Source organism: Excalfactoria chinensis, chromosome 1 (assembly GCF_039878825.1).
Source record: "Excalfactoria chinensis isolate bCotChi1 chromosome 1, bCotChi1.hap2, whole genome shotgun sequence".
In the NCBI taxonomy this organism is placed as follows: domain Eukaryota; kingdom Metazoa; phylum Chordata; class Aves; order Galliformes; family Phasianidae; genus Excalfactoria; species Excalfactoria chinensis.
Genome location: NC_092825.1, coordinates 42,311,347 through 42,599,704, shown reverse-complemented (window position 1 = coordinate 42,599,704; position 288,358 = coordinate 42,311,347). Strand labels below are relative to the sequence as shown.

Here is a 288,358-nt window from a genome sequence, read left to right as displayed (position 1 = left end):
GCTCCAGGGGAAGTTTAGATTGGATAATAGGAAGAATTTATTCACAAAAGAGGTTGTCAAGCACTGGAATGAGCTGCCTAGGGAGGTGAGAGAATAGTCATCCCCGGAGGTATTTAAGAAATGTGTGGATGCAGCACTAAAGGAGGTGGTTTAGTGGAGGTCTTGGTAGTGTTATCCTGATAGTTTGAACTGGTGATCTTAAAGATCTTTTCCAACTAAATGATTCTATCCTACTCTGTTCCATGATTCTAAATTAAATGCACTTGAGTTGTTCGTTGTCAGTAACCAGTCTGCCAACTTTAAACGTCATGGTGATCAGAACAAGGAGGAACAAAGCTAGGAGTTTGGCCAGACAGCTGCAAGCTCATGCTCTGGGCTATGTGTTTTCCAGAGTTTCTTTGAAATCTTGAGAGCTGACCTGATCATCCCTTGTTAAGGGGGTGCTGAGCTGTGTCATCTCCTATGACTGCAAAGTTTAAACTTACTTCTCTGGAGTGGCTTCCCTTCATGTCCAGTAGTACCGTTCAGAGATCAAATAATAACCATTATTTTAGGTCTTTCCCCTCCAGCCAGTCAAAACATCACAAAACATGTAGGGATTCAATATTTCTGGAAAATCTGCATCTCTCTGATATGGCTGCAGCTGACCAAAAGTCATCCTGGGGGACAAGGAGAAAGACAGACAGGCCTCCAGGCTCTGTAATCATATAAAGAGCCGGATATCTGTAGGAAATTTGACTATAAATAGTTTCCCTGTAAGGACTTGCTGTGCAAATGTCCTACACAAGCCACAGGATATCCTCATTAAGGGACTACACTAGGAAAAGGGGAAACTGCCTTGAAAGTAACTCAGAGGTCCAAACCACACTCTGTAATGCTAATTTTTTTTCCAGCATAGTCATCATGAGTGTTGCTTATCACTACTGTTAGTTTAGAAGAATGACCTTGAAATCACTGCATCACCTCCTCTGTCACTTTACTGAAATTCCCTTTCCCCTTCTGCTCTTTGGGATCTTGCACACGCAGTTGAATCAACCCTCTGCATAATCATCCTGTACAAGATCATGTGTGCCTGTTGATATATAAAATCTGAACTAATAAATTCTTAGTGTTACGTTATTTCCAGCGTTACTGGTAATTCAAATGCAATATTGTATAGCTATACGTACAGGTATGTATATATTAGGTAACTGTTCTCTAAATGTGCCAGAAGCAAGGCACCTGGAGTTCATTTTAGGCAAGGCACCACACCATGTGTAGTCAGTGGGAAGCAACCTCGATATGAATCCTGGCTTACCCCTGATATGATCTCTGTTGAAGCTGAAGGAGTTGCTCTGGATTCTCACTGATGTTTACAAGAGCGGAGCTTGGCACAGAGCCTCACGGCTCAGCCTTTGTAATATACATATAATATCGTTTAATTGTACTTGCTTCTACAAGATTAACTCAGCAGGTGAGATTTCTGCATGTAAATAGCTGTGAAATACATTGTGTAATCCTCATGATTGATGTTTCTGAATATACTTTGGGCAGAGCTGTGGTGCCTGTCTACACCAGATTCATCACACACCGGAGGGCTGACGGTATCAGTGCAAACACTACTTTGCAACGTCTCCTGCTCCGTCAGATCAAGCCAGAATGAAACCACTTCAGAGCAAGCATGTATGGAAGGCAAAAGCTTCTGAGTCATTTTCCCCTGAAGGAGAAGGTGTAAAGCTGGCATGTGTGTGGCTCTTATCCCACGTACCTTCCTCTCCCCACCTTCTTTATTGATACATTAATGAGCTTCCTGACATAGGAATGGGGACTTATATAACTGTACGAACTGGGTATTTACATAACGATACAGCAGCTCTTGCTACTTGTTCCTCAAGTGACTGGAAAGTCCTTTTGTAACACCTCAGCTGCCTGCTAAGACAGTGATCATGTTGTCCCGTGGGAAGATTTATGACCCTCTCAAGGATGGATGATTTTGATGGGTGGATTTACTGCAGTCTTAATCGCTGCCAGTTTGTTCTCAGTTAATTTCATGTGCAGTCTCCAGCTCGTGTGAACTCAGAAATTAAAGCAGAAAACAAGATGTCTCCTAAGAACATGTTCCTCTCCCTTGGGCTAACCAGGGGCCACAGCTTTGCCCCCTTTCATCTATCAAACCAGAGAAAGCATGCCATAGATGCACACAAACAAACACTGGTCAGTCTGTGATGAAAGCTGGATTTGTAACAAGAACCCAGCAACAGGTGAGTTCTATAATAGTAAGCTCTGTTCAAATTAAGAACTCTAATTAAGCAACAAAACAAATAATGCTGCTTTGTACTCATAGAGCTCTACTGAGAACCAGTGGAGAATCCACCCAGCTCCTACCAAAATTAAAGACATATTTATAAACAGAATTGTTTCTAACAAGAAGACAAATCTCATCCTTGTGTAACTGTCCTGAGGTCAATGGAAAACCTCAAGGGATTAATTAAAATCAGAATGTTCATAAAATTCTTACATACTGTGCCAGCTGCTGTTAAATGGGGAAGCACGTTAATGGTTTCTCAACAAACATGTTGCAAGATCAGCTCCTTTTATTCAGCAATTTTGGTTTTCAGAAACTGAAATCTTTTATTTTTATTTTTTTTCCTACAGAAACAATATTCCCCCGTTCTGTTGGAAAAAGAGATGAAACATGAATACTCTTTGAATGGATTTAAAATCTCTAATTTGTTACGACATTGTTCTGAATGCACTGGCATCTATTTTTTTCCCTTGTTATTATTTTCAGGATAATACTTTATTTGTAGAGGCTGATAAGGGTATCGTTAATCACTGATTGAAAATGTTTACCATTTTGGTTCTCTGTACCTAGAAAAAAACAGTCAGAATAAAAATGTGATCTTATTCACAACTCACTTCATCGTTTGGGTCAGATTTCCAATGTGAGTATTCTCATTCATACATAAAAAGTCATTTTGAAGAACACTGCAGCTTTTACGTTAATTACGCTGCCTTTTTAAACGATTCTCTCCAGCAAAATGTGTTTTACAGTTTCATTTAATTTAACACAGAAGAGTATGTGCAAATTCTACAGAAATCTATCAAATTAATTGTAACGAAGAAATGTAGTCATTTGAAAGAATATTCTCACGACTTGTCTTATTTGTTTTTAGCAGCTTAAAAAATAGCTCATTATAAATGTGTTGTATACTAACAATCCTGCCCCATACATGATTTTCCTCCAGTTTTTCTTTACTTATAAAATAAATTAACTTTCCTTCTGAGACTCACCCGGGTCCCTGAGATTTGAACAAAAAGTTATTTGTAAAATAACATTTAAAAACCCATTTCCATTTCAATATGTGGTGGTAGCTTGCTTCTTAATATAAATGTGAGTGAATGGTAATAAATTACTATTCTATAATATCCTTACATTCCCGAATCTCAGATGTTTTCTAACTTAAAGAGGAATGGGCACATACAGTGGAGCTGTATGTGCAGGAATAAGAGTAGAAGACACGTATTAATAATATGGGGGGGGGGGGGGGGAATGGGGAAAGCACTGATTTTAGAACTCAGGTTTTTCTCCTCAGAAGACTGAAAAATTTCAACTTCTTTTTCTATTTCTACCCTCCGTCTTTTTGGAAGGCACAAGGACATCTTTAGAAAACTCAGTTATAAGAAGATGTGTGGTTGCGCGAGGCACCGCTGTACTGTGTGGCAGAGAGATATAAGAAGGGTTTTAGAAGAAGGGGCACCCTGCTGTACATTAGGAGACCTATTTTGTGGCACAACAAAAGATCTCTATAGAGACATTATATCCTGCAGCACAGTTCCTGGAAGTTTAAGAACTGGCTGCAAACCCTTATAGTTGGTTTATTACGTAAAAGCGTAATGACTTACTACTGACTGTTAATTTTGAAGCTCTGTTTAAGGATTGTCTTGAGCGGGCTTCCAGGGGCTTGTTTGTGCAAACATAAAGCAAACTTCTGAACTTCAGCCAAATCCAGAATCATCTCACACTGCATAAGAACCTCAGGCCTTGTTCCTCAAAGCCAGGCATTTTATTTATGCAACCTTTTCAATATGTTGGTTAGGCTCCTTCTGCCTTGATGCCAACTGCAATCCATTTTGCTCTGGGCAGAGCCCAGCTCACTTTTGGAGTCAGAGTATGATGGACAGCAGTCAAAAGCCTTGATCCAATTGCCAAGGATGTTCTGTAGAAATCTTACGACACCACTTGTGTTTGGACTTGATCAGAAAGGAAATAATTCTCCAAATCATTCAATCTTGGCATAACTCTTTGTTTCCAGTACCTGTACCACCAACCACAGAGGGAGAAGAGATCAGTCCTCTGACACCTCCTCTATGGTGTTCCAGCATGGATAGCGTGTTGCCCAGTGTCTTGTGTTGCCATCTGCCTAGTGGGCACTGAGACTGACAGCAGTCGGTGCTGGGAGGACAGCAGTCACTGTACTGCAGCAGTATGGATACTGCTAGTCACAGCTGCAACAAAAAATGTGTAACGGGGTTTCTTGAATGAGTGCCCAGAAAGAAACCTTGAAGGCAAATTAGGGAGCACTCCTTACTTCCTGAAGTGTGTCTTGGGGTAACTCAGCCCTTAACCTCTCCCCATTTCCTTCTGTCTTTTGCTTCTTACATTTCTCATGTATCAACCCATGTCATATTCTCCAAGACATCATGGGAATAGGCATCTCTTTAATTTGCATGAAGACTGCTTTCACTGTTTCTGCAATCATATAGCACAGGTTGCAAACAGGAAAAGAGGAATACAAAATGAAGCCAAACCTCACTCATCATGTCACAGCACGTCTTCACATCTTGGAGCCAGACACTGCAGGAAAGAACAAGTCAAGGTATGAATGACCCTCTCCTCCCCATAAAGCCCCAAGCTGCAAATTTGAACATGGAGATACACATGGAAAGGTTTATGTAAGTCCATAAACCCAAAACAACTGTTGGAAGTTATGTGTCTACTACAATCACTTCTTCATTGATGGGGCAGCACCAATACCTCTGCTATTCCAGAAAATCTTAATGATGAGTTTGCACTTCTGTCTCTCTCAGCATCCTTTGATTGAATTCTAATTTCTGCTTCCTAACAGGCAGCTTAACTATAACTTTCTTGAACTTCAGGGTAGCTGTAGGTCTGGTTCCTTTGCCTACTCTGCCAACATTTGACTTGTGCTCATTTAAGAAACACACAATAAGCAGGAAACAACAGCCATTTTTTTTTCTTCCCTAATCACTCAGAGAATGATATAGCAATTATTTGTTGGAAATGACCTCATAGTTTCCTAATTTTACTTGGTAATCTGAAGAATATTTCTATTGTAACCTCAACGCATAAATGCCTTGGAAATATTCAGCTGGAACCTATAACCACAGAAGATTCCTGGGCTGTTGGCAGCTAAAATGTAGCCCACATTCGTAAGTGACAAATTATATGATAATAATAACCTATGTGGAGTTAGATATCCTGGAAAACTGGATGCCAAAAGACGATAAAAACGACTGTGTGAGGATGGTATGGGGAAGTAATATTTATATAGTGACTGTATGCTCAAAGGGAAACCAAAAGAGAACAGTATACTTCCATAGTAACATTTTGTAAGCAGTAAATGCTTACATGAGAAATGTATTTTTGAATTTTTAGAAGCGTACTTTGGTGGATTTTGCTAGCATGAACACTTTGTGCTGCTCTCTTCCTCTTAATTCCCTGCTTCTCTTGTTGAATAATAGGCTGATTTTTTCAGCGGAACAATATTTTATGGTATCTCATAAACATTTCGTAAGCGCAGTTACCTTTTTGCCATCTCTGATTTCTTTGCTTTTTTGTCATCTTTATCTCCTTTTCATGGCACACGGCCATGAGGTTTATCCACTGAGTGAATGAGTTTTGCTGTGGAAATCGTTTTTTCTAGTAGCTTGGATTTCTGGCTATTTCATGGTGACACACTGAAAAGGTGTCATTACTCTGAAGGAAGTGACTGGACGGCAGCTACGCTTCTCTCCCTTTTATCTCAGACACTTTTCATCAGCCCTCAGCACGCACCCCTGATCTTTGATTTGTTATCTCATGATAAGCACAGCTCCACCACGTGTGGCATCATCACGTGAGCAAGTCTTCAGTAAGCGAGATGCAAAAGCTTTTTACAAAACATAAAATGAAAAATGGACCATTTCAGATCACTGTCTGCACAATGCAGACGCGTTTCTTGTTTGATTGGCAGTAGCTTCTGACCTAAATACAGTCTGATTAGAGATGCTGTCCAAACTGTCCCTTTGGATGCTGCAGACTTGAAAAACTCCATGCCAGGTTTTTCCTAAAGTAATTTTCTGCAGATTAGCAGCATGTTTCCTTACAAGTATCTCAGAGTCCCAAGCTTCCTTCAAGAAGACAAATGCTTCTTTTTGTTTACTCAACTCTGCCTGCACAGTCCGCATTAGATATGTAATATTATTTATAATGTTAACTATTTTAAGTGATGAAGTAATGAAGTGAGCCTATTATTTTAATTCTGGTAGTCCAAGAGCACCTAACCCTCTTGATCCTTGTACTGCTATTCTGGAGGGACTTATATAGATTTCCAGCATTCTTCTGCCTTGCTTATTCACTGTGCATTCGTGTTTATTCCATTAAAAGCTCTGGATTCAATGGGTAGCTTGGGGTAACCTGGGCCATAAGTTCAGTAGTAAGGAAAAAGACAGCAGAGGAGGCATTCTGTCCTATAGAAAAACTTGTCATTAAAATCTTTCCTCAAAATTAAAACACAGCTAAAGAAGAGAAAAGCTGTCCACATAGGGGCTCTGTATTTCAGAGCCATTTTGTACCATCTCCAAATAGTGCTTTTAAACTCTTCCACTTTTAAATCCTGCAAAATTCTGAACCGTGGCTTATATTAGACATGTAAGGTGAAGTGCTTCAAGACCAATGTTCCTGTTCATACAATAAAAGGGTAAGTACCTGCTTAGGTGCTTTGTTCAACTTCAAACCTTCATTCTTCTCTTTACGTGAAATCAGCTGGTGTGATCTTTAAAACACAAACAGTCTAAACACAAACAGCATAAGGAGGAAGTAGAATTATTCACGAAAACTCCATGCAGTTATTACAAGCAATAAATGCTGCAATCTCTGTGAAGGACAACATGGGATGTTTCAGTGGTCAGCTGAAGGGATGGTAACGCTTCTACAGTTTGTATAAAACATAATTTCAGGAGCCCATAAAGCAGGAATGCTGCATCATTCATTAAATATAACTGTTATACCTCATAGCATCAAGCTCTTAAATCTCCGTAACGAGCAGCAGGCATTTCAATAAAGTCAGAAATAATTATGACGTTGTGAAATATTACTACTTCATGCATCTATCCATTTTTGGCAGCTAAAGATACCATCAATGGTCCCTTTTTCTACTTACTACTTCTGATTTACTGGCTGATTCTGTTATTTCCGTTGTGCAGTTGATAGGACATAATTATTTCAAGTGGAAAGAGAGAACTTCTAATAGAAATTTTATTGCAGACAGTTTCTGCTTCGCATTTATTTAGTTCACCAGAATTTAACATCGAAGAAGATGTACTGGTTTGCAAAGGGAATAAAAATGACAGAACTGTGATGAAAAAGGGCAATAAATAGTGAAGGATATATTACCAAGTCGTTCATTATTTCAGCCATGTCGTTTCTCTACTATAAAATCAAAACAGAATTCAAGCCGTCACTCTCTAAATGCATCAAAGGCCCTCGGAGAGACCCAACTCAAGATTTATTCTCCTTTTAAAGCAAACAGTCTCTTCGAGAAAATATGCTTCAACCATTCAGCTCCAAAAAGGAGGGCTTTGTTTCTTTTTCAAGTTACTTAACTCTGTTTTCAAGGTGCCTCCGTCAATTTCAAAATGAATAATGGATTTGAAATGAGGACTCCAGTCATTCTCTACTGAAAACTTTCCAATTAAATTGTCCCTGCTACCAGAATTGCAATTTGCTTTGCAGTTCATGTTACAAGCCTACAAGACATCACGCTGTACAAAGCACGACTTTCAAATTCACTCGAATTCTTTCGCATATTACATAGGTCCTTCTTACGTTTCAGGTACAGAATATTTGCCAGTGCTTAAGTAGAGAGCAAAAGTATTGGAAGATGAGCTACTGCTTCTTAAGGAGAAGCTACTGCTTCTCTTAACGACGTGATTCGGGAACAACACCAAAAGCAGGGCCAGCACAACAGACGAGGAACTGTCCTGCTTTGTTTGGAAGCCGGGCACCAGAGAGCAGCAGCTCCCAGGAGTTGAGGAGCTGCCGAGCAGCAGAGCAGCTCCGTGGCAGGCAGCGCTTGCAACAGGCAACGATGCGGAGACTTTCGATCTGGGAGATAGCGCGGTTCAGACGGGCTCTTCTAGGTTAAAAGGAGATTTTGTGTTATTAACAGCGAGCGTTTTACCGACTGACACCTTAACACTTATCAGGGGCAGCTCAACGTCTCCCTCCCCGGCTCCTGTTTTAGGGCTTTCTGAGCCTGCAGAGATTCAGTGTTTGAAAGGGAAACTGTTGAATCCTCAGTTAGATACAGCGCTGGGGAATCCCAGTGCCCGCTGAATGACCCTGGCACTCATCCTTTAAAGCCATCAGTTTCACCAGTAACAGCTCGGGCTTACATCATTCATTTTCCCCCTTCCACCTACCGCATGCCCTTGTTTTCTACCCAAACCTGTTCTCCCTGTGTTTCTCTGGGCTGAGGGATTGCTACCTTTTAACGTGACAGCCTTCAGCCTTGGGATATTGGCCATTATGTTGAGCCATTTTGGAGGATGAGAGAACATTAGTCATACACTGAACAGTTCCGTGCACCTGAGCACCAGCATGATGACCCACATGCCTCCCTCTGGCCTCAGAAATGCTGAGTAACTAACTGCTAAAGTGAGCAAAAGTGCACAGATAATTTAAAGATGATATGCTGAGTCCAAAGAGAGGCCCAGCTACCCCATCTAGCCACAGTGGGTGCAGGCAGGATATGTGAGAAACTGGCCCGGAGTCATCCTTACTTTGCTACATCCCCCCTTTCCTTGAGGCCAGAAGTTAGAAACTTTCTGAGCAGGATGTCTGTGTTTAACAGCCACTGACCACACTGACCATGTTGCTGCCTGTAAAACAGAATTATTCACTCCTCTTCTTCTCTATATCTTTCAGGATATTGATATATATCTTGGTTGAGTCTTGATCAGATGTTTGGGGGTTTTTACAGTGATAATGGTCTTCAAACGTTAAGCTCCTTTCCACACAAAAACTCATTTTTCATTATCTTTTTCTCCTAGCTTTTCTAATTCTTCTGCATCTTTTATGAAGAAGATGTTGAGAAAGAAGTTGATCTTATTTCCAAGATCCGACAGCATCATTAGCAGAATGTTCTCAGTTTTATTCTCCAGTGCATCCTAGTCCATCCCTAACGCTGTCTGTCTTTTTGACAACTAAACGCGGTCAAGCAGATATCTTTGGAACAGTGTCCTAAGCTTTCCCTCGTCTCTAAAATAAAACCAGTCAAATTTGGATCTGATCATTGCCTATGTACACTTAGGACTGTGTTCCTACACTCCATTACCCTTTATTTATGAAGGGTGAATTTTATCTTCCATTTTATCACCTTCTCAGCATGATGTGAGCTTTTGAAATTCTGCAGTCTGCTTTAGTTTCCATCGACCTGAACCGTTCTGAAACACCAGCAAACTTTCTGCTCTCGCCGTTCTTCAGCTTTTCTAGGTGATTTGTGGCATGATGAACAACACCACTGCCAGCAAGGTGCCCCTGGGATCCCTGGCTAACTGCTCCGGGAAGAAGGCTGACCATTTATTCCTGCCTTCTCCAGCTGCTTTGAGCAATTATTAATGCACAGAAAACTCCCCCTGAAGTGAGGTTTCTGCAAGACTATTTGGGAAGGGATTTTGTGGGAAGGTTTAGGAATCCAACTGTGATTTTTTTTGTGCTCCAGTTACCTTTGTCTATGAGCGCAATGATACTTCCTCAGAACTATACAGGATTTGTGAGGCGCGGTTTCTTTTCTTGTAAACTCTCTTCACTCATCCCTAGCAAGTTGTGTATATTCACGTCTACTAATTCTGCTCATTATTATAACTTCCATCAGTCTGCCTCAGCAGGAAGTCAAATTTACAATTCTCTGGTTTCCTGGCTCCCCTCCGGAGATTATTTTAAAAATTGAGGCCACATTTGCCACCTTCCATTACTCTGGAACCTGGGCCAACATAAGCGATAGGTTACACACTACTGTTAAAAGTTCAGCAATTTTATATTTGAATTCCCTCAGATCCCTCGAGTGATTGTTACCTGCTCCTGGCAATGTGTTGCTACTCACTTTATTGATTTGCTCTAAAACCTCTCTAATGACAGTTCAATTTAACACAGCCCCTCAAGCCTCACCCAGTAAATAAAGACTTTGTTGTGCAAACTTCCTTAAACTTCTCTGTGTTCAATGCTGACACACGGAATCCATTTGGTTTCTCCTCTCCTCTCCTCTCCTCTCCTCTCCTCTCCTCTCCTCTCCTCTCCTCTCCTCTCCTCTCCTCTCCTCTCCTCTCCTCTCCTCTCCTCTCCTCTCCTCTCCTCTCCTCTCCTCTCCTCTCCTCTCCTCTCCTCTCCTCTCCTCTCCTCTCCTCTCCTCTCCTCTCCTCTCCTCTCCTCTCCTCTCCTCCTTATTCTTATTAATCACTCTTCTTAAAGTGCAAGGATATTATAATTTCATTTTGACATGTTTTTTTTTTTTTTTTTTTTTTTTTTCTCCTGCTGCAATATGAACTTTGCTATTGAAGGTTCTGCAGAGCGTCTTTATTTAGAGTTATATCTTGAACTGTATCTCGCACAATGCCCACAGGATGCTTTCCCTCTTGTACATCTCTACTATTCATCTAGATTAGAGTGTGTGGTTTTCTGTTTGTTTGCTCATTTATCTTGAGAAAACAGTACTTTGTGATTTCCACAACTTTTGGCTCTGCCTGATGCTTGTAATGACATATGACCCTTGTCATTATTATTCTATTTCTTACCCTGGTCGTCACTCTGTTCCACTGATGTGGAGCTCTGTTATCCCTTCACTAATCCATACTCCACAATTTCAATCCACAGAATTATGCTAAGACATGGAGGATCTAGTCATATTACTTTACTGCCAGGGCTTTCTTCAGTGCACATACTGTTCCTCTACCAGCACAGCCAGCTATACTTTCTGATATAATTTTTGCCTCAGTGTTACAGTATTCCCACTGATTTCCTTTCCTTCCTCCCAGTTCACATACTATCTCATAGAACAATATCCTCATTTAGAGCTGAGAATTTCCGTTCATCTGCTTCTGGTTTCAGACCATTAGCTTTTGCCTACGGGCATTATCCATTTTTACTTTTATTCTCATCGTATACTCTATTTGATCCTAACTTTACTTGCTCTTTAATGCTGCCCAATAATTTTACTGACTTCTTTTGCATACTCCTTTTCCAGAAGACAGAGATTTCATCTCTTCCCCTGCAGAAGATGAATCATCCTAATTGGGTGTGATTATTCATTTTTCATCTTTTTCTTACACTTCCATAACCTCTTAAAGTGACATTTCCTAATCTTCATTTCACTTGCAAAACAAATAACAGAATTACTTTAGGTTGATATTAATGAGACAATGTTTACAAACAAGTCTCTTCAAATAAAGGTGCATTGTGTGACGAAGTATTTTTGTTATTTTCTGATTTATTTCATTACAATCATCTAGTAACAATTCAAATGTGCTCCATGACCACTGTATACCCTACTTAGTAACATTTGAACTGCTTGGTATAATGTAATCCAATTAGCAGCAAGAGCAGCACTGAACTCCATTACAAACGCATGTATCTCTTAGAAATTGTAGAAAAGAGTGTTGGATGTACATCAAGGGGTCACAAGTTAATGTAAGTCATGCCTGGTACCGCATGTCCTAACCATTCATCCAGATACCTCGCTTTTCTTTCTTTTTTCTTATTACCACTAATAAATTACCCAGTAGAACATCCTTCATTTTAAAAGATGGCCTATAAAGCTTCACAGAGATTAGCCGAAGCTTCACTTCAGCAGAGCAGTTCCTGCTCCTGGCCCTGATCCTGTCAATGGCTCTGACGCAGAGCAGGCAGGACACATGCCAGCATGGGGCCCAGTTGGGCTGAGGGAGCTGGGGCAGGTGGGTTCCTTGTTGGAGCCAGGTGCCACGTGGGTGTGCAAATAAGAGCTGGCCTCAGTGCTATTAACCTCGCTGACAGGTATGATTTCTCCTGCTCCTATCACCATTCCTCAGTTTGGAAATATAAAAATTACACGTGGTTACTATTGCAATTGTTACGCTGTTAGTATTAACTGTGTGTTACAGAGTTCATTTTGAGTCGTGAATTATCACTAATGACAGTAGTCAATATATGTGTAGATTGCTTTGAAAGTAATGCCTCCTATTTCTTTCCATGGGAACAACAGGTACAAAAAGCACAATAACACCATCTGACAGAGCAGATTCTCAGCTACAGAACACAGTTTTTCTACATCACCACCACCATTAGCTGTGCATTTTCTTCACTGATGAACAAGAGCCTGCATGCTGCAAACATAACAATTTGCACCAGCAGACGTGACCCAAAGATGCTGTTCTCACTGCTGGAATGCACCACCCACCACCTCACTGTGCACACATCCACATTTTAGTCTCCACAGACATTCAGCAAGTGTTGGTGAATATCACTGGGTGTCCTTTTTTCTTCAAGGAGGAATTCCATTTCACACTTTTGCTTCATGCGCACTTCCATGTCAGACACTATTGTGTCACACTGCCCCTCTGCTGCCATCTGTTATAGGCAACAAAGCATAATGAAATATTGATGGGAAGGGTCAGTGTCTACTGTCATACCACCACCATCTGCCTCTGACTGTGGGACAATATAATAAAATAAGAGGCATTACTTTTGGAGCAGCCTTTGTATATGTGCATTCATATATACAAATGCGCCTATGGATTTAAAACATACACAAACACACATATATACATGTGGTGGCCCTTGCATGCAGGAAACCGCCGATCATACATTTGAAGAAGCACAGCAGGAGGAGGTAAAGAGCTGCAGTGATACAGAAAATAACAGTAAAGCAAAGAATCAATTCTGTAAAATGTCAAGGAAGAAAATGAAACACGTAAGCTAAATGGTTTATCACAAGGAAGGATCTTTCCCTGCTTTGTCAGGAGCCTGAAGAAATGTCTCCAGGTGTTGTTTTTCTTACAGTGATTTATTAAATCTGTTCCTGGATTTAGCTCATTTTGGGCTACTCTTCTGCAGGTAGTGTGTGTCTACAGATATGTATTTATGCACAAGAAGTATGTGTATAAGCTTATACACACACACATTCATATGTCTCTTTGTCCAAGGCACCTTCATGGGTTACGTGGCTTTATGAGGTAAAGGCAAATAAAACCATGTATATATTTAGAGAGCTGAAAGAATGTTGTTTTCTATTAAAATCAAAATGTATTTTCCAGCACAATACCTCAAACACAATTGTAGAAGCTTGTGGCAGGTGAGCCAAGTCATTGCATATCCTAGGAAGGAAGGAAAATGCTCTAAAATCCTCTATGAAAGGAGAACTGGCCAAGCAAGGAGGAGAGAAAGATGCACAGAAAACCAGTGCAGAGAATGCACAGTTCTCTGAGTCTATTAGATTGAACTGGGAGATAAATAGACGTTCCTGTCTTGCTCAGTTCTCCCTGCATTTGAGGAGTTGTCCTTACACGATCCATCCGCAGAAGGGAGTCACAAAGTTAGGATGAGGCTGAGAAGTCCGTGTAGGATCCCTGTCAGCAACACACAGGAGCAATGCTTCCCAAGGCCTTGCGGATCTCTCAATATGGCAGTAGGCACTGAGCTGGCAAAAGTCTTAACAAGTAAAAAAAAGCAGCCAAAAAATTATTTTTCTTCTTCAAAATAGACGCGTTTTCACGATTTTTCTTTAAATGCACTTAAAGAATGATCGTGAGCTATATTAACTCTTAAGCTATTAAAAGCTTTTAGGTTATATGAGGAACACCATATTAGCTAATATATTTTGCTTAAATGAAATTTCTGTAGAAGTCAATTAGTGTGTGAAATCACTAGCTGGGCTCTGGAAACAGCATTTGCTAAAGCATTACATTTCTTTCTGGCAATCTGTAGTCTCTTCTGCTGGAAGGATGTTTTCTTCGTTATCAGATCTGCACAATGCAATAGCTACTTCAATAATGTCATAGAATTTGAGAAACCAGGTGGGATTTGGAAAGGACAAAAATAAAAGCAAGCAGAAAAGACAAGTTTGCTCTTCCAATTTATTTATAAAAATGAGGTGTGAGAGACGAACGCACCTCAATCCTAAAATTCTGAAGAGCAGCGATCAGGAACCATCAGTTCAGTTGTTGCTATGAATAATGCCTTCTTTGTTTAAGGTTTCATTTTGTTGCAGATGTGTAGCATGCTCTGATTCAAACTTTTCTTGTTCATTCAACACAGGAACTGCATTTTTAAGTAACGCGTGTAATATATGTAAAAAATATCACCTTGGCTACCAAAAAGCAAATATCAGTTTTAGTTATGGGCTACTTTTAGTACTGAACCAATGTATTTTAAAAGCTACCAAAAATGAGAATCGGTCTGTCTGTAGGAAAAGAACATCCAACTGCTGCTGCTGGGCAAGGACCCACCCCAGAGCTGGTTCAGACAGCTCCAACACACTCTGCAGTGGGCTGAGAGCTCAGGGCCGGGAGGGTATGTGGGTCTGGGACTGCGATTTCCCTGGCTGACACAGGGGCCTGCAAGGTTTTTTGACTCTTTTTGTGTAACCTCTGCTGGTCTTGAAGTATCCAGAAGACAGAAAGACTGTTGAGAGCCGAGTTAAAGACAGGATAGCCTTTAAAGATGTTTAGATATTAGAAAAGTTGACTTGGGACTTACTTTGGGAAATGTACACTTCAGAGAGAAATTTGGTTTGATTTGGCTATTAGATTCGATAATGATTTCAAACTAATAAGTTGAATTTTATTGTAGACAGCTAACTTCACGGAGTCGAGGGGTGATGTGAAAGCCAAGGAAACCAGCAGCTGCCCAGCTCCTTGCCCCAGCCCACTGTGCACATTTGTATTCTGGCCCATCTATCACCTTGTTGGGATTCTCTTGCTTGTACCTCCTGCCATGTTCAAAGCCCGGCACTTCTAACAGGGAGACGTCACGAGATTAGGGCCTATTGATCAGAATCTAAATGTTTCTTGCATGTTTTTTTATATGGCTTCAGCTGCCAGCCACCGATCCGGTTGTGCCACTTCCCCTTAGAGTAGAGACCAACTTTGTAGCCAGTATTTCCAACTCCTGAAAGCACTTACATGATATAATCAATTATTTACACCTACTTTCCTGCCTAATTGTCTCTTTCTGTCAGGAGATCTGTTATAGCAGTCAGGACTGGCACTGGTACCTCTGTGCCTCGGACAGTAATGCTCATGTAAACGGCTGAGAAATCAGATTGTCTCCTTGATTAAAAAAAACCCCAAATCTTCATTACGTTAAAGAGCATGACTTTTTATTTTTGTTTTCTGTGTTCCAATAGGAAGATATATCATCTAGTTCATCACACGCGTGGAACCACTTTCATCTGTTGTGGAGACACTGGGGACTGCTGACAGTCTGGAATCATGTGGAAATTTATCTCCTGAAGCAGGAGGGCTCACTGTTTCCTGAGGCAGGTGCAGTGCCCATGCTGCCTGCTGCCACCCCTACAGCTCCAAACTTTTTACTTTCCACCTCTTTTCTGATAGCACAGACACCAAACTTATTCAGACTGGGTTGCCAGAGTTTATTTATTGTGCTTTACTGAACTTCCCCCTTTTAATCTCCTTAAACAAAGCACCACTTCATAGCAAACCTCAGCTGGTTCCGCAGTCAGATACTTCGACCTTTCTCAGCTCAGCTGTGGTTGAGGAACCTTTTCTGATCCTGAAAAGCTGCTGTAGGAATCCAAGCATGACCCACAGGAGCAGCCCTTTTCATGTAGAAATGCAACCAGTCCTTTTTTCTCTGCTTTCTGTACTCTGGATTACTTTTGGGGTGGTTCTGTTGCTCTGTTATGTTCTTCAGAGCACAGTTCTTTCTGCAAAGTCACATAGATTAGCTCTGATCATGCAGCCACCACACCACTTGGCACTGCAGCCTTTTGGGAAAGCACTCTGAGAAGCAGTTTGAGACACTATGAGATGAGAGATCAAGAGGTAACAGAAGTCATGGTGAGGATGGTGAGCCCTATGCCACCCTCACCAAGGCCACAGGTCTTGGAGATGGTGGTTCCTTGCCTTTCACTGCAGACCATGCTCTCCCCATTGGGCTCTGTCACAAATACTGCTCCCAGCCACCCTCACTGGGTCTCCTGTGGGACTGTTAGCCCATGCCAATCCTCCTGGGGGACAGTCTGGTGGGATAGTGGCTCTGAAGCAGGCAGGAAAAGACTTGTGCTGGTCCCACAGAATTTAACCCACACACAGAAATGTTATTTCTTCTCCATTGAAGGGCTGTTCTTAAACTCAAAAGTGTAGGAAAAAAAGGGTTCTGCAGCTATGACTTCAGGGCTTGCAGTTGTCCTGCCACCAGCCAGGGCACTGCAGGGTACACCATCAAGGTCTCCTTATGGTGTCTTGGTTTTCCATTTTCACTATCTGACATACAGTTCTTTCCCTTATCTTGATTTCTGGAGCCCATCGTCACTTGACTTCTCTGTTTTCTTCTATGTTTCTTTGGTAGAGAAGAAACATAGAAAAACAGTGTTTGGTGGACACTGGCAATGGAGATGTTACTGAGGGAGTGTAGACACTTCAGTGGTCCATTTATGATACTCTCCAACACCCGCAGTTGTCGTAGTAGGGCTGTGTCATGGTGCTGCTACAGGATACATCGCTGCTTGTCACTTTTAGCCTCTTTTTTGGTTATTCCATCTTTATTATTTAATTGCCATTTCCCCCGCTCCATTATGTCCTTTTGCATGTAGAACATTTTCAAATTAAGGGAGTCTCAGTATACCTTCTTTGACATCTGTGATGCAGGCTTTTAGTTTTCCTTCTGGGTAACTAATTGCTTGAAAATGAATAGAGTACACTTTATGCCATGCACTTTCACTGTTGTGTTGGCTTTTTTTTTGTATTTCCCTGTAGCTTCTCCTCGACTCTAGCCAAGTCTATAATCTTATCTACAGTATTGACTTTGGTAGCATCCCTGAGTACAGTGTGTCCAAACTAAGCAGAGGGGTAAGTGGCATACAGAGCAGTCTATCAACACTGAGTCACCAAATAAAAAGTTGTCCTGGTCGCTGTGTTATCAAGGTACTGACAGTTCCTCCTTTTTCAGTGCAAGCCACAGAAATCCACCTTGTCCTTAATTACTCCCGGACAATATATGGAAGCCTCAGATAGAAAGGCTAGCCAATACTCAGGGTTTGCAAGGAGAATTGATTACAGGAGTCAATTATTAGCTTTCTGGATCTGCAATGGTTATTTACAAAGAATGCAGTATTTTACATAAAACCTCTTCCTATGAACACAGTAAGAACAAAAATCTGGCACTTTTCTTGCTCACAGTTTCCAATACTGCTCTTCCAGAGAGTACACTTTCTGCCTTTCCTTTCTCTTAAGGACATGACAACATCTGTCCTTATTTGCCGGCTTGGTCTTGTGTATTGCAGCTTTTTGTTTGTGGTATGACAGATTCATCTTAGGCTTGCAGTCGCTTTTCAGGAAACTGAATTTTTTGGTGCTGTCTTATCTTCTGCAGCGATGGCTAATAATTTCCTCAAGGAAATGGCTTCAATTATTTTTTACATTAGAAAATGCTTAATCATTCTCAGTTTGGGGGTGAAACGGAAGCATTTGCATGCACTGAGTTTATCCAGGTGTGTGATGACTGACGATTACCATATTGTCAGAAGTCTGACAAAAAGCATGACCATATTTGTTACACTGTGCAAAACTGAAGTCAACAAGTTGCAGTGATGCTCTCACCTTATGCTCACTTCTTTTAATTAGATTCATTTAAAATTCTACTGTTGGAGTATTTCTTAGAAGATGAGCCCAGGAGATGGTCTGGTTTCCAAACCCAATTATCATCTAAGAGGGATTTGTTGCTGTCATGTCTAGACAAGGAAAACATACTAGTGAAGCTGCTCTCAGTAATGCTGGCTCTTGGCTGGGAGCAGGAAGTTATTATGTACAATTTGAATAAGAGGGAGCATCAGTGTGTGATTTAAACATTTTCCTGGAAACAGGGACATGGCACTAAGCTTTGGATGCAGTTAATGACTTGCTGTAACCTTACTGAAGGAGGGAAAGAGTCATTAAAGGCAGAGTTCATCTTGCCTATTTTAGCTTCCCCCAATGCAGATTTCACATTGAGAGAGCAGTTGAGTAAATCATGCTTGAGAAAGCGTTCTTCACTTGGTCTTCTTGAGATATTGCTTAAATATGCAGTGTGTGTAGCCTAAAAGTTTACATACACATCCACATAGGAGTGTGAATCATGATGTCAACAGTGGGTATCCACACTACAGATGCCCAATATTTCCACAGAAAAATCCCACTCTGTCCATCTGGACAGCTAAAACTGCCCAGGTCACACATTGCTAACATCTCCAGAGCACCTCCAGAAACATTTGAAGGGAAGAACCATACTTGGGAAGATCAAGTTGGGAAGGAAGGAAAAATACCAAAGTGATCAAGGTACCAACAGATCCAGGCAGGGTTACAGCATCAGTATATCATGTCCCACAGCCAGACCCTGGGAAGATCAGGGGAAGTGGAGTGTTCCCCATGGAAGGTTGGCCATGGGCTCTTGACTTCCTTGAGCATGCCAGACCAGAAATCTTGGCTCCTCTCACATCCTGAGTGATGGCTCCTCTCCAAACACAGGGGACTGGTGGCGTGGAAGAGGAAGGTGGTGGCAATACAGTGCTGAGGAGGTTGGTGTGATGGCCATCTGCCCTACCTGCTCATGCCCAAGGCCAGTTCTCAGTGGGTAGGCACCAAGAAACCTCCACAAACAATTATCAGCAGAAACATTTGGCAGTTTTATCACCCAAAACAAAGGATATTCTTCTCAGAATGTCCTGCCAGCTTCTGCGGATGGTGTGACATGCCACCACAAGTACACTGCGGTGGGAGAGTATCATCATGCTCTAGGTTAACATTTGGATTAAAAAAAATCCTCATTTCCTCCCTCCATCGATCCCTTTGCTATTCAGTTCCAGTGTGTATATCTAAAATTAGTGGTTCAAAAGTATTTCATGGCAGGGGTTGTAAATGGTCTGTTTTCCTAAGCCTGCTGCTCCTGAGGCTTATTTTCTGACATCTTATGACTTGGCTTGTGGCCGGCATCGCATCTGCGTAAATTTTGGAAGTGAAGGTTCAGTAATACACTCACCAACTAATACTTCATGAACAGATGAGCTGAAAAAATTCCATTAAGGCATATCAGGTTTATTTAAACAAAGAACATTATTATTTAATCTCCAGAATCGCGCTAGAAAAAATGTAGGAAATAAATCCTCAGCACTCCAGGATCTACCTGAGCCTCAGTGCAACATTTTCCCCTGCTGAGTTTTCCTTGAGGCACCAGCTGGGACTTTCTGACACATTGCGAATGATCTCAGTTTAGTACTGGTGGGACCTGCATGTGCCAGACAGGGGGAATACACACTTTTGCACTGCTAACAACCTGAGATCCCATTTTGCCAACACCTCCAGAACACATCAACCAAAGATTTTTTAATGACCACCGATTACAGAAAAAGTAGTCTACCGAATGATCTGCACAAATACAACAAATTTGGTGTACTCAAGGTTTTGGCTTCAGATCACATTTCACCAGAGCAATCCCCAAAGTGTATCTCAAAATAAAACCAGTTCTATTTTCTGGGGTTCTATTTTCATAATGGCTTTTCTAATTTTAGGTGTAAGTTCCCACTGCTGGCCCCAGACAGGTTTTGGACAAGAAGCAGGCTCATAATAGAGGGCAAAGTTCTCCCATGCAGTCTGCCTCCTTCCGTTCAGAGCTTGCTTTCTCAAAGAAGTTAGCAATGAACACACTGTGGGTGAATGTAAAGAGCAGCAGCACTCGCTCCTCAACTAGTCATTGTGTGGACCCATCACAGACCCCTTATGTAGTTCATGCTGATGTCTCTGGAAGCGAATTACCTCCAACCATTAAAAATCACTTGCAGAGAGGATTAAAGGCAAGACACACTTGCTCTTTTTCACTCCCTCACACACATTTGCCCCTAGTCCTGCTTTTCTTCTGGCACTGAGATAACACCACTGCCAATTCATCTCCTTAGTGCATGGCACACAGTAATGTTTGTGAGATGCTATATTAGCTCTCCCAAACCTGCTTTTCTACAGCTTTGCTCCGTTCCCTGCATTTTAGCCGCTCTTTACTGTGGCATCATTCTTGTCATTCCTTCTGATATTTTTGTCTTTGTGTTTCTCCACATCCTGTCATTAAGTGATTTCTTGAAGCCACATTGTGCGCCCATGTTATTTTCTTTCCCTTTAAGCGTTTATGCCTGTCCAGCATCTCAGCTAAGATAACCGGGATAACAATTTGGTGTTTACAATAGCTAAAAAAAGTGAAGACCATAGAGGATTTAGACATACCAGTACCATGATTTCACTTCCATATCACTGATGGAAGCAGTATGGCCTGAAGGACAGGGGCTGGCAGGAAAGACATTTACCCTCCAGTTCTTGAGAGACGTGGAGTAATTTCTTGACTCACTGTGCTCTGGTTTTCCCAGCTGTAAGATGAAGCTGACAGGGTGCCCTTGAGCTATGCAGAAAGGAGGTGCAATAATCGGTGAATAATTATTAGAATTGCTTGTTTGATTTCAGGCCATGACATTTTGTCTCTCTGGGGACAGAGGTCAGTGGAGGGCTCCATGAGAAGGAAATTCCACATTGCTTGAAGGCACTGAAGGAATTTGTGTTATTGATGGTGAAATGTGTAAAAAATATATGATAACATTTAAAAAATTACACGAGTGGCTTTCTATAATAATTTTATTCTTTTTTAACTCCCGACTGAATTATTCTTGCGTGTATAACTTGTCTGCTAAAAATCCTCTCAGGGTTGCAGATGCAAATGTCTTTGCGATGACTTGTATCATTCCACTCCAAAGGAAGGTGTAATACCCTTTCAGACAGCTTTCAACTCTTTCTGTTGATCGCCTCCAGCTATGGTGGTACACTTCACTGGAGTTTTATCAACCATTGCTAGCCCAGGTGGAGTCTGTGCATGGCCCAGCATTAAATTCTTCTACCTTAAATTAATAGTAAAAGGCTGAAAAGGAAAAACTGAGCCTGTTGCTGAATGGGGCAGGTGATTTAGTGACAGTGAACATGAAGAAGACTGAGTATTCAGTGGCTTGATGAGGGGATAGTGTCCACTCTCAGCAAGTATGCTGATAATACAAAGCTGGGGGGAGTGGCTGATGCACCTGAAGTTTTGTGCTGTCATTCTGTGAGACCTGGACAGACCGGAGAGCTGGGCAGCAAGAAACCAGATGAGGTTTAACAAGAGAAAGTGCAGAGTCTTGCACCTGGGAAGGAATAATCACAAGTATGAGTACGGGATGGGACATGACCTGCTGGAGAGGAGCTCTGCAGAGAAGGACCTGAGGGTCCTGATGGATGGCAGGTTGGCCATGATCCAGCAGTGTGCCCTAGTGGCCAAGAAGGCCAATGGGATCCTGGGGTGCAATAAAAGAGCATGGCTACCAGATTGAGGGAGGTGATCCTTCCCCTCTACTCTGCCCTGGCCAAGCCTCACCTGGAGTACTGTATCCAGTTCTGGGCTCCCCAGTACAAAAAAAGACAGGGATCTCCTGGAGGGAGTCCAGCGGAGGGCCACAAAAACGATAAAGGGCCTGGAGCATCTCCCCTGTGAGGAAAGGCTGAGAGAACTGTTCAGCCTTGAGAAAGGAAGACTGAGAGGTGATTATAAATATCTTACATGTGAGAGTCAAAGGGACATGGCCAACGTCTTTTCAGTGGTCTGTGAGGACAGGACAAGGGGAAATGACCATAAACTGGAGCACTGGAAGTTCTGCACCAATATGAGAAGGAACTTCTTCACAGTAAGGGTGATAGAGCGCTGGAATGGGCTGCCCAGGGAGGTTGTAAATTCTCCTTCTCTGGAGATATTCAAGACCTCCCTACCTGTGCAGCCTGCTGTAGGGGACCTGCTTTGCCAGGGGGTGTTGGACTCGATGATCTCTGGAGGTCCCTTTCAGCCCCTACAGTTCTGTGATTCTGTGATTCTTTGCATCAGTCTTCACCAGCAAGATCACATTGGCCTTTGTGTTTAAAGACAGGGTTAAGGAAGAAAAGAATGACCAGCAGTAGATGAGGATCAAGCCAAGCATTATCTCAGAGGACTTGACCCATGTACATCCATGAGACCAAATGGGCTTCATTTCAGGGTGTTGAGTGATGAGCTAATATAATCCCAGGGATGTCTCCTAGTATCTTTGAAAGATGGTGGAGAATAGGGGAGGTCCCCAGTGATTAAAGAAAAAATTAAGCCATTCAGCTTCCCTTCAATTCCTGGTAAAATCGTGGAGTGAGTCTTCTTGGAGCACATTCTATGTTTCTAAGCATGTGGGAGAGAAAATGATTGCAAACTGTCAACACTGGTTTACAAAGGACAGAGAATATCTGAACAAGCTGAATGCCTCCTATGACAAAATGGATGGATATGTGGAATAGGACAAAGCAGTGGACATAATTTATGTTGCTTTCAGTTCTCTGTCCTGCAGTATTCTTGTGTACAAGGTGGAATGTTGTGGCCTTGATGGGCAGATGGGTGTAAAAATAGTTGGGTGGCTGTGTTCCAAACGTTGTGCTTAATGGGCTGTATCCAGTGCGAAGGCCTGTTGCAAGTGGAGTACCACAAGGTCTATCCCAGGACTTGTATTGTGCAACGTCTTTGTCGGTAACCAAGAGGAGGAGCTGGTGCATGTTCACGAGATTTGCATATGACACCAAGTTAGGGTGTCCGGTTGGCATGCTAAAAGGCAGTGTTGCCATTCTGAGGGAATAGGCTGGAAAAATGGATCAATGGGAGCCTTAGGAAATTCAACAGGGACAAATGTGAAGTTCTGCATCAGTGAATAAGTGTGAGTCTAAGATTCTCCTTTTAGTCTTTTTTATGTGCACATTCAGGAAAGCGGCAGCTCTAAAAAGGAAAACGTGGATGTTGCAGATCAATAACAACACTGCCAAAGTGCAGATATGGCTATATATACACTCAATCTGTCTTTATGCAGAAGACTTAACTCCTACCAACGTAAGGAGATATTTTGGTTTAAAAATACAAGATCATGACATCACTGACGTTATGAAGAGAAACTGAGCAAGTCTTTTATTACTGCTCTAAGCTTTGTGTGTTAAAAATCAGATCTTCTTTTTCTAAGAACAGACCTACGTGGAATTGCAAGTTTTGTTTATTTTTCAAGGGTGATGGAATAAAGCTTCATATCAGTCCAATCTTTTTAATATTTGTAGATCAGCTTATCTTACTGGGAGGGCTGCCAACACTGATTATAGCAGCAGAAACTTTACATTTGAAGAGGGATTTTATCAAATCACTCACATCTGGAAAAAGGCCAAGCAAAACAGTGGCTGGAGAGAATGGAAATCATGTCTAAAAAATGGGATGAGAAACTGTGGAATAATTATTCAAAAGCTATGTGAACGTACATGAACATCTGCCAGGTGACCAAAATTGCCATCTGAATAAAGCATTATCCACGCTTAGACCAGATTTAGCTAAACAAGCCATTCCACCAGGCATAATTTCACATTTTCCATAGTTACAGCTTTTCTATCAAGTGTGGATATCCCAAGAGAACTGTATATTCATACCCTATCTTAATGCATGCTAGCTTCCCCCTGTAGACAAGCCCTTGGAAGTAGGTACACCCCCAAGAGCATGAAGAGAGAAACGCTTACTTAGAGGTTACAAGATCAGGAAGTGGTTCAGTGATCACTGCAAACAAAAATGGATAAATACACTGCTGTCCACTGGAGCAGACTTTCAGGAAGGAAGGCACCCATTGAATTTGTTTAGCCAGAAGTACAGTCATATGTGTGTAGGCACCCACTTCATATATCAGCATGCTCTTCACAATTTATGGGAATGCTACATGCAAAACTAATTTCTGAAGCACTACTGGACACTTTTCTTTTTCCACTAACGTTAGAAAAGAAGAAAAAAGGTTACAAGATTTTTTTCCATCCCACTTGTGTTCCACAAAATAGCTGTCCATGGCCCTAACCATCAGGCACCCAGAACACCTGAGCTCTTCCAGGGGACATTAATCACAGCCCATGTGGGAGAACAGGCATGTGAACACTCGCATCAGGAGGACTGGCTCCATGCATGGGACCAAGGGATATCACTTTGAAGGTGGAGTGAGACTCTAGTTTGCTTTGTGCTAATGTTCCAGGAGGAAGCCAAAATTCCTCCAAGGATTTGGAGGCACCAAGGACTTTAAAGAAAAAATGTTACTTGGTTTCAGGCCATAATCTGCATCTGCATAGCAAGTTGCTCTTTGCACGTGTGTAAATTCAGCATCCCCACTCCCTTTGCTCATTTCAACATAGTTTGTGAGTTCACAGAGTGAACTTCAAATGCAGATGTAGCTGGAAAAGATTTCTTTCAGAACTAACACTTCTCTTAATTCCTTCTGGACTGTGTTGTGTGGATTAAAGAGGCGTGAGGCTCTCAATCTATTGTTTGCTCTGCATCAGAAATCGTAACTTAGAGATGGGACACATGGTTAAGTCACCTTGTTTATCTAGTATAAAATTTCACAAGGTTGAAGATACAGGTTGCTTTTCAATTGTTTGTTCACTCAAAAGGGGGTATTTGTTATTTGTAAAACATAATTCCTGTGGTATTTCAGTGCCACTTGAGCCACCACAGATTGTATTAGGCATATAAAACAGGAATGCATCTGCATGTGTGTGCATGCACACACATGTATGCATCAAGAGCAACCAACAATGAGAAGCAAAGAACCAAAGTTACGTGCAGAAGGCACGTCTACGCAGATGGGTGCAGACAGACATGATCCCCTCTGCAGGACATATTAACTTGGGCACAGAGCTGAAGGAACATGGCTCAATGTTTTTCAGACCTGAACTGGCTCCCATTCGATCAGCTCAAAGCATGGCAGATGAGCACACTTGTATGGACCCATCTGTGCATACGTGCCCAGACTTTCAAAATATCTCTGGAATGAAAAGGAATTTCCAGTTAGGATCTAAAATAAATATTTACTGGGATAACACACATGCTTGCTAATGCACTTGAAGTGGGAAAGACGAAAATGACAGTAGAAGTTAGAAATTAGACGATGATGAAATGCCATTTGCTAGGTTGTTTAAGCGGGGCTCACTAATCATGAGATCATGGCAGAGCCCAACCGAGAATAGTACAAAAGGAGGAGAAAACTCAAAATGAATTCCCTTTGTGATGCTTACTGACTGAACTTTCCTTGTGTTCCTTGGGCGGCACTGGCCTTTTCTCACCTTTTCAACTCTCTGGCTTTAGAAGAAAGAATGGGTAAAATCATTATGGACACTGGCAGGACCATTAAATCTACCTTTAGCTATCTAAACTGAGCGATGGTCTGTCTGAAGACAGTGAAGAGGGTAAATCACTTTCAGAGGGAGCATTTACAGAGATATGATTGAAGTTTAGGTGGAATAAGTGCCAGGAAGTAAACCTTCTGGAGGTTGGTGTCTCTCTGTTTCTACTGACTGTAGCAATGAGTAGCTTAATCTAAATCACCTGAAGACAGTGGAGATGAATCTTAATGTAAAGGAAGAAACAGAAAGAAAAGTAAATAATGTTCTATATATACCAAGTCTACTTTTGGTGCTAGTGTAAGTTTAAGCATGAATGAGTATACCAGAGAGCAATGAGGTTCACTGAATCTTCAAATTCTGTAGCTGAAGAAAATCCTTCAAATGAATATTCTCAAATAGAACAGAACTTGGAGGTTAAAAGAGATAGATTTGCTTTTGATCAGCTCCCCATCTTGCAATCCACATTCCTTGTCTAAATATGTACCTCAATCTATTGTGGTACTTCAAAGGCACCATTTCTTTTCATGCTGGTGCTAACACTCAGAGGCTTAGTAGAAAGCTGCAACTTGTATCATGAACTTCCTCTGCTTATTCTGTTATTGACAGATCAAATTAAAAACAAAACAGAAGAAAAACAAAAACAAAACAACAACAACAACAAAAAACAGAACAACAAAACCAACATTTCTTTTGCTCCTTTTAAGAGCCTTAAATATAGGCATTTTTCATTACCCAGCTTGGTGATGATTAAAGATCAGATTCATCCCCAGCCTTCCTACAGCAAACACAATCTGCCCATGTTGTAAACAGAGATACTGGTATTCACAGAAGCATATTCTCAAAATTCTTGGTAAACAAGACTGGCACTTGCTGGTTCTTTGATTCTCACCACTTACCTGACTAAATCTGGTGAAATGGGATATGTAGTGGCAACCCTACACAGGTTCTGAGCAAGGACTGGACCCAAGAATCTAACATTTACAGCATATGAGGATCAGTGCATGCTATAGGTCTGTTTGCCGCAGTGCTGCTCTTGCCAGTCCAACAAATGAACTCCTTATGTTAAAGAATGTGAGCAATAATAAGTGTGCTTACAACAAAGGCCTTAATAACAAGGTAGAGGGTCTATCCCTTCCCCTTCGCCCCACAGCTGAGACAAAAAAAAAAAAAAAAAGGAAGTTGGTGCTGTAATCCCTTTCCAGGTAAGAAAAAGCCAATGAGATTTTCATTGCTACCTCTCAGTAAAGGGACTAGCATGGAAAGGATGGAAAGTTGCCATATACCGTAAAGATGGTAAGCATTAGAATACCTGGCTGAAAAAAGCCAATATAGCTCAGTGAATATAACAAAGGGAAACCACATCCATAGCAGCAGTAAATTATGCTGCTTGGCTGTAACAATCTGAAGGCATCCCTCTACCAGGGTGAAGAGAAGTCCAGGCCTGTGCTATGGCTTGTTGTGTGCCTGACTGGTAATGACCACCTGTGGTGAATCCAGACTGTCTCCCATGGCTTTAGCAGGGACCTCTCACAGTGCTCTTTGGGAATGAAACAAGCATCCAGCAATGAGCAACTCCACACAACATCTCCACCGGTCCTCCAACCCCACTCCAAAAGCAACCTCTGTGAGAAGCTGCCAAAAAGGTAACATGATGGCACCAGGAGCACTTAGATGGGGACCAGCTGTGATTAGGAGATGGCTATCATCAGAAAATTCGTAATGATTATTCGAATAACTAATGCTAATGTATTCCACTTGGACTGGGCCATCTGTGCCAGAGATTACTGCAGTTTAAAAAACATAAAATGAGAAGCCTCGAGCAGTTGTGTTTCTGCAGGACTTTTTTAAAATGAGTGTTTCATTTATAAAGTCCAGATTTTAGTATCTTACACAGCCACAGGACAACTAGGCCTACCTCAAACTGATCAAAATGGACTTTTTTTCCATTGGGTTCAGCATTCAGTTGACTGTCCAAACATCTGTTTCGTGGTTCGTTCAACCTTATACGTCAATATGATGTTAATCTCCTTTATACACAAAAGCTGAAGCAGTGCCAATGGTTTAACTTCCTAGGAAGATGGAAGATCCTTTCTCAAGCTGTAAATCCTTCTGGCCTATGTCCAAAGCAAAAAATATAAATCACCAGAGTGGAAACATGGCAAATATAATTTTCTGTCTAAACACGGGCAGTCTTAAATTTGGAAATTAATCAGGCTCTTTCTTCAAAACCCTTTTAATGACAATGAAGACAAATCTTCCAGAAAATTACTTGGGAAATTAATCAACCTCTTTCTTACACATTTTTTCCAGTATTTTTCTGGGAGATTTGTCTTCGTTGCCATCGAAGGTATTTCTAAGTGAGGAAAAATCTCTTCTTCAAGAACACAGCCAGCAAAAGCATTTTTATTTTTTTTTTAATGTACACCAAACTTCCTTCCTTTGTGCTATTATTTTCTAAATAATCCTATTCTTTCCTTTACCTGAAACCAAACTGTTATTCTATGCAGAGGTGAGCCCAGAGAGTGGATAGGGACAAAAGGCTTTATATGCCTTACTCCTGCCCACAGTGCCAGCAGTGACTGCAGTGGAACTTGGTGCCACTCAGGGAGCAGCCACTTGCACCTGGAGCCACTCTTGCATACAAGAGTCACGCACGATATTTGCTAGAAAAAGATGAAGAGCCAACTGAGTACAATCCTACCTTTACTTCTTTATTCAGAAGTTTAAATCGTACCATTCATGTTTGTGTTTATTGAAGTTTCCTTTAGGCAGCTACAGCCTTTCGCTTTTTATTGTTCTATTGTATGTGTTTTGTGATCTCTTTACAGTGCAGCTCCTAAGAAACGATCATATCTAACTACCCGTGCCCTTGCCTTGCTTCCTCATTCCATGTACTGTTATCTCAGTTGTGGTACTCCAACTCGGGGCTCAGAGTGTGCCAGTCCTCATCACTGCTGTTGAAGACAGAGGAAAAGAAGGCATAAAACATCTCTGTTCTGCCCATGTACCTATTTGTGCGGTGATCATCACCATCAAGTAAAGGGCCGATGCTATCTCTGGCCCTCCAGTTGCTGTTAATATATTTTAAAAAGCCATTTTCATTGTGTTCCATAGTACTGGCCAGCTTCAACTCTAACTGAGAGTTGGCTGCACAAATTATCTCCCTACAGTAACAAACAGAATCTTCGTATTCCTCCCATATCACCTGACCTTGTTTCTAGTGCCCATACACTTTTCTTTTTGATCTAAGATCTAGAAGAAGATTGTTGCTTAGCCAACACAGCCTTCTGCTCTGCTTGTTGACTTCTGACACTTTGGAACTGTGTACTTCTCAGCCTCCAAAAGCAGAATCCTGGGGGATCTTACTAACCAGTTCCCTGAGCAGCCTGAAGTCTGCTCTCTGCATATTTAGGGTCAAAGTTTTGTTGTTAGTTTTCCTTGTATCAACAACAATTTTAAGCAGTGACACTGAATCACCTCTGCTGGTACAGATTTTTATGAGTGCAGCATGCAAGCTCTTGTTCACAAATGGCAAAAAATACATAGCTAATGGTGAAAAATAGCGTTCTGTAGCTGAGAATTTGCTCTATCAACTAGTGCTATTGTGTTCTTTGTATCTGTTGTAGTTTCCATGGAAATAAATAAGAGGGATTAATTTTGGAGCAGCCTATATAGAAGAATCTCTTTAGTTCCTTCATCAGTGTTGCCACCCTGACTGGGTGGCCTACAGAAGACTCCCACAGTGACATCTGCTTTACTTGTTTGTTCCTTCAGTCTTACTCAGAGGCTCTCAACCGTGTCATCACCTGTGGTGAGCTCCATAAAGCCCAGCCCCTCCTCACACACAGCTACCTCAGCTGCCCTACATGTCACTTTTGAAGAGCCTAGAATTGTCCATCATGACCCACCGGTCACAAGGCTCTTCCAACCAGGTGTCATTCATGGCAATGATGTCGTAGCTCTGCAACTCAGCCAAGGCTTCTGGCTCCTCTTGCTTGTTCCTTAGCAGCAAATATTGGTGTAGAAACCTTTCAAATGTGCTCCACATAGTCTCTTGCTGGCACATAGTCTCTCAAATTTTGAAGTACTGCCCCTTGCTTATCACTGTTTTTATCCCTTACTCCCTTCAAATCTACTTTAAAACTCTTTCAGTTCTTTTCTGCCTCTGAGAAAGGTGCAGTCCATCAGGTGCAAGCAGGCCTGGTGTTGTGTAGAACATCCCATGATTCAAAAAACAAAATTCTACTGGTGACACCAGTCTTGGAGCCACGTATTGGAGTCTTGGAGCTGGGTCTACTTCTTCCTTCCAATATTATTCCTTCTTCTGTAAGGGTAGAAGGAGGCCCTATCTGTGTTCCTGATTCTTTGAACAACCATCCCCAGGCCCTGAAGATTCTTTTGATCACCTTTGCACATCTGTTCCCCACTTCATTGCTGTGTACATGAAGAACCAACAGTGGATAATGATCAGAGGGCTGCACCAGCCTGGGAAGTTCTGGGGGAAGAACAGAGTTCCTTAGGCAAGAAGAAATGAAGGAAACATGGCTACATCTGCACAATGGAGGCTCAGGAGGAAAAGAATGGGAAAAGGAGCAGGCAGAGAGGAAAGGGTGTGAGCAGCAGGACAAGGTGGGAATGTAGTGAGAATGGATGTGGAGGAAGGGAATATGGGGAGCACATGATGCTTTAAAGCAGAGTTTTCTGCAGAAGGGCTCACAAGTCTGGAAGAGCAAGCTGATGGGACACAGGAAGTGGGACTGAGAGTTAAAAAAACAACAACCTGGAAACTGCTGCCAAAAAGTAATAGAAACAGAAAAGCAGCCCTTGCTCTGATTCAATTGGCAAACATTGTCAGGTCCTCCATAAATTCTGGCAGCAGATGCTTCAGAAAAAGGTGTAAAAACAGTATGTAGGTGAAGTGGTAAGTGCAGCTGTGCTCTGGTTTGGAGGAACAGCCAGACTGCATTGCCCTGGCAGCCACTGGTGGTCAGAAATACTGCACACATCCCAGTGCTGCTCTGGGGCTCAGAAAGCTCTCCTTAGCTCCTGCCTAACAAAGAGCCATCGTGGGAGGGTAAGGCACTTCAGTGTTGTCAGCCACCCTGACATCTCACTGTTAAAGACATGGGCTTTGGAGAAGATTTAACATCTTTCTTCAGGAGTGTTTTCAGTATATGTGGTGTCTGGAAATGTACACTGTCCACGTTGATGCTTGATGTGGCTTTTTGAATCTTAATCTCAGCTAAAATTTGTTCCCATGGCAATGAACGGTCTAATGATAAATCACTAGGAAAAAAAAAAATGCTTCCATTCAGCAGTCTCAAATTTCTTGTGCTTTCCATGTCAGTGACCTATTATTAGAAGAGAGAAAGAACTACCCACATTGTCTGCCTAACATAAACAATCCAGCTCTCCTTTGTACTTTCACAGCTGTAAAGTCACAGAGTAAACACAAAAGGAGAAACTTTACACAGGCTTGTGTACAGCCTGCGTACTTTACAGCAGGCTTGTGCAATATCAGGAAGATGAGATGAATGCAACTTTGTCTCAGCAACTAATTGAACAACTCAAAACACAAGACTTGGTATTAATGAGAACTCCCACACAGTCATTTGCTAGATGGGAAGAATAGCAGTATAGACACCAGCCACAAGAGATGGGATGTGAGGTGAGTCACAGTGTTAATACAGAGGGTGGACAAAGCAGTTAGAAGGGAGGGTCTTCTACATCTGGATTTGTATAAGAATATGGAAGTGAAGGTAAATTGTGTGACCATTACATGACTCTTAGAAGAAACAGGAAGAGAAAGCAACCTTCAAAATATTCCGGCAGAGTAAAATCAACACCAAAAACAAACATAAGAGAGAAAGTACTTTGGAGCAGTGGAGAATCCCTGGATGTTACAGTAAGGTCAAAAGCATGATCTATCCCAGTGAGGAGGAAGGCTAAAATGGAGTGTCAGAGGCAAACCTGGGTAAACCATGAGCCTAAAACCAGATCTACATAATTCTTGTCTTTGTCAAGGAACTGGGGAATTACAAGGCAATCAGCTGTCCTTCGATTCACAGAAAAAATGCTGGAATAAGTAATCAAAGAATTGTGGGCATCTGGAAGATAACAAGTAGATGAATAACACCCAACACGGACCTGTCATGTTGTACTAACAAAGCTTACTCTTTGTGGCAGGGCAGCAGGTCTTGTTTGTTGGAAAGAGGAAGTTGATGGCCTATATATTTTTTTTATTTCATTAATGCTTTCAACATGCCTTTCATGACATCCTGATAAATAAGCAGGGGGAAAAAAGGAAGACATGAACATTTGGAAGTACCATAGCTGGTTGAAAACCTGTACTCAGAAAGCAGAGATCAACAGCTCATTCTTGAAACCACAGAATCTATCTGCTGAGGTCTGGCGGTATCTGTACTGCATCCAACACTGCGCTGGATTTGTAAAGGTTACTTGCACGAGAGAGCAGACATACGCTGTATAATAATATGAATGACTAAACTGGGAGAAGCAGCGGTGATGACAGAGGACAAGATGGGAGAATACAACAATCTTGACAATTTGAACTAGTGGCTTGGAGGAAAATGGATGCAACTGAATAAAATGTAAATAATTAAATAAGAATAACAAACTCCAGAAACATAGGAGGGGAATAATTAATTAATACAGAGTAATGCAGCCTGGGGTCCAGTAATATTCCATTTAACTGCTAGTCAAGAATTCAGTCACAAAATAGGCGGGAGCTAAATTACAATGCATATAAAAACAAGCAGCCCGTGAAATATGATGTGATTTTTGTTCTATGTGGTGTCAGTAAAGTTGAATGGGAGAACATGTCCCACTTTGGTCACAGAGATCCACCAAGGGTTTATCCTCCAGCAACTGCAATGAGGAGGATTGGAAGATTTTTGCTTATTATGGAAGATGCTCCAGTGAGAGATGATGAGCCCTTAAATTTCTCATGATGAGTCCTTAGATATGTGTAAGCCAATAAACATAAAGACAAATATTTAAATATGCAACAAGTAAGTCATAGGAAAGGAATAAACTGTTCTCAATGTCTTCTGCGTATTGATAAAGAGTAATGCCAAACATCACAGCAAAGAGGACGGGTTACTTGTCAGGAAAGGTCTGTGATAGTTACGGAGTGTGCAGCAGTGGAGCAGGGTGATGAAGGGAGGCAGGGAAATCTCTGGCACCAAAGCTTTTGAAAAAAGGATCTGACAAGATCCAAAAAGGCATCTGTTAAGTGCAATATGTATTTAATTAATCTTTCTCTACTGCCTTCTTTGATTCACTTGTAATTTTACTACCTTTCAGCTGCCTCCTTACTTCCAGATACTAAGGACAGTAAATAATGCAGGTTACAGAACAGGATCTTCTGCATTTGACCATCATTGTCATTATGAAAATATACTTCTTGACTTACCAACTGATTTCCATCCCATGCACAATGTTTGGCTCAGGACAGTGCTTTCTCACTTCGTTGCTATTTAGCTGTTGAGATAAGATTTAACTAGGTCTCTGTAGAAATCCAAACAATTTATTCAGCTTCCAGATGTCTTATTGCTTTAACTTCACTGGTTGTTTCAAAATATTCTGTGGTACAAAAGTGACAATTAGTGATCAAAGCAAGATTTTTACTCATGTAGGGAAGAGCTTGCCACTTGAAGTCCCAAAGCAGACAAAAAGCTTGTTTTCTTGCATTTTCTTTTCTTTCTGCCCATCAGCCTTGAGGACTGGAGCACTCTCCCAGTCTTGGACATACAATCTGAATGTAGCAACATACAAGGTTTTCAGCTTGCTCCAGCACCTCAGTTGTGGTATTTCCTCAGCAGCTTCATCTAATCCCTACGAACAGAACCAACATCCCCAGTGGAAAAGCCTTACACCAAAAGGTAACTTTAATTCTGAAAAATTGCCTTTCCTTCCTTAGGTTGTTTCCCTTAGACTCTGGTTCTCTCCCAGAACCGTGAAGTCTCTCCTCAGTCTACCAATTCTGATAGACTTAAGAAAACATATTTTCATATTTACTCTTTTTTTTTTTTTTAAGCTATATTCCTTTGAAGCCTATGTTGATCCTTCTGATTTCCTGCTAATTTATCACCTACCATAATTTATAATCCTGTTTATTGCCCTCAGTAGGGTCAGATTTCCAAATGCTGAAGGACTGGCTCAAATTACCTCTTAAATCTTGCCACTTGGCATTTCTTCTGCCCCTGTCTGGTTCCCTTTTATTCAACCTCATGCATATCTTCCAACACTATATAACTGTGATTTGAGTAGGTGACTTTCTAGAGATTTTATTTAATTCTAATTTTTAAGCCTTTTAAACTAACATGTTCGCCTTATTTTTTAGTGCTTACCAGAGCCATGGCACATTCCAGTGTTTTATTTTCCCTTTGTGGGTCTAATTATATGGTTGTCTCTAATTATATAACGCTCAGCTACTGACACCTTCTTTAAAAAAATTAACTGCTGCATGTTAATTAAGACTGGATCAGGAATGTCTTTTCCTCTGAAGGGCAAGTTCTTGGCCTAGTTACGCCGAGACCCAACACTTTACATCCGAGAAACCATCTCTGCAGGGCTGATGCCAGCTGCCCAAGCTGCAGGTGGGCTGCTGATCCCCACTCCTATTGCTGTTTTCCTGCTGCTGTCACATCACTCGGTGCTTACTGTCCTTCCTTTCATTTGGGGACATGAAGCTGAGCTGTGGTTTGCTATCAGTTTGGTAAAGCCACTTTCCTCTGTGCTTGTAATGATGTTACAAGCCTTCCCTTTCTCTCCAAAGATTGCACTTAGCTTTGGTCAGGTTGGCAGCTTGTCAGCAGCACCTATTGAGTTGTGTCTGCATCATCACCAACTGTACATTCCCCTCCTGGCCTTCAGTGTGCTGCTGGGCAGGACGACACCCCTGCAAGGGGTACAGGGACCTCTGAGATGGGATCCCCCAGATGGAGAGTGAGGAAGGACAAATAGTGTGGCTTGTGGCTTCTCACTTGGCCAACAAAGAGTCCTTCAGAGAAAGAGCACAGTGCTGCCTGTGGCTGCTGGGGCTGATATGCTTCTGTTTCAGTCCCAAGCAGATGATCTGCCTCATTAAGGGGAGAATACAAGCAACTATTTATATACTTCTTTTGAAGTGTTCTCATTTGGGAAGCTAATCTCATTACATGCATCTGCAGCAGCCCAGGCAGTCACAAACATCTGTTCAGTAGGCTGCCGTACCACGGCGGTCCCTCTCCCGCTCAGCTGCCACCCGCGTTGCCCGACAGCTACGTGTTGTCTGCTATGGGTGACGGTGACACTTGTCCATCTGGCCTTGGCAGGAACATCTTGCACGGCACTTGGCACTGATCAGAGGATGCTCCGGGTGCATGGACACCTAAAGCCTCCCGGCATCAGGTTACGTGCCGCACAGCTGTTTAAATTGTTGGGAGGCTTTCCCTCGGTGGTTATTTTATATGGTTTATATGATGTGAAGGGAGCATTATTCTTGAAGGGACTTAAAGATCTTGGCCCGGTTTGTCTGTGGTCTTTAAAGATCCCATGACGCTTTTCACAAGAGCTGGAGAATTAATCTCGTTGTGCTGCTTAAATTTCAGCCGAGAGAGTTATATTTTGCTTTTCTGTCCTTTCCTTCTCGTTACTCTACTCTGTAGAGTCAGGCATTATTAATCCCTTTTATGACATTTTAAATGTACACTGTGTGTGGCACTGTAGATGGAAATCTGAGGGGTTAAACTCAAAGTAAAGTCAGATCCTGAGTGGTTTATGCGGCTGAGGGAAGATCACAGTAACAGGCAGGAGCAGCGCTGGCAGCTAACATATGGGCACTGTGAATATCACATAAGGGAGGACATGGCGTAAAACGGCTGTTATGCACATAAAAGACTCTTCTATTCCAATACAGTTTTTAAAGCACTGTGTTTAAAAGAACGTATTCTTCAAAAAGCTATTTCATCGTAGAGTCTAGGGGTAGCCAAACTGGTATCTACTGCAAATACTGAGTACAGTGACTACAGAACATAAAGCAGCTCTGTTTGTGTCAGTGTAAATGAGAGCAGAATCCAACCCAGGACAGCGCACACATGGTAGCGGGTGTTCGCCAGGCGGGTGTTTCGCTCTATGGTTCCTTCTCAACACTGGGAACAAACTAATGGCAAATTCACAAGAATGATTTGGCTTTGGGTAATGCATAAATAATAGCCATTAGATAGAAGGTGACAAAACAAGGAAAAGAATGATTTGAGAACTAATGAGCAGAAGAGCAATGACACAGGAACAGTCCCAAAGACAGGACTTTAAAACTCATGGTGAAGTTTGAATACCTAGAGCTTGCCTAAAAGCTTTCTATAGTAAATAATTACTGTAGTTCACTTACTAAAGGCAGAAAGACCACCAACACCACCGATCGTGCCTGTTCCTACAGTGAGCCTTCTACCACAGGTGGCAGAAAGAGGCCCTCCCAGGCCAGAAAGCCTCCATTTCTATCCATGTCAGAATGGCGCATCCAATGGATGCTTTCTGCAGGTGTGCAGACCTCGTGCACTGCCCACCTCTCCTGCCCTGGCCTTCAGTGCTCAGCTGTACAGCCCCTCCAGAAAGCGCACCCCCAAACACAACAGCAATGCAGACTCTGTGCCAAACACACCAGCAATGCAGACTGTGTGTTCCCTCTTCTGCAGGAGAAATGGCTGTCAGATTTGGGAAGTGGGATGCCAGAAATGTTATTGCTTCATGTCTAATAATCAATAAATGGACTTTATTATTCACCTTAAGTCGTAACCTCTCTGCTAGCTTTCAGAGCTGATGCAATCTGAGATAGCCGGTATATTAGATAGCATGGTGTCATGGGGAAATATATGGCTTCCTGAGGTTCAAACTGCCAAATCACACTCAATCACCATTGTTCAAAAATTGCATGAGTGTTATAGCTGTAACAGATGACACAAGGAAGATATGCTGACATGCTGCACTCTCCTATCATCAAGTATAAGTAACCACACAGTGGGGCCATCCTGATTTAGCAGAAGCTGGAATTAGGTTGGCAGTTGTGTATCCTTATTTCTCTTTGTTTTAATGTGAGCCATGACATATATCATCAGCATCTCTACCAGGCTTTGCAGTTGAAAGTTGTCAGTCTAGTCTGGGGGTTAAAAATACAATATGGCACTGTCTTAGAGAGAAAAAATAGGCTTTTAAGTGCAGAAGCCTGCACTTGAGCATGGTCTTCAAGCTAATGGTCGTTATTTGTACATACAGGCAAAGAATTATTCACATACACGTCATACAGATAGGGAAGGGCAGGCAGGGGCCATGTGGCTGACATGGGACATGGGAAGGAACAGTGCATGCAGCTTCAGGAGCATATTTTCCTGCAGGCACCAGGCAATGTCTCAAGAAACAAATAAAGATACGATTGTTCCCAACTCCTGCTTTGCAACTTTGACTTCCTGATGCAGCCATCGGATGCAGTGAGAGGTATATAATTTGCTGGCACGTAGTGGAGGGGAGCAGGGCTTGCAGCAGTCCAGCAGAGCTGATTTGTCTAATAGGAGAGGAATTCCACACAGAGCAAAGAAGTATCGGTTCCCAAGGACTATGGAGGAAATGAGGGATTATTCCAACATTTAGGAAACTTCCTTAGTTCACTGGAAAGATTTCACAACTATAAATCCGACACCTTCTTTGAGTCTTGCAAAGCCCATAAGCCTTTTCCCCAGACATGCAGGCCAACTCGTGCTTGCGCACAAAGCCAGCCTGGGGCGAGGGGCTGCTCAGCAGCATAGGGTGGGGTGAGCATGGGCCCCACATGACAGTGACAGTCGCCAGGTAACAGCATCCCTGCTACAACAAGCATAGAAATCTCCCATGTAGAGTGCCATTCGCCCCCCTTTTCCACCAAACGGGGCAATTCAAAGAAACTATACCACTCCCTGTCAGAGCCAGGCATTGCCCACAGCCTCCTCTTGCAGCCTGCAAAGAGTGGAAGAACTGTACCCTATTACCTTCCTCAGATGCATGCATTGGTGGGACCTCTCCTTTGCAGGAAAGGTTTGATTTTGCACTAAATAGGCTGGACACGTGTCTTGCTGCAACTGAAACAAAACAAAACACGCTTTGGATACCTGTCAGCAGATTTTTCTCCAGCTTTCTTCTAGCAATTAAAACATGGACGATTCCTCCAGTTCTTCCTGCAGGAGTCAAAAGACAGCCTTTGAAACAGGCTGTGCATTCAGTATTTGCAGCTTTCATTTGATTGCGAGGAACGCATTTGCAAGGAAATGCTAAGTACTATTGCTTCTCATTTTCTCATGAGCACTGCAGGCAGGCACAGCTGAGTGTTTGTAACCCTTCCGTCATACATAAACCAGAGATCATTAAAACCTTATTATCATATTTTGAAAAATGCTGTTAATTTCTCCATCTTCCAAAAACTGAACCGCTTACCCACAGCTGCTCTGAACAAACACAGTGAACTGTGCACTTCACTGTGTTTGAAAAACAAATGTTTTCTCCCAATGAATACAAATGAAATGTAACCGTGAGCCGAAAACGTGCATTCACAAACACACATCACAGAGCTGGGAAATGATCTGACAAGCCAAGTGCTTTATTTGCCTTTATTTGTGTTTCCCTGAGACCCAGAGTCACTAAAAGGTGAATGCTGGTAGAAAGTCTATGCACTTTTTGTACAAGAGAATGCAATTCCAAAACTACAGCACACCCCTAAATACTCGGAATGCTAAAAATATGACACATTGTTTTCCATAACTGTGCCTTGTGATAAAAGAAAACAGCCAAGCTTTGTGATTTTGTGGTACAGTACTGGAAGCGTTTGGGTATCTGCTGTCAGTTATACCAGCATTAATCCCAAACAATTCAATTACTTGCAGTTGTTTCAGATTTGCTCCCTAATGCAGCCATTAATTTTGCCATCAAGGAAGTCCTACCAGAGCTTAATTTATATTAGTGCAGCCATTACTGCACCAGGGGCTACAGCAGTGAGTGCCACATGGCAGAGGACTGTGAGGAGCACATATAACCAAAGGATTTGGGGTAGTAAAGCGTGCAATCAATAGGAAAAATCATTTTGTATCCCCAGGTTTCTCTGTGCTCAGAAGCAGCAGGCAGGGCCCCACACGGCTGCAGCATATAAAGGAACACTGCATCCCCAGTGCATGTTTTACTATGGGAGTAATGTGTGATGGGCTCCAGGGCTGTTCCTGCTGAACCTGCCTTCCCAGCACTGACAGCAGTGTGGGCATGGAGCCCACCAGAGGCCCTGTGGGGAGGCCATCCCCCTCTCAGAAGCTTTGCTTGTCACTGGCCCCCCACATGGCCAGGCTTAAGATCTGTGGCCATGCCCTGCAAAGCAGAAGGGTTAGACCAGCATGCAGTAACCGTGCCATAAATAAGCTATGACTGCAGGGCTGTTTTTCACTGTGACACCTGTCTTGTTGATTTGTCGCAGCTCAGGGTGAGCTGCTGTGCCTGACCCATGTTGGGCTCAGGTCTCCCCTACTACAGATGCAGCTTTACCCTGAGGGCCGCCATGTTTCTCACTTGGATTGCTGCCGCATCTTGGTGCTCATGAGGGACCTTTCAAAGAGGGAGGAGGACCCCAGCTCTAGCTGCAGGGCTGCATCTGGGAGGTGTTCACCCACTGACCTTCAGCTGGTCACCGTAGCAAGAGCCCTAGAGGCTCAATAAAGTCACACTGATATCGAAGTGCTAAACACGGACCATTTAGCTGTGGGAGCATCTCAACTAAGGCTTAGCAACCACATTCATTTAAATGCTCTTTGTTTAAAGTCAACAGGACTGAAGTGCTGCTAAGGATTTCACCCTAACCTCTATACTGGATAGTGAAACTCTGCATGAGATTTTAGCACCAGTTGCTACTCTGCCCTGGACTCCCAACAAGACAGCTGCGCCTGGGCAGCCCAAGCCCCACAATGTGTGGGGGTTGTTGCTTCATTAGCACAGCCAAACTTCTTTAGAGCCAACCCAGCGCCTTAACAGCTACCCCAAGACCTTGTGGCTTAGACAAGCATGTCCCCACAGATGTCCTACTACAAGCCCAGATGGCCACAGGTGTCACCTCACAGTGCAGGATGTGGTGGCAGGGGTGGGATGGAGCTGCAGGCAAAGGGAGGGTGAAGGATGTGGGGTGCTTCTGTGAGGAGCCACGAGTTGGACTTAATGATCCTTGTGGATTCCTTCCAACTAGGGATATTCTATGATTCTGTGAAAACGCTGTTTGTTGTTAGGTTCACCCACAAGGCTGTCTGCTTCATTTCATTACCAAAAACTGAGCAATGCTCACAGCTAGTGTGAATGAGAAAGATGAAATCTCCAGGGACAGATACAGCCTCAGTGCCAGTCAGAGATACAAGCAAGACTTTGCCAGAACACCAGCACTCAGAGGGCACCAAGGGACATTCGGTTCCACTCCTGATCCCAGGTGGCATAGTGCATGCCTGTGGGGAGAAGGGTGACAGTCTCCCTCTAGGTCTGCATGCCTTCAATAGGACTGTGGTGCATGACCTTTCTTGGGGCCACCTGAAGATACATGTTACATTGCAGTGCCTGTGGTGCTATGTGGCATGGCTCCATGAAGGGAGGATCACCCTGGCTGCTTCCCTTGTTGGCTGGGACCTCTCTGCTGCTGTCTGAACTGCACCCCACTGGGAAGGGCTGGGACTTGGTTTTAGGAAGCCGATTTATGGCAGCTGACAATTCCTCCATACAAGCCCCGTGCTTCTGTTGTGGTTTAACCTTACAGGCAGCTTAGCACCGCACAGCCGTCTGCTCGCTCCCCCCAGGTGGGATAGGGAAGAGACTCAGGAAAAGGTAAAACTCGTGAGTTGAGATGAAGATGATTTAATAGGGCAGAAAAGAAGGGGAAAACAATAATATGTATTTATTTATTTATTTTAAAGAATATACAAGACAAGCAACGCACAGTACAACTGCTCATGAACCACCAACTGGTGCCCAGGAGCAGTGGTAGGTCCTCCCCAACATGCTCCTCCAGTTTTATTGTTCAGCATGACCCCGTACGGTGTGGGACATCCCTTCACCAGGTGGGGTCAGCTGCCCTGGTTCTGTGCCCTGACTGCTTCCTGTATACTCCAGCAGCATAAGAAGATAAAAAGTCCTTGACTTAGTGTAAGCACTGCTCTCCAACTAAAACATCAGTGTTATCAATATTGTTTGTCTTCTAAATCCCAAACACGGCACCATACCAGCTCCTATGAAAGAAATTAACCCTGTCTCCGCTGAAACTAAGACAGCTTTGGTAGAGACTGGTCCTGGGAATACAACCACACCACTCCTCACTGCTCTTTGTAGCATAATAATCATGATTTAGGGCTGCAGCTGGACTCAGAGGCAGTTAAATACTTCTCATCATATTGTACGAGATGGGGATAGACTGTAAAGATGATCTCTGAATGAATGCACATGGCAAGTTTACAGCATCAAGCGCCTCTTAGTGCTTCTGGCATACAGAACTACTCCAGAGGGTAATCAGAGCTGCAACGCACTGGGAAACACATGTTCAACTGCAAGAGCCTCAATGACAAATGGACAGAGCTTATAAACTGCAACGTGTGGTGTGCAGCGGTGGAGGGAGCTTTGGCTGCTGAGAAATGGGAGGTGGATGCCTGAGCAGCTCCATGGGTGCAGCGGGGTTGGATCCCACAGGGTCAGGCTTCCTGAGACGGATGGGGCAGCTCCTGCTGTGTGAGATGTGCTGGGCAGGATAAAGGCAGAACTGCACCTAAGGCTTGGAGAAAGCAAGTCACCCCCATCTTTACTGGGGAAGAGGCAGGAGGGCTGCTCTGTGGCTGGTGGCAGGCTGCCACTGCAGGCTACCTCATACTTGGCCTTGCTAGAACCAGCTTTGAATAGAGGAGCCTGTCTGATGAAAGCATCAGCTTCTACCAGCTTCCTAAAGGGGAAAATGTCTATTGCGATTTCACATAACCGATGGTGTTATCTGAGAGGATAATTGTTGGGTGTAATAGAAAACATTCCTGTTCTCCGCACCGCCAGCAGGTTTTGGGAATGAATAAGGGATTCTTGTTTGAGCAGTTACCCCTGATGTGTTCCAGCTCCTTCCCTGAGACACAGCTCGCTGCATGCCATGCGAGCCTAGGACAACTGCATCTCTCAGATGCAGGGCATGTTTCAAGGCTCCCTCAGAAATGAGAAAGCCCACAAAGCAGTACTTGTGATCCTCAATCTTTCCTCTTCCTTGTTTTTAATCAATATGAACTATTGACTTGGTTGTGAGGAGGGCACTGCTTAGAAAAGTTCAGGGACAACCCCAACACAGCAGTCCGTGATGGGCTGTTTCTCAGACACAGGTTGCCCTCCTGGGGTCCCACTCTCGGCCCTTACCGTACCACAGCCACAGGGGCTGGGTGACAGCAGTTGAGGGGAAGGTAAATGAAAAGGTGGTGGTTGAACACAAGGCCAGGCCTACGCTCTAGCAGGCCTGCTGTGTATTAGGTTGCACGCTTGTTCCAACCTAAGTGTGCCAGATGAGCAGGTGCAGACAGACTCTGGCTCCTCTGCCAGTGCTGTGGGTGCAGGCCAGCGGGGGATCAGCCCTGGGTTAGCACACCACTGACCGCAATACATGCAGCTGGCAGCACGCTGCTGCGGTTGCACAGCTTCTGTACAAGAATTCACTCGCATCTGTTTGCACCTGACTGCGAAGACATGCCTTGCGGGGGCCACTCGGTCAGGTGAACTTTGCTTTTCTAAGATTTCCTGGTCTTTGTGCCCTCATGACTTTCTCGAGATTGCTGTGGATTTCCCAGCCAGGCTCACCTGTTTGCTATTTTCCACAAGCTGCCTTCTTTCCCAGTAGGCCTCTGGGTTAATGTTCTGGCTTCACTTTGCAAAATTGCGGCAGCCTACATCTTACCCTGGGATTGTAGATACAAAGGGTCAGCAGAACAGGCAGTTTGCAGAAACTTCCTACATGCTCTGCATTTCTGTTTACTTTGCTAAGTGAGCAAACTGCCTGTTCCTTGTGCTTGTCTCTCTCCTTTTAATTTCTCTTTATATATAACAAAGCAAATAAAGACCACTGTGCGGTGTTTATCATGCTTGGTGCCTGACTCAGTGAGTAAAGGATTTCATAGTTCAAGGATAAATAACGATAACACAATTGGTGTGAACGACGGGAGACAGAAGCATGAGAAACACATAGGAGTGGACTTGTGCATAAGGGAGAGGGAGGACACTTATCCTGGCTGCCAGTAACCAGCAACAGAAAGATGCTTTCTTCCTGGGGGGTGGAAAAACAGAAGAAAAAAACACCCACATTTTTTCAGGCAGGGTGTCTGCAGTTTTCAGTGCCTTATGTGGTATGACATGTGCATATGCACACCATGGTCTATACTACAATTTTATAAGTAAATCACTCTATCCAATAGTGCCTTCCTCCTAAAAGTGTGCAGCCATGGCCTCCAGAGGCTCAAGACCTCAACATGGCACCCTCTGAGAACAGCAGGAGAGGAGGCGACAGCTTCAGGCCATGCCTGGATGCCTGGATCTTGGGGCTGGGCAGAACACAGGCTCCCCATCTTCCCACCTTGCTGCAGCACTTCAGCTGCCCATGCAGTGTCTCCCATGGTTTTGGCAGCTGTGCTCACCTGGCACTGAGGGCTACAAAGCAAGGAAAACTTGGAACCACTGCCCAGGGTTTTACAAAACCCTGTAGCCTCCTGTGAGATCAGGCTCTGATTTCAGACTGAAGCCTTGTCAGTTGTGAGCTGACAAGTACTCAGATGGGCTTCAGGTCTGAAGCACTCCTTTTTCTCACTGACATAATTCTAATTTCTCTCTGGTTTTATGCCAAGCGTGGTAGGAAAAATAAATATATATAAACACCTCTCTGTGACACTTTCTAGGAAGACAACTGAGTTTCAGAATTGCCTTTTAAGTTACACACACACACACACACACACACACAACAAAAAAAAGCAGAAAGAAAAACAAGACAAACCCTTGTTACACAAGCAGATGTGATGTTGCCATTTGCTCTGCAGTTTTGGGATCCTATGTGAGCCAAGCATGTTCCAGCAGCAATTTCGACCCAACTGGTATTTCATTAGGAAGCTCGAATTAAGCAGTTCCTACTTAAGAAGTAGATAACCAGACTAAACTATGGGATTTTAATTAAGGCACTTCCTTACGAGGAACAACAAAGGGTACTGGGAGCAGGAGCTGTTCTTAACTCCCTGATGGAGGCAGCTCTTTGCAGGAGCACAGCCCAGAGGCTCCTGTCCTTGCCCTCTCCCACCTCATTGCTCTGCAGCAGCCAGTGCAGGCCTGACTGGCACTGCTGTGCTGCTCCACCGTGTGGGCAGGACTGTTGTAGAGATGTGTCCTTGATCACACCTGCTGCTCTTCTGCCAGTCTGTGCTGTTGTGGTATAAGCAAGCCTGGTCTTGAGGGTAGTCCTCCAGCAACTTGCCCGAGCCAGAGCAGGCATAGTCTGTCATGATGAGGTCCTCTTTCAGCCACATGGGCCTAGAGGACCTCTTCTTCCCTCTCTGTATGAACTCCTTTCAGTGTCCCTCTGTTGCTAACTGGAGAGAAGGCAGCACATACTATGTTGTATAGAACTGTGCATGTTAGATCAGAAAATGGCTCCACTGATACAGAAGCTTTCCTCTCAGAAAGACCATGAATTTGGGTCTCTTTCCTCTGCACAGCTGCCTATTTTCAGAAGACTTAATGAATGGTTGAGATTTCTACTTCACTGTTATTTCATAGAATGTATTGAATTGGAAAGTCCCAAAAGGATGATCAAATCCAACTGCCAGCTCCACAAAGGACCACCCTAAATTCAAATCCTACATTTGCTGGACATACTTTCCAGAAGGATACTGTGAAAAACAGTATCTAACACCAACTGGCTTCCTTCCTTTGGTCAACTACTCAACCCGGCCAAATCTGTGCAAAAGGGGCTGACAGACACCTAGGGACAGCATGGCTGCGCAAGTGAAATTACCTGAGGAAATCAAACTACAAAGGAGATCATTGCTAAACATCAAATGAAATAACGTAAAGAACTTGGTTTCATTTGTAAAGAATTTGCATTCTGGCACTTGTGATTTTCTGCGGGGAAGACTCTTATAAAGGGCTAAATTCCAGTCAGGGCTGGAGGCAGAATAAAAGAAGTCTCCTCTTTTAACTGTTGGGAAAAATCGAGCTAGTTAGATCAGCTAATTTGTACAAGGAAACAATTTCCACAGCCGTGGTCAGATAATAATGATACAGTCCATTTCTAAAGCATATGACAGTCAAGGATCTCAAAGTGCCTTTTAGCTCACTGGGCACTCCCACTCTGCACAAGAGCTGGCAGAAAAAATGAAAGATATCCATGTTACATCTTCACTAAATGGAGACTGACCAATATACCCAGGGTAATGTGTTGTACAGTCACTAAGTCAAGCAAACATGCTGGGACCCGGGTGTTACACTTTGTGGGCTGCCTCTCTCGACCTAGCTAGATATGCCTACACATCATTTAGGCCATGTACAGCGCAGTGTCGTGACACCCGTGAGGATCTGGCAATGTCATGTCAACAGATGGCAGAATTGACTGAAAGCCAAGATTTGCTAGTGGTGACCAAAAGTTTGTCTCCCAGAATGGGTGTTCCATCACCCATGGGACATGATTCACTGATGTCAGTGCAGTTTTCATAGAATAAGTGATAAATTACTATCACTGTCACCAGGGTTAATATAACCAGCTTCCTTGCTTGTTGCTTCAGAAATGACCCCCAAGGTTGTCTCAAGCCTCTTCCCACTTAAAACCTCATCGGCTTAAATCTAAGCCAGACCAAAACCTGAAGAACTGTGGAGAGCAACTCTTCCTGCTCCTTTAGGAAGCAGACGGTGAAAGAAACTGAAAATACAGCAGCAGGCTGCTGCCAGTGCTGATTTTCAACAGTCCAGCCTCGTCCCTGCTCCACAAGGTACTTAGAATATGAGTCTGACAGCTCTGCCTCACGCTGCCCTGCTCAGAGACCCTTGCACAAGCCTGGTGTGGGGCTGCAGCTCTGCCCAGCTTGGACCTGCACCAAGCTGGATGCAGCCTCTCCAGGTGCACCAACAGCCATCTGCAGATCCTTTGGTGCCATAAGAAAAGGTTATGGGCAGCATTCATCAGCACAGCACTCCTCCTATACTTCTTGGATTAAACTACCAGATTACTTTGGTCATGCTTTTGCAAGAGGATTGTTCTGTTACTCTTCAGGAATGCTTTCAGTAATAGCTTGATTTCATACTCGCAACCTGCACAAGAATGGCAGTCTCCACCATAAATTGCTTTAGCTTTGCAAAGTCCATTAAGCTTTCTGTCCACCAAAGGGCTTAATTTCTTTTTGTCACTGGCACAGACACATTGTTGATTGTCTTAATGGAGTTGTAATCTCTCTTGCAGCATTCATACTTTGATAGGTATATTATTGTCATTGTGTGGCACTCAAGTTTTGAGCTGTTTACTTTTGGCCTGGCAGCTACAACTGGTTCCCAAAGTGCTCTAAGTTCCCGATTAATACCTTTCCAAAATCCATTGTAATTCATGGTGCCATGCAAAAACCTCTGTATTATCCAAATAGGAGCTGCGGTCGCTACTCCAATGGCAGCTTTAGCACTTGGTGTTTGAATTGTTTGCAGGAGATTTGCTTTATTCTGTGACCAGCTCAAACTGCTCACACACAGTACCTGGAAGAACTTTAGATTGTCTCTGCCTGCCTGGGAAAACTGGCCTTCAAAACTACAGCCCTCTGTGCTTCAAGGCTGCTCAATAACACCATTGCTAGTGTAGTAAGAATGGGTAAAATGTGGGAACAAGCATGCTGAAATCTCCCTGTGTTCAAAAGAGGGTCCCCTTTGCATTTCAACTCCCTAATTCTCACGTGCACATGTTAAAACACAAGGCTGTATTCCAGGCCCCAGTGGACAGCAAGCAGCGTACGGGGGGCACAAGGTAAAGGCAAGAGACCACTGGGATACAGTGGTGTGAACTGATTCCTGCAGCAAAGCCTACTTATTGGGAAAGCTAGCAGAACAAGTGCTAGATGCAAGCCATGCTAGCAAGCACTGTGGTGGGTGAAATAGTGTTTCCCAAAAGGACACTGACAGGGCAACCTGGAGATGGTCACTGTTCTGTTCTTTCCTTAGGTGAAGAAAGGACATTAGCCTCTCTTTGAAAAGAATGATAAATGAAGGAAATTAAAGATAAAAAAGTCACAAGAAGCACACACACACACACACACACACACACACATAAAACCCAACAAACAACAACCACCACCAACAAAAAAAGCAAACCCCCAACACCAGCATCACAGTGATATAGCTAGTGATGTAAAGAAGTGAAAACTATCATCTCTGACAAATGACTCTTCTGGAGACATCCCAAGAATGAAGGGATATCCTTGAAGATAAACTGTTTGATACACAGTTGATACTCAAAAAAAAATTGGCTTTTTCCACTGCCCCCATTTTATTTATCACTTTCACAGCATCCCTCCATCCCCTCCCAGCCTCCTCTGCCTTGTACCGAAAGCAACTACATGTAGTTATCGTGAAGCTCTGGGGCTCTCTGGAATCACTACGGCGAATTACAAATGATATGATCTGCTGGTATGAAATGAATAATGTGTGCAGATGGCACAGCGTACTAGCCTGTTTGCTGCATTAGTCAGGCATATGCTGCAGTTCAGCACAGCGCTGCCAGAAATTCTGACCACACCCAGAAAGAAACATGAAAATATTCCTCCCAGGAAAACAGAAGGCTTATTTTAGTTAATTTTTCAAGCGAGATGGTGGCCAGCTAACTGGATCTGACACAGAAAGAGAGAGAGAGAAAAAAAGAAGTATAGCTCTCCTTCCTCACAAAGGAATTATAAATCATTCAAAGGTTCTTTGATTACTGGGCCATTGCAAAAACGCAGACGATCGCTGGATGGGAATGAGCATGTACAAGTGCATGCGTGAACTGAGGGGTAAATGTGTCCATGTGTATAGATCCCACACAAGTGCGCTGTTTATCATTAATGTCTCCTCTGAGGGTTTCAGAATATAAGAATATTAAAAAAAGTTAAAAGATCCCTGTTAGGTCAAATACTAGCCCAGCCAGCCCGGTATCCTGACTCGGAGAGTAGCCAATAACAGATGCTTTGGAAAGAATACAAGAAAGCAAGCATCTATTGAGTGATCGGACGCTTCCAACAGTCAATTAGGGGCTGCAGGGACTTTCTTAAGCTGGAGCCTACATCTGGAGCCCAGTTTTTAATAGCTGCAGGGATGCGCACTGCTCAGGTGGTCTATCTGTGCACTGGAGAGCTTCACTTTGCAAGCAACCTGAGGACCAGCACTAGAACCTGCACTCATCTGATGAGGACAAACCCCACCTGCCCCACACCTTTTACCCCCTCTACTTGGAGAGCCCTGCTTTGGGCAGGATTCAGTCTTGGGTTTCTTCATGAGACAGCCAACAAAAGTTACTATCATTAATTTAAATTATGGTGATGGGCTCCCTAATTCTGTTCAGAGAGGTCATTATACGGCTATTAGACTGCAACAAACCAGCCCACTACTGATCTGGGCTGGTTTGAATTAATGATCCACAAATGAATGGCTCTGTATCCTATTAAAAATCTGCCAAGCCACGCCAGATCCCATTACTTTGGTTTATTTGTAACCCGTCATGAAGGACCCAATGTAAATCCAGATCTGGAGTCAATCCAGAACAACTCTGAAGGGCAGCTCCACAATCTCTCTCGCATAATGGAGCAGCGTCTGGCTATTTTCTCTTGGCATATGACAGTGGGGAAATATTTATTTCTGTGGGTTTTTTTCTTCCCCAGACACGTGTCACAGGATGATGGTGGAAAGCAGCCAGTAAGATGTGAAGGACTTCGGCACCTACCTTCCTAAAGCCATTTGCTGCACCAGTACCACTTTACAATACGTAAATCTGAGAGAATCCTCTTAAATTTGTACACCAGGTTGGTATGTGCCACCAGTTTGCACTTTACTGCTTCAGCTGGCAGAAGAGCACTGGATTTGGCAATGGTAGGGCAGCAGGCCATGGTGTGCGCTCTGTGGATGGACCCAGGCAGGTGACCACATCGCTGTGACTCTCAGTCCCACACCCCGATGGCTGACCTGAGCCAGTGGGGCCTTCCTGCTGGGACAGGGCCGCTAAGGCCAGTCTGGCACAAGGCAACTTTCCCAAGGTATTTCCCAACCCCACTGCCTGTGCCCCATGGAGCTGCTACTGCAGCATGCTGAGATCCAGGTATCAGAGCAATTACTTCAGGTTGTGGTGTCAGTATCAGCAAGGCAAGGGAATACCAGGAAGAACACACTGGGAAGAGGTGTGACCGCCAAGCCCTGAGCCGCTCTGGGCAGCTGGCATCACCGCAGCCAGTGGGACAGCACCAATGTGCTCATGTGGCACTTCCAGCAGTGCCAGTTTGCACACGGGCTCAACTCTGAAGACTGAAAGTCAGGGAGAAGCAGGTCTGAGGGCTGAGTCAGTCTGCAATGCCTTGCCCCTTCATTCCAGCCATCTGTGTGAGATGTGGGAGGACTTTTAGAGGAAGAAAAGGGGACGCCATGTGGCCTGAGAGCCCCAGGCCACAGCGCTTGAGTGGGCAGCAGAGCAAGAGCCATCCACCCCACCCATCCTGGCACCGGGCTGCAGCTCTCAATCCAGTCCGGGCTTTCTACAGATCCCTACTGGAAGGAGGCCATTTTTCTTGAGTGTATTTCCAAGAAACAGTTGACAGGCTTGGCACAGCTATTCCTGGAAATGTTCAATAGGTCATCTTCTGGAAGAGAGTGCTGACTGATGGAATTGAGCAGATCTTGTTCTCCGCTCTGTGCACCGCTCGCTGCCTCTTGTCTGCTCCCTGGGACCGTGCCCCCACCGCCGCAGCCCTAGCTCAGCACAGCCCCTGGGCTCCATGGGCACCGGCCTTGCTCGGAGCGCACCCTGCACCGCGCAGGCCCTCAGGACTCGGCATACTTGGAGTCCTATTTCCTTCCTGGCAGTGCTGCCGTGGTTGTTCTGTGCTGCCAGAACAATTGCCGCATGAAGGCGGACGGCCCCAGACTGTAAATCGCAGCGCTGCCTGCTCGCTAGTGTGACGGCAACGCCACGCACAGATGGCCCCTGTCCCTGCTCGTCCCACTGCCGGCCGCGCTGAGCGCACACTGCGGAGGGCTGCGGGGCTGCAGCACATCAGTGTTTGCCAGCAGTGGGAAAACACAGAGTGAAGTCATGCTGTGAGAAAGCAGCATAAGGTGAGGAATGCTGGCAAGGAAAAAAAACAAAGATCCATGTCGGGTGGTTTCTTCCTCGCTCCTCATGCCTTTAACCTGTTACTGGCAGTTATTACCTTGGCGAGATCTCTTTCTTTCACTGATGTTGGGGTGGATCCCAGCACCTCTTGCTAAGTGAGGGAAAGGCCCTGGGCAGTGATGGCACCCAGCCAGCTCTCTGACATTCTCACCTAGCCCAGGGAGCACTGCTGGCTGGGCCAGCCCTAGTGCTACAGCAGGGATGGGCCGTGAGCAGGAGCTTTCCCATCTGCCTGGTGAGAGGGCAATGGCCTCAACACACAGAGAATGCCAGGGCGCTGTTCTGAGAGGGTGAGTGTGGCTAGATTCAATTCTGGCCTAGGCAGCCTTTAGCACATTAACAGCCTTTGCTCCTCACCAGCTCAGCACAGCAAGTGTCTGTTGATGGCACAGGCAGCAACCCCCTGCCTCTGTTGCACATTAGGAGCACAAGCAGTGGCAGCCTTCACCTACCTCACCAGGAGCAGGAGGTGGAAGAGAGGGCCAGCAAAGGTGTTGGGCTAGGTGGAATATAAAGCAAAAAGCCTCCCTTACCTTACCTCTCTGTCCGGGCCATGGTGATTGTGAGGGCTTAATACTGCCCCTGCTCAGAGGCCCCTGAGCTTTCTTACTCTTTCTGCTCTGCGGCCTTTGAATGCAGCTGTTCACTAGCATTAATTTTAAATAGCATTCTGCAGGTTCTGTGTTTTCCCTTCGACTCAGTCCACAAATAATGTTCTTGCGCTCTGCCAGGAACTTAATTTCATCCATATCTGTAAAAAGATCAAGATAAAATACACTTGGCTCAAACAATGGCCTAAACTGGCACCAGAGCTGCTGGATTGCCGGCAGAGGCTCAGAGAAGCCTTCCCTTTCCCCTTCTCACATCACAGACACACTGCCTTGTTTCTTGTTTTACCCCTTATCATCCCTTTTCTGACTGATTCCCGTTGGCCTGGAGCTCTTCTCAGTTAGGCTGAGATGAGCTCTGCATTCAGCTGCAGAGTATAATCGCTTTTAGTAAGGAGCCATAAATTTTAAGATGGGAAAAATAAGGACTGGAAGGTACTCCTTGTGCTGGCAGTGCAAACACAGGGAACATGCAATGGACAATCAGTCCTTGCATCTCTGGAGCACACCCACTTCACGACTTCCCACGTGCTCTTAGATGTTGTAAGGCTTCCCCTTTTGAAAAAATCAAAGCAGTGCAGAGGGAGAAGGTACAATCACTGCCCAATTTTACAGGTGAGCAGAGAGAGGTGTGAAGCTCACAGCTGTCAGGGAGCCTGGGCTACTGATTTCAGACAAGAAGCTCCCCAGAGAGGGCACTGGCACTCAAAGCTGCTCACCCCATTAGAAACACAGGAAGCAGTGGTGAATTTTAGCCCCAAACAGGGACTTTCCCCAGAGCTGAGGGCTGGTGTGAAATGACTGATTCATTTCAGTGAAGCTCTTTCCAAGGCGTAAGGAGAATGTTGTAACCCGCCTGAGTACAGAATAACACATCTTTCTTTTTTGTGAATAACTCTTTGCCTCCAATGCATGGGACTAGCGAGGACTTCTCCCATAGACATCGTCTTATCATAGAATCATAGAATGGCCTGGGTTGAAAAGGACCACAATGAACATCCAGTTTCAACCCCCTGCTATGTGCAAGGTCACCAACCACCAGACCAGGCTGCCCAGAGCCACATCCAGCCTGGCCTTGAATGCCTTCAGGGATGTGGCATCCACAGCCTCCTTGGGCAACCTGTTCCAGTGCAGGTTGGAATGAGGGCTCCCTTCCCTTCTTACCTTGCCTTGCCTTTTTGGGTCCACTCATTGCTGAACACACACGTGCCATTGGCCTACTTCCACATTTCTCTAAATGGAGCTCACTGGCACACACCTGCTCTGTAACATGGACAGATCTGTTTTTCCAGATCTATGTCTTCTAATTATTTTTAGATACATTAATCAAAACCTTAAATCATCATTTGTTACTGAGCTAATTACCAGTTATGACCACTCAGCAAGAGCTGACAGTAGGAAACACCCTGCCATGTGTGGTGTATAAGAACAGCTCTTGAAAAAAACAACACAACTCTACATTAAAAAAATAATCATTTGTAGTGGCACTTTTGGCCATCCGTTCCCCTAAATGGGTGGGCATACAGAAAGATGTGCAAAAATCATTAGCAAGCATTCATTCAGAAGAAGCAGCTTCTCAGAAACTTGACCCACTTTTCAGAGGCAGAAGGGGACAAGTCATGTTTTCTCGAGTAGCTTCTCTGGCTGAGAAAGAAGTTTTAACCTAAAGTTCAAGACTGGATCCATGTGGAAGCTGTATCTTTTAAATCACACAATGTTTATTTATAGAATGTGCTGTCCTTCCCTAAGCCGAAATTCCCTGCAGCTCAGTGTCTTCTGATGGGCAGAGTCAGTGCTGCTTTGTCATTTTTTTTTTGTTGAGAGATGGGGTTTTTTTACAAGCTATTTAGAAATGTCTCATCCATTTTACTTGCTTATATATCTCTCTGCTGTCTGGCCAGCTTGTGGCTGATAATCCTCAGTGACTCACAGATAAAACCTATTTAAAAAAACCCAAAGTAGTGACGCACCAGATGTGCAGTGAAATTTTAAAAACATGCTATGACTTTTTAGGAATACATGCAATTAATATTAAACAGATGCCTGAAGTTTCCTGCACAGCTGTTTCTCTATTACGTGTCATGACTTTTAATGGCACTGAGGTGAGACATACAGACATGAGGAAATGCAAGTCTATTCCAAATTCAAGCTTCTAAAATTCTAGTAACAAAGAAGAGGAGAAAAAACCCAACAAATCCTACCAAACCTCTCGTGGTGGAAAGTGGAACATTTTTGCTCCGGTGTTTCACAAAGCAGATGATAAAACATGTCTGCAAAGGTAATATATAAGATGTACTGTTTTGTAATTTGTCAACCTTGGTAGGCACAAACGTCTTTATTGTCTTCCTCTAATACATTTCCTTTTGAAGCAGAGATCCACTCTAAGTTTGTGGATGGTTAGGAGTAGAACTGGATTACAATGCCTCATTTTGTTCCAGAATCCCTCTTGCTGTGTGTGAGCTGTTTATACAAACCGAGTAGGTCTTTTTCCAGGGAAGCTTGTCTACCAAGTTTCAATTTCCTTTTATTAGATCCACGAGCCCTTTATTACCCCTTGGAAGGCCTCCTTGAAACTGATGCTGTCAGGGCCCCCATGGACCTCCATGACAGGCGAGGTGGCAGCGCTGCTGCGGGGGCCATCCGCTCTGGCAGCCAGAACTGTTGGGAGCGTTGGGTTCCTGCTGGGGCATGTTCTCTCCAAGGATCAAGACTTTGGGGCAGGATTTGCTTAATCTGCCATGAAGGATAGGGTTTGTCTCAGTAAATGTACACACCTACAGTCGAGTTATAGTCGGCTATAGTCAGTAGGGTGTGAGTTCATCTCATCCTATCAAAAATACAGGGAAAATTAGATGCATTGTTCCCAAAAGGATCATGCTTCTCTCCCTTGACTGTAAAAGGACACGATAGGGATCAGCTCTGATGTCAGTGTCTCTACTGTAGATATCTAAAGTTAAATTGATCCTTCCCTGGCTTCCTAAAGTGAGGTGGCCGATCAAAGCAATTCATCTAAATTCCTTTGATAATCAGTGGAAGAGACCCCTATGGAACATGTCACTTTGATCTGCAGGGTGGGTGGAGCTGCCCACGGTGGTGCCCATTGTTGCTCTGCTGTCTGTGGCAGAAGCCTGGGCTATGTGTCTGATCTTCAGATGGGGCAGGTCAGAGAGGAAAAAGCCAGGTCTCTGTCTCACAGGGCTACATTGCTTCAGGATCACACCCTCGTATGTGTGACCTCACCCATCATCTCAGTCAGGATCATCTTTTTGCTGGCATGGTGCTTTCACGTTTCCTTGGATACCTTTTCTGTCTCTCAGGTAAAGCAGGTAAAATGACAAAGGAAAGCCCCCATCTGATAAGAAGCTCCACCCCAGGAAGTAGTCCTCACCTGGAGGACACAGTCCCCGCTCCCAACCACTGCACTCCATCTCAGGAAGATTTCCTGTGGCCCCAGGTGCTTCCAGCAGCAGTTGCTGTCGCTCCCTGTGTCCCTTTGGAGGCTCGTTATAGTTATGATATTTGCCCTCTCGCTATTCATTGTACCTTCTATGGGGAGTCACAGCCAGTTTATCAGCTACTAGGAGCATGCTTTGTGGGCTGAAAAGCAATTTCCTTTTCTCCTCTTGTTGCAGGAGCCTAAGAAGGGTTTGATTTATGCCATCAGTTTTAGATTTAAAAATCTTCAGCTTCACCTAGGTACATTTCCTGGAGATCGGCAATGCTTAGTATAGTAAGCATTTAGTAATGCTTAACAGATGAGCAGTTCTGTTATGGCATATGATCATCTTCTGCAAACTAGGCCTAGGCTTTTCCTGCCACGTTAGTAATAGCCACTGTCAAATGATGCCGTTCCTCTTTTCTTCCTTCTCATACAAATCTGATGTCCCCAGAAGAGTTCACGGCAGTGAACGTGGCAACCCTGCTTCTGATCAGCTGCACTGCTGGCTTACTTTTGTGCAGCACTCCCACTTTGTTGCTGTAATGGCCCTTAAAAACATAAGTATTTGCCAACATGCCCAAGTACAGGAGAGCACAACAGCACGACCAGAGAGGTGCTGGCTTTTTGATGGAAAACTCTGCTGTTTGCTGGGGGAGTGACATTCACCACTGCCCAGATAACAGACTCAACAGGGAACAGTCTCTGTAATTTGATTTCTGCTGGGCTTATCAGAAGTGTGCCACGGAGTTGGTTCCTCCGGCCATGCCTACACCGCTGACAGCGTACAGGTGCTCCTGCCTGGACCTGGGTAGTACTACCATGGGGGTAAGGGGACACAGGAGCAAGCAGGCTGAGGGCACTGGGCATGCCTTCTGCCTCCAGGAGAGAGAACTGCACAGGGGAATGGTGAGGAACAAAACGGACTGAAACACATACCTATGGCCCACCCTGAGGGGCTGTGCAAGCCCACATTGGAGTGCCCCCAGCAGGGGCAGGCAGGCACATGCACCAAGGGGCACCCTGAGGAGCAAACAGGAGCACACACCTATGTGTTGCACCCAGCACTCATCCATTCCTATTCCCCGTGCTTGAAATGTTTATTTTTATAACACTTAAGAGAACAACCTGCGTTTCTTAGATGAGACACTCCAGAAGGGCTCTGAAGCAGCCAAAGTTTCTGTTGACTTTTCATTTCGTTTCCCAAGGAACCGGCTATTTTGGGTGCGAGTTTCTCCAAGCTTGGCTGTGTATTGACTCACAGTCCCACACCAGAGTTGGGCGAGTCCCTCACAGCACTCGCAGCAGCAGGGAGGTTTTGTCATCCAGTAAAGTCCTCCAGCTCCATCAGAGCTGGATTCTATGTCTCAGGGTCAGACAGGAGGTTAAACACATCCCCAGACTGGGACCAAAACCCAGCAGTTGGCCTTGGATGAGGTGACTGGGGTGGCACATGTCCATGTGCCCCAACACTGACCTACTGCTCATGTCGTGCACACGGTGGTGATGCTGGCTGCGTGTCCCTCATGTGGTACTGGGTGGGTGACAGCCATGGCCAAGAGCGTTTGCTGTCGGCAGTGCTTGGCAGTGTGCCTGCTGGCACTTCTCTGGGATGATGGCTCTGCTTCAGTCACTCATGGCTTGTCACCTCGCCAGGATCTCTCGCCTCCTGGGATTAACTTTTGGAAATGGCAGCTGAATGCCCTGTAAGCAATGTCCCTTCTAGGAAAGTGTGTTAAACCTGGACCCAGCCTGTCAGCTGGATTTCAGGGTGAAATCTGATGTGTTGACTGTGTCAGCCATTGAAAGAAAAAGAAGAAAAATCCTACCTGCTGTGGTATCTGCTGAGGTCAGGATGGATATCTCCTGACATGGGGTCTCGTGGTAGGGACGGTGAGGTACTGGGAAGTAGCCCTTGGCTCCTGCTCCTGTTACATTTGCCCCCCTACTCCCTGTTGCCACCATGCTGACCCACGTGTTCCTCTCTGCACAGTTTGCTTTTACTGCTGTCTTTACCAGGGGCTGTGGGAGATGACTCACCAGAGCCCAGAGCTGCCACAGAGGCAGGGACTGACAGCCTATGGCACTGAGCCTGCTCTGGGGCTGAAAACAAAACAAAATCATGGTCCTCAGATTCACAGCAAACTGCTCAGCCAGTCTCTGGGTTTCACTTCTAGTTTGGCTTTCTTCAGATATATGTTTTCACGTGCTTCCGTGGCATGACTTCTGCTCTAGGTGGACAGCTCCTGTCGTTTTTTCTCCTCTGGATCTATGGGACCCACAGACTGGGTTCCGGGTGAGAAAACCCTTGTGTCACAAGGACTGCACGCTGCCTCCTCACGGTGCTCTGCTGAGGCTTCTGTTGTACCCTGCTCCAAAAGCAATCTCTTATATGGCAAATAACCCATGTATGGCTACACATGAGCTCCTCTCATGGGAAGGCTCCTCATCAATCTGCAGGTTGCAGCCTGAAGTTGTTTCTCGAATTTTGCAAAGTCAGGGGCCGGCAATGGAGAGGAAGAATATTTAATTATGGAGGCTCATTTCACATACAGACATCCGACCCGAAGGCACAGAGAGCCCAGCGTGAGGCAAATAAAATTCCATCAGAAGGCTCGATTTCCCAGGTCCATACGTGGCTGGCTTGTTAATGCTTTTTCTCAGAAATCTTTATTATGGAGCACAGGGGCGTGTGCTGATCGCACGCTGCTTCTTGGAACTTGCTGGGAGGCGCCGCGCTGGGAGGTAGCCTGGGACGGGACTCTGAACAAAAGGTGTTGCTTAAGCATTTTCAAGAATAATCAAGCACTTGTTATGCAGTCCGCTTAATAACCTGAAAGAAGGATCCTTATCAGGAAGCTCCACATGTTCTCGCTGTTAAACTGCTTTCAGTATTCAAATAAAAGCTAGCAAACGTGTCCATAAAAATAAAATTACCTCATAGGAGACGGTATCACCGAGGTCTGCCTGCTCAATTAATTGGAAGTTGTATTGTTTCCTGTTAGTAGGCCTTTATATCCTTTTTTACAGGGCTGCTGTGTGCCCCTCGGGATTCGAAGGGCAGTGAATGGGCTGTGTGTGCTCAGTGCTGTTCCCACCAAGGCACTCCAAAGGTGAAGTGGGGTGGTTGGCTCAGCCGTGCCGGCCTAGGCCGAACAGAAGCCCTTGGAGATCGGGGGCTGTGTTGTATGAGCTGGGAAGCTCCGCATTCCAGCAAAGAAGGAATGAAGGACCAACAAAAAACACTTTCTGACTTTCTGGGATGGGATATGACAGAAGGTATTGCTGAAAAACCAAAATGAACATCTTCACAGCGTAAGAAGCTCCGTGTGCTGCTTCTTAGGGATGGTACTCAGTGTGCGTGCACAAAGGAACCACGCTGCCCTGTGAGAATAACTGAGTGACTCTCTTAAAAATAACCCCAAACTAACAGTGCAACAATGGAAGATTACAGTCAGTAACAATAACAGAGAATGACTGAGATCGCATTTAGCAGCAACATGCAGATGTCCCGGGCGCTAGGAGGCTGTGCGTGTTTTAAAGCCAGAATGGCTAATTCTAGGAACCAACCTAGAGATTCATGCCATGAGTCAGGCTGGCTCGCACCTGCCAAGTGGCCAAGGATCCTTGCCACAGGACAAAATAAAAAGACATCGTTCATCAAAAAATAACCCTGACTCTGGGTCTGGTCATGGCCAGCGGGACGTGTGGCTGAGCAGTGCTCCCAGCTGAGGCCTTGTGCTGCCTGGCCCTGAGCCTGCTGGTGGCCATGGCCACAGGGTAGGTGCATTTGGGGCTGGGCTCACCCTCCTCACCAAGGCCTACAACAGCACTCAGAGAGCAATGGCAGCCAGCAGCCAGGCAGCTGCATGCCCTCTCTGCTGAGCAAGCTTGCTGCTGGCTTGCGAGAGCTCTGGGTCAATGGCTTGGATCGTTCCATCTTCTGCCCTTTTCTGCTCCTCTCTTAATTTTCCTTTCTCACAACGCTGATTTTGAAGTGCAAAGCAGCACTAGAGACAAAGAGGACCCCATAACCCAGAATGCTTTCTGCACCCAGAAAAACCCTTTGTGTTTTATTACCCCCAAATTCATAAAGACTGCTTTTCAAAGAGAGGTAGTAAAAGTACCACACTTCAGCAGGTTCCAATTAGGGACGGCCTAATCCAAAGCTCATTGAAGTCAATAAGAGACTTTTTGTCTCCTTTCTTTTGGGCCTGCATCCGACATGAGTGTCAGAAATGGCATCTGCAGCACGTGCAGGCATTTTAATGCTGTCTCAACACAGAAGTGCCAGGAGCCTTCCTGCACCATCAGCTCTTTGGTAACCGCTCCGCTCCACTGAGCATTCAGCCATCCCCGACAGCTTCAAAGGGAAATTACCAATTCATCTGTCTCACAACTAAGATGCCAGGTTCAGAAGTGAATTCAGATAAAACACATCCTTATTGTTATTAATCTGGAAAGATATTTTGAAAGATTATTTCCATTTCCAGCAATTGTCCCTCTTTCTCAGGAAAGACACTGTGTTCGGGCCCAAAAGAAGCCAAATAAATCACTAGGTCTATTTTTAGGTTTACTTATCGGATGATAGACACTTTGAAAGTCAATCTTCTTCTCAGTTAATGAAATCTGGACACTATTTGTCAATTCACCAAAAAAAAAAAAAAAAGGGAAAAAAAGATTGTAAATTATCGTAAAATAATTTGTAAAACAAACCTTTTAGGAACTGCCTTTTCAGCTCTGCTTCTGCTGTGCCTCAAGATTAGTTTATGGCCATTGAGAATACAGAAGCTTATAAATAGATTAGCTCTCAGAGCTTGTTTTTATTTCCAGTAAGAAACAAAATTGGCTGCATGACCATATTTAGAATAAGATCATCATGCCTTTTATATTCTTTGAATATAAAGTGACTTTTGTTTGTTTTTCCAGCCTTCAGCAAAATGTTTTATTCCATAGATCGATGACTGTCGTAATATATGACTCAAGATGGAAATTTCCCCCACATCATCTTGGAGAAGCAGATCGAAGATGACTGCGTTTTAGTTCTCCTCTATACTCCAGCCACTGTTTGGAGCAATGTGAAGCCTAATTCATGGGGTCATGAGGTCCCTCCTTTGTGATAATCCATGCTGCTCTGTGCAGGTGGGAGGCACTGCTCTTAGCCCTTTCTTACTGCTATGCTAAGAGTCTTCCTGTACTCACCGAGTACAAGATAGTTTTTATAAAGCCTACTTAACACCAAAGAGAGTTAAATGGGATCTCAGCGTCTCCTATATAGGCCAAGGAAGAAAACCAATGGCTGCTTATTCCAAGGGCTAGAAGTCAAGCCATTTCTGTAGAAGACCCAGGGGCCACCATTGCTTTCGTCTCTCAGGGCACCTAAACACTGCCGCAATTAAGTATGGAGCAATCACACCAGTTGCACTCAAAAGCCTTTTTTTGGCTTCAGCTTAGAAACCAGAACACAGTTGAAAACACTTGAACTGCCATCAGGCGAGGTGACCGCTGTGGGGGCCGTTCCCATCACCGGCCCTGGGACAGGGAGCAGCCCCTGCCAGCTCTGGGTTGTCACCCAAAGAACAAAGGCAGAGATGGGGACACTCGCTGATGGAGCTGCTCCCCCTGAACAATGCTCGAGTCGCAGGCTTGCCTCAGAGTGACATTTAAACGAGTAACATTTGCTCCCAAATTAGCCAGAGAAGAATAAACATTTTAAGATCTCTTGGCTGTGCTAAGAGAGAATGAGAGGCGTTGCTTTACGTCTGAAGAATTAAATTGTCTTAATTACATCCTTGTGTAAAATAAAGCATTACATACAGAAGAAAAATATTTTTAAGTAGATGGAAAAATCCACTGGGTTAAAAGAATACTACTGTCAAGTTTAATGTGTCCCTGTATTTGTGTGGTGCAAAAACAAGCCTTAATAAAACTGAAGAGTCTAATAGAAACATTTCCATGAATTTAAAAATAACAGCAATGGAAACAGTCTCATAAAACAAGTAAACCTCTCCCTTCGATGTTTGCAGCTCAAGTATTACAGCATTAAATTTGGGCCTGGGAATGTGAAAGCAGCTATAAATTATGAATTAGGTGCTTTGTCAGGATACCTGACTGGTTAGGAAGGCTTCTTCGGCATGAGACTTCATACGTGTTCCAAGCTCCTTTCTTTAAAATGCTCTAAGTATAGTCATGCACAATCTGACATCGGCCTTATAAAAGAAGAACGTAAAGTCCAAAGTTCATGCAGAGAAGAAAGTAGCAGGACCCTGTGAGTGTACCACCTATCGTACCGCTTCACCGCAGGACTGGTCGTATTGCTGCATTCAGGCTGGGCTAACTAGGGATGGCTCCCCATGTCACCAGTCTGTGTTCAGACTTGGCCCGTGCTGGCTCAGAACAAGACAAGGTCCTTGCATTTCTGTGACTGGGAGCTGCCTTCCTCCTGTAAGCCGTGTTTTCAGTAGTTCATCCTACTCCACACATCCCTGCTGCCACGGACACCGCTCTGCCCCTCTTTCCTAATATGCATGTCACGCCGGTGCTCATCTCACAGCAGAACAGGTTCAGAGTCCTCATGCTCTGCACCGTGTCTACGTGAATTTGCCAAATACCTCTGTGTACCTCTAGGATGGTTTTCAACAAGAAGTATATGCTGGAATGAAAGCATCGCAAACTAGTAAAATAAGTAACACGGCCTAAATTGATTTAAACTGTTTATTTGGGACTTGTTGATAGACTTAGACTCTGTAAATAGCTGTAATAGGATATGATTAATTAAGATCCGAGTGAGGTATAACAGGATCATGATTTACTGAAGGTGAAAACTGTAAGCAGAAGGCTTCCACCACATCACTTCAGGACCTGCAGGACACATTTTCTCTTTTCATGCTTCTGAAAAGCAATGCAGACAATGTCTCCTGAAAATGTCTTTGTTTTTCCTAATTACCCATCTTTGGGAAATGGCTTCAAAAATCAGAGTAGAGGAAGAATTAAAAAAGAAAAAAAAAATAAAATAAGGGCAATAAAGCTCATTCTTTCCCTAGTAAAGAATTCTGACAAGCCTGTTAAGCTGTTAAATTATATGGAGCAGATCCTGTAGGATGGGAAGCTATTTGGCAATGACTCTGTATAGATGAAATGGTCTACCAGAACTTGCTCATAAATAGACCTGGAAACCCTGCACTCAAACATTGTTCCTCATTTACAGTACAGTAAAGTGCCCATAAAGAATTAACATGTATTTAGCCTCTTGCCATCAGGTCTCTAAGAGCAGCTGTCTGTTTCTGTTGCCTTTGCACACATGCTGTAGTACAAAGACTGAGCAGACACCAGTTTATCTTCCAGTTTACCAGCTGAGACAAAGACGGGAAACTTAGAAGTCATCTCATTTCTTAGGCACCTTCTCTGCCTATCCCCTGGTCACTTTCCTGCTGCATATCTTAGCAGAGAATTCCCCACCCATGTTACACTTAGAGACAACACACATACACAGTGTCAGTCTCCTTGGAGAAACCTACACCCATTAAATTATAATTGGAAAACACCTCATGGGCACACCAGGTTCCTCTTACTTCCTCTTAGGGCCAGCCTGAAAGGTAGAGTAAGGTGGCAGCCATCTACCCAAACAAGAAATGCTATGTGCCAAGGCTCTGACAAATGTGAAACGGGCCACCTGCAGTAACTGCTGTATAATCGCTGCATTAGTAACAGTGATTATTCTCATTTCTTACTGGGATATCAGGGAACTAGCATGGAACAGCAGTAAAAAAGGCTCTTAGTCCACAGTCCAGAAAACAGGTTAAATCAAGTGTTGCTCCCACAGTGAAACGGGAAAGCTTGCTGAAGGGCTTCCTGCATGCAAGGACTTTAAGCGTCACCCTATATCCCCACTGGAATAGTACAAGAGCAAAGAAAGAGGAAAGAGCGATCCATTTTTCAATGCCTGATAAAAAGAAATCTGTCATGAGAAGAATTAGAAGTCACAAGGTGCCACAGAAAACTGAAATGTAGAAACTTAATGAAATCACAGTTCTCAAGCCCAGTTTTGCCAGTTTGATGCACCGGATCTTCAATTCATCTCAGCAATGTACTCAGTTTATCAAAGTACTTGAAAGCTTCCAAAGCAAGGCTTTACTCAAGCATGTACTGCATCACAGAAGGATCCACCTCTGCTGCCATCAGACTGGCTTGCAGACTTTGGATGGTTGCACTTTTCCCAAAGCGCTGTCTCCACAGGACAAACGCAGCTACTATCTGTGACTGAACGTTGTGAGGGTGATTGACTTTACATCGATAGATGTCAGTATGGGACAAACCCAAGCACAGAACAATATGCTCCCATTCAGGTCCCAGTCTCCTCGCAAGCTTGTTCAGCTGCTGATCTGTGGGTGAACTCTTCAGAATACGTGGGGCAATTGCGGTTGCATCTGTAAATACAAAAGAAAGAAAATGCAAACACACATCACTAGGCAATGTTGCAAATAGTAACATAAAACCTTGACAAGGAGAGAATAAGCAAAGCCGAGCTGAAATAATCAATTAATTAGAGAAACGGCAAGCACACTCAACCAGAAAAAATGAATTACATAATCAAATACAAGATTAATTAGAGGAAAACTAATGCTCAATGGACCTTATTACAGAGCCTGGAGCTTCTGAATGCCAATAATCCAGATATCAGAATTCTACTCTGAAGCCAGGACTTTCAAAAGTAATTATGGAGTCTGGGGGGGAGTGAACAAGAAAGGTTCCAAAGGAACACGCTTCCAGCAGTCAGCACATTCCGAAAATCAGCCTTGTTGTACGACAGCAACGCATATGGGACCAATAATAACCTTATCACTTTGGTCCTGTCTCTCTGTTTACGCACATCAGAAATAACTGATTCCTTAGTTACCAGAAAGCCTTTTCAGTCTCCTAAGATGCTGATTACCCTTTGTTCGCTGTCATATACAGCAAAATCATCTTTGGGTGGCCAGCTTCGGGGGCTTTTATTTGAATAAACCCTAACAGTGCTAGGATTAATTACTGCTGAGGAGAGAAATAGGCTCTTCTAGAATACAATTCATATATTGGAAAGGAGATGTTTAAAACAGACTAGATGAATTACTCCTCTAAAAATGCACATTTCTCTCCGTTGACTATAAAAGGAGCGCTGGATATAAGCTCACATGTTGACGTCGATGCTGTAAACGCCCAGCACTGGTGAAACAGTTCTCTGCCTATAAATTCAGACCACAGACCAGTTGCTTTGAAAAGGTGTACCTAGAAAAGCAGCGTATCTGTAGAACATATTCACTCTCTGATACCTTTTGAGATCACAAGCTGAAATGAAGGGTCAATTCAAGCTGCAATTGCTACTCTACTCTTGTCACTGATGATACTGCGTCAAAACAGAGCAAAAATAACCTCAGGAAAATGCTAATTATAGCCTGCCAATCTGAAACAGCAGCTTCCCTCCAGAGGAGTCGATCTGCAAAATCTAATTTATAGCTCCAATACCCTGCTCACAGTCTCAGCCACAGCAGAACAGCAACACTAGAAAGCACTACTCCACTGTCTCAAAACAACAATTGTTTTTGCATAGAACACCCGGAGCCTGCAAACATTTGTACTGTTCAAGCCCAGTCACACATGAGTGCTGTAGAGAGCTGCTTTGAGTAAAGGCAAAATTGCTTTCTGGAGAGCATCTAGGTGTCACAGTTTTGGCTGGGATTGAGATCCTTTTTTTTTCCTAGAGGTTCACGTGATGCTGTGTTTTGGATTTTTGATGAAAATAGTGTTGATAGCACTTGGATGTTTCCATTGCTGCAGAGCAGTGCATGCACAGAGCCAAGGACTTTTCAGCTCCTCGTGCTGCCCTGCCAGCAAGGGGCTGGGAGGGGACAGAACCAGGACAGCTGACCCAGACTGACAAAGGGGATGTCCAGTACCATACAGCATCACGGACCACAATAAAAGCCAGGGGAATGAAGAAGGAAGGGATGGATTTTCAGAGAGATGGCATTTATCTTCCCAAGAAACCATTATGCACAATGAGCCCCGCTTTTCTGGAAGTGGCTGAACACCTGCCTGGTGATGGGAAGAAGTGAATGAGTTCCTCACTTTGCTTCACTTATGCACATGGCTTTTGTTTCACCTACAAAACTCTATCTCAGCATATGCGTTCCTGCATTTTTCCCTTTCCAATTCTCTGCCCCGTTCCATCTGGGGAGCGCGAGCAAGTAGCTGGGTGGTGCTGAGCTGCCTGCAGGGTTAAACCACAGCACTAGGGCCTCTCATCTCCTGGTGCCAAGGGAACCGGCTGGTTTTTGGGTAGGGCACAGACCACACAACTTCTTTGCACAGGCCTCAGTTATGATAACAAAGGCTGAATGTCCAGACCACCTTTCAGCTTCAGCGGCTTCAGAGACAGAAGGATTTGTGCCGGGTCAGTGGCTTCAGCCCGCATCACAGAGCTCAAGAACACCTCACCTCCTCCCAAGAATGCATCTGCAAAGCGAAGGGCTCTATAGAGCATACTCTATGGCTGCACATTTTGTTGGTGATGTCAGCAGTGGCAAAGAAGGCCCAGCCTACACGGCCTGTCACCCCAGCACAACTCTCCTGAAGAAGGAAGAGCAGCACCATGGGGCTGCCCATCCATTACACACAATACCAGTTCCACGGGTACATCGAGACCACTGAGTGCCTGCGATGAACACAAATGTGAGTGCAAGTATTTGATAAGAAGTACGATTTACAATAAAGACAGCTACCTTGTGCTGCAGCCAACAATATTTCTTGCTATTGAACCCATGGATTGTCTCAGATACTAAGCAGGAACCCCGTGCCCAGGAGGAGGACCTGCCAGCCCGAGCTTTTTGCTCTCACATCGAGATTTTTACATCTCGTGTTCACTAGCAGAATGATTTTATGGTACTGAAATGTGATCAAGCAGGGAGGCCTAACAACAATATATGTCAGCTTGTCCATCCAGCCTTTGATATCAGGCAGATTTTTTTACTACAACAAGTATCTTGCCTTCAGCCTGTTATCAGCCCTTTAATAAGAATAAGAATAAAACCCATCCAGGAAATCTTTTCATCTTGAGCTAGCATCTGATTCCAATATGGATGCAGGAAATTCTGGGACAGGAGCCAAATGTTAAATTTAATACAAAGGCCTGTTACTTTAGTCCCATTTTATTTTCTGTGATAGCTCTTTTTCAGCTCACTTCTCACTGAGAAAAACCCGAGACAAGTATTACATGACAGGCAACATTATTTAGAGGTATACAGAAATATTTAGTGAGATCATTCAGTTATGACAAATGTAAAATCATATAAAGGTTTGGATATGATCTACGATTAATAACACTCTTAATTTAATAAACACAGGGGCATTTCAGGTAAAAGGGAAATGCTTTTTCTGTCCTCAGCAACCAAGCTGGTTTGATCACATTGCAAAAACATTAAAGACAGCTTGTTTTGGTTATTTTTACTGCAGACCCCCGCTTACAATCTGCATTGGTCAGGAACAGGCTGAAGGAGGTAGCAAGATTACAGTATAAATTCCAATTATGCAGATACTCTGACTGCATTTGAAATATACATTCAGGAAACTAAGACCTCAATTTGCAAAGATATGAAGCTTTTCTAGCTTTAGGCGGGTCCAATATGAAGATGTCTGTGCTTAAGATAGATACAGGCTTGTGAAATTCATACTGCACCACTGAAAATGGGGAAAAGTGGGGCTTGGGGAGGGGTGACCTGACTTGCATCTGAGGAGCCACTGGGCTGCCTGTTCATTATCTTGCTGTAGTGGTGAGAGCTCTGTTTCACAGGGGGACCTGGAAGGTGCCGAAGGGTATTCCTGAGAAGACCATTTGTGGCGTTTCTACCTCCAGAGGGCAGGCCAAGTGAAAGACCACAACAGCTGCAGACATGGTTTGTTCTGTGAAGTGTCATGGCTGCATGCTGTGGCGACTGAGAGTCCAGCCTCTCGCTGCTCACACCAAAACCACCAAGCCCCTGAGAAACAGCAAGCTGACAGCTCTGTGCTGGGTAGTGTGCTGACTTGGGGCAGGGCTGCTCTAAGCCAGATTGCTGGAGAAGCACTGGGATCATAAAAATCCCCTTTCTCAGGGCTGAAAGCAGGGAGGATGCTCTCCACCCTGGATTCGGAGTTGGAACTGGCCCAGAGTAAGAACTGTAGCTTCTCCTGTTCAATCCTGCAGCACAAAGGGATAGGCTTCTCCCCTTCTCCACCTGCTGCTCCTTGCCACTGGCTCTGGCTGGTCAAGGAAGATTGTCCACCCTCAACCTTAATCCTAGCTGTCCCAGCTGCAAACAAAATGGAAACATCAGCAACTACCAGCCTGTGTGCTTCTGGACCATGGCTCAGAGTGGGAGACACGGCTATTCTGGTGAGCATGGACAGGAAACAGACCTGGATATAAATAGAAATTATCACAGACAGGGACCAAACAAAACAGAGTAACCCAGATAGATACCAAAAATATGTCTGGGGCAAAAGCATCCGGTTCCTACTTTGGCATTCAGTTTTCTTTGAGACATTCACAGCTTCAAGCACAAAACTTTAGGATGTTGTAACAATCAGGGGGATGGAAAAAGAAACTCACCTCAGCTCAGCCCCCCCTTGGCAGAAGTGAGAGGATGTAACATAAAGTTCAGCAAAAGTGAGCTTTGAACAGGGGAGCAAACAGGCACGGTTCCAGCACAGGATGCAGCAGCTGTAAGCACTGAGGTGCTTTTGGGTGATCTGCAAAGTGCCCAGCTGATTCCTCAGAACCACCAGCAGCCCAAAATGCTTTATGGTTTTGTCTAAAGGACTCTGTGTTAATAGGACTTCTCTGCATGTGACCAAAAGCATCTGTTAAGAGTTTCAGAGATCCGTCTCCCTTATGCAGTCAATTCATTTTACTGGCTTTTCCTATCTGCTGTGTAAAAAAATACTTTGATGGAAATGATGTGCCTGAATCCAAAGTGCTGAAAAAGTCCCAATCAGCTGCTGCTTAATCCTGGAGGACAACTCCATAGGCAGCTGAGGACAGAGTCAGGGAGCCAGGGCTAACTGGGCCCACCTGTTATCTAATCACAGCTGGTTAAAGCTGCCCCTTGGGAAAGGATGTTCTGTGGACTGGTCTCTGCTTCCAGCATTGCCTCTGTATATTATCGGTTAAAATGGACATGTGCACTCACTGGATAAGAAAACATAAGCAGTCCTGGAAGAGACTGGAATCCAAGTCTCTCTGAGCTGCACAATAAAGTTCTACTTTGTTCTCTTTCTCTTGATTAATAATTTCAGTAACAAATAGAAAGATTTCCCTGTGAAGGGTCAAGAACTTCCTAACCTCCAGAATGGAGACTGGTGGAGAGAGAGAAAACTCCTGGGAAGAAAGAGGTATGCTTAGACACAATAAAATCAAACGCAAGATCCTTGGCTCCAAGTGCTAGGCAAGCACTCTTATTTTTGTATTATCACCTCACAAACAGGCAGGTGATTCTGGGCTTCAAATCTTGCACAGCTGGGAATCAGGCTGCATAAAGGAATAATTTCTTAGGCATGCTTGTGGCCTCTGCATCTCCTGTTGGTAGGAGTACAGTCCTTCAGTGATCTGGACTCTACTGCCTAGCCCTTTTTATTCTCTTGACACCCTTACCAGATCCTACTCATAATATCTAAAGAGTTCAAAGCAAGCATTTCAGAGTCCTCTTTAATCATCTTTTCTGGCATCTGGAGTACACTTCTTCCCTGAGAAGTGCTAAAGCTGGAGCGAGCAGCCCCACAAGCACAAACCCAAAAAAGCCTTGCTTCCCCAGCTGTGAGTCCCATAGCTGACTGACTCCTGCTTCAGCCAGTCCCCACAGCACCTCTCTGACTGCTTACTGATCCCCGCTGTACTTATGAAATCACCCTTCTTCACTGCAGCAAGTAGGCAGGCTTCTTGAAATTGGCCAACAGGTTCAGAAGGTACTAAGGGTACACAAATATACTTAACAGCCCTCAGAGGAGAACAGCACAGCTTTAGTTACTAGGAAACTACATTACAGAAGATGGGAGCTCCCAGTGACAACACAAAAGCTCAATAGAACGTGAACACTCACGTGCCAGCAGCCAGATACATGGAGCACTTCAGCTAAGGGCTGGGCTCTGGACAGCCCAACCTAATGGGCTGCAGCCCTGCCTGTGGCAGTAGTGTGGAACTAGGTGATTGCTAAGGTCCCTTCCAACCCAACCCATTCTCTGCTTCTATGATTCTGTGAAAACATACATAAGAAAGAACTAGTGCCAGTCGCTGCTTCCCTCCAGCCCCCTCCAAATGCAGTGTACTTGTTCAACTAGTCTCAACAGCCGACCCAGTACTGAGCAGGCCTGGTCGTGGTTGCCAGACTCTGTGCTGTGTATTTTGGCAGGTGCATCATGTTCCAGGAATTATTTAATGACTTAAGTGTCATAATAGCAAAAAACCTGCATATAACCATGTAGGTTTGCTTTAAAGTGTAATCCCCTTGGGCTGAGCACAACAGTAGAACTGGATCATGAAGCAGAACAACACTTGGAGGATCAGGTTGGGACAAGCTTTCAAGAGCTTTGAGGTGGGGCTGCAGAACCTGAATGGGGAGGTGAGTGTGTAAGGCTGCTGATAATGGAGGGATCTGAGATTCTGGAGAGCATCAGCCCTCCATGAGCTACCACAGACCTTGAGTGAAAGGGAAAGAGGAAATTATGGGTCCTGAGGGCTCCTGGCAAGTAATGTACTTCACTAAATCAAAGACCAGATGGTGAAAGCGGTCATGGTGAGAAGGATGGAATGAAGAGGGTAACTGCTGCGTAACTGCAGGGGGTAGGTTGGCTTGATTTGTTAGAAAAGGGGATGGGAGGTGACAGTGGGCCTCCTTTTGTAGGGCTGCTCTTCTGCTTTCTTGTTCAGTTCTTCTCTCCCAGCCCTGTCCTAACAGGCAAAATGGAAGGCATATGCCTGCCATCATCCTACAGCATATCCAAATTCATAAGCATTAAGCCAACCTGTGGTAATGAATGACTGGAGCACTGAATGGGAATGTACCATGCTGGATTTATTTGATGGGTTTGCATGGGGAATGCAGCACTTATTCTGTCCTGTGCAAATTTAACATGTTAAGGAAGCACTATAAGGTTATTTACTTGTGAACTTCAGAAGGCCTGATTCAATACCCATTCAAACACCGCAAAGTAGCTCAATCTGATGATGAGTAAAACAAAAGTACAACAGACTATCCAGAAATCAAGCTGTACAGCATCATCTGGGTGCTATTTTCTTCTTGTTGTTGCTGCAAATTATACATCAAACTGATTCAAAGGCTGGGAAGCGAACATCAGTGAATTGCAGCAGCTCCAAATAATCATGCTGTGTGGAATACGGAAAAATATTTATCTTCTATATATCACCATATAGGTGTTTCTTTTTCTCTAAACCTGTAAATATGGATCATGCAGTCCATCCAGAAGAGACTATTCAAAACCGCCATGATCTGTTCCCTGGTGCCACTGAGTTTCATAAAATGTTGGACCGGGGAATGAGAAAAACGGAACCATACCTTGCAATACCTGAACATGGAAATCTGACCCCATTATAGATATTTATATAAAGTTAATACACCCAGATTAAAGTAATGTATGGAGGAAGACTGAAATAACTCAGAGAAGATGTACAGGCTTCTGCTTTTAGCACATGCCCAGCTGTTTCTCTGTCATGGCGGCAGAGTGTGGTCGTTGTTCCATCTGCCAATGCCTGCTGCCTCCTCTGCAGCTTTCCGACCTTTACTGGAGAGAGAGTCATGCCTACCTCTTTCATCTCATTTCATTATATCAGGGGACATCATTTAATGATGACTGCCACAAATGCGCTGATCTCTACTTGGAAACTCCCTCTTCTTCCATAGAGTTGTACCAACACAGGGAAACCCTGGTGATGGAAAACCTGCAGCTTTGCAGGAAGCATGGGCTTGGTTACCTTCCCAAAAATGCCTGGATAAATCCAGAATAAATACTATCTATCTTCTCTAATGTAATAAAATGTTTTTCATTTAAATACTCTGACTAAACTACAGAATGGAGGCTGTACTATAAGCACACACAAGGGGAGAAAACTGCGCTGACGATGCTACAGTAGAACAATTGGACAGAGAATTTTATGTTCACCTGAGTATATGCCATAGGCAGGCTTCACAGATGCAGGACTTCAGTTTCTGCAAGATGATGTTTTCTGATCTTATGAACACACGCAGTCATTAATATACAGAATGTGTATGATTAAAACCAACCTTGGCAATTAGAGATCGTAAAACACACTTACCCTTAAGTGTACTTCTATTACGGTAATTTACGTTTCCACTTCTCATAATTAAATTATCAGACATTAATCAAAACGAAAGTAAATATACGTTCCAAAGATTGGCTGCGTTCTTCCACATCATGCTGGTTTTTAAAATGCGCTGCATAATAGAAAGGCCTCTGCTTTTCTTTTTAAACAAATATGAATCTAAAACTCCAGCAGTCAGTGCGTGGAAAAAAACGCAGCCATGATTCTGTGATAATCCCATCCACAGCAACTTTAAACAGTCTCCCTCAAGTTATGCGGGATTATGCATTTCTACAGTAATTAAAAGGTACGTGTGTCTTCATTCACTGGCAGCCTCCTCATATGCATACTCTGTAAGGCTTCATGCTTCGTCACATTAAGAACACTTCTGATATTAGGGTAGGAAGAAAAGGCGGCATAAAATCTTGTAAATCTACATCATGCTGATGTTTCTGTTATGGCTCAATACCAGCAGCTAATTCATGTTTTCTTTATCACTTACTAATGGATGCACAGTAGCTGTGGATGCGGCAGCAGAAAAGTGAAACCTGAAACATAAACATCCATGACAAAGGGTTTCAATTGGATTCTCTCTATTCCGTTCCAGTAGCTGCTCAGTTTTCCAGGATTTATTATTTGTAATGTGCCTAACGTGTTTTTACCTCCACAGATTTCTGTTAGCCTTCAGTATTAGCCCTGTTTAATCCATGTTAAACAGATTGAGATGGAAGTCCCTAAATAAACCCATGCTTTCACCCTCTTCATGCTGCTGGAAACAATCCCTGGGTTTGAGGAGCTGAAGCTAATCCTTTTTTCACTTTGCAATTGCTTTCTATCAGGAAGAGCAGGGATGAAGTTTCATCAGTTAATACAATGGATTTTGTTCTGCTTCACATGCAAATATTAAATAATTACAACCCTACCTAGGAGTTCTCTGTTGTTGCACACTGAGAAATCACGTAATTGATTGTATACATTAAATGACATCCACTGATGCATCAGAGGAAGAGAATTTCTATTCGAAGAAAGGACAAACAGAGCAGGATATAACACCTGCTCCCTTTTCATGCAGAATCACCTAAGCATTACAGACAGGACTGGACTGAATTAGATGCATTTTTATGCTTTTTTAGTTTTAGCATTACATGATATCGCTGTAGTACCTGAAGTGGAAATAAACTGTGCTTGATGTTTCCCATGGATTTACATTTATTTATTTATCACATGCATTTACTTACAAAGCATTGTTGTACATAAATAAGCCACACGCAGCACTGAAGCCAAAGCATCCTTGCAGTGATACTTTAACTAAAAATTAGGAAAAATGTCTTCTCAAAAATAATGGCTGGGCAGTGGCACAGGATGCCCAGGGAGGTGCTGCAGTCACCATCCCTGGGGGTGTTCCAGAGCTGTGTGGATGTGGCACTGAGGGACGTGGTCAGTGGGCATGGCGGGGATGGGCTGATGGTTGGATGAGATGTTCTTTAAGTCTTTTCCAACCTTAATGATTCTATGATAGTTTGGCATGCGGCACTGAGGAAAAAAGAAACAAACATCCCGTTAATGGGAAGATTCTGAGGAACACCTGAGCTTGGAAGAGCTACATAAATACAAATACTCCGCATTCAGATCTTGGCCAAAGATTTTTCCAAATATGCCTTGAAAAGTTTTATGGAAAGAACAGGTAAGACCCTTTTGGAAGCCAAGTACAGCTGTGTGCGAGTACAAAGCTATCTGACAGCCTGCCAGAGCAGAGACAAGAGTCCTCGGTTTAAATGCTGTCAGTCACACCAAGAGTCAGCTCTAGGAATAATGTTGAAAATTGGTTTCTAAAGTACGTCTGCAAATTTCTATTTAATTTTGAATGCTCTGCAGTTCTGAGTGAATTCAGTGGAGTTTGATAATACTCATGGCACGTTCAACCATTAATTATGAGTCTGAACCATACTGAGCCATCATTTCCCTCAATCAAGTCTCTTCTCTGCACTATCACAAATAATAATTAACAATCAGTGGTTGGTTGTAGGAAGTCATGACGATCATAAGGCACACTCATATCTGCAGCAGACTTCTCATGGTTCCATAGGAAACCAGTGTTTATCCAGGTGGGCAGGGCAGAGCTGACAGAAGAACTCACCCACTCTAAGTGCAAAACAAAGACAACGGAGCAATTAATGATTGTTTTGTCAGCTATGTGGCACACTCACCACGCAATTTTTGTTGAGGGATTGGCACATGACTTCTTTTGACAGAAACTACTTGAATACTGACTTCAAATGTCTTTCAAGGAGCTGAGGCACACATTAATTCTGCTGCTCCTCTATGTGTAAGAGCCATAGCAGGATCCGCAGGATGTTTATCTGCCAATGAGCACAATGAACGAGTGAAGTTTCTACTAGCAGCTTTCCTCCCTAGAAATATTCCTCAGGGCTGAGGCATTTCAGAGATAAAATCATGCACTTGGACTTCACTATAGATGTTTCTCTCATGCAACAACAAAGCTAGCGCTGCCAACACGAAGGACTGTTCTGTTATATAACACAACTAGTCACACATTTTTCCCTTACCGAACTTAAACCAAACAGGACAACAAGCCGTTATACTTTAACTCCGATAAAACTGCTCATTCTACTTAGAGATTTCTCACCAAGCTGGCTATTCTTTTTTGCATTGGCTTGAGTAGTCAGAAATATCACAATCAAAGATCTGCGCAACAGATGGAACTCCATTTAGAAGAATGCCTTTGGCTCGTGAAGATCTTTGCCTGGCAGGTGTCAAACCAAAATTAATACTGCACATATTATGCTTTACCGAGTTTCAGATTTTAGCAAAGTGAGACTGCGTTCCTTCCTGACCACATATATTAATAGAACAAGCCGTGCAGAGCAAGCTAAAACAGTGCTATCATTATGCTGAATCCTCCACTGCTTGGCACTTCACTTAATCATTTACACCCATGCAAAGCAAGTAATCAAAACACTACCAACGGGTCAGCTGAGTGTCCTTCTATAAACAATTTGCACAGGTGTGAAAGGCTTCACCAAATGCCATAAGCAAGATGGACTTCTATCTCTCCTACTTCTTTTTTGCTCCTTTTCTTGTGTCAGGACCTTTTTCCTTAAAGGCTTACGAACTTCAGTAGAGTTTTTGACATTTTAAAATCCCCAGGAAAACCAGTTACTGGCACTAAAACACACAGCTGAGCTGTGGCTGGGTGCTTTGCTTGACCTGCCAAGCTGGAGCTACAGGGGCCCAAATCACCCAGCTGGGTGTTCCATAGGTACTGGTGCTCCCGAAGCACCACAACCTGCTCAGGTGCCAAGTCACATAAAGATCTGGGAGAAATGAATCTGGAATCTTGTGACTAATTTGACCCAACTGGACTGAAAGCAATTCCAGCTGACTTACAGGACAGTAATTTTAAAGGGTCACAGTCAGAGGACTTTCATTTATCTCTGTGGCAAACGGGAGATTACATCTGTGGGTGTATACGTTCCTATGTATGTATATAGATATATGAACGTTTCCAAGTTTTTATTAAAAAAATAAAAATGAAAGTCTTAGGTATCTCTAAGTCAAATTCATCCCCTTTTTGATTTAATTTCGACAAATTCATCTTAGAGAACTGGCAACCCTCCCTTTGAGAAATTGGAAGTAGGAGGGAGGATGCAGCCTATTGCACAGACCACTTTGCACTACAAGTTCTTGCCCTCCTTTCCCCTCTGAGCTGGTGCTGGTCTCTCACCCGGCACAATGTGCTCACTGGCATGCGTTGTGCCTGTCCTGGGATGCAGCACTCCGACCAACCACGCTCATCAAGGGTCCCAGGACAGCACTGAAAGTAACGAGGTGACTCACAGCTGTAGTCATGCCCTTGAAGGCTGGGGGCCCAATTACTCTTTCTCTCTCAGGAGCAGTATTTTGCCAAAGCAACTGAAGCGAATTCAAAATCAAACAAGCTATAAGCAAACACTTGTATTACCTAAGATATTTATATAAGATTTATGCCAGTATTAGTGGGACAATTCATATAGCAAACCTAAACATCCGAAAAAATCTTGTGCTTAAACGATTAATTTTCATGTCTCATGCATACAGAGCGATGTTTTCCCTCACAGTTTCATAGTCTACTCACTGCCAGATTTTGATCCAGAATCAAAATTTCAGTCATTTTGGCTTTTGTGCATAGCAAATCAGAAATAAAAATGTCTTAACATCAGAAATGAAAAGGCTGGAAGATCAGACAGACCGTAGAAGATTTGTTTTACTTGGTTTGGGAATTTAATGCAGCTCTGCTAACCTTAGTGAGACTGAAACAAAACCAAAAGGCGAAACATGAAACTAAACTCTGTTCTGTCCCCGAGATGCAGAAATACAAACTATGCTTGTATCCCTGGGGGAGCCAAATCTGAAGCCATGCTAGAACAAGCGAGAAGAGTTGCTTACTTGCTCAGCAACTGAAAACAGCTGACATCATATCTACCTCCTGGAGGTAAAAATAGAAAAGCAGTCTTAAAACATGGAAATAAAAATTTTTCTTCAGCAAACATCTCTCCAGTTCAACAAACTCATAAAGATATCAGGGTCTTTTTATAATGCTGTTAAGTTTTCGTGCCAGGACTATAAACTTGAACATTCTTCTCTTCCTCCCTTCTTCAGATGTAAGTGCTAGGTGTTGGTAGACTTCAATAAGCAAAATACATGATGCAGTGACCTTTCTAACTGACTGTGGAGTCAGGCAAGGAGAAATAGTTTGAACCTCACACACTCAATACTCAGTTGTGCCTGTGGGCTCCTCCCAGCTGCAGTGAGACCAACCAAACCTTTCTGAGATGCAAGGCTGCTGTACAAGTTCTGAGAAACTGTCCTTGGGCTTTTGTCTGAGGAAATACGACACACCACATCAGCACGTGCAAACTGAACTTTGCTGACTAACAAACCACACAAACAGAGTTCTGCTACCTAACCTGACCTTCCATTTGCACTTTAATGTGTATCAGTGTGTTAATAACAGGCACAGGGGGTTCACGTGCAAAGTTTACAGGTTCAAGTGCAGAAAGCAGATGAAGATCTGGCTTTAATGCTTTGGTTTTCCTTCATTTTGTAGGTCACGGCTTTTTAAGATGTTTATAATGCCTAGAAGTTCTGTCCTGAAGATGCAGGACTAAATTATTTAAACATCTTCATTCAGTTTCTTACGTTGAAAATGAGGCCTTCTTGTCAACTTGAAAGAGGTCAACAAGAACATAAAAATATTTCTGACTCAGGCTTTTCAAGACGTATCATTTAGTGGTATTTATACCATATTTACATTGTTTGAGCACTTTAGGCACGCCATGAGAAGGTCTTGCTGTGCACATCTCTCAGCCTGAAGATTTATGAAGGCACTCACTTCCAAAACTGTTGAATGAGTTTGGATACTCAAGTTGAAAACTGCAAAGAGCCTGAATGTTTTCGGGAAGTTCTGTACAGACGGATTGTGAAACCGCAGACGAGAGCCTCAGGATGAGCACGAGAAGCCAAAGCCGGGTCCAAAGCATTTGACTCAACAGACCTCTTCTGTAAACCAAGCAAGGAAAGCACAAGCCATTTTTTATGCCGTTCTTTGTGTCATTCAATTATTTCCACATGCAACTGGAGAAACTCAGTCAACAAACGATGCTTCCATCTGTACGTGCCACGGGAGCACGCTGTCTGTAGGGAATATGAGTGTCTTTGGAACTACTGAACTGAACGCAGCAATCTCAAGCAGTACATAAAATTGTTTCAGATACGCAACTGCAAAAATATTGTAGCCCTGTCACCCCACAAACTGCTATTCCAAAGACAGTTTCATTAAGAAACACAGCTTGAGAATATCTATCAAAAAAGATCAGAGCTACATGCAGGGACAGTGGGAGGCAGCTGAAGCAATCTGCAGCACAGCCCTGGTGCTCATCCGTCTCCGACCCCAAGGAAAAGTCGAATTAATGCATGAATACACGTATTAATCTAAAAGAGAGAACCTTGAAAAGACAAAACTCTGCCTGAAAGAGATGGTCAGAACTCCTCTGCTTTTATGCAAGAATCTACAGCTCTGTTTGTCCCAGTCTGATACATTTGGTTAGACTGACAACATAGCTCTGACTTTTATTTGAAGTGCACATTTTTCTGTTGGAATCACTAGATGTGACACACTTGTCCTGTTGCACAGAAAAGCAAGTCTGTTTCTACTTTTTATTCCTCTGAAGCATTAATTGTGCAACATTTGATGTAGAAACATATTTGAAGATGTTTTAGATATTAGCTCATTTGTACACCATCCCAGGCTTTCCAGGAACTCTAAACCAACAGCCTTCTAGTTTTATATCTGAACTACTGTATTTTGTGGCTTCCACACTGTACTGTCTGGAAACTCCCAGCGAGACTGGCCTCATTGTCTTTAATGGAGGAAGGACAGACAGACAGTTGGCAATCCCAGATCCTGAAAAAGGCTCTGTGCGTATCCATTTATGTATGCAGAGGCTGCCATCAGAGAGTTCAAACAGCTCTGAAGAGCTGGGCTGAAACAGACCAAAACCCAAAAGCATCCAAAGGAATCACATATGAGGAGCAATCCTGCTCATCCATGCTGGATTTACTGCTCGTGAAAGGTGCCCATCTTTAGGCACTGATGGAGACCCGCTGTATCTCTGTGGTTTTAATCAGTGAGGTTAAATTTATGAGGTGCTAGAAATGAAATAGAAATGTACGATGGTCCCAAACCATCCTAAGTACAGAACTGGAAGTGCTGGAATGGTCACTCCCTGCTGTTCAGCCTTTGCAGCTTGCTGGGTCTGAATGGAGGTCGTTGCTATGGCTCACCCAGAACACCGACAGCCCTGGTGGTTGTCCTGCAGCAACTGTGGGCCTTTGGTGCCTTCTATTTGTGGACAGGTATCGTCACGACCATTTCTATAAGGAACTGATGCTTTCACAAGCAGCTACCTTAAGTCCATGGCTGATCCACTGCCACAGCTGCCTGTCACATAGCCCACACCAGCCAACATGCAGTCCTGTGGCCAGATGGGTGGAAGCAGCTGTGCCAAAGGTGTGTTGCAAGCTTTTCTGTAATAAAAGCTTTTACTTTACCCCTCCTACGTTTAGAAAATGCATTTCTTTCTTTTTTCTTCCTTCTTTAGTGCTCTCTTTCCTCCTCCCACTGTTTCTAGTGGGAAGGAAAGTGACAGGGAGAATAATGATTTCCTCAGCTTCTGTTGGAAAAAAGAAAAAAAACACACACAAAAAAATTTTCCACCAAGACAGATTTTTGTTCCTGGTTTTTCTTTTTTTTTTCTTTTCTTTTTTTTTCTTTTTTTTTTTTTTTTTCTTTTTTCAGTGAAGTTCAGAATCCTGTTTTTATTAAAAATTTCCTACAGGAGTGTCCAGCTATTGCAGGCAGTTGGGGTGGAAGGCAGCGCAGAGCCGGTAACTATTGACCTCTGTTTTGTTTATCGCGAAGCCCAGCTTTACGGGTAGCAAGAGGTCAGCTTGAATTTTTCTCTTCAACTGCATCTTTAACAAGTGCTTCTTGGGGTGTAGGAAGACAAAATCACACCCCACAGCCCAGCACGAAAGCACAGCGTGCAATACTTTCCTTCTGCCAGTTGGCTCCACACACCCCAGAGTAATCCCTGCTGTCTCCGCATGTTAGGGATGGAGGGAGAAAGCACCCCGAGCTATGAGACAGCTGAGGGGGACAAAAGCACAGCAGCCTTCCCGTGTATGGAAGGACAGAGACAGGAGTGACCAGTGAAGAGCCAAACAAACTCCCCACAGACTTCGACGTGGCTCTGACATGCAGAAGCTTGAGGGAGTTCAGATGATGAGGAGCAAACACGCTGTGTTTCTGCTGAGGAGTCAACCTCGTTTAAGGCTTTGTGTTAGCAGATGGCGAGCACAATGGCTGCTGGGTTAAGATTTTTCTGCCAAAATAGCCCCAGGCTGTTTTCAAAAATAAAGAATGCTGCTCTCTTTACCAAAGCAAAAATATCTGTCTGTCCAATTCTTTCTGCTGAACTATTATTTTGTATGTTTCAGGAGCAAGTATCTATCCAGACTACATAATTACCATTACACAATTTTTAATTAACTACCTACAACAAGCTTCCTGCTTCAACCATTGCTGTTTTGGTTTGTTTGTTTTTTGAGGCCACACCATAAATCTGACTTCCCAGCAGCGCCTACACCACCAGTTCAGATTGCGACCTGCCACTCTGGTCATACCATGTCTGCCATGTAAACACCCCAACATTATTAGCACTAGCAAATACATAAGGCAGAACTGTACCAGAAAAGAGTGTCGGAACCACATATCAGTTTAGCTTATTCCTTCAACAGCCTTTTTGTTTTTGGCCAGGACCCTCCTATAAGGCTTGGCTGCGAACCCACTGCGCGCCTTGCAGCAGAACCCATGGCAGCAGCACCTTAAGGTCCCTTTCCTTCCTGCAGTGCAGCCAGACACCCCAACACCACCAGGTGTGACCCAGCACCTCACCAACCTGCAGGATGTTGCAGCCTAATGCTCAATATCTACCTACAAAACAGAAACTAAGTGAAACTCCAGCAACCTTCATTGGCACAAGTAAATTCCACACAAACCAACCAAAATAACAGTCCTTGGAAATAAGATGAGTTCTGGGGACAAACAATTCTCACACTCTTTCCCCTATGACTGAATCTGCTTGCACCTGGAGGCATGAGAGCAGGATCCCCAACCACACACACACTTGCAGCTTCTCAACAGACCACCAGCAACTGCTGAGCCAGAAGATGCAGCTGGAGTCCAGCAACCCTCCACAAGCGATGAAGCACCAATGGGTCAGATTTTACGGTGTCAGCCCAAATTCAGTAACAACATCACAGAGCGTGTATCCATCAGCCAAGCCAGCTGTTCTCTCAAGTTCCAGTGAGCCTTTAGCTACACTGCATGGAATTACTGCTCTCCACATGGAACGTGTCGTTACGAGCAAAGTCTGCCACGGCAACTGCAACAGCACTGCACATTTTTGGTGTGATAAGCTATAGTTAGAGTTGAAAAGTGCTGCTTTGTGAGCTGAAAAGCAAATCAAACAATGAACTATGCAGCTGGAAAATTCAGGCCAAATGTTCTAATACCTGATGTTGTTTCCCAAACCAAAGGATCGTGTATGCACACTGTAGACACCTTCTGTTTGGAGCAGTGCTAACACATTATCTCTTATGGGCACTGCATGTGAAGTGTCCTGCACCCCCACGCACACACGAGACAGCCTGACTCTGAATCCACACTGCCTCCAAATATCTTTGTGTATGGACAGGACCAGAAAACAACAGAGTAACCAAGCAAGTCACCCCATTATGCAACAGACGGTGAAACTATTTGTGCCAGTACGCTGTGGTTTTCATTCCTCTCTGAAGGCTGCTTTCCTCCAGGGGATTCCAGTAATGGGACTAACTGAAGTGTGTTTTGACAAGTTATAACAGCACAGAAAACCCACCTATGAAATTACATCCTGGTAGCATCTTCCAAAGTAAACTGAAGACTTGGTATCACCACTCATTTGGAAAACTACTATGCCATAGCTTTCATTTGTTATGAGAACATAGCTTGAGGTGGTTTTTTTTCCTGTAGATAACAAGTGTTGTTGTAGGTAATGATTTCAATCCCCACCATCACTAGGTGTTTGTACCTGCATGGGCCTTATATATACCATCTCCTGCAAGTATTCGAATCATAAAATAATAAAAAGATGCAGTCAGTTTATTTTCCTCCTCTTTCTTTCACTTTACAGTGAAAGATAATAACAGTAAGCACAAGGGTCACTCTTTCTGTGTCACATTCTTAGGTTGCTCCAAAAGATTTTGTCTCTGCCTGTTCTTGGAGACAGAACTTTGGTCGCCACTGTAGAAGTTATTAGGAGCAGATAATCCATGACACCCATAACTGTGCTTTCCCCATCCTGACCAACGTGTGCCAGCAGAACTGGGAACAGAGGGTGGACAGGGGCAGAACACCGCTGGATCTAAGCTAAATAGAGAATAGCCAGTCCAATTCCTCCTTGTTAAAAAGGAGATTTTTGCACCATGACTGAGTTTAGGCTAGGAGTAATGTTTAATACCCTGTTTAATGCAGGGCAGTGCCTCATATTCAAGTGATTTAGGTTCAGAGGGCAGATGGCTCCAGTACCAGTACCCACCTCCTCTTCTCCTAGCAAGCCTTAAAATACTCTTTGTCAGAGCATTGTGGAAAGTGAGCTACCAGAAGGACGGATGCACTGACTCAGCTCCTGCTCCTGAGTTCAGCTGCAGCTTGGACTGGTGAGCACGGACCATCAATATCTACCAGAAAGACAAAGGAGACAGCAGCAGTGAAAAGGAAGGAAGTCCCACACTAAAACATTTCACTTTTCCATATTTTTCTTCCTGAATATCCCAAAACATAAAGCAGACACATTTTTTGCAGCAGTGACCAGGCTTTATTAAAGACAGGATATTGATATGAAACATTCATGGCCCTCAACTTAGCAGTATTTCTTCTGGATGGGGTAATGAAGCGAATTTATTACACATCAGTGCCAAGAAGCTCATAATAAAAATACAGATTATGGTTCTCAGATTCATCAACTCAAACCAGATACATTTGAAAAAATACACTGCAGCAGCAGGAAGAATGTAAGTCTCATAAGATACTTGAGTTACCAAAGCTGCATATGAAATACATATTTTACCCAACAACAGGATACAAAGTAAATTATTTGATTTAAAAATTCCGGAACAAAGGCACTCTGTGAAGACATGAGAAGGAGACCCTTTCTCGTGTTATCCCAGGTGCAGGGCGTAAGGAGGAAGATATATAGTTGTGTTGGACATAAACAAAGCACGCAGATTTTATTGCATTTCAAGTTGCTGATTTTACGAGACTTGATATGAAATAATAAAGACTGGATGAAGCAAGATAGAGAAATACTGCCACTTGTCAGGAAGCTTGGCTTCGGAGAAGGCTCAGGCAGAACACAGCCACAGAAAACCCTCCAACGATTCTACCCTGATCTCTTGGTCTGCCATTCTTCTCTGTTTCTGACCTTCGCTTCTTCCTTTGCCGTGTCACACCTACTGGAGAATCTGCCAAGGAGCCATTTATTAAATTCTGAGCTGTGAATGCTTCATTATGCTTCTGACACATTCTCTGTAATAAAGGAAGATCTCTCTTCCAAACATTCCCAGAGCTTGCCTGCATTGCATCTGCACGGCCTCAGGAAGACACAACACGTGAGCGTGCTGCAAAAGAATGAGCTCATACATCTTGAGGTGTGATCGAAGGCACTGTCGCTATGAGAGTTTCCGTACATCACAGTACAAGGGACCAACCAGGTAACGACTCAACACTCTTCAATGCCAGACGTGCTACTAAGGGGAAAAGTTTATTTTCATTTTAGTGCCAAGAACTTCCAGGGCTTCTAATTCCTCACTTCTTCCAGCTCACCCTCAGGAAAAACAATGAAAAGCAAAGCAAAGCAAAAATAAAACAAACAAGCAAGCACCATGGTGTTTCTAATTTCTCTCCAATACAGAGCATGCAAAAAAGCATTTAAAGCTGCTTTAGTTTTGGGAAATTACTAATCATGAGACCTCTAGTGCGTGTCTGTGTTTAGCAGAGAATGTAATGGAAAGAAAAAAAGAGCATTAGTGACTCTCCAAGAAAGATTTCATGAAAACAAGGTGGAAGGGAGTTTGTTTGGATTTAATGTTTCCCCAGCAGCATCTCTAATCCAAACATTACAACACAGGTCAAATGGAGGGAAGCCAGAAAATGAAAAGCATTAAAAATAGCCCTTAAAAAGGAAAGTGAAAGTGATCGGTCTCTCTCCACCTTTTGTGACCATGAAATACACATTCTGTGATTAAAAAAACACAAAAGCAACAAATTTTGGCTCCGGCACCAACACTGACCGTCAATAAATACTGCAATCTATGCACGGGAAGTCCAACAGAGAACTATGCATTCAGCTGCTAAAGTCCTTTCATATTTAGAGTTCCAGGCTGGTACGGCTACTTGTATGTGAGCTTTGGTTAAAATATTTCTTTTGTTGTCTGGCAATATTGATTTATAAATCACATTATGTCAAAAGGCTGCAAGGTGCTTGTAGCTTTAACACATCAACTTAGTCCTACAAGTCAGCACTACAAAACAAGAATGACTATTCCACCACATCTAAAATACATATGATCTGTCCTTGGACCTTTGTCCCAGCACTTCCAAGCTGCCTCCTCGCAGACAGAAGTTCAGCAAAGCTCTCTTGCAATAACTGTCACCAAGATCAGAAAACCAGCATCTGGCAGCTGCCTTGGTAGTAATTTATAACCATAAGGTTAGGTCTTAACGGCTCCATACCCCAGCTAACAGCCTGGTTCACACATTGCAATACTCAAGTTTTCTTCTAGATGTTCCTTTGAACTGAAGGAAATTAACCTTTTTAATGTTTGATAACACTCAGACTTCGCATCCTGATGCCGATGCAGGCTCCCTTCTCCTTTATTGCATGGGGCCTCAGAGTTTAAGGAGTTGAGGGAAGAGAGAGCATAGTGACAGTGGAAAGCAGTGACATTGTCTCTATCAGATTTTCATAGGCAGGCTTAGCCACAATCCCCCTGAATGCCTCGCAAACTGGCAATACTGCAAAACGCACACACGGCAATTCTTCTCCCTCTTCAGCTGCTCTTTGAGAACGAGGCATACAGCGTTCAACAGGGAACCAGAGGGTTAAGTATTACATTGCCTGGAAGACAAAGCACTTGAGGCCCAAGCAAGCAAAAGCCTTCATCAAAGAAAGGGCAATTCCAAACCTCTTGTCAAGCACCATTGAGGGAAAGAAGTGATCTTACAAGAGGATGAAGCAACTTGAAGCAACAAAGTAAGAAATGTTCCACTTGGGAGAACAGATTTGGGAGGTGCATTTTCAGAGGATGCTGACAAAGACTGAGATGTCACTCTCTCTGGAGGAAATGAGGCTGGGGAGGGAAACTCCCATCTGTCCTGACATGTCATTCCGTCAGAACAGCCACAAAGGATCAAAATGGAGAAACGACATGTTCTCTATTTTGGAATTCACCTGGAGAGGGAAACTTGTTCAAATGCTGCAAGCTGACCACTTCAGACTTCTGAGAGGAGCAAGGTCTGCATTTCTTGAAAGGAACAGGCACACATAAACAGTGCTCTGGGGAAAAGACACTGATGAAAGGTGTCGTGCTGTGTGCTTAAAATGGAAAGAGAGAACTGCTCCAAACAGCTAGGGGCTCCACAGAGACCTGAGCAAAGGGGAAGTGGGAAGTGCAGACCTGAAGGATTTCAAAGACTGAATTTTGATGGGGCTTCACATGCCTTCCTGAATGTTGAGATTCCCTTAGTGCCATGCATGTGGTGAGCTGGGCTTTGGAGAACATGATCCACAGTGGCTCGCAGACTGAGCAACAAACTGCTTACAGAGATGAGAGGTGCCAAGCCATGCTCCTCTGGAGATCTGGAGCACCTAGCAGAGGGTTATCAGCAGTCTCTGCTCAGCGTTCTCATCACAGAGGCTGGACAAACCCTTAATTTCACAGGTGAACAACGCTGCAGTCCTCTCTACTAACACCTGAGCACCAGTGCAGCTGCTGACTCTCTTTGTGCAGTATCCCTGGCTCTGAAGGGTTGGAAGCCACACCTCTGGGTTCCCAGAGGTACTCTGCACTCCCCTCCCCACTAGTGAAGCCGCTCTGGCTGCTGGCTGGCACAGGGAGCACACGTGGCCTTCTGGCCTCCTGCCTAGGCGCTGGGAGCCTTCCCTCTCGTCTGGAGAGGATCCTGACCCGCCACACGACCCTCACCAAGCTTCATAGTTTTAGGATGGTAATAAAGTCAGTTCTGAAGTCTTACAGGGCAAATTTTCTCTTCAGACCTGAGGTTTCTGGAGGGTTTGCAGTGACCAGAAAACCTCTGGGCCTGAGCTGCAGAAGGAGATGAGTCTCACACAGAGCACCACGAAACTTCCTGTCACAGCGATCCCAGCGGAAGCCAGGGAGGAAATGGGAAAATTGAGTCAATTGAGTCGGCAGTTGTGGCCAGGAATGTCTTTGGTTTTTAAACTGCCTGATTGAAAAAGGGGGAAAAAAAAAGAGAGAGAGGGAGAGAAAAAGGCTGTGGTAGAAAAAGCCCAGTCAATCAATTAGTCAGTCATTTCCAGTTCAAATATTTCCATAAGTGCTTGGCAGTGATTTCTATGCAAGGGATGTCTACTGCTGGTGAAAGATTTCTTAGATGGCAGAGAATTCCTCTTGATGACAAACTCTCCTCAGACAAACTCCAGTCTAGGCAATTTCCCTTTGGAAGCCCTCGCAGCTTGTTAATTTGTTCAAGGATTCTGCGCCTTCTTAAAAGAAAAGCCAGTTGGCTATCGGTGGCATTTGTAAACCTGATACACTGAGAGAGAGAGACAGTACTGAAGTGTAGGAAAATTCCTAAATTTAAGACACCAGCAGCATATTACGTGTTTGACCTGAATACTGTGCCTTCAGAGAAAACATTTACACAAGTCCTAGATGTGCCCCAAACAGCTCTACAAACAAGCTGCGTTTAAGAATAATTTTATCTATTACTGAAATTCTGCCGCATCTGAATTATAATGTGGCAGCTGAAAGCTGGTAACTTAGATAGAAAATCACATAGCTAAATGTAAAGAGAAGTACTGCAATCTTTTATACTCTGAGCTCCCCTTAGAGTTCTAAAATCTAATTAATTTGAGATTTGGTGGTTGTTTGAGTATAGGCATCTCTTCCTACCGAAAATATTGTGGGTTTTCCATCCGTCCCACAAGCTCAGTGCAGATTTACAAGATAAGGAGTTCATGATCTGGCTCTGTAAGCAGGCAGCAGCGATGTTCTGCTTATTAAAGCTATATTAAAACATATATGAGCATCATGGCAGTTCTGTCACCTTTTGCTGACAGGTGATGTCCTTTGATCACCTTCAAGGCTTGGTGCACTAATCAAATTGGTCTTGCAGGTTTGCTGAAAATCCAGAAGGCCTGCCAAGAATCTAGAAGCTGTTCTCTCTTATCCACATCTTCATCACAGCCAGACAGCTGCCTTGCAAGTCAAGCAATATGCATATGAACATAACACACTTGAGTCCAAACTGAAGAGCAGGGCACAGCCAGGCTCTGATTATTAATCCCAGATAGGACCATACTCCCACAAGGGGATGTACACGACAGCAAGCACGCAAATAGGATTATGAAAACTAATGACGCAAAGACAAATTTTAATTATGGCATGTAAGTGTTTCCATCGGGCAACAATGTTTGAAAATATATCCTCATTTACTCCAGAACTTCAAAAAGCATTCACAGCGCCCAGAATGGAGGATCCGCAATCACAGCACTTGGTGACTTTGTCTTGTTTTTCTTAATTGGTTGTGCTGGCAAACTACATGTGAGGAGAAGTGATAAATATTCCACTTCCTGAAGAATGCTCTAATGCAGATCTAAATGATGCCATTTCTCAGAGGTTTGGGGAGGGGGAGCTGAGGTTTTTTTTAGCTCTGAAATGGGATGTGAAGTGCTCATCAGCTGCAAAGTGCTACTTTAATATCACCTATGAAACAATTACCTCTGCAATAACCTTCATCATATTAAATAACATACTATCCTTCCTCAGCTGGAGAATAAAATAAGAAGAAGAACAAAAAAAAAAAAAACAAAAAAAAACAACACACCAAAAACCAACACTGGAAATCCACTGCACAGCACAGTGTCTGTATAATGAAGGTGAAGATAATTGCTGCAAGGAAGCCACGTATCTCATAAGAGCTCCTTGCCTTTGTTTGAAGTCTACAATAAACCTAAGCGATGTCACGTCACCTATTCCAGTATTCACTTCACTGATGAAGTGTCACTGCTGAAAATATATATTTATGGCAGCGTAATTCAAGAATCTTACTGTAACCGGTCATGAGGAGTTAAACAATGAGGACAATTTTGCCTGCTTAATTATTAATAATTCTTGTAGCAACCCAAATATTCTCATGAGGTCTCTTTCCATATAAAGCAGAGGTTTATTAGTTCCCTTACTTTCTCTGAATAACCAATAATGATCTGTCACTTCCTATTCCATTCTGAAAACACGTCTGTCTGTACTTGCTAGCTTTTAGCAAACATACATAGCTATTAACATTTTGAGTTTTTAAAGTGTAATTTGCTCTGAAAAGTGCCTCATCAAAAATACATTACAATTCTGTACATTTTACACACTGGCGATTTATAGAAAAAATTAATTCAATTTACAAGGCATAGGCTTGGGGGGAATTTTTGGCAATGTCTTTTCTTTTCAGTCCCATTGACTACCTAGGAGCTGAAAACTCAGCTGTACTCCCTGATGTAGTCATTAAGTTACTGGTAAGAGCAGCTATGCAGGTTAAGTTCTGCATTTAAGAGAACAGAGCAGCGTAAGCAAAAGCAGAAAGTAATAACTGAGAAACAAGTTAATTCAGTGACGCTTTATATGAAATACTTCATAATCGTACAAACTAATCAGCATTCTGGGAAAACAAAAACAAAAAACAGAGCAAAAAAAGGGACTGGTGGGTTTCAAGATGTTGCGGGCAGGGCACGTTCCTCACTGATGGAGAAGCCTCGAGCAAGGCTGTAAGAAACCAGAGCACCAGTGGTGAGGGGAGGCTGAGAACACTTGTACGACAGAGGTGGACATTAACAGAGCTGACTAAAAACCTGAAGGGTTCTGCTCTGAGATCTGCATCCCCAGAGCACATATTGAATACTGAATTATGGATCTCCCCCACACACTTTGGCTGCAATGTGTTGTGCCAGGGAAGGTGGCTCGGCATCCCTACTGTGGGACAAGCCTGTGTCAGCTCCCTGCCCCACACCTAGCTCTGGTTTGGGTTACATACCTGGCCATAGCTTTGTGAAGGCCTCCCTCAGCTGTAACAGCAACATTGATCATGTGTGTAACCAGCATGCTCACTGGAAAGAATGTGGAACTGCTTACGCTCTTTAACATGTATTTACGCTGTGAAGCAAGTGCCAGCTGCTGACGTATCAATAGAGAGAGGATATTGCTAGCTCTGTCCTGGCTAGTTTGGATCTCTGAAAGTGATCATGAATTTCTTTCTTCAGCCTTTAGAAAACTTGTTGAAACCAATTCCTGTTTGAGAAAGGAGACCACATGCAGCAAGACAGTGATCAGTGTCTTTCATAACATCCTCATAGATAAGCTTAGGAAGTGTGGGATAGATGAGTGGACAGTGAGGTGGTCTGAGAACTGACTGGCAGAAGCTCAGAGTTCTGTCATCAGTGGTGCAGAGTACACTTGGTGGCCTGTAGCTATCAGTGTTCCCCAAGGGAAGGTACTGGGGCCAATCTTGTTCAACATCTTCATCAGCAACATGGTTGAGGGTACAGAATGTGCTCTCAGCAAGTCTGTTGATGACACAAGGCTGGGAGGAGTGGCTGGCACACCAGAAGGCTGTGCTGTCATTCAGCAAGACGTGGACAGGCTGGAGAGATGAGTGGAAAGAAACCTTATGAGGCTCAACAAGGGCAAATGAAGAGTCCTGTACATGGGAATAACTATGCATCAGTACAAGTTAGAGACTGACCTGCTGGAGAGGAGCTTTGCAGAGAAGACCTTAGGGGTCCTAGTGGACAACAGGTTGGTCATGAGCCAGCAGTATGCCCTCATAGCCAAAAAGGCCAGTGGTATCCTGGGTTGAATGAAAAACAGTATGGCCATCAGGTCCCCGGTGAGGCCACACCAGGAGTACTGTATCAAGTTCTGGGCTCCTCAGTTCAGGAGAGAAAGGCAACTTCTACAGAGTTTGGCAGAGGGCTACAAAGATGATGAGAGTCCTGGAGTATCTCCCTTATGATGAAAACCTGAGAGATGAGAAGACTGCAAGGGGGTTTTACTGATTTTATATGTATCTTAAGTGTGGAAGTCAAATGGATGGAGCTGGGCTCTTTTCAGTGGTGCCCAGTGACAGGACAGGCGGCAACAGGCACCAAGTGCAACACAGGAAGTTCCATACAGACATAAGCAGGAATTTCTTGATTGTGAGGGTGACAGAGCACTGGAACAAGTTGCCCAGAGAGGCTGTGGAATCTCCATACCTGGAGATATTCAAAATCCACCTGGACACTCTCCTGTGCAACCTATTGTAGAGAAAGTGCTTTAGCAAAGGGGTTGGACTTGATCATCTTCAGATGTTCCCTTCCAATCGCTACGATTCTGTGATTCTGTGTCCTTTAATTCATGCCCCTGCAATTAAAATGCTGGCTTTGTTAACACCTTTGTCAGCAAAGAGATCAATCGGTATCAACTTCTCAAGAATTGCCCTGCTCTTCAAATTCACGAGTTTATCTTCACCTCCTGAAAGAGAAGTGCTAACAGATCTCAGTACAGATCGCATCATTTGAGGAGTTCAAGAGCTCTCATGTACTCAGAGAAAATACGAAGGGGAATATACTTGTTTTTCATGTCAAATGTCACAGAGATCACATCCATCAGGTTCTCCACTGCAGACTACTGAGGGAGGTACAGTATCATAGTTATGGATGAAAGTTCCAAAGCTTTCATGGGATGTGATATCTTCCAAGCACCATGTCTGGAAACTGTACATTCAGTGAGGCTCCCCATCTCATTCTGGAAACATGTATGACTTTTGCACACATGGGGAAGGTGCTCCAGCCCAATCATTGTGGTGGGCCTTCACTGATTTCATTCCAGTTTATCAACATCCATCCTGCACTCAAGGGGACAAAACCAGCTGCAGTATTCAGGTGTGATCCAGTGACAGCTCACGCAGAGAACATTTTCCTTCCATCCACAGGCCCTGCTTTGTTTGATAGAGCCCAGGCTACTGTTGCCACCTTTGGGTTCTGGGGCATACTGCTGGCTCATGTTCTGCTTGCTGTGTGTCACAGTCCCTCCAGCACAGCTGCTTCCCAACCAGGCAGTCCCCAGCCTGTAATGCTGCCAGGAATCTTTCTGCCCACATGCAGGACTTTGCATTTGTCCCTGCTGAATTTCATAAGGTTATCACTGACACGTGCCTCCAGCCTGTCTAGGCACCTCTGAATGGCAGCCTTGTGCTGTACATACTGACTGGTTCTCCCAGTATGATGCCATCTGTAAACCTGGTGAATGTTCACCTGGTTTCCTACCCTCCCCCAGCCCCCCTTCCCCCAGCTCGTGGCGATTAATTAGGTCATATGCTACAAGAGATCCTGTGCTACAACACTTGCCAGAGGTCCAGGCTGAGCACAACCCATTAACCCTTGTTAGAATCCATCCCAATCTCAAACCACCACAGAGCAAGTGACTGCATCACCTATGCAAAAATGAGTGCTTTCACAACAGCAGTATCACAACTGCTTTGTGGCTTACAGTGTTTCAAAAGATCATAAAAAGTATGTGCTTATCTTACTTGGACTAAGTGAGTCTGTGGGCACTAAAAAGCCGCCATCTGTGCACAGAATACATAATCTTCTTGAAAAGATTATTTGTCCTCATACTTCCCATTTGGTAATCATATTTTTATATTTAGTACCTATCACCATGTCAGCAACACTCACTGAATACAAAGGAACAGAAAGACAGATGCAAGCCACCCGTGAGCACAGGTGCTCACCAGGTTAACAGGTGGCTTGCACATAAAAAACAGTAAGGAAACAATTAGCCTTTTTTCCTCACCCTACAGTTTGCCAAACTCATAGACACAGGATGTTCTGGAAGTTAAACTAAAATAAGGTTCAAAACAGATTAGACAAATTCAGAGGATAAATAGTCTCCAAAACACAGTGATCCAAATGCTGCTTTGGACGCACATATGTCCTCTGCATCATCGGTGTCTCCTACCAGCCTCTTATAGAGGGCAACACTCTGCGAGGTAGGCTCCAAGTCAGTCCCTAACTTTTATTGGCCTTTCAAATAAAGAGAAATGCTTAAAAAACAGACCTTCCCACCAAAAATAAAAACAAATCCCATCACTGCCTTCAGAATTTGATCCTAAGCTTCAGCAGAAAGATCCTACCATTTTGTATGAAACTTCATGGTACTTCAGGCTGGTGCTAAATACCTCTCATAGGCTATCGTGCTTTAGATGCTGTGGTACAAGAAAAGAAATTAATCAATTCAGAGAACCAAGTCCAAATCATCTGAATGCCTGGGAGTAATCATTAGAATGCTTTCAGAACTTCTAGGAATTGCTCTATTAATATTAACAGGTTATGTCAGCATCTTCTAATAGCATTCATTCCTAAAGCAGCTGGCTAAACTTGAGAGAAAATCTGTACTTTGCTTCAGAAAATCATCTTTCAACTCCTTCTCTAAAATTCTCCCTTGCTTTTTGCCTACAAAACCTCGGCAGTACTTCAAGCACTGAGTTCAGTACGTACCAGCTTGTTGACAGATATCATTCTGTTATGCACTGTGGGCCATGGTGGGTTATTAGCTACATAACTGCACTGGTGTAAATAAAGGTTGGGATTTCTGAGAGGCCCGGGAGATTAAGATTTCCTTGATGAATTGCGTTCATCAAATTTGGTAAGAGGCAACAGAATGTGGAAAATGCCAGCAGGGCAGTTTGGACTGCATCGAGAAGGTGGGAAAGATGATGTGATGAAGGATGCTGAGAGTACTTGGGTAAGACACTTGTGAGGTGACGTGGAGATAAGGAGTTTTGGTACGAAGTTTGTAAGGTCACTGTGACACTGATTATATTCAAGATCTACAAGCAGAGTAAATATAATAAAAGTGAGGCAATACCAAAAGAAAGCAAATCTGATGGTTTGATTAATACGATTTTTAAAAGGCCATGTATTTTGGAGCTTTCTCTTTATCTCAACAGAGCGAGATCATCCAAGTATAAACATGAGCGAGACCTTGGACTGCTGGTGGAGTTAACATTTTAAGGATACCTCTGATTTTAGAAACAAAGCATGTTTCTCCTTACTCTAACCAACAACTTCAGGTACAAAATGAGTTATTCTGTGCTATGGTAATTTATGTAAAGTGTGACAGAACAGAACCATCTGTAGAATGAAGATGACACTCTGCATTTACATAATGGTCCTTGGTTATTCCCTTAGCTCATAATAAAGTGCCTAGCACAAAAATAACACCAAAAATACAGTAATTAAAGCAATATTTCACAGTCCAAAATCATCTTACAACAAATACTGATTTCCCAACAATATATTACTTTCTACCATCTTCTCAGTCCTCTGCAGAAGAATCAAAGCTATTCCCATGCTCTCAAAACAAGTCCCCAGGAACTGTAATCTACTGATTGCTGAAATGCATTATAAATGCTGCTCTTATTTTTAGGCCGGTTATTTGCATAAACAACCTTTCTCATAGTTGGAGTTTCTATAGGAGGGCCAGATAAAAGCAGTTAATCTGCTTGGCAATTCATGCCAGAGGTTTCCAGAGAACACCAGTAGAGCCGACAGGAAGCTGAATCCCGATGCACAGACATGTGTTTGTAAGTTGCAGGCACAACAATCTGTTCTTCTAATTCATGGGACCATGGAAACGATTCAGCCAGATGTCGGACACTCTCTTGGGCTTCAGTGAGAGGACCAAATGCAGGGACAGAACTATAGCCTTTCTACAGGTGTCACAATGTATTCTGTGTTGCCATGAAAAAATAATTTCACTCAATTATATGGGTTTCTTACTTGCACAACACATTATTAATTCATAGCTGACTCACCTTTAAGGCCTTACACATCCCTGCAATCACAAGAAAGGAAACCATGTTGTGTTTGTTGTACCTTCCATCCAAGGATCAGAGTGTACCCTACCACAGCGTAAAGCATTTGCCAATTAGACAAAGGTTTTCTCTGTTGCACACATGGATGTTGTGAGGTACAGCATGTTTGCTCTTTGCCCATCTATGCCTTGCATCTCTTCTAGAAAAGTCTGACTGACTTCACCAGAAGTTAGGAGGTTCATGGAACAGCTACTTGTGAGCTGCTTGATACAATGCTATATGAACTGCAGGACAGAAAGTCAGGCCAAGCAAGACCTCACCTGCCAGTCTCGGTCTTAACATGGCATCCATGGAATTCCTCTCATCTAAGCAGATGCAAAGTTGGACAAGTGTGTCTTGGCACAAGGGGCTATCAGCCACCAGCTTCCCCAGGGTTATACTACTTTTTGCCCTGTCTCACAATGGAGTGTGGATGAGGGCCACATGTGATCTAAGTTAGATGCTAACCCACCCCATCCAGCCTAGCCTTTCACATCACCACAAGCTATTTCATGTCAGATTGTTGCTCATGCACTAAGTTCAGAAACTGCTTAAATACAGGACAGAATTATGTCTCTGCACTGCATCTTTAAGAATATCCTCAGGTCTTCTGTTGCAGATATAGAGAAATATTTAATTTGCCAGCCAGCAATTTCCTCCAAAGGTTAGCCACTTCACTTATTAAAAATATGAACCCTGCTTCTCATTTGCAATTTTCTGGCCTCAGCTTCCAGCCACTGATTCCTGATATGCCTTCTGCTCCTGTTAAAGTGACCTTTTAGTAACCCACTGTTATAGCATCAAGTATTTTCTCCCCATGAAAGTACCTACACAGTACAGATGACCCACCACTCTAGTTTCATTTTAACAGGAGAACTCAAACTGTTCAGTTTAACTCCCTCCTTAAGTAATTGAAGGTCATGTAAAAAAAAAAATATATATATATATATATCTTGTTTTCCCTCATTTCTTCACACTGTTAATTAGAGCAGAATGTTAGAAATATCCTCATAAAGACAGAAATAGGCAAGATATCCCTACTTGGCCTAGTTATGCAGCATGACTCAACAGTGGCCACAGACTTGCAGCACATTAAAACTTTTATAAAAAAAGAAAAAGCACTACTTATGCAGGCAGTGAGCCAAAGTTACTCCCTATAAATCTAGTATAGTATTGAATACTTATAAATGATTAACTAGCACAGAAGTTAGAAAGTTAAACAAGAGGAAAAAAAGACCCTAACATGAATCGAAACAGTACACAAAATTCCAAACCCCAGATTTCACAGTGATTTAGCGTCTAGTACAAAAGAATTTAGTCACATTTGAAAAGCCATAATAAGGCAGTGTTATGCAGCCTTCTTGCTTCTAATGCCTAATGAGCTCATCAGTCACAATTGCAGATTTGCTTGATACAAAACTGAAGAATATTTTTTGAACCGATTTTATATAAGCTACTAGGATAAAAAGAATAAAGAAAAGCTTTATTAATTATTTGTTAAATTAAAATGCATTTTTTTTCCATCTTAAAAGTAGTCATCTTCAGGCTTAAAGCTTCTTCTGACTTTCACAGCCTATTTAGAGACTTGAACTAGTAAATTCACTGGCTGAGAAAGGAATGCACCGGTGTATTGCCGCTGCTTTTATCCTTACTTCCATCATGGCAGCCTTTGACTGTAGTATGACCAATCTCAAAGCCCTCTGTAATGAGAAGACTGCTGGGTAATGGAGGGAGAGCAGTGGATGTTGTTTGACGCCATCCCCAAACCAATCTAGGAGACAACTGATAGGCTATAGCCCTGGGCTACCTGCCCTGTTTGACCCTGCTCAGAGCAAGGGGTTGGACCAGATGATGTCCTGGAGCCCCTGATAATTTCAACCATTCTGTGATGCTGTGAATGTGCATGTTGAAATTCTTTTCATTATGGATATGGCTTTGCCACTCAGAGGAGTCATTAGGCTCTAGCTGCAAACCAAATGTTTGGAAATTTCCATGTTCTGTAGATTTCTTTCCCTTGATCTTTTCGATAAACATTTTCTTTTCTGTGCCACATTCACTCTGTTAAGAATGAAATTCTTCCAGTCTGAAAGAATCTAATGTGTTTTGGGGATGAAAAAACAGGAAGAGGAAGATAATACAGGATGAATGGTCAAATATAACTTGTGTTAGCAGAAAATAAAACAGGCTATATTTAGAAAGGCCAGCAAATGGACTCTTGAAGACGACTTTGTCAACACTTATGATAAGTGAGACCATCCGTATGCTTGAAGTTAGGCTTGTGATTAAGTACTCCATTGAAAAAGGGCCAGAATATCAAACAAGGGAGCCCCTCAAATCCTGCTCAGCATATGGACAAGGTCTAGAGCAATACAATCAGCCAAACAAGCCACAATTAAAAATTATCGAGTGCAGCAGTATTCCTTATTGAGTTTTCCCTAATTCTCCCTCCTACTGGAGATATTAAAGCACAACATACTAATGGACTGTATCCAGCAGCTCTTTAAGTTACACCTACCAATTTACTTACTAGAGTTTCTATGCCACATACGCCAATCTACAATTAATTCAATCTAGGTTTGTAACACTGAGAAGAAATTATTTCCATTTCAAACTCTGAAACGCAACTTGTTGGAAAAAGACAGTAAGGCTTCTGAATATGGCCAGACAGAGCCCCAACGGCAGAACAGCTTTGCTACCAGGAAAACAAGGGAGTTCTCAAATAGACACATATATGTCTTGTAACACAAATCACGCCATCCGCTGAAGTTCACCACAGTCACAATAAGGTTAGAATAAGCAACACATGTACAGTATGTCATAGAAAAAGCATAACAGGTAGTTATATTCATTATAGGATCAATTTTAGCTGAAACAGGGCACCAGGGGACCTCTAATCTCCACTGTGCTTTAACATAAATTGCCCCTTAAGGTCAAGAGATCTGAGGGAAGAAGGACAGGAAAGTTCTAACCAGTTTCACTACTGCTCACTAGGAAATCAGCTGAGCAATTTGCACACGTTTTGATGTAGGTATTCTGGAGGGAAAACTTCAGAATAGGTGTTGTTGTTGTCTGGGTGTACCACTCTGCCTGCAGTTTGGTTTGCAGATTTCTTTTCGGTTTCTGTGCATGCGTGCTGCCTTCTTTTTCTATTTTATAACTTTGAGAAAGGTACCTGAGAGCTGCGTGTTTTCGTGCTGCACAGAAAATACCACTTCCTATGGGACTGGTGAACAAATACGCCCTAACCACACTCAAAGAGCTCTTTTTTATTATTACATGAATAAAAGAAACATGGAAGGAATCAGTTTTTCCCTTGCTTGTTTTCTCTCCTTCACATAAAACACAAGACAGCCCCCAAATGAATTTTACTGTTTAAGACGCAAATTCAAAAGTGCAGCTTTCCTAACTCTCGGGTTCCTTATCAAACACCATTAAATTTTCTAAAGAAAATACCAATCACATTCCCCGCGTTCTGCAGATGTCAAAGCCTGCCATTTACTTCAAAGCCCCAAGGGGCCTCCAGTTCCCCTTTTACTCTCGTAAAAGCAAACCCAAGTTCAGAGAGGAAAAAAGAGAGATTGATTCAGTGGTTTGGCCTTGATATGCAGATTCTATTAAAACGAGCAAACAAACCTCAGGGAGAAAAGAATACCAGGAATGGGGGATGCTCTGAACACTCAAGCCACCTGCTTTAGTCTCTCTAACCTCAATGACTGCACCTAAGTTTCAAGGATTTCTTTACTAATGCCAGCTTTATAAAGACCTGATTTACCGCAGGCAAGAAGTACTTCAAGTCACTTTAGAAGCCTAACAGCTATTCAAAAACAGAAAACAAAGCACTGACCAAGCCTGGTAGTTCCTGGTTTCTGCAAACCCCTCTGCTATTTGTATCACTCCACCAATAAACCTCACACCAAATGGATGTTTTGGCAGTGGTCCCAGACGCACCAAGTCACAGGCAGCTCACTGTGACACTTCTCTTACTAATGAGAAGGAGAGAGCCACAGCAGCAGTTCCTCAACATTTTTCCCTCCCCGTTCTCCTGGGGGACATTCCTCCTGCCTTCCCTGGCCAGTCTGAGGAGGAGGCAGGAAGGGAGGGATGGGGAACAGCAAGCTGAGGCTGCCCTCGCACAGAAAATCACGGGGAAGGCAGCAAGGGGATGGCAGGAGAAGGCCCGCAGAACGGCTCTCCCCAAGCCAGTGAAGACTTTCCCAGCCCTGCACTGACCCCTGGTCCCTGGTGCTCCCTAGGCCTACCTCCCACAGCACGGCCCCTCCTGCCACCCTATACCATCCCTGCAAGACTGAGGTGTGCCCCAGCTTGGCACAGCACCACGCAGCATCGCAGGGAGAGGAGAACAGCAAAACATTATACGGTGTGAAAAGCTGTCTGGATGGCAGGGCAGGCAGCTGGTATGTGAAAGCAGGAAGATTCAGAGGGAAAAGCTGCTGAGCAAAGCCAAGCCCAGCCGAGACACTGAGTGGTAGGCACAGCAACAGCAGGAAAGAGAAAAAGTGAAGACAAAGATCTTCCTTCAAAAGAGCTGGAAAGGATTATGTAGGATGGTGACCACATCTTTCCTCAACCATTCAGGCCCGCCTTCCAGCTATGCAGAAAAAAGGAGAGCTCATTTTTTATGACATGCAAGGAAACTCCAAAAAGCTTCTTTCGAGAAGATGGTGTATTCTTCATTAAGAGGCCAAGAAACAGATTTTTCTTTCGCAGACTGCTTCAAGCACTGAGATAACTTAGGCACTGGCTTCTTCCTGAAGCCTGGGGAGAGCCCTAGCTGTGTACAAAATGTTCATAATCAGAAGAGTTAGTCCATTCCCGAATGCAATGGGAAGACAGAGCAAGCAGATCCACCTTACTGTAACAGCATGTGTGCATGCGGGGAAGAAGACTGGACACATTTGGGAGCAGTCAGAAACAGGAATGAATGGGTGAGGAGAGGGGCCCTGGCCACACACAGAGCCCAGAGATCTGACAGAATGGAACAAGGGTTTGGAGACCAGGGAGTGGAAGTATTCAAGGCCTGAGGTTTCTGAGAGGGAAATCGAGAGAATCGTGACTGGGAAAAGTTGCTAGAATTGAGAGAGCTCTCTAGGGAAAGCAATAAAACATATAGCCTTCAAGTCAGTGTTACGAGATTATGGATGGATTACCTTATCCAGCTCTGTGGTCAATATTTCTGAAAGGGAGAACACATTAAAGTGTTGAAGAGAAAGACGGCTCCAGTGGGAGGAGGGAGGGGTTTACAAGCTAGAGACAGTCCTGCGGGTGCCGACATAGGCACTGCCTGCACGGAGTGGCAATCTGCTGCCTCTTCCTGGCTGCTGTGTGAGCCCAGCATGGTGATGGCAGCCAGCACAGAGCCTCGTACAAGGTGCTTGGAAGCAGCACAGCTTCCAGGGTCCAGCATGCCCCAACCTGGAAATGTGTTGTGCAGACTGCATAACATTTAACATATTTCATCACTGGGGCACACGCTTTCCTTTCTTGTTTTCAGTTATCTCCCAGTACATCATTTGAATGATTACACTCCAAGACAGCACAGGCATTTTTCACACCTAGTTTCAACACCTGCTCCTAGCAGCACAAATGCAGAGATGTTTTATAGAGGGCTTTTCTATTTTTTCTGGTCATTTCTACGTCTTTCCGCAGCCAGCAACTTCTGACCAGAAGAATCATGAGTTGTAGAAAACTCTTACCGTCTAAACAAAGTAATTAGTTTCAAATATTAGTAGCTCAGTCCTTAAGTGATCCTGATGGGAAAAGTAAAGTGCCGTGAAGAGCAGAATGATCAGATAATACAGCTGGTAGCAACACTGTGAGTGAGTCTCTGCTAAAAGGCCTACTGCTGCTCCTACGCAGGGAAAGATTTGCAGGCTGGGAAGAAAGTGTTCCTTGCAAATGCAGAGCTTTGCTCAAATTACCTGCTGCAAGGAGGTGAGGAAATGGATGTCACCCTGCCACCTGCAAGTACTAAGGAGTAAACCTAAGCCAGTCTCCACCCACGGGTACAATTATACCACAGCAAATGCTGCAGTACTGGCTCTCAAAAAGTCAAAGCAAGGAATGCATCCAAAGACACACTGCAGCACAAAGAGGAGGGACGTGTGCTGCTCTGCCAGGCGGCATGTCTGAGCTGCTGGGACCACTACTGAGCTGGTTTGAGGGAGGTGAGACACAGGCTCAGGTGAGTGGCCTGATGATGTTGCTGAGCTCTGAGCTGGATAGGAAGGGTCACGGTCAGCCCTACATGGAGCTGTGGTAGAGCAAGGTCTGCCACAGGCACGCTTCCCACTGCAGGGCCTGGTCTTCAGCCCTATCACACCAACCATCCCCAGGTCCAGCAGCACTGCTTGAGATCAACCTTCCTTCAACTGGGAGGAAAAAGGGAGAGACAGAGCCTGGAACTGCAGCTCTCCACCCGCAAAGAGGCAAAGCACAGGTAGAAACAACAAAATGCTTCTGTTCAGAAGGACAAGATGGTGGGTTCAGCCCTGCAAACTGGCACCCGCTGAGCAAGCAGCTTGTTGCGTGTGAGCTGAAGTAGTGGAGAGCAAAGAAAGTACCAGCGTGAGTCCTGAGAGGTGGGTCATGTTTAACAAACCACTGGATGACCAAACTTCCAAAAATCATTAATGTTTCTTATGAGTAAGTGGCTTTGCTACCAGTTGTCTGCTTTAGATCAGCTTTCACTCACAGAGCATTAGAAAGCACGCATCAGTAATACTTATTCATAAAATAAACTTGAGCTGTGATAACTAAAGCGTGTGTCACTGCCCAATGGCTGACTACTTGTGTTTGCAGCTGACAACTCAATTAAGCTAAGCGCAGGGTCTTTCACCAAAGGCATTATTCACTTCCCTCAAATGGCAGAAACTGCTGTAATCCCAACCAGGATTAGTGGAGCTGTATCATTTTACACCATGTGGGAACCGGCCTGTTTACCTTAAAATGCATTTAACTTCATAGACTACTTATTTCATCTCTTCCCAGGAGTGATTATTGTTATACTGAAAAGAGAATGAGGTGAGCTACGATGGATATTAAAAATAAAACAGGAGAGGTCTGTCAGCTGAGAAAAACACTCTGCAATAATAGGGCAAGTGAATTCCCCTTCCTAAAAACAAGCTGAAACTCTGCTGATATGGTGCCTGCCTGTGTTTTGCAATTACTAGCCTAGGAATCCTTTCCCTCTCCTCTCATATTTTTTCACTTAAAATAAAATAAAGCGGCAGCATTGATAATCAGTTTCAGTTTGCAGCATCTGGTGTGGGTGACTAAGGGATTGATGTCTTCTTCTGTTCCTCACTAAGAATAGGACTGGACCCACTAGCTTAAGAAAAAGACTGTTGTGGTTTCCTCTGAGGTACTGAGCATCACTGGAGCTGGGCCCTGAGAAATGAAGAATGGGAGCAGAGAAATAAAAAAGGCAGAGAAGGACTAAAGATAGAATGCTTCTGAGGAAAACAGCTGGAAACGAAAGAGAATAAAAGGAGGGCAAGTTCACATTTTGGCATCTTTAATGTCAAAAACAAATTAACAGGAGAATGGTAGGAAAGAAGGAATTTACTACTTTCAAAGGAGCCAAAAGGAACAAAAACCAGATAAGTTTAATTCAAGAGCAGAGGAGAAGGTCAACAAGCTATTACATAATTTCTGTATTTCTAAAAACTTCATTATTTAGTTACGTATCCCTTCCTTCCTTTTTTGTTACTAAAGTGCTCTCTCTTGGCGGATGATGTTTGTTTAACATTGCAAGAATGTATCTGCAATTACTGTTCGTGGGTTTCTTTGCTCCATGAAGTGCAATTAAATTATATTAAGCATGTTTACAAGATAGCACATAGAGTAACAAATTAGAAACCTCCATTTCACTGGTCTTCCAAACTTAAAAACAAACTCCCTGAATTGAAGGCTTTATGTTTTCAAATTCTAAGTAGAACATTTCTTAGTTCCAGAATTCCTGGAAAACAGTAAGAGTAACTGAGAAAAAAAAAAACTAGGAACAGCAAAAGCTCAACAAACAGCAACTGTAACTTAATTAAAATGTACTTAATTTCTTAGTCAGCTACAGGAGACATCTGCAAATGGAAGAGAAATTCTGGTCTCTTATTCAACTATCAGACTGGAATAAGTACTCATCACTCTGCATTTTAATGTAGTTTTAACAGCGGTTTTGCTGAACAGGGAGGATCATCCACTAATTTTTTAAAGGCTTTAAACTATGCTTTTCTGTAGCAAGAAATAACTCTCAGTCCTGAGAAAGAGTGAGCATGTAATGCTCTGACTGCGACCCCACCAACAAGCCTCACTGAAGCAACGACTTAATAATTCCCCAATTACTGTAAATGATTTGCATGAATGATAAGAAATTACTCTTAATGCCGTCTGCATTTCTTTTTTTCAGGCTCAAACATATGATGAGAATTAATCTTACTAGAATAAGCCATACCAGAGAAACACGTTTCCTTGGGCTGTTAGGCTTTTATACAGCTTCGATTAGGGAAAAGTTAATTAACAGAAGCATCTTTTTTTTTCTTTCTTTCTTTCTCTCTCTCTTTTTTTTTTCTTTTTTTTTTTTCTTTTTTTCTTTTTTTCTTTTTTCCAGGAAAAGAAAACATTATTTGAAACAGTAACTTTAAAGTATTTATGCTAATACATACAGTCCAATATTAAAAGGCTTTCCAGCAAAGCTGCTGCACTGGTTTGTTTATATGTATCGTAGTCAGACGTTTCTTTAATTCATTATCAAGCTATATTAAATTCATCAACTCCTACTGCACTGCACACAGTTCCTCGATGTAAGTCCTTCTATTAAGCAATTCACCAAGTGATTACGGTATGTATTTTCTTGAGAAAGAAGCCAGTAAGCATGGAACAGAGCCAGCAGCCTTGGAACCAGTGACGGAGAGCAGAAAAAAGGGCAGTGTTCAGGAGTTTGGAAGAAGAAGGTTATTCTTATTGTTTTTGGTGTTATAAATGTAAGGCAACGATGAGAAAACAGTAACAGTGATGATGGCAGTGGTGGGGCAGACCAAAATAATTACAAAGACACCAAAGTGACTGGATATTGAAAATGAGACGCCCCTTATCCTCGGCTGGGTACATGACAGATACTTTTTATGCAGGAAGAGTACTGGTACAGCGCAATAATGTGACAGAGACTTGGCACGTATCTGCAAACCAAACTAAATGAAAACAAAAAGAAGCCCCTAGGTCAGGACGCTGGGAATGAGACCTGCCAGCAGTGGAGGAAAACAGCATTAAAAGAAAGGAAAAGAACTGAACCACTGAGGGACTGGGCACTGAGGAACAGCCTGACAGCACTCTGGAGACTGCAGCTTAGATGGGAAGCAGGATGACCCACGGACGGAAGAACCAGAAGAGAAAGGAGTCAGATATGTACTGACACTGGGAACAGGAAAAAGACATTTATAGGTGGAGATTATTGTTAAGAAGATCTGCAAGATATGTCATATGACTTGATCTAGAAAAAAAGGACAGTGTGCGCCCAGTGCATACAGGACGTGGAGTTAAGAATGATCCTGAAAAATCTTCTATTTTAATGTATGACAACAGGCAAAGGAATGTCAGTGAGGGAAAGGAAAGACAAAAATGAGAAAGAAAACAGATTCAGTACTGCAGAGAGCAGTAATTGAAAGGAAACACAGGATTATACCTAATTCAGTGAGGGAAATGGATGTGGTTAGCGAGAAACAAGTGAAATGTTTGTGTACTAATAATACTTAGGCCATGGACCAGAAAAGGAAAAGAGGAATTTTAATTGCTGGTGCAAAATGTGAAGCAATACTTTGAAGGGATAACAGAAAATGCAATCAGGATGGGAACACAACTATGTTTAGAAGAAATAAAAATACAAGTGAAAATGATGGGAAAGAACCAAACATTAGTAATGTCAACAGCAGTGTGATAGCAAGGAATACCACTGACAACATAAAATCCGCTTAGGGGAAGGTGGGCTCTGCAGCAGACTAGACTCCTTTGCAGTAAATATTTTTCTCCCTTTTCCCCAAAGAAATTTTTCACCTGAGACTCAAAAAACAGAATTCCTAGCAGAAAACAAGACTTCAATTCAGGAGATACAGATAATAGAACACGTGGGACAGCAGGAGAGTGGAGATTTCTGGATGTGAGATCCTCGTTATCTCTTCACCAACAGCTGCAGGGTTGGTTTTGGAAGGAGTAAAGATATCCATGATAGAGCTGGATTAAGAAAATAATTGCAAGTTGAGAGACCATTATTTACATTCGTTCCAGTTAAACAGATAAGCAAAATGCCCGTCATAAAAGTTCAGGATTTCAAAGGGCAAGTTTGATAAACTGAAAGAAATCAGTTATTAAACGATAACCTGTACTGAGGAGATACCAAATAGGAGGATCTAACTGACCTGTAAAGCATGGCTACAGCAATGGAATTGAAAAAGCCAAGCAAACTGAAAGAGATGAACAAAAAGATTAAAAGCAAAAAATTCTTCCATAAACCAGAAACTCATCACCTGGAAATGTCAAAGGCAAATCCATTAAATCACACAGATTATCACCCTGAAATAATCATAAGAGACATAGATACCTCAGAACTGTTTCAGATGGGTTTCTGTAAGATACAAATCACTGCCTTCTGCAGAGCTTTGGGAAAAAAAAATGCTCACCTCCAGCGCTGAGTTTTATTGCTCATACTGAAGGAAACTGGACTCAAAGTGGTGCAGAGTGGGGCTATTAGAACAGTGAGAGGAACAGACCAGCTTCCGAGGAGCTTGGTTTGATCAGACTCAGAAGGAGTAGGCTGAGAGGGCTATAAAATTTGTCCCTATAAATGTATCACAGAGGATGTAAAAGATTTAAGCAAAATGACAATGTTAAGAACAAGTGGATACAAACAAGCCACAATGAAATTTCGGTCAAAGTTAGAGGAAGGCCTCTAGCCTGACCACACTGAGGTTTCAAAGCATGTTTTTAATAACAGTAATGAAGACAAAGAACTTAACGGGGTTTTGATCACTTTGCAAATGGAACAGCAGGAGGAGGTTGCCTGGAACAGTGAGAGAATGAATGTTAGGTTCAGGAAATCTTTTCCATTCCTAATTTAAATAAAAATTTGTTCACTGAAACTTGGCAGAAGTTATTTAATACTGTCTTTTAATGGATGTCTTTGTTACTTCATGAAATGTACTTAAAAGGATTGTTAAAAAGAAAACCTGTCTGCTGAAAGACAGCGTTGTATTTTTATGATATACAAACAATATGTATCCTGGAATCCTAATGAGTACGTTGAAAGCCATTAAAATCAGTTGCAGCAAATTCATTATTAGCAGTGATAACTATAAAAATGAGGAATTACTGAAACAGCTCAAAGCTCGTGCATTCTGGAGTTATGTATTTTGGTAAAATTCCCCACATCCAATTCCAGACACCACGTGAAAATTCAGTGCAAATAATCTGATACCTATTCTTTATGCCTACTGGAAGCCAACGTTCAGACATGCACAGCTGCTCTGCAGAAGAGGCTCTCTCCTTTTTAACACATTCATCTCTGTGCTGCCTCATCTCCAGAGCAAGACTACACTCCCAGATTCACAAGGAGGGAGGCAAGAATGATAGGAAAAAGCATTTAGAGCTAATACAGGGTTGCAATATTCAGGAATAAAGGAACATATAAAGGAATAAATTCCTTTAAATTCAGGAATTTAAAGAATTATTTTACTGGGTTTTCTAGAAAACATACCTGCTTGTGACTTTGAACTGCTGGTTCAAGTAATATTCTACAGAGGAACACACAGTTTCTCACTTGGGGGACTGCAGAAGGATTCAAAGAAGAGATGGTAGGTGATTTTATTTTCAGGAATTAAATCACTTCAAATAAAGTAAAGCAGGTACTATCTTACTATTTAAGTAAATATTTCACTATTTAATGAACATAGGTACTGGACCATAAAACACTCACAGGTGAAGATAGGCCAGTATCTGTGAAAACAGCTTTGAAAGGTTTAAAATTACTTCATCTAATTGACAATAGGAAAAACTGTCTGCGGTTAGGACAGTCGACTGGGACTTAATAGTTCAGTTCCTGAACCTGCCATAAACTCAGGGGAAACTATCTGTTCTTCTGCTCCATTTGCTAGCTGTAAAATTAAAACAATCATCTTTTTCCCTTGCCCTGTGTCTGGAAGTCTCTACACCTGGAGACAGTGACTGATGAAAACAACAGGGCCTGTTCTCACTTTAACTTTCTCACACTTCCAGGACCAGTGGGTGTATATCACAGGACAGCGTTGGTTCTGCTGGCTTATTCCCAGTGTGCCAGCCCCTGGTGATAGACCAGGCTGAGCCACAAAGAAAAACCATGTGACAAAGCCCCCTGCAGTCAGCCAGGCCCCCTCCATGCTGCTCCCAGTCTCTAGAGTACCACCACTCTAGATGGAACCTCACCACCACTCCTCAGAAGCAAGTCTCAGTGCTGGACAAGTGTCATTAGCTTCCAATCACAGGCTGATCTATGTCAATCAGGAGCAATGTGTTTGAAACAAAAACACACATTTTAACATCATTTTAAACATCTTTCCCCTCTATAGAACATACACTACATGTAAGAGTCTCTCTGAATCCACTAGTTTTATTCAGTACCTCCCGGCAGCGTAACGAAAAGGAACAGGACAGAAAACAATGTTGTCATTGTGAGCGGGCCTGAAGAAACTTCTGTGAAAGCAAGGATTACCATATTTGCATAAAAGTTGAGTTGTTTTAATCCACATTTTGTAATGTGAGGCCTTTCGTAACTTTCTCGCTGATTATTACTCCTACAACCTATACTGCAATGCACAAATTCATCTGACCTCCTATGAACTTCGCTCTTCATTTAAAAAACACAGCAGCTATGAATTACTAAGCACAATTATTATGGCATGGGACAAATTCTATATGCCTGGTGTGCAGAGAGCACTTTTTTATTATCTTCCTTCTGTCTGCCAAAAAGCTCAGCTCAGAGACAAAGCTACAGAGTAGATGGAGAGACTTTCCATAGGTCTGGAAGACCATCAGTTGGAAGCAACTTCCACATCATAGGACATATAATTTCACATGACTGCCGAGTGACTACACATATAGTTGCAGATTAATGCTACACAGGAAAGAAATAATCCCCACCAAACATTGCACCTGCCAGCACATAGCCACTAGCCACAACATCACTGTGGGCTACTTTCTATGGGGCACACAGACCACAGGCACTACTTTTTGTGAATGGAGCTGCTCTACCATGCATCGCACACCAACAAAAAATAGCTCTGGCTTTTTGTGCAAGGCTTTATGTAAATAACACCAAACTGACACCCTGAGGCTGTAACACGCTACTAGTTTTCATCAGAAGCGCTCCTTGAGTGAAAACAGTCTCAGTGGCTGACCTTAGCATGGCAACCATGAGAGTAAAAATGGCTCAGGTCAGACTCCTGAGCCTACACAGATCCCTGGTGAACTGCTCTTTCTCCTTCAAGCGAGCGGTGCTTGGGGAGCAGAAATGCATCTCACGCAACAGAACAGGAGTGGGCCAAAAGTTAAATCTTTCACAATCTCCAGACATGGACGCCAGATTTCAACACGCACCTTCTTGACTTAAGGGTGAGAGAAGTCCACAAAGAGCCACTAAACAGAGAGCAACAAACTCAGCTCAGGAAGCCTCCAAGCACCAGCCCACAGGATGAGCACAGCCTACACACATAGCCTCCTCATGCAGCAGGTTGACGGGACGTATGGACTTGGCTCTGGCCTGGTCTGGACATCCTTCGGTTTTCTCCAAGTCTGTTCATGGAAATACCATGCACACAATGCCATTTGAAAAAGCTAGCACAGCCTAAAAGAAATGGGTGATACAACACTGCCAGTCCTGAACAGTTCATACACAAGGAAGACGAAACAAAAGAAAAATCTGGAAATGGCAGAGAGAGGAAGTTTATTTTGCAAATTCTTGGCTCTGTAGTCAATCTGTTTTTCAAAGTTTGTTTCCAAAATTGTTAGGGACAACACTTGTACATTACCAAGAATTCTTTGAAGGATTCAGAAAATGAAAGCGACGTGAGAAGCTCTATAACTGTAATAGCTATGCGAATACCCTCTAAAAGCATTACTTTGTTCTTTGTTTTCTCTCCCAGTACACCTCATTATTAGTTTTTCTAATACACAGCGTAAGCATAAACTGAATCTGCTGACGAAACCGACGTAGCGCTCTCCCTCCTGTATAAAGCCCAGGAAAGACAACTTGAGAAGAAAGCCTGGGTGGTGCTTTATCTACCACACATGAGGTTTCTCATCCTCTGCATATGTGGGAGTAACAGCTGTCCCTGAAGAAGATTCTTCCTTGATCTTGGGTAATCTCAAGAATGCCACGACATCCCACTCTGGTGTTGATTCCAGGAACTACCAATTTCACAACCATAAGCTTAAACACAGAACGTGCCCCTACAAGAGCTGCACCTTCCCTGGCTTGGCGGCTGGATTCTCGGTGTTACACTTAGGACTGTTTGCTAAATTTTCTTTCCCAAGCTGTATGGCACTGGAGGTGGGGCCGAGACTAAGAACGTATGATTTAGTGCAAAGCTCTTCCCTCCTGCCAAATTTCTACTCCCTTCGTTTGAATCCAAGATCCTTTTGGCCTTCCCAGGGCCTGGGAGAGGATACAGCTGAGCCTTTGATATTCTCCCTGCCTGTACATAGTAATGAAAAAATCAATGACCAGAGGGAAAGCATCAATCCACCAGGATGTTCTGTATCACAATGAGAACAAAGCTCCTGAAAATCTCCTCCCAGGCCAGCCAAGCTGCAGATGAAGACAGGAGAGGCTGCTGCTTACAAAGCATGCTAAGTTTTGCTTTTCCCTTCCTGTGGTGGGCAGAGCTGTTCCAGCTCTAATTTCAATTTCACTTAGTTTATTACTAATTAACACAAAATTTTAATTATCGAGTCAGACATAAAGGGGAAAGAAGAAGATAGGAGCAATTAAATGCTCTGGGAAACACCTTCCTTCCTCTCTTCCAATGCTCCCTGCTGCTTGCCCTCCTCCACCAGAGCATGCATCACCCACAGCTGGAGCCCCTCGGAGCCATGTCCCCTGCCGTGTCCCCTTCCCAGTGCCTCTTCCCACGTGCAGCTGTTGCTCTTCCCCAGGCAGGTGTGAGACAGGAGCTGGGGCTGGCAGGGCTTCAGCAGGTTGTGGGCAGCCCCCGCTGCCCAAAACCCATGATTTATGCCCAATACACCCCCCGCCAACCACACTGCAGAAGCCAGAGCTGTTGTAAGTTCAGACTTCACTGTGCAAAGCCTCTTTCTGAACCAGCAAAATGAGGAAAAGAAACAGAGGCCAAAACATGCATTGCCCCAGCATCTCCTAAAGCTGCTGCAACAGGAAGACTACAAATAAGCACGCAGCTGACGTCAGCTAGACTGTTTTTGCAAGCAACTCACTCTATTTTTTTCCAGACAAAATGAGTTTTCTCTGCAAAATCCAGTTTTCCAGGTGGGTGTCTCCGGTTTGCGGGAAGAGAAGAACAGGAAAAGTGCACAGCCAGGGCTTGGGAAGGGGCAGCAAGTGCATCTTCCAGGGTTGTAGCTGGCACAGCTGCACTGGCAGGAGCGTGAATTTTGTGCCAGCAAAACTTTCAGGGCAGTGCTTCAAAAGCATTAGCTGTAAATGTTTATCTGCAGTGCTTAACAATCCTCTTGCACAGAACTACTAGATGCTGAGACATGCACTGGAGGGACACGAGAAGGGGAGAAGCGTCAGCACCTGCAAGGCTGCCTGCTACGTCCCTTGTAAGGTAAAATTTTTCTAGTATGAGAGCAAGAAAACACTAACTTTAGAGAAAACACACATTGGTGTGTTTTGTTTTCTCAAAGAAGTGTGGAATTTGAAGCCAGGTCCTTTGGCTTATCTGTTGTAAACCATGACTGCTTCTCAGCGCCACACCACTCACTGTTTCCTAGAGAAGGGATTCTGAGAAAAAGAAAGAGCCCCAGTTCCCTAGAAGCATTAAATTAACACAAGGGATCTGTAAACGAAACAGCAGAGGTTTGAAAGCCTTACCCTTTACTGTTTCCTGCTTTCTTGGAAAAATCTCAGTATTAAAACAGATTGGATTACATTACAGGACTAGTTGCTGCTGAAGAATTTTATTTTGGGTTATAAAACACAATGTTTGCTGTTTTTCTAATTCAATTTGCTTTTACCTTCATTATGTCACACTGTTACTAAGGTTCCTGTGAGAAAATGCAGGTTATTATTGCCTGCAAACTACCCCAATTATCATCTGCTCTCTCTTTGCAAAGTAACCATGGGTAGAAACTATGTAGTAAGTATAACGCTGACCTAAAGAAGTATGTCATACTTTCAGATCCGTTCAGAGCTTTTGCTTTGGGCGTATAAAAATTACATCAGGAACTCATTCTCCCCCAAACTGAAAAGCCCAGCATCTCCCCGAATTAAAGCAAACTCTGAGCACAACACTGTCAACCAGTTCACATCGCTGAGTTATAAAACAGCAACAAGCGATCAGAACCCATCTCGAGAACTTTCCTTTTAGGAGTCTGTGCCGTTGTAGTTAAGCTTTCAGTTAGAGGAACAGCACCAGCAGCCTCACATGGGCTCTGAATAATTTCCTCACGAAGGGCTGACTGCAGCTGCAGACCTCCTCCTGCAGCCCTGACACAGGGGAGACTCGCTTTCATGCAGTGGGAATTTCTGCTAAGTGATAGCCACAGGATCAAGCTTCCTGGGTAGAATAAAATCTGAAGCAAATTTTATATTCACATTTAAATGTTTTAAGTAGGTGAAGTGAAAATTCTTGGCACTCCCAAATGACATCAAAGATCCAGGGAGGAAAAAAACAGAAGATTCTTGGTAGCAATATATTTAGCACCTTTCTTGGAATGCAATTGTTACTGGAAACTTTGGGGGTGTATCCATATGCATTAACCACTCTTGTACAGTAAAGTCTGGTCTCTGAACTCACGAAGCTATTACATGAAATTCTAACTACCTCAAAAGGCCTGATAATAATCATAAAATCACAACGTTCTACAGTAATCCAAAAGATAAAGAGAATAATTAATTTGCAGCTGGAAAAAATAGGCAGCTCCAGATGTTACTGCAGCAACAATTTTTCTGCATGCTGCAGTGATGCTTCTCACATAGCAAGTGAGAACAGAGTTAAAAATATAACAGTAGCAGGCCCAGACAAGTAATTGACTCTGCCAAATTTATACATGCATGTGAAAAATTGATTTAACAATGTTTTTTCCAAGCATCCATTAGTTATATGAAAAATCAGAGGGGAGTTGGGGGGGGAGTTTACACTGAAAACAAGTGATGCAGGTCAGAAGTAGACTGTCTTTCCTGCCGTCTTTTAGTAATGCTCTTTTGTTTGGTTTAATCTTCCTACTGCCACCTGTATGCTAAAACATGGGAGTTTTAATGCAGAGCATTTTGTGATACTCCAATGCTTGCAAGCAATATTAGCTCTCGCAGTGGCATAGCACAGGACTATCAATTCTGGGGAAAAAAGGGGAATTAGGGGACTACAGTTCTACAGCCACTGCCCAGCCTGTGTGCTCGTCCATCTGTTTGGAGGCATTTTTCTTTACAGATAAGAGAACAACAGGGCTGCACATGAAAATCCTGTACAGGTTCCCCCTGGCACGTATTTCACCACCAGCACCTTTATATTTAGAGAAGATGTGCATCAACTCAAAACCAGACTGCAGAGCCCCTTTTAAGGGGGCTTGAAAGAAACAGAAATGTCATGAAGTGATGAAACTGACACCAGAGTCTTACTGATTTCCAAATCATTTACTCTTGCTCTATTTTACATATTAATGTAGTTACTTCTAGCAAAAAAATATCGATATCAAAACTATAGTTATTACAATATTAAACAAATACCTGGAGTGTAAAATATTCTGCAGTTCAAATTGAAATATTTGGGATTTGGGCTTTTATATTTTTTCAGAAGGTTCAATATCAAAATTATGGCTCAGACCTGCCTACAATTTGCAGGCAACTTAAAATGACTGAACAAGAAAAGAAATTAAGACACTATTCACTCAGATGAACTTGTATTGAACGTTCAGATCTAACAGCAATAAAAGACACTGGCTCATATTATCCTTAATTTGCAATCTGTAATTTTAAAAACTCAGTCACAGAGTTCTAGCAATTTTGACAGCATGAGGAATAAAATTATGTTTCCCACCAAAGCATTTTGTCTACCAACTTCACACGTACCTATTAAACTATAATAAGGCAAAAGGATACTTGCTGAAAGAAAAAAAAAATACATAGTTGTTGCACACACAATATTCCTGCTCAGCTCTCAATCCTTCCAGAAGGATTTTCTTTTAGCTCATCTCTTTCTGAGCACATTTACCACTGACTATCAGATTTTTCTGTGTGCTACCACTGTCTGTCTCTGGACACGAGGGGTGCTCCTTTAGCAATGAAACTCCGGCTAAATAAAACAGACACACAAAACATTAGTAGACTAAAAATATTCTAGACTGTCATAACCAATGAATTTCCATATCTAAATGTTTTTAAAGCGAGCTGGTGTTAAATCTAGGTGCTCCGTGCGAGCCACAAATATACCCGATACAGTGCAATTCAAGTAGGAAGAAAACAGACTGAATTCTTCTCTCTTCTACAGTGCAACCCCTACCAACCTCTGAGAAATTTCTGATTTCACTAAAATCAGACCAATGTTAAACGAGCACACTGAATTTTAAGGAAGTGAGCACTTAAACTCTCTATGAGGTTCTATGCCCTTTTCTTCTTCATATATATGCATCTCTGTGTGAGTACCTATTTTATACATACGCATACACCTGACTTTTTCAAAAGTCTTAAATATTGGTCAAATATTGAGAGATAACCATAAAGTGCTAATCTACCCACAGCCAACAACAATAACCAAACTATTCTGCAAAAAGATTTTTCTTAGGCTCCAAAATACTTGAACAAACAGCTCGATATTATTACTATTTATAACTAAAAATTATTCCACTAGCAGATCTGTGTAAAAAAAAAATACAGGCATAGTCAATATTTGGTACAAGTCTTCAGAATAAATGTAATTAGTGAATGTAGCATAGCATCAGGTCTTTATTCAGTTTTCGAGTCCGGTACACTTATTTTTTGAAGAGGCTGTGCTAGCAAATGGCTTTTAAGAACTCACTGAATAAACCAAATGTATTTACCATGAAAATTATATGCTTGGGAGGCTATATTCATGATTTAAATGTATATTATATGACAAAGTACTTGCTTTAAGAAGAGGGAGGGACAGATTGGACAAGCAAAGTCATTCCGTCAGAAATATTTAACCAATTTAATGAACTTCCTACTCTGGATCTTGTTCATGATATTCAATACAAAAACAAGTGAATATAGCCTGACAATAAAACCAGAGGCCGTGCTGTAATCAGCAGCCTTTGGTGCAAATTAGTAACTTGCTTAAATGTAGGATGTGGGAGAGGTTCTCGGTTGATGGTCCACTGACTTAGCTCCGTTCTGTGGAGCTAAACTAACCCAAAGGCTACCCAACCTTTTTGTTGTTCAAACAATACCATATTACCCTTGCTTTAGGGAGAAAAGGAGGGCAAGATTTCTAATGGATGTTGAATACCACCACCTGAGTTTGTGTTGTTTTGTTTTTTTTTTATTTCTAAAATAGGCAGAACTCTAACAGTCAATAATAATATCATACTGCAGACATGGGACTGAAGTCAATAAGACACAGTAAATTCAGTTATGGGAAACAGCTTTGAATGGTTTTAATTATATTTTCCTAGAAAGGCTTATAGAATGTTATTGATATTTGACCTGGATAGTTCTGTTTTCTATTACAAAGTACATTATATCAATACAACACCATATACGTCTGCATTCAGCCGTCCTTAACCCTTTGCAGACCCCAAGTGAAAGGGAAGGCAGGTGGATTTTTCAATTTTTAATCTCAGAAAAGCAGATGCCACCAAACCTGTCACCTGTCAAAAAGCATTAAACCTCTTCAAAGTGAAGAGCTGGCGAGGTCTGACACACCGCCATGCTCCAGCAGGATGAAGACAGAGAGCAGACTATTCATTTTGAGCACGGTATTTGTATGTTAACTACATTAGACATCTTTTATTTTACAGTTGCCTCATTCTTTCTCTCTCCTAAAGCCGGCTCGTGCATCTGGCCTCCTCCTGGAAGCCTCTGCTGTGTGTTGCTTTCAGAAGTGCTCATTCCAGCTGATCGAATCCTTTATTAAATTAGGTACCCCCATCTTGAGGTTAAAAAAAAAACAACAGAAAACACACACACACACACACACACACACACACACACACACACATACAAAACCCCAGCCCTGCAGAATGAACAAAGGACTCCAGTTTCTCAGAACTATAAATTTCAAATCCATCTGGCCTGGGAGGGGACAACTCAAACAGGCAGCAGGCAGCTCGGAGGTGCTCACGATGCCACAGCAGCGTGCCACCACGGCCTGCACCGCAGCCGAGGGTCCCCAAGATGCAAAGGGAATGCCACCACCTCCTGTGAGCAGACGGCGAGGCAGACCGACAGCCGCCTGCCCGAGGCCACACTTTAAATCAGGGGCAGAACTGGGAATAAAATTCCCAAATCACTCTGCTTTCCTGGTTCAGGCACGATTCAGAAGATTGCAGCACAAAACCAAACAAGCACACAGACAAAATTTAACAGCTCGGTGCAGAGGAAAAAGTATTGCAAGAGGGGAGCTTTGTGACAAGGAGAACAGCTGCTGAGTGACGTGCATCTGGGCTCGGTGTGAGCACCCACCTGAAACGTGAGGGCTGACGAGGCTCAAAGAAAAGTGGGTAGTCTGAACAGGTTTGGACATTATCGGCACACCAGGTCAGGAAAAAAGCAGGATTTTAACACGCTGGGAAAACAGCAACCACCCCATTACTGCCAGTAAACAAATGCATATGTCCACAGAGACACAGATGCAGCCTTCTGTGCTAATTCAGTAAGGTCAGAAGCAAAAACCAGCCGTACAGCACTTGACATGAAAACAGAAATGAGCTGAAGCAGCAAAGTTCAGATGCCTGCCTGAATCAGAAATCACATAACGCAGAGAATCTGAGCTGCAAGTTTGACAGCAAATATAGGTTAGAAATACACGGGAGAGATGGGTGGAATAGGCCAGGAGAGTTGTTTCAAAGCCCTGGCATGCTGCTTGGAATGATCTTTAAAATCCATTTAAAAGAGAATATACAGTGAAAAGGCTGCAAATGTTTAAAGAAAACAACCTTCTGCCCAGCGAACGCGCTGCGGGGCTGTGCTCTGCACTAACACCAGACCAAACCGAAACCAAGGGGGCACCAGCACACAGAGCAATTCCTTTTTTTCTTCTTTATTTTGTTTCAAATACCCAAACAAGCTTCCTTCTGCTCTGCAACTTAAATGCAACCATTAACCCCACGAAGGAAGAGATGGAATTTTTCACAGAAGCTTTTTTTTTTTCACAGCTCAGTAATACGAGGATCCTTTCAAGCTTTCTCAGGAAGCTCCGAAGCCAAGCAGCCCAACACTGCCCGGATGGATGGCACAGCTGGGAGCGGTTTGAGAAGCCATCCACTGAAACGTAAGCAAAAGGCTCTTAAGGAAGTCTTTCAAGAGACCATAGAGTGTGACTATAATGGTAGGAAATAAATACAGCTGTTGCAAAGGGGGAAGGGAGCCTACTGCACCAACTCAGACATGACGGATCTCAGGAAGCACAAGATGTATGGCGTTTGGGGAAGGGCACCACTCATACCAGAAAGTACAACATCCATCAGACCACACAAGGGGCTTAGAGGTGAGCTGACAGCAGCGCGTTAGGAAACGGTCTGTGACCTACAAGACAGGCCACAAAAGGGAACAGTTAAGCCTGAGAGAGTAAGCCGAGAATTATGAATGCCTGAGAGCTACAAAAGTGTTCTTCAAAGAGTAAAAACCCCTTTCGTTGCCAGAAGAGAACTGTGATCTGTGCATCAGGCAGGGCATGCGCTGAAAGGTCCCCTGAGCAGCACTGACGGGCAGGCCTCCCCCCATGGTGCCCAGCCTGCCCTCACCTCTGCCACCCAGCCAGCACCGCTCCCAGCTCCTGCCCAGGGGGACACTAGCTACTGTCTGGTCTAAGTATCTGGCTCACTGTACCAAACCCACCATTCTTAGCTGTCATGAAAAGTGTATATATATATATTCTTTATCATGATGGGGGAGGACTCAGGAATGTTAACCCTCGAGGCATAGAAATGAAAGCCAATCGCTACACGCTCCGCTGTGCCCGCAGCCTGGGTTGTCCAGAGGGGCAGTGGGGATCCCAGCAGGGGCCTTGTGGGGATCTTGGTTTGGCATCCAGACAACTTCAGCCATGGTGCAGCTCGAGAGCCAAGCCCCCCGTTGGAATCCCCCTTCTGCAGGCCCAACTGAGTGTAAACAAACTTCTAAACCCCATTTTCCCTGGTAACATTGTTTTAAGCAGGAGAACAATAAGATGGCGTGCGTAACACAGCCACCCATGGGAGTGCAGCAGACAGTTACATTAACTTTTTTACACCGGTTTTATTATTGAGTTAAAAGGAGAAATTTCTTTTCCAAATATTTTTATGGGTAGTCGGCGGGGAGATTAAAATACATGTAAGGCAAATTACAGAACGGTTTAAAGAGTTCCAGTGCCATAAATTAGTTGGATCAGAAATTCTGAACAAAACAGAATAAAGCCGCAGTGGTACTTGCTGATGGGGGAAACTGAACTGTTTAAAAGAGGAGCTATTCCTGAAAAGCCAATTAAGTGATGCCATTTTTTAGAACAGTCAAGTCAAGGCAGAACACGGCAATGAATGCGCCAGACGTTACCAGCAGCGAGCTTACCTCAGTTCCAGGCGAGCAGTGCGAGACAAAAACACCGGGATAAGGATAGTAACACACAGTCAAATCAAAACAGGTTAAGCACAGGAAAATTGAGGTTTGCACAGATACCAAAACCGCGAACTCTGCTGAATGACTATGAATACTTTAGACCAGTTTTCACTTCTCTTCTAAATGCAATACGAGCTGCTGATCACAGTCTGCTAAAAAGCTAGAGAAATGGAGGTGTAGTTAACGAAGATGTCTCCTGTGGCAAGTTACGAACACCTGGCACATCCAGACTTCACTCTGGTGTAAAAACTCCCCTCCAGCACTGAATGGAACCTTGCAAGAAAAGTGTGAATCTTTGACAGGTGAGAATCTTTGAAAAGTGCGTTCTCTGATATCAGACCCCTGGGCCCAAAGAGTCCTCATTATTACACCCATCAGCTGTATCTTCTTCTAAGAGTTTGAAACATAAACTAAGAGCTCTCAGGCTTGAGAATATAACTCCTATGGAAGATGATTTCAAGACTTCATAATGAAACTAAACCAATTATAAGGCCTTGACAACTTATGGAAACTAAAAAAACAACCACAGACAAAAAGGAAATTTCAGCTTTTCACCTGGCTTTGGTCACAAAGAAAACCAACTTGAAATTACGTGTTTTACAGTGTAAATATAACACACACACACTTTCTGTACGGGGGCAAAGCTCCAGCTGCTAAATACTGCTTGTTCAAAGTGCAAGAAGTTTTTCTCAGAAGACTGCTCAGCTGCCTACAGCACAACACACCCAATTTATATGGAGAGAAAAAAGTAAATGATTTAAAACAATTCTTAAGACAAGCAATTTAGTTTTCTTCTATACTAAACATAATTCAGTCATTTCCTGCATAAGAAAACATCAAAGAACTGCATCACATTCTGCTGCTTTTCCTCCCAACACCAAAACCAGTCAGCCCATGTTCATCACAAAGTAAGAGAACTGTGGTCTGCTAGTAGCACCAATTCTCTCAAACAAATTATTTTCATCTACTAAAGCACACTGATTTCTCATGGGAAATAAATTACTTGTATGTACACATACCCTGAATTCAAGCTACCAAGAAAGGGTGACCCTCTAAAAGCTGAGAACAGCTCTTAAAACTTTCTCATAACCGTTAGGCAAAAAACAAGCAGTTATTCTGACAAATAACTGCATCTTCTTTGGCATCCATAAAGCACCAAACGTCTTTGTGTGCTGATGCCAATCCTTATTTTATAAGCCTGGAATGATGGGGGAAGTTTATCTGATAGTACGTTTCCCATATCTGGATCTTAAATCATACTTTGTTTAAAGTGATTGCATTCTGCCTCAACCTCTGAGGTAATTCATCTCCTTGTTCCAGACATAGCATATGCATATGCATTTTATTCAGGTATGTCTTTCACTACCACTTCACACGAAAATAATTACAACTGTGGTGTTAAAAGATAGCTTGGACTACCACAGTCATTGATGGTGAGTTTCTTGGCTCAACGGATATACTGAACAAGACAGATCCAGCATAGCTGTCCTATCATCTTCCTTCTTCCTCTTTCCATCCTCTTACTCCAGAGACTGTGCCATGGAAATAAAGAACAAAACCTCAGGCATCCCACCTTTTACATCTCAGACTTGATGGGCAAGGAAGCTTTCTTAGCAACTACAAGATTACGATACTAAGAGGAATATTCCTAGAAGCATAATGGATCCCACAGTTGGAAGAAAATAATTTCAAAGCTTATATGCCTGTACAGCTCCGAGGCAGGGCAAAGATTTATCCAATACAAATACTGACAAGTTAATAATGTGTGCTATGCAACGATAAGACAGGATTATGATTAAGTCTTGATAAAGCTCCTTTTTTTTTTCAAAACCAAGGTGAGGAATTCAATAAAATGTACTACGAAAAGTAAGCCTATCATCAGTGAGTGCCTGCTGCACAGCTGCAATGATTTAAGGACAAAGTAGGAGTCACAACTGTACTTCAGTCTTTATAGCAGCCACACAGCCTGGAAAAGACAGAAGACCATGATGACAAGCATGAATGTTACCACTGCAAAGGAAGGACAAACAACTTTTGTACTAGCAGAACACTTCAAGGTCATTTTGGTGTGGACTGCTTTTAACCAGAAAAGAAATGATTTCCAAAAAGTAAATGTAGTAGTTTATTTTGGTTTAATGAAGTAAGCAAACCCAGAGGTAGCTCATGGCTGTTTCTTACAGTAACACAAAGTAGCTAATTCATATATTCTATATGCCAATGAAATTCTGTTTATAACCTTGTGATAGCACTGCACTTGGAAGCTGAAGAAAACAAGAAATAACAACGTACTACTCCAAAGATGTTGACAAAGGCAGAGCATTTAATCCTAGCAATGGTCCTAGTACTTCCACTTTCAGATCTTTAAAGAAGATGCAATACAGTGATGTTCCATTTGATCACAGAAATGCTATTAAACTCTTCATTGATATCTATGACCAATGTGTGTTGTGTCTCAGAATTAAATCAGCCATACGCCACAATGCTAACATATCTGAGAAAGGGTTATGCAAGTGAAACAGTATACTGAGAGGGAAAAAGCTACCCAAGATGAGGAAAAGTACAACTGCTGTGGCTCACAGATGACTGGAATTAGTAAGGACTGCTGAGGAGTCATTTAGAACCAAGTTCAGGCAAGTAATGATGTAGGAGCACAAGTAACGTTCCAGATTTTACACCCTGCTCAGGTACTGGCTTACTCAATAAACCAAAGGACTTAATCTTTTCAGAGGGTAACTCTTCGTTAATAATACAGTATTGTAAAGACTTTTCTTGATGCACAAGATTAAATCAGCAGTCTGAGTAATTAAAAGGCGATATCACTACAGGAAGAAAAAAGGGCTACTGCAATGACTTGTACACTCAATAGAAACTGAGCACTAGTAAAAGCTAAAAGCCACACTTGTGGCACCGAACAGAAGAAGAAGGATTTATCAGTGTAAAGCCTATAAGCACATAAACATTAGCCAGTGCCAAATCAGAAAGCTAATTAATTCTGGCAGTACAGAATCTCTTACCAGTAGGAATATGAACGCTTTGTGACTGCCTGCCCATCTGATGATCCAGGATTAACGCTACTAGGTCTCCAAATCCAGGGCTTCCATTTAGCACACTGGTGCTCTCCAGCACTTCTGAACCATTTGTGGGAAGAGTTCACAAACATCCCACAGACAGTAATGTAAGACAGTGATAAAGTCTTAAGAGCACCAGACTTGTCCGTATATGCTGCTGACACGATAACAATGTTGCTGACATGATAACAGAATCCCAGAACGAATCTCCAAGGAAAGGACAGCAAAACGAGAGAGCAGTTTCCATCTTTACATAAATGAGGGGGTTTGCAATTTTACCTGGGCAGTGAGCTATTTAGTACATGTGTCATGGTTTTATGAGCATCAGTATTCCATAAACGCTAGTAATGCTGCACTCTGCACATATAACTCACAATCATTCCTCAGTCCATACCGTGAGGAATCCATTGGCCAAGAACCAGCTTTAAGACATGCACATCTCATACACCTCCTTAGTTTAGACCTCTGAAATTTTATGGAGAAAAATACCTGATACTTGATAGAATTCAACTAAGCACTTACATTGAAAAACAAAACTGGACACGCATATAGTGGTGAACTTCATCTTGAGGGACAAAACCAGAAGGGAAGGGCGCTGGCAATGCAATCTAATGCTTAAGGCCCATGTAAAAGGTCTATGACTAAATACAAAAGGCTAGTTATATCTTCCCTAACTTTCACAGATAATTGCAGAAGACATGCAGAGAATCTGAAGATAATACCGTTGCGCACATTAACAGAATTGATTTTAAAAATATACACATCCCAAACATCTTCCAGCACTTGTCAGAAAGGGTTTTGAATAGGAAGCAGTAGTATATTTCGGCAGGCAGAACAACTGGAGAAAAGTCCAGCACATTGCCTTCTTAATCAGAATGCAATCCCTGTCAACAAAAATATTCAGTGATATGGAAGGAAGGTTACTAAGTGCATGGGCTGCTGAGCAGGGGAAGTGAAGGCTGTTCAATCGTACATTCACGGCTGTAGATCACAGCTTCCTTCTTATCTGGCTTCACAAAACAAGCAGGGATCAATTTTCTGAACTAGAGCCTGGGGTGCCGAGAATGTTCCAAGAGGGTACACATGCCAGAGGCAAAATGAACACTGCAGTGGACATATAATCACATTAGGAATGCCTCTGATCAGCGTTAGTCATGAAAACACCTTGTCATGTAACAGACTGGTGCATGAAAGCCAAGTGAACAGCAGCTTTACATTCCATGTTCTTCATATTAGGGAAAGTACTGCTCTACTCAGATTCTCTTCTTTAATTTTTTTTTTTAATTTTTTTTAACTCTAGTAAATCACAAACTGATAAAAACAAAAAGCCTAACAAAATCCACACGTGACACATTCTATACTCGATGTGCATCTTCCCTCCTACAGACTCTCCTTACACATTATGGCCCAATACTGCTGACACTTAGAATTTAGACACAAGCAATCCAGCTGAGGCCAACAAGCATGCCTACATGCACTCAGCCACAGAAACTAATGTCTGCAGGATGAGACTAAATACATTAGCTCATGCCTCTAATTACCTACTACAATTATACCAACTTGAGCAATGCACATTTCCACTAATTGGGATAGAGACATCATGTAAAATGAGCACCGTCTTCTAAAAATTGAAGGGCTCCTCCATTCAAGTTTTTGTTTTATGCAAGACAGCAGATCAGTGCAGTGTCACACCAGCAGCTGGCCAACTTAATTATGCCCAAACAGAAGTATGGCAACAGCCTGATAATAAAGCAGCAGACATGCTAAGTATTACGTATGTCTTCCTTACCTATATTCTACTTGTTGATCACAGTGGGAGCTGAAAAATCCCTACCATACGTAACAGCTATAGTTAGGCAAGTGAGCTGTATGTATTTATACTTTGCATAGGAAAGACCATGTAGTTACACAAACAACTTAAACATACAATAACAGTGCTATACATGAGAACTAGAGAAATAAAAAATACAAACAGTGATAAATTCAATGGAACTCACAATCACTGCATCAGTTCTTCTGAGGTCAGGTGCAAAGCAGAAGCACAGCAATATCACTTCCAGGACAGGTCTGAACTATTCCACTAAAATCCGGGCAGAGTTTCTGAGGATAGTCAGGTGCATTAAGAATAGGATTCACAAAGGGCAGAATGCTGACTGTGTAGCTGACTAAATTAACCCATATGAAACAGGGATAAGATAAACTCCAGCCCTATCTTATGTTTTCCTGGGGTTTAGGTATGTTTCTTTCAATGGCCAGAAAGATCTACATATCTCTCTTGGAGTGCTTCCCCTACTTCAGCTTTGCTAAAGACAGCTGAAAGGGCCAGTGGCCACATACACATATGCTAGAGGTACACACTCCAAGGAAGTGCCTAAGAAGCAAGTCACAAGGAGCATCTATCTATCTGTCACATGGCAAGGACACACCAATGCCAAACTGTTCTACACAAGGGGCTGCAGCACAAAGATAGCAGGCCCTTCAGCACAGGATGCACTGTCCCTGCTGCAACATGGGATAAAATGGAAGTGCAGGCTCCTTGCCCTGCTGCAGGCAGAGGCTTCCCAACCCCTCTATCAGTGTGGAGAATGTTCACTGGATGTTCAGTGTGTTCACACACAGACAGATGGCTGGAGAAATGCCTAATCTCGCTGCCAAGAGGCAGACAGCCTTGGGACGTGCCCTGAGTGACATGGGACATGGGTAGCAAAAGCTGCAAGGCCTAGAGGCCTGGCTGCAGGCACATCCAACTGCTCCTTGGGGAAAGATTTAAGGCTTCCTCTTTGGGGTCAGAGTGCTTGCAAGTGCAACGTCCCCATAATCCTGGGTTAACTTCTACTACGAACAGCCAGCTAGCACTTCTAACTATAACCTTTGAGTTCCTACAAGGGCTTTGCAGGTGAACTTGTCAGATGCCCCATGAGCACACAAAACAAGGAGATCAATAGTGTCCTGCAATCATGACTGCAGCCATCACTGCCCTTAGACACCAACAAAAAGCTCATCTCTCATGGGATATGGCAGAACTGCATCACAGAGAAATACATGACTTCTTAATTAAGCAGAAGAGGAGTAGGAATGAAATGTCCCTTCAAAAAGCTGAGTGAACACAGCCATCAGCTGTAGTAAATAAAAACATATTGGAAGAATTACATTTTTTTTTACACAGAAATACTAGAAAGTACTGATTTTTCTTTTGGTCCGACTGTCCTTTCTCAGCAGTTACTTTGCTGAGGATTCTCATACCCTGGCCTAAAGGTGAAATCGGCTGCCTATTTTGGAAGCTCTAGGGCTGGCAAGGGGCTCTGTTAACCCTTTACCTGTCTGAACTTGCACAAAGCCCCTTCACTCAATCATATCCCATGTATTAGACAGGTCCAAAGACTGAAACAAGCTGTTCGTTAAAGAGCTCAACACATCATTAACCACAAATGAAAGGTAAGATTTTCAAAAGCATCAGCGCAGGACTAAAATTGCCTTCTTTAAAGCCCGGGGAGCTTACCCTTGACCTTGAAGGGTGGAGGGTTGGGTTAACTCCGGGTACTTTGCAAATCCCAGGCAAGGTGGTGAAACACTAAGATTAAGAAGGCTGCCAGAAGAAATGGTGCACTAATGGCAATTTATTCCCCTTGACCTGATGCATTAATGCTTATTTCCCGCACACACAAACTGTGTAATATAAATCAAATCAGCTCCTTCTCTAAATGTGGATTGAAAGAAACAGTAAAGTTCCAGTTCACAGCATTGTGAAACAGAGATGTTTATCAAAACACGTGTACAATTCCTTGTCAATACATCAATATATGACAGAACACAAATGTATTCACAGACAAAGCAAGAGCAGGAAGAAAACTTTAAGAAGAAAATCTGGCAGCACAGTGGAACAAGGGTTCAAAGCAACAAAACTGGTTTTCTGTTTACACAGACAATTGCCAAATAGATAAAAATTGCCTTTAAAGTCCTGTATACAAAATCTTAAGTATAAAAAGATAAACCGCAGCAGCATCCCTCTGAGGTTAAAAACAATTCTGTTTGTTTTAATTCTCATTCATATAAGCACACATGACCAAAAGCAAATAAACAAATCTGGAAGGAAAGTTTAGCTGAGTATGTCCAAGCAGGGAGGCTTCTCACGTATAATAACCTTAAATAACTACCTGGATCTTAGAGAAACTTCCTGATCTTTGTCATACAAGTGACATTTCCCAGACAGAAGGGAATTCTGACATTGCTGATCTTCTCAGTCAACAGGCAAAATGCCACAGCACGGGCAGTCTAAACTAACTTTTCAGCTGCTTCAGAAATGATGTTGCTTCGAAGGTCAAGCCACAGTGCCTTGTCAGTGTAGGGAAGAGAGCAGGGCATCCTTTCCTTCACTGGAAAGAACATTTCAGTCATCAGTGCCAAGACCTTCAGTGCCCTTGACCATCAAGTTATCAGTGGCCTTGCTCTAGCCAACAGAAGCCAGGATCCTGTGACATCAGCAAAGTCAGGTTTATACTGTAACACGTGAGACAACATTTTTACTGACTCAGGACAGCTGTGCAGCCTCCACAACACATGCAAACTAAGGTGGCTGTGGTTTGTTGGTTGGCTGCTGTTTAAAAATAGCATTCACAGTCTTAATTTATAAAAGACAATAGATTTTTCCACACAGTGGGAATACAAGCATTAAACAAACTTTCAGCTGAAGCTCCAAGGCAATTTTGGAGGTGGTAAAAAAAATTGCTGGCCAGCTCTGGAAGAAAATATCCATGATGAAAAATTTTGTGAAAAGAGATCTTGAAAGACTTAAATAGGAATTGATCTCAGTCACTCAGGAGTATTTATTAGTGTGTGCACGTGGGCCCCAAGAGTTATTAATCAGTTACAACAGAATGTCAGTACAGATAACATAATGCAAAAGTAACAACTGCATCGTGTTAAAATTTAAGTTTACAACTGGCTTTATCAGGCTGTAGGATTAGGTACTTAACAGAACATTTCCCCTCTGTTCTAGAAAACAATGATTATTGTCTGTGTGAAGCACTTTCCGTGCTTTCCATGCCACATTCTGAGACAAGGCCAACAGTAGGAAGCTGGCAACAATTATCTAAAGATGATCTCAAGGATCACAGAGGACTGCAGTTCTGGACATACAAAACACCGGCATCATTTTATCATATTACGATACAAGCTGAAGAGGAAAACAGACAAAGAATCAATTAATTAATCATTGACCACCACCCTTTGAGCCTAATGGTCCAGGCTTTTTTTCCACCTCCCATGCAGTCCATGCTTGAAGACCATACTTTCACAGCTAGAATACTAAGAGAAAGTGTGCTGAAAGCCCTAAGGTAAACAAAATCTACTCCTGTCATCCACAAAAGTAGTCACTCTATCATGAGTTCAGTTGGAAGTTCCTCTTACAGCCAAACTGGCTTCGTGCAATTCCTGCTTCTTTTTCTGCACGCAGGAATTGACTTTTCTGGTGATCTGAAGTTTTTATTGATAATCAATCACGTCTCCTGGGTGTTTTTGTCTTTCAGAACTGTCCCTTACGGTGCCCCATCAACCAGTTTCTCAAACAAGCTGAATGATCTTTGCTCAGCACTTGCCTTCCTCACTTCTTTCATGATCTGAAACTGAAGTACTGCGTGGTACCTGCAGCTAAGACTGACTTCAACTATCTCAACCCTAAACTGATGCTCCTTATCTGGAGAAGCAAGGCCAGCAGACCACTTCCCTTAGACTACCCATCTAGGACAGCCATCAATATATTGTCCCCTCTGCGCTTCAGAAATCTCTTGGACTGCCCTACTGTGCCACATTTTCAGTATGCACCAAGGTGGTTCAAGTCAGTGTTCTTTTAAGAAGACTTAACAGGATATTAGGAAAATTCAGTTTGGAAGAGACCCCATTAAGTCTCATGTCCAAGCTCCCGTCAAACCAGAATCAGCTCAAACCATTGTGCTATGCATTCTATTCAGCTGGCTCTTGAAAACCTCCAAAAATGAAGAAATGAAGACTGCTCAGCCTCTCTGGGTCCCTGTTTCACTTCTAGACTGCCCTCATCATGAAAAAATTATTCCTTATTGCCAGTGAGAATTACCCATTTCAACTAATTCCTATCACCTCTCATCTTCCTACCACACTTTGCTCAAAAGAGCCTGCCTCTGTGTTTTCTCCATAATCTCTTTGTAGGCATTGGAAAGCTGTTATCAGGTTCCCCTGAAGTCCTCTCTTCTCTAGGAACTGCTTATTTTAGATTAGACAGTTTTACAACAGATGCTACCACAGTGTCTTGTACTGAGCTTCCCATCTGATCCTCACCCATAGCTCTTGACCAGCCTGTTGCCCATACTCCAATAGCACCTCCATCTAAGAGCCTTTGACCACTCACTGGAATAGTGCAATTGTGTGAACTTCCCACTGTGTCTCCGCAAATTCAATGACATCACTGCACCGTGTAAGAGTAGACTTCCAATTCCTTTCAGCATGCCTGCTGGTAGATACTTTTGCCCCACACCGTTCAGTTGATAGCACTGATCCCTAGCAAACCCCATTTCTTGAAAAGGGTCCTGTGGCCACACAGTCCTGTATGACTGTGCCACCAGGTACATAGAGAAGTGAGAGCACGCAGGATGCATCCACTCCTGCCCAGGATGGAGAACATTTCTTGGGCTCCATCTCTTCACTCTGGATCACTGAGCCCTGCAGTCATCCTCAACCTGCTAAATATTACTAGTGCCTACATGAAAGAGTAGCAAAGTCTGATGATTGGCCTTGGCAACCTCCATGATGTCCTGGATCCAGTCCTTGGGAAAGCAGCAAGCCTTGGAAGCCATTAGGTCTGAACAGCAGATGGATGTTCCCATTCCTTGTGCGAGGGAGTGCTCAATCCCTGTTAGTCATTGCTTCCTACAAAGCACTGGTACTGGTTATGAGTAGTTGACCAGATACAGCTGGCCCAAACACTTCTCTTGCCAGAACTCACTCCTCTCTTGTTCCCAGAGCACTAAATAGTTTACTAACTTAAATTATCATTAGCCTCGCATACCTGAGGATGATACCAAGTACAACTCAATATGGCTGTTAACTTGCATGAAAGGAACTGCTTGAGACCTGAGGGGGAACATTACAGTTCTCATTAGTGATGCCTTTGATTAAGGCTTCTCAAAGTGAAAAATGTAAACAGCAAAAACATAGCTGCTTATTAACAGGGGAAAAAAAAACCAAACAAACACAAAACAAAAAAATAAAAATATTCCCTAAACTGTAAAAAAATAATTTAAAATGATTTTATGTGTATATATATTTATTTATAAAAATATGTACAGTCATATGTACATTCAAACTAAAATACATACACAGAACGCTGTGGAGAACCAGGGAAGCTGATTACTTGTCCATATCACGATGTATGCTGTTTATTGAGTGTGTGTGCAGACCTTTAATGCCAGATCTCACTGCGGTCAGGAGCAAAGCCAAAGCCGTAAATGTAACACCCGATTTTCAGGGGAGATGGGAATATGGAAAAGAGTTTGGGAAATTCTCCTACAAAGATGGATTTGAATCTCTCCAGAGAACTAGAGTACTTTTTCTACAGCCTTCGGGCACTGGGATGTGGCACAAGGGCATTCCTTCATCCAGGTCAACTCGGTGCAGCCAAAACTGCTAAGCCCATCCCTTTCCTCTATGGGAGGAAACTCCCCCTTCTGTCACTGGACTATACAAGAGAGGGGAGGGAAAGAGAAGAAAGAAAAAAAACACCCCCTTCTGTCCACCATTTTAGGGAGAGAAAAGGAATACCTCAGCTGCTCTCCTATCTCACATCCAAATGGAAAAGGCAGAAACCAGCTTGTTTCCTCACTGCATTAGAGGTGAGAGGAAGCAGAATAGGAAGAGGGCAGGAAGCAGCCAACAAAGGTAAGAAGAGATGTTAAACTTCCCCATGTCCTAATGCTGCTGCATTTGAATCAGAACCCTTACAAATCTGCAACCCAGCTGTGGAAAAGGACTTTGGTAAAGCTGGGGTGGAGGGAAGGATGGCTTTCTCAGTAAAAGTACTTGTTTTGCTTTGTGTTTGCATGCTTCATCCAAAGCGTTACACAACATGGAGTTTTATAGAGCTATACAAAAACATGCACTTCGCACATGGCCAGGGAAAAAAACCCAACCCCACTAAAATCTGTTTAAAACATAACATAAAACCTCACCTGAGCCTGATAGGACCCTAGTGCAGAGCGCTCAGCAGGTACCGCAAGAACAACAACAACAAAGCAAAAGAAACCATACATCAGAAAATATTCCTGGCTTAGATGTGACAAAACAGCTTTCCCAAGATGATTCCGTGTAACTCAATGCCCCAAATTCAGTAACGTTTGCCAGGATAGCAACGGCTGCTGCAGAATTCCACTGGCAAACACTGTATCTCACATTTTTCTCTTTCTCAATATGCTGTGATTTCCCGTGGAGTGGAGAAATAATCTATACTACAAAGAGGTGCAGTACTAACACTTTTGGAAGTAAATAATTTTACAGCAGCCTACAGTATATATAGAAATATAATACTCGGGTAGAGAAATTCCTGAGCAGAGAGAGACTAGAAAAACACTTTGATAAACAAACGCCTTCAAAGCTTATGTTATTTTCCTCAGAGCAAAAAATATTGGGTAACTGTGTGCTGTTCCTAGAAAGAATGGAATTTTGTTGCCAACAGCTGTAGCTTTTCAGAGGACTTATAATACTATACTGAAGATTTATGCTCCTGACAAAGGCTTAAAGCTATCCAAACTAGGGCAGAAAAAAAACAATCGTCTTTTAAAAGACCTGCGCTATTTTTGTTAACTCTTAGTATTGCAGAAGTTACGACCTTCAAAAACAGACACCCACAACTGGGGCTGGTCTTTGTAATGATTCCTAAGTCAAGCAGCAACACTGCACCGGGTCAACTATTCTACCTCAGGTTCTTAAACAAGCAAGAAGTACATCCTAATCATCTTGAAATCGATCAAAATCATAAGTATTTATCTCCAAAGCACGTGACTTTAAGTTTTCTTCCTGATCCTTTTGGGCTCACAGCTACATTTTTCCTATGTTAAGGAAGGTTTCCCCAAGGTACGGCCATCTGACAGAACAGTACAAGATAGGAGAAAAGTTACCCTAAACAAAAGGCTGTCCTCTGCATAAACAAGCAAAGGGATGCAATCTCAGATCTCTTTGTTGGACTTATATAGATGTAAGTAGCCCTACTTGCCTGCAGTCAGTCTCCCGATGCCAGCAGAAACTGTTCCTCGAGCTCTGCAGGATTAAGGTCTTCTGTGTCCTCTTGTAACTACAGCAGCTAACAGTATCTGGAACTACTACTTTAAAGCTAAACTGATACTAAGCAATGAAACTCAGGATGTCACAGCTTTTAGGACTCATTTATATGCAAGCAGCCAAGCAGCACGCTCTGGGTTGAATCCTGGGCCAATTTACAGTTACAATCTATGCCACTCCGTGAACATTACACAGGAGTTACACAAATTGTGATTGACAAATCCATTGCCTTGAAACAATTTGCCCAAAGCCCACGATGAGTCAGTGGAAGTGTCTTGTTTATGTCTCAGACTCTGGCTTCCATCTCGTAGCTGCTCAGTCTACCAGATCATAACTACAGAGCATCACCAGAAATGTTTTTATTTCCGTCCTTCTAAAATTCCTGTTTAATTTATTGTTTTTGTTTCGTTTTGCTTTGCTTTTACAAGGGGAAGAAAATAAATTAAAAGCTTCTTAACAATTACAGTTGTGATTTTTTTATTTTTTTTTTTAAACTGGTAACCAACAAACTATTTCTCAGCTGATCCACAGATAGAAAGCCTGATCTCGTCAAGCAAAATGCACAACAGTCCAAAGCCCCAGATAGAAATATCACTGTGCACGTGCCAGAGTTGTCACCTGCAGATCAATAGTGTACCTGCATTAACTTTTAAATAACCCTGCATGTGGTTTAGTTTGTAAGAAGTGAAGGACTATAAAGTAAAGCCTTCCTTCAAGAAACAACTCACCACCAGTCCTCAATCGTGCAAAAGATCTGCGAAAACTGAGGATATTTTGCTTGAGTAAACAGAATTTTAATTGAGCATAAACAAGTGAACAGCAGGCGTGCCATTTCCATAAGTATGCATGATTCCAAGGAATAAAGATTTTAAAATCTGAGGCCTTGAAACAGATTTCAATGTTAAAAGTCTTGTAGGTTTAAAAAACATACGATGTAAGTAGAAAGCTCTTTTCACTAGAAATAGATTCTTTACTCAAATTGCAAGTGACAAATCATCGTATTTATGAACTGTTTCCAGTAAGGTAGAAGCTATCTAGCATGGCACCGAAGAGCACATTTAATTTTAAGCATGCTTACAGTTTTATTAGAGGCAATGGCTTTTTCCGTGCTTAAAGCCAAGCATATGCTCAAGTACTCTGCTGAGACAAAAGCTTACAAGTTTGTTGTTCTGAATGCAAAGCGAGGCTTTTTATCCCAAACCACATTTTCTTGCATGTAATCAGCCCTCATGATGTCACCATAGTTTCCAATTCACTTCAGGATGTGCTCATCATTTATTAGGGTCCAGATGGTGCTCTCTTTCTTTGGTTACTAAAGAACATGCCCAAATATTAAAGCTTACCCTTTTCTTATGCTCTGGATTGCCACAGTACAAAATGACAGTAATCTTTGACCTAATCTGGAAATCTTTTCTTTATACATGAGATTTGGCAATATCAAGTACAGTCAGCCCACTCGAAACCAAAGAACCTGATATTCATAAATACAGTATGTTAGTCACAATGGGAACAAGCAATCCACAAAACAGTCGAGAGAATAAAAATCAGAAAGCTTTTTTCTAGTAAAAAAATGTGGGACCTTGCCTTTACTTGACAGCTGTGTATGTTTCTGAAGAACTTTGAGGATTATTCACTAGCTTAACCAGCAATCAGCAAACAGACACACGCTCTGATTTGTAAGGCAAATAAGGAGCACGAGCATAACAGGATTTGTCATAACAGCACCATCTTCTCCAACACTTTCAACACCACAAGTCTGCACCGTGCTGAGAACTCCCAGTGTTTTCACCCATGGGCAGCACGTGATATTTATTCTCCAAAAAGTTCTGAAAATTATTTACTGTTTCTGCAGCTGTGGAGCAAGCATAAAGCAGATCTCCACAGAGACCCAGCAGAAAGATAAGCTGTCGTGCCATTTCATTAAAAATGTCCTAAGGTAAGATAATGCCATATTTGTCCAGCAGATCTTGACAAAACGTTCTCCAACGTGCAGCTAATTCAGGCGCAGGTGCACATGATGTTCAACAGTCCTGAGTCACACATCTTCACAAGCTTAGAGCCTCACGCAAAGCACACTGACACTGGAAAAATCACACATCATAATATGACCAAATCTAAATGGGGGTAGGCTAGGGGAGGGAAGGAAGGAAAGTTAATCCAGCTGCTCAGAAAAAGATGTTCCCAAATGAGAACTACTTCACTATTTAACTCTTATTACCTACAACTAACTATTTAACAACTAACACATGTTGCAAGAAAGTAGGGCAAGGAAATGTATTTTAAGCAGTCTTCCTGACTACAAAACAGCTTAGTAACTGCGTACACGTATTGGTAGAGAGATCGTTTCAGAATAAACATCAGATCCAGAAAACTTGTTCTAGAAGCATGCTTAAATGTCAGAAAAACAGAGCTTCAACAAGATGACGTAACGTCCACTAAATCAGTTAACTCCTCAGCTCTTTCTAAAACTAAGCAGCAGCTAATAATTCTGGTGGCAATAATCCCAGATATCTCCACTCCAATAAAGATGATAAACCACCTAGTTCTAAATTAGTATATGCTACTAAATTAAAACAACATTAAAATCACAAAGTTACATAAATAAAAACTCTGCCAATCCAGAAACAAAATACCATAAAACATACATAAAACACATATTAATCAGGTATGGGTAGTGAGGAGGCCATGATTCAGCTGGGGAAAACTACTTTTTATAGTCCATTCCCTTTGAAGTAATGCAGTCTGGGTCTTCCTGTATATCCCAGCTCTCCGAAGGCACACTCGGTTGAGCTCCTGTCTCCCCGTACCCAGAAACTCAGCCTTGCTCACACCCCAAGCTTGGCAGTGTTTCCTGGCATTGGGCTGGCTTCCAGGAAATTCAGGCTGCACCCTACGTTGCTATCATGTTCTGTATCTACATGATGCATAGCTTGAAATTACTGGTATGTTCAACACTTTGAAAACTCCAGCTTGAGAACAAGCTCTGAAATATCAGCAACAACAACCCTGGCCTTACCTGCAGGATCTTGTACCGTCATTTCCTTACGCTTCACCTTCAACTTGTCCTTAACCCATGGGAACTCCTGTAAGGAATCCAGGAATGCATCAAAAGCCTTGGGTCCTCTAGTAGGAAGAATATCAAGGAGCATCATGGTTTTCCTTTGGCTGGTGGTTTGGGATTTTATTTCTTGAACATGACTGTCAGTGAGAATGCCTTCTTGGTAGAGATACTGAATAACCAGTCCATCCACCAGCACCTCCGTGCAGAGCTCCAGGCGCAGGGAGCGCAAAAGCTGCTTGTCTCTGGCATCCATCTGGCAACCTAGAACATAAGCAAAGGAGTGGGGAGATGCAAGATTAAAATTCCAACCATGAACGCCCTCAAGTGATGTTTGATGCACAACATTCTTCAGAAAGAATTCTCAAAATCATCAGCCTGGGAAAACTATCTATCTCCACCGCCTCATTTCTGCTCATATCATACAGTCTTACAAACTAAAACACAACCATTTCAGGGAAATATTAGACAGGAAGAGAGTTTTTGACATTGTGAAGACCAGTGCTTAGATGGGATGACAACCGTGCCGAAGTACCTGGCTCACTAACTGGCCAAGGTCCACCCCCAAAGCAGCCGGAGCACTTGCCAGTCCATGAGAGACTCTACCCCAAAAAGTTACCCAGTGTCACACCTAACCTCTGGTCTCAACATCTGAGACGTGAGGGCTGCTGCACTGCTGCCAGCCAGCAAGTGGCTCTGGCAACCCAACACATTCTAATTTCAGCAGGTGTGGAATGTCCTGCATGCACCAGGTTGTTCTCCCCCCAAGCCCATCGTGGACGGCTCTTTTAGGACTCGACTGACCTGATGATGAGAAATTTTCCTCAAATTTCCATCTTAAATTTATTCACCTTCTATTTATAGGCATTTTTTTTTCTGCCAATATCATTCTCTAGCCTAGACAGTTCCTCTCCCTCCTTGGTATTCACCGTTCTAATGTGTTTATAGGAAGCAATCGGGTGCTGCCTGCCAGCTTCCATTTCACTCAACTAACGCTCCAACTAGACAAAAGCTGGAAAAGATGCATTTTAAAGCCATTCTGAGAAAGAGGAATCGAGGTCCAGAGAGACCAGGCGACTCATCCAAGATCAAATCAAGTGTAAGTGCCAGAGCTAGGAACTAAATCAAGATGTCTAGTCTAGTCCCTAATGACAAACATATCCCCAGGACCATTAATGGCACTTGCAAAGGAAAATGACTTAGTAATACAATTAAATACTTTCTTGTGATTAAATCACGAAGCCAAAAAACTGTAACAGGTGTTGAATGTGATTACCAGGAGAATTTCTAGTAATTAAATTAGAAGTTGCTATTATAACAGCTTGACTGTACAGGAATTATATTTCATTTAGCTCGAAGATTCAGAGAGAGACCAAGATTTTTACAAGCTCTGTTCAAGTTTTTCTACTGTCAGAGATGCCTGTTAGCTCTCCATTAAAGACATGCCTGTGTGGCCTGATTGCTGACATTTAGGGCAGGTAATCAACAGAACAGACAAGCATACAAATGGTGTTCTGGACAGAATATAAGAGCCAAAAGGGAGGGACTGGGAAACCCCATCTGCGACACCCTCTGACAAAGCAGCTTTCTGAAAACGCTTCTCCCTGAGTGCTGAATGCAGCACTGGATGGCAGCTGCTCAGAAGGTTACCCTGAATCTTGAGGTGCTCACCTGCCTTGGGCCATCTCAGAGCTGAGCAGCAGATCTGCTGGCACTTGTTCTTTACAAGGCCTGGTTTGATGGGTTTAGCCTAAACACCAAACCCCATCATGGTGTGTGGTGGTGGTGAGAGCCAGGAGGCAGACAGTGGCTGGTGTCAGGATGCTCATTAGAGATGGGTAAAACTCAGCATTCTGGTCTCTAGATGCTTTTATACATGTGGGAGCAGTCCAGGAGTCAGAAAGCAGATCCCTGCAATTTCTTCTTCCCAGATTCCCTACTGATGTGTTTGCAGAGCCTAAAACAGGCACCCAGCCCCTGCTCTGAACCCAGGCAGAAAGCTCTTCCTGATGTCACCAAACTCTCCTGCCTCCTCCTGTGTACAGGTATCGGTAGCCCCATGGGCCTCCCCCACACGCTGAACAAAGGAAACAAGAGGCCTACAGTCACCATGGATGGAACACGTGCCCCATCCCTTGTCCTCATCACCAAGCTGGTCGGTGCTTCCCACAGACAAACCCTTTCCGAACCATCTGTTTGCACCTTTGTGCACAGGGAAACGCTGACTGGATTATGAATGTGCAGTGGGAACGGCTGCTGAAGGATGTGCCCGGCCCACAAACTTAGGGGTGAGCACAGCAGAAATTTCACAGCCTGTGGAGCCACTCACCACCAAGGTCAGCAGCCCAACAACTGCCAGGATGGTGCTTATTGATATTTAGGGTCTTTTTAAGGCTTAAAGTGTTTCTTTAAGGGTGTTTACCACGTCTGATTCAGGAAGCGGGCATACACACATGGAGGCGTTATCAGGATTTTGATGCAGACAAGCATAGGGCCAGAGTTCAATGCAACAGGGAAACACCTTCAATTAATTCTAATTAGTCTGTATCTAGAGGTCTGTGGTGAGCTCTGAAGTAAACTTTCCTCGTAAGACTGCTGCTAAAGGAACGGTTGTGACTGCAGTGTAGCCGCAGGATGCACAGCCCTTCCCGGACACTCCTAAAGGTACATCTTTCCACCGCAGACTGTAGGAATCGCACCTCCGCACCCCACTCCCCCTGACTCATCCACACACCTGCACGCACAGGTTTGGGCTTTTCCGACCCGTCCACGAAGTGAGACGAGCCCCCCTGTCCCCACACGCACACACCCCCCGATCCCCTCCCGTCGTAGCTCGGCGTTTCCCAGCACCAAACGCTCCGCCCGTGACGCCTCGAGCGGCCCCGCGCGCCCTCTGGCAGGTCGGGCCCACCCCGCCCCCGGCCCGGTCGTTCCCCGGCCCTACGCACTCGGCTTTCGCACGCGGCGGAGCGCCGAGCCCGACGTGCAGCGCGCGGCCCCGTCCTGCCCCGTTCCGGGGGCGGCGTCGCGGCAGCCCGTACCGCAGGCCCCGGCCCGCCCCGCGGAAGCCCGGCTCCGCAGCGCGGGGGGCCGCGGCCCGAGCGCCCCGCGGCGCCGCCCGGCAGCCGGATCGGCCGCTTTTCCGCCCCCGGAGGAGCCGAGTTCCCCGGCGGGCCGAGCCCCGGAGCGGACCGGGACCGGACGGCGCGGGGCGGGGGAGCCCTCCGGCCGCTCCCTGTACTTACAGAGGAGAACGGGGAGCTACACGCGGCGCCCCGGCGCCCGCGGAGCCGGCGCTGGGAGCACCATCTTTGTTGAGGGCTCCGCCGGAAGCCGCCGCCCGGCCGCGGGCCGACCGGGGGAGCGCCGCCACCGGCCCCGCTGACGGCGAGGGCGGGGGGTGCCGCCATGTCACTTGTGGGCAGCCGGGGCGGCGCGGCGGGGGGGGCGGGGGGCGACCCCGGGGGCGGCTCCGTGCCGGAGCGGGGCGGGGGAGTCGCCGCCGAGGTGAGCGAGAGCCGCGGGCGGGGAGCTGCGGCGATACCGGCTCCTGACGCGGCGCTGCCCGGCTCCGTTCGGACGCGCCGCTCGGCCTCGCCGCTCCCCTCCGAGCGGCCCGCAGCGAACCGCGTTCGGCCGCGGGAGCCCGACCCGCGGTGTGTGCGCGGAGGGCCGTCCGAGCGCGGGGCGCGCCGCCTCCGAGGGACGTGGGTGCGTGTGTGGTGATGGTGATGTGGCCGGCATCATTTACGCGGCGGCTTGAAAACAGCGCTGCGGGTCACTGGGCAGACGCGTGTCGGTGTGCGATAGCGGGCGGATAATAAATTTGACGCCAGGGGTTGAAATCGCTTTTAAATAACCGGTAGGTGATGCCGCGTTTCGGTACGGCCGTTAAACCGCGCTAAACGCGTTGTCTCAGGCACACCTCAGCCTTCTAGGAACGAGGGCAGGACAGCCTCCATGCGCCGTGACCTCAGCTGCAAACCGCACGGGGAGGCACCGTCAGCCGCCGAGTGACGAGGATCTGCTGCCCTGCAGCCGCAGTACGGCTGTCACGTTTCTGTGTCACGGGCCGTTTGTAGCGCTGCGGTGGGGAAACGCATCTGTAAGCGATTCAGAGTGGCACCGGGGAGCGGGGAACGCCGCAATGGATGTATAAGATCATCCCTCGCGCACGGCCGTGTGACTGCTGAAAGTTTCCTTTCTGAACTTCCTGTACCTCTGCTTGCCAATGTTTGCTTTGCTTTGTTTTTCAGTCCTGGTCACCATGGAAGGAACTGTATTGTGTTTAGAACCGGAGGGACCAAACCTGGGGACTTTCAGTACCACCCCACCGCCGTCCTGCTTTCAGTGCAGACAATGAACCCACACCTTAGCCCAGAAAAGGGACACGAGCAGTTCAAGTTCGTTAGATAGCCTGCATTCTTTCTGCCAGTTGAGGCAATTGTGATTATTTATTTTATACTGTCCAAGAATATCTTAGAAAGTTAGCAAAACATATGGATGTGCGCAGAGCAGCTCCGGTTCCCTCTCTAATAAATAGCAGCAGCCTCGTTGCCTTTAGCACAGCCAGCGCTGGTCACGTCGCTGCTTACAGCCTAAACATGCAGAGAAGGAGAGCGGTGGGAGGAAGGAGATAAGCCTCGGAAGGAAGAGGGCAACGGCAGAGGTCCAGGTTTGATTAAAGGGAAAATCTGGTGTTTCCTTTTCTTTCCACTAGTTTGTAAGCGGTGTCTTAAATTCACCGGTGGAAGCTGAACGTGCTACGAGTTGTTCGGGTCTCATCGGCGGTGACACAAATGGAGCGGTGACTGCGCTCCATGCTCACCCTGCTGCCGCAGAACAGCACAGGGAGAGAAGCCCTCACACTCAGCAGTTCTGCTTGGGTTCTGACTGTGGTTCTTCCAGGTCCGGTCCGACTTCGACAGAACTGCAGAAGAACAGTTCAGTTCCATCCCTGTTTTAGGGGGGACAAAACAAAAAACACCACATGATCCAGTTTGGGGTCAGCTCAGCTCCCTGCTATCCACTCAGGTCTGAACGCTAACCTTGGTCAAACACATAGATCAAAACAGCACCTCCTGATCTGCATAGTTCAGCGCACCACAGTCAATCCCACACATCAGCATTTAGGACTATTTGACCTAAAACCTTGCTCACCGTGGGGTGGGGAATCACTACTGGTGTTCAGGCCGTACTGCTGAGGACTGCTGAGATCAAGGCAGCAAGTCCAACTCTACGAGAGCCAAATCCAACCCTATAGGAAACACGCTGTGCAGCATCTCTTCTAACAGGGCTGTTCCCTTTTACACGTGTGCTATCGCAGATCAGGTTGCCACGTTTTGAAATGCACTGTACATGTTTCTAAAAATCCCAAATCTTTTTAGGGAGTTCAATCAGAAATCAATAAAATCTTTCCGAAGGATCTTCTTTGCTACTTAGAGCTGAGCTCCATCCTAGCGTGGATCTCTTTTCTTTGTTTTCTACACACTAATTTGTTTCTGCTGATAACGAGAGCCAAACTGTGTTTTTAAAACTCGTGCAAGCAGATTTAATCTATTAGGACTATGCTGTTTTCAATTGTCTGTAGGACAGCATTCCAACTTTAGGGACAAAAGAAAAAGAAATATGAGCCTCAAGATTTGTTTATTAAAAACACATCTAATTGGTTAAATCTCTCGCAAAACCTCCGAAATGAGGATGGAAAAAAGAAACATATATTATAGGGGCTGCCTGTCATTTTGAGACAGACGAGCACAGCGAACGTTTCTGTTAAAACAGGAGCCAGGGTGGCCCAAATGCTGTGGCCTGAGGAGCAGATGAGGGTCCTGCGAGGGATCCCTTCCTTCCTTCCTACCCTCTTCCTCAGCCTCCCCTTGCTGTGCTGTCCTCAGCAAGCCTGGCTCTCATTCACACCAACACCTGGTGCTGCTGCAAAGGCAGGCTGGTGCTGGAGAGGCTCTGAGGGCGGCGTGCAGCCCCGACAGTGTTATCCTCCCCAGCTGCGGGAGATTTGTACCTGGTGGGGTGGGAGGGGGACAGCCTCCAGCCTGCACGTTGGGTTATTCTGCTGCTTCCTGAAGCCCCCCCTCCAACACACACACACATAAACGATAAGGGCTTGGAGTTAAGTGCACTTCAAAGAGAGCAAAGGGTATAAAACGTAGGTGACACGTCATCAACGTTCGTAGAAGTGTTGTTTTATTTAAAGGCATGGCCAGCGTGTAGGTGAAGCACCGTCTCGAAGCATTAAACCTCTGGGGTTTGCAGTGACCCCGCAGCATCTGTGCTTGTACATTTGTTTCAGTCATAAAAACAAGGACGTAAATAGCGGAGCTGCGAGGAGTTGGTTCTTAGTGCTGTTCACTTCGGTGCTAATGATCTCAGCCAAAACTCAGCCGTAGGACAGTCCTGAGGAAAGGAGCAGGCATCGAATGTGAAACTGGCACGTTCACTCCAGAAAGAAAGAATCTCTGCAGCAAATCGGAATAAAAGACCTGCAGTGCATATTTGCAAAATGTGACTCAGTATTTCTCCTGCGAGGAATCTGTGGTCCATTTTCCTTAAGCGTGTGAATTAATGCTTTCCTCTGTTTTGTTTTGGAGTTTAAAGATGCTTTCGGGAAAGAGCTGAAATACCGAAAGCCTTGAAATATTCCTGACTTCTGAAAGGTTTTGTTTTCTAATGCAAAGCAACCATTTTAGTGATGGGAAAGTAAAGCAGTATCACTAATCAGCCTGAAAATTAAATGCTGAGAAATAAGGAAAAAGAATTTCAGATTCGAGTCTAAAACCCTGTCCCAGAACAAACTGCTTTTGTTTGCAAGCTGCAGAGTAGGAACTGCCTGCCTAGCACTCCATACAGAGCGCAGGGTTTATTTGGGAGGAGAATAACCACTGATTTTGGTCATCTTCGGTTCCTTTCTCGAGCTTTGAGCTGCACAAACTCACACACAGTGCATCTCTTTTTAAAGGCTCTTGCTTTCAGGTTAAGCTTTTCAGGAGCTGGTAATGATTCATGGAAAGTTTTTGCAGGTAGCCTAGCTGGATCTGTGCTTATACTTCTTCCATATGTCCTGTTCTCCAATAAAAAATACCCTTCAATTCACAGTCCTTGGGCTCGATTTTGTTCTCTTGCAAAGTGAAACCTGTGTGGTTCATGGCTACAAGGCGCTGGCTCAGCAGCCTCGAGTGGGCACTGCATCTGCCAATGGGGGACTCGGAGGAAACTGATGATTTCCAGAGAGCTGCTATTTCCTCACACTGCTTCTGCATGCAGCACTCGGCTCACAGAGGAGCTGCGATGCCCTGGCACTGCAATGGAGGCAGACAAGCAGAACCCTTTCCCTACTTATTTTCTGCTCTCTGCAGAGCAAAGCAGCTGCTCGAGGAGATCATCATTGTTAGAGTAAATGCTAATTGAAAAATAAGTGATTTTTTACCCATGCTGAAAAACTACAAAATATGAAGTCGATCTCCTGCCCTCCAGATATAGAAACTGCATTTTGTAAGGGCTCGGTCACATTTAATATCGCTTTTCTGAAAAGAAAACGCGGCAGCAAAAAGTTCCATGAACAACCACAGCTGAGCCACAGCTTCCTCTGCCTTGTGTCAGTGAGCAGCACGGTAGGTAAGAGAAAAGCAACTGCCGGACGTGTCTTGGAGGTGTCTGGAGAAACCCCTCTGGTTGGGGCATTCCCACTGAGACAGGCTGGGTGTGGGGACAGAGGCTGAGCTGAACGGGTCCTGTTTTGGGACCGCAGCCTAAAGAGGCACAATTAAATTTTAACAAAGCATTTTGAAAAGTGAGGTTAGAGCTTTGAAATGTCCATCCCACAGCTGTTTCTAGTTTATTTCTTGTTATTGAGCCCGATCTAAAGTCTGATAAATAATAACTCCAGGAAAGTAGAAAGAAGAATTTGCACAGGGCTTTAAATCTTTCCCACATTTTACCGTTTCTCTGCCTTTACCATTTGTTTGCTGACAGGGCACCAAATTACAGTCCTCGGCTATGAAACATCAATTATGTAACAATTTGTCTGAAAACAAAAGGATTCACTTACATAAACCCTGCCTGCCAATGAAGGAGAAATTAAGACAGGCACATTTAATTGGGGGATTTTTTCATGTGTTTTGTTCTGTACAGCACACAGCACGGAACTTGTCCCCAGTCCTATCCATTTGAACTCCTTCCTGGTAAATCCCAGCTTAGTTCTTATACTAGTTTAAGGAGCTTTTGCTCCTGCGGTTTTGTGTCGTAGAAAATAATGATATCATTTTGATGTTTCAGTTCCTGGATAGTTTTTGTAGCTCCAGCTCTGAGGAAAACAACAACAAAATACAGAAAGAGTAACTATAAAAAGCCCAGACAGGTGCAATCCTTCTTTCAGTGGGACTTCAGCAGAATAAAATCCACAGTTTATCAAGGAGATTAAGCACCATAATTGCAGCGCTATGTTTTAACGTTCCCATAGACTTTCTCAGAAGAACTGGCTACTTCCAACCCCTATAGACACCTGATGAATAACCACGCTTAATCCCTCGTCCCCTTGGCAACCCCGGGACCAGGACAGACTGGTTTTGCTGTAAGCTGATTTTTTTCCCCCAAGGTTCAGTTATCTGACAGACTTTGTGTGCGATTCACAATAATGTGTGGATATTTGTCCCCCCCCACCCTCCCCCACCCCCTTGGCTTTGACGCTGCCCTGAAGCACCATTCCCATAGCCCTGCAGCTGTGCTGTGGCTTCCATCCTGCTGGGAGTTGTGTGCACACCTCCTGCCACTGCCACCTCTCCCAGTTGCTGGCCATGCTGTGTCCTTTCTGCTGTCCCTGCCAGAATGAAGCCAGCCCTCCTCAGACACCAGGCGGGTCATTCCCTCCGCAATGAGCAGAGCAGCTCTCACCGGCTCCCCGCGTGTTGTGCCTCACCGAGAATGCAGCTGCCCTCCGTCTTGAGGGTGTTTGGCACCGATGACCTTTCCAGCCCCTCTAACAGCGCCGCCTCCTTCTCACTCCTTTGGCTGTTCTTCAGCCCTTTGTGGAAATTAGCCCATTTGAGCAATACCGTGGCAAACCGCCATGGCGTTGTGAAGTGAGCTCAGGTCTGGGTGATCTGAAGGGATGCGTCGCTGGAAAGCTGTTTCCAGGCATTCTCAGTCACACCGAAGTTTGCACTGAAGAGGCAGTTTCCAGGGGCTGCGCTGAGTGAGCTTGTCATCCCCCACGCTTTTGTGCACAGCCCCAGCTGGCTGCACCTTTTAACTAACTTCCTAGTTATTTTATTTGCAATTTTCACTGTTTTATCTATTACAAGTTTCCTGTATATCCGTAGTTGTTTCTTTCCCCCTCTGACCGAGAAGTTCCTTACGACCCCCGAGAACCAGTGACACAAGTTTCAGAGCCCCTCAACCCGTTATTTCCTCCAGCAGTCAGTTTGACACCCAGATTTATTTTGGTGATAGCAAAGTCGGCAGAGGTTTTGTTTTGCTTTATGTCAAATGACCGTCAGACACAACACCCACGTCTCTGTCCGTCCCCATCATGTGCTTTGGGCGAGGAAGAACAAAGCGATACATTACCTGCCAAAGCACAAATCCATAGGAATCGTACCAGGAGCACAAGGAAAAGCTCTTGAATAGAATATATGAGTAAATAAAGCTTTTCTACGCCCTGCAGCATGGTCATTTCCACTGACTGTTAGGTAACTAACATATACGAATTCATGCAGCTACGCAGCACTGTCCTTCCTATTGTAATCAGATTCTATTTTCTTAAGGGGGTGAAATTTAGCAAGAGTTTTAGATTTCAGATCCCCACAGCTTATAGCGAGGAGCAAGTTGCAGATTGTTCTGAGATTAAAAATAAACAACTCCCACCTCATATTCCAGTGCACCGTTCTCCCGCTCACCAATAATTATACGTGGTTTATCTAGAACGTGGTTACATAAATTACAATTAGGACGATGCTGATGAGATCAGATGGAAATAAAATTAATTACAGTGCAATGAGTGCAGCTGTTTGGTTATACTCCCACTCCGCCCACCCGTCTTGTACCAAACCATTTTCTGTCTCTGGTGCTAATGCTGGTGGCAGAGGAATGCCCGAACAGCTGAAATGGAACCGTAGCTCACACTCGTGCTGGTGTCAGAGCTCAGCTTTACCCAGGCACAATTCTACTTTCACCATCCATTTTAAACATGAAAATTAGCTTTTCCAATTGACTTGTACAGTTGCGGGGTTCTCACCTTTCATTTATCAAAACAAAGGCATTTTCAGATACTAACATTTCCAGGCGCAGGCTGAAAACTCTGGAGTCTCAAGGCTGAAAAATGAAAACTGAGAGGAAAAGAAACTTACGATTAAAATCCTGATGATGATTTTTGGTGGACTCAGAGGTGTTCGATCTGTGAGGCTGCCCTCACCAAATGCTCCCCGGTTGCAATTCAGGCTGATGTTTATCAGTTACAAGTCATTTTGGGGATCTGAAGGGCCAGCAATTAAAATAATACTCATTTTAAGAAGCAATGGGTCTTTCTTTAGAATGTTTGGAAAACACGTTCTTCCCTGAAAAATCCAGGGGTCTTCATGCAAGAGTTTTTTCACAGCTGTGATCTGAATCGTGTGCTATCTTTGTATCTTTTTATTCCAAAACAAGTAAGTCCTCCCCCTGCGCTGCGTTAGCATGGAGCAGAGATTGCAGCAAGCCAAGCAAAGTTTAGCTGTATGAGTGCAATGCATCAGCCCTACGGCTGGCATCCTAATGAGGACAAGAGCTCTGCTCTCATACAAAGAGGACTAGTTCCCCCTCCAGTCTGTTCAAAATATTGTTCATTGCTTTCAGCACAGCACTGCTGCAGACCCTGCTCCCTCCTCTCAGCAACCAACACCGAGGAAAGGAAGTACCTGTCGGGACGCTGTGTGTTTTGCAATGTGATCGTGCAGCACGGGAACCTCCAAAGCTTAATTACAACCGTCACCACCTTTCCCCCTCTTCACCTCTCGCCCTCAGCCCACATGCCTTGCGGAGCGGTGCCGACCACCCGAGAGCTGCATGGCCCCTGCTCTCTCATGCCTCAAACTGGCATCGAAGGGCAGGGCAGGGCCTGGCGGGCCTCCACAGCTGGCAGTGAGCACTGGGCACTTCCAGCTGTCCCCTGCTGTCCCTCGCACCCCACCAGCCTCTCTCAGCGGTGCTGCTTTCTGTTTCAGATCCCTAAGCCAGGAGCTGTCTGGAGGTAACCTGTTTTAAAGGCGCTGAAGGCACCGTGCTCACACCGAGTCCCCCAGCACCGTGGTGGGTGCCATCTTGGCTGTGCGTGCCCATGAATGGGCAGTGAGCATGACAGTGGGTCAGAGCATCCCCTGACCCTGACAGGGACTGCTTATTCCACACAGCAGCCACCTCAGCTCTGGGTTAGGGCTAAGGAAGAGCTCCAAGAACGTTTACTGGAATGAAAAGTGTTCCTGCTGACCACAGGGGATGCTCCTCATGCCGAGGTGGTGGGTGCCAGTCAGCCAGGTGACAAGGATGGGGCAGGCAGGCAGGTCGCAGTGATATGTCCCCACAGTGCCACAGTTCTGCTGGGGGGGGACGCAGAGAGTAGAAACCTTCCGGCACTGCTGCATCTTGGCAGGGCATGGGGAAAAAAAATTACGTAACAAAAGCTTTTGTTTTGTTTTCCAGGAGAAGACTGCCCCCAGCCCATCCCTGTGTGAAATTCGGGCAGGGAGTGCAAGCTGAGCGAGGGAGAGGAGTCACCTTTCCACAGAGGGAACAGCGGCACGCCGAGCACTCGCGGTGCTCAGTAATATCTCTTCAGCCTTGTTGTCCTCCCATGCCCACGTGTTTGTTGGAACTACAGTGCCTGGCGTGAGAAGTCTGGGTGCAATGCCATGAGCTGGTCACTTCCCCCTCATTACTCAGTTATTCTCAGTAGCGCTGCAGAGCAGCTAAGGCACAGGGAAAACAGAGTTGTTTGCTGTTGTTTCTGTTTCAGCCTGGGCAGGGCTAGACTGCAGCAAGTCTTGACAACTCTCCTTGTTCAAACACAAGTCTTTTTGCTTTAATTAAGGTAAGCTAGGAAAAGAGTTAAAACTATGAAACTGCTAATGAGAATGAATCTGTGCTCCAGTTTCCCCCTTCACTACCCCCACATTACTCTCAAATTGGAATGTTTCTTCTCTTAAATGCTTTACATTTAGAGAGAGGAAAGGGTACTGAGGATCTCAGCCCCATCTTCCCACTTGGAGGACCGCCGTAATACACAAAGCCAAGTCCTGTGCTAATATTCAACTTAATTAATCATGAGAATTCAACAGGTAGCTTATAAGGCAGTAATCTGAACGCCAGCCAGCTGTACCTGTGAGCAGCACCACAAAGGCAAAGCGAGGGTACTCATCATCACTGATACGTGTCCACTTACGTAGGTGTTAGTTGGGAAATGCCAGGGGTTCTTAGTGTCACACTTCCCTGAAGAGTAGCAAATCCATACATACAGAGATGAAGATAGATGTGCAATCTGATTGACTTTATTGAGTAATAGTCTTGAGAGCTACAATCGTGAATCAGAAGAAAACCAGAACAAAACAAAACCACAAAAACCATTCCCCTCAAAAAAAACAAAACAAAACAAAAAAAAACCCCAAAAATAATATCCAAATTTCCCCATATTTTGGGAAACGAGCTGAAGAAAACATTCTACACTGTAGAAGACAGCTGTATCTGCTGATATCCATGTTCTGACATCGGAACTGAGCAGCTGCAGCTCTGCAGCGTGGAGTCCTAAAGCCTCAACCAAAAGAGGCTTACTTAGTAACAACACGGATATATTCACCACCGGGAAGATGTTAACATGTTAACAAAGATTCTGGGATACCAATCTGGTATAATCAGCAACGTACTGGGTTCCTATGAAAGATGTGGCATTGCTCCTTAATGTCAGCTTTAAGAGAACTTTGGAAAACAAGGTTTGAAACTGCCTACGGTACTGCTTTCCTTGCAGAAAAGCACTAAAAATCAGAGTTCAATAAAAACTGAATAGACGCTCACTCTTTTGACTGGATTTGATTAGTTGCATAACTTTGGCAAGATTATCACAGTGTGATCCAATTAAGCTTTCGGGATTGTACGAACACCGGCACCACATGAACCTCAGAATTAGACAGCTGAGCTACTCGTGCACTCCTGCACATCTCCGACATGACACTCCGCAGCCTCTCCTGTCCCGCTCAGTCAGCGTTCTGTCTGTCCTTACGAGGCACGTTACTGACAAAGCAATGCCATGCAGACAGCCTCCTGGCTCCGCTCCCCCTGCAGGGACAGCGTGTCACCTTGTCCAACCCCGGGGATGCAAGCGGGGATAATTCTACATAAAGTCTCCCTTTGTGGCATCTGAAATAAAACCCTTTCCCCCAGAACTGCCACTGTTTTGATAGTGAATTCCATGCTGAGTTGTACAACTGGTTACTCAGTTCTTTGGCTGATTTTAAGAATTGCATTTAAAAGTTACTCTACGTTAGAGGCATTTAGAAAAGACGTTTATACCTGGTACCGGTACTCTTTCAAGTACTCTTTTAGCCTTGTTGGCAACGGCAGCTCCCAGATCTGGTTTGTACATTTGTTTATAGTTATTCTGCAGCGGTGTTGCAGAGACGGGGCTGACGTGTACAGGGGTTTGTTCAAGTAGAGGTGGACCGTCCCATTCGAAGGCGTTTCGGTTCTGTCCTTGCACATCAGAACGTAGTACTCGATCAAGTGCACGACGCTGTTGAACTGCTTGAGCCTCGATCTGACGCAGGTGATGGAGTCCAGCCTGAACTTGCCGTCCTGGTACTCGATGCGCAGGTTGGTCGGTCCTGCCGAGGTTTTGACCGAGATGGTCAGCAGATACTCGGAATGAGAACTGTCCCTAACCAAAAAAGTCCCTTCGGGGGCATCCTGCAACCTCTCCTTGGCTTCGGCAACGCTCATGTTGCCCCAGTACCACCCTGGTAAAGGAGGGGAGAAAGCAGAGATCGATTTGCTGCCGGCTGTCTGTTTAACAGCCCGCTCCTCGCCCGACGGATCCGCACTAACCCACTCCTAGCGCTGGAGCCCTGCAGGCATCGTAAAGTTTTATTTGCCATAGAAAATAATTCGCCTTACGACGCGTTTCCTTTTATCGCGCCCCTCGGGCCGGCGGCCGTTCCCAGGCGCCGCGCGCACGGCTCCCGCATCCCCACCCGCGCCCACCGAGGTCGCTCCGTTCGGCGACACGCGGGGCCGGCCCCGCACCGCGCAGCCCTCGGGGCGGCGGGCACGGCTCCGGGGATGCCGCCGCCGCCCGCTCCCCGCCGCCGGCCCTCCCGGCGATCCGGGCTCCCGCCGGGCCGCGGCGCTGCCGCCGCTTTCGCTTCGGGCGCTCGGAGCCGCCGCCGCCGCCGCCGCGGGGCCGCCGCCGCGCGGCACCCCGCGCCCGCCCGCCGCCCCCCGGCGGCACCGCCGCGCTCCCCTCGCCGCCCCGCTTACCTGCGCGCCGCAGCTCCTCCATGGCCGCCACCAGCTGAGCCGCCTCCCGGCACTCCTCGGCGGCGGGCGCGGCCGCCTCCGCCGCCCCGGGGCGCCCCCAACGCGGCCCGGCGCCCCCCGCGCTCCGCAGGGACTCGGCGGAGCGCAGGGTCATGGGGGGCGGCGGCGGGTCGGGGGCTTAGCGCCGCGCCGGGGGCATGGCCACGGCCCCGCGGCCGCCGCCGCCTGCGAGCGGAGAAAAGCGCGGTTATAACGGCGGCCCCGCGGGAGGCGCACCCGGCGCGGTTCCGCGCGGCGCTACGGGACGGCCCCGAGTTCATCTAGAGAGCCGGGGAGAGCGGGGCGCCAGCCCGGGCGGTGCCGAGGGGTCGGGGGGGGGTGAGCCGGGGGGACACGCGTGGTTGCGCCCGGGGACGGCCTCGGGTTCAGGCGACGCCGCGCACGGGGAGACCTCGAGGAACGGGGCCGGGAGCGGCGCGGGGCAGCGCTCGGCGGCTCCCGAACACGCGAGTCGAGGCGCGCCGGGGGCGGGACGCGGTGCTTTCCCCGCTCCATTAAATTCGGAGATCGGCAAAGAAAAATCGCCTGCCCGCCCGGCCGGGTGCGGGGACGGGAAAGCCGCGAACGGCCGCCGCGCCGCTGTCACCTCGCGGCCGAGCCGGGGCAGAGCGGTGCCGGCGGGGAGGGGGCGGCGGGGGCTGCGGGGCGCAACGCGACGAATCCGTCCCGCGGCGGAGCTCCGAAACTTTCCCCGGAGCCAACTTCGCGGCGCCCGGCACTCGCAGGTGTCGCGGGGCCGCGGGTGCAGGTGGGGATCCTCGGGAACGGGACTCGAAAGGGACGGCGCGGTCGAGAGCCCCCCCCCCCCCCCCTCCCCGCCCCGCGCCCGCTGTCGAGGAACGCGCGGCCCCGCGGCGGGCGCTCGGGGTCGGCACTCACCCGGACTCGGCGGGACGGGGCCGCCCGCGGGCGGGGAGCGGCGCTCGCTCGGCTCCCGGCGGCGTCAGGGGGCCGGCGGCATGGCGGGGCGCGGCGGGGCGGGCGGTGCGGGCGCACGGCGGAGCGCGCTCCCTCCCGCAGCCGGACGGACACAGACAGAGAGGCGGGCGGCTACCGCCGCGTTAGGAGGAGGAGGAGGAAGGGGGGGGGGGAGGAGGAGGAGGAGGAGGAAGAGGAGGAGGATCGCGCTCCGGGGGAAGCACCCCCCGCCCGCCCCCTTCCCCGGGAGCGGGCAGGAGCGAGCGCTCCGCGCGCCTTTGATGAGGAGGCGCGGGCATCCTCCCCCCGCCCGGCTCCATACAAAGGCCGCTTTCCAGGAACTTTCCAGGAACCGCATCATGTGACAGGACCCGCTCCGAGCCGCACCGCTCCCCGGCCGCGCCGCTCCGCCGCACCGCCGCGCAGCCCCCTCCCCGCACGGGCCGCCGGCCCTCACCGCCCCTCGCGGACCGCGACGGAGCCGCGAGGCCGCCGCCGCCGCAGGTCGGTGCCCGCCGGGGAGGGAGAGGGGGGGGCGGGCGGCGGGAGCTCCGAGGCCGCGGCACCTGAGAGCGAGTGGGGGGGGCGCGGCCTCGGGGCAGGGAGCGACCGGAGAGGGGCGGGGGGGAGGGGCGGTGCGGGCGCGGTGCCGCGGAGCGGGCGCGGGGTGCGGAGGGGTCTGACGGGGAAACAAAGGGGAACAAAGCGACGGAGGCCGCGGCCGTGCCGGGCTCGTCCCTGGCGAAGGGTGGGGATCGCCCTCAAATTAACGGCGGAGTTGGGAAGGAGATATTTTTCGGGTCTCGGAGCGGAAGGAATCGCGGTTGCGTCGCGCCGTTCGGTTCGCTCTAGGCCGGTATCAGGCACGGCGAAATCAGCCCTAAAAATCATGTGTGGGGGGGAGGTGCGAAGGAGCCTTTGTCGGCGGAACGAGGCGCAGAGCGGCGCGGGGGGCCGCGGCCGGGACGGCCCCGTCGGTGCGCGGGGGCTCCGCTGCGCCCCGCCCGGGGGCCGCGCCGGGAACGGAGCTACGGCAGCACCGGGACCGGGGAGAGCCGCCCCGAGAGGTTCCGGAGTTTGAAACGCGGTTCTGCGGGGTGTGAGCGAGGCACGTTGGGGTTAATCGCTGTCCCTTTAAAATAAAACAATAATAAAAAATAAATAAAATAGCCGCAAGTGGCGCGTTTGGGAATTCACGCGATCGGTGTGAAAGAATAACGTTCGTTAAGCGAGGTGCTCGGCGTGGCTCCGCGTGTGTGCGGCGTGCGGGCGCTTCGCTCGTTGGGCTTTTCGGAAGGGCGGCCGTAAGCGCTGCCCGCGGAGCGTCGCTCCCCCGTCGCTCCCCCGGCTCGGCCGCGCTCCCAGCCGTGCCCCGGGGCTGGGCGAGAGGGGATGCGGGCAGCGGGAGGGGGGGCAGCCTCTGCAGAAGGAACACTTCTCCGTTTTTCTTCCTACAATGATTCCCCATACGCAGACACGGAGCTTTTGCTCACGCTATATTATTTGGCTACGAGCTTTATTTTGCAGCGATAACGTATTTTGCGACGGCACCTATTTTGCTGCGCTATCTCTATTATTTTAGCGCTGCAATCGGAGCTCTCCCCTTACCGTTCGGGAGCTCCCCGTGGGGCGGTGCATCCCGCCCGGAGCCAGGGCTGTGCCGTGCCGCTTTGCCGTACTTCCGTCCCCCCGCGTTATTTATCGGTGGCATTTTTATTATTAGGACCGCTTCTCGGCTCTCCCTTCGCTGCCCGCCGCCGCTCTCGGCCGCTCGGAGCCGTACGGGACCGCTCCCGGAGAGCGGAGGGGAGCGCCGTGATTCACGCTCCGGGGGTGGAACGGGAACGGCGGAATGCGACGAACGGGCGTTACTACCGGCTCCGGCCATTGTTACGGGAAAAGCTGCGATAAAATTCAAGGCGGGGGCTTTTCTCGACGGGGTCCCGTTCGACTTTTCGCTAGAAGTCAGTGTCGTTTAAAAGCGGCGCTGAAGGTTTGAGGCGGCGACGGGACCGCGGCGTTCCCTGTCGGAGCGGAGCGGTGCGGGGACGCTCGGTGGGACCCCCCGGGCGGGGCGGGGGTCCGGAGGGACCTCGGGCTCCGTTCCTCGCAGCCCCCCAACCCCCATCCCGCCTCGGGGTGAGGCTTCCGCACGGTCACAGGGAGGAAAAAACCATTCGGTGGTGGAAGAAAAGGTGATTAAATTAAATTACTTTGGGGATTACGGGCCACATGCGGTGTATTAAAGTGCTTTAAGCTACTTTGTAGCTTCTTTGGCATTAGGGCGTTTAATACGGGCTCGGTCGGTCTGCCCGAGTGTTTTGCCGGGTGAGAAAGAGTGAGGTGGGAGGGAGACGGGATGCGGAGAAAAAGGAGACGGGAGCAGCACGGAGAGCTCGGGCTCTGGGAGCTTTGCTTTGCTCCTGTAAACAAAATCCGGCTTTAATTTGCCATGCTATAAGCAATATATTTTTTCTAATCGGGGTCACTGATACGAAAGGAAAATGACCGTCTGTAGGCTGGGATCTGAAATGGGTAATGCCTCCCGGGCAGAGTGCTTTGTACGTTGCCGGTGGGGCTCGGGGACGGCCGCTGCCAGCGCCCGGCGTGCTGTGCCCGGCCGGGACGAGGGCACAAACGTCGGAGGTTTGATGCTGAGGGAGGAGAAAGCCGATTCCTTTCCCAGATCCTTTCCCCCATGCATGAGCAGTTCGGTCGGACAGTGCGTCGGCCGTAGGCAGATGTGTGAGATGGAGGTTCGGATCTGCAGGGAGAGAAGCAGAGTACGGAGCTCCTGGAGTCACGGAGCGTGGGTCACGCTTCTCACTTGGTTCTGGATGTACCCAGAGAGGAAGGGGGGGGGGGTTGGGAAGGGACGGGGGGACCGAGGGGGGGGGGGGAGGGAAAGAGACGAGGGGGTTCCTTGCTTATTTTTTCTCAAGGCAAATATCTCTTCCATTATCGAGGGAAGAGGCAGCAGTGCTTCTGCAGTGGTGCGAAGCGTGCCTGTTGCTAGAAATGCCTCTCACTTTGTTCCTGAAAAGTGTGCCAGATGCACTGGAGAGCTCGCACCGCTTTAATTATGTAATGCGACGGCGGGGGAGGGGGGGCGGAGGGGGAGGGGGGGGGTGCTCTGTCCCCGGTGCAGCCGATTTGACTAAATTTGCTGTGCTGTGCTGCAAGGGCTACGTGCTCGTTTGTCCCACTGGCAGAACAGAGGGGCCTCTCCTTGCTGCTGCATCCCTGCTCCCCGAAGATGCAGCTCAGAGAGCCCATTGCCCTCAGCGTGCCCTGTGCTCAGCTCAACCCGAGTTAGCCAAAGGGCTGGGGGCTTCACATCCCACGCTGAGGGATCAGCCTTGTGCTGCCAGGCTCATACCGACTGCAGCAGGAGCTCCCTGCTCTGCTACAGCCTGGCCCCAGGCACGGGGATGGGAGCACGGAACCCTCACTGAGAGCAAATGACAGTGAGTTAATGGGGTAAACCCCGTGGGCAGGGGCTGGGGAACTTCCCACCCTGCAGTCAGGTCTGCTTCTGTTACAAAGAGTTCCTAAAAAGTAATAAACAGAGCAGAGAGCAAACGAGCGTTTCCCTAAATGGGACCACGCTGCTCTTCCCAGCTGCCCGAGGAACAGAATGTTTTGATGAAATCGATGATGATGTACAGCAAACAATTTTACTCTCAACCAGCTGCCACCTTCTTTCCTGCCGTGTCGATCTCTTCAGGCACAAACACTTTCTCTTCCTTAGGAATCCATGTTTGCTCGAGGAGAATCGTCAAAAAAACTCGGTGAATAATTTCTATGAATCAGCGCTGTCCTAAGAGAAAGCAGCGCTCCTAATCAGAAAGCAAACTGGAGGCAGCTCTGGGAGGGCTGCAGTGCTGCCCTGCTTGTTTCCCCTCCAAGGGCCGGACGGTCCCCCTGCCCTCTCCGTACACACAGCACATGGCAGGCACAGAGCTCGGCCCCTGGGATGGGGTATGAGGACCCTTTGCCCTCTCCCTGTGTGCTCTCTCCTCTGTAGAAGCTGCTGGTGGCACACAGAGGCCTCTGCCGCACCGAGTGAGGTTCACACAGTCTCGGGAGCTTTAATTAGAACCATGCTGCACGCAGTGCTTTCATAGCTTCTCCAATTTATTATTGATGATTTAAAGCAAAGACAAAACAACGGGAAAATATGTCGGCTTTGCTTGTTAAGGAAAAACGGCGTGTGGTGGTACGGGGCAATAAACATCACAAAGAAATACATAAGGGAATGTCCATGGCACGGCAGTGCCCACCTGGCTCTGTGCGGGGCTGCATTGTGAGCAGAGCCCCATCTGCTGGGTCGCTGCCGTCACACGGAAGTGCCATGTGCCTGGCTGGGATGGGGAAAACACCGCACCCAGGTACGGGCAGGTTCACGAGCAGATACTGGTGCTCTGACAACGTTTTCTTCCCAGTTTAGTCCTCCCTTTCATCAGCACGGCAGAAAGAGAGACTGCTGCAAGCCTCGCATTGACAGCGGTCATTTAAACTGCTGCTGGGACAGGGGGACAGACTGTAGCATTCAGGCTGTAGCGCACGGCGCCGTGGCTGTGCAGTTTGTTCAGCCTGTTTCGTGGCTCAGAGGTGTGCCCCCCCAGCCGCACACCGCCTGCTCCGCTGGGCACAGTTGCTCTCTTTGAAGTTCGGGTGCTCGTCGGCACGCGCGTCTCCGGCTTTGCTTCCTAAAGCCCACCGAGATAGAGGCTGGGAGCGCAGTGCGGTGCTGCGTTCTCCTCCCGGCCGCTGCCAGGAACAACACGGCCGCTCTGAACGAGGAGCCTCTGAACCGGACGGTGCCTGCGCTGTGAGGGGCAGCCCGCGCCGTGCGGCTGCCTTCCCCCAGCGGGCAGGCGGCTCTCCAGGGTGCTCCGTGCGTTATTACAGCGCCTTGGTTGGAAGGGCAGCCCTGAAACTAAGAGGGAAAATTAGAATAGGTGCAGCCGTGGCTGTCTCTGATGGACGGGGATCGGAGCGCAAAGTGAAACGGGCATGCAGCAGAAACTGGGTTACGTGGCTCTGAGTAAATGCTCTCCCGTCGGAGCAGGATTTGTTTTACATCACTGCTCTAGTTCTCGTCCTGAGGATGTTTAACTCACCCGGAGCTGTTTGGCCTCCAGGATGGATTCCTACAATTACGTGTTTATGATTGCAAGAGCTGCCACGGGAAGCAGCAGGAGGAGATCATTTCGGGAGTGCTGGGAGGCACGGAGGGAGCTGGAGAGCCTTCTCCTGGGCTTCAGCCACTGCTACACTTTGGAGGGAGGCTGCGACGCACTTCGGGCCTGACGTGCTGCTGCATTTAGCAGCTTGAATAACAAGGCATCAGATGGGTGTTACTGCATCGCCGTGACTTTAAACTTCATCCACGTAGTGACAACATGCAGGCTGGGGCTGTGCGCAGTGCTCACCTCAGACACGTTTTCAGACCGCTCACAGCAGGCAGTGAACACGGCCTGCCTCGAGGCCCCATGGCTGTGGGCCTGCAGGGCTGGGCACGGCCTCCCACAGCCCCACATGCTGCACAACCTCAGTGACCTGCCCAGCGCCTGCCTGCTGCCCCAAGGATGCTCAGAGCACCTCTGCGGTGCGGAGCCTGGGGGCTCCCAACTATGGGAGCTCTGGCTGGAACCATCCACGTCCGAGGCCGGACCGCGGGCATCTATCTCAGCCATCTGCCTGCAGCCCCACGCCAGATGTGGCTCGAAGTCCTCAGATGCCCTCTGCTGCCATGGACCAGAATTAACAGATGGCTCCATGTAACTGGGTTTAGATTTACTGAAGTTTGCTATTATCTCCGCTTTTGTAAATGGATGGGGGAGGGGCAATAATATCTGGGATTATTACAAAACAGGCAGAGCTTTATAAAAAGTGTTAAGCCTGGGGCTGGGTCCCTTCTGACTGTGAATGCCATTGTCCCATATTTCAAAACGTTAACACTATTTTTAGCTTTCTCTTCAGAGCTCCCTCCCCTGATAGCTTATCCCTCTGGGTATGAGTTTGGCCCAGCGAGCTGCCCAGGGCACGGCACACTTTGCCCCAGCATTTCGGGCCCCACTGTGTCTGATGGAACCAACTCTGCTGCTGTAGCCGGGCTCTGCTCAGGCACCGAGGGACACATTCAGCTGTCTGGTCCCTCTGCATCACACAGGCAGGTACGCAGAGGTCTGTGTCTGAAGTGGGACAGGTGGCACCTATATCCCACACATGTGCCTGTGGCAGGGCAGGTCTTTGTGCAGGGATACACACAGCAGCCCTGGAACACAACAGATCCTGGATAAGATCCCTTGGCAAGCTCCGAGAACTGAGCAGCTTTGCCGTGCCTGAGCTTTCGCTGGGCCTGAGCTTTTGCTGTTTCTTACAGCAGCTCCTATGAGGAAAAGCCAACCGAGCCTCTGCACCTGAGCTCCTAGCCTGGTTCCTAGTGGTGGGGGCCAAGGTGGGCTGTGTCCCCTCTCTGTACAGCCCCAAAGTCACCTCATGTCCTGGGGCCATAAGGATGGGATAGGATGGGCTTTCTCAGCCATCATCCACTTTTAGCCACACAGTTCTATGCTGCTTGCATTGTTCTAAAGCTTGCTTTCTTTTTTTCTTTTTAATTTCTCTTCTAGCACCTAATGCTGAATTTACAGAAGTTTGTGGCAAAATCAGGTTGTGAATGGGGGCTTTGTTCTGCAAGACTATTTCTGAAGACTCCTGGCTCTCTGTCCGCCTTTGTGTACAAGGCCGACACTCGGGCCCATCCACCCGCACTGTGCCCAGCAGCACGCCCGCTCCTTCCAGCTGCCCTCTTGCAGGGACGCATGCAGCTCTCCCATGGGTGGGCTGTATCCCATCACCGTGGCAAACCTGTGGAGCTGTGATGGTTTATCAGACCTGACAGCGTGGTTCATTGCGTGTATTTTTTCTAAATCCATATTTTTCACCCCCTTTTTTTTTTCCTGTAGTGGCAAGGTTTTTTTTTTCTATCCATCTGGGAGCAGAATCCTGCGCTCGGCGTATGTAAATAACAGCTGTTTCCACTCAATTGCATTGATGTACTTAACACTTCAAACTAGATTACTTTCTAGAAGTTTCACAATCTAGTCACCATCCCTGCTTAGACAGAGGTACCGGGGGGAGGTTAATGAAACCCCTCTGGACTGGCTGACACAAGTATACAGCTGCAGCTCTGGAATCCCTGCATGGGATGGAGTGCTGATGCTGACGGCCGTGCTCCAATGCACTGTGGAGGCAGCTTCACTCCTGAGGCACCCTCAGCTCTGGCTTCTGGGGTTGCTGAGGGGGGAACAGGGTGCCAGGTGAGGAGAGGAGCTGTGCTGAAGCCTCATTACTTCCCCAAATGCCTCAACCTGAGCTATTTCATTAGACTTTTGGATCCTCCGAAGGCTGAGGATTACAGAACGTTGATATTTAGTTACCCTTTATTCACTCCATTTACTCTGATGCAGGCCGCTGAAAGAGTTGCTTGTTCCTAAATCCAGGCTGCTTTTTATGCTGCTGTATTTTTTGTTTTGCTTATCCAGAAGAAAAATACTCCGATGTTTACTGCCGTCTCAACTGGAACACCTGTAAACTGGGCAGGACCACGCTGAGGACTCAAGCTGTGCAGAGAGAGCAGTAACGGTGTGCAAGCTGTTGCTCTCACACATCCATCCCGACGTGCCTGTGCCAGAGAGTTTATAGGAGGAGCAAAGAGGACCTGAGCTCGGGTTGTCTGTGAGAACAGCCACCTGCTCCCACACTGCATGTCAGTAGTTCTGGATAAGAACATTCCTGATGTCAGGAGGACTGGCTTACAGCCGTGCCAACATGGTTCCCCCTAGCGCTCCTCCTGCTTCCCCACCCCTCAGTGCTCCCTGGACTCTGTGGTACCCTGTGGGTCCAACGTGAAATGATGCCTTTTTGTGTTTCTTTCTGTACTGAGCACCTGAAATGAGGTGAAACCACTCTGCAGCCTCCAAGAATGATGCTTCCTTATTGTGAGTGTGAGGTACGTGTGTGTTCTGGAGCGTGGTAATGTCTGAGTGTGTGCAGCCATCTTGGGTTGCTCTGGGTAGAGACACAGCAAGGCCTGGCCTCAGGAGCGGGCCCTTCACTGCTAGGGGGAACCGGCTGGGAGAAGCCAGGAGAGGGGCTGAGGGGAACGTGGTGAAGCAGCGTGGGTGCTTTTAGTATCGGAGAGCTGATTAAACAAAAGGAGGTGAGAGATTAAAATCCTGTACCCAGTTACTAAGCGTGTGCATTACTGCATACAGAGAGAACAAAAACCAGGAAGTTAGAAAGCCGTTGCAGGGAAGGCAAAACACATTGCTTCATTCGCTCAGCAAGAGAAAACTGCTTAGCCTTTAAAATATTGTGCTGACTTTCTCATCTCTTCATTCAGGACTTCTGCATGTGGACTACGTGCTGCTGAAGGTTAGCAGGAACAGCAAAAAAAGCAGCTTTCACCTTTAAGCAGAGCACTTCTGTGTTTTTCTCTCTGCCCTCAAACTGTTGCCCAACCCTCCCAACTCAACTGACTAAAAACTAATTCCCAAACACAAGAAAACTACCTCTATTTGCTGTGATAAAGGCAGCTGAATCTCCACCGCCCTTCGAAGAGGAGAGAGAAGCACCTCCAGAAAGCAATGCATGGCTTATTCCAGGCATCAGTTTTTTAATGGGATTTACTGCCCCGTTGAGGTACTTTGTATGCATGCCTACTGACTATAAGGTGAGTCTATGACAGTTAACGTGGGTTTAGATGTCTAATTAGTAGTTGCCTCAATGTTAAGAAGCAAGTCTCGCTCTTATACATTGTAGGTACACAACAAGTTTGAACTTCATTCTAGTTATTCTATTTTAGAAAAATAATAATAATAATAATTCTTACTAAGTGGGCTCCGAGTCAATTTATTCTACGGTAGTATTAAGTGAAACACACATCCTCTGTGACAGAAGAGGAATGCAGCCTGCACAGACTGTGTCTGCTTGATCATATAACCTTGTACTGTTTTTCAGCATGGAACGAGCATGTGGGTAACTGTAACAACACACCATGAAAACTGGAATAACCGAGAAGGGCAGCATCGACATCAAGCATAAACTATTATTGTGATACATTATAGAGCTGCAGCAGAGATGTCGTGGTGACGCAGTACAATTCAGAGACGTCAGGTGAAATCCAGGCCTTCCCAACAGCCAGCTTTTCCATGGGGCTGAATGGCGGCACAGGGGTTGGGGGGATGGGGCGGGGAACCACTCCCTCCATTCTTGTCTGGAGGAACTGGAGCATACAGACATGAAACTCGTCAGATGGGCACATTTGGCAGTGCCGTACTATTGACTCAATTTGTCAAAGCCACAAGGGTTGGGTGGGTTGGTTTTTTCCTTGTTTAATAAGCGTGAAGAAAGATACATCTCTGATACGTTCGAAAAGTCAAATAGTTCAATGCAAACAAGAATGTGCTAGAAAAGAACCTTTGACCTTCTGAATCCAAGCACTTTTAGACCTCCAGGAAATATCTTATTCTTCAGTACTTGCAGATTTAATTAAATAACAGCTGGTGCATGTCTCTCATAGCGTTAAGTCCCACGATTCAGCTAGATGATCTCTGGCTTCGGACAAATCCAGGAGTCACTGTGCAAGATTGCCTCCCGGTGGTGGTACCACGAACCTGCAGAATTCGCGCACAGAAAAGGCGAAAAACCCGTTTAAGAAGAACGTTTCCTTGTTGAATTCAGGTCTGGGTAGAGTAAGTGAAACATTGCAGTGCGATTTTAACAGCCTGAATCGAGGACAAACCTTTTGACATGTGACTGAAGCAGAGCTTTCTAGTGGAACAGCATACTAACAAGGAAAGCTCCAAGAGACTTTAAGTACATTAAAATCAGTTAAAAATCAGTAAGACGTACCCAATTGCACACTATCTGCAGCAGAGCCTCCCAAAACCTGGAACATTAACTATGAAGCACAAGGCAAATGGCCAAGTGCCCTAACAAAAACACTACAGCAGGTTTCCCATTCCACCAATTCCATTTGTAACTCACATTGTCAGTCAAGAAGTTGGCACAAGAAACAAAAGGCAACAGAAAGTCCCAAACTACCTTTCAAACTGATTGCTCTTTTAGGTAAAAGCAGAGAAAGACTAAAGCAGATGGATTTCCAATTCCAAGTCTTCAAGTAAAGAGAAACACACAGTTAAAGCCAGCTTTATGTAGCTGTTCGAGACGATGAAAACCAGGAGGACAACTTGAAATTACTGTGGGAATAGGAGTTTAGTTGGGTCACGCTTCAGATGACCCAGACGAAAGATTTAGTGTAAGAAAACAGAAATATTGGCAGCACAGTGCAGGGAAAGATTTTTAAACACCCATTTCATGGATGAACGTAACAACAAATTGGCAGAGGGTACACGCAGTGAGCGCGTTTCAGACTCGCTCAGTTCCCAGTAACTGCTCAGAAGAGGAAGTACTTAAAATCAGATAGCAGTCCCACACGGAACAGATTTCTAGTCCTCCAGATACCCAAGGAGTGCTCAAAAGCACTGTGGGAAAAGGTGGGAAATGTAGCAGCATTTCTGCAGTGACTGCGGATGATTAACTGGCAAGTTTGGCAGGTAAGAACAGACAAATGTAGTCATACTGTGATAACAAAAGGCTGCTGCGAAGGAAAACAACAGCACTGTGCAGGCATAAGCAGGAGTGTGGAGGGATAAATACTTGAGAGCTGAACACAGGCAGGCAAAACGACACTAGATGAATGCAAGAAATAAATACCTTCCTGTCTTATCCCAACTGCCTTGGGAAGGAAGTACAATCAAAACGTGTGGCATTTGGGATTTTTTCCCCACCATTATTTCTTTAGGTGTGCAAAGACAGCAGTGATGTTACTGGATCTCCACGGAGGCACAACGTCACAAGCCGACACTTTCTATCTGAAGGCTGATGCCTAAAACTGTAGACTGGAGTAAAGAATCTGATGTTTCTGAGAAAAACGGTAGGTGACAATATTTGATTAGCAGAAACATTCAAGCACTGCAAGGTGCTAAAGCTATGAAGCACATTCAAACCGCGTTTCTTGATCTTAAAGCATTTGAAGGACCAGTCCTTCCCTCTTCTGGAAAGAGCAGGTATCTTCACTGAATGATTGCTAGGCTAAAGCAAAGAACTATTCCTCCCCTGAGCTGCATGTGTGTAGTTTATATACGAACATACACAGCATCCTCATTGAACAACAGTTATAATGAATTTAGAACTAAAAACAACACAAACGTGCACAGATATCTCAAATATTTGGGAATACCAAATGATTGAAGGGCAAGCGATGCCCTGGAAGCTGAAGTTTAACCAAGTTGCCCAGCTTTCAGTATAAGAAAAGAGCCTTAAATTCTTTAAACCTCTGTATTCAAAGCTTATCTGCATTTCAAGTATTAGATTTCTAAAATAAGAAACCACAGCAGGTCCAGTCCTAGAATTCCCACTCTGCAATACTGCTTCTATGCATTCACTTTACCATAAGCCTCTGACCTAGTTTAATCAGAGCACTCCATCATCTGTTACATCCGGATCAAAGACCGGCACATTCTCTGACCCTACGTGCACAGTATTCTTCGGAGCCCTTCTGTCATCAGTGCACTTTTGTTGGTTTTATTTTATCTATTAACTGAAACGGGAAAAATCGGGTTTGGTTAAGCAAGGTTTTGTTAAAACACACATGTAGAACTGATAAATAGTTCTTTACTTTTTATTTCAAATAAAGATCGATTACAACATGCTCATGAGCAAGAAGTCATCTTAATTATCTGTCCTTGGGAGGATTAGGATTCTTCCGTCTTCTATGATACCTAGAAGATAAAAAGAAAGCTGCTGTGAATGCAAGTTTTGGAAAAAGCTTTGATTTTCCTGACCTTCTTCCCTCCAGAAGCAGTTTGGAGGTTACCCAAGTAAGCAAAATATAATACACACAAGCATAAACCATGACCATTCATCAGATGTTATCTCTGTTGTTCACAAAGTTATGTAACACTACTCATTTCTGCCGCTACATCTGCTACAAGCACGCAATAATCCATTCAGCTGTAGAACTGATTAGATACATAGGCTGTTGTTTACTCTTTGTGTGGGGTTAATTTTATTATATAGTCAGGGCTTCCTCTGACCAAAATGATTGCTAGAGAACAATCAGGGCTACAAGGACAAGTTATGTCAGACTGTACTTTAAATAGTGTAATTTTCTACAGACAAATAATTAAAAATATATCTTCTCAACAGAGGAAGAGAAATTGCATCCCTACTTTCTTAATTAGCCACCCTTCAGCAAGGCAGATACAGTGCGATCCTCGTTAAGTGACAACTACCCTCTGGCCATAGGGAGCTCTACCATTTCATTTTCTTCACTTGTTCTCAAAACATAACAATTATAAAGGTTGGCTGCGTATCAAGTTTCCATAGCTATAAAATTAGCGATTACCCTAAAATGTAATAACACAGACTGGAGAGGAGCTGCACAAACCAAAATGCTATTTGCTTCCAGCGCTGTACCTGAACACACAGAGTTTCACTTTAAGCCCCGTCACGTTTGTATCCCTTCTCCTGAAGTACACCAAGGTACACTTGTCATCATTTCAAATGAAAAACTTCTACTGGTTTTAAGGTCTGACGATTATATGGTTGCATATAATTCATATAATACATTCAAGCTGTATTTGGCTACGTCCATAGAGAGTGTGATTTCACTGCTGCAATCTTAGGAAATCACCTGGACCAGCAGCTAATGACACAGTATGAGAAACTTCTACTCGGTGGTATTTTACCAACCAAGTTGCAAAGGTTATGGAAGGGGCAGAACTTCAAAGAAATAAAATAATACACAGTCTTCCATTTTCATGACACTGCATTTAAAATTGCATGCAGCAGCCCACGTGCTAAGAGTGTTTCATCGGATGAGTTTGGATAAATTATAATCATTCTTTGTTTCTCTTTATGCCCCAAAGGAATAAACGCTGGAAAAAAAAAGGGAACTTACTGTCCCACAGGGTACCAGCGATGCTTTGTAGTGTAAAACATTTTGCTGAGCTCTTCAATGATAAGACCTCTATCATTCTTTAGCTTTTCTTCATTCAACCTGGATTTCATAACTTGATCGAGAGTTTCTTCTTTGTTATTCAGTGGATCCGGCCGCGGCACAGGCTATAAAAACAGTAATGTAAATATTTGCTTTCCTCCACTTGGAGGAAAAACAAGAAGTCAAGCTGCATTGATAGCATTACTATTTACTCTTTAAGGCTGAAAAAAAAGAGCTAAAAAGAGAAATCATCATAAAAGGCTCCCTCCCTTCTCAACCGAAACCACCTCACTGTGGGGAGGACTTCTAGAGACATCTCATTACCCCAGGTGCTACAGTTGATTACTGTGTCCCACTGTCATTACTACTGCTGAGCTCTCATCCTTACAATTCACTGGCTGAATCATAAGCATCAATTTACTAACACAAAATGCTCATATTGCTATTTATGCATTTATTCATACTGATGATCACCATTTAATCATATTATGTTTTTATTGAAAGTTTTCCTGCGGAGTTTATGAACTCACGGAGTTGAATAGCATTTAAAGCTTGAGTTTAGAGAGTTCTTCATGTCCCCTGTGCTGCCACATCTGAACACAGTAGGACATATGAGCTATTGCCTGGATTTCAAACATCTTCTCTGAGGAGCATGCTTTTAAACAAACACTACCTTTCTCGGTAGTGCACAACTATTTGAGTACCTTGTTTAATTCATTTTGAGCAATGCTGTAATAACTTGAGCACTTATTTGTCTGTAGCTTTCTCTCACTTCAGCTAAAAGTCCTCCTTACAGCAGCTCATCACTCACTTCACAGATACGCTGCACATATAATGAATAGTACCTCAGTATTTCAAATTGCAAGAAAAGCAAACTGTTGTCCTACAGACTCAGAACTGCTTATGCTTTTACACGACTAAGCAATGTGTGCAGTTGGACATACTTTTGTGTGCTCGTACGGAATCTCAAGTGAAGGGTGGTAGCAGACAATTGTCTTCGAATCCGATGTCAAGGCAAGTTCCACTTTGCTATCAAAATAAGAAGTGACATCCTTACAATCCCTTACAATTTTCAGAAAGGCTGAGCAGCCCAATTCTACCCCCCCCCCCCCCCCCAAAAAAAAAACATGATTCCACCCTCTATTTATCAATTCTTCTAAAATCTCTAAAATTAAAACTTGAACAATAAAAAAAACTTGAACAAATAAGGCTCACAAGTCCTTGACCTGAACTTCTTTCTTCCCCCCATCTATTTCACGTTTCTTTCTTCTATTAGCTTCGCAATCATACTGATTGGAAACAGTGCTTCACTTTAAATTGTTATACACCTATATCTAAAAGTGGCAGAAGGTGTGTTTGATACCATCAGATGACAACTTGATGGCAGAGCCAGTAGCCTGCAAATACACAAAGCACGTCAACGTACCAGTTGTAGTCTTCAGGAAGCGCTGAGTACGTTGATTTATGACAAGCATGACATACGGCTCCAACTGCACAGAAAAAAATACAAACAAATATAAAATACTGCCTAAATAGAAGCTTACTTTATCATGGAGATTTCTAGTGCTATCAAAAATGCAGTATTCATGTAGCTCTGTCCTACATTTGTATTTCCATCGTACTGTATTCCTAAGAAAAATACAGTATGAACAAAACACAGATGTCACTGTTATATCTTTCCAAATGCATTAGCAAAATCATATAGTATTGAAAGGGCAAAGAACATTATTGTGTGATTTACAGGGAAGATTATCTGATTTTTTCTTTAATTCATGGTAACATTCACTGTTAAAATGAGTTTGTACTTTGCTGAGGAGTGGTATATATGCTATACAAAAATACAATGCTGCTCTAACACCAGAGAATTCAACTCCTTCCACAGGTTCCTGTTACTCCAAGGAAAGCAATCACAAGAATCACAAGCAGTAAAGGCCACCAGCATGAGATCTATTGTAGATTTTAAAACTGTACCGTTATCTTTTGATTAGCACCACCACGCTTGAGCTTTCCCAAATAAGCTCATCTTTACTTATAAAGATGTCCAATTCTGGTAAGATATCAGTGCAAACTGTTTGCATTTCTTCCTTCTCTGTGTCTACTAACCTCCAAAATTTAACACGTCCATTTTATTTTCTCAGTTCCCATTTTTTCCACTTCCTCTCTCCATCACTCTAATGACGATCTAAAGCATAGCCAAAAACTTACTAACACTGCCTGTTTTCACTTTCTGCTTATGATTTTTATAACGCGTATGATTTTACCGTAGCATTTTCTCAGCACTGTTTGTAAGTCTGAAAAATTAAATATTAAATCTCCGAGTACAACTTCACTAATGGTTTGGAGAGGTGTTATTTTACAAGCTGCATAAATCAGAGGAGTGCCGTGTGGGCTCTGGGAGAAGCAAATCAAAACACCCTTTAATAATTATACAGAGGAAACAATGTCAGACTTGATTCCATTCAAACAATAATTCACCTCCATGTTTCTACTGATGTGAGTTGGAACTAGATGACCTTTAAAGCCCCTTTCAATGATGTGAGTTGGAACTAGATGACCTTTAAAGCCCCTTTCAACCTGAGCCCTTCTATGATTCTACAGAGCATAAGAAAGAAGCTCACAAAGAATAAATGTTAATACAGGATTTCAGTTCCATCATCACTTACTTCGTAGCGGGACTTGCTGATAGGCAGCTACTGAACGCATCCAGAGACAGCTGGGCCACACAGCCCTAAGTGATGTTGCCATGCTGACAGCAGATGGGAAACTATTCCTGGACAAGACGGAAGTGAAATGGACGTGGTATCTTTTCGGTTCCAGAACACCCTCTGAAAGAGACCAGTTTCATAACTGTTTGGGTACAGAGATAAGACAATTTAGTTTCCTATCTTAAGAACAAATAGAATTTGTTCGGTACACTACTTGCTGTCAGCTTTTGGTAAGTCTTTATGATTTAAGATAAAGGCATCTGTCTCCTGAATAGTCAAATATGGAACAAAACCTTATTTAGAAAGAAGTTCTCTCTTAAGTTGCTTCATGAACAACCTCAATCACTCCAGGAAAACAACTTTCCAAGCTTGGCTCCTCCCTCAGCTCAATTTTGCTGATACACGTGCACCACTTCTGTATCCTTCCTTCTGCAAGCTCCATTCCTGATGCTTGATTTTCCTCTCATGACATACACGAGCCTGCTCCAAAAGTAATGCCTCCTATTTTATTATGTCAGCCCACAACATCAGCACCGCTGCCGCCCGGCTCCACGCGCCGCTCGCGCCCCCCTCGGGCCGCTGCCGGGGAAGCGCCGTGACACCGCTTAGAGGAGCCCCCGCACAGACAGGGACAACGAGCCGACTAGAAGAACGTCTCTATACGTACGTACTTAAATAGAGAAAGCATTGATCTGAAAGAAAATCGGTCCCTAATCCATCACGGCAAGCGAGAGTAGCCGTGATAAAAGCCGACCTGCAGAGCACTACGTACCAGCCGGGCACTTTAATCCCTCAGTACGCAAACCCAACCTCCGAGACGGACACTGCGCCGATACGAACCCCCTCCGACTACAGAAGAGAACACAGAGCGCTTCCGCTTCCGGCCTTTTCCGCTTCCGGAGCCCTTCTGTTTCCGGTGTACTTCTGCTTCCGGTGCGCGCGAGGCTCGTCGGGAGGTGCAGTCCGGTTGCTCCTCTGGTCCTTCCTGGTCCCTTCGGCTTGTTTCGTCCTTCCTGGGCTCTGACCGCGGTGTAGAAGTTCCATGCAGCCACTCGTGGAAGCCGTTCAGCTTCAGCAGCATCTCACATTGTCTTGCAGTTACAGAGCAGGTGGCGACTGAGATGCAACCTAGAAGAAAGCCACTGAGCAGAAGCAACTCAGCTCAATGTATCTCCCGTGGCAGCTTGTTGTTCCTACAAGGAAGCTGCTGTGCCGGGATGAGGTCAGCCTCTGGGGCTGGGTACAGCCAGGAGAGTGGTTGTACTGACAGAGAAAATACGCTGAGGATTTTAAACTCAAGGATGGTGTTGACAACAATAAATGATTATAAACTGCCCGAAACAAATGGGATCTGGAAATGAAAAGAATTTAAAACCTTTAATTTAAGAAATGTAAGAAATAACTTCTGGAAAATCTTACCTGTAGGTGTAGTGGAGACAAAGTGATTTACTTCAAACTGCATCTTGCCAAGTTTACAAGCAGGTTGTGACCAAGAGACAAGTTCTGAGGATCCTTACTAGGATTTTGCAGGTGGTGCAGTCTGTCTGGCGTGCCCCCACAGCTGGTTAATTCCACCCATCATTTAGAAGTACATCACTTCTTACAGCAACAAAGCTGTCACTTCCTGCCACCTTCATCTGACTGGCAGACTGTCCCATTTCAGCAAACATCGACTCAGATTTAGCTAGCCAAGTTACGCTTGCCTTTATCCTGAACTGCATCAATGTGATACAGCAGTAAGAAAATGCACCCTACTGGTACAAGTGCTGCTCTGCTACACAGAAAGGCTCGAATCCCGGGAGTTGGACTCGATGATCTCTAAGGTCCCTTCCAACTTGCATGATACTGTGATACTGTGATACTGTGAGGCTTCTCAATGCAGAATATGATTATGCGTGTGGTTCTGTGTGAAGTTTTGACATAAGCACAGTAGGCCTCGTTCCAGTTTCCTAGAGAATATGAAGTAAAACTGAGTTATCTCTGGCTTATCTTGGAGATGTTCACGACTTAGTTGTCATAACTTCTCTTAAAATTTGCTGAATTCAATGATAATGCTGACACTTGAGGTGGCTGACACCTCAGATGTTCAGATTCCTTCTCAAAGGATAATGTTCAGATAAAATCCTTCTGCAGGTCAGTCTGAGAGTGATATAAACTCCCTTCATAGTTGGACACTGCTGCAAATCTCACTGCTTTTTTTTCCCGGTGTTAGACTGTTATGAATTATCTCCTCTTTATTGAGTAGTATCTGACTAACAAAAATCATCAAGACATTCTCAGTAGCTCCTCAGAAATTTACCCTATCCATAAAAAAAATATTAGGTCTTACTATACTCTTATATATACTCTTACTACATACTATATATACTCTTATATATACTCTTACTATATACTATATATACTCTTATATATACTCTTACTATACTCAATATACTTGCTTGTATTAGTAATCATCATATCTGCTGTCTGCTATCTAACAGCATCATTGCTATCTGCTACACAGTACTATCACATCTGCAGTCTTGTCTTTCACATCACTACAATGGCGTATCACTTACAGGGTTAATTAAAAGTTGGCAGCAACCTTCTGTGCTTTGTATAAACTCATTGGGAACACTTGGCAGTCCCGTTGAATTTTGATTCACAAAATAGCCTCCACCAGGTTGGAGATTCCCTTATTTTATAAGCTCATAGCAGAATTAATTTTAAATTAAAGGTAACTGGTGGGTATTTCTTATTCTGGAAATGCAAAAGATTAGATCTAAGAGGTTGCAGTGGTAGACGCTGCAGAATGCTATTTTTATTTTTACAAACTAAACCACGTTCCCTGATAAGTTTCCAGATTATTTTTAGATGGCTTCTGTTAAAAGATTTTAGGAGACAGTATATGAGGTCTGCCCCCTCTCTGACACATAATGTTCTGAGAGTTTATTCTTAGAAGCATGTTCTGATAGATTACAACTTTCTGGTAGCAAGACAGGAATTGCTTAAGGACACTCAAGCATGACTACACACTTCTCAAGTATGTCTGGAGATGGGGCTATTAATAACTGCCAACTGCCTTGCTTGCTTCAGCATATTGTGAATAGCAAAGAGGGAAGTTGCTCACTCCATATTGGCTAAACAGAAAGCAGGTTTTTCTGTCCATTAACTACAGAGACACTGAGAAAGCACTAATGGTAATTCCACGAGACCTTGGGGACTTCGTGTTTCTGAAAACCTTGTCAGTGTAGTTTCTAAGTTGCTCTCTTGCTGAAGATAAAGCATTACCTAATCTCATCCAATTAGTCATGAATTTCCGATTAAACAACTGACTTATAGTTATGTAACAAATGGTAAATGGTAATGAGGGCAGGACTGTGTTTGTTGGCTCTGCTAACAAATTTATAAATCAGAGCTGGTATCGATATATATTGAGCTTACCATGGTAAGCACATGGTATATATATTGTGAGTTTGTTGTTGTGGTTGAAGCTGTATTTTCCCTCCATCCCCCATCATCTTATGAGAAATAGAAAATGAGGCATTGGCTATTCTAGCTCTCTTGCATACTTATTCCTAAACATGCATATGACTTATTTAGGAAATTGTTTCTTAGTAAATTAATTCTGGCTCCTTATTAGCAAAATGAATACAGTAAGTTTTTCTGTTTGATTTTCTTTTCTTGTCCATAGAAATCAATGCTTCAAAGTCCTCCAGGAATAAGCACTTGGTCTGCATGGGCTTGTTGTATTGCAAGGTGGCAGACAAGCCTCACTCCTGAAAGAAAGTGTCTCAGTCTTTGTGAGGTTATTCTCCACATTTAGAACACGGATCTCTAATAAGGCGCAGCAGTTGAGTGGAGGTGTTAATTCTCAGATCTTCTCAAGTTACATTGTAGCCACAGATATTTCTATATTTTAAGTAAATCTGTAAACAAACAGAATAAACTCCAACACTCATGTCAATAGACTGTCTTCATTAGTTAGTAAATTCCATGCCATCCTACCATCTGTCCATTGGGTTACCATTAAGGATTCAAGCTGCATCTTAATTGCCTGTAGTGGTCCTATACAACCTAAATAATTCTTGCTTGTGTTGATTCTTGTTGTTCAAGTAGGTAACATTATGCCTATATTCAAGCAGTTACTTAAATAAATAATAACAATCACAAGCATTTCCTACAGGTTTTACTGCTACTTACAGCATCCCATTCTGATGTCTTGTGTAGGTAAAACATCCAAGTGGTATCTCCTCAGTACGGTTTCAGCCAGTGCTGCCTGTTGAAATCATTCTGAATTAGCTCAATGACTGTTATGACTACAGCTAAATGCAAAACTGCACTTCTATGCCTCCACTTCCCTATTTGTGTGTAAGGATAAGAACAGTTCTTTTAAAGTACCCTGGGATTTACTAACAAAGATTTCCAGTGTAAAGTCCAGATGTTACCGTGGGAATCCATTCAGTGTATATACATCTTTTTTTGCTGAGTATCCTGTTAAACAGACTCTCTGCAAGATGTAACAAAAAATACCAAAATGTTTTTATGTAAAATAAAGAATCTGGGTTTTGAAAGTTTTATCATTGCTACTGCAGTTATAAACTATTATGGACCTATTGTAAGACTGCAGAGAAGGTAGGAGGAGGAAGTAAGATTAGTCAGCCACAGGCTCAGATGGTCCAGATCCACCCTCTGAGTAACTAGATGACAGCAAAAGCTGTCACAGGAAGATGGTAAGCAGCAGTGTTGAGTTGTCCTGGGAGTATTAATTGTATTAATTGCAATTCTTTTGTAATGTTTTCTGTCTGCAGTAACACTCTAGAGCGCCTTATTGTTAAATAAGGTGGTTGCTTAATTCTGTTCTCAGAACTGCTGTAGTCCTAGAGGTGGTACAACACAACTGTTACAGATATGCATGAAAAATATGCTTCCCATCCTGGCTTTGATATAGGTGCAGCGGGACGTGAGATGCTGAGTCAACAGAATGGGTCGCTGCTGCTGGAAGGTTTAATCCTACATTCACCACATCTCACTCTGTTTACTATCGTTTCTCTTGTGCCAGCTTAGATTTCCCAGTGAGCTGGTTAGAAAAGTAACCAAACCAAGAAAACTCCCTTGCTCCTCCCATTCCCTGAGCAGATCAGCACCTATAGCACGTCAGAAATATATAGCAGAATGCAGAGAAAGGAAGTAGGAGTTCATTGTTGCTTGCAGCTTCTCAAAAATGGTAAGAGACATCCACAATTGGTTTGAACACTAATGAACACTAGAAGTGAAAACTTCACTATTATTCCTGTTATGTACCTTTGTTTGTCTCTGGTGTGTGCCAGATTGTACTGTAAGCCAAAGCAATTCACCCTTCCAGGAGAAGGCTGGAATATGTGGCTGTGTTTCTGCCAAATTAGCAAACGGAATCTGTAGAAGACAGTAAAATCTGGCAGGTCATAGAAGCAAACTGCAGGGGAAAAGCTGCGGATGAAAAAGGGTAGAAGGAGTGAGATGGGAAGGAGGAATAAGATCTCCTTTTGACAAGCTGACTCAGCTCTGTGATGCAATTTGACCCCAAAGCACGATTTCACCTAATCCAGACAACTACAGGCTGTCACCTTCTCACACCCTCAGGTGTTTCTGTCCCCTTTCTTGTGCCAGATCTACACATATGCATGACTACAAGCCATGTAAGCCCACTGATCACCCAGGAACTATTCATGAGCCCTCTGTGAGATTAGTGAGCTGAGGGAGCAGCAGCATGTGGCAGAGGAAGGAGTGCAAGATTCTTCTCATCAGCAATGCAAATACAAAGTGGTGTAACTCTGACAGGAAACAACACCCTAAATAACCACTGTTAAGGCAAACCTTGGTGGAGTTGTGGTGCAGGAATGAACTCTGATTTGAATGGGGACTGCAGGTGACAACAGTCTTAACAAACACTGCACTTGAATTTGCTTTGAAATGCCTGTATTTGTAGCCCTTTACAAAAGCTAATCAACAGCAACAGTAGCTAGGCAAGATTGCATTTCCAGAGTGAACGTGCAGCTTCAGGCAGCCTGAATTCAGCAGCAAGGTACCAGGGAGCAACAGAAGCAGCACTGCTCCCTGGGGCAGGTGAACGGGGATCTGAAGGCACTACTGTGTGACCCCACCAGTGGGATGCAGTCGTACTGCTCCCAAAGCAAGTGAGCAGAGCAGTGTGGTTACCACAGCAGGCCCTGTCAGTCATCCAGGGTTCATCTAGCTTGGCACGAGGTTACTCAAGGAAATCCACCATCAGGTGGATCAATCAGCAGGTGACAGGTGGGCAAGCTAGGGTGTAGCTCAGGGAGGGACTCAATGTCCAGGTCCCTAGAGGGTGAGGGGCGAGGGTAGAGGCTCCAGCTGAGGCCTAACACAGCAATTAAAGCTTATTTGTGCACCCAGGGCCGTAACAGAAAGCTGTAGAGTGAAAATAGCATTTATCCAAAGTCTTTACTGATCTAAGAGCAATACAGCCATCACATGCTATCTATGTGGGGCTTATTTCAAGGATATTAGGGAAGCAAACAGTTAGCAATTGCTAAGAGACTATCAGACAGAACTCCAGGCAATGGTTCTAATGAAAAGTTTCAATCTAATTTAAACGAAAGCATCAATCTAAATGACTGTCAAACATAGAACTTCTTCATCTTTCAATCTACCAAAAGAAAAATGCCAGGCTGAGTTAGGGAAGTCAGCTGTCTAAATGAAGATGCATGACTTCATTAATTACACTGTTTGGGGTGAAAGCAGAACTTCTGTTTTCCCCTGAACAAACTCGGATTTAACAAAAAAGAAAAAACAAAAAGGATTACTGAAACACTTTGCAGGTTTTGACAAATTACATTTATAGTGCCGAGGAAATTTCGTTTTCCAGATCTACTTTTCCTTCTCTCGGTTTCTCCTCCCTGCTCCCCTTCACGTGCCCTTCAGAAACTTGTACATTTCTCCAGGTGGTTTTAATGATCTAGCTATACATTACTTTGAAAGAGGAATCTCTGAGCCATATTGCTCAAAATAAGAAGAGAATAAGAGAAGAATAAACACATTTTAACGGCAACCTTGAACTAGGAGTAGGAGTCCTGAAGAACTATTCGACCAATGGGTTGGCTCACCAGTGGCACTTCTCCAAGAAAGCCTTACAAGAGATATGCCAAAGGGAGGCTGAGCACACAATGCTATGTAGGCTGTAGTCTAGTCCTCAGCTACAGTGGCAATAATGGCAGAGTGGAAAATCCTAAAGTATTTTCCTTCCAGAATGGATGCTGGAAGGTCACTGGGGGTGGGACAGCACCTGAAAATTACTAGAACCCCCATAGGGTGGGGCTAGCTGAGAAGACGAAGCTCCCTTAGCACTTAATTGTCTTGTGCCAGATCTGATTCAGAGGATCTTTTATGCATTCTTTGGGAATTTTAGAATGCATAAAAGAACATTTTTCACTATAGATTCTACTGGAAGACATCCCTTATACAGATGCAGTTCAAAGTAGCAATACAAAGCCAGGATCCTAGAGTAGCCAACTTGGATGGCTTTCCCAGCACTCATATGGATGCACAACATTTATCAGCACTGAGTCAATCATGCTCTGCATCTAGCAGATATGGGGGAAGGTTCTCAGAGCAGAACCTCCATTGCTTTCAAGAAATGGTGGCCTTTGAATCACACCGAGCCTACAACATCTTTTAGCTCATATTTTCCTTCACTTAGATCAGTCCTTCAGTGGTCAGGATTTCAGAGGAACAGTAAAAGAAAACAAATAAACAAACAAAGGAGAAGGCAGAAACAAGGAAAAAGAAGTCAACAGTGTAAAAAAGAAGAATTTGGTTCTAAGTACTTAGAAGACAGGGCCCACTGAAGATCATAGAATCATAGAATAATAGAATCACCAAGGTTGGAAAAGACCTAAAAGATCATCCAGTCCAACCGTTCACCTATTACTAATTGCTCCCACTAAACCATGTCCCTCAACACAACACCCAGTCTGATTCTTTTGATACTAGTTAGTGCTGAAGTCATGGAGTCTTCCTCTCACAGAGACAACCCACACTTCTCTATCTTTTGCCTGTTTTGTTGTTGTTGTTGTTGGTTTTTTTGGTGTTTTTTTCTTTAGGTTAAAATTCACAAGGAATTGATGTCTTTAACCTCTCCTGCTACATCTTGACATTTGTTTGGTGCTGGCAAATACTTACAGGGGTTACAGGCATAGGACAGAAGAGTGATATGGGGCCATTTGTTCCCTTAGCTATCCATCATATTCTGTGAAATTTACACAACATGGAAAGAACAACGTTAACAGAAACCTATGCATTCTGCATACCCGCTAATTCTAAATGAAGACTCCTAGTTATTACTGGGTGTCATAGCAACATGATTACAAATATGTGCAGTCATTCATGAAACTGCAAGATTATATGAATACTAATGCTCTCTTTTCACTAACCTGTCCTTGGTTTTCTCTCCTGACTCCCTAAGCAAAGTTTGCTTAATCAGTCCCATTCATCAAAAGCAATTAGATGCTCTAACCTTCAGGGTTACCTGAAGGTTTTCAAGAAAAGGGTAGATGTCACACTGAGTGACATGGGTTAGTGGGCATGATGGAGATAAATTGATGGTTGGACTAGATGATCTGAGTCGTCTTTTCCAACCATAGTGATTCTGTGATTCTATGCTGCTCAGTGGTAAGCATTTAGTTATATACAGATCAGCCATACATAGCAGTCACCACTAAATTGTGTTAATTCATTTACACCAAAACCATCGTCCCTCCAAGTGACAACAAACAAACAAACAAACAAAAAACCCCAAAACCAAGCAACCAAAGACAAAAACCAACACCAATAATATACAGTGTATACAAAAGCATATAGTTGGTTCTGTTTAGTAGTAACAAGTTGTAATCATTATGTAAAAAGGAAAATCCACGATTAAAGAATAGTTGTAACTAGTACGACCAGATTTTGCTGAAGGACCACATCTAAGCACAGCTATTTCACAAGCTCAATAATGATTGCAAATGAACTCACCCTTCACCGAGGCAGGATGAGGGAATGTTACTGATGAACTCTTTGAGATCCAATTCTGCAAATGTTTGATGCATTTTTTCTTGCCACATGTCAATACACTGATTTAATCGACTTCACAGAAAGTTACACCCATAATATTAGGAGAACAATTTAGTGTTTAAAGGGCCAAATGTGTGTACAAGAACGCACAGGGCTGGTGTTTTTCATGAGTTTATATGGAAAGTTTGTAATTACTGGTGTATTCAACAGCTACGGAGATCAAGTAGTGTAGGAAAACTATGTACCTTTTAGTAGCCTTCGCAAAAGATAAAGAAGGAAAATTTGGTAAGTTTTTGGGAAGTACTGTGGGGAGAATGAAGATTTTGGCTTAGAGGAGGCTAAGGACAGGCCTCATGGCAGCTGCAGCTCCCCATGGGGAGTGGAAGCGAAGCGCTGAGCTCTGCTCTATGGAGGGCAGCGACAGGCCTGAGGTAAGGGCATGGAGCTGCATCAGGGCAGGGTCTGGCTAGGAGTTAGGAAGTCCTTCAACTGTGTGGTGGGCACTGGCACAAGAACATTTGGACTATGTTTTCAGACACAGGGTTTGAATTTTGGGTGGTCCTGTGTTGAGCCAGGAGTTGGAGCTGATGATCCTTGTGGGTCTCTTCTGACTCAGGACATTCGGTTTCCTTGATTATAAAGAGGGAGACGCACCACTTCTGACATGCTTCATGTTATCGTAACCACCATGTGCTGATATGAATGTTTATATCTTAGGACACAAAACGAGTTTGTAGTATTTCTGGCAGGAGCACGTCAGCAATTACACAGTCCAGATTTGCCAGTGTTAGAACTTTCCATTCTACCAGTGTACGAAAATGGCGTAGCTGATCTGACTGTCCTGTTTCTGAACCAGGAGAAAGCACTTGACAGGGCATTGTGTGTGCAGGGTCTTGCTGCTGGCAGTGCTCTGGGAAACTGTGCTTTAATCTTTCCGTGCTTTAATTTCTTATCTGTTCAGCAACGGTACCGACGCCGAGGGCTGGATGCTACTGTTGCTATGTAGCTGTAGTAGGGAGCCACAGGATGCTGCGGAGGTAACGATAGCCATGTAAGAGACCTCATCTTCTACAACATTTCTCTTCCCGTCGAGGAGGAAGAGACGTGACTAACGAGGCTTTAGTAGCACAAAGGTGAGATGTCCTGAGCCGCCTGTGTGACTGTTCGCTGACACACCTCGTACCATCGCGGTGCGTCAAACACGCTGCTGAGATCTGAGCTCTGTCAGTGCGGAGCAGCGGCCTCACACCGGTATTCGGGGCAAGCCTCGCCCCCGCAGGCAGCGGGCGCGCACGGCGGCAGCTCGTCACGCCGCCGCCCAGCAGCGGGAGGAGCGCGGAGGCCGGAGGAGCGGGCGCGGCCTACATTGCCCGACGTGCCGCGCCGAGGGCGGCGCCACCGGAAGAGCGGAGAGGGTGACTTCCGGCTGTGTGCGAGCCCCGAGCGGAGGCGAGCCCGCGAGCTTGCACCCCGACGAGACAAGATGGCCGGGCTGCCCCGCAGGATCATCAAGGTAACGACGCGTCGCGCCTCGCGGGGACGCGGGACACCGAGCCGGGGCTCGTTCTCGCGGCGGGCAGGGTCGGGCCTGGTGCCGCTTCCGGTGCGCGGGAGCGGGGCCGCGCGGGGCAGGGCCGCTCCCAGGCCTCCCTCATCCTTCGGCCGGCGCGGAGCCGCCGCCGGGCCCGGCCACCGCGGGGATGAATGAGAGCGGGGCGCCGGGCTGGGCCCGCCCATCCCCGCCGCTCCCTTCTCGGCCCGGCGGCGTGCGCGGGCGAGGGGGGAGCCGCCGGGGCCTCCCGGTGGGCCGTGGGTGGCTGGCGAGAGCGAGGCCGTTCCCGTCGCGGTGCCCGCCCGGGCGGCGTCCCGCGGCCCTTCCGGGCTTCGGAGCTCGGGCGGCGCCGGGCGCAGCCCCCTTCCGCCCAGCTGCCGGCTCCCGCGGTGCGGCTCTGCGCTGGAGCAGCCCGCGGGGCCCGGTGGACAGACACGCGGTGACTGTGCCCGTCTCTGTCAGTCGGGGGCATCCGCGCCGGTGCGGGCTGCGCCAGTCCTGGGCTGCTACGTGCGCTCCGAGCTACCGGCTCTTGCAGTCTCAGCGTGGTGATGCTGGTGGCTCGGCGATGCGCCTCGAGTTGTGTCTGCCAGGCTTTGCTTTTGGCTTCGGATGCTTCCAGCTACACCTCGGAGGGAATTGCAGGCTGGCTCAAACGCATGGAGTCACTCGGCACAGGCGCAGGGAGCTGCGTTGCAATGCAGTTTGTCTTGCTGATGATTTGGTCCTGTAGCCGACGTGAATGCTTCCTGGGTGGGCATCCTCGCTCCTACTCAGTTTGCAGTAATGTGGTTTGCAATCTCAAATCGGGGGTCACCGACTGCTTTTGTAAAAGTTACTAAACGATTCCAGTAAGATTCATTAGTTTGGCAGTGGTAGCACTTGTTTCATTTCCACCTGAATGAATGTCACCACTTAGGATAATGCTGCTCTTGGTTGAGCATGCAAAGTTGGCAACGATTGTAAAACACGAGAACACAATGTGTTAACTAGTTGATGCAAAAAATAAGTAAATATATATTTAAGTCAGTATATATATATATATATAGCAGGTCTTAGAGGAGATGGGATAAAAATTCAACAGGATTAGCATTTTTTGTGTATGAAAACAGCTGAACTGTGATTGATGCTCAGAAATATAGGCAGTCAAAATACTATGTAAATCTTACAGAAGTGAGTTTGGTCACCCTGTTGCCTTGGTGCTCAGCATACAGTGGTGACTATATTTCAGGTCTGAGGAAATCTCATGATGTAGCAGAACTGGTGTTCATTGTAGAGATGTGGTGAGAGATGGGTTGTGAAGCTGATGTGGCCGTGTTAGATTCTGCTGTAGATTTTGACAGTTTTCCTGAGGCTGGCCAAGAATTGCACCCGCTTATAAGCTAGTACATAAATTTCATTCTTAGCACTCTTGTTTCTTCTTTCTTAGCTTCTTAGGGAAAACCTAGAGCAATGCATGCAGCTCATTTCCAAGATAGAGGATGGTATGAGAATGTTGCTCTTATCCCTGGGGATAGACATCTGAATACCTCGAGCAGAGACCTAGATGGTCTAGATTTTCTCCAGTGGAGTCTTGCTTGGAATATTTCAATGTTGTCTGTTGCAGGGTGGTGCATGTTCTGGGTTGTCTATTTCCAGGTACGCAATGTAGGCTGTCTGCAGACAGTTCAGGGCCTTTGAATCTTGAAATGGGTGACCGTTTCTGTAGCTCCTGTGCTGTGCATGCGTGAGGTCATCAGTTGAGGTCATCAGAGGTACGTATGGTCTAAGACTTGAATCTTGCTAGTATTACAGTCTTGAATGTGTAAGGTAATATTTGAAAGTGTCCCGGCTGCAGAGTTGCAGATCTAGGAACAAGCACTTCAGTCTTCAGGAGTCTTGAACGAGGGCTGTTTTGATGCTTGCTACTGATCTTAATGTTGGAGTTAAATATCCTATTGCTGCTTGTTGTAGTTGGAGGGGAGTAAATGAACTCTACCGTTAGTGAGCATTTGAAAGATGAGGAAAGGAAATAGAGGAGAGAAAGATAGATGACAGAAAAGGGCTGTAGGAGGTTGAAATAATTCTAGTAACAAGGTGCAGATTTGATAAATAAATGGTTTGGGTTACTGCTAGGAGAAGACCTTTTCCCTTTGATCCACATGTGGCCTTTGTGTGGTCATCTGAGGGAAGCACAGCAATAGCTGTTGGGATATAGCAGTGTATATGCACCGTAACGAAATACAGAATCTAGCTAAGGGCTCAAAATGCAGTTGGCATTCCTCATCTTGATGGACTGCTGGCAGATGGCCTGGCTCTCAGGTTGACTAGCGGCCTGTGCTCTCCAGCCTGCTTCTCAGCTCTGTGCAAACTGTCATCCAGCCCAGCAGGAGAGCTCTGGCTTGCCTTGTCTCAGCAGAGAGCTTTATTTATATTTTCAGTACTTCTCCACACTCATTTACAAGGTGTCAGTATTGATATTGCAAAGCATTTTTTACAGGAGATAAAGGATTACTCCCAGCTTGCCGTCCTCAGATTACTTGGAAGGACAGGCTTTAAACAAGTGGGGTGAATGATCTGTAAGCTCAGGGGATGACTCGCTTTAGAAGTATGGCTTATGGTGTTAGCACAGCACTGATGTTGAGTAGAAAATGTCATAGATGTTAAATCAGATGTATAACTGGAACTGGAGAAATTTTTATCTTGTGGATAGAGAGAAGGTGTTTTAATTCAGTAGCCTAATGCCAGTGGTCTTCTGAGAGGCACTTTGTCAAGAAAATCTATTCATGTAAGAAAATAAGGTGGCGGTATGGAACACTTGCACACGTTTGTGTTTTTGATACTGTGAACTTTTTTGTTACTGCACATATTTAAGAAGTGAATCTTTGCAAAGTACCCAGTAAGCAAAGCCAGAAATTTTCATTATCAAATGTTTGTTAAACCAATTATTTCCTGTGTTGCAATGTCATGTTGCTCCAGTAAAGAACTGAACTGCATCGTTTTTTCCCTTTCCTTTGGCTGACATTCAAAACCACCTCACTGCTGTGTCAAGTGCAGTGAATGTATCTGAATGGGATGGGCAACGTTGCCTTGTGTCATCCTTTACAATTTTTTCTTTCAGTTTTCATTGCTGCAGTGATCTCATCATTCATGGTTTGCTGTCCAGGTCTGCGTGTCGACTGCGTGACTCGTTGTTAATGGCACTTTTGTTACAATCGCTGCAGCTGCTCATCTCATGAAACAAAACATCTGAAGCATTGTATGAGATTCTTCAAACTTTTTGTGAACGAATTGATCAGTGTGAAGCTATTGAGGCTCTGATTTCTATGGTCTTTTCTACAGTCTTTTCTACTAAAGACTTATTGTAGTATTTCTAAGTTTCTTTGGATGATGGTGAGGTGTAGAAATCATGTGTTTTTGGTCATCACAGTTCCTTGGCGTTGGTGAAAGGAACGGTATGTTTGGACTTTGTAGTGTGGTGTTGTCCCATAAGTGCTGTTTGAATCTTGTGGAGAGCTTCAAATGTGACAGAAGAATCAACATTTCTGATTTCTCTTTTTGTCCCTCCCCAGAAGTCTCTCTTAATGTCAATGTATGGCTTTGCACACAGTTGTTTTGTACTGCACTTGTCTGGCAGCAAAAGCCAGCAGAAATATCACGAGTGTATTTTTGTTGTTATATGTGACTGGGGGTCAGGCTAGTAATGACAGTGAGTGGGAAATCTTGCTGCAAATGGCATTTGGACAAAAATTCTACATTAATTATTTGCTTTAATCACGCTTTGATAGTTGAGTCTACAGTAGGTATTAACACAAGGCTCTAATGCAAACATGCTCCCTAAGTGCGACTGCAGGAATGGTTTATGCTGTTAGCTTTTTAGTCATTCACTTTTTATGGTGCATCTCCAGCTCTATTAAAGCTTGATCTGTGCTAGTACATAGATAATCCTCTAGGAATTTGCCTAAAATCTCAGCTTCGCAGTTCCAAAATCCTGTAATCTGCTGTGGAAAATCTGAGAATGTGGTCATTCCCAGGGGGAAGCAATCCTGACCTTACAAATGCCCTCTTCATGTTGCTGGTTATTGGTAACAAAGTCATCCTCCAAGCCTGTTTTTCTCTATGAAAGCAAGGTTATCTGGAGTGTGCTCATCTTCATCTCGCTGTCAGTACTCTGATGTTGTTAGAATTTGTGGTGTGGTGATGGGAGCTGAAGAACTCGAAGTGCATGGGAGAGAACTGTGATGGATGCAGAGTTCACTGTGCCTGTTTAGCAGAGCTACAGCTTCAGTCTGCTAGATGTTTGTTCGCAGATTGAAGTGCTATTGAATAATTCCTAAATCACCTGTACTGATGGTACGCTCTATGGGAGGTGCATTTAACATGTTGATATGCTGAACGTTGTTCTGCTTTGGTTCTTTGGGTAGGTGCAGTTAGAGTGATGAGGTCTAGGAAGCTGCAGGCAGGAGGACTGCTGGAAGCCATTAGCCCAGTAACGATCCCAGGAAGCTGGGGCATGCAAGATGCTCACACTCGGGGATTATATGGCAAGGAATTGAGGAATTCAAGAGGCCAGCTACTGGAAACCACAAATACAGCCTTCTGCTTATGATGTTTGACCTCTGCATTAAAATTTAATGGACTTTTCATTTTTTTTTTCCTCAAAGAAGATAGCATTTTGTGAAGACTTTCTCCAGTGTAGTCATTTTACAGTGATGCAGTTTTAATCCAAGCATTTTGAGGTCTCGCTGGCGATATGAGATTTCCTTGAGTAACATTTATTTTCAGTAATGCTGATTCTGGTCAGTTATTTTCTTTGCTGTGATGAAATGATAGGATCTGCGTCCTGGAAGAATCTGTGCCGGGATGTGGTGCACCATTAAAAGAAGTTACTGGAGTAAGTCTTTGTGATTTTCTGACGCTGCTTTATCCATATATGTAGAAGAAGGTCTTGAATGTGCTTCAGTTTCTCCTATTGCCTTCCTCTCAGAAATCAGAGCAAAACCATGCGTGCAGTTTATCTTCTTGTATGTGATGTATCAGTACTTAAAGTGTGATCTTCCTCCTTATCCCACAGTGACAGAACATGAAAGAATTGCCATTCAGGAAGTAATTACAACTTGTCTGTGTGCCATTATGTTGCTCTCAGTTTAGTTGTATGCAGCTAAAAAAAGTTAGTTTCTATTTCATATTAAAATATATATATATATATATCCAAACTGCTCACAGTAGTTGGAACATAATGGTGCTGGTAGATGGTGAGGGTTTTCTATGCTCAGAATAAAAAGATGAAACAAACATATAGTGTATGTGCTCCAAATCAAAATGCTGAAGGTGATGCTGTACTAATGTGGTTTTTGTAGATAACCAGCACCAGCTGGAGAAGTTGCCACCTACTTGAGTTGGATGAACTGGAATTTCTCAAGGTGGTTAGCCTGTGGTCTATGTTGGCCAGCCTTACTGTGTTAACTATTACAGCCTGGGCTGTACTGGCACAGAAAACTTTGTGCTGCTACAGTGAGCTTGGTCTGAGGGTCTGGCTTGGCTCAGAACTTTGCAGTAAGGGTTATTTCTTAAGCCAGATAACTCGTGATCTCATTTATTGTTGGACATTGCAGACACTTGGGCTGATGAGGGGGTGAGTGGAACTGTGCAAATTAGAGCTGCTACTGAGAAGCTGCAACTTCCCTCGCGGCCAAAGCCTCCTGTGTTGTGAGAAGAAAAGGTGGGCATGCAGTCATAGACGTGAGTTGAGTTGATCAAGAAGGACTAGAAATCTGGCTGATCAGCAATCATTTAAACTGGAAGTTATCTTTTCCTCATCGTGTTGTCTTCCACATGATATCTACCTGTTAGGTGTGGTGCCCTCCAAGTGCTATCTCAGCGATACCAGAAATGGAGCAAGTGGTTTTCATCTTTTGCCCTCTTTTGCCTTGAAGAACTCCAATCCTACAGTCCTACAGATGACTCTGCAAGTTAGAATTCTGTCCCATATCCTCTCTAGAAATGCCTTTGGATGTAGAGGTTTAAGCAGGTTGCAGATCAATGGTTGCTCTGTGACTTGCACTGGGTGTCTGCTGTGCTCTCTCCAGAGCTGTGTGGTGATTTCTCCTCCTCTGACCTTTGCATTTGCAGTGATTTTGCTCCTGCTTTTTTTCCCTTGCCCTTGCCATTATCTTTATGTGGTATTTTGTCGTTGCCTAAATCCTCTGTCCCGGAGGTGCCCCCACCCTGGCAGCAGGGCTGTTGGAACTTGCAGGAACCAGCCATGTCTGGCGTGGAGCAGCCCTGGCCTCACCTTGCAGGGGCTAAATACAAGTTCTGTGTCTCACAGAAGGGATGGAGGCTGGTACGCTTCTCTTTCACTCCATGTGCTTCTCTTGTTTATCAGTAATTTTCTTTTGAGCTACTTTGGGGCTGTTCACGCAGTGTTGCATGGCATTGGTCCTGTTGTACATAACCAGTGCTATGGAGGAAGTTCGTAGCCAACTATCTGGGGTTTTTTTCTGGTAGAGGGCATTTGCAGAGGCAGTCCATCAAGAGATGTGTATTTCTGTGCTTCTTGATGATGGAAGGAGCTTTTCTTTGCAGCCCCTAGTGCCAGATGCTTGACACTCCTGGGGGCTAGAGGGCAGCAGAGTTTGTGTTGCCTGAGCTTTGGGGTTTAGAAACCTAATTGAGAGATTGAGAGAGCCCAGCTAAGTTTTATGGGCTTGAGTTAGGCAAGCTGGCAGGATTTGCCTCCCGGGTGGCTTGTAGGGATGGCTGCCTCTGGCAAGGAGACAGCGTTGGGTGCTGGGAGTGAATGGGGGCTGTGACAGGTGGCCTTATGCTGTGACAGATAGTGATCCATCCCTGCTCTCTGGTCTGATGAAGCTGTTTTGGCTAGTTGAACTTACAGCTAAAGGTGGATATTAGCTAAAATACTTTACTGTCTGAAGTAGATGAGGGCTCTTTTAGCTTCCCTTGGGCTGAAAAGTTTTTAGGGATGTAACCTCCATCGTAGCTGCTGGTGGTAGAGGTAAATTGCCTCACCGCTTTTGAGAGTTGTGCTGATGACAATATAGGAAAAGAATAATTAACCTGAGACTTGGTGTCAGGGTATGATATTACAGCATTGTAAAAGCATGAGTGTTTAACAACTTTAATAATTACAGTGTTTTTTCTTTGGCTAAGAGGGGCCTTGTTAATGCTTTCCATTCTGAACTTTGAGTGTAACTTTATCCCAGCTGTGCTGAACTCTGAGAGCTTAATGATAGGTGCCAGCATAAAGCTGCTGGCCCTAGGGATTCTTTTCCTGTAGCAGCTGTGCTGTCAGAGGTTGCTAGATAACTGTATATAACCAGTAAGAAGATGCAGAGTCTTCATCCATCCATGAAGCCTTAAATACCAAATACTTTAATTTAGCAATTCGCCATCTGTTACTGAAATTAGCACTCCTGGTAGTTAAGGCTCTTCCTTTGGAATGAGGAGGAAGCCTCCACGCTTCCTTTTTAGGTTGGTTGCAGAGGGGTGATCTGTTACGCTCGCATCTTGCTGTGATGTTTGCCACAGCCTGAGCCCATAAAGCAGCTCTTCTGTCAGAGTGGCTCTGTTCTCCCAGCTCTCTGACAGCACTTTTGCCCTCTCCTTTTTGTCGGCACAGCTGTTTGCATGGGCATGTGGTGGGCTGGATCAAGGAGTATGTTTCACCACAGGGTCAAAAGATCAGCATGCAGGCAGAAGTGCTGGTGCGTAACGGGCTGAAGTGGAAGGCCCCACAGCCTTTCTTCCTTCCTTCCCTTCCTTTTGGCCTCTCGCTTCTCAACTGAAATGGCTCAGGCTCTGCAAAGTGTTGGGATTTCTCAAAATTCCCTTTGTTCTAATGCACTTCATGAATGTCACTGGATGATTTCACAGTTGATATTACAGGACTGTATAGAAGAAGAACTGTGATAGATCGTGTCCAGTCCGTATTCCTTCAGTTGTAACTGCTGAAGTCGCAGCTTCAGACTAGAGTGTTTAGCCTGCAAATTAATACGTGGGCTTTGTGGTTGGTGAGGTGAGCTGTGTAGCAGTAATAGTAGATGTGAAATAAGAAAAAGGAGGTGTTGGTAAATTGGGTGCACAAAAAGAGAAATTACTGAGGAAAGCAAATTTGGCTGAAGGCACTGAGTTCGGATTTCTTCACTGAGCTATTTTGTGCTGTCTTGCCAAGCAAACATATTTTTTTATATTCCAGAAGTCTTCGTACAATAGCCTTAAAGATTACAGAGAAAGTTAAAACATTGTCCAGTGCCATGCAGTAATTTCTTCCTTTGCTGCTGGTATGGTCTTTATCAGACAAGTGAAGCTGTAAAGGTTTCAGTTCTACTGCAGTGGCTGAGCTATGTACGAAGTATATTTTTCCCAAATGCTTGCATATGTGAGCCTTCTGGTTATAATGATTTTCCAGCGCGCCATTGTCATATTGCCATAGTGCTGATGGCAAGTTAAGACTTCTGAAGTCCATTACAGTAGCTTTTGTTCTATGGAGTGGTGGAATACGTATTCTTTAGTAGCTGTTGTTTTGACTGAGGTGTTGGCAACTTGAGGCTTTTATAAAGACTGTTGAAAGACTAGAACTGATTAAAATAATGGTGTGTTTCTAGTGGACTCCTTGATGTTGCTCTCTCTCCCCATGCTCTAACAATTGACTTTTTGTGCATGCCTGTGTGGAAGCATCCTCTGTTGTTCGGTTTGCTTCCATAAAGAAGATCTCTGTCTTGCTCTGGGTGTGTGATACAGCAGTATCCTGGTGACTGTCTATGTTTCAGTATTTATTTTTTCTTCCACTAAAAGCAGCTTATATTAAGTCAACTGCTTAAATTGTGAAACTCACCCCATTGGATATCGATGTTTTGCTTGTGTGACTTCTCTGCCTCGGCAGCCTGAACCATCCTTGCTCCTGCCTCCTCCTCTGCTGGCCTCCTCTAAACATCACAGACCTTGTCCTAGGCTGCCTTGGCCTCGCAGGTTACCCCCCATGAGTACAATTCATCTTTGGTTTAATATCTTCGTAGAAGAATAGCTATGGAGAATGTCAGCTGCACCATATGTCACTTCCATATCATCTGTCACTCTACTTCAGGCCACCTGCATTACTAAGAAAAGCTTTGGCTCATCCAAAAACATTCAACACTTCTGCGTTTCTTTTAACCGCTTAATTAAAAACAAGAAAGGAAATGGTGGAGAGGTGTAATGAATTCTGAGCGAGAGCAGCGTGTTTTGGTGGGGTGTTTTTATTCCTTGCAGTATTGGCTGGCACGTATCTTACTTTTCCACCTATTCATTTTCATTAATCCACGCGAGCTGTGAAATTAGTTTGAAATTGAGGCAAAGTGGAGTAAAATGAGAGCAAAAAGGGAAACGTGAAGTGTGGCAAATAGAAATAAACTGCCTGTGGGTGCAAAGGATGTGCCTCACTAAATGCTGGAGAGCTCAAAGTGTGTCCTGGAGTGTTTTCTGTGCTACTCACTTCAGTATGATAGAGGAGAGCTAGTAAGAAACACTGTCAAGTGCTATTCTGGTACCACTTAGATTGCAGTTAGTATTCCTGTGCAAACAAACTTAGTTACTGTATTATAAAGTGAAGTGTTGTGTACACTTGAGCTTCCAGATGAATCTAATTAAATGTAGCGAGTTAAAAAATTTAATTGGAAGGATTTTTTGTCGTGTTTTTTCTTTGGATCTTTTTCAGTGGATAACCGTCCTCTGGGGAAGGTAACAGATAATTAGATGAACATATTAAAGGAAATGACACGCTTCTTTTTGTAGATTGAGTCCACATCTGTGGGCTTCTTTTGTGGGTGCCTCTATTGGAGGTGGTGGGAAGGGGGAACGGGTGCAACATACTCTTCAAGCAGGTTGAGCTTCCTGAGGTGGTGCTGTGTTGTCCTGCAGACCGACAGCTGTTTGTCTCAAGTGGAACTTACTGCTCCCAGCTTTACGGCAGGTGGAATGGATTTCAGCATCAGCACGTCTTCAGCTGGCCGTCTGACTTTACAGTGTGGAAGCTGAGTTTCTGAGCCTGCCTTAGCATTTAGTACTGGTCCTGCTTAATTTTAATCATCTTTATGTGCTGTGGCCTTAAAATACAGCTAATTGATTTGTTTTCCCTTTTCTCTACTCCTTTTCATAGAATCATAGAATAGTTTGGGTTGGAAGGGACCATTAAGATCGTGTAGTTCCTACCCCCTGCTATAGGCAGGGACACCTCCCTCTAAACCAGGTTACTCAAAGCCCCATCCAGCCTGGCCTTGGATGCTTCCAGGGAGGGGGGCATCCACAGCCTTGCTGGGCAGCCTGTTCCAGCGTCTCACCACCCTCACAGTTCATAGATGTCCTGCCCAGGTTCTGAGGAGCCCAACAGGCAATGTAACATTATACACTTTTTCTGGTTCTCATCCCTTCTGTTATTTTATAGAAGGATAACAGTGTCTGTGTAACGTAGGGTATAAAGGTCTGTCTTAACATAATGACATTCCAGCAGTGAAAAAGCCATCAGTATGATGCTGTATCTTATCAAAAGAATCATTTTTCTTGTATGTGGGTTCACCCACTGTTTGCTGACAAATGGCTTTTAGTAGCAGTATGTGCAGCTCCCAGCCTGACACAGCTCCCTTGGATGCACTGGCAGGTAGAAATGCTGATGCTGCTGCCATGGAACTGCTGATTCTGGGTTGTTTTAAGCCAGGATTGGTTCTGTGGTGTGGGTACAGTCAGCACACTGGCGTGGCTAGAGAGGCAGTGTGGGGGTCAGCAGGACAGAGCTGGGGCTGGGGACAGGACATAAATCTTGTATGTGTTGCAAGTTCATTTGTATCCTTTGAAATATATTTGCGAGGATGAGTGTAGGAAGCTTAGAGCAGCTTGGATGTCCTTACAGTGCGGTACGTAAGTGGTACTGGCAGCTATTGCCTGTGCGGATAAGTCCAGCAAGAAGTTAGATCACATCAGTTTATTGCCGTGTGTTTATGTAGATAATAACGTCAGTATTATGAGCTGTAGGAACTTGATACATTTGATACGAATGGTTGGATTGTAGTGTTAATTACTGGGGCTTCAGTGCTTCAGATATTTCATTTGCTTTTGCTGAAGTGAGATGTTAACCATGTCATGACAGTCACTTCAGTGCCTGAGTTATCCTAACAGAATGCATGTATTCGAACAGTCTGGGTTGTATTTGAAGAACTTGAAGCCACGTACAACTATTGTGCTTATATTACGTCTATTGTGGACACACTGAGTAAATACACCATAAAACTAGGGCAGTAAATTAATATGACACCCACAGGTTGCCACTTGCTGCAGCAGAAATAGAATTTCTCTTTGTGTAAGTCAACAGGGAAGGTGGTAATAAAATTAACTGCACGCAGTGAAAACAGGCTGGAGGAAAAGCAGGAAACGGGGCTAAAATTACCTGAGGAAATGAGGTTTCTGCAAACTCCTTGTCCCTGCCTAATGTCCTCTTGCCAGCATCACCCTCTTTTTGGGGTGGAATGGTGCCTACAGGACTCGCGAGGGCCGGCAGTAGTGGAGAAAGAAGTCGGTACAGAGCTCGGTCTGCTCAGCAGTTAGTGGAATGGGTGGCCAGAACACGGGCAGCTCCTCACTGTGGCCACTTTGTGGAGCATGGTGCAGGGTTACTGCTGGAGGCAGAGCAACAAAGAAAACAAATGTGGGTAGGAAAGCAGGCTTCCCTCATTCTAACGTGTACAGAACAGCTTGTTTGTCTGCTGGTGTTTGTTAGAGGAGCTTTAAGTGTGCTTATTACGTAGGCTGAACGTGCTTGAGCAAAGGCTATTCACACATACAGATGTTTTAGGTATTTATACATATAGCAACATCTCTAATACTGGGGCTGTGTAGTACTTTCAGTTCTTCAGAATTGATACTGAATCCAAGGCAGGCATTCATTTTAAAATCAGTGTGCTCACATTAGAGTAAATCTTTAATGCTTTCTGTGAGCGGTTGGTCATTTTGTTTGTCAATTTCAGACTTCTCTTGAAGGCAGAACGGGAAATGCTTCTGCTGTTATCACTGATGTTCTTTAGATTGCTTCTGTTTATACTGAAGCAGTTGGTTTGGCAGTAGTTGAATCAGAAGTAAAGCAGTCCTTAACACATCTCTGGATTGGTAGCCATGACCTTGTGCTGAGGAGGAGGCACGTGTTGTCAGAGCAGTTGAGAGATTTGGAAGGAGATCTATACCAGTTCACCGCATTGTGTTCTTTGACTTTGATACTCACTTCATAGTTTCAGTGGGCGCAGTCAATTCATAATGAAGACTTGCCTTTAAAATAGTTTGTACGGAGTGCTTACGTTAAACAGTTTGTGTTTATTACATTGCCTCTCCTTCTCCTTCTAGGAAACCCAGCGCTTGCTGGCAGAGCCAGTCCCTGGGATAAAAGCAGAACCAGATGAAAGCAACGCACGTTATTTTCATGTGGTCATTGCAGGTCCACAGGATTCCCCCTTTGAGGGTGGGACATTTAAACTTGAACTATTCCTTCCAGAAGAATATCCAATGGCAGCTCCTAAAGTACGTTTCATGACCAAAATTTATCACCCTAATGTAGACAAGCTGGGAAGAATATGTTTAGATATTTTGAAAGGTAAGTGCAACCTTGTTTTCTTATTACCTTACCACAGACAGAAACTCGGAGATTCTCTCTAAAAAGAGATTTGTTTCTAAGGATATCTTTACCCTTTAATCTGGGAGCGGAAAACTTGTTATTTCAGTAGACTGCAAATGTGGTATTTCATCCTGCTATAAATGTCTCTTTAGATAAATGGTCCCCAGCTTTGCAGATTCGTACAGTTCTGCTATCAATCCAGGCTTTGTTAAGCGCTCCCAATCCAGATGATCCACTAGCAAACGATGTAGCTGAGCAATGGAAGACCAATGAAGCCCAAGCCATAGAAACAGGTGATGTATCTGATGCTTTTCTTCTAGCTTTAGGAAATACGGTGAGCCGATGGCTAATTGGTTGGGGAATCGAAATCCCAACCTTCTATTTTGTGCCTGCAGCTTGCAGATGTAATTAATTACTGCTTGCGGTTGTTGTTCAGGTTTCCTGCCTATGCCTGCAGTGGTCTACTCAAGTGTGTAAATGCAGGCGGCTAGGAGAAAATTAGTGGTTTTCTCTTGAGCTTTTATGTTCCTAAATTGCAGTGGTGTCCAGTGTGGACACATGATAAAATAGAAGTTCACACCTGCGTTTTACCTGTGATGTTTAAGGAATGGGTTCTTTAGCTTCAGAAGGTGTCTCTTCCATACCTGCTTCTGTCTCAGGTGTGGAAAGAATGATTGCATTCTGTCACTGCTGGCCTCGCTGCGCTTGGGCTGCTCCATCAGATCTCTGTTTTTGTCCATTACGTATTGTGTATAATAGGAGGTCCAAGTCATGCTTGCCTCACAACTGATACGTTTTGTGCCTTTGCAACAGTGTAAAAGTAATGTTAAAAAGTCAAGTTACTTGAATAAAGCTTGAGAAATACTTCCCTTCTTTTCTTAAATGTGTTTTTTTCTTTTCTTTGCAGCCAGAGCATGGACTAGGCTATATGCCATGAATAATATTTAAATGCGCTTTGAACATCAAGTGTGCATCACTTCTCCTGTTCTGCCAAGACCTCTTCCTTTTTTTTTGTTTGCATTTAATGGACACAGTCTTAGAAACATTACAGAATAAAAGCCCAGACATCTTCAGTCTTTTGGTGATTAAATGCACATTAGCAAATCTGTGTCTTGTCCTAATTCACTATTGTAACGCATGAGCAGAGGCTAGAAGTATCATCTGGATTGTTGTGAAATTGTTTAAAAGCAGCAGCACATCTCTGCTTTTAATCCCATCATGGTTTAAGCATAAGCACTGTGAATGAAGGTAGGCAGGGTTAGCTGCGGGGCTTTTCGTTTTAATTTTGTGGGCTCCTCCTCCCTTTTTATGGTGATGCTAATCGCATTGATAAAAGCAGCTAACCAGTTATACTTTAGAATATACCCTCTAGCCCAGTCTAACTTAGACGCTGTAGGTGGACAAGCTTCATTGTTTGAACAAAAAAAAAATGGGATCATTAAACATCCATCACCTTCACTAATAATATTGTGATTCTGCTGTCAAGTGTAGAGAAATCCCTCAGAGAAAAAGCTTGTGACCATTTTGTAATGGCTTGTCTGGAAAATCTCCTGTAAATCTTATGTTTTAGTAAAATATTTTTTGTTATTCTACTTTGCCTTTGTACGGTTTCTTTTGCTGTGTTTTCGTTTCTCTTCTGTGACAATCGTATTGAAAAGAGAAAGAACAAAGTGTGGAAAGCAGAACTGACCGTTTGTCTTCGCTCTTCTGACAGATTAAAAGAGTAAAGAGGTGGAATTCACCAGGTGTTTTGCTTCTGTACGCTGACTTATTGCATGAGCTTGTGTTACGTGCGTGACCTTACCTGTCCAATTCGATACAGTTACATTTGGAGTGACTGGGGAGGGGGGAGGGAAAGAAAACCTGTTACAATTACAATCATTTGGATAATGCATGCATACATCGTCATGGAAATGGAGTGTAAGCAGGTAGGAGGTTGAGAACTAAGTTAGCAGTAATTGTGAGCATCTGCATAACTTGTCTTTGATTAGCATCACTTGTTACACTTTTTGAACTCGAATTCCTGTCCTCTATAAACATGGAACGTACCAGCGCACAGAAGCAGTTGCAGCCAGCTCATACATCAACATGTGTTTGCTTAACCACGTCTAGCTAGCACCTCTTACCACTGCTTTTATCTACTGGCCTTCCGCCTTATTAAGCTGTTTGCTTGAGCAACTGGTCTGCGTCAGTAGCAGCAGTGCTTCTGTATTGGAGGGAAGGGAATTCTGATGTGACGCTTCCTGCTTGTCTTTCAGTGCATGCATCTTGTCTGGGAACCCAGCAGCTTTTCTGGGAGCCCATCTTGTTACTTCCTATAACTTCTTGTATCCCTGCTCCCTTCCCATATAAGGCTCCAGCCTCCCAGATAAAATCCTAAAAGCTTTTGGCAAGGCTGACCTGAAGCTTCCAAGTGACAGCCAGCTGTGGTTGCAGTGGGGAGTGCTGTTGTGCAACTTATGTTACGACCATATAGGTTATTGGTGTTCTCCTCCCTCTTTCTACCTCTTACTCAACTATCAGCTAAAACCTCTATAGAATGTGGTGTATTTATTGTGCTCTTAGGGGAGATTAGAAGTATCTATTAGGACTACTTTTCTTCCAAACAGAATGCTTTCAGTGATTGGTAACTGGTATTTTCCCTTGAAGTACTTTAAGCGCGATTGAAGCTTGGTTCAGAATTCAGCTTCATGGTGCAAAACAAAACCCCTTAAAGGTAGCTGAATGTAAGCCGAAGTTGTGTTCAGAGCTTGTAACAGGTTGCTCTTCAGAACGGAAGTGCCGTTAACCCTACCTTCGTGCTACAATAAGCATGTGCTTGGCTTCAGCTGCTGTGTGTTCCCTGTATGCTCTTAACACTGGCAGCTTTTGTGGCAGGCAGCCGAGAATGTGTGAGCTGTTTGTGCAAGTAGGCTCTGCATTACCTTCACCTACCTCTTAAAGCTTGAGATGGGCACTCCCCGCTGGGTAGGGCTTGCCTAGGCTCTCCAGTGCGAGGAAGTGCGGTGCTGCCAGGCGCTCAGAGCCCTGAGCATCCCCTCTGAATATGGCTTTCTCCTCCTTTGGCAGAGAAGCAGGTTCTGAAGTGGTGCTTCACAGTGTGCGGCTTAAAACTAGGTGGGCTGAATCCAGGCGCAGGGCATTGAGCAGACGGTCAGTGTTTGTAAATGCACGGCTTAAACCCTGGCTGGAGCTGGCTGTTGAGAATGTAATTAAAGCTACCAGTAAGTTCTTGATGGGATATTATTAATATAGAAATAGATAAAAAAAAATCCTCTGCCCCCATTTGTTAGTGACCGAATTAAGTAGAGTATAGAGCAGGTTGGATAAGCAGTAGCTGGTGTGTGTCTGGGTTATTTATTTCTTCCTTATTTTACTGTTACTTTTAGTATCGCAACAAACTGGAGACTGAGAGAAGTTTGTACAGTCAGAGCTGGAGTTTGTGAGTCAGTAGTAACGGTGTGTCTGAAGGTTATGGTATCAAAGGAGAAGCAAGATACTGTATTTCAAAACTGTTTCGAATGTTTTCAAGCCATGGTTGTGGTGAAAGGAAACTTTACATAGGCTTCCTAACAAGTGAATTTCCTGGTTGTTGTGGGATCTATTCAAATATATTCTAATCTCCCAAGATTTGGCATTTTCTGTATGCGTGTCTATATATATATGTAATATAAACCCGATTTAAGAGCTGTGTATAAACTCAACCTCGCCGTTTTATTCTACGTTGTGTTGGGGAATGTGAGTTTTAGACTAAATTAGAATCGCAGAATGGTTGGAGTTGGCAGTGGCCCTTGAAGGTCATTTAGCCCAACTCCCTGCAACAAACAGGGATTCTCTGAAGCCGGTTCCATGGGACTTTGTCTTTTCCCCCTCAACTAAGCGGGTGTGTATTTACAGGCGTTATTTGAACTCGAGGTTACTTCTGTCACATGTACCTTTACAGCTGGTTAGCAAATGCGGCCATCTCTTAGGGAGTGTTCATTCTAGCTCCATTTCTAGTGGCTATGTAGTAAACTTACAGCAAATGTATGATAATTGGGCTTCCTCTGCCATTACTGGTGCTATGTGTCATGTCCTGGAATCAGTGAGAGCGCTGACAATGCATCTGGTCAGTTTCTGGATAGCGACCGCGTCTGTTGAGCCTGGATTATCAAATGGACTCTAAAACCACACGTACAGAACACAGCTGTGGCCATTCCCTTTAGCTCAAGAGAGGAAGGAGGCTTTGGGAGGCTTTTGTCTTTGCATAAACGTTCAGTGGTTGTCTCGACATTTGCTTTCATGGCTATGGAGTGTATTGGCATCGCTGGGAGCTGACGGGCAGTTCTTTTGTGCGGTAGCTGACTTTAGTTTAAAACCAGTGAAATGTTGCTTCTGTAGCTGTCAAGAAAGTGTATCTCCGACGTGGGGAATATCGTGAAACACCTTAATGGATGAGTAACATACGAAGTTGTGACATCTCAATCTGTGTACATTCTGTGGGGGGTTTCTGTTTGGTTTTTGGTTTTGGGGTGTTTATTTTGTTGTTGTTTTTTTTTAAGGGTTACGTTTAAAGTGAAATGTCTGGTAGGTTTTGTCAATAACATGTCTTGACTGTAATGTAATATGACACTGAAATAAAAGGAAGAGTGATTATTCATTGTGCAGACACCGAGCTTCATTTAACTGCAGCGGGCTGCCACCGCTGTGCAGTGCAACTGACCAGTTCTCATCATCCCTTAAAATAAGGAAGCATTTGTTATCTTCTCTCATCGGTCACTTGCAATTGCTGTTTTGTTTTCTCACTTCTGGGGGGAGGAAAGAGTGGCACTTTGGTCCCGCAGCCATTGGAGGCCTGCAGTGGTGCACAGGCTCAGTTTCGTCTTCCATCTGCCTTCTTTAGCCCAAGACTTCTACTGTAGCAATGCCTGATTTGGACACTACAGCGCAGTCCAATTGGCAGATGTATGAAGCGCTGCTAAGCCATGTTACAGCGTGAGTGTAGCTAATAATGTCTGCTGGAATTGATTTCATTGCCACATATCACCACCTTTCCTGTCAAAGCCTGCAGGAACAGCTTGGAGCAGGTATCTGATGGCAGTGGAAACAGCTGAACGCTCCCCACAGGATGAAGGGTGGTTGTGGTCTTACATTCCATGCTGTAAAGGCAGGTTTGTCTTAAAGAACATCATACAGTGAACCAATGACCCTACCAGTACTTTCAGTTGCCCTGAATGTTTGGTAACCTGCTGTGTTCAACGATGGTTTTGCTCACAGTACAGGCAGAATGCAGGTATGGAGCAAAAAAACTCTTGTTACGAAGGCTCTGTGGCTGTACCGGGGCCAGGCCACAGGTAAGTGATAGGGAGGAGATAGTGCTCTTCTGCATGCACTGCTTAACACTGTCACTAGAATAAGTGAGGAACAGATACTGAGGGAACGTTAATGGGAAACCTGTGCTGTTGCTGAGAGCTGGGGCAGTTCAGCATGGGCCATCAGGCAGGAAGCAGCTGGCCAGGTACCAGTCTCAGCAGCCTCTGCTCCTCAACTAGCTGTGAAGGGCAGAGGGATGCCCAGTGTGTGCCCTCTTTGAGGTAAGGCTCAGCTCCTGCCCCTCTCTGTGCCACATGCAGGGAGACGGCAGTTGTTGTTACAGCTCCAAGTTGAGTTGCTTGGAATAAGGAAAACAGATGAAACTCACATATGTACATTTTAAATGGGATGCAAGTCTCACACGGTGTTGGGCTGCAGCACTTGAGGTGGAACGACTCCATCATCCACAGGACTAATTTAGAGTTTATTTTGGTATTCCTCAAATATAAAAAGTCAAAATTCTTACATCAATCTCAAAAGAAAATCCATGCAAACAGATCAAAATGTTTACAACTTATTTTGCACCCCCCACCCCTCCCTTCAGTTTTCACTTCACAAACCGTGGCAGTAAGTAAACCAAGTGTTTGCCTCCTCTTGTTTCTTGTCTTTTTTTACAGCACGTTGAAAGGTTAACACAGGGTGCAGTAAGCACCAAAATAAGATATTCCACTTCAGCAGCCTCTGTGCAGTCCTTCAGTGCTTCTCTTGGTGTTTAAGAGCAGATTATTCCACTTACTCCAGGCTCTGCGTGTTTTTAAACTTTAAGGCTGTTTCTCTTTGCTACCGCTCTAATGCCACAACTTAACACAGGAAGCAGTGGCCCAAACTCAGCTTTTTGAGGTCAGCAGTTTTGGACCATCTAAATAGAGATGTGTGGAAAATGAGAAGGCTTTCCGTTTCCCTTAGGGTCAGACTGTGTTACAGCTGAAGGCAGACCCACCGCTCCTTCACTAGAGCGGTTTTCTTTAAGCACAACTGAAGCACTTTCAATTTACCTGCACCATCAGATTCGCCCAATTCACAGAACATTCATCTCCGAGAGGGACTGGAAGTCAAACTAAACATCGCAGGGTTCCCTTCTGAAGGCTGCACGGAGACTGAAGAGGGTTTATACCGTGAATGCTGCTTCAAAAATCCACCTGGCGTTACTGAACAGCTCAAATGTGTGTGACCAAAAAAATAACCAAAATATTTATAGGCAATCGACTCTGAGTTTGTTAGCAACGGCAATACTGTACATTTTTTTACATTATTATCAAATACATAATTCAAGAGTTACAAAATAAGATCATGCATTACCACTAAATCTCATACAAGCTTGGATTGGTTTCATTCCAAGAATTGGAAACTGAGACAGAAGCAGTCTTAGGAATAAGGACTTGAGCTCTGAATTCTTGTTTTAGCTCTCACGTCTTCTATAGAATCTTGTTACAAGAAAGCCTATACAAGTTTGCTCAATTTGAAGCGTTCAAATGACTACTGAACAAAAAGGGGAGCAAAAGGTAAGTGCCCAACAAGCTGAATTTGTCACTCTTTGCAAGGCAACTTTAGAGCCGGAGGTACTATCACACAATAGGGGCAGTTGTAACAAACACTGAACATACCTGAATATGCTCAGTTCCACCCTTTGCTTTGTAGCCTAGCATGCCCCTGCTTTGGAAACCACTGAGTTCAGCCCCTCACCTCATGACTGAAGGCAAGGATAAGCTGCCTGCAGAACTTCTGTGCTACAATGTGCCTGAACAGAGCCGTGTTCTTTCCCATTCTGGATGCAATCTGGAATAGGACACGCAGGGGTAGAAAAGCCCCACCCACCATTCTGGAAGTCTTCAGCTTTGCGGCTCACACCCTCTTGTCAGCAGCATTTATACCTCTTCAAAGAGAGCAGCATTAAGAGATCAGAACATCTGTCTCCCTAGTAGTTCCACTGCATTTACATATGGCACAAGGTTGGTTTTCTAAGGAGTAACTTCTGGCAACAACATTTCTTTTCCCCTAAAAAAGTGTAACAGCACAAAAAAGTTTAATTTATAGCAGCATTTTACACAATTTGTGTTAAAAAAGTAGAAGTTAACCATTTGTGTATTGAGTAACAAAAGGCTTAAATTACATTTATTTTCCATTTTACACTCACTATTTACTATTTGGACTATTTACAAAGGTTCAAATGCTGTGTAGAGAATGAGCTATACCCAGAATAAACTTCACACGTGAGGTAACACTTTACCTCAGCCTCTGCTTTGACTGGCTGGAGAGGACAGTCAGGCTTAGATCCTAGAAGAAATGCAGAATTAAGGTGTTCATATGAATTGGATCGTGTTCCTTAAAAGAAAGCCATATACACACACACACACATACACGGGAAGAATAATCCTATGGTAGAAGCGTATTAAGACCTACAGTGGGTTTAGGTTTCATCTTCTTGGCTGAAGACGAGGACAAAGAACAAAGCAGAGAGCAGTTGTCAGCTGCACCTCATTTATTCCAGGTGAGTTTCACCAGAAGGCCAGCTGTTAATTACAAAATGCTAGAGCAACTGATGTTAAAGCAGTAAAACTCAAGTATTAAAGAGCTAACTTTAATGCAGGGCTTTCAGCACACCTTCTGAATAAGACGAGGGACTATTATTCCTCCACCAGCATATCAACCTACCTGTTTCCAAGGCCTAAGAAGTAGCACAACCAGCTCCCACTGGGCACAACACCTCAACACATGCTTCATTAACCTTAAAGGATGCCCATGGACTAAGCCTCATTTTCCTTCAAGCATTTTTAATCAACAGACTGCGTGAACATGGCAGAAGACGCCTGTCCACTGGAGGTTAGCAGGGTTTGGATCCTGCTGTGTAATTGCACTGTGAGCAAAATGTGCACCACAATGCTGAAAGGAAAAAGAGGCTGAGGGAGGAAACTCCAACACCCTTCACATACATCTTCTGACAGTTCATTGGTTGACAAATAACCAAAGTATAGCAAATGGGTTTGGTAACTGCAAGGCAGAGTTACTGTCCCTGCTCTAGTCCTACCTTATGTGAAGGTTGTGTAGGACAAAGCAACTTTTCGGATGACTGAGGCAAACAGCGCTTAGTGTTGGTATCCTTGGCTCTCAAATGTGGGTTAGAGAGCTTGGCTGTAATCACACTTACACATTCTCTGCCTTCATCTCCCCAAACAGTGCGGCCTTCAGTTCTCAGCACTTCATTTGTGGATACCCAACAGGAGTTTACCGTAGGACGAGCTGCTCAAGCTTTTCTCCAAGCAAGTACTCTTGCAGAACTACTGACAAGTCTTAAATAAGCTGAACACCACTGAGATGCATATTTTATTTAAGCAGATATGGAAATTTATGTACTCAAGTTTCATTCTTTAAAAATGGCCTACTAAGGCATCTTAAAAAAATCCATCTATGGCTTTGGTTTGCTGAAATACTATTTTACATTGTTAAAAAGGAAAGATGCGCCCAAAGAAACTTGACGTTAACGACACATTCACGTATTTCACTTAGAACTGACAGTTATATGGGTGCCTGCATGTAATCAAAGAAGTCTCCCCTTGCGATGACATGAATAGAAAGGTAATCCAAACGTTTATCTCACAGTAGAGGGCAACCCAGAAGTCTGTGCAGAAGTGACATACAGGGAATTATTATCTGGGAGAGGGGGAACCACAGAGTTTCCATTCGTGGGCGAACAGCTCAGTTTCAGTTTTTCCAAGTACTCTGCATGAACAGGCTTGTGGCACTGAAGGACCTTGATCGCATCTTCTACTTTAAACCATTCTCTTTTCCTTCCTGAAGGAGCACAATCCACAAAGAAAAACAAAAGTTACAGACGTTTAACAGCACCACTGGTTGCTACCTGATCAATTGCATCTCAGTTACTTCGGGAAGTTCAAGTTGTCAGACAGCACAGTGAGACGACATGAAGAGAATGGAGGAGCACAAGAGACTCGCTTAAGCCTGCCAAAACAGTTCACGATAAAGCAGATGGTGGGCAGGAGCTCATGGGACTGCTCATTTAGGCCTTACAGGAAGGGGTCGTTATTTAAGTGACTCAATACAGCGTTCCTACAATGTCACCCCCAGAGGTGCTCTGAAAAGCAGATGGTCAGCAGCAGCCCTTGCTGGATGGTTCCTGTGCTGAGCAGAGATGGAGCAGCGCTGCCCTCAGGGTCCCTGCACACTTTGAGCCTGAGGAGTAACAAAACTACCCCCCCATATTGATCCTTTAAAGCAATGGACAGTCAGTGTTGCTCTACAGGGATGCTGGCATGCAATATATTCACTCTCATTAAACACACTGAGCAAAGTTAGGAAGATGTCCTTACAAGCTGTGTGCTACTCAACAACATGGTAATGTCATGAGCTTATGGATGTTAACATTGCTTAAAGCACCAGCTCCTGAAAAAGGGTAAAGCACTGATCCAGGCAGGATGTGAATCTTGATACCAATTAATAGGATTTCAGCGGGATAAATACACTGTGTCTTTCAAGCACTAACTGGAAGGTGCACAAACAGGAGTAGGTGTCTCCATAAGGTCAGCACCAGCAGTATCAAAGAATAGGCTTAAAGCAGAAACACACACTGGTGATCACAGTTATTTTTTGTAAGAGAATCAGGGGCAAAAGAAAAAACATCATCGAAACTTTCCACACAGATCGTTTTGAAAAGATACCATAGAGCAAAATATCCTACGTTTTAAAGAAAAAAAACCTACTGGTATAAAATTCAGCCTAACAATTAGGAGTCGTACCGGTAACTAACAACAAAATCGATTCCATCTTAGTATTTAGAGTGCCTAACTGGAATAGCAGCCGAGTAACACAACCCATGGAAGCAGCTCCAGTTACACGTGCTGGAAGAGCAGCATCATTGTTTCTAATAATTTCACTTCACAGAAAATTGGAATTTTTTTTAACCAGAATTACAAGAACCATTTCAGAAAGTGAAATTATTCACTAACTACATCATCTTAAGTGTAGCATATGAGGAGAGAGAATGCATTTACCTATATTAACAGAATCCTCCCAGTCTTCCAGTATTTCTGTGACGGTGAGAACATAAACGTACGTCCTATGCTTCCGATCCTGGTTCTGCTTGAATGTTAGAAGCAGAGGTTTTAATTCACAGCAAGAAAAGAGTTGTTGACATTACAGACATCCCACAACTGTAACATCACAAGTTACTTACCATAGAAAATACCTGCCAGCAAAACTGGCTCTCATTCTCACTGCTAACCACATGTACTCATGTATGGAAACCTGGTATTTGAAAGCTTTGTTTTACTGGACTCAAAAAGACAGGCGGGTTTGAAGGCTGTCAGTGCACACGGTTTCACTTTTTACTTCCATTCTTTCTAGAAAGGCTCTAAGCCTTTCCTTACTCAAACCTGCACACATTACATGGCGGTTAAAGAACAACATCTGTCTCGTGCATCTTCCAGCAGCGATTAAAGCTGCACTGCGACATTACAGCCAAGTACAACTGAAGTCTGACTCTGTCACATGGAAGTTGCTTCCTGCAGGTTATCAACTCAAACCAACACCAACAAAAAGCAAATAACGGAACCAAACCCAAACAAAAGCTGTCTTTGCAAAGCGAAAGAAATAGCTCACCTCAAATATCCCGAGCAGTCTGCCTAGCTTCCCCTTTACACCAGCCTACAAAACAGGCAGGAAAAGAAGCATTAACACATGCATTATAACTTAACAAGTCAAAATACTGTAGTATCAGTATACGTGAATTACTTTTTCTTTCTTATTAGGATTATTTAAGCAATTATTTAACACAGGTTTTAATTACAGTGCTGCATATACAACCAATGCTGAAAAAACAAGCAAGAAAGTAAACAGGCTAAAAGTTCTAGCATACAGGTCAACATACAGACAGGATCATTAGAACTCCATCACTATTCCTTACAGAAACTCTGAGGACTCCAATTCCTCACAATACAGCAACTAACTGAACTACTAGGAACCAAGTGGCTCTTGGAGCACAATCAATTCACACATGCTAGTTTCCATAAGAAAAGCATGGCTTGGGGTGTGCAAAATTACAACCAAATGTATATTCCCCAAACTGCACAGCATTTCTAACTTCCACATTTAGTACTGTTCCAAGCCTTTACATAAGCCCCATATGAATGCACCTGTCACAGGTTTTTTCGCATAGTTAAGGCAGTCATGATATCCCTGTGAGGCTCCAGGGTTGGTTACCACAAAAGTAACACACAATACTTCCTCCAACAGCTGTTATTTGTGATCATCCACCTATCCCAAATAAATCCGAGCGTGTTCATGTCTCAGTGGAACGCATGTGTAGCCTACTGGTAGATAAAGCCATATTTAGATTTTGCCTCCTTGTGTAACTGATATTTAAGACTGGGCTTCTGAGTGCTAAGATGACATTTTCTAGCCTTCAGTCTTGGTTTCCAGCTTTAACCAAAGTTACCGATGCCTTTAAGTAAAAAGGCCATATGGATGTTATTTACATTCTTGTGTGCAGCTCTGACAGGCAACTGGGCAGGCTTCAGCAGTAAGCCTAATCAGCATCTCACAAGTGAATGCTCCGTGTCTTTCTTTTAAAAGGAAGCAGATGGCTAATGTCATTTATTAGGCAGTTTTGATTAAAGAAGTCTGCTCTGCATCTCAGTCTTTTGCTTATCTAGAGCAAGAACTAGACTTGAAGCTAAAGCAGAGCTGTAGACACCCTTACAGCTTGCTTCATGCGTTCTTCAGTTTCCCCCCATTTCTTAGTACCCCAGATTCAGCCTGAACTTTTCGTCAATGTCACTATGGCCACGTGGAGTCTGTTTGATTTTAACAGCTTCTCTGTTCTGCCTTCACTCCAATCAGAGCGGTCTAAACAGATACTCGACCGAGTGATTCTGAATTGAACAACAAAAGCTTTTGTGTAACCAGATGTCATCAGATGTGATTTCTCTCCCCGATCCCAAGTCATTCTCTAGGCAAAGACACGTGCTTCCAAAATGGGGCATCATTTCTGCAGACAGGACCATCTTTCAAAGCTTTTACATCCAAAGTACAGAAGGCAGTGGCTGGAGCCCTGTGGTTTTTCTCTCAAGATAAGCCACTCTCACCTCAGCTGAGTAACAGCAGCCATTATTTAAGAAGTACCATTAAGCTGAAGGCCACTTGAAAACTCGAGTGCTTTTCCTAACCTAAACAATTTCTCCAGGTTCTTAACATGGTACCTTCAAAATCTGTCACAACCGAGTCCTCGAGGACCGAGACAAGATCCAGCTCCTTCCTGGAACATCCAATAAAGTTCCCACATCGCGGATTTTGAGCTCGTAACCCAGTGCAATGGTAAGTTTTGGGGAGTGAACACTTTTGCCTTTCTTCTTTAGCCATTGTGAGCCCACAACAGCTGTACAACAATTCAGCAAAATCCAGCAGCTGAGTGAGATGCTCAACTCCAAGAGAAAACCTCAAAAAAACCACCTTTCTTTTAGCAAACAAACTGTTGTCAGTCTATGAGCACTACAAAGTGACTTCTCACACCTGCACTTTAGATATGCTGTAATGCTAGTCTAAATGGAGCCACAGGAAGGAATACAAACTGCTTCATCCCTCAGCCCTTCTGGCCTGGAGGATTCAATGCTAGCAGATCCCAATGCAGCACTGCAGAGATGCAATCAGGCTTGCCTTCTATTTCCTGTAGATGGAGCAAGAGTCCTGCTGGAACTTTCAGGCTAACAGTCTACTAGCAGAGAAAGCTGCTTAAAATCTGCAACATTTAAAAGTCATTTCAACTGTGGGATCTGTTGGACAGAATGGCTGCAGCCATGAAAAAAGGCTATTCCTGCTCTTTCCTGCATACTTTTAGAACTTAAAAGGGTTTCACTGTACCATTGTACAATCTCATTTAAAAGGGTTTTTCTGTTGTTGCTTTTTGTTTTTTAATGAACCAACGTAGTATTAGCTACTTGCTGGAGCAGATCCTTCTATTTCTTGCAATAGGTCTTCGATAACAATACTGGTACTTCTATGGTTGCAGCAGATTAACCAGAATCAGCCTCTTCTTCTCAGGGAGCTGTATTTCCACAGGTCAGAGAGGAAACGGCATGTCTTATGGCTAACATTTCAATACACTAACCAGAAACAGAGGAAGAGTCTTACTGTTTTTTGTGTGAGATGGAAGAAAAGGCAGAGGGAGGATACTCCTTCCTTTGGAGAGGCCAGACAATCATCTCACCCCCTTCACATGTCAGATTTCCCTTTGAATACCACATGTGCAAGCCATTCCCATTTCCAGCTATCATGCCACCCAACTGAAGACTAAGCTTCAACTTCACTGACAAAGCAGCTCTGCATTTAAGCAAGGTGTAGTAGTAGCCTTCAGGGACTGCTTTGCACTGTAACTTCATTTTGATATCCTAGTTTCAGGTTTGTAAAAGCTTGTACCTAAAGAAACTGACAAGTTACCTTAACTACTGTAACCCACAAAACAACAGTTCAGTTTATTCTACGTAACCACACTAGTGGATCGGAAAGAAAGAATAGAAAGAATAATTCATACTAAACTTTATTTACTGGAAGAAAACCCCACAACATGAACATGAACAGAGCTCAAAGACAAAAAAACAACAGGAGTGACTCAGAGTCTGACTATGGAGGAACTGCAGTGCACGTAGCTTTGACTGCATTTGTCCTTTGTTTGGGTTTTAAAAACAAAGATCGTTTTAAATACACCACTTTTTGTGGGAAACCAGGGGATATTTAGAGCCAATGGGCTAACACACTGTGAGCTACCAGCGCTCCTACCACTAGGAACAGCCCTTACAACACCTGCTATCAGTGTCTCTCTTTTAATAAATTAATGGATGCCGACGGTTAGTTTGTGCATGACCCAGTACTGAAGAAACACGGTTCAAAGGAGTGCCAGTGTGCCTGCTTTGAAGTTTATTCATTCACAAAACTCTTAACAGTTCACTTCACTGTACTGTAACCAGCTTGCCAGGTGACATTGACCTTAGTGTAAAAATAGAAAGGACATCCATCTCTAAAATGGTTAGTGTGAATTTCCATGGCTCAAGTAAAAACCCTGAAGAACCACTGCAGCGTTCATTAAGAATGGTGCTTTTCCTTGCAGTCTTGTATCAGCACACAGGATTCAGCCTGTAGTTTAATTGTGTTTTGTTTTGGGTCATGAACTTTTAATGTTCATTATAAAATGGCCTCCCAGTATGTGAAGGGAGTCTACAGGAAAGCTGGGGAGGGCCTTTTATGAGGGCATGTAGTGACGGGATCAAGGGAAATGGCTTTAAACTGGAAGAGGGTAGATTTAGTCTAGATATCAGGAAGAAATTCATTGCCGTGAGGGTGAGACACTGGAACAGGATGCCCAGCGAGGCTGTGGATGCCTCCTCCCTGGAAGTGTTCAAGGTCAGGCTCGATGGGAATGTGAGCAACCTGGTCTAGAGGGAGGTGTCCCTGCCTGTAGCAGGGGGTTGGAACTACATGGTCTTAAGGGTATCTTCCAACCCAAACCATTCTGTGATTCTGTGAAATGCTGAAAATCCTCAAGCTGTTGAATAAGCATCTCCAAATAATTTTTGTTGTTGAAACCCCTGACTTATGAAAAGCCTTTATGTACTTAGAAGCACAGCCAAGAGCCAAACATGGCTAGCAGGTCGTGCCTTTCTGCAATACCATTAAAAAAAAAGTGTAGCCATTGCCGTAAGAGCTTTAGAGCTGCTGGGTTCTTTAGCTCCAGGAAAGCTACTTTAGTGGCATATAAATACTGGTAATACCACCATTTTCTTTAGTCACTTTTCTATCATGAAGGCTTCTACTGAGCATTTTGACTTCAGCAGTATTTCAAATGAGGAAATGTCAAATTTCATCAGGTACAAGACTGCTTTGTTTTTTTAAATTCACACCTGAATCTGTATGTTGCAGATGTGCTCGTTTTTCTACACACAGTATCCTGCTTTTTCCTATGGATTTGCCTAGTAGATTGCAACTTCATTTTTACATGGCTCTCTCATTCATTCCACTTTTCCTACTAGGACAAGAATGCACAGTGAAGAAGCCAAGGAACAATCATTTAAGAGTGATACAGTTCCTGACCGGGACCACCACCACAGAATCATAAGGTTGGAAAAGACCTCTATGATCACTCACAGCCCAACCACCAGCCCATCCCCACCGTGCCCACTGACCACGTCCCTCAGTGCCACATCCTCACAGCTCTGGAACACCTCCAGGGACGGTGACTCCACCACCCCCCTAAGCAGCCTGTGCCTCTGCCCAACCACTCCTTCTGAGAAGAAATTTTTCCTAATATTCAACCTGAATCTCCACTGGTGCAATTTGAGGCCATTCCCTCTTGTCTTGATAGTTACCTGGGAGAAGAGGCTGACCCTCACCTCCTCAGTACAACCTCCTTTCAGGTTGTTGTAGAGAGTGATGTATGGGAAAGTCTTGCTTTGCCCCGACAAAGAAGTAGAACCAAGGGCAAAACTCTGCTATGGAAGGACCACGTCAAAGAACAGAGCTGGCATTCTCATTTTTCACTATTTACTATATATTTTTTTCTTTTCCTGATGATCTGAAAGCAATTCCAGAAGCATAAAAAGTCAGGAGCAGCCAAATTGTTACTGTCTGTATGAAGCAGCCACAAAGTTTTCCACGTCTGGGCACTGTGTGCAGCACACCTACTCCTTTACTATCCCAGCCTCACACTCCCAAACTTCGCTCCTCTTTTGAGGCAGCACTGCAGAGATGTGCGAGGAAGGCCGTGACCTCTTCAGACTATTCTCAGAGCAGAAGCACACATAGAAAAAACCCTAAATACCAGCCTCCATGTCCCAACTCACAGCTACACCACTTTGCTATGGCATTAACCTGACGGCTCTGTGTCAGCACTGTCTGTAAACAGAAGCCTGACCACTGGTATTTCTGGTGAACCCCCGGACAACTTCTACAATATATTATGATGTGGGAAAGCATCAGGATTTTCCCTAGAGGTTCCTCTACTGCCTTTCCTGCAGAGAAGGCTGGATCTTTGCCCCCTTCAAATAGGGCTTGACTGCCTTACAGCAGTCTTCTTTACTTTTATAAATACAGGAGCAGTTGTCTGAATTCATCTTGGGCAGTTCAAAACTGGCCCCTACAACAAAACTGAACACAGCAAGAAAATCTGTGACAACCTTGAATCAGCAAGGCTTATTTATGCTTAAATCTTGCTGCATGAGGGTTGCTAAGAGCACTGAATAGCAAATTGGTCTGTTCCTCACATAAGATGAGAAAGAGTCAACAAATTAGAGCACACAGAATTCATTCTGACACCAAAAGGCAAGGAAATTTCAAGCAAGCTACATTTATATCAGGTTCTCGTGCCCACACAACAAAGCTAGGAGTCTTAAGGGTACGCAAACTAAAGCACCAGGTAGTACAGCTAATCAAAAATGACGAAGCTGTTCAACATTGGATGTTCTGTACTTCACTCCCTTTCTAGCACATACCAGCTTTCTGTAAAACCTTGCACTTCCTGTACAATGCAACAAGTTGCTGAGAGAATGCTCAGTTCCCCCCACCCTGGAGATATTCAAGAGCCATCTGGATATGATCCTGGACAACAGGCTCTAGGTGGCTCTGCTTGAGCAAGGATTGGAGGGTGACCTCCAAAGGTCCTTTTCCTTCCCTACCTCAGCCATCCCACAATGAAGTAGTTGGAATTTTTTGTTACCTCTTCATACACCTCTCTGACAGCTGCTCCTCCAGGTTCCTCTTCTGGTTCCATTCCTCCACCTGGTACAATCCACTGATCTGGGTATCGGCTACTGCTTACTAACAGCACCTACAAATAATGCAAATGACTGTTAAATATAGCTTTTAACTCAGGAATCTTGGTACCATCTGCTTTTTCCATCGCACACTTATTCACTTGGATATATAGATTATAGGCTTCAAAAATAAAACGGCAGGTATCCAGGAGCTATAAAAAGCACTTACAACCACAATCAGCAAAAAAGTAAAAAATTAACATCAGCTTTTTTAATACAAAGTCAAGACACAGTTATTTCATAGATACACCTTCTTTAGATGCCTGGATACAGTATGGAAAGTACATAATATGGTGTGCATAAGAATGAAGACATACAGCAAGACATCTCAATACCAAGAATACCAAGCCCTGAGATCACTGAACAGGTGGTAAAAATGAAGAGATAATCATCACACACAAGCTAACTCACATGAAATGGGATATTCTGGCTAAAGATCTGGCCTTCTCAAAATATCTATAATTTTTGGTCTTAAATAAGCTTCATTTCATTAACTGAGGTGTGATATTAGCACAGTAAGCTTACAATATTGCATAACTCAATTAAAGAGCACTTCATTGGCTCTTATTCAATTTGGTTTCTTCTAACACTTCTCTAAGAAGATAAACTGGAACACACTGAATTTTAAACGACTCCTAAATTCATTAGCAGATTTTAAGTGACATTATTATGCATTTTTTTAATACTTGTATGCCACCTGGTTGTACAATTAACGCATACAGCAACATACTAAGGATGAGGATGTCCCACTTCTACATTAGCCTGCAGTAGATGACCACAAAAATGGTATCTTGATTCAAGACTACACAGATGAATAGTGTTCCTTCTAAGACATGCTGCAAGTAAGACGTACTTCAGATACATAATAGAATCATAGAATTACTCAGGTTGGAAAAGACCTCAAAAATCATCAAGTCCAACCACAGCCATCACTGCCTAGATGAACACTGCATGTTCTAGGCAACACTGACACCACACTGAAGTCACAGGACAAGTGTTCAGGAATCAACACTTGGGACTGGATTGATACTTGCATCTTTAAAACCCGAGACAACATTTGCAACAAGGACCTTAGCTGAAAGATTTAACTGTTGCCTGCTGGCAAATGACTCAAATGACTCTTCTGTCCTCACAAACTGCCTGTCTCTGAACTCACCTTCTGCTTAATTAAAAGGAACAACAAATTCTGTTATAGGCATAACAGGGATATGCACATCACCTTTATGTTGTCCCTTCAGCACTCAAGAAATACGGTATAGGTTCACCTAAAGAAACTAGGCAGTGTAACTATGACCATCTTTGCAAACACAACATAGGAGCATATTGAAGCATGCCTAGATAAGCCCTGTGACAAATATCTGCTCACTATAACATTAATTCCAGGAGGCTTTTTGCTCTTAAGGACTCCACAGTACCAGGTCCCACCAATTTTTCCTATGCTAAGTGAGGAACACAACAGAGACCATCACTCAGTACAAAAATCATTCAAAATACATGATTTACATGCTTGGATTTTCAGTCGACTCAAATATTTTAGCTATTTACCTTATATCAGCAAAAGGAACATTGAACTTGATCTTTATCAGGTCTTTGTTGACTAGTATCCTTTGATACTGACAGATACACAGCTCTACTGTAGTTGTAAGCAGGTTTATAAACACGTTGTTGGAACATCTATATCACTACAAAGAGGATGGTGACAGCACATAAAGCCCAACTGTAAATATTGAGTTTATGAATACATCTCTGGGATCCCAGACATAAGCACCACGTTATTTTCTGCTGATCAAACTCATGCTCACTGGAGTCATGTGAAAGCTAGCAACAGTGATGAACAAAAGGATGATTATCTCACATTAAATCATTCCCAGCTTAATAGAATAGTTTTAATCAGCACTCACTGTTTAGTTATGCTAGACATAAAATTCTTAATTACTATGAAGGGATAAATCGAGTTGCTGATCCTGGCAGCACAGCATAAAGTCAGGAATGTTTTATGCCTTTATATACAGTTGTTGACCACTGCTAACCCAATCAATAGTCTGTTGGGTTTGTATGCCTATTCATTTTAGATTACCCTTTTAAAAAGCAGAAGCACATGCATCTAGCACCTAATCAACATTAAAATACACCACTCTACTTGATAAGCTTCAGAGCTGTACATGTACTCAGAAGTACTACCACCTAAGAGTGCATTATAGCAAATTCCCAACTCCCTACTAACCTTGCAACCAAAGTACCTTCTCAAGCACCATTGCTTCTGTGCTTTCTGTTATCCTACTGCTTTTATAATCTGAATCTAAGAGACCACACTGAATCATATCCTTGGGACTTTCAAACACACAACTTTTCCCTCCCACCAGAAATATCCACCCTGGGGGATGCTAGCAACAGTACACTCTTGTGGTACTGAATTTCTACACAGCACTGAGAGTTGCTTACTACCAACTGTAAGATTGGATGGTAAGGCTGAAGAGCATCCCATATCACCTTTCAGTTATGGTAGCAAGCAATCGTGCCCTTCCTGGCCTGGTTGGTTGATTCCATACAGGGTTTAATTTTCAGGCATTTCTATCTGTAACTGAGACAGACCTCACGGTACTGGAATAACTACACAGAGCACTTAACGAATGCACCAGAAAGCTCTGGCTGCTTCAAAATGCACTCACTTGGCAGAAAAGGTGCAAGACTGGCAGCAAAGAGCCATCAATTAATTTTCCCTTAATGTAAGAGGTGCAAAACAGGAGAACAGATCCAGGTCACCTGAACATCCTGTCTCTTGAGTAGGGTAATCATCAGGCAGACAGTAACACCCTGCTGAAAATAAAGACTACAGAATCTAACACAACCTGATTTTTAAATAGCCTGTGAACACCAGATTTTACCTTGTATGTTCTAACAATCACTTCCTATGCAGAGAAATCTGTATCCCGTACCTCTGAATACAAAGGAAGGTTCCCGGAACTCAAAGGATCGAGATTACTTTTTAATCATACTATTTGACACTAATCACTGTCTCTCTCATTTCTCTCAAAGCTTTATTGACAATTGCTTCTCTTCTTTAAAAGAGCAATGGTATCCAATCTGTTTGCCTGGCTATATTTCTTAGGGTTACCTTACACCAAAGACTATGGTAGAACTATTGTTTCTCATCTGTCAAGTGAGGCAGTAAAGTGGCAGAGTTCAATGAAGAGAAGAAAACGAAGGATTCCTCCACTAAGTCTTACTAACCACGTTTTTACCTTGTTTTCAAGTCCAGGAATAGCAATGACCTTTGCACATAGCAAGGAAGAAGAACTGCTTGCCAACCTACTTGTAATAAGCAGCTATCAGTATGCTCAACCAAGAGATGGTTAACCAAAAAACCAAAGGTAACTACAGAGCATGTGGCATCATGGGACTTGCTCGCTATAAATGTTAAACTTACAGATAAACAACTCAAAGTTCTAGAAGATGCCAAAGTTTTGGCCTGCTTAAAGTTCCTCAGTCAAAAGAAACATGTGAAAGTTGGCAGCGATATATATTCCACAGAATTAAAACAACTGCCCAGAATAATACAGATTGCAACCCCAGGCTATTTCTCCTTACATTTTCATGAAGTATCATGGTTTTGTGTATTCTTTGACTGAAGGGCATTGTAACTTACAGAAATAATTGGATTAAAAATAGCTTACATTAAAAAGAACAAACCAAGGCTAAGGCTGAAGGCTGCTAGACAGAACAAGCAAACTCACACAGCTGGATTCCTTGACTTCAAAGCACAATTTCCTATGACTTGAAGTGATGGAAGAGGAAGCAGCAGAAGCTAGTGTAAACAGACTAGAAGACGCATATCTTCCCACAGTGGATATATTAGTTGCAAGAATGAAAAAAAAAAATCAAGAAACATACTTGCAGATGAAAGGGTTCCACACAAGTTGCCATAACACATCCTTTGTAGGCTCTCTCCTTCCAGTCTAACCACGTCTGTTCTTCTCTTCCTCACTGTACACCCTGTTTTCTCCCATCACTTACACCAAAGTCGTACGCCCAGCTTGCTATTTCAACTGCCTGACAGGATCAGCTATGTTAGCCCTTTGTTCATCCTGTACGCAGTAGGACTGACAGTTTGAAAGGAACAGCTTTCAGGAGGGGAAAAACAAGTCAATCCCTTGACTCCAAACACATGTTGAGCATGTGCAGCCCAGAGCACACAGACACAACCCTGTATGCATAAGGTAAGAATAAGGCAGGTACATGGAAAAGGAACACAGATCCCAAGCTCTATGTAGCTGAGTACCCATGAAAACATGCAGAAACTGTAAACTTGTTCTCCCAGTTTTTCCCTATGCTCCAACAAGAGGTACCTCTCAGGTATGAAACAATTTCAGAATGCTGGTACAGGAAAGAGAAGTACTTTGTGTTCTCAGAACTGCCAGAAATATATTTTTGAAGGAAAAGTTTCCGATCCTGTTGTAAGAAAACATCAGAACTCACTTTTTTAGAAATTAATATCATCTAACCTAGCACACTCATCATGGAAAAGTCCAGGCTATGTGGTCATTCTGCCAGCCACAATTACTTGGAAGAGTCAAAGGTGACTGAAGCCAAATACAGCCAAAAGGGTCAGCCAAGCCCTATCATCTATTTAAACGCGGCCATCAGCAGATGCTTGGGTAGAAACAAACAGGAAATATTTTACTATTTCCCCAAAAAAACCTGACCTCCACTTGTTTATCCACCCAGGAGCTTCCTCAGAAGTACCAGGGAACTTATTTGAGTGCTCCAACACAAGAACATTACTGAGGAGCAAGGAAAAGCATCTCTTACTTTTGCTAACATTAGAAGAGACGTTTGTATCATATTTGTAGGATTCTCCCTGTATGTAGAAGGTCTACATATCAAGTTACAGCTCAAGTTATTGTAGTCAGAGATTCCATTCATCTGATGCTCTTTAATTATTTGAAGAATCCTTGCCTCATTTCGGTAGTTCTGAAATAGTTTCTCAGTCCTCCCATAGGCTGCCATGGTATCCATGCTCCAGAATATCTCACCCTGGACTCCAGGAAGTTGAAACATGCAGTGGACCTTCACAACTTGCTACTGCAATGCCATTCAGACAGCATTTAGTAAGGGATATACTTCTGCCTTCCTGACAATATTTGCCATAGGCTGCTTGCTTATAATTCTCATCTATACTGTAATCATTCCCAAAATTATTATATTGTGGTAGAAAAAAAATCAAAACCTTGTCAAACATTTAAAAATGAATTCAAGTCAAGGCTATACCATCTTTATTCACCCCCCCCCCTTTCCCTCAGGCTTTGAGTTCAGGAAGCTGACAGCTATGCAGCCATACAAAGGTCAACACAGCACAAACCAGGGCAGGAACATATGTCTCCACCTACCCCATCTCAGATCAACTGAAATTCAAGAGCCTTTAACAAATTAATTTACAATAAGAAAAAAAACAATAAAAGGAAAGCAGTATGCACAATTATGGCAGGTTTAAAAAGATTTGGTTGAAATGAATAGAAAGTGACGGAGGAGCAAAGAAATGGCATAATAACTAGCAGTATACTTACCTTGGGGCTGGGGAATTTGAGCATAGCATCTTGAAAGCAACCCCGAAAACTCAAGTCTGGTCCATACAACAGTGAAGTCTGAAATAACACTCCTAACTTTATGCATGGATCACTGACCAAATCACTGACACAATAGTCAGGTATCAGTGCAACTTCACTGACATTCAAAAGTTGAACTATGAATAAATAATAGACACAGACATTTTTCAATACTTCAAAGTCACTTCTGTAAATGACTTTTGAGATCTTATGATTTTAAGCTATATGGCAATATGGAGATCAGCCTTATTCAGGGAAGGTTTTGCCTTAACTCGCAAATCAAACTCCATTATCCCATAAATTCTCCTTTACATGAAACCACATATTGAGGCAACTTCTTGTTATACTGAATCAGAAGTCCCTTCCTCCAACTATTTGAAGTACTTTGTTCTGTTCTTAGCCTAAAGTGCTCATATCAGGCACAGCAGCCCCGTGTTACAGCAGTGCTTCAGCAATAACACATTTCCTCACGTCAACAAGCACTGGTGTCACCTATAACTTTAGGTCTCCTTCTGAGCTTTGCTATGTTCCTGCAAAGCAGATTTGACAGGACTTAGGTGCAATAAGGGATGAATATCTTGCACTCAGCTGAGTAACAAGGTAAGATTCCTGGCCACATAAAGCCCTGCAGACAGTCCAGGAAACGTCCTCAGAACACCAATGGAAGTCAACTTCAACTCCCAGGCTCAGTCAGATCCCAATTCATTTTACAGGGCAGCCTTTCCCTCTTCTGCTGGTCAACACAAACCAAGGAAGACAACATGTCACCCGGAAGTGGCACAACAGCCAGACCTCATCTTGCTGCCCATTTCTTTGCAACTTGAAACTCCAGCCTAATCTGGAGCAGCTGAACTCAGCTTTCCTGGTTACTCAGCAACATAATCCATCTGACCGAGGGATCAGCTTCCAAGTAATTTTCAAGAAGCAAGAGCTCCAAGACTTTGAGAACCCACTCAGCCGTAGGTAAAGACATGGCAAGGTTACTTCTTGACACGTACCAGTTAGCTTTAGGCCTTTGTTCTATTTAAGATACTTTGAACTGCCCCTCCCATCCAAACACAACACAAAACCATACATCTTTGAGACAAAATTGATTTCAAAATGTTTAATTTACAGGACCACTGAAGTGCTTTAGCACTAGATCAGGCTGTAGAGTTCCATGAAGTCAATGCCTGGCCAAAGCCAACACATCTTTCTTCAAGCTGGAGTAAATGGAGAATGCCACGCCTCATTAAAATAAACTTTGAAAGCATTCCACAACAAGACAAAAAAAATATACACATCTAAGTGTCAACACTGAACTCAAATCTGTAAAAGATACTGAAAATATCGATGAAAATCCCATCGAGAGATGTATGTGTATATAACATCTTTATGGATACATACATAGGTATGCATGAAGTTGCCACTGTTATTTTGTAATAACAGTAATGACAGCATTGAAATTGGTGTACCACAGAACTGTGGCAATTCAAAGGCAAGTTTAGCTACCAACTTAAATTCTTAAAGTCAACTTGGTGCACATATGCTGAAAAAGGTAGTCTCTTGAGTGCCTACACAACTGTTATTAATTCAGAAAGTCAACTTTTAACCATGGCAAAACAAACTAGGCTTTATTCCATATGTGTCTGGCAGGTACAGCTTTGTTTCCTTCTCTCTTCAGCCCTGTGTGAGCAACCATCCACTCATTAAACACATTCATTCTGGCACCAGCAAGAAATACCATGGGTATTGAAAATCGTACTCCAGGTTTTCCCTTAAGAAATAGCTCGTGGCTGACTGGCTTCAACATCTAAAGAGGCACATGGGAGGACAGGAGCTTCCTCCCATAACTGTCAGCTCAGCTCCCAGGGCTTTGCACAGCTTTCAGGCTTCCACTGCTGCCAAGTGGTTGCAGTTCAACAGAATGGATCCCAATGTCAAGGCAAAGTGGATATACACTTTGGTTTCAGAAAACTGAAGAGCACTGTGCTATAGTTTTAAACATACTCAGAGCATTATTTAAGCAGCAAAATAACTATCATGAGGACCAAGGTAGGTTTCAACGCCAGTTTCCTAAATCTTGATGTTCTACAGCCAAAGAAATAAAAGTCTAAGGATAAGGTTACACAATATCAGAACCCTAGTGTTTTTAAGTGAAGTTAGAAGGCAGTAACAAAAACAAGTAAATCTACATTTCCTTTAAGTGACAATATTCACCACTGTCTCAGAAGTACAAGGAAACCATTCCCATCTATTTTCATCTCTTATAAAACAATGACCAGCAAAATAAGAAAACTGAAAACGGGTCTTTTGTCTTCAATTTTTGCTAACAATTCATATAAAGCTACTTTTTAGATCTGACAGTAATAACTGCCCAGTTGATCATTGAATTAGAGCTTTCAATATTATATTTAATTATGTAAATGAGTGCTTGTAGATGCCAAAATAATTAGAACACACTCAAGTTTCACATTCAAAGTATTTAAAAATAACTGCTTGTTTATTTGTATAACATGCAACTGATAGAATAAAAATTAACTTGTTCTGGTTCTTTTAAGTGACTAGAAAATGCATTTACTACTTGCCATCCTGGTCTCGTTCTCCATTCTAAGAAGTGAGCATTTCCTCATCTACCCTCTGGCCCAAACCTAAGCCAGCAGCAGCACTCTGTGCAAAGCCAGTGTTCAACAAAGAGGCAATTCCAACTGGGGAAGCCACCAGCTCTTGTGGCACTGCAAGAGACTCTCTTGCTACTCATCCTTGAGGCGCCGTCCGCATATCTGAGCCACACACAAGAGACCTGCATTTCCTCACGCACAAATATGCCAGCCCATCCCAGCCTGCTGAATACCAATCAGCCTTAAGCATACACCTACCAGCTTCTTGCTGCGCAAAGATGCCGTTCACAGCCCCCACATTTCACGCCTGCAAAGCCTTGCTTCATTTTTCATGGGATTTCTCCTGCTTCATTTCCAGCAATTTCTTTCATACAAATGGCAGACAGTGCCTGCAACCACTGTTTCACTTTAAGAATGGCAGAACTCAGCACCTAATCTGATGTCCAGTTATCCTGTTCTCTCAGCCCAGATGATGGCAATGAAGTGACCAAAACAGGCTTCACTTTAAAGACAGCAGTCTAAGAGATGTTCTTTTAAAACACTCCAAAGCAACTGGCAACAATACTTGGCTATTTAGGTTTCCAGGGTGGTTTTTTTTGTTGTTGTTTTTTTGTTTGCTTTAAACCATGAAATATTACAGCACGATGTTTACAAAAATCTAAGATAAAACTGGCTATGCCAGCAAACTGACACACACAGGGTCCTTTGAAAGATGATGCAAGAATGGAGGATTTTTGCAGCGGTGCAGCTATTTGCACACACATCAGCTGTCCTGCAAGCGCATGCTTCATTCTGCAATGCCAGCTCTACAGACAAAGCAGAAGCATTTGATAGGTTACAGCCCCATTTCCACCCCCTAACACCACAGAGAAGTGGCTTTTCTCAAACCTGGCAGCAAGAACTGTTGGTAACTCGAATGGACAGTGCTGCAGCCAGACAGCAGGAGCTCAGTGACTGCTCCCAGCTGTCTGCAAGGACTACCAGACTCACCCTGGCCTCACAGCTACCCTAAGGCCCACCGATGTTTTGAATGAAGAAACAGGAAAGTAATGCATTTCCCTTCACTTTGTTTATCATTCTTTGTTACCAGACGTTTTTCAATTGTTACGTCCCTCCATTACCCATAAAACTCAATTGTAAAGTGGGCTTCAGTAAGACTATGAAGGCAGCATAACAAGATCAAAATGGGTAAGGAACACACCAAAAAGCCATAAGCAGACCCTGCAGCAAGACTGATGACAGATATATTGTTTTATATAGTAGACGTTTTCACTGAGGACAACCATGAAAATCTATTACTGAAATCTTTAAGCCTCTATAAATAGCACAAGTCCCCCTGTTGATATCCTGAAATTGCACAATTAAAATGGCTACTGGTTAAGAAGAATGTGTGGTGAATCCAAAATGCAGGAAGAACTTTTGCTCCATTGCAAGTATCATGAGTGGAAACAACCTGAGTATCTTATATCGCCTCTAATCACGGGATGAGTACACAACAGCTTTGCAAGTCATTATAAAGATGGGATCTGCCGTAGTTTTTTCTGTGATATGCAGACAGAAGTATTAGTAACCATCTGCACAATGCTTTGGGATTCTACTCAAAACAACCCTGTTGCCCACATTCAAGAAATAACAGTAGCAAACTAAAGGAGATGAAAGAAATGGAATCGTGGAAAAAGAGGCGGTTCTAAGACTTCAAAGTCCATCAAAACATTGTCAGGGAATGGCTGCTGTCTATGAAAACGTCAAGTCAAAGTACTAGAAAGGAGGAAATAAAACTAGGTGAAGCACAGACACCTGGACACGAAGCAACCATTTACAGAGTCAAGGCAAAGTTGAAGGGCTGACTAATTCTTCAGTTTATATGAGAAGACCGCAGTCGATACCCACGTACCACTGCCTTTGTAGTTCCTCTGGTGCAGAAGCTCCCCTGCCTGCAGCGCCCTGGAGAGACAGGTGAGCTGAAAACTCTCTTTCCAGAGAACAGAAAAGGAAGCACAGAAGACAGAGGGTTGTTAGAGTTAGCAGAGGGTTGTTAGAGTTAGGGTACTACGGTTAGGTCTTGGTTAGACTTGATGATCTTCGAGGTCTTTTCCAACCGGGGTAATTCTATGATTCTATGATATGCATTTCAAGTAGACCTACATAAAAAAGTGTATTTAAAGAACAGCATTCAAGAACATCACAAGCACATCTTTGTCATCCAGCTGAGGCACACAGCTGGTGATACAAGTCAATCACAAACAGCAGTCACAATAAACTGAAGCACAGGGTGTGCACTGAGGTGGTAGAACTGGCACTTGGGAAGCATCTGAACCAGGTTAGCACATGACCACTGCTTTTCAGGAAGCAACTCATCAGAAGACAACGCTGTTACCACACATTTGATGTACGCCCTGAACCCAACTTATCCCATTCATACCATCCAACAACACATCTGCTTGGCAGCGCCAAGCCCAGCCTGCACCAGCCGTGCAGGTGTTCCACCCGCAACACCCCACAGCACTTCTGAGCACTGCCATTCTTACGCAGCACAGCAGGAGCTGGCAGGATTCCTGCCGGGCACCATTCTCCTTTAGAACACCCAGCAAAGCCCACTCGGCGCGTTCCTGAGGCTGTACTGACAGCACGCACGGGATAACAAGGCACAACGCCCCTCGGGTTGATTCCCGGAGGCACCGCTCAGCGCAGGGAGGTGCGGCCTCTCCCCGCCGGGCGCTCAGGGCCCCGCAGCACACGTGCCTCACTGACAGGCGGCACAGGGCGATAGCTCCTCCCAGCCTACGGGGAACGGAGAACAAACGCAAGCCAGAACCGACGTACTTAAAGGCATTAAAAAATTAAGAGGAGAACGAAAGCCGGGACACAGTGTGCTTCCAGACAGCACGGAGACTCATTGTGCAACGCATCCATCAGCGAAGTTCGCAGATAACGGCCGGTGCCATTGACCTTGGCTGGGATATAGGGCAGCGCTGTTGCCATCTCCCGATTCTGCCGCAACACCGCACCGCGCTGCCCCCGACGACGGAAAAATAACGAATAAAACCCTCAGAAGCCGGCCGCGAGGCGGGACGGCGTTAAGCTCCTTCCCACCCCGCAGGGAGGGCCGCGCCCCCCCCCCGTCCCGCGGAGCCCCGCGGTCGGACGCCATGCCCGCAGCCCGCGGCCCCGTCCCGCATCGGGCCGCCATTACGCGGGGCGCCGCCCGGGGCCGGCGTGCACAAAGGAGGCGCCGCCGCCCCGCGCACGTGGGCCTGCGCCCCGCAGCCCCAAGATGGTGGGCGAGAGCCGCGCCCGCTCCAAGCCGACACCGCCGCCTCCTCCCGCGGAGCGGGGACGGCCACGCGCGGCGGTTCGTTCCGCGCCGAGACAAAGGGCCGCGGAGCCCCGCCCGGCTCCCGCCGACCCGCTCTGCCCGGGGCTCGGCTCCCGCCCCCCCCCGCCCCACGTGCCGGGCTCACCTCGTCCTCCCGCTCGCTGCGGAAGCAGAGGCACGCCGCCCGCTTCTTGTAGCCCTCCCGGTCGTACGTCCGCGTCTGGTTCGGCTTAAATTTCATCATAGAGGCGGTGACCCGCCGGCAGCCGCCGGCCGCCACGGCTCCTCTCCGAGCGCCCCGGGACACCGCTCTCCGCTCGCCGAGGGCCCCGCTAAGCGCCGGGGCGGGAAAAAAGGCCGGCCCCAGCCGCCTGTCACAGCCGCGCCGCACCGCTGCGACCGCCCCAGCGGCCGCGCCGCGCCATGGAGGCTCCGCACCGCCCCGCTCGCTCCGGCCCGGCCGAGAGCCGCCGCCCCGCGCCCGAGCGCCGCGGCGGCCGCCCCTGCGCCCACTATTTAACTGGAACGCACATTCCTGCGCCCGCGCGCGCCGCGCAGCACCGCGCAAGCGCAGCGAGGGGAGGGAGCCAGGAGAAGAGGGCGGGCAGCGGCGGGCGGGGCGGAGGGAGGGAGGGAAGGTAAAGCGGCGGTCACGGCGGCGTGCTTAGTCACCCGCGGGGACGGAGCGGAGCGGCGGCTGCCCCGGAGTGGGCGGAGCCGGGGCGAGCGTTGAGCGCCGCGGGCTGGGCTGACGGGAACGCGGCGGGCTGAGGGGTTCTCCGGTCGGAGCCCCGCTGCCCTGAGGGAGCGGCTCCGCCCTCTGGCGTTGGGGTTGTGCCGTGATGTCCCTGCGGGGTGCACCTGCAGGCCGGGACGGCGGGCAGCCTGCGTGCGGTTGTGTGTGTGACGATAGCGCTTCAGGAGCTGAGGTAGACAAAAGGTCCGGCCTTTTGGTCCGCTGCTCCGCACGCCTTCCTTACGATCCGGCCTTAGAATCACGAATACTGGAAAAGGCCGCTAATCTTTTTGTCAGCCCATCCCACCGTGCCCACTGACCGTGTCCCTCAGCGCCGCATTGACGGGTTCATCGTTCACCTCCGGGGACGGTGACTCCACCCCCGCCCTGCGCAGCCTGTGCAGCAAAACTCATTTTCCCTCATAGCCCATCTGCACCTCCCCTGACGCCCTGATGCTTTCATTGTGACCGTGGGATCCTGCAAAAACCCAGCCCAGAAGCACAGCAATGTGTGCAATGTCGCAACTGAAAACCATGGAATATAAAGGTTATATAAAACAAAGTTATATCGAGTTATTTTATTAAAACTATAAGCTGTAAAGTCAAATGCCCAAAGGTTAAGGAACACCAAATTTAATTTGCTTTTTACACGTTATTTTACTTGTATAAATACGTTTTATTCTGAAAAGCACCCAGCAATTGGCCTGGCAGGTTAGAGGTTTATTTTCCCTTCTCATTTAGAGCAGATCCAGATTGCTGTGTGTCATCAGTCACACCTCAGGCTGTGTACAGTCTTAGTCAAGATCTAATGGTTCTCTAATCAGAATTACTTATTTATTTTCGCAAGGGAAGGGCCAATACCCCGTTAGTATCGGAAATTAGAAGTTCAGAGGTTAAAAGGGTTGAAATGGAAACCTCGGAGAATATTGAGGGAGAGCCAACAAGCATGGATGTAATGCCTGTATTTGTGGACTTGTCCAGGGCGTGGTACAGTGCAATTAAATTAATACCGCAGTTAGTCTTTGTACCGCGATTTGTTAGATTTAACCTTGCCACCTACATCTGTAGAAATGACATAGATTCATGTAAAGCATACCATTGAAAACACATTGGTCTGCTTTTTATTGTAGACCGTTGTCACAGATTGAGCTGTTGTCTCAATTTGGGGTGTTCTCTGAGCTGCCGTTTGGGGCAACAAATGTGTTTTCAGTTTCCCTGCTGTGACTCTTCTTGAGTTAACTTTTTTTTTCTTTAATCTGGGAGTCTTTACCTGCCAGCACAGTTGGAAGAAGGTCAAAAGGAGGATTTATGCATAACGAGAGCAGCGTCCAAAGATCAGATGAGCTGAGGCCAGGTTTTCTGCTTATGTACAACTAACTTCCCCCACCCCCCCAAAACAAACAAAGTATGGACTGCCAATCAGAACACAACATACAAGTCCTCTTTCTCTTATGAAATGCCATGGTTCTTTGTCACGTATCGCAGAGGTAGGAATCAAAGAGAGCTCTGCACGGAGGGCTGGTCAATACAAGATGTTGGCTGGCTGCAGTTACCTCTTCTCATCTGCCTATCTTCAAATATCAGCGACAGCTCCAGTGCTCCATAGTTTTGGGGAAGCTCCCTTTGGTTTTCTAGAAGCACCAACTTCTGCCTATGTGTAATTAGCCTTTTGTTTTACCTAACAGGTAAAAACAAGCAAACAAACAGAAACATACAGAAACCCCACAACCCTTTGTGAGTAGAAGCAGAGAGAATACGTGACTGAGACTTGAAGTGGTGGGGCATTCTGGTGACTGGGTCTTGGAGGATTGCTTAAGGAGTTGCTTCTCTATCTTTTTTTTTTTTCCCTTCATTCTTTTAAAAGGGTTAATTGGGTTGGGAAATAAATGCTGCAAATGGTATATTTGGTGCTTGTGATTCTTCAATAGACATTGATTTTGGGATCTTCAAACGGTGCAAGTCCTCACGTTTTTTGTATGTTTTTTAAAGTTATTCTGTCCTCTTGTAAGCAACATAGTCTGTTCAGACACAGGAGTCAGCAACAACACTCTGTGAAACAGTTAAACCATCAGTAAATAATTAACGTTTACAACGCTGTCACATATTCATATGAGCAAGAGCTCTGTAATGATGCATTGCCTCACACTTGGTTAACGCGTTGTATGAACACTGGGTATCACATTACAGTTGTATGGGATGTTACCTAGAGGAACTGCTACAGCTGTGTACCAAAGGTCAGTTTTATTTAGAGTCGGCCTCTGATTTATTTATTTATTTATTTATTTATTTATTTATTTATTTTTAACCGTGAGGGGTGTCTCTGGGATTTACAGAACGGTAATGTGGGTTGTGAAATAACCAATGTTACCTTGAGAGCCATTGCGAGCCAAAGCTGAGAACGCCCTGCGAGGCGCAAAGACACCGTTAAGGGAAGTTCAAAAACCTTTGTGTTCAGACGGAAGTAACTCCCCGGCTAGCTGTAGTTCCATATGGAACGAAGTATGCATAAATGCAAGGGAACAATTTCCTTTTCCTTGAGAAGAAAGAAACAGGTTTAAACATTTACAGAGCAATCAGATTTTCCGGTTCCCTTGACCTACATTTATCGCCCAGATTAGAAACTGCGGTGTTCAATAACTATGATTTGGCAAGTTTTATATCACTTTTTTTTTCCACTCTCTTTTATTATGGTTAATAAAATTGAAATGTTGGCTTTGATGGAACTTACAGTCCTTTACTTAAATTCATTTAGTCAAAGGAGAAATATATACTTATTATTTTTTTTCCTCACCTCTGCAAACAGCACATCAAATTAGTGATATTAAGGGAACTAGTGCCCTCGGTTACCATTTCAGATGATCACTTGTTCTGTTGGAGTTACAACGTCTATTTGGGATACAATTGTTAAGCCAGCACAAAAAAACCTGAAGCTCAAGAGCAAACAGTTTATTTAGAGAGTGCCCCTCCAGTGCTGCATTGTGTGACTTTTTGGAACAGTAAATTCTCATTCAGCAGCATTGTAGACCAGTGAAAGGCTGCCTGCAGCTCTGGGTCCAGGCATCAGGTCAGAGGAACTTAACAAAAGCTGTAGCTTTGAATCTGGCCAGGTTGCTCTGACAGCCATCCAGATTAGCACCTTTCTGACACCTAGAGTAAAATCAGATGTGCATTTGAATATATATGAGGGTTTGGTATAGGAAAAGGGTAAGTGTTCGTTGCATTAGTTCTCAGTTGTGGTGATTAACCTTCTAAGATACAAAAGAAAGAAACGTTCTTCTGAGCTTTTGTGCCACTCTGTGGTTAGCTATAAGAGGAGTGCCAAGATTACGTCCTGTAAACAGAAAATATCACCTTTCTAATGATCTAGCAGTTAGGAAAATGCTAGCATTAATCTTGAAACAGCTTTAAATGGTAAAAAGCTTGCCAAATCAGATACACGCCTCTTCTAGTAAGTGCTAAACACAGAGAACTAGCTTTCCCATACAGAACGTGTTTCTAAATCATGCTTCTGCAAAGGCAACTTTTATGGTAGCCCTCACAATACCTTTTTTCCTCAGAGAGAGGTCTTCTCTCAAATCTGTTGGCAATTGAACCTTAAAGATAATAGTACACACACTCACTGCAGTTAGGATTAACATTCCTTATTCACAGGGTTCTTCTCTTTTCAGGTGAATCTACACTAGCAGCATCACTACAGCTTCCAATAAATACCTCCTTTGGTTTGCTCTAGTGAGCAACTTAGCATAGACTGTGCCCACTAATCTAGCTTTATAGTCTCTTATGAAAAAGAATAGCACTGCTTTGATGCCTGGTAGGAGTAAACCTCAGTTTCTACCCCCCCCAAGATAGGTGTTTTGCATTAAATGCTTACAAAAGGGATTGATTAATTAAATACATCTGTGATTATTTGCAGGTACCCATCTAAGCATACTTGTTTTTACGTATTAAGAGCGTTGTATGTGTTTGTGTGTGTTTCATGGGTTCAGGAAAAATGAACTATGATTGGTCTAAATTTGCTTAAAATCAAGCTTCTTTTTAGTAAAACAGAAGGTGTGGTATTTTACAGAACTATACAGTATGTTTTGAACTTATACAAGGAAGCCAGATGGATGATGCTCTGCTAAAAGTACCTGAAGTGGACATTTTTTTTTCTTAACTGTTGTAAATAGATAAATCTATGATTTAGGATACATAAGTCATGCTGTGAATTGGGTTACTGAGAGATGGGCACAAGTTCTGTTTGGTTAGATCTACTATGAAGTGTCACCTTCAGCAATGGGATGAGTAAGGGGCTGGTAGTACGATTGCCTCAGAACCATGCAGTTCCCTCTGATGTAGCCTGTATGTTGGAGACCAGGTTTATTACATAATAGTGTATTGTTAACAGGTTTCTCAGGTGGTTGAACTATGCTTTGAGTGCTTTTATGCTGCTGGAAAAAGTGATTAATGCAAATATGTGGTGGCAGAGAAATCAATGAAAAACCTGAGTGTCGCTCTCTGCTGTTTTCATCTTAAAGATCATTCTAGAATGTTGACTTTTGATCCTGATGTGTTTGGTGAGGTTTAACCTTACTTTTATGAAGCAGCCTTTTAAAAAGTTCAGGTCTACAGGTCACTGTGGGTGGAGAAGGCTTGTAATAAGCACTCCACCAGTTTTTTTAATCATTGTTAGTCATTATCGTAAAGATGATAATGATTGTTTATGGGCTTATTGAAGACACTCAGAAGCTGACCATCTTGTGCTTAAGCTGTGCGTAAGAGGCTCTTCTGGGATCGAAGCAAAGACACGCTTTCCTTTTGCATGTGAAAATTGTGCAAGTCTAGTTTGTGGGTAATCAGAAGACTTGCATGTAAACTTGTATGTTGATGGCAAGAGGAACCTCTACGGTGGCTTTAGATTTTAGCGTACCAGTTTCCATATGGTTGGAGTTCTTGATGCTCAGCTTCTATGCAGATGGAATATGTTCTCCTTGTAAGGTTACCATAAAAGGACATTGATACAGGGGATGGTGTCCAACAAAAATATACTAGAGCTAGTTAGGTGTACGGAAACTTTATGTTGAGGATTGTAAAGGGCCAGTGAAAAACACTTAATGACTTTTGCCAATCTAGTCATGCTTTAACTCCTCTTATGGGCATGGTGTGACTGGGATTACATCTATTTTGACATACTGTATCTGGAGAACTTTTCAGGTCCTCTGATCCAGATTTTGTACTTGAGAAAGATCATCAGACTGGATGGAATGTTAGAGTACTGAGACCCAGGGAAGCTCCAAATCAGTGAGATTTGGAATGCTCATGGGACAGTGCACTCAATGAGTTGCTTTTCTTTATGGTATAGTCCATATTTATTATTTATGTTGCATGTTTTGGTAAGTGTCTGTAGAAAGATGTTTCTTTTCTTTAAGATTTTTTCTCCCCCTTATATAACCAGTATGAGTGGATGCAAAGATGTATAAATCCTTTGGAGTGCATTTACTGATGCAGAAATTTTCGTAATAGTAATTTAAAATGTCTCTATAAAGTTTTAGGAAGATAAATGGGGAAAAAAAAAACAATGGCTATACAGAATAAAACCAAGCTTTCCTCCCACAGGTAATAAGTTGGGCATTAGTTATTACATTATTACAACTGCTACTAATTTCTGATAGAGGCTGAATAAACAGTTATTGGACTCTGTCCTGGGAGACAACAAATGTGGGCAATTTCAGCTCAAAGCCTGGGGATGTTTGATTCTGAAATACAACTCCTTATTGAGAGGTGTTAACTGCTTCATTTCTTTCTGTTTAATGGGATTCTGGTTCTACTGTTCTTGTGATGACAACTGTTAAAATGTTGATGGGAGTGGCGTTTAGTGTAAGTATGCTCTAAATTAATACCTTTTGCATCGTTACTGCTTGTAAAGCTGGATCACAATAAGAGTTAGTTTGTCCATTGTTTTACTGGAGTTTGCCATTTTCTGAGTTTGGGAACAAGGCCAACTCTTTCAGATTCCTTCATAGAGGGGGGGAAGTGCTCTCTATCATGGTGATAGTCTTTTCTCAGGAATAGGAAAGTCTTACTGATTTAGGATCTGATACCTGTGGTTCATTCTTTATTGCACCTCCCTTCTGCCTTAGCAGTGAGGACTTATCTTAAGGAGAGACTAAGGATTTAATGGGTTAAACATGCACATGTGGATCTTTCTAATACTAGCAATAATCTTGTACAGAAAAAAAAGGGCCTACCAAGGCAGCACTTCACTACAGATCTCATCATTTGAGTTTTCATAGAAAAGAAGACGGAGTACAGTTTAGAATTTGACTGAAGATGAATCAATTTTAGATGGTTAGAAGGCAGAGGCTTCACAATTCAAATCCTCATTATCAAAACGCTTAAAGATCAGCTGTATTTGGAGCTGTAAATTTGTCACTATTCAAAGTTGTGACATGCCTTTTGAAATCATCTCTTCCAGTAGAGGAGCTTGTTTTGGAATGTGGTTTGAACCAGATTTTGCAACGGAATAGTCAGTTTGCAGTTGGCTACTAGTTTTCCCCTGACAGTAAGAACAACATTGTTGATGTGAATGCAGATAATTTCTAGAGATGCATCAGAATACAGTAAAAAAAAGAACAGCCCTCCCATCCTCCCCCCCCCAAAAAAACCCCATTGAACTCTTCTCCCTGATTTTCTGATTTTTCTCTGATTGTCCCAGTGGCATCTCAGTCTCAAAAGGATTGAAAGAAAGATGCTATCCCCTCTGTGTCAGTTTATTTCTTCGGTTGTATTTGTTCCTGGGCAACTGCCAGATGGACTTTTAACGAATTGTAGAATTGAGATGATGCTCTTTTAAGAGTACTGTGAATATGGTACGTAAGCAATGCCCCGACACTAGAGAACGTAAGACTGCTTCATTCCAGAGCACTGCAAAATTGCAAACTAATTGTATTATGTGAACTCCTCCAACTGCACATTTTCCTGTTCAACAACAGTGGAACCACCCCATTTAACTATGAAGTAACGTCTGCCACTTCATTTGTCCTCAAATGAACTCAACGTACAGGCCTCTTATATAATAAAAAGGAATGAGCACGAAGAATGAATATGTCGTTCCTGTACTGTACTTCATGTATTTCAAGGAAAGGTAAGTTATTTAACAAATTTGCCTGTTAAAATGATTTTGATTCACACAGAAACTGCTTGAATCTGCTTCTGTTTCATTTCTAAGAGTACAATAAAATCTGTACTTGTGTTAGGGACCATATACTTCTACTGATGAAATAAAAATATTGCTCACTTGGCAGATACATGAAGAGATCTTACGTGTATAACAATTTAGCATTTGCTACTTTATGAGCTGTAACTTGATGTACAGTATATTACCTCATTGTACTTCTGAGCAAACAGACTTGAAAAATACTGAATGCAGTTTCAAATGTAAAGTGCTATAAATGTGCTTTCAGGTATTCTCATTTTGAGTAATGTTTTATTAAATATTTAGGAGAAAAGTAGGCAAAAATGCATTCATGGCCCTGCAGCTGGAGTCCAGTGTAAGCCAACAAGAAAAGTAAGATTTCGATGTGCATGAAGACAACTCACTGAGCTGTGAGCAAAATTTGCATCATGAGTCTTTTCCTACAGCACTACCAGTGTTCTGCAAGCTAAACTTATAGTGTGCTTTCTGAGATATGGGAGGAAAGGCTGACCTGTCTTTAAGTGCTTTTTTCACATGAGCTAGGAAATAGTCTTCTAAATTTATTTCACCTGAAGAGACAAGCTGAATGGAAATCCAACCATTTATATCTTATTTCACTGGGAGAACACTATGGAGCCCTATTTGAATATGAATGTGAAGTAAACTCCGACAGGATGTTCTCCCTTATCTGCCTTTTCAGCTGAACCACTGGGTAATTCTGCTTCATAGACCGCTCAGTAATGCACACTTCCACTCTGCCTTTTCTTTCTGCTGTCACAAACTAGCTTATTAACACACTGGATTTCCATGCTTTTTCTTAGCAGCATACATGTTTAACAAAAATTCCAGCCTTGAACATAATACATTTCTCCTTTAAAATGTTGAACATTGGTAGAGGAAGAAGAATATGTGATCGAGTGAATGTGGGGAAAAGAATTTGCTAAGAAACCTCTTGTGTAAGAGAATATATGGACTTGGCTAGGGCATGGAGGTTATATTCCCTGGGCTGTGCCAGGAAGTAATTGAGTCCTGCTGAAGGTACAGAAGAGGCCAAGCAGATTTCTCAAGGGCTGGGGGAGACAGTGGATTGGTAGGACATCGGAGTAATTAGCCTTTGTGTGAATGAATCGTCAGTGTGTAAGAGCATAAAAACATGCAAAACATTTTTGAGGAGGAGCAGCATGGAGCTAGATTGCCCTACAGAATGCTAACAAGATCTTTCTTCTATTGGTTGCAGTTCGTTCTCATCTTGCTGAAGAATCAGAGTCAAAGCAAAAGTGCAATGGAAGAAAGGACGGCTGAGAGAGATGGTTAATTGCCAAAAAGCTAGAATGAGACACAACAGCTGGATAGAAAAGAGGAGGGGAGAACAGAGGAAATACACAGCAAGCTCTGCAAGCAAGAAATGCCTCTTGGGGTGTTGGCAGTTGTTTGTGGTCTGATCTCCATCTGCATTCAGAACTTAGAAGGACAAAAATGTGTAATGTGAATTTGGAGTGGGTTAAAACACAAATACAATATGCACACATTCACCTTGCATTTAGAAATGTCTTCATCTCTCCATTTCCTTTCTGGTTTTGCTTGCTTCTTTTTATAGTGCTCAAGGTTATGCTGGCAGTAAGGAAGTTATAACTTCCTAACAGAAAATTATCCCTGTTTTGCTATGTGGAAGAGCTGGACTGTTCAAAGATTACTGAAACTTCTGTCATAGTTGATTATAATCCAGCAGTCAGCAGTAACAAAACAAAACAAAAAGGCTATTAATTGCTGTACGTTTTTCATGTATTTGCATCTCATTTATGTATCACTTACTTTAACACTTAATTGATGCTGCTGCAGCCTTCACTGCTCTTCTTCCAATTCAGACAGTTTCTCCGAATAGCTCAGATGAGTATTCATCACTGTGCCATGCACCTTTGAACACTTTGTGTAAAACCACATGGTTTGGAAAACTTGTGCAACTTCTTTTCCTTCACACAAGTTCTCAGTCTTCAAATGTGTGCAGGCAAAGCACGTGGCATTGTCTCAGTTACTCTGGCATAGACAGGCACACGTCATCTGTGAAAGCCACATCAAGTCCACTTTAATAAGTACATCTCATTCTAGGGAGGTGGTTGGTGTTAAAAGGTGTGAAAAGACTGGAAGGTGAAGGGACTGGAGAACAAGACTTAGGGGAAGCAGCTGAGGGAACTGGGGCAGTTCTCTTCTGGAGAAGAGGATACTGAGCGGGGAGACCACAGTGCTCTCTACCAACATCTGAAAGAGATTGCAACAAGAAGAGTGCTGGTCTCTTTTCTCATGTGATGAGTGATAAAATAGTCAGAAATTGTATTGGGGAAGTCTAAATTATTCATCCATGAGACTCTTTGAGGAAAGGGTTATTAGGCATTGGAATAGGCTGCCCAGGGAGGTGATGGTATCCCATCTCTGGAGATATCTGAGACTTGTGATGTGGCACTGAGGACCATGGTCTAGTGATGGGACACAGTAGATCTGGTTGATGTTTGGGCTTGGTGATCTTGAAGGTGTTTTCTGACCTAAATGATTCCATGGTCTGTATTTTGGAAAGGCTTTACTTATGTCGTGGGTTAGCCTAAAATCTACCGGCACCCATGACAGGGGTATAGACGGCCTGCAGGGCCGCTATCCCAAAAGGAAAAGAAAACAAGGAAAGAGAAAATAAATACAGCGGCAACGATCTAAGGAGGCACACTATTTTACTAAATACTATATCGGAATACAGAATAACACAATATAATGCAATATAATTGGAATTAAGGCTAACAAATCAAGTAAAATAAGAGAGAGTGAGTCCCGAAACCGAGAGGCCTACTGTAACTCTAGGCGAAACGGCTGGAACGCTTCCACACACTCCCCCATGGCTGGCAGGATCCGAGAGAGCGAGTCCAGCACTGAAGTGAGATTATATAGTCCTGGTCATATGACTGACCGTGGTGCTCCCTGGGACATGTAGTCTTCTTTCTGTGAGCAGCAGATTCGTCAAAATTATCTATGCTTAACATGATGTTATGATGTGGAATACTGATAGCAAAATTACAACATTGCAAAACCATGACAAGTTAATGTGGGTATCTTACAAAAGTTAAACTAAGATTTCCATTCTCAAATTTCTCGTATTTTCTATGTCTTCCTTCATGGATGTCGGTGGAGAAACCTAGGATAACTGAAAACAAGGCTAATAAATAAATAAATAAATGTAAACATAAACACTACCTGCAATTAAAAAGGAAGATTCCTACATAGGCAGACTGCTCTAGGATTTCTTGGGATTTCTTTTTTATCACCACCTTTTGAAAGAATTTTATTTATTTAGTTATTTTTTTGGCAAGTGCTCATGGAAACAATAGAAGAGGAGGATCATTGGCATATCTGGTAGAGCTATTTCTGTAACTTTAATGGCAGTGTTACATAGAATGGAGCTACAAATTGGCTGAAGTAATCAGGTAGATACTCATTAGCCATGATAACCATTCTTCTGGCGGGGATAATTTTCAAACGTTTCTCACACAGTAAGCCAAGCTGCTGTGTAAATCCTATTTTTCTATATTAGACTAAAACTAACCATTTTTTTTTTAAACTTGTTTTGATTAAAAAACAAAATTTTAACTTTTTTAAAGGAAGTCCCCTGTCAGTTGTTCCAGTAACAGAAACATCTCAAATTTCCTACTGCTGAGCAAAAAAGGACTAGAAATAGTTGCAAGACAGCGTTCTTTTAAAGCTGCCGCTCCTGCGCTGTCTGCTAGAACAAACTGATTTGAGAAGAGCAGGTAGGCAGTGAGCTGTACGCTGATCTGAAGGTGGGGAGAATGGGAACTGTGGAAAGAACTTCTGAAGGCTATAATAACAAGGGTGGCTGATAATTGTTGTTGTTGTTGTTGTTGCAGCAACAGCTACTAAGAGTAATATTTCCTTTGTCTATCTGGATTAAGATTTTAGTCTTTGCATCAGTGAAAGCTTATTTGCTTCTGCCGCCAGCTACCATTTTGGAAACTTTGTTGCTTTTGGTATTTGTGATATTTCCTCTTTAACAAAGAGCCAACATTTTATTCTTACTGATGGCTGAATAGGAGAACGCCTCTGAAAATGTGCTTAACTTTTAAGATTTTTCTATGCTCTGGGGCTTTTGTTCCACAGAAGTCATTGGTAGGGCTGGAGCAACAACATAAAAATTGACTTAGAAGAAAAACAAGTTCATTTTGCATGTTGTACACCGATAAGCCTAAAATCGCTTTGTCTTCAGGAAGAAAATGAAGCATCCAATTATTTAGATCATATTTTTATCACCTGATAGGATACAGGAAAAAAATCCACCGTTCGTTAGTGAGAAAGGAATATTTGCTTACCTGCAAGCTGGACATGTCAGCCAGCACATCTGTAACCTGTACTTTAGTACGATGCTTCTGTAGAAACTGAATGAAGATTTTCCATGATGTTTTATCAGAACATTGCTGTGATCTGCTCTGATTTATTTATGGTATTTTAAATTGCTGTAAGGCAATGGCAAGGCCTGCAGATGTGGGCATTTGTGCATTCAGGAGCTTTTGTACTAAAAACATCACTTAAGAAGCACAATGCTACATCTTAAAACACCCTACCCCATATCAAAGCATGCAATTCAAGTGTAACTTCTACAGGTGCTCTCTATTTATTTACTTTTTCAATAACCAGCTTGCAGGGTGGTGCTGTGATTTAACCCAGCTGGCACCGCATAGTTGCTTATTCAGACTGCTCAGGTGGGATGAGGGAGAGAATCAGAAAGGGAAAAGTGTGAGAACCCTTGGGCTGAGATAAAGATAAATACTAGGTAGAGCAAAAACTACATGTGTAAACACAGCCAAACAAGGAATTCATTTGTTTCTTCCCATTGCCAGGAAGGTGTTCAGCCACTTGCAGGAAAGCAGGATTCATCGTGAGTAATGGTTTCTTGGGAAGATAAATGCCACCACTTTGAACCTTCCTTCTCCATCCCTTCAGCTTTTATTGCTGAGCATGATGACATATAGTATATGGAAATGTCCCATTGGTGGGGTGGGGTCAGCTGTCTTGATTCTGTCCCTTCCCAACTGCTTGGCATTCCCAACCCCTATCTAGCAGGGCAGCATGAGGAGCAGTCCTTGTCTCTGTGCATGCACTGCTTAGTAACAATGAAATAAATGGTGTGTTATCACCACTACCTTAACCAAAACTCCAAAACTGCATTATGTGAGCCTCTGTGAAGATAGTTAACTCTACCCCAGACAAAACCATGACAGGTGGAAACCTGGAGAGTGGAAGGTTTGATTTCGTTGATGTCTTCTAGTTACCAGATGTAGGCTATTTTAGATACAGAGTCAAAATGCCAGAGTATCAAACCTTACAGTCCTGCCTCAGAGCACTGGATGACATTTTAAATCCTACATTTTTGAGTCCTTGTTGTAGAAAGAAAGAACTTTTGTGATTCTTTGCCCTTGGGAGTGGGGGAGTCCAACCAGTAGCTGTGTCTCATTTATACAAAAGGACATAAATTGTCAGTCAGCTGTCACTGCTGAAGGGCTGTGATGGTAGTGTGGAGTGCAAAAATAAATGGTATCTATGGTTATTTGTCCATAAGCCATTTAAAACTTTACAGACTAAAAGTATTACGAGTACTGTTTATCATTTTGCACGTTTCCTCCTGTTATGGAAACAGATCATTTCTACTTCAAATCAGAGTTTCTTAAGCTGAAACCTGTTTTTGGGCTGTATTTCTGCGAATATACTGTAGAATAAGAGTCAGCATGTGGTAACATTCTCCAGTTTCTTTGACCTTCATGATTTCTAGCACGGGCCTATTTTGCCAAATGAGTATGAGATCTGCATAATGCCAGTGAGCATATCCTGTTGTCAGGCAAAAGGAATAGAAAAAATCCTAGAAGGCCCTAAGTGTAATTGATATATTTTAAACTCTTTTTACTCTTAAGGTAACTTGAGTAGCATGCCGGGTTTCAGAATGATACGTGGTATGTTTATATTTTGGTAATAGCTGCCATATACCATTTGTCTGTTCCCTCAATCATATCTTTTCACAAAGGGGGTTTTACACTAACAGACCGTAACTCTGAAGAGAATGTCACTTTAAACATAATCCCTGCAGCTTCCATTGTGTTATTGCAAACTGATGAAAATGAACTCCTTGACAGCCACGGTAACTATATCTACACATATCCTAATAATTTTTGCATATAAAATAGACATTCAGTGTAAGACAAATCTAATTATCAAAGATGTCTGAAGGAGAGAGATAGAGAACTAGGAATTCATGCACATGTATTACTTTTTCTCCTGGGAATGTATCAAGGCAGTAACAGCATAGTACAATAGACAGTGAAGCCCAGACTGAGAAGCACGTTTAGAAGCCTGATTCGCACTGAAACCAATAGGAATTGGATACCCAAATGTGCTTGAAAATCTGGTTCTCACTTCTGGTGAGGCTGCGTAACAATGTTTTAGGGAACCATGGGTGGATTGAGTTCTGCTTCCATTCTCATGTTGGTCCTCCCCATTGTTTGAGTAGCACTGGTCAGCCCTCAGACCACCAGCAGCGATGAGTTTGGCGACAGCTTGTTCTTTGTGATAGTCAAGATGAGCTTTCCATTGACAGTAGCCAAGAGCAAAGACCCCTTACTTTGTGTGCCATCTTTCCATATTTTAATTCTTACACCAGCCACAGATGTCTCAGAGCATGATGTATGATTCTCACTTTTTCACTTTAAAAGATAGTCCTTTCTGTAGTTCATAGCATGCATTTCTTTTTAAGAAAAGGAAAGACTCTGTGGCTTGGGGAGATGTTTGCTTCTTGGTTTTATTTCTTTTTTTTTTTATTTATTTTTTTAAATTATTATTTTTTTCTTTTGCGTGCAGTTGTGCCTTTTGTGAGCTTCTTTCCTATTAAAAAAAAAAAAAGGCTTTGCCACCCTCTGAGTAAAGGATTTCCATTAGATGTTTAATTTAAGTCTCCCCTCTTTTAGTTTGAAACTGTTCTCCCTTGTCCTTTCACTATCTGCAAGTGCTAAAAGTTGATTTTTCTGCTGTTTATAAGCCCCCTTTAAGTATGGAAGGCTGCAGTGATGTCTCCCAGAGCCTTATTTTCTCCAGGCTGAACAAGCCTAGTTCCCATAGCCTGTCTTCACAGGAGAGGTGCTCCAGCCCCGTGAGCATCTTTGTGGCCTTCCTCTGGACCCTTGTCAACAGCTCCAAATCTTTCTTGAGCTGAGGGCCCTAGACCTGGATGTGCTTCTGATCTTCCTGGTGTAGCACCTGTGCTATGAGTCTGTCTGATGGGCTGATCAGGAGGTGTAGAGCAAGCATGATAGCCTGTAAAACTTACGTAGCTGTACGCATGAACTGGGCCCTAGAAATGCTCAGCTCACCCAGGAGATTGGCAAGCATTGTAGCTTGCTAATGTCCTGGCTCTCATTTAACTTCACTGGTGAAGGTTCAAGTACCAATGACTTCTTGGGTGCTTGAGCTTTGAAAGCAAATTTAAAATTATAAATACAAATATTACTCAGACCAGAGCCAGTTGGTATGAGGTAACAAGTTACTGTGCCTCAATACGTCTGTGTACTCTGTGCTCTTAATATGTGGCAGGCACAAGTAATTTGAGTGAGCGTACTCAACAGTGAAGGAGCTGAGCTGCTGTCAATCACATGGTGTTTTTTTGATAACTCACAGAGCCACTTTCTGCAGGCCTGCTGAGTTGTGATGCTTTCTGTCTTCTAGCAACTTACTTAAAACTTTGAGCCTTCAGACATCTAAGTGTCTTTGGGTGCGGTACTAGTTATGTAGATACAACTTACCTAAAGGTTCCTTAATCGGCTAGTTGATCAAGGAAGGCACTTAAGCCTTCATTTGAATGAGAGGGGAGCAGCTGGCAGGGCATTTTTCCACACTGCTTTGGAACTTGCACTTCTCCCAACACCAAAATAGTTCTAGGACATGCTGCTGTGGCCCACTTGTTTTTCTTAGCAGTAAGGGGTTGGGAGGATTCTGGTGGAAGACTGTAAGTATATATTTTCAGCTGTTGGGCTATGTTTATTATCAAGTAAAAGGGAGCTACTTCTTTAGTATATCTTTAACTGATACGCTAAAAATATAATCTAAAGAGTAAGCATTCCTTTCTTTACAGTAACTGAATTCCTATGGAGTACAAATGAAAAATCACATGTGAGGAAGGAAGCAAAGCTGTTTTGCTGAGAACTAGAAAAATATGGCAGTATATATGCATGAGGATACTGAGAATAAGATTTGCTAATGGTGGTAAGTTTTTAGTAAATGGATAATTATCCTGTAGTTTTAGTTACAGTAAGTCTACCTAACATTGGATTGTCATTTGCTCCCTTCCCATGAATATGAGTGATCACTCTAAGTAGAAAAATATTTGAGGCATTGGGTAGAAATGTGGTTAGAAGAGAAATATGGAGATTATTAATTCTACTCATTTCAGTTCTGTTGACTAATACTTTCAAACAAAAGAATATCACCTCCCAGAATGCTTCACTCAATTCTTCCCCAAGAAATGGAATATTGTAGGAGAAATAGCAATAGGACATTTAAAATAGTCCTTCACTTAATAATGGTTCTAGTGGCATGAGAAATGTCAGAGGAGAAACAAAATCTTACCTTAACCAATGTTATTGCAATTAGGCAAAAAGAGCATTAAAAAGCCAGTAGATTGCTTAAGATAAGATAGTAAGTTCTCCTGCCTTGTTTTCTAATGACGGTCGCGTCTCTCCTGCAAGAGCTTAGGGAGGGGGAACTAAAAAAAATGTGATACAACAAGGCTGTCCGAACTCTATATAGAAGATGATGAGCTTGTATCTCATGAACAAATATATCCCAAGGTTCAAGATGCCATGGGATCATATTTCATTTACATCATAAGTTATAAGCGATCTCTGTATTAGCTTTTCTCCTCCTTCCATCACCTTCTAACTTCCAAAGTTATCTTAAATAGATTACATCTCTTTAGAGCTATTTTTGTTTTGCTAATGGCTATTTTTGGCTTATCAAATTGCCCTGTCTACTGCTCAAGCTTTATTTCAGCCTCTTCTCTAATTTAGAAACTTACTTACAGCAAAAACTTCAAAGCTCAAAGTTTCATTTTCGTAAGTAACTTAGGGGCCTAAGTAACTTCAACTACTTTTAAACACATTAACCCATATGCTACTGTTTTGTATTCATGGAGTAATAGGTACAGGTAGATAACAAGCTCAAAAAAAGAACACAACCCTTACATATCCAAGTTTTAAAATGCAGGTTTGCATAAAGAAAGCCAAACCCATTTAGTTTCCGAGTAGTTTGATGTGCTGGACTAACTTGAGTAAGGTCCTTGCATTGCTAAGATCTTTCTGCTGCTTGGGATGTCTTACAAAGGCTGATGAACATGTCCCACAGAAAAGCTGTCTGCAGCATCAAACAATGTATATGGCTGGAAATGAAACTATAGTAAAGATTTCAGATGATTTTTGTCTGGAAGCTTGATCTTAATGAAATGACTTCAGCCAGCATGATTTAACTTGATGACTGTGAATGAGGATTCTTTGAATCCTGTGATGAGGATGTAGAAAGGTGCCTCACATATATCACCCAGCCTGTTACCTGCAGCAATATGAGCTGTAAGCTCAGTGCAGGTAAAGAACCTTATTCTTTTATTGCATTCATTTCTGACAATTAGTCTGGCAGGAATAATCAACTGATCCACTGCCTACAAAGAGTAACAAAAATGTTTACAGTAGACAGAACAGAGAGGAAGGTACTAGTACCAATTTCTTGAGCCATGATATATACCATTCTGCTCTTTTGTATTCACAAAGGATGAACTGTACTAATGAAGAACAGATGCAGGGAAGGGCTATGAGGATAATCAGAAAAGTATCAGTGTATTATAGGAGCCCATAAAAGCTTTATTTTCATGCAATAAAGAAGCTTACATATCTATAAATAGACAGGAGGGGAAAATATACTTAGGCTGAAGAACAGTGTGGGGATAAAGACGTGGGTGTGAGCTAGTCAAGAATAAATCCTGGCTAAAATAAATTAAAGCAAGGTTTCTAACTATCTAACCTTCAAATAGGAGGTGTGGGAATTGGACTCCTAACTTCATTTAGGACTGACTAATCTAAGAAATCAGTGAAGGAAACATTGGAGGAAGACAACCCGGGCATTGAGATGATTTTTCTGTATTGTTCTGGTTTCAACTGGGACAGTTTGTAGCTCTTATGAACATAAAGAACATCTTAAATATTATCTGTATTGCAATTTTACAATTGAGAGTTTGGTTGAGGTTGGAAGGGCCATCTAGTCAATTCTCCCTGCTCAAGCAGGGACAACTAGAACAATTACTTAGAGCTGCGTTCTGTCATGTTTTGAATATATTCAAAGATGGAGACTTGACAGCTTAGTCTACTGTATGATTACCTTCACAGAGTAGTTTAAAAAAAATGAAATTGCTTTTTGTGTTCAGATGGAGTTCGTTTTTGACTGTGCCAATTGCCTCTTATCCTGTCACTGGGCAATGCTGAGAAGTCTGGCTACTGCTTTTTTTTTGTTTGTTTTGCTCCTTTCTATCCAGTATCTACACACATTTATATCCCCTGAGCCTCTTGTTGAGCCTGAACAGTCCCATCTCATAGAAGCCTCATAGAAGAGGTTGAATGAGCCTCTGTAGATCTCTCTAAATGGCCAACTGCCCATCTTTCGTATTAGTCATGCAATTGAATTTTGTATAATCTGTGAATCTGCTTAGTGTGCATTCTTTCCCATCTTACAGGTGAGTCTTAGAGAGTCCTGGCTCCTGGGGTACACTGCTTGCGACTTGCCTCCAACTGGACTTAATGTCACCATTCACAGCCCTCTTGCTTCCAGCTGGTTCTTCTTCTAGCTTTAAATCCACCTCACTGTCCACTTTTGTAACAAGTACATCCTCAGCTTGTCTATGAGGATGTTGAGAGAGTGTCAAAAGTATTACTATAGTTGAGAGTGCAAAGAGTTTCAGTGAGTTGCCAATAAATAACTGTTAACAGCACTTATACAAAGTGTAACAAAATAAGTAAAGTAGTGAAAAGTGGCAGCCAGAAGTAAAACCTTAATAAAGATTAAAGATCCGTATGTTTTCAGAGCAAGAACTGAACAGACTGATTCCACAAGTGACTGTATTTTTCACAATAGTTTGTGCACTGACAGCTGTTATCTTTAAACTTGTTGATACAGAATTTTATAGAATAGGACTCTGTAATAAAATTACGTATTAGTTTCAACACGTTACTCTTAGTATATACAAAAAGTTAATCACTGCTCTTGGTATTGGGTTGCTACCAGCAGTTGAGTGTAATGCAAAATAAAAAAAATGAGTGCTCTCCTCCCAACTATTTATTGTATGCTGTCAATGCTGCCATTGGCACTGTAGCTGAATGCTCTATCTGTCCAGCGGATAAAGTTGACTTCTAGAAATTGGATTCCTGGGTATTTAAATTACAGGAAGAGAAATTGCGTGAGTAGAGAGAATGATTGTAGTGAGGTCAAAGGAAGTAGAACAACAGTGCAGATTTAATATTTGATTCTGCAGTTCTAAAAGAGCCTTAGGATTTGCGCCCATTACCCATCTAAACAGTGAGGACTCTAAAGTTAGATTTCTAGGTTTAAGTGTTTACACATACTTCTATGGCTGTAATAAAAAGCCTTAATAATGGTATTCCAAGACAACACCAAACAAAGCAGTATCTTAGTTGAAGGGATAGTAATTATTCTGCAATAAGCATATTTTATCCTTTTCTGTTAGAAATGATATGCATAAAAGTTAGCATACGATCCAAACTTTTTAAATTTTGCCAAAGCTTTTTAATTAAAAATCAAAATAAAGCTTGGCTCTTAAGAGGAGAAACAAATTCCCTACGGTTGACAGCCTGAGTAATAGCAAAAGCAAAATGCAGCTCTGGCTTGTCCTGGAGAACATGTGAACGGTAGATTGGACTCCTAGATAGTGGTAAGAAAACTTGTGAAGCTCTTGAAGGGTGCTTCCTCCATGAGTGAGGAATTCCAGTAAGGTCTTCTCACTGGTGAAGTAGTCACAGAAGACTCATTTACACTGAAGGGTAAACATGCAATTTTGTGATTTGAAACACAAATATTTAGATCCTCTGTAAATTCCAGAGTTTTAACTGGGAAAAGATAGGCAGCAAGATAGTACTGCATAGCACACTAATAATGTTAGATGAGTTTGACAGAATTAAATTTAACCCAGTGCTGCCAGTTTCGAATGCCATACTCAAGGCATGAACAGGTGTTAACAACTCTGTTCGTCTTCCCAAAGCCAAATTAAAGCATAGCTGTATGCAGTATGCTGTTTTAAAACAGAGTCTTTCTGTATCTGTTTCAAATGTACCCCGTTACATTTTGGGAAGAACAGCTTCTCAAATGGCTTTTAGTGGATTTATTTATTTATTTATTTATTATTTTTTTTTTTTTTAATGCATGCAGTCTTAGTGGAGTTTACATAGATACTCTTTTAAAATCTAGCAAACAATCCTATCAGTTCTCAGACAAATAGTCTACGCTTTAGTAAAAATAAGTCCTTGCAGTGTGGTATGTAAAGTTGGAAGAAAAGCCAGTCTTAAACTTTGCTTCTAAGCAGAGAAGAAAAACTGCCTATAAAATCCAGTTCAGGCTGTTCACGTGCTCAGGCTATGTCATCCTGAGCCTGATGATGTCTTGTGGCCTGTTGCAGAAATGCTGTCAGAGCTTTAAGTGGTGATTGGGCACCTGGTGGGAATGCAGGGACAACCCAGGGAAGCTGAGGTGCATACAATGCACCTGACTGACTGGAAGGAGTGGAGCCAGGATCCATCCCTTCCCAGACCTCATTGAATGGTTTGCAGTGGAGGTAAGGGGATCATCCTGGAGATCCCTACCTACCTGAGGTCTTCCAAGGGTAAGCAGCTTTTTTCCTTTGTTTCTGTGCCTATGGCTGCTGCATTTGGGCTTATCCTTACTTGCTGTAGCATAGAACTTTGCCACCCTGCTATTATCATTGTGTTTTCTATTGCATTATAGCGTTGCTAGGCCTAAGCGGAGTTTTAGTTGATAGAAATACCGAGATGTATTATAATGTGCCTGTTCCATGAAAGGCTTACAACAAGGGGGGAATCCTGTAGACTCTGAGAATGTTTGAAGACAGCACTCACAGAATTACACATTAAAAAATTCAAATGACAAGCTGTCTGCTCAAGACAATGCATGCTAATAGGCCTTAGAATTTCTGTGTGTGCTATTCAGCAAGAATTTAACACGCCTTCACTATACTCCCACCCTCAGGCCAAAAAGCATGCTGGAGTACCACACTAGTTGCCTGTATCTCATCTGAGCCTGCACCTGCTTAGGATGTGCTCTGAATAATATTTCAGAGGAGATGGAGCTTTACAGTAACACTAACACCAAGAAGTCTTCCAAAATATCCCGTCATCCATCCTGTATTTTGTATTTGGAATTTAATGTTATAATAAGAAAGCTTCCTTCAGGGAAAAGCACCAGGCTACCTTCAACTTGATATACTAGTCATTGCTAATATTTAAGTGGTAAAATCTTTTTTGAGTGCTATGTACCACAGGAAGATTATAGATATGGACTGACTGAATTCTGCTGTGCTTAGTCATTCTGTTAACTCTGATTTAAACCATCTGCTTTAGAGCAGTAAGCTCGGTTAACAATATCTGAAATCATAACTGGATTAATGGTTATTCAGCTGGCACATAGGTAGACCTGAATGAGTTCTGTCACTTGCAGACTTGTTCTCCTTTATCTTGAAGTCTGAGAAGGTGTCCCAGAAATACTGGTTGCAATCGTGATTTTCTGAACTGTCCTGTTTGTATACCATAAAGACATGAACAGCAAGAACTGCAGAAAGATTTGTTAGTAACAGTAGTTTGAAAATGTCTTTTCTGTGTTGTGGGCTGAGATCAGAAATACCTCCTCTGACTTCAACACAATGGTGTCATGGTGGGAAGAATAAGGACGTGGGAAGTATATCCATCTCCATTGATCTAAACAGCATGAAAGTTGAATAGCTATGTTTTCTGACCAGAACTGCATCAGAGTTCAAAGAGCCAGAGGGCTAGTTTAATTGCACTTCAATGGGTAATATTACATTCTCTGCATGACAGCGTTGTAACTTTATTTTAAAGGAAAATGTTTTCAGTAAAGTTGCGATCATTAGTGAGTATGTAACAGATCTCTTAAAATACCGGTTTATTATCATTTGTGAATCCCTAGTGCAAACCAGACAGCTTGGCTCTGACATAATCCTTATGTGTAGCCTACATGCAGTGGATGAAGGGCATAGAGTCAAGACAGCGATATAAAGTAGTCTGCGCTTAGCTTCAGTCTAGATCTCCTGTATCCTTGGGAAAGGTATCCCATAGCAAGCTAACAGACATGGGATATGTTGTGATTGAAAGCTGCATTCCAAGCCAGGTGCTCTTTGAAAGGGCTGGAAAGAGAAGGTGAGAGTCAGCTTGAAGGGCTCATAGCATTTTCATAAGTATGGGGGAAATGGCAAATCAATGGCAAATGAGATGTGCTCAAACAAGCATGACCAGTAAATTCCCATCATGCTCCTTATTTATTGAATCAGTGATAGCCCCCCCCCCCCCCCCCAAAAAAAAAGAATATTTTCAGAGAACTCTCAAGTACCTGAATCACCACTCCAGTTTTCCAGCAAGAAAGTATTATTGCTATGACTGCAAAAGGCAAAATCTTAGTCTGAAATGTAGGCAATGACTTAATGTTTCTGGTGGCACAGTATATTTATCCTTTTGTTTTGTACTGACGCACATCCTGTACAACTACTTCAGAACAGTGTAGCCTGTGCCTGCTAGAGTAGTAAGCCTGTAGTGTTTGTATCAGCATTCAAATCCTTGAAGACCCAAGGAAGCCTACCAACACTTAAGGAGTTTAACACTATTTCATTAGGCACTCCTAGATTCTTACAGCCTTGTGCTTATATTTTTTGGTGTGGAAAATGGTATAAATTGACACATTGGCTAGCTTTGAGTAGTGACTAAAAACAGCTGTGAAGATAACCAGTGTCACCTTGTTGGCAGCATGCTATCAATCCAATTTAATACTGGAATCTGACAAAACAGAAAGACAGTAGAAATTCAAGACCTTTTCTGTGGGAGGGGATGTAGCTGGCAAACAGTCTGTTGGCGTATTGCAGCTCAAGAGTTCTTTTGGCAGAATGCATTCACATTTGGCTGCTTCTGTTGGCAATATATTTCTTCATGGCTTCAGGTTGTATTGACAAAATATATGTAGCACTGTAAGAGGATCTCAGTAGCTGTGCTGTTAGTGCTCTGCAGTGCTAGTCTTGAAGCCAAAAGTGCTAACTATTCATTCTGCACTTGTTACAGCATCATTAGAGCTGAACGTAGGGACACATGGAAACAGCTGACTATCCAGCAGGAGAAATATTGGGTAGTGCTGGTGTTTTAAAGCTTATTCAAAAGTGTATTTACTCATCTGTGTGCATAGGTTCTGTGCCTGGTTAATTAAGTAGCCTATGCAGATAAGTTGGTTGCTTAACCTTCCTTAGGCAGCTGTTGTTGCTTGCTGTTTTAAGACTCTGCAATGATAGAGTGTTGGTTACCAGTTTAGGAAAGATGGCTTCTTTAGATCCATTTCTTTTCTGTTTACCATGTAAACTATTCCACATGGGAAGCCATATCCTCCAGATCCCAATCAGTCCACAGACTTGGGACTGGTATCTTAGGAGTTGTGGAGTAACTTTGGGTATCCATGCCCTTGTGGAGGGAGCGGGTTGCCCAGTAGTCTGGAAACAATGGAAACTCTAACAGCTACAACAAAAAGTCTCTGAGAGGAGTGAGCGTATGCCACAGGCTCACTGGGTGGGGTTCATCTTACCAAAAGCAGACAATTCCTTGTCTGGTCTTCATTTATTGTGTATGGAGGAAAATAGGCATTTTTATGGCTTGGGTTTATTCATTTTGCAGCACAATTTATCTCATCCCAATGTCACTAAAATAAACCAGATGAATCACTCCCTAAATGCCTGTTTTCTCCATTGGTTTTAAAGGAGGCCTTAGATGACTCTTGCAGCTCTAAAAGTTGTTCTGCAGCTGACTAACACTGGTTGCAATGGGTTGCCTTTTATTTAAATGGCTGTAGGCCAAGAGAGGACTTGCACTGCTTAGGGAAACTGGTTTAACTTTCCTAGTTTTTTTACCTTTTATTTTCTCAAGGGGACTGGAAATGGTGCAGGAATGCATAGAATTGTGCTAGCTAAAGGTTATTTTTCCCAGTTAATCACTATACAATAAAGAAGCGTTCCAGAATAAAGCGTCAAATTCATCCCTGCCTAAAAGTCTTCAGCATTTCATCCTATACTCCTAGGCTGTGGGAATCTTTTCTTAGGAAAGTAGACTTTGTGTGGCCAGATGTGTGTAGTGGGTATTTCTGGAAAAGATGCTGCTGGTTGATCATCTCTGCTTCCAGGATTTGAACAGCTACATTGTGCCCTGGCTGACTTCCAAATTACTGTATTTTACTTCCTGAAGACATCTTGCATATTTACTTCTTTTTTTCCTCAGATAATTGCTGTTAGCTCTTCTCTTTTTGTGTGGGTGCTTTCTTTCTTTCTTTCTTTCTTTCTTTCTTTCTTTCTTTCTTTCTTTCTTTCTTTCTTTCTTTCTTTCTTTCTTTCTTTCTTTCTTTCTTTCTTTCTTTCTTTCTTTCTTTCTTTCTTTCTTTCTTTCTTTCTTTCTTTCTTTCCTTCTTTCTTTCCTTCTTTCTTTCCTTCTTTCTTTCCTTCTTTCTTTCCTTCTTTCTTTCCTTCTTTCCTTCTTTCCTTCCTTCCTTCCTTCCTTCCTTCCTTCCTTCCTTCCTTCCTTCCTTCCTTCCTTCCTTCCTTCCTTCCTTCCTTCCTTCCTTCCTTACTTCCTTCCTTACTTCCTTCCTTACTTCTTTTCTTTTCTTTTCTTTTCTTTTCTTTTCTTTTCTTTTCTTTTCTTTTCTTTTCTTTTCTTTTCTTTTCTTTTCTTTTCTTTTCTTTTCTTTTCTTTTCTTTTCTTTTCTTTTCTTTTCTTTTCTTTTCTTTTCTTTTCTTTTCTTTTCTTTTCTTTTCTTTTCTTTTCTTTTCTTTTCTTTTCTTTTCTTTTCTTTTCTTTTCTTTTCTTTTCTTTTCTTTTCTTTCCTTTCCTTTCCTTTCCTTTTCTTTTCTTTTCTTTTCTTTTCTTTTCTTTTCTTTTCTTTTCTTTTCTTTTCTTTTCTTTTCTTTTCTTTTCTTTTCCTTTCTTTTCCTTTCTTTTCTTTTCTTTTCTTTCTTTTTCATCAGTGGAAGGCATCTGAGAATCAAGCTGCTGGAACCTATTCTGTAGGGTCAGGGTATAGGAAACCAGATAAATGGGATTGGAGGTAGCTATGGCAAAAAAGGAGCAGATTCCACTTTTTTCCCCCCATAAGATGTACATGCTGAGTTTATTTTTCTTGAGTTCTGTGTGACCACCCACTACACTGTACTCTGTATTTCAGCATTTTACAACAAGCGAGTGTTACTCAGTTCCTCCCGCAGAAGCTGAGTGGATCAGGAAGAGAGGGACCTGTTGTCACAGAGCTTAGGAGAGAAAGGGATGTATTCAGCTGCTGGTGGTAAAGTATGGGGCTTTCTGTTACTCAACACAGTACTGCATGTTTGAACTCAAAGTCATCAGCAGGTTTGTCACAGTTGTGGAACAGACATTTTGGGACTGTCAAAATTAATTTTTATGCATTTTTGAAGTTTCAGTTCGCCATATAATGTGTGCAGGACAGTGTCCTACCTACACATTTCCATTGCAGTGACTGGATAGACTCCAGAAGAAACCTTCTATTGGGCACAGAAATTACCTACAGGAGCCAAAGAGATTGTGGAGTCTTCTTTTCTGGAGCTACTCAGACCCCACCTGGGTGCTTTCCCGTGTGACCTACTGTAGTAAACCTGCTTTAGCAGAGGTGTTTGACTGGATGATCGCCAGAGGTTCCTTCCAGCCTCTATGATTCTGTGCTTTTTCCAAGCAGAAGTCAGCAGGAATTAGAGCTATGCCATAGAAGCAATTCTGAAATATTTATGACCAAATAGAGCCTCTTCTTCCCTGATAATGTATTGAGTTACTGAGGCAATACAGGGAAATTTCTACAAGCAGGCTGCATAACAGATTTTCAAGGACATTTCTATGTGCATTTTGAAAACAGTATCTGAGTATGAGCACCCTGATTTGAACTCCCTTTTATGAAAGTTACATCTTGTTTTGAGACCTAAACATTAAAATTGTATGTTTAGGCATTAAATACTCTCCAGGATGCACCCAAGAATTTGTCATTGAGACAAATCCCTTGAACTTAGTAGCCAGTTTGAAGTCTCATTAGTACTTAGAATACTGGGTTTGATATATGCCAGTTTGAAGTCTTCTATTCTGCCAGATAGAGGAGTTTTATATACTTAATGCCCACTCTTTCTGTTTTTCTTTATCAGCAGTGCAGCATTGAATATACTCACGAAATTGTATTTTTGGTGAAGCAAGGCGTAGATTAAAGGGATATTTCATGAAGAACAGTAACAGTTTCCTTACTCCTGTCAAGTCATAATGCTTGGAAAATCCAGATACGTATGAGCTAGAGTTAGCCTACTTATTGTTAAATCAATACATTACACCATGAACTATTGGTTATTAAGCAATCTTTTCCTGTCTTTTCTATTCTACTTGTTTTTCCTTCTGAATTCTTTATGTTAGCTCCCCGTTGAAATAGTTGAAATTGATTTAAAAACTGTCATTTAAAAATGTTTTCAATTTTATTTTTTCATCCCCCCCCCTCCCAATAAAAAGATAGAATGTTAGTATTTCAGTGTAAAATATGATGACAGTATCAGTGGTGGTCAGCTTTTGAGGCAGCTGAAAGACTTCGTGAAAGGATCAAGAAACAAAAGAGCCTAAAAGAGATGCAGTTTTGAAATCACTGTGTTTACAAGACTGTTATCTTTGTTTTCTCTTTCAGTCCCTGGCTTGAGCTGAATAACCAGCCACTGTAAATTGATACTATCCTATCTGTATCAGAGGATTCTGTCTGGAGGTATGAAATTTGAATAGCAGTAGTATAACAGAGACCTCTTGTATATATTTCAACTCGGTGGTCAGCTATTGCTTAACACCACTGCTTTCTGATGGTGAAGATCTGATGTCATCTTCCAAGTGACTTATGCAATCAGCAGTGCCGAGGGGAACTGGCAGCAGACAGAAGAGATTTCTAACAATGGATCTTCTGGATAAATAACTCTTCTGCAGGCTGCTGCTCTTTCATAGCCCTTAAAATAAGTTAATGAGGTGAATATCTGTCATTAATGTTATTGCCATCCTTACTCCTGCTTATTTTTGAGTTACTGTCAATTTTCAGATTGCGAAAATGGGAGAGTGAATTTGGGAAGCAAAGTTGACAAGAGTTATCATCAAATGTACTGACATAGTTCATGTTTTGTGTTTATGTGAATCTGGAATTTCATGGAAGGAAGACCAGTTTTATGTAAGAAAGTCCAAGTTTCGATGACATAAAATAGATATTCCTGAGCACTGAAATTAAATCCCAGCAAATCAATTTCTAACCACTTACTCTAGTGGTCAGAAAAAGAAGACTGGGCTAAGTTTTGAGGTACGTGTGTAGGGCTGTTGATTGCTGCAGAATGAATAAGCAGTTAGCTACACAAGTGTGGCACCTGGTGAATTTCTTGCCATTAGCAGTACACTTTCTAGAGTGATCTGACTGTTACAGTTGTTGCCTTGGAACAGTGAAGATAGTTGTGTTCAGGAAGAAAGCACTAAATGAACAACATTATTGAAAAGCTTTCAACCAAAAGTTTAATAGCTGCTTAAGGCACTTGACTAATAGTCTAGTTTGCAGGGATGTCTTTTGAAATCAAAAAGTCTCTTGCTGACTTTTCTATTTAACCCTATTCTCTGAACAGAGTTTTATCAGGTAATCAAAGAATTTTTGAGGGTAGCCCCAAGAAGCACTGATAATCTTGCACTGAACTATCACAAATGAAATGAACTAGAAATATTCATCCATCATAAGATGCAAAATATATTGTGTGCCACTAGTTCATGACCCAAAACACTTGTAAGTTGCTGTTCCAAAGGAAACCCACAGCAGCTTAACAGCAGTGGAGCTGTTTTTCTTAGATGTGGTACTCAATTTTAACACTTGTTCCTATGAGTCACTTGAATCCAAGAGTTACTGACATCCGTGACAGCAACATTTGCTTACTAAATGTTTTCTTAAAGAAATTTAAGAGTTAAGACCCTGGATCATCTATGCTCTAAACTCAAAGACAATATGGATGGAAGAGGTCCAGTATTCTATATGGGTGTTTGTTTCATCCAATTTAAACGCTGTTATTTTCACTGAGCAACACAAAAACAATGTGGAGTTAAGCTTTGGTCTCACTGCCCTCTGTAACTGTGGATTTTTAGTGGCACTAAGAACTCAGCTGTGGTGTATTTCTGGCTGTGCTGAGCTTTCTTTTCTGAATCTGAATAGGGATTTGCTCTGATTAGACTTAAAACACTACTTGAGGTTACTGCTGTAGTAAGTAATGATACAGTCTAGCAAAGTACCAGTGTACATTTATTTACTGCACCATGTTTCTCGTGTGTGACAGGAGTTTGGAGGCAGCAGGCAGTTGGAGGTGATTTGACATCAAGCCATTAAAGCTGTCATTCTGGCCTTACTTGGTCACAGAACTAATTGAGCAGATACTGTTTTTCTTGCCGTTAATTCGCTGAAGCTGTGAACACTGTTGGAAATTCTACAGAAGTTTGGAGGACCATTGTAAGCTAAAATTATGCTTCTTTTAGAATATATAACTTACCACTGTTAACTGTGTGGTGGTACTTTACTCGAGGAATTAAGAGCTTTACCCCTTCTTCCATTATCTCTCACTAGCACCTCCTGGTCTGAAATGTAGTCCTTATTACGTAGTAGTGAAATAGCATAATAAGCCAGTATAAAGCATATCAATAGGCAAAGCATGTGCATCCAGTACTGGTCAGGAGTTAAAACTAAAACAAATTACTGAGGCTGGGGACTGGAGCATGTGGGCAAAGGAGAGAGTAAAATAAAACTAATTGTTAAGTTGTTTGGGTATTTCACAGTGTTTTCATTATAAACAGGAAAAGGTGAAGAATTAATAATACAAAATAAAGTCTCATGTTTGGGAGCTGTGCTCTGCAGGCAGACCTCTGTTGACTTAACCAGATGAAATTCCTGTGGAAAGCCTTCTCTTTTGCCAGTTGAGTAAGTCTAATAGCATTTCAAGCTAAAACAAACTTTGAAGGATTTGTAATAACAACTTCCTATGGTACTGAAGAGACAACAGCGTGTCCGTGACTTGAAACTAGTCATCTGACAGTGCCAGTTTGTCTCTGACCTACTTTCTTCTTGCACTTTGTAAGGAACCATGAGAAGAAAAATGAGGGTGAGGGAAGATGGGAAAGTTGGAGGGGCAGACAGAAGAGGCAGAATGTTGGGTAGCTTTCACGTGCCTCAAGTCTCATAAATTTTAACCAAGGGAAAACATGAGTGGAGGGGAATGATGAAAGAATACTATTTTCTGATGAAATAGAAGCCCAGAAGAACAATTTCTTTCTGCTGGCTATCAACAGGGGCCAATGTCGGGACTGCAATGCCTAAATAGCTGCTGCAAGAATCTCACTGTTTTCTACCTAAGGTGCTTGAAAAAAAAAGATCTGTCCTCTCAGAAAAGCTTATGTCTCAGATGTTCATGTTTCCCTTGCCAAATGCTGCTGTCCCTAGAACCAGGATGGCAGAACATGTTAGCATGCTGGTCTCTTCAGTGAGCAGCCTGGTTCACAAGGTGGGTTTTGTTTGTCCTTCATGTGGTGAGGTGGAGCACGATGCCATACTGCTCTGTGCTGCTGAGTCTTGCCTTTTTGGTGTCACTGACTCTGTAGCTGGAACTTGAAGCATGCAACATGAACTAGTAAGCCACAGTCTACATCTGGAAGCTGAAACAAAATCTTAAAACACGTGGATTTGGAAGATATGGATCTAACAGGAGCTGATCACTGGATTCTTGAAATCTCTACTATTTCTTACTGTGGAAAAAATGTCTGTTCTACTCAGGCAGGAAAGCCTGGACTGTTGCTTTTTCTGCTGAAAAATCAAGCCATTTTTACTTAATTGTGCCCATTTCCTGTTCTTTGCAATTGCTTATGAGAAATACCCATGGCTACTTTTTAACTTGCTGCAAAAACTATTAAAAATCTTACTGAGACTGGGAAGTTTACTATTAATACTAAAGCAGCCTGGTTTACAGCTCTACCAACACAATGTACATCCTGATCTGCCCTGGCTTCTGACATTCAGGAAAATGATTAACTTGTGAACTTGTATGGTTTTCCTCATGAATGAATTCTGCAAGAGATACATGTGTAAGTACAGCTTCAGTGCGTAGTCAAGGCAAATACGCAAACCTCTGAAAGCACCAGTGTGTTCTCCAAAAACATTTACACATTAGATAAAGAAAATACTGAAAAATAATGAAGTCATTGAGAGCGTTTGGATTTGGCACAGTACATAACCCCCAGTTATGAAATAATTAGGCAATAAGACACAGTGACCATTTGAACATGCTAATTAGTACACTCAGCAGTGCTGATGTGATGACTGACCTCCTGATCAATGTACCCAAGCTAAAAGTGTGAGCTGTGCCTGTCATCAGAGGCACAGAAAACCTAGAGCTGGAATAGCTCGTGTTCTCTCTGCGGAGGCACTGAGGTTCTCAGCTGCTGTTCCTATAACAATATAAAGCTTGGCTTATTGCATGTCAAATTTTAACAGGCATTGTTTTTCTTCAAAACCATCCTCTTGCTTTGTTATTTCTACTGCTGTTGCACCTTTAGTATATGAGGGGTGATAACCACAGCTTTTCTAGTTTTCACTGCTTAAAAAGCCAGAACTTGAGGCTAGGCTGTAGGAACTCTAAAGACAGAAGAAGGTGCAGTAGGACAAAGCAAACTGAGTAAAAACCTAAAAACTGAAATAACCATAATAGGCCATTAACATTTAGAGGTTTTTGTAAAGCTGTTCTATAATTAGTTGTTTCTCTTAGACTAGCCTACAGCTGTTACACTGTAAACAGCATGATGTGCTAATTAGCAGTCGTGGTAGATAGTGATAGGAGAAGGGGGAATGGTTTTAAGCTCAGTGCGGGAAGGTTTAGATTAGATGTTGAGGGAAGCTGTTCGTAGAGAGAGTGGTGAGGTGCTGGAACAGGCTGCCCAGAGATGCTGTGGATGCCCCATCCCTGGAGGTGTTCAAGACCAGGCTGGATGGAGCCCTGGGCGACTCTGCCATGAGTGAGGAAGAAAATGTCTCCAAGGCTGTCCTACTTCAGCTTGAGTTAACACATTCACTCTGTAAGGATCTGATATTGTTTCTGCACTTTTCTGAGGTAAAACCATGGCACTCTATACTCACATTTTGGTGACTGATACAATGAACAAAGTATAAGAAGCTGATTATATTTCTAGCAGTCTTTTGGCCCTGGTCTTGTACAGGAAAGACTGGGTTGCTGATTTTTTTTTTTTTTTTTTTTTTTTTTTTTTTTTTTTTTTTTTTCATTTGAATTCAAATTGTTATGCCTTGAGTTTGTCCTAGTGCCTTAAGTCGATCCAGTAAACTCTTACTTGGCAACATTGGTGGTTTCTGAATTAGCAGCACTATGCTAAAAGCATGGGGTCACTCACTTAGAGGCAACCACTGTAGTAGTAATGGGCAGTCTCTCCAGGCAGGAGAGAGGCCAAGATAGAGAGGCAGGGAAAGGCAAGGTATGACATTTCTGAGTGCTGGTCTTTCCACTGACTGGTAAGATGTGAGAGATACCTGGCAAAATCCCAATATAGAGAGCTTATAGACACTTCATTTATGATATTTCTCCTTTCTAATGTAAGATTGAATAAGGAGGACCCAGGTTCTGACTCCACCCTGCTTTTCCCTTGTTGGGAGGAAAGCAATCAGTAGTAGCTACTTAAATTGACGGTATTTACCTAATGGGGTCTTATAAACCAGTTTAACTCAAACCACAAAAGGAAACAAAGGGACACTACCTGAGAAAAAAAAAATGACCAGTATTGACTTCTATACATATAAATCTGTACAGACATTTCCCTGTGTTTGCTGATTCATAAAAATGCTATTCCACAGCCATCAAAGTCTCATGCAATACTCCAAATGTGTTAACTAAGCAGGAAGCAGTTTGCCAGCTAAGCCTGATGTCCCATGCCAATCAGTAGGTGTTGGCTGCTAACCTGTCATTTGCAGTGTTCCTTAGCAATAGTACTGAAGGTCATCGTTTTGTGCAAACATGAGTGTTGGCAGAAAGACAAAATAATACAGGAAGTATTATGCCTTGGCAGACTGAGATTAAAAAAAAGCCTTTTTTATAAGCCTTATCTAATGTATACGGTCTCTGTCATCAGTGGGTTATTCTAAATGATGAGGTTCTGGAAGAAAATGATCTGTAGTGGGCATCATGGAGCCCATAGTGAGCCAGCTGTGTGTGAATGCCCAGGAACTGCAGCCAAGGTTTAGTTGGGCTAATCTAAGAAAAAGGAGCATTAGATCAAACACTCATGTTGCAGCACTGCAAAGGAAATATGAAGGTTTGATGCAAGTTATTTTATGCATGGTAGCTGTGTTTTGGTTTTTGTTTGTTTGTTTTGCTTGGTTAGTTTTTGTTTTTGTTTTTGTTTTTTTTAATAGAATTTAAAACAATTCAGTAATTTCCAATAAATATTGTAAGAAAATGCAGCACAATTAAAAAAAAACAACAAATCACATTTCTTCACAGCAATAGGAGAATTTCTTGGCATATAATGAGGCTTAACTTTAGAATCTAATACTTTGTGATGGTCTTGATTTAGAAACTGTTTTTCAGCAACACAGAATGCTTGCTGACTGTGACATAACATGATGACATAAGCTATCCTTTCACACTTGGCTCCTGTTGCTACAGATGCATCTTGTTCATCTTGACAGTGAGTGGACGAATTTGCACCGGGAGAAATGATTCAGTGAATAAATTTTTCAGGCTTAAACTCTTTCACCGTATAGATTCTCCACTGGCTTTTATGCCAGTAAGTTAAGCATATGATGATAAACAGGCTTAAAGCACGGGTATTTCACAACTGCCAGTGTTATGTTTAAATGGGCTGCATGTAATGGTGGCGGCCAGGAAAGGAGCAGCAAAAAGCCTGTCGGTAAACAAGCTTTATTAATAGAAATATTATCACAAAGGTCAACATACATAAAAAAGCAAATGTGGCATTAAAATGCATGTGTTAGTTTGCAAGATTTAAGTAAAGCTTTATATAGTTCAAACTATCAAACTTTGAGGAGGAGCAACAGCTAATAATGTTGCTCAGTTGTCATTTCCAACTATTTAAAATATGTTTCTGAAATAAAATGATTTCCATGCTTGCTGCATGGACTAACTTTGATCCATGAATGGCACATGCAACCACCTGCACTGTACAGAACTGTCTCTGTGTGCCATGATGATTTCAGCTTGATAGGTCTCCTCTAAATATGTGGCACTCCCACTGATGCCATTGTCAGTTCTGTATGTGGAGAACAAGGTTGTATTGTCTGGGCAGTGAGCTATGTGGGAGACCTGCTACAGTTTTCTTTGATTCTGAGCTGGCCATTTAGCCACAGAACCTTCATTGGCTTGTGTCAACGTGGGTTATACCCTGAGCTCAGCAGAGTGGGAATCTTCTGTGTTTGTTCCTGAGTGGGCTGGGCTACCAGGAAACATGAAGCTGGTTCGACCCCTCACCCAGTTCTATGAAGGCGCTAGATAGCTCTTTGCTAAGCCTGTGTGCTTCTTTTACGCTGCCTAAAAACGCAATCGTCTGCTTTTGCAGAAGGTATCATCTGAACTCGCTTGAGAAGTGTTTAGCAGCTCTATTGCAAGAAGAGCAGATGGGATAAATGTTGATGGCCAGTATGATCCACCATGCCCATATGGTCTGTGCATGTCCTTATCCAGTTTTTTCCTGTGTCTGCCTCATGCATGTATCTGAATTTGAAAGTTAAACTAAAGCACCGTTTTGAGGTCAAAATACTGAGTGGGTGTAAAGTTTATACTGCTATTCCCCATCTTCAGAAATGGATGAAATGGGGCATTGTTGTCATTCCACTCTTAATGTCAGTACCGTTGCATATTAAAATGAAAGACTGAAGTACTTGATTACTACAGGGGTCATAAATGTATAATACATTATTGTGTTGTAGTTTTGCTTCTTGTTTCTATAGCAACACTTAGCCAGTAATCTCAAGGCTCTTTACAAGAATCCATGAATTAAACCTATGAGGTAAGAGATGCTGATCATCCTTGTATACAAGTAAGGAAATGCAGAGGTTAAACTACTTGATCAAGGTCACAACAAATCTGTATCAAAGCCAGAAATAAATGCCGACTCTGTCATCTGTGGTTTAGCCACCAGGCTGGTGTTCTCTATTGGAAAACTGCACAGAACTGAGAGGAAAACCTTGTACAAAGTCTGGCTACTTCATTCAGAATGTACATTCCAGCTCAGATTGCCTCACTGAAGTGACCTTATATGTTTATCTCTTTGTCCATCTAAACTTTGCCCTTGTGGAAACATTACTATCTTCAGTTAAAGCAGGAATAATGTGATTTTTTGATAAGAGTTTTTTTGCAAATTTATGACAAAGCAAAACTGAAGCTGGTTCTAAAAAATGTGTGATTGCCTTTGCATGTATGATGGCTAATCCTTCAATGTCAGTTGAATAAACAGATCCAATACATTCCTGGTTCACTTCAGTGACTGCATAAACCAAAGAAAACAAATGTATTTATGGGAAGAACAACTAGGAATTTTCTCTGGTGTTGCCCCAGAAGTAATTCACTGTGTGATAACTGTTATCATTATTTTATTTAGACAACTAGAGGAAAACCCATAGACTCTTTAATTTTTTTGGTATTCATTCTCTATTCTTCCTTCTGTGCTTCATGTTTGTAAGCACTGGAATATTGTGAATGATATATTAGAGTAGAAGAGGGACACCTTTTCAACTGTATCATCCCACTGTGTGCTCTTTCTAGAGTGAATGAATACAAAACATGCTTTGTTAGACCAGATATTCTCTAACAGAAAGTTTTCTAGTCTAAGTTAAATAGTACAAAATGCTTCCTTGTTTCCCGACCTGCTAGGAACATTGACATTTTGACCTAAGGCGTGCTTCTTTTCTTTCTTCTAGGTACAGTAACTTACACTTAGGACATGAATATTGGTCTATATATATTTTTTTAAATCAATATCCTGGCAGCCATGCTCCTATTTTTTATTTTTATTTCTTTTTCTGTCTGGCTGCAGCTGAGAATTTACAGTAGGAGGAAAGGTTTGCTGCTGCTTTCTCAAGATAATTGGCTGTGGCTGTGTTACAGTTCTGCTGAAGTACAAGTCAGTTGGGTGAATAGTTGTAATTTAGTGAGGAAAAGTCTTGTGAGAGCTGAGGATGGTGCTTGCAATGTTTTCAAATCTGATAAAAAAAAAACTTCACAGGAATAAATGCCCAGCAGGAAGGAGTTTCATTGGACCAGATTTATTGCTTATCAAAGCTGGGATGGGATAAGGACAGGAATGGGGAGAATCAGCAGTAGGGTAAGCAAGCACTCCTAGAACTATATAGTCATGTTTATCCCAGAAATTTTCTCAACTTTTGAGAAGACCCATTTAAATGATCATTAAAATCAGTGAAACCCTGGAAGGATAAAATGTGTCATGTAAGGTCTGATAATTGAGCTGTGTTTTGGTCACTGTGTTGAGTAAAATCTTTACCTCGCTGCTGCTGCTCCTTCGGACCTTGGGGGGCATAGGTGGAGGTGCCTGGAGATCTTGCACGATGTTAGTGTGTAGTGTTACTTCCCAAACTATTTGTTAAACTTTTTACTAGTCTTTATGTGAATATTTTGAAGCAGCCATACTTGCTTGAGAATTCTGATATAGCCAAACCACACAGTTTTAGCATGCTCAGCTTGCATTACTAAGGATCATTTGAAAGTGCACTATCTCTGTTAGGTGGCTACTGCGCCATACTTATCAGCTGATTTAGTTTAGCAGTGGATCTGGTCATATTTATACTTTGCAGCTCAAATAAAAAGCAATGAAAGAAATGTAGTAATAGAACTTAGATGAAGCTTTGACCTGCTGCTTGCCAATCTCAGGTCATTATTTTTGTTCTTTAAAAAAATATATATATATGGGTCTTTACAGTTGGGGCAATAAAAATTTAAGTGGGAGTGCTTCAAATAAATGAAACTACCATTTTGGTATTAAAATAATATAGTGATCTTTAAACATTTTATTATTATTATTATTATTTTAATTTTTTTTTTTTTTTTAAGAAAAGATAGCTTCTTTATTTCCATGGATTAGGGATGCCACAGCCCATTGTAAAGAGATGGAAAGGGAATCTCACCTCCAGGTCTTTTACCTGCTGTTCCACTGCTTACAAAGGAAGAAAATTCTTCCATGGAGCTCAGTGGAAGATGGACAGCTTAGGAATGTTAAGTGGAGGCACTTGTTTCTGCTGAACTTGTTGTGTCCGTGATCCACAGAGTGACTGGTTTCACCCTGGGAATGGAATTTTCCAGTATTTCTTAAACTAACCTGAATTTTCTCCTAACATTGGGCAAGGTTTAGTGGTGAAATAAAAGGAAGCAAAGGAGCTCTTAGTTGCATTTGGAAACAGACAAATACGTGACAAAGGCAGGACACTAACAGTTAACTACGTGCCAGTGTCAAGTTATGATCTTTGCCTGGCCAGCCCACAGAGTTTCTAGGTCTAGTGGAGAAAGTGATTTCACAGAATGTGCAGCTGGGGTCCTGGTAGCTGGTCTTTGAGGCATTCTCCTAAATATCAGCTGAGTAGCCACCCAAACTCAGCTAGCAGAAGCTTCCGTTTCTGAACTAATGTAGTCACAGAAGATCCTAGTCAAGATAAATGCTCCCGTTATTTTTCTGCAGTCTTGATCTAACCACAGTAGTAAACTTAGCCGATATTTCCTAATAGCAAGGCATACAACATAGTGTTCTGTCAGTCTCTTTTCTCAGGTGAGAAGTGATCAAATGTGAGGAAGTTGTCTCAAGATGTGCCAAGGGAGGTTTAGACTGGACGTTATGAAGAACTTCTTCACAGAGAGGGTGGTCAAGCATTGGAATGAGCTGCACAGGAGTGTGGTAGAATCTCCATCTCTGGAAGTATTTAACAGAGATGATTTAGCAATGAGATGGTTGGACTTGATGATTCTGAAGGTGTTTTCCAACCTTAATAATTCTATGATTCTATGATAGTTGAACTTTTCTTTTCTTTTCTTTTCTTTTCTTTTCTTTTCTTTTCTTTTCTTTTCTTTTCTTTTCTTTTCTTTTCTTTTCTTTTCTTTTCTTTTCTTTTCTTTTCTTTTCTTTTCTTTTCTTTTCTTTTCTTTTCTTTTCTTTTCTTTTCTTTTCTTTTCTTTTCTTTCCTTTCCTTTCCTTTCCTTTCCTTTCCTTTCCTTTCCTTTCCTTTCCTTTCCTTTCCTTTCCTTTCCTTTCCTTTCCTTTCCTTTCCTTTCCTTTCCTTTCCTTTCCTTTCCTTTCCTTTCCTTTCCTTTCCTTTCCTTTCCTTTCCTTTCCTTTCCTTTCCTTTCCTTTCCTTTCCTTTCCTTTCCTTTCCTTTCCTTTCCTTTCCTTTCCTTTCCTTTCCTTTCCCTTCCTTCCTTCCTTCCTTTCTTCCTTTCTTTCATGTACCTCTGAAGCCAAATATCTCTTGAACAAGTGAAGGGGATGGCTCACTGCTGAATTGAGTCCTTTCTTCCTGCTCAAATTTGCCTTTTTCTGGTATGATTTATGAAATACAGTCTGAATTATCACAACTTCTTTAGTGCAAAACTTTGACACTATATCTGTAGAGAGGAGTTGTGAAACTTTAGTGATAATAAGGAACACAAGCTTACCTTGACGTTATGTAGAGACTAAACCTTGAAAGTAAAAAGACAAACTTGAGAAATATGATTTTGGAATATATCACAATCTTAGCTGCTCATCAACTGTAATGTTTATTTTTTCTGTTCTGGTAGAGCAGAGTGTTCAGTGCATTAATATAAACTTACTATAAGATAAATGCACCAGATTCTTATCTTCCTCAGCCTGGTAACACCTCCACACTTAGTCTTCATTTAAATGAAAGTGGTAGACTTGCCTGACGCAAAATACTGCTCAGGCTACATGTGGCCTTTAGAGAGAAACAAGCTGAAGAAATTCAACACTCAGGCTGTCATTCACTCAGTTGTTGACACAACTGTTTGGGGATTGTGAACTGAGTAAGGGAACCAGATAAGGTTAAAAATAATGCAAACGAAAAAGCAGGCAGGAGGAGGCACCACTTTACTCCTGGGGAAGGGGGAGGTCTTGCGCTTCTTCCTTAATCTGAGCTGTGCTTTGCTCATTCATTGGACAATGGCTTCAGTTTTTGTCAGACCCTTCTGAGAGCTGATAAATATCCCAACACAGCACAGCAGAAAACTATCTAACCTTATCTCTCCCCCCTGACATTTTGACACAGTAAAATAGTTCAAGGGAGGGTTTGGTGAGTAGCAGAACTAGTAGGAGATAAACAGTAGAAGCGTGACCTCCTACTTGTAGCTTCAGGGAACTATTAGTTTAGCATAGTGCACCTCCAGTAGCCCTATGCAAATAGTTGTGTCACTGCATGTAGGGTGGGAGAGAGCTTCAGTGCTGAGCAAAACAAGTGACTGTCAGAATGGGTAGAGAAAAATTCTGCTGCCAAAATTCACTGTATCGTGAAACTGAGATGTTACAATGAGACAGAAAAGCAACCTTCTTCTTTATGTACCAGCATATAAATCAGGAGGTTTGGAGAAGACTTACAGAAATCTGATGTGCCGTATTTGGGACTAATTGTAGGACTTGAATCTGGTAGTCAAGGACAATCTAATGCAGCTCACTACCACCTCTGACATTATCGCAGCCCATTTATGATCAGTATTTCTACTGGTGATTTAATTAAGAAGCTGAAGACTGGATGTGCCTGAAGGAGACATTCAGCTTGTTTTGTGGATAGAAGACTCTCTTCCTGGTGTTGCTAAAGACTGAGCTCAACTGAAAGCACTATTCTTAACAAGATCAGTGTGCAAGGTGCAGTTTAAAACCAAGGCAGTTTACTAAAATGGTATGGTTCTGTGGGAATTTCAGTCTGTCATCTTACATCAGATCCGATCAGCCGCTGATATTCATGGAGAGGTCTATACCAGTTTGCCTGTGTGGGCTTGAAATTGTGCTCTGGTCATGCTGATTGCTCAAGTTCTTCATTCCTTACTTGGTTAAAAGCATTGGTCATCTTACTCCTAATTGCCCTTCTGTAGCCCAGCAGATAATGATGCTCTATAGTGTTTGATCAGATTATCTTTTCTTTTGAACCGATAGGATTCTGTTATAGTGCACAACTTTATTTAAATATAGGGGGACAAAAAAGTACTGTGCTGATGAGATTTTATCCAAGTTATCCAAGTAAAACAAACTTGAGATAACACATCCTTGGAAAGATTCCAAGTGAAAACTGTCCTGGAAGGGCATATCCAGTGAACAAAATTACCCAGGGCAAGGCTTGTCAGTTACTGCCAGCTGAGAAGAGGTGGCTTTGAAAAAGCATAAATTGTACTCTGCTGTAGGAAGGAAATGATGCCAGTGCATTCCGTGAGAGGCTGAGCACATGATGAGGTTGAGGACACTCTCAAAGATGTGCTCCTTAGTGAGGCTACAATGGGTCACTGAGGACAGATGAATTTAAAAAGTCATAATTAATACTTGGCATCTGTGACCAATCCCTCAGCAATGGAACATTCAAATACTTTGCGGTGCTATCATTGTTAATTATAGGTCCCTTTCAATCATTAACATCTGATAGATCACTGAACACACATCTCCTGGCAATTTCAAGGTATCTTGTTTACCTCAGTATTTTCCATCTAGTCTAATTTCAAACTTCCAGTTAACACAACAGCTGGGACCAGCAGCATGCTAATTACTGAACTTCCTGTAGCAACAGAGGAAAGAAACTTCTTGAGAGGATCTGAAATCTCAGTGAGATGAGTATGGATGAGTGCAGCCTCCCCATCTTCTGCCTCAAGTATACAAATCTTGTGCTCTTGTGTAATGATTTAAATTCAGTTCTGTAGCACAGCTGAAGAAGTGGCCCAGATTAAGTCTTTCTGACAAAGCAAGTGAAAGGGCACCATCAAATTGGAAGTTATATAATTTTTAAATTCATTGTTGTTTATTAGGCACCAGAGGGACTTTTCTACTAAACATTGTTATTCTATTAGCTCTACCAAGGAGCAAAAGCAAATCTCGAGTAATACATGAGCTGCCCTTTTGCAAATAGCACCACTATACCCAAACCCCTCAGTGTTGTAGGTGTATCACAAATCAGTCCAAACCTCTTAGCAACAGAGCTGGGAGGTTTTTCCATAAACTTTTTCTTTTTTCTTTTCTTTCTTTCTTTATTGTTTGTTTGTTTGTTTCCTCCAAAGAGGGTGACAAACAGCTTTACATTTATGGATACTCTTGTGCTGTTGCAAGCTACAGTTCCACTGGTTGCAGTGTTTTTGTTACCTTTTTGTTTAACTGAAGAAGCATGTGAAGCTTGGTTAGTAAAATTTTGCTTAAAATCCCACTAAATAATGTATTACTTCATTACAAGTACTCATTTTGGAATAGATACAAACAATGCATACGTGGTATTGTTTCCTTACTATACTGAGATGTTATTACTGTCTGCAAAAATCTGTAATTACTAGCAGTGAAACATTCTCCCCTTCCCTTTAAGTTGTTATGTAAAAGCAAATGATGACTTGTTATATGAGGCACACTATGGGAAACGTTCAGCCATACTGTGAGGCTCCTCCTCCTTCCATTCCCAATGCACATTTTGGCCATTATACTAAATTTACTTAGCATATAACCAGTTCACTGGAATTAGATAACATTTACTGTGGTATTTGGGAAGGCTGCCTGTTTGTGGAGGTAAGTATATTATCCTAAGTTTTTCTGTATGTGGTAATTTGGAGGTTGTGAAGTTGATGTTCCTCTTGGTGTCTATAAAGTTGTCATCAGAAAAGGTCTGATGGGCAGAGGGTGACATCTGAGTTTGTCACAGAACTCATCAAGATGGTTCCTGTTTTAAGACTGGGTGGCAATGCTGCCTTTGTATCTTAGTAATGACACACGTACAGTGGTATCTCTAAAGTTGCTTCTTCAAGGTAACTTCTGAAGAGGGTAGATATCCTTTTGTCCTGAGATCTGTCTGTAGACTGAAGATGTTAATTTGAGATGCAGATGCTTAGGCTGATGATTAAATGGCTGGTGTCTATTAAACATTTGAGTGAAAAGTTAGCTATTTTTATTTTCTTGAGGGCTAAGGAAGGCTGTAATTATATTGTCTACTAGATGCTGCCACATAGGCTGCTATCATGTTAGGGGTTTGGAAAGACGAGACAGCATGAATATAAGTTTATCTACCTGTAAGAATTATGAGTATTTGAAACATGAATACTAATTTGAAATCTATGTTCTGAAGATAGGTGTTTTAAATATATATATATTTTAAAATAGTAATATATTGCATCTACTTTTGCTGTTTGCTTTGGTGAAGGGGTTGGAAGTTCGTCAAAAGGAGGTTTAACTACAGAAGTACTTGGAATGTATGTTTTGTTAACATTTGCAAGGGCTTTATTTTGCATTGACCAAAGTATGAGTTCCTGTTGATAATACATCATCATTTTTCCATCTGCTTCTTACATGTTAATAAAGATACTTCTTTTACTGACATATCACTTGGATTATTATATGCTTTAACCCAAATATAAGATCTAATTTACTTGGAAAATTACAGATCTTGGAGATACTTCAAATATGAAACCTTTTCAATTATTTAGCTGTCAGGCTGTCCATTTGCCTATGAGAAAGTCATCAATAGACACCACAAAACTGCATTAAAATAATCAAAATCTCTTCTTTAGACATCCTCAGTCACATAAACAAGCGGATTATGTATCTTGAAAAATGTCATTAGTGTTTATTCTTAATATGATTCTTAGATACTGAAAACACTGAGTATGTTGTCTGTTGTGCATAAACATTTTTACAATTAGTATTACAAACCAAGGACAAACAATGATCTTAACAAGGACCACTCAATGATTTCCACATCATTCCATGAAAACTTATCTGAATTAACCTAGCATGCTAAAACAGTGCATTTTTCGTGTTACAAGAGATTCACCGTGTATTTGAAAGATCAGTTGATATGGATTTGACAACCTGGGCTGGCACACCGGTGAGCCAGCAGCAGCCTGGAGCCTCTCTGGAGGCACTTAAGGTTTATCTCTTGAACATCTGCACTGAAGTTTCTGTCCTTGTTCATATGGAAGAGTAACACAGATCTTAGCGTTAGTCACTTTCAGTCTATAGGCCTGTCTCTGCCCGGGAGTTCTGTGCTCGTAAGGAGTCAGAAACATGAGACCAGGCGCAAGCAGGTCCACTGAAGTGTGGTGATCACAGACCTCCTTTTTGTACCAGCTAGCACAAGGTAACTGACTAATTTTAGAAGGTAGGGAATCACATTATTTTACTAAAGGCTAAGATTTTATTGGTTTTGTTGGCTTAGCTGATAACCTCTTGAATGTTTTGTTTGAGTCTTTATTAATCCATCTATACTATATTGCTTGTCACAGGATCACTCTGAAAGATAACCTTCCCCAGCCCTGAACTTTAAGGTGCCAAGTAACTTCTGTCTCACTCCAGCATCACCAACTCATCATCGGAAACAATCATCCCACAAAACACATGTGTCACTAGGGGAACCAAACTGTGTCAGAACAATAAATGCAAAACTCATGCACACATTTCTACAACCACCGCAGTAAAGGCTCCCTTCTTTGAACAGTGGAATCTCTTGTCTTTCATCTCTCCCCATGCTGTCCTGTTCTCATTCCTTTGGCTATACTCCCCAGCTAATATGCTTGTTCCTAATACTCTTTGTTGTGATATTACCAAATAGACTGACTTAACTAGGAGAAATTCAGAGATTTTTGCCAAAGAGCAGTTGCATTAAGTCTGTGACTTCTGTTTGGATCTGTAGAAATATGTCTGCTTTTCCTGAGGGCAGCACTTACCCTAATGAAAGATCTCTTCTCACCCCACAACATTTCCTTCCCAGCAGAGATAGCATCTTCCTTACTTTACTTGATTTGGATTAAGAAAAATAAGAAATGTAGTTACAGATACCCAGTTTTCATGACAGCCCCACAACAGCCGTATCAGTACCACTGAGGGGATGGGAACTGCAGTGCAGGATAACAATTGGTAGCTGAGAGGAAGTGTGAGAACTTCTTAAGGCAACTGCTTCCTTTCATCCAGTTATACCTCTCAGTAGCAGTAGTACCTGGGCAGATCCATTGGCACCTCACTCCTTTAAATACATGTGCTTTAATTTTATTATCAGGGCATGTCTGCAAAAGTCAGTGCTCAAATTGCTTTGTACTGTCATATATTCAAGAACATTTCCACAAAATAGAAAAAATAGAAAAGAAAAAGAAAACAAGGAAAGTTGTGATAATTCTTTTTTCTTTCACTTTAGAAGTTATTATTATTATATTATTATTATATTATTTATAAGTTGTGGTTTTTGGAAGCAATTGTCCACTTTTTACTGATTTTAACAGAAAGTCTGTCAATCTAGAGATGAAATGAAATCCTCCATTTTTATTTTTTTTTTTCCTTGCCCTTGTTTAATGTGCTGGGTGAACCTAACAGGGATTTTTTTGTTTATTTGGTGGTTTTGTTCTCAAATAACTCAAAATCAGCAACTTCCCCAATTCTATAAACTCAAGGGATACAAATATGGGAGTAATTGAAGAAATGCAGTTCCATAGTTTCATAAGATGAGCAAATGGTTTGGTCTTCCCTGTTGATATATTCTAATCTCCTTCATGCAGCTATTTTTTTTTGTTTGTTTGTTTTTGACAATATGAACATGAGTTCACATTCTTTTCAAACATACTCCACACCATTATGGCTGACATCCTTTTGTTGATGACTTTCTGTGCAACCACTGTGGACAAGAATGGAAAGGACTATCTGGAGATTATTCCCATTCCCATCATATGCTTGGGAGAATTAACGTAGAGGCAGACTGTGACTTCCTTTGCACAAAGTGCGTAAAAACTCAGAATCGAACCTTCTTACCCCTATTATTTGCCTACAGCTTTACATCAAGAAAGTTGAGAAAAGTTGTTGATGGCTGAAGAATGTGTGAAGTAGTGTTTATACAGAACAGAATAAGCTTTGAAGAAGGATGGAAAATGTTTTCGCTCATAGCATTTAAAATTCTGGTTTGTAACATTTGTATTTGATTAACTTCACCCTCAATTATAGCTCTGGCGAAGCTTGCAATCCATAATTCTGAGACTACAAAGAAGAATTTCAACAAAAATATGGAATGTCAGAGTTGACATTCTGGAATGATGCAAAGGAAAGGATAAACAAAATGAGCCCCCACGTTCTGTGAAGGAATGTTCTGTATTGTTATCAAGGGGAATGTCATGAAATGACATGAAAGAGTAAGCAGTCTGAATTTCTGAATACTGTGGTATTTTGTTTTTAATGTTGGATAATCTGCATGCATGACTAAAAGAGTGAAGAGGGTGTCTCTTGAAGGAAAATTAAATACCATGTTTTAAGAAGAGAGATAATCAGTAAAACATCTATATGTGATGCAATCTAACCTAAAGGTTGTTGGTGCTCTGTTAGGCTGAACACAGGCTCCCAGGTCTCTTTATGCACAGTGAACTCCACAATCAACACATTCTTGCAAAATGTGATTAAATATTACCTGGACGCTGTTCTGCATTGCCCCCAGAAGAGTTCTTTGCATCAACCAAATGTTGTTGTTGCCAGGTAGTTCAAAGAATATATCTGCTTTACTGCCCTCAGAGAATGGTGATTCTGCTAAAGCTTTTGGAGAGGATTAAGGCCACTACTGAAAGAGATCCAGACGTTGCTTTTATTAAAATTGCCCATATCTCAGCTTGCCTCTACATTATATTAAGACTTTATATTAGACGACCAAAATAAATAAATAAATAAATAAATAACAACAGGATGGATTCTCAAAAACATTTTAAAAAAATTAGGCACTCAAATCCCACTTCCAAAACTGAGTTGAAAGAGGGATTTATACAATGAATTGTTAATATCCGGCAGTGAGATATGTCTGAATTCAGAGCAGAGAAATACATACTTTTTAGGATGTTTTGTTTCATCCTAGAGGTGATGTGCAAAACATATCATGTTTGTCTTCCTGACCATGGAAAGTGTATGGGAAACTGTTGATCACAGCCTGAACCTCTGATTAACCATCTGAGGCAAGTGATGAGTCAGCTGCGGGAGCACAGGTGAAGGTAATTCAGCTATGCTCCTGGAAGGATCTCCTAGATCTCACTTAAGGGCTGACCAGCACTAAGGGATTTCTTTCTGGAGATTACTCCTCTGTGGAGTTTTGCAATGAGCCTTGACATTGGTGAACATCTATCCTTACTGCAAGCCTCAGCGCTGGTGAGCATTTGTTGTTTATCTTCTTTTCTATATAACCTCTAGTTATCCATCAACTTTACAATTGTACAATACAATTAGAGTGTGATGGGGAATTTTAGCTGACTGCCCCAGGTGTCTTCTTCAGGAACCTAATCCAGTATGATGTTTCACGGAGGGCTTTGCTTAGGTCTTAGTTTGGCCTATGACAATTGGTTGTCTTTTGGTACCTCTTAAAGCCTAGATTTGTCTAGAAGGAAACATCATGCGAAACACATAGACAATCTGTGAATAATATGGCCTGTAGCTGTAGACCTAATTCTTGCTGGATGTGTAGAGGACTGGGGTTCTCAGTCACTTCCTGAATGCTTATTTCCAGTGCTGTTGGAAAGGACACTGCTTTGCAAAGTAAAACAGCACTTCAGTTTTGTGAAATAGAAGTCTTCGTTATGCTGACAGCTGAGATTTTGTTACATGTTTCTGGGCCATCTTTTCACATCTGCTGCTGAACCCTTAAGGAAAAAAAAAGAGGACAAGAAGGGAAGAATTCAATTCCGCCTGCAGGAGTCACATCTCAGTTTTGTTTTCCATCGGATGGAAAAGGTCAAAGGACCACAAGTGTGTGCTTTTTCTTTTTTCTTTTTTGCCAATGGAGATAAGAGGCCTGTAAGAATTTCTGAAGATAGAAAATGTAATACAAATCATAAATGTAAATTAAAAAGAAAGATCCTGATTTTCTTTATCTTGCAGATGAAACCACAAATTTACAATCCTTTACACACTGTTGAAAGTGGGTTTAAGACAACCTGTTGTCTGCCTATGATTTGAACAGCTGTTTGTAGGAAAGTTTTCCACATAGGTCACCGCAGGAAAAAAAGTAAGGTGTTGACAGCCTGACAGATGAGTTTGGCTGGCATCGCACCCATCTGCTTGCACGGCTAACACTTTCATGTACAGTAAACATTGCGCCTGTTCAGACCGCCTGTAATATAGTAGCACATCTTCTAAAGTCATAAACTAAAACCAAAAGGTTACCTGAGATCTGGAAGAGCCCACCGTTATTCCCTTAAGTCTCTACTGAGAGGAAGTAATAGTGAAAGTTCAAATGTGATTTATAAAATGCTCTTCATGCGAAGCATCACGGCTGTTAATGCATGGAAGGAATCATGCTGCTCTACGCACAGCACTAAGATAAGCAGATGTCCCATTGTTATGCAGAATTACCCTGTAATATGTAAGACACGTTGTGCTAAATTGTCACCCAGATGTGGTCACACAGTCTAATTATTGTTTCATTTAGTTGCTGTTAACTGGTATCTAAAATGCCAATAAATCTCATCCTTTTGCTTTATGCATGAAAATTAGCATTGCTGAAATATAAATAAAATCTTCAAGGTGTGCTTCGTATGAAGGGAAAGAAGGATGTTTTTTACCCCTAGTTCTTATCTCCCAAGTGATACAGATCTATCTGCTTCTGCTAAACCTTTCCTTGATAGTTCCTTTGAAAAGAGAAATGGGTTACAGCCCTAGTCCAGGTGACGCTTCATCTGCTGACCAATCTCAGTCCATTAGTGTATGGAACTGAAAATATGTGTTTTAAGCCAATGCTGCTAGGCTGCTCAGTGGCCACATGCAAATCACTTAACTTCCAGCCAGCGCCCATGCACACTGTGGCAGGTGTTGCCAGATTGCTTATTTAACTTTAGGCTGGAAGGGAATTTGGAGCAGCTTTTCTCTGATCTTTCCTGCCAATGACTTAAGGAATAAACATAACTGAGATCATTAATTTCTCCATTCTCTTGTTGCCATATTTGTAAACTGGCTGCTATATTTAGCACTAGCTTACCATTGCAGACTACTGTCAGGTGGATATGCTGCTGTGAATTGCTTTCTAACTGTGGGCTGAACAACTTAAGCGTGACTGGAATCATTCTGGCAGCTAAGAAAGCAGTACAAGAGCTTCTTCCTCTACTGTCCCTTTTCCCGATAGGAGTCTTTGTTATCCTAAATCTTTTAAAGTGACATATTCTTTGTCTATATTTATACTTGAAATGTATGCAGTGCACCTTTGGGAATTGTGTTTTGTTTGATATCTGTATTTTGAATAAGAAATTGACAGGAATGATAGGAACTTCTGTAATAGAAGTTTTGTCATGTTTTAATTATGCAGCTCTGGCAAGCCTGATTTTATTTTTCTTCTTCCTTGCTTAACTTATTGCTTCTAGGGTTGTTATTTTTTTTTTTTTTTTTCTGGGAGTCCCTTCGAAACACTTGCTCTGAGGATCCTGCAGTATTTTTCTACTTCTTTAGACTATTAGAAGGTCCATACTATGCTGTCAATCTCTCCATTACCTGCCTGGCTACATTAGCTACTTAGCTAGTTAACTAGGGGTGTTGTGGTAGGGGATGAAGTAAGGAGAGCATGTTTCCCTACAGGAGTTTACGTACAATCATTGAAGTTTTTTGGGCACTGCTGCAGGAAAAGGAGCAGAGAAAATGTTTGCATTTGGAAAAAATGCTTTGTTTCAGTGCCCTACTTAATGACACACAAAGTTTACAAATAGAGCAGAAGTCCAACTTTTCTTCACAAACAGATAGGAAATACTGTCATGAAAATGACATAGAAAGTGTGTCATGAAGTACAGACCTTTAATTGCAAATCCTTCTTTCTGCAGCATGCTATGGGTCAATGAATGGGCCAGACACGATATTTTTCTTTGCTTTAGCTCATGGTGATTAGCAACTAGAATTGTTTAAATATGACTAAGTCATTCTTGAGTCATCTGTGCCCCACCAGATTCATTTCTGGTCTGACAAGCTGCTCGAATGAATCTGATGCTGTTTGTTGTGTATAGACAAAGCCCAAGGTTCAACCCAAGTTTGCCAAGTCTTGCTTGCAGTGAAACTAAATGTAAGCTTGAGTCAACAAGGAATGTGATGGGCTTCAAGCAAATGAGGCATGTTGCTATACTTGCCTTATTAATGAGTGTCCCTCTAAGTGTCACCAGTACCTACAGAAGCCTATCAAGTGTGAATTAAGAGTGGCTCATCAGGGCAGCTAGTGTTTCCTCTGTCTCCTTACTGGTCCTTCAACTGCCTCCCTCCTTGACACAAATATGTATAGCTTTTATCCCTGGTGATGTGGTTTTACATAGTCTCCAAAGCTGTCCTCCTTGGTGACTGTGGATAACAGGCTTAATCTTCCCAGTTGCAATGAAAGACCAGTTCAGCAAGGGTGCTGGTCAGGGCTTCTTGTTGGTGAATGTTTATGGAGAAGGGGGCATGGTCTAAGGTCGGGCAGGTAAAGCTGTATGGGCTGATAGATGGCAACTTTAGTAACAGAGCAGTTGCGCAGCCAAAATGCAGTGGATGTTGTCTTAATTTTTTTATTGAAACTTTTGTTTTTTTTAAATCAATTCTTCCTTTTTATCGAGGAAAGAAAATGTGATATAGGAAAGATTATTCTCTTTAAATGTCTATATAATTATGTACATTAGGCATATAGGATGTTTAGGACTAGGAGACACCTTAGAGACTGCTGTCTGGTAAGATCTGCAGTACGAGTGTAACTTATATTGTATCTACTTTTGAATTAATTTGCTAATGAAAGACTACAGTGGAAGTATTGGTGTGCTATAAAGCATGATTATAATATAAACCTGATGTAGAGCTAAAGATATGGGCGAAGTTCCATGAATACATGTCCTGTAATAGAGGTCAGCTATTTTATGCATACTGAGTAATACTAACCGATCCTAAAACATGAGGAAACATCCAATTTAGACAATTTATCCCCTAAGATGTCGTCACTTGTCAAGTCAGATCCTTTTGATAAAGTTACAAGAACAGATCTATTTTTACTGAGCTCCGTTCAAATATCATTCACTGGGTCTGCTAGTACTTTGGTCCAAAGCCTGAATGAACAGGTGTAAGAACATTAGCTCACTAAATATGAACTCATATATTTTATATATTATACATGCTCGCACTTTTATTTATAAAATGAATTCACTGTCCTTGGCATTTACTTCCATAGTTCCTATTTTGTCTGTTGAAATCTGAAATAAAAGTAGTTTTTGCCTGCCAAAACTACATAGAGATTAAAGAAAGTTCTTATGTTCTCTGTAATGTACCTTTTCAAGAGAAAGTAGAGCAAAAGCTGAATTAATTTTTGTGTTTTTAAGGACATTGTGGGATTTTATGTGCTTGTTTACTTTTCGACAAAGTTTATGGAGAGAAATGCTTAAAACTTTATTGCTGTGCGGTCTATAAAGATCATTGCACTTCATTTATAGTCTTTGTTTAATGACAGTCTGTGAATGCTTTGAGTCTGTATGCTTATCTTGTTTTTTCCCCGCATGGTTTGGGGTTCCTAGGGCCAATTAACAGAGGGCTCCTGGTAAGATACAAATAAATTACATGCAGACAAAACCAAAAAGGAAATGTCATATTGGAAATGCCAGACTTTGTAACTTTCAGGCGTACTAAATTCAAATACCTGTCTTTAAATGCCTCTGTTTAAACTTTTTTTTAAAGGATCTGTTTGCCTAGTGGTAGTATAACTTTGGAAGAAGTAATAACCCTGTTGTTATCTAGTTTTCTTGAGGCAGTGCAACCTTCGTGGTCTAAAACTTGGTACACGTGCTCTGCTGTGTGTTTGGAGGTGGCTCTTAGGTACTGAATAGGTAAAAGGGGAAACTTTAGCAAACATTATTAGCAAACTCTGTGTTCTTCAAGCTGATCATCCCCTTTATTTAACCAGGGCCAATATTTCTTTTCCTGAAGCAAATTTAAAATTAATGGAGGTAAATGGATATTTACTCGAGCCAATAGTCCAAATGAAAGCACTATACCTGTATGTAATTAAGATTCCAGGGGAGGTGGATAAGGCTGTGTGTTAAGGCTTCACAGTACTTTTTTTCCCCCTGATATTCCTGTAACATGATGAGACTTCAGTACCTTCTCTTTATTTCCTGTAATAATTTAGGACTGGAGTTGATATTTCAAAGTACCCCGTGTTTAGTATTGCAGATACTCAAATAAAGCATCCACGCAAATCAACTGGAAGATGCCACTTCAGCTCTGCTACAAATTAGAACCAATAACCTGAACCACAGCTTTGGGATATATGAAACAAATAGGACAGAACAACTTTTCATCATAGTGAGTAAACTTAAAGCCAAAACTGCTTCAAAAAAAGCAGTAGCAAATAAGAATTAGCTGTTATCATGCACGGATGACCCTGCAGTATGCGCTGGATGGAATTTGATCATTTATCTAGAAGGTACTTCCTCTGCAATTATTTTCCAGTCACTGAACTTTTGGGCGTGGATTTACCCTATCAGTGTGTTTTTTTATAGCAGATGCCACAGTGCATTTGTAAATGATGAACACCTGTATCCTTAGCAGGGCTGGGTGCTGCTTCACAGTCCTTCCCATCCTGATCTGTGATCCTTGCTGGTTTGTGTGAGTTAAGAAAGTTGTCTTCCCTGAAAAGGACTGTTAATAAAGATCACATTTTAGATAAACAAGTAAACAAACAAATCTGTATTCAGTGGAGGACAATTATATTTCTTTCTTTAACTGTGATTTTACCTATTTGAGGTGGTGGAAAACAATAGGAAACCTTGAACCAAATCTCATTAATGTGTAATAAACGGACCAGCTTTTATCTCAGAGATACAGACTGCTCTACTCTGTAACAGAGAACAGCTGCAGAACAGGGGAAGAGAAAAATGGCATGACTGCAGGAGCAGCAGTGAATCTGCCATAACCTCATTGCTCTGAGGCAGCACTGCTGTGCTTCCAGCCAGGGCAGACACTGAGAGCTGTATGATAAGGGAAGGTGTGGCCCTTCCTCTGCCAGATAAATGGCCATGTCTATGTCATGTTCTTAAAACTTACCTGCCGCACCTCCAGGTACATGTGAAATGAGTCACCTCACTGCAGGCTGCATGTCCTGTTGCACTGCTGATGCCCTGTTCACAGCCTGGTGTGTCCTGTGGTCAGAGGTTGTGCATCTTCCCTAGTGCATGCATGATGGGAGGGCCTGCTTCGGGCTGTGGGGATGAACACTGCAAAACTAGCCTACAAAGAAAAGACCTCCCTTTGGAAGATGCTGCAATGGTGCTGCGGGCTGGCTGGAGCACAGGGCCTGCTGTGTTCAGCTCATGAGCTCACCCCTGCACTGCAAAGCTCTGACTCACTGCTAGGATTTCATCCATTAGTGTAATTAAAAAATAAAAAGAAATGAAGTGAAACTAATGAGCCTTTTTTAATAATCTCAGCACATGTCTCTAGAACAGAAACAGAGGAATCATTTCATTTTATAATAATTAGACTTTAATTCATTGAAGTTTCAAAAGTAACTAGGTTTTGGAAGCATGAGAAGCTGGGTCTGATCAAATTCCAAGGTGGAGGTCACAGCCTGTTATCAAACACACAAAGTCTCAACATTTTTTTTTCTCATGTTAGGAGTGCAAACAGATGTTCCGAGGGAGTAACAAGTATGAGATGTTTTGTAAGCAGGAGCCTGAAAAGGGATTACCTGTGTTTGTGCCTTCTGAGGAAGGAGGGCAGGCCAGGAGCTGGGGTTATCCTGAAATGGGGACTGAGAGAAGAAAAACCAATGCATATATGTTACTTCCCTTGATTCTTCCTCTGCTACTACTCTTTTCTCAGTCCTGTGCTTGGATATGTAAGTGGCTTGATTTTTCACTAAACTAATCCTCAAATCTGACTTTGTTGTAATGCGGCAGTTACAAACATATAAAAACCTGTATGGCATTTGGGATTTGTGCTGGTGTGTAGGTGCTGGGCTCTCCTGATTTTGTTATGTTGGGAAATAATGTATAGGGAACTAGGAAAGGTACACTTAGCATGGCTTAGTGTGAAGCCTCACCAGAAGACATGTTCAGCCTAGAAACCGAGTATCACCCAGAGTCAGGCATTAGTTAGGAATGAATGCCTGCTCAGTGTCCCTGGAATGGGATTTCTGAGAGTGGGGGTCGGTGAAAAGCAGCTGCTCTGTTTGTTGTTTTTTTTTTCCCCTCTCCTGCTCCTGGCTGCATAGTGCCACTTCTTCCCTCATTGGGCTCTGGTGCTTAGCTGGCTCTATGCTGATTCAACTCACTTCAAAGTAGATTTGTTTTCTGCCATTGTTGTATGATGAATTGGTTCGCTGAGGGGCAGAACAAGATAGAAAGCAGAGCACATGCCCAAGAGTGGTGTGAAAAAGAGCTGGGACTCCATTTTGATTGCCATAAGATGTTAGATACCCTCAGATTGCCTTGCTTTGGGAACTGCCTTTGAAGTATGGTTCTGTGAGAGCCACCCAAGTTAGTGCAAATCATTTTAATTTCATTTATATGGGTGAAGAATGGGATGTGAGTTGAACAGGGTTATTTTGCCTGAACTGTGTGCAAAGCACATACAGCTGAGCAGGAAGGTGGGAATGGGAAACTCAGCCAGAGTTTGGAGAGGTGAGGGCAGGAGCCTTTTAACCAGCACATGGGTTTTGATCAGAGCCCAAACTTTTGTAGACAAAGGTGATGTAATGTTCCCAGGAACTGGAAATTACCTCACCTTAAATGCTCCTCTGAGTTTGACTCACAGAGAAAATGACTTTAGGTGAAAGACAGTTTGAAAACTTCGGGAGAAAGGTTTATATTTTTTAAGAGCCATAAATGTAAAACCTACTTCTGATACTCCACAAAATCAGTTGAGTTCCATAATGTCATAGTAGTGATGAAGAAGATTGCCTCTGGATGATTGTTCTGTAGAGGTAAGTGCAAGCAATAGAGACTGAAGATCACAGACTGCGTTCCTAAAAGGCCCTTTTAATAAGAGCTTGAAAGGCGTTGCTTTGTGATAGTTTTGAGGTTCTTCTATTATAAAAGGTGAGGGATCCCAATGTCAGCTGAGCCTGGGGATAGAGAGCTGCCCAGCAGGCTGGCTGCTAAGAGATTGCTCTTTGCAAAGTGCATGGTGGCAGCTTGCCCTGGCAGGCAGGTTGTGTCCTGTGAGGGTGCTGCTCCCTTAGTCTACAGTATGACAGCTGTCGGTGACTAATAACTGGCCATGAAGTGGCAAAGAAGCCTGCCGTTCATCTGAACTTTCAGGCAAGATGGAGGATGAGAAGTGATTTCTGCCCACTTAAAATAGCAAGTAAATATGGTAAACAGTGAAGTAGCTGAACCTTATCAATAATCCTCTCTAGCACTGATATATTCCTTCATCCTTTTCTGCCGAAGTGGAAAGCGGGGCTGGTGAATGCAATCAGTGCTAAGGCTATAACCTCTGCTATGGAACATTTTAGAGAAAAGCAATGGAGCTGGCTGCAGCTCTGACAAATTCACTTCCACCCTCTGGAAAGAATCACTAACCTCCCCTCTGTGTCTTTGGGACAGGAAGAAGTACCCAGAACAAAGGGATTACAAACAGGTGGAACCGCTGTTATGTTAGGAATTGGAAATCCAGTTTTTAAAGGGATTTAGAAAGAGGAATCAAACTTTTTTCAAGTTCATTGCACATGCAAGGTTCCAGTGTTATGTACAGCTGATGCACATAAGCCTTTCCCAAATACTATGGACATTAACAGCAGCTCTCCAATAGCTGTAAGATGATACAAGTTTAGCAAGAATGTCAAGCATTTGTGGGAGCAGATAGTTTGAAAACATAACAGCTTTGCCTGGCCAGGTGGCTAAGTTTGCTTGATTGTGTTGACAGGAGGATAAAGCAGTTCATACAATGCGCTGCATAGTTTCTTCCAGTTACCGGATGAGACTGGTTGGTGCTGGCTGAACAGACTGGGCTGTTGTTGCAGCTTTCCTCTTGCCACTTTTTTATCTAAATGCATTCAATTTTTCCTTTCATTACAAACTTCCAGGAATGGCTCTGTTAAAGAGCACCTTTCTACCTCTTGCTGTGCTCTGAAATACTGTGATCATGCAACAACTAAGGATCCATTATGGTGCAAGCTCTAGCATTCATCACTAAAACTGTAACAGAGGAATGGCAGGAACCTAGCAGCAGGAACAGGACATGTTGGTGAGACATAGAAGAGCTGTCAGGCAGGGCATGGATGTTCAAGGGAGCTCTAAGGGATAGAGAAGTGGGGGTGTTTGTCACAGGAGCCATTTCAGTGAAGTTGCTTACAATGGAAACAGAGCCTTTGCGCTTTGGAAGACTCAGGGAGAAAAAAGATGTCAGGGCATGGGAAAGCAGGCAAGGCAGATGTGGTGGCTTTCTTGTCTGCACTCACAGCCCAGCTGTTGTGCATGCAAAAGTCTACACAGTTTGTTCCCCTATTGAAGATGTCTAGGAAAACAGGAGAGGTGCTGTGCCGCTGTCTGAAATGCTCTCTGATGTGATCACATTATAAACTTTAATTGCTTTTGAAAGGCAAAACCTTTCTTGCCTTCATGCCTTCTAACCTGATTCTCATTCATCCTCTGTCTGCTCGTAAGAGAGAAAGCATGCAGGACACTGCTGCTGAGCTTGTGGACTGATAGAGAGATGGAGTGGGGAGATGAGCTGGATCAGTGATGACCAGCGTGCCAAAATGTGGAGCAAACTACCTGTGGAAGCTAAAGGTAGAAGTATTAATTCACCTGCCACAAATGAACTGGAGAAGACAGACGTGAACAGCAGAAAAAAAATGAGTCCAAGGGGCAGTGGCTGCCAAAGTGAGTCCTGAGGCCCAAATAAGTCAGGTTTCTCTGGACTGTATCTTCTACACTGTAGTGCCTGAGTGCAGTTGACAACAAGAGATATATATTACAACTTCTTTTTGACTTCTGGTAATCTCAGTATTTTCTCTGTATCAACAGGATTTGTGTACTGTGTCTAGCAGTGTGCTCGATAAGCCAGTATTGTCCTTCATCTGCTCTAGACTGTTACTAATGAAGGTGGTGATCTTTTGATGATGTGTCAGCCCTCCCTGAGGGAGGCTGACTATTTTTGGTTTTGTTTTGGTTGTTTAATTGGTTTTAAAATCAGTCTAGTTAAAGAACTGCAGAGAGTGCCTGCAGATCAGTCCTTACAGAGTCTGGGTGTTCAGAGTACTGTGGGCAGCTCCTGAGCCCCAGTGATGTTGGACTGTGAGGAAGGAATCAAGCTTGTTCTCCTCTCCTGGGGGGAAGACAAAGACCATAATGTGTGTGTGTGAGGGGAGGCAGCTGCGAGGTGGAAGGGGTCAAGGCAACAGTTTTAAGTGGTGTCTGCTGACTTGGAATTGTTGGAAACATCTTGTTCATGTGCACATGTGGTCTGTGCTTGCAAATGCAGTGACTAGCTGTGCATATCAACTCAGTGTAATCTTTTGTGGAGTTAATAGCAGTAAATGATCAACTTAGATTTTCCAGCTTGTCTGGAGGTTAAATTTCTTTAAATCCCTTTGGTGGAGGGAAGGCAAGTGCACAGCTTGGGCTGCGTGCGTTGACCTGTAACAGGATCTTGCTGGAATATGCTAGCAGTGGTGGCCTTCAGGAAGGAAGGCAGATATTTATTGATATGAGGGGAGTGCAAGGTGGAGCAAAAGGAAGCTTAAAAATTAACAGAAATAAGACCTTTCAGCTGTGACTGTCGGTAAAAAAAATGAGAAGCAGACATGTCATAAACCAGATTAAAAAGCATGTGGAGAGTAGCGAGACTGGAGCATCCTGAAGTCTGAACAAATAAGTCTACATACATTTGCATATATTGCAGTACATTTGTACTAATAAGAAAAGTGAGGTGGGTGGGTGTAGCACAACAGTTGTTTGGCCCAGTGGGTGCATGGAGAGAGCTCTCACATGGGAATGGGGCATCTCTGGGAGCAGTGTGCCTGGACAGGTGAGGCAGCAGTTGGATGCAGAGAAAAAGCCACGTCCTGGCAGGATTGTTGGACAGGATTCCAATGGGGTTATGCTGCAGCTTAGGTGGGAGTGTAGTTGTGACTAACACAAATAGTCCAGCCCCCGACAAAACAAGAGACATAAAATGAGTGTAGGTTGGCATGTGGTGACTGTAAGAATAGTTTGCTGGGATGTCTGTCCCAAAGTGTAGAATCTAGGTCTTGAGAAAGTGCATAGCTGTGTTAGGGCCTTGTTCTTACCTCTTCCGTTCCCTTCTCCATCATTTTCAAGGATGTTGGTCTATTGAGTTTTAAGAAGAAGAAAAAAAGAGAAGGCTGAAGGAGTGATTTGTCATAGAGAAGAACAAGACATGCTGCAGGCACTGCTTCAATAAAGCTGACCTTTCAATCTTCCAGTTCAGTTTGTTACTCCCAGAAGTCTGGAGATGCCTGAAGAGCCTGATCAGTGTGGACTGTGAATATAGGTTATTGGTGCCCTGCATGTGGGCCCCTCAGTTCTGGTGCACAACTTAGCCCTTGAATGGCTTGCATGTCAGTGTGATGAGAGGTCAGAGTACCCTGCACTTTGAAGTGCTGTCTTCCAAACCCTTTGTTCTTGGCAGTGCTGGATCATTTCTGTTAACTGAAGAACTAGGAATGCACCTTGCTACTGCTTACGTATGGTGACAGGAGTGCAAAAAACTCCCAGAATACCAGGAAATACAGCGCGGATTTTCTGCAGCAGAATAGCCAGATAATAGCTGTGGCCCAACCAGTGCTCTCATATTATCTAGTCTTGATGGGAAATCATCAAACACAGTATCCCTGTGCAGCTGAGGAAATCAGTGCATGTCTTCAGGTTCTCTTGTATTTCTTTCTTGGTGTGAGGTCCAGCTTTTGTCTTGAATGTTCAGCAAATGGGTTCTGATAAATGGAGAATAAGATCAATACTTAAAAATCTGGTGGTGTGGGCAGAATAGCTGTGCCAGCCCTAGCCCTGAAGATCGCAGCAAGCACGTCTGCTGACACCGACTCTCCTGGATCCCTGCCCAAGACCGTCACCCAGCACCGCCAGCTTCCTCCTGCTCCTTGGCCCCATGTAGGATGTCCATGTGAGCGTTACCTGGTTGCTGACTGTGTTTGACATGTGGGAGCAGCAGATGGAAGACCCCATGTGATGTTTATCTCACCGCCAGAGATGTGTATGCTTCTTGTTAACCAAGAGCTCCTGTCCTATATAGCAATCCCTGATGCAACTGGTCACCCTTTCCCTGGTGCTGTCAGTGTCTTGCATTCCCTCTTTTGCACCTTGCAGACACTATGGCTCCTCCAGCTACAGTGCTGTGTGTTTCCTGCTGTCTTCTTTTTGCATGTGGAAGAAATGTCCATTCTCCCAGCCTGCCATGCAGCTTGGCTCATCAAGGATGGACAAAGCTTGCAAAGCTGAGCTAGCAAGGCAGGGTGAGATGGCGATGGAATTAGGAATGGAAGGTGTTAATGACTCCCTTGAAGAATACTGAGCATTCATAGTAATATGGAAGTGCGTGAAAAAAAACTCTAAAGCTCAGGTGAACAGATTTAGCCTCAGTCTTCTTGCTTTCTTTTCAAATTTTCATCTGTTAAGAGAGATATGTTCCTCAAAAATGTGAAGATTAATCAGAAATGATGTCCACAAACTACTGCTGTTACACAAACAGAGAATTACTGTTGAGCAGAGTACTAGGTCACGCTTTCCTTGGCCAAAGAGGTTTTGTATTTTTCTCTGTGGTGGCAGGTGCTCTTTGCTTGCACTCTGATCTTAAAGTAAATCTGTCTTCTTTCCATCTTGCACAAAACTCTTACTAATAGAAGCTTGGAAACAGAGTGGATCTGATACACCATGAGAAGCTGTGCAAAAACCTGTTTTTCTGGATGGGGAAACTGAGGCGCAGACAGGCTCAGTGCTAAAGGTTACTGTGAATTTACAATTTTGGGTCTTCTGCCTTGCCTTTCAGCTCATACTACTGTTTTGCAATGTCAACAACACCAGTGTGATGTTTTTTGATTGTTTAGAGCAAGGTATTTGCATTTCAACCAGAAATATTTACCAAAGTAGAGTTGTTTGGACTGCTCATACCTCCTGCGCAGGTTGATGTAATATTAGTATGATGACTACTTTATAGGGAGTTTGTGTGCTGATACATAGACTTTTACAGGATGCTTTTTATTCATTTGCTGGCTACAGCTTTCTCTTCAGGATCACTTAAATAAAGAGGTTTTCTGCAGCTAAGAACATCAGAGGGAATCAGTGTTCTCAATGGAAAAGAGATTAATTATCCAAATTAATTGTATCAGAAGCTAGGAGCAATAATATTGAGGGATCTATGTAAAAGAATTTGTTACATAAATAAAAACTATTTAATATGCATACACAGGTTGGATCCCTAGTTAGAACATTTATTTCAGTCAACCTAAATGCTGGCAAAAATACTCATCTTGATGAAATATCTTGTGCAGCATGCATACTTAATTTCAAATAGTTTTAATCTGTGTTTTTAGTTCTGGAAAGGAACTTCCATATAGTGCTTTTACTACTGCTTCCAAGCAAGTCCTGTAACTGTGATAACAAGTTTGGTCATACGTATCAGGCAAATGGAACCTGAGAGTTGTTAGTTTTGAATATGAGTGTCCTATGCCTGATTTCTCTCAGGCTTCGGCCCATGCTGAAACACTTTAAAATACCATTGGTAAATCACAGTTAGTATGGTGTTATCTATGCTTTTTGGAGTATATGTTTGTTTCTTTGTCTGGCATTCTGTATCATGCATATACCCCAGTATAGGATGTGTCCAGTAAAAGACAGTATCTGAAAAAAGAAATGCTTTTTTTTGCCTGATACAATAAGAATAGCATCTGGTAGGTTTTTAAGAAGATTTCTTCTAGTTCACACAAATTAGAGATGAGAAGGAACAGTTGATTATTTCTGAGAAAATTGTGTCCAATCATAGATTTTCTAGTTACTTCAGGACAGCGTGGTTTGTGATACCATGTATTTAGCAGAAGCTACTTGTGGATTGATTTCTTCTCAAAATTTGGTTTTCTTGTTATGTTAAATCATAGAATGGTTTGGGTTGGAAGGGACCTTTAAGATCAAATAATTCCAATCCCCCTGCTGTAGGCAGGGACACTTAACCTCTAGACTAGGTTGCTCAAAGTCCCATCCAGCCTGTGTTTGAATGTTTCCAGGGAGGGGGTTGGTTGACATATGCAATATGTGGGATCTCAGAACTGTCTCACAGGGACTAGATGAGTTTTCAGTTCTCCAAGTATACAATGGTAGTGTGATGTCTGGGCTCTGGCACCGCTACAACATCATTCTGAACAGATGTTTGGAGTATATTTAGGCCAGCTTGGGTGTCAATTCATGCTGTAATTTCAATTCTACAAAAGGGTTATTTAACAGGGTGTGGAAGCCAGATGTCTAAATTCCACTGACTTTCAAAAAAAAAAAAAAGTTGTGAACATAACTTCCCTTTGTGTTTTTTGACAAAAGCAAGTGTGGAGTTCATGTAGTTTTGCTTTCTTCCCCCCCTTGCTCATACAATCTCTTTCTGGTGTTAATCAGAACTATTGTTCTCATCTGGGCTGGTCCCGCAGAGTGGCGAGTTGTTAATCAAACAGTGCATGCCATCTGCTTGAAGCCACGTACAGTATGCTAGGGTAATCAAGGATAAGTGCTCTCTAGTCTGCTCTGATTTCCTGTTATCCTCTCCATTTTGTGAAATGACAGCTTCCCAAGCTTGTTTAAATAAACAGAATTGTAAAAAGAAAATACTTGTTTTGATGGCTGGGTGCCGGGGGTGTATGGACCAGGGCTTGTTTTCCTTTCCCTGGGCATGATGAAACAGTACCTCATAGGCACCTTATTTTGCTTGGCTGTGCTCTTTAGTTTCCCATTTTCTCTTACATGGATGCAAAACAATGTAAAAGAAAGTAAGCCAGATAGTATTTGGGAGGTTCCCATTTAAAACAAGACTATTCTGGCACACAGATTTGCACCATACAGTCGAAAATATGAGTTACAACTACTGTAGCTATTTTGACACAAAGTTCTACTGGAAATAATTCTCCAGCTGAGTTTTCCTTGAGGTGCACAACTCTTTTGAGATCTCCTTTTCAATATTTATTTTATTCCCATTGCTTGTACTGAGCCAGTCTTCAGTTCATCTCAGAGACAGCATGATCACATGTGAGTAACAGGCGAACGAATGTCTGCAGGAGGGACAGGGCCTTCCTCAGGTGGCTTAATGTGGGCCTGATGTGTTGTAGGGCTGTGGGGTCAAGGCTGCTGTGCCCGTGTTGGTGTGACTGTGTCAGGCTTTCTTATCCATTTGGTATTTCAACGGTTCTTCTTTGTATTTTGTTAACATCACTGCCAACTGCTCCCAGCTCCCATTCTTCTTGTTGCACTGCTTTTTCTGCTCTGCTGTCTGGTCCATTGGGGCAATTGTAGGCGTAACAAGATTGGGAATGGATCCATCTGCAAAGAACCCCTTATTTTGCTGGGCTGTTTTACAGGTGGATCAGATCTCCGATCAGATTCATTGCATGGCTGTTTAAGCAGCTTGGCTGGCAGAACAGAGAGTAAGATGGAGATGGTGCTCAAACCAGCTGGAGCAGCACTGCTGCTAGAGCTGAAGCCCATCTGTTATTGCTCAGCCATGAAATGCTTGGACCAAAGACATCCTTGCTGTCTTTTGCATAGATCATTCAGTCTTCCATAATGCTGAATGAGGAAAAGATCCTTGTTTATGTTTGTAAGAGCGCCATCATTTCACCTACTCCTCCAAAGAATCTCAAGGACTTTTTACCGTCCCTTTCAATGAGTAGTCAAGTCATGCCTGAGAAATTCAAACCAGATTCCTGAATTTGCTGTTAACAGTAGAATCCAGCCACAAGAGTGAAGCAGGGTTATAGGTAGAACTATTAGATGACATGGATTATTCTATGTGGGTGCAGGATCTGGATTTTGTGGCAAGTGATATCACGCTGAATGTTCATACCCTCTGTTATTCTTTTTCTCTTGTTGTTTTCACAGTAGGCAGAACTGAAGTCACTTAAGTAATAGCTTTTTGGCACTGGACAATATTTAAAGTTGCAGTCTTGCTTTCCCTCTGACCCATAGGTATCATTTGAATTAAAGAAGGTGGCAGATTGAGATTACATTCCAACATCAGAAATCTGTCTAATAATACAGCTCTGTAGTAAGGTGTTTAAAGACGTGGTTGTCATTCAGAACTTAAGAAACTGAGTTATGCTAAGAGGAGATAATAAAAAATACTTAAAATCAGTAGAATATTATGACTTGGTAATATAATAAGATATTATACTTAACATAAAAACCTTGGATTTTTTGAACACATACATATTTAGACAAATTTATGTTTGACTAAGAAAAAACATCTCCACAGGTAACACTGCTTGCCCTCTGCTTATTGCTTGATGATTAAGTGAGATTTTCATGCATTATTTTTTAAAGAGCTGGTCTTAAATGGCTTCATAAGGACACCTTCTTAACACTAGATACCTCTGCAGTCACATCCACTACATCTGTTTGTTCTATTACTGAAAGCGCAGGTGTTTTGTACTCATGGTAGAGGCTGAGCTTTGCACTGTGAAGGTTCTGTGTTCTGAAATATCATGAACTGGCTTCTCAGAAACAAGCTGGTGAGCTAAAAAGGGAGATAACTGGTTCATGCACAAGCTAGCGGACATAATTTCGCTCCCGTTAGCCCTGAAGGGGCCCCTTATGTTTATAATAGATTGCTTTTTAAGGAAATAAGTGGTCTTTTTCCTTTTTAAGTGATTCCAATGATTGCAGATCTATCTAGGAGCCTGTGTCAGAAGAAAGAAAAATGGTGCTTGATTTCCTATACTCCCAGCTTTTATTTTTCAGAATTTTTGCTCAGTCTTTCCTCACTTTGTATTTGTGCAATGAATTATCCGAGTGTAGTACTTTGAGCTTACAATTATTGAATTAGGTGTTACCTATCTTGTGGTTCTTCAAGGCCATTTTGTGTTTTGTTTGTGTCTATGTTGAGGCTTGCAACACTTTGCAGCTTGTTTTCATTCGAAAGGTATCTCCACTACCTTGTCAGATAAGACAGGAATGAAAATACAAGATAAACCAATACATCTCTGTCTATCACAAGGCTATCTAAGACACTGTTATAGTGCCATAAGGAACCTTTGAAAATTACTATTTGAATACTTTTTTCAACTTGTTTTGAACTCATCATATAGAATCTCTAACTAGATTTTCCCACATTTGATCATAGGAATGTTGTGTGAGACAGTATCCAAAGTCTCGTCACAGTAACAGCTGTATCATCTCTGTTGTATTTCCTACAGGTACAAGGTAGTTTTCCTTCTAGCCATCCGCAAAAATGGACTCTGTGCTTGTTCTTCAGTCCAGTAGCTATTCATTGAAAATAGAAGTATTGACATAAGCAGGTTTTGCTAGAATGAACAAAAAGTGTTCATTCAAAGGCATCTCTTTATTTGCTTAAAATTTTAGGAACAGGCCAATTTGTTCAGTAAATAGAATTTGCTTGTGACCTTCTGTACAACCTCTCCATGTCCTCAGAGCTGGTGGTGCTGCAAAATATAGATCTCTCCTGCAATTAAATACTTTGAGGTTTCTGAGAAGATAATGTTGGTTGTTTCCTACCAAACTGGAAGGAAGTTGCATCTTTAATGAACGTGTCTGGATTACAGGATGTAACCAGACAAGTCTAAGTAATGACAAATTCCCAGTTTCAGAGGCATCTTGGAAGAGTTCTGGATAAAGATTTTGTTTTCAGCAGCTACCAAAATTACATTTCTCCTGTTGTTTTGTTTTTGAATTTTAGTTTCTGGAAGTAGCTGCTTGGTATTTCTGTCAGGTAGTTGTGTGAGCAGTTTCATGTATATGCAGCTTTAAATCAAATGTACAGCCCTGTTATGTGAACCCAGTGTATTCTGCAGTACATGTTAAGCCACAAAATATCGATAATAGTATTTTATTTGGTAACGTGAGATGTGTCTGTGGCTTCTCTCCACATACAAGTAGGTTGATCTATTTTTTTTTTTTAGCTTAGTGGAAACAGTAAATGACATGGTGGAAAACCATCCACTGGAAATATGCAAAGTCTGTTCATGGTGACAGGCAGTGTCAGTTCCTACCTCAGTAGAGATAGACTGTCTTGGCCACCTTATTTCCTTCTATGTTTTTTAAACACCACTTCACACCCTTATGGTAAAAAAATCATTGTTGGTTCTTCGTAATTTCACATCTTCATGGGTTCAAAGACGTGTAAAACATCTTCATTTGCAGTATGTTTAAAGCATCAGACTCTTGTATCTCTCTTTCTTCCAGTAAAAGTCCTTTGCCTGGAAGCCTTGACTTGGTACTGCAGCAGCACAGCACTGTGGAGTTGCAGTAACATAGCCCAGGAAGATCTGTTTCACTGGGCAGTTCTGATTTCTACACAACTTGTTCGGCAGTAAAATGAGAGGTTGTTTAAAGCTTTTGCTCTGTTGGTGAAGCACACTAGTTTATCTGTTGCAACATTTCCTTAGACTAAGGTTATTTTTCAGAACTATGGTCAACTTGAATGCAATAAAAATGATCAAAAGTCTCAAAAGCACAGTCTGTGATGAAAGACTGAGAGGACTGGGTTTGTTCAGCTTGAAGAGACTGAAGGGAGGTATGATAACAGTCTTCAAATACATGAAAGGTCACTGCAAATAGGAAGGGGTGAAGCCTTTGCTTGTATCATACTTCTTGGCTTTTGAACCCAGCCCAGCAAGATTACCAGATCTAAGGTTTGTGTAATAACAGTACAAGTCATGAAGCTGTGAAGTCGTTGGTACTGTTGTCAGTCCTTAAGCCTGCAGAGCAGTTGTTTTTTTTTTGCTGTCTGAAACTGAAATTTCATCTGCAAGCCATTGCTTCTAAGTGAGTGGCTGCAGGAACCAGTAGGGGCTACCTGGTAGGTCTCTAAAGGCAGGTTCTGCTTTTACCCCTTATCTATCTTTTCCTCTCAGCACTCTCTTTCTCTGTTTTGGGAAATAGCTGGCATTTGTTGCAGCTGAGGTTTTTAATTTCATGGTCAGTTGTCTACTAGAATTTGGGCTGTTTTGTCACAAAAATGAGTTAACTTTCAGTGAAAACTGAAAGGAGAAAGCAGTGTAGGAAAGTAGTGTGTCAGTGCCTGTAAGGAATAGCTGTGGGTGCAGTTGACATTTACCAGCTTGTACTAGAACTCAATTGATGTGTTTCTGCCTGGAGAGATTGCAAAACTGCCCATGTTTTAAACAGCTGATCAGTAGTAATCTTTTCTTTATTGCTAGAATGAAGAGTGACACAACAGTGGGGGACTGATAACCTCTGCTCTCGTGCACAAATGGGGAAAATCTCCCTGTTGAAAGATGCACACTCATATTTATTTTTCCCTGGGTTCCAGTAGGCAGAGGTGCTGCCTCTCCTAAAGCCTTTTGGCCCTCATTCACTGTGCCCTGGTAGTTCTTATTCAGGAGAAAAATTCTGAGAGAGCAGGCTGACTGCAGAGCACCACAGGACTTGCACGCTGGCTCCCTGTTTGCTGTTATATCTCTTCACTGAGAGCTCCTGGAGCTCAGCAGCAACAATGTGTTCAGAGCATAACAGAACGGAATTTTAAAATTTTATTTATTTATTTTTAACTCAAATATTTTGGCCGAACAAGTGCTATGGCTGATGCAAAGGCAGGGCTGTGTGGGGAACACAGAGCACAGCTCGTCATGGTGGCTGGCTGCAAAACCTCAGGCTCTCAGCCTGGCTTAGGTTAAGCAACAGGTTCTTCATCAGTGCTGAGTGCTTTGTCCACTTCTCTGCCCTGCAGTGGCAGTGCTGTTTGTTCTGTTTGCCCAATGAATCAAGAACTGTTTCTTTCATAAGATCATGGGAACTTCTCCCTCTCATAATTTCAAATTCCCATTACCTTGGTTAGATCAGTGAATGCCTTTCTGTCTCTCTTCTCTTTGATTTTGGGCTGACTTCTCTGTCAGCCATGAAGAATTATGTTTTTTCAACATCGTGTCCACTCTGCCCTTGCTAATTCTTGGTGTTTTGACATGCCATCTTGATAGAAGAGCTTTCCTGAAGGGTCTTCTCTATCAGCATTCTGGGAAATGTTTCCCATCATTCTAGATTTTAGAGAGAGAGATTGTAACATCAAAAAAAGAGAGAAAAGAGTGGTGGATCACCCTCTCTGGCTTTGTGCAATTTCTGTCTCCTTGCAAAATTTGTTATAGTTGACTTGACTGGGTTAGTTGATCATCTTTGCTGACAGGAGTCAAATTAATTACAAGTGACCCTGAGAGGTAAGGTTCCATAGGTGTCTACTGTCAGAGAGGAAGATCACATTAAGAAATCATCCAATTAAGTGAGTAAACATGAGAGGTAGTTTATTTATTTGTGGGTTGCTACTTTGATCCACTGTGTTCTTGCTGCTTACGCAGTTACAGCAAAACAGTGGCTGTATGGCTATTGCTACAAAGGACAGTTTTAGGCCGCACAAGACTGTAATTCAATGGCCACATGAACTGGCTAAGCCAGACTCCAATGAAGCCACCCCTGTGATTCCCTGTCTCTAGGCACTGGCACCTGCTCTCATGTTTGTACATGCAATAAGGGGGGGAAATACATCCCTCAAGAACTAACTTGGGCAAAACAAAGGCAAAATGTATTTTTCAGCTGGGCAAATTCCCCGTTCCTGTCCATTGTTATGCTGTGAAAAACATCTTTCTGTGCCAAAAGGAAATGGAGACATGGGATGGGAAAAAGCAGGTGAACCTATGATGTAAGGGACAGTTTCTCTGGGGGACAGAGGCAGCTACTGTTAAAATAAAATGTTTATTGAGAATGAAGTAGGGCATTTGACAACAGGGCTGTTTGATCACTTTCTAGGTACCAGAAAGCCCCATCTTCCTGACAGTTTGAAGTCTCCCAGTCTGCTGTTTGTGGAGGTGGGGGGTGATCTGTATGGAAGAAAATGTTGGGTTTAGGTGGGGATTGGGGGTGCGAAGTCCAAAACCTGTTCACTCCAGGACTTCGCAAACGTGCATTCTCATGAAGCAGAGAATAGGATCAAACTGCTGGTAGGGGAATTTTTTAAGCCAGCATTGCCATGACCGATCAGCAAACTAAAGGAGAAATACATTTGCTTATGTGAGAAGGTTATTATTGATGCAAACACTCCATGCTTGGTCTTTTTTTTAAAAAACAAACAAACAAACAAAAAAAACCCAAAACAATCAGCTTAAAACTTTATCTTGAAATAATTCATTTTTTTTCAGCGTGAAAGATAAAGTGTTCATTCATATATGCTGCGAGTCTGTGTCATAACTCACATTTTTAGTCACTGAGCTTTTTATACCTGCTTTGTTTCTTCTGACTCTCTTTACTCAAAGATGAGTCTTCTATTCCTTTTTCCCACTTTGTTTCACTCACTGAAACACATGACCTGTTCTGTCTTTCATCCATGGGCTAAAATGATTGAATTCTGTTAATCTTATGAAAGTAAAAAAAAAAAATGGAGAGTAGACTGAAATGGAGATCAGAGAAAAGAACGGTTCCCTAATTAATCACACAGAATCACAGAATTGTAGGGGTTGGAAGGGACCTCTAGAGATCATCGAGTCCAACCCCCCTGCCAAAGCAGGCTCCCTACAACACGTTGTACAGGTAGGCGTCCAGGCGGGTCTTGAATATCTCCAGAGAAGGAGACTCCACCACCTCCCTGGGCAGCCTGTTCCAGTGCTCCGTCACCCTCACTGTAAAGAAGTTCTTGCGCACATAATGTTCTCAGAACTCCTCTGGAGTAGATATTCTATGTGTTTTCTTTTTCAGGTGAACGAGCTACCTTTGTTTTCCAGGAGGCATGATGCTTTGTAATGACTTGCCATATGACCTCTTACCTTGCAGTGCTAGTAAAGGAAGTAAAGCTGAGAATTCCTGGTCCTCAACCCTTGATCTAAACTTCTCCATCTTCAGGTATATTTCTGGGCTCTGTACTGGAGTTACCTTGTTTACCTGTCAGTGCAGTTGGTTAAAAGGACAGACCTTTGGTGGTGGAAACATGGGGGATGTTCACATACCAGCAGGATACTTATGCACGTATCAGTGTGCTTCCATTTGCTACTCACAAAGTAATTTTTCTTTTGACATCTGATGTGAGGGATTGATTTACACAAACAACAAAATTCTGGTCAGCTGAGCAGTTTCTTGTAACTGTGCAGAAGACAAAATTGTCACAACTTAATGCGGATCCATCCTGTAACACACTCTTACCTATCATGAGACCTATTGTGCAAAATAGATATCTGGTGTAATAGATATCTGTGCAGCCTGAGCTGCACACAGCTGGTGTCACACTGAAGTCATCCATTATTTTCAGAAGGTTTTTCTTGTCTGGTCTCCCTAGCTTCTCAAAAATAGGTTTATATTAATAACTTTATGGTAGGCATTTTATGTTGAAATCTGTTCCTACTATATTGGGATTTTAGTCTATCCAATAAACGTTCCCTCTGGTAAACAATAGAACACAGCACTCACTAAATTTAGAGGGGAGATTCTTAGCCTTAAGTTATTTGCCAAACCCTCATTCATTTTGGCAGTGTCAGCTGGCTTTTAAGTAGTAAATGAATTGCTGAGTATGTCTAAAGAAGAGCCTGTCAAATGATTGGTATTTGAATTTGATAGCTTCATCAAGAAAGAGATTCCAGCACAAATGAAGGAAGTCTTTCTTCTTTGTCAGTCTCCATAACTGAAACTGAAGCAGCTACAAATTACATCTTTCCTCTGGTGGGAGCCATTCATGTGGGTAAGTGTTTTTTTTTACACTATGGCCCTCTCTCTGCTATTGATGGTTTTCCATGCTCACTTACTCAGACTTCCTGTGTTACTGATTTTAATTCCTTATGGAAGTACAATGGCATAAGGAGTCATCTGTGCTGGTGTGGTGAGAAATCTAATGAATGGATTATGACAGAGTTTTACTTTTATAGGAACCAGAGAAGCTGTGAAATTAGCAATTGATTGCCTCACTTTTCAATTAGTCTGAACACTGACAGAAATATCACTGCTCTGCTTCTCTGACTTGCTAATGAGGGAAGACCGAGCTACTGGGAGAAATTCGAGCATCATGTTCTTCTTCATTATGTGCTAATTCTGTATTGTACCTTGGTTTTACCCCTTTATATGGGATGCATTGTTGCACCTAAAGCAACTGACAGCTATACATTGAAAGCACTGTTACAAGCTACCTTGGGGTGGTTTACTATCAGCTGTTAGTGCCACGTGGGTCTGGTGAGTGTACTCACACAAAGGGACACACCTTCCCAGACAAGTCTTCTGGCACTCATTCTTATGTGCTACTTACCCGTGCTGGTTCTCTCTTTGCATAATTGGACAAAAATGGGAGACATAAAAGCTTTGCTCAGTATTTATCTCATCTTGCCTATAATTTCTTCATTTTCACAGAATCACAGAATTATCAAGGTTGGAAAAGACCTAAAAGATCATCCAGTCCAACCATCATCAATACTTCCCAGCTAAATCATATCCCTCAACACAACATCCAAACGTTTCTTGAACACCCCCATGGTTGGTGACTCCACCACCTCCCTGGGCAGTCCATTCCAGTGTCTGACTACCCTTTCCGAGAAGTAATATTTCCTAATGTCCAACCTGAATTTCCCCTGGCACAATTTGAAACCATTCCCTCTAGTTCTATCACTGCCTACACTAGAGAAGAGGCCAACCCCCAGCTCACTACGACCTCCCTTCAGAAAGTTATAGAGAGCTATAAGGTCTCCCCTGAGTGTCCTCTTCTCCAGGCTGAACAATCCCAGTTCCCTCAGCCTCTCCTCATAAGGCCTGTGCTCCAGACCCCTCACCAGCTTTGTAGCCCTCCTCTGAACACGTTCCAGGGCCTCAATGTCTTTCTTGCAGTGAGGGGCCCAAAACTGAACACAGTACTTGAGGTGTGGCCTCACCAGTGCCGAGTACAGGGGGACAATTACCTCCCTGTTCCTGCTAGTAACACTGTTTTTGATGCAAGCCAGGATGCCGTTGGCCTTCTTGGCCATCCGGGTACACTGTCGGCTCATGTTCAGCCGAGCATCAATCAATACCCGCAGCTCCATTTCCTCTATGCAGTCTTCCAGCCACTCTGCCCCAAGCCTGTAGCGTTGACCGGGGTTGTTGTAGCCGAAGTGCAGGACTCGGCATTTGGTCTTGTTGAACCTCATCCTGTTGGCTTCAGCCCAGCTCTCCAGCCTATCCAGATCCCTCTGTAGGGCCTCGCTACCCCCAGGCAGATCCACACTCCCAGTCAATTTGGTGTCATCTGTGGACTTACTGAGGGTGCACTCAATGCCCTCATCCAGGTCATCAATAAAGATATTGAAGAGGACAGGCTCCAGCACCGATCCCTGGGGAACACCATTCGTGACCGGTCGCCAGCTGGATTTAACTCCATTTACCACCACTCTTTGAGCCCGGCCCTCCAGCCAGCTCCTTACCCAGCCGAGAGTGTACCCATCCAAGCCACGGGCTGCCAGCTTCTGCAGGAGAATACTGTGGGAGACATTTCATATACATAATACATTTCATTCTTCCCTGCATTCTAAGCATCCCTCAGAAACCCAGAAGTCTGCATACCTGTTGCTTGATTGCAGGAACACATCAGGTGCCCAGTGGTCTGAGCTGCAGAGAGCAAAAAGAGAGGAAAGGTGCAGACAACCATCTGTGTTCCTATTTGAGAAAACAGTTTGAAATGTAAATAATATTCTTTATCTTGTAAGCTCACCTTATTCATTTCTCCTTTCTTTTTCCTTCATTCTGATCCTACTTTTCAAAGGGTTTATTTCAGATACGAGGTGGCAGAAAAGGCAAGTGGCTGTTAATTGTTGGGTTGGTTTTTCATATGACCACAGCTGGATCTTTAGGTTGGTAGAGTGACTCTCCCAGGGTTTTAAGCAATACTCTCTTCTGTTTATTTCTGGGATCCTTTTTTATTTGTGCACCTCAAATATCTGGTAAATGGAAGAAAAAAGAGGAAATTAGCACTTCTCAGAAAGTGAATTACTTGTGGTTTATTTTTTTTTTTTAAATGAAAGCATTTATATTCAGACTTAAAACACTGTGTTCACTTCTTAATCAAATCTAAATGGCCATGTGATTGCACGCTGTCCCTTCCTGTGCAAACATCTTGCCTATTTAGACAATATGTAGATGGTTTATCTCATACTAGACTATTGCAAATCTGATATTACTTCCTTTGTGTAGAGGAATAAGAGAATTTTTTCACCTGCTAAGACTTCTAGGCAGTAATTCTTGAGTAAGATTTTGTCTGCTTCTGTAGTTTGCAGTCCTTACCAGCTGCTCAATTAATTGAGCTCCTTAAGAGACAGAGAAACATTCCCGTGATACCAATGGAAGGTGTCACCTCATACACTTCTTTCTTCTACTATAATCTGTAAGAGGTCTCACAGCATAGCACATCTATTGTAATGGTCACTGCTATGGGAAAAAGCTATTTTTTTTTTTCATTTATCTCTCTTTTCCTCTTTCTACTCTTCCCCCTACCATGAGCCGCACAGTTCTTGCTTGGCACTTACCTTAATCTTGGACATTTCGGTTCACTGAGCTCACAAAAATCTGTTGCAGCTTTAGAAAGTGGATATTCTGAGTATTTAGTGAGTCAGATCAGCTTGGTTGTGCTGCCAAGCCATGCAAGGTATGGAGCAGCAAGACACAGAAAGGAATGGCGGAGGAGGCAGCCCACCCATTTTAGCAGCATGCTGTTGATCAAGCCAGCTGCAGTGTGAAACCTTACCTGCAAGAGACACCATGCTTAAAGTCTGCTGAAGTCTGGAAAAGGCACAGCAAAACTGCCACTGGTCTCTTCAGTCTACTAGTAAGTAACTGGCCCACTCATCTGCTTTTGCTCAACAGCTGTTGTGAATGAATTAAAATCATCCCCTATTTTCTTTCCTGGGGATAAGTCCCTCTAAGAAAAATTCTCAGCAGACAGAAGATTGATAATAGAATGTACAAACAGGAGCCAGAGAAGAATAAAGATGGGAGAAATGTGTCTTCTAATCCCTAGGAGTGAGTTCTTCTGTTTCATCTACCTTGACTAAATTAGGGCAGCTACTGTTTTTAGCATCAAAGATTTTAAGTGCACATGGAAAAGTACTGTTTATTTTTGTAAGAAGCACATAAGGAATGTATCTACATACAAAGCAACAACCCCAGTTCACCCCATCAAAGCTCAAGTTTGTCATTTCATCCTCCTTTCCTGGCACTGTGAGAGTGTTGGAGAAATTGTATTCCTTGTTATCAGCTATGTTGCCTTCTGTGGCTACATGCAGCCTCAGGCTGGGCATGAAAATATGCTGATATTGGGAGTTGGGCCTTACTGTAGCAGGGTAGGTTAATGCACATGGGTAAGCTCTGATTAATCACCTCTGGCAAAATATTATACAAAGGAGTTTTTGCTTTGCGCTTCATGCACTGTGCGGCATGTATGCTGTTTCTCTGCCTGACAAGTTGATGGTAGGAGGGTGAGTCCATCAGTATTTGTGTAGTACTCTTAGTAGAGTTGCTGCATCTTGAACTGACTCACTTGTGAGGGTGAGCCACTGAAGGGATGCATATGGGCACAATCACCTTTCCTCTTTATGCAGAGGTAACTCTTCCAATCAGCAGCTGGATAAAATGGTATGTTATTTGAAGGTGCTCATACTATCTCTGACACACTGCTGCTATCCTTGCCATTTCTGTATCAAAACAGAACGTGTTCATTTAACAGTTAAAATAAGCTGCATTTTATTGTCTTGTACAGCACAAGTCATCTATCAGCCTGATGCCTTTGGTAAATATTGTTTTAGGTTCATTTTAACTACCTGCATTTCTCCTCTGGTAAATTCTCAGCAGACAGGATTTAGGATGTGGTACTTAGCTGAAGCTGTCCTGCTGACAGATTGCAGTGACCTTGCTGTGACTTCTGTTCTGATCTCACAGGCACTGCTGGAATTTGACACACTAGAACATGAGATACTGTCTCCATTATGCTACTAATTGGTATCCGGAGCATTGTGTTCCTGACTTCTTCACCATCTGATGTAGGTGGCAGATAGTTCTAATTTATCTTTGCCATGTGATTTAGGCGGCTCGAGTCTCTATTGCCAACCAGTTGATGCCTTTATCCTCGCATGTGGCTGTCTTTATCCTATGCAGGTATACAGGTTGACACAGGCTTGTGTTGTAAGCATGATGGGTCACCTTACCTTCTTATTTATTTATGGGTGATCATCTGGAATGGAAGGAAATTTTTTGATCACATTTTGATAAATGACTCTAAAGAATTTTCATATGCAGCATTAGAGGTAAATCTTCAAATATTTTATTTTTCAAACATGCAGTTATATCTTTTATTTCTGCAGGGATACGTGATCTTTGGAATGCACAGGCTGGCTTTTATTTTTGTCTAGTGGAAGTCTGAAAAGTAACAGTAAGAAAATTTCATGTTCTTAACCAAAGTATTTCAGAGTTTTCTCTATATGGCAGTATTTGTCTCTATAGAGATTTCTTTTGCTCCAATAATTACAAAGCTAGGCAAACAGATGAACAACGTGAGCCAGAGTACAGCTGCATGTGGGATGATGTCTGTAGCACTTTTCCATAGACAAAAACTAAAGACAATACTTTTTGAAAGTCCAGTTTTGTCAGTTCTACACGTTGGAATTTCATGGTGTTAATTTAATCATTAGGAACGCTTATTATCCTGAAGAATCTGACTTGCAAATGCCTTGATATCAAGAAGGAACAAATCTGACCCAAAAGGAGTGCAGGAGGTAGCAGTAAACAGCAAACTTCCTGACACAATTAACAGAAAAATAACTTGTGGATTTATTACCGCAGCTTTGCCAGCTGAAAGTAATATAGTCATTTATTTCTGGCACTGGTTAGACACTGATGGCTACATCCACGGGAGGACTTCAGCACTATCAGAACGGTACTTACCTGGTAGAGTCCTGGCTGCCGGAGTGGAATTTTTACAGCCCGTTGCTTGGCCCCAGGCTCTGGCGTAATACATGGAAAGGCACACAAAGGTGTCTCAGATTAAGTTGCAAAGCAGGCTGCAGCTACCTAAACATCAAACACGAAGTGGTGAATCGCACAATGTGAACCCAAGTTCTTTCTCCTTCACAGGAATGTGCCTAGACCAGATGAGAATCTGTATCCTCTTTGCGGATGCCTCAGTTCCCTTTAAAAATGGAGTCAACAGCCACTGGTGTCTAGAAGTAAGAACACAGTTTGTGGGTAGCTGGAGACAAGTCCCTACATGAAAGACTTTTTCTTATCCTTGATTGAAGCACTGTTCCTGCATTTCATGCTAATCTTCCCACAGCACTCTGTCAGTCCATCTGAAGAGTTCTACATGGACACAAACATTTCAAAATCTTAGAAACGGTGTCAGGGCAACTGATAGGAAAACTTGCACAGCAAACCACAGAGGAATTCTAAACATAGATTGGAACACAACTGACATTGCAACTGTGCCATATTATTCCTTTCTCTGGACAAGGAAGGACTGGCAAGCTACAGAGGAAAACTTTTCCGATAAATTAACAAGGTGAATTGATGACTCATAAACTGATCTAATGAGGCTGCTATAGAATGGAGCTCAAGAAGGAATGTTCAGAAAGAGTTTAATGCACAGGACATGTTCAGAACACAAGCTCTTTCTTTTGTACTTTCATTGCCATGATTATTTTTCAGTGAGTGGCCTGCAAATACTGTCAGATTTGAACAAGC

General features: G+C 43.3%; 5 protein-coding genes and 3 long non-coding RNA genes across 12 annotated transcripts; 4 read left to right on the top strand and 4 right to left on the bottom strand.

Annotated features, from left to right (window-relative positions):
* Positions 1-60,290: 60,290 nt before the first annotated feature.
* Positions 60,291-134,180, bottom strand: CRADD (CASP2 and RIPK1 domain containing adaptor with death domain). 2 transcript variants are annotated; one of them, XM_072360720.1, is made up of 3 exons: positions 134,011-134,180; positions 130,724-131,029; positions 60,291-62,613 (listed from the first exon to the last, which is right to left on the bottom strand). In XM_072360720.1, the coding sequence occupies exons 2-3, from the start codon at positions 131,019-131,021 to the stop codon at positions 62,318-62,320; spliced, it is 594 nt and encodes a 197-aa protein (XP_072216821.1). In that variant the 5' UTR covers positions 131,022-131,029; positions 134,011-134,180; the 3' UTR covers positions 60,291-62,317. The 2 variants fall into 2 exon arrangements, with proteins under 2 accessions (XP_072216821.1, XP_072216827.1); XM_072360726.1 differs by lacking the exon at positions 134,011-134,180 and adding an exon at positions 133,714-133,813.
* A 9,099-nt stretch (positions 134,181-143,279) lies between these two features.
* On the bottom strand, positions 143,280-145,427 carry SOCS2 (suppressor of cytokine signaling 2). The gene is made up of 2 exons (XM_072360707.1): positions 145,274-145,427; positions 143,280-144,753 (listed from the first exon to the last, which is right to left on the bottom strand). The coding sequence occupies exons 1-2, from the start codon at positions 145,425-145,427 to the stop codon at positions 144,305-144,307; spliced, it is 603 nt and encodes a 200-aa protein (XP_072216808.1). The 3' UTR covers positions 143,280-144,304.
* Positions 145,428-146,469: 1,042 nt separating this feature from the next.
* LOC140258886 (uncharacterized) lies at positions 146,470-158,036 on the top strand. Of its 2 annotated transcripts, XR_011905316.1 has the most exons (4): positions 146,470-146,755; positions 153,805-154,271; positions 154,665-154,994; positions 155,282-158,036. It is a non-coding gene; the product is annotated as an uncharacterized lncRNA (long non-coding RNA). The 2 variants fall into 2 exon arrangements; XR_011905313.1 differs by lacking the exon at positions 146,470-146,755 and having other exon boundaries at positions 149,765-154,271.
* Positions 155,433-163,229, bottom strand: MRPL42 (mitochondrial ribosomal protein L42). The gene is made up of 6 exons (XM_072349588.1): positions 162,804-163,229; positions 161,990-162,151; positions 160,753-160,816; positions 160,271-160,355; positions 159,288-159,451; positions 155,433-158,106 (listed from the first exon to the last, which is right to left on the bottom strand). Exons 2-6 carry the CDS (start codon positions 162,069-162,071, stop codon positions 158,061-158,063), a joined length of 441 nt encoding a protein of 146 aa, XP_072205689.1. The 5' UTR covers positions 162,072-162,151; positions 162,804-163,229; the 3' UTR covers positions 155,433-158,060.
* A 9,034-nt stretch (positions 163,230-172,263) lies between these two features.
* Positions 172,264-189,914, top strand: UBE2N (ubiquitin conjugating enzyme E2 N). The gene is made up of 4 exons (XM_072334619.1): positions 172,264-172,598; positions 185,001-185,247; positions 185,421-185,561; positions 186,176-189,914. The coding sequence occupies exons 1-4, from the start codon at positions 172,569-172,571 to the stop codon at positions 186,214-186,216; spliced, it is 459 nt and encodes a 152-aa protein (XP_072190720.1). The 5' UTR covers positions 172,264-172,568; the 3' UTR covers positions 186,217-189,914.
* Positions 189,915-191,025: 1,111 nt separating this feature from the next.
* On the bottom strand, positions 191,026-214,524 carry NUDT4 (nudix hydrolase 4). 2 transcript variants are annotated; one of them, XM_072348833.1, is made up of 5 exons: positions 214,095-214,524; positions 202,334-202,444; positions 196,234-196,278; positions 195,627-195,714; positions 191,026-194,409 (listed from the first exon to the last, which is right to left on the bottom strand). In XM_072348833.1, exons 1-5 carry the CDS (start codon positions 214,191-214,193, stop codon positions 194,207-194,209), a joined length of 546 nt encoding a protein of 181 aa, XP_072204934.1. In that variant the 5' UTR covers positions 214,194-214,524; the 3' UTR covers positions 191,026-194,206. The 2 variants fall into 2 exon arrangements, with proteins under 2 accessions (XP_072204934.1, XP_072204924.1); XM_072348823.1 differs by having other exon boundaries at positions 195,627-195,711; positions 214,095-214,334.
* Positions 214,525-226,672: 12,148 nt separating this feature from the next.
* Positions 226,673-232,888, top strand: LOC140247210 (uncharacterized). The gene is made up of 3 exons (XR_011902620.1): positions 226,673-226,789; positions 230,027-230,157; positions 232,670-232,888. It is a non-coding gene; the product is annotated as an uncharacterized lncRNA (long non-coding RNA).
* Positions 232,889-259,577: 26,689 nt separating this feature from the next.
* On the top strand, positions 259,578-287,910 carry LOC140247097 (uncharacterized). Of its 2 annotated transcripts, none has more exons than XR_011902596.1 (4): positions 259,578-259,658; positions 281,381-281,524; positions 282,233-282,353; positions 287,753-287,910. It is a non-coding gene; the product is annotated as an uncharacterized lncRNA (long non-coding RNA). The 2 variants fall into 2 exon arrangements; XR_011902595.1 differs by lacking the exon at positions 287,753-287,910 and adding an exon at positions 282,538-282,935.
* Positions 287,911-288,358: the final 448 nt, after the last annotated feature.

Coding starts and splice junctions, on each gene's coding strand:
- UBE2N (XM_072334619.1), top strand. CDS start 172,569: ATGGCCGGGCTGCCCCGCAGGATCATCAAG. Junction 172,599..185,000: donor TGCCCCGCAGGATCATCAAG/GTAACGACGCGT, acceptor TTCTCCTTCTAG/GAAACCCAGCGCTTGCTGGC. Junction 185,562..186,175: donor AGCCCAAGCCATAGAAACAG/GTGATGTATCTG, acceptor TTTTCTTTGCAG/CCAGAGCATGGACTAGGCTA.
- MRPL42 (XM_072349588.1), bottom strand. CDS start 162,071: ATGGCAACATCACTTAGGGCTGTGTGGCCCAGCTGTCTCTGGATGCGT. Junction 160,817..161,989: donor TCAGCAAGTCCCGCTACGAA/GTAAGTGATGAT, acceptor TTTTCTGTGCAG/TTGGAGCCGTATGTCATGCT. Junction 159,452..160,270: donor TTCCGTACGAGCACACAAAA/GTATGTCCAACT, acceptor CTGTTTTTATAG/CCTGTGCCGCGGCCGGATCC.
- CRADD (XM_072360720.1), bottom strand. CDS start 131,021: ATGGATGCCAGAGACAAGCAGCTTTTGCGCTCCCTGCGCCTGGAGCTC. Junction 62,614..130,723: donor GACGGTACAAGATCCTGCAG/GTAAGGCCAGGG, acceptor TTGTATTTACAG/ATGCAACCGCAATTGCCCCA.
- NUDT4 (XM_072348833.1), bottom strand. CDS start 214,193: ATGATGAAATTTAAGCCGAACCAGACGCGGACGTACGACCGGGAGGGC. Junction 195,715..196,233: donor GACTGCTCGGGATATTTGAG/GTGAGCTATTTC, acceptor CTAACATTCAAG/CAGAACCAGGATCGGAAGCA. Junction 194,410..195,626: donor GGAGGATTCTGTTAATATAG/GTAAATGCATTC, acceptor GTGCTCCTTCAG/GAAGGAAAAGAGAATGGTTT.
- SOCS2 (XM_072360707.1), bottom strand. CDS start 145,427: ATGACCCTGCGCTCCGCCGAGTCCCTGCGGAGCGCGGGGGGCGCCGGG. Junction 144,754..145,273: donor GGAGGAGCTGCGGCGCGCAG/GTAAGCGGGGCG, acceptor CTCCTTTACCAG/GGTGGTACTGGGGCAACATG.